Source organism: Ovis aries, chromosome 21 (genome assembly GCF_016772045.2).
Source record: "Ovis aries strain OAR_USU_Benz2616 breed Rambouillet chromosome 21, ARS-UI_Ramb_v3.0, whole genome shotgun sequence".
NCBI lineage: Eukaryota > Metazoa > Chordata > Mammalia > Artiodactyla > Bovidae > Ovis > Ovis aries.
Genome location: NC_056074.1, coordinates 46,698,801 through 46,964,945, shown reverse-complemented (window position 1 = coordinate 46,964,945; position 266,145 = coordinate 46,698,801). Strand labels below are relative to the sequence as shown.

At 63.2% G+C, this 266,145-nt stretch overlaps 13 protein-coding genes, 1 long non-coding RNA gene and 1 other non-coding gene across 47 annotated transcripts; 9 read left to right on the top strand and 6 right to left on the bottom strand.

The window, feature by feature from the left end:
• Positions 1-4,345: 4,345 nt before the first annotated feature.
• On the bottom strand, positions 4,346-7,302 carry CEND1 (cell cycle exit and neuronal differentiation 1). 4 transcript variants are annotated; one of them, XM_027960001.2, is made up of 2 exons: positions 7,234-7,302; positions 4,346-5,945 (listed from the first exon to the last, which is right to left on the bottom strand). In XM_027960001.2, exon 2 carries the CDS (start codon positions 5,843-5,845, stop codon positions 5,405-5,407), a length of 441 nt encoding a protein of 146 aa, XP_027815802.1. In that variant the 5' UTR covers positions 5,846-5,945; positions 7,234-7,302; the 3' UTR covers positions 4,346-5,404. The 4 variants fall into 4 exon arrangements, with proteins under 4 accessions (XP_027815802.1, XP_027815800.1, XP_027815803.1 ...); XM_027959999.2 differs by having other exon boundaries at positions 4,346-5,942; XM_027960002.2 differs by having other exon boundaries at positions 7,257-7,302.
• A 389-nt stretch (positions 7,303-7,691) lies between these two features.
• On the bottom strand, positions 7,692-14,579 carry SLC25A22 (solute carrier family 25 member 22). Of its 5 annotated transcripts, none has more exons than XM_027959986.2 (10): positions 14,529-14,579; positions 11,659-11,797; positions 11,440-11,565; positions 11,273-11,328; positions 10,599-10,689; positions 10,001-10,119; positions 9,719-9,893; positions 9,479-9,633; positions 9,321-9,396; positions 7,692-9,231 (listed from the first exon to the last, which is right to left on the bottom strand). In XM_027959986.2, the coding sequence occupies exons 2-10, from the start codon at positions 11,676-11,678 to the stop codon at positions 9,081-9,083; spliced, it is 969 nt and encodes a 322-aa protein (XP_027815787.1). In that variant the 5' UTR covers positions 11,679-11,797; positions 14,529-14,579; the 3' UTR covers positions 7,692-9,080. The 5 variants fall into 5 exon arrangements, with proteins under 5 accessions (XP_027815787.1, XP_027815789.1, XP_027815786.1 ...); XM_027959988.3 differs by having other exon boundaries at positions 11,659-11,792; XM_027959985.2 differs by lacking the exon at positions 14,529-14,579 and adding an exon at positions 12,656-12,705.
• Positions 14,580-14,914: 335 nt separating this feature from the next.
• PIDD1 (p53-induced death domain protein 1) lies at positions 14,915-21,008 on the bottom strand. Of its 4 annotated transcripts, none has more exons than XM_027960013.3 (16): positions 20,566-21,008; positions 19,868-20,247; positions 19,018-19,431; positions 18,469-18,678; positions 18,329-18,383; positions 17,958-18,159; positions 17,745-17,870; positions 17,294-17,473; positions 17,067-17,214; positions 16,848-16,983; positions 16,617-16,767; positions 16,413-16,536; positions 16,223-16,341; positions 16,032-16,145; positions 15,729-15,928; positions 14,915-15,515 (listed from the first exon to the last, which is right to left on the bottom strand). In XM_027960013.3, the coding sequence occupies exons 2-16, from the start codon at positions 20,169-20,171 to the stop codon at positions 15,257-15,259; spliced, it is 2,742 nt and encodes a 913-aa protein (XP_027815814.1). In that variant the 5' UTR covers positions 20,172-20,247; positions 20,566-21,008; the 3' UTR covers positions 14,915-15,256. The 4 variants fall into 4 exon arrangements, with proteins under 4 accessions (XP_027815814.1, XP_042093722.1, XP_042093721.1 ...); XM_042237788.2 differs by having other exon boundaries at positions 17,067-17,130; XM_042237787.2 differs by having other exon boundaries at positions 20,573-21,008.
• A 2,495-nt stretch (positions 21,009-23,503) lies between these two features.
• RPLP2 (ribosomal protein lateral stalk subunit P2) lies at positions 23,504-25,662 on the top strand. The gene is made up of 5 exons (XM_004023349.6): positions 23,504-23,560; positions 23,746-23,869; positions 24,672-24,720; positions 25,345-25,443; positions 25,549-25,662. Exons 2-5 carry the CDS (start codon positions 23,747-23,749, stop codon positions 25,623-25,625), a joined length of 348 nt encoding a protein of 115 aa, XP_004023398.2. The 5' UTR covers positions 23,504-23,560; position 23,746; the 3' UTR covers positions 25,626-25,662.
• On the top strand, positions 24,751-24,884 carry LOC114110214 (small nucleolar RNA SNORA52). The gene has a single exon (XR_003586540.1). It is a non-coding gene; the product is annotated as a small nucleolar RNA SNORA52 (small nucleolar RNA).
• A 3,519-nt stretch (positions 25,663-29,181) lies between the features above and the next one.
• Positions 29,182-33,776, top strand: PNPLA2 (patatin like phospholipase domain containing 2). The gene is given in 9 exon segments (NM_001308576.1): positions 29,182-29,368; positions 30,974-31,206; positions 31,285-31,350; positions 31,706-31,915; positions 32,137-32,197; positions 32,299-32,475; positions 32,565-32,697; positions 32,858-32,980; positions 33,072-33,776. Coding segments are annotated over 9 exon segments (1,461 nt in total). The 3' UTR covers positions 33,343-33,776.
• Positions 33,777-35,373: 1,597 nt separating this feature from the next.
• CRACR2B (calcium release activated channel regulator 2B) lies at positions 35,374-39,631 on the top strand. 3 transcript variants are annotated; one of them, XM_042237799.1, is made up of 10 exons: positions 35,374-35,424; positions 36,641-36,830; positions 36,907-37,018; positions 37,387-37,558; positions 37,952-38,098; positions 38,191-38,281; positions 38,393-38,485; positions 38,607-38,773; positions 38,968-39,039; positions 39,191-39,631. In XM_042237799.1, exons 2-10 carry the CDS (start codon positions 36,666-36,668, stop codon positions 39,366-39,368), a joined length of 1,197 nt encoding a protein of 398 aa, XP_042093733.1. In that variant the 5' UTR covers positions 35,374-35,424; positions 36,641-36,665; the 3' UTR covers positions 39,369-39,631. The 3 variants fall into 3 exon arrangements, with proteins under 3 accessions (XP_042093733.1, XP_042093732.1, XP_027815773.2); XM_042237798.1 differs by having other exon boundaries at positions 38,968-39,631; XM_027959972.2 differs by having other exon boundaries at positions 35,374-36,830; positions 39,141-39,631.
• Positions 39,632-40,427: 796 nt separating this feature from the next.
• On the top strand, positions 40,428-45,782 carry CD151 (CD151 molecule (Raph blood group)). Of its 7 annotated transcripts, none has more exons than XM_027959994.2 (9): positions 40,428-40,520; positions 41,455-41,518; positions 42,261-42,370; positions 42,467-42,658; positions 43,041-43,115; positions 43,670-43,774; positions 43,879-44,037; positions 44,130-44,216; positions 45,096-45,782. In XM_027959994.2, exons 3-9 carry the CDS (start codon positions 42,287-42,289, stop codon positions 45,153-45,155), a joined length of 762 nt encoding a protein of 253 aa, XP_027815795.1. In that variant the 5' UTR covers positions 40,428-40,520; positions 41,455-41,518; positions 42,261-42,286; the 3' UTR covers positions 45,156-45,782. The 7 variants fall into 7 exon arrangements, with proteins under 7 accessions (XP_027815795.1, XP_042093743.1, XP_060260162.1 ...); XM_042237809.1 differs by having other exon boundaries at positions 42,152-42,370; XM_060404179.1 differs by having other exon boundaries at positions 41,418-41,518.
• A 1,076-nt stretch (positions 45,783-46,858) lies between these two features.
• Positions 46,859-48,628, bottom strand: POLR2L (RNA polymerase II, I and III subunit L). The gene is made up of 2 exons (XM_027960009.2): positions 48,500-48,628; positions 46,859-47,116 (listed from the first exon to the last, which is right to left on the bottom strand). Exons 1-2 carry the CDS (start codon positions 48,592-48,594, stop codon positions 47,008-47,010), a joined length of 204 nt encoding a protein of 67 aa, XP_027815810.1. The 5' UTR covers positions 48,595-48,628; the 3' UTR covers positions 46,859-47,007.
• A 276-nt stretch (positions 48,629-48,904) lies between these two features.
• On the top strand, positions 48,905-64,698 carry TSPAN4 (tetraspanin 4). Of its 10 annotated transcripts, none has more exons than XM_042237818.1 (10): positions 48,905-48,966; positions 53,220-53,312; positions 54,081-54,148; positions 55,551-55,630; positions 61,706-61,897; positions 62,160-62,234; positions 63,034-63,135; positions 63,239-63,370; positions 63,461-63,544; positions 64,260-64,698. In XM_042237818.1, the coding sequence occupies exons 4-10, from the start codon at positions 55,568-55,570 to the stop codon at positions 64,326-64,328; spliced, it is 717 nt and encodes a 238-aa protein (XP_042093752.1). In that variant the 5' UTR covers positions 48,905-48,966; positions 53,220-53,312; positions 54,081-54,148; positions 55,551-55,567; the 3' UTR covers positions 64,329-64,698. The 10 variants fall into 10 exon arrangements, 9 of the variants coding, with proteins under 9 accessions (XP_042093752.1, XP_042093746.1, XP_042093751.1 ...); XM_042237815.1 differs by lacking the exon at positions 48,905-48,966 and adding an exon at positions 50,046-50,100; XM_042237812.1 differs by lacking the exon at positions 54,081-54,148.
• Positions 64,699-66,912: 2,214 nt separating this feature from the next.
• CHID1 (chitinase domain containing 1) lies at positions 66,913-89,495 on the bottom strand. Of its 2 annotated transcripts, XM_060404178.1 has the most exons (14): positions 89,159-89,495; positions 87,650-88,534; positions 82,570-82,723; positions 81,911-82,060; positions 81,530-81,662; positions 80,927-80,971; positions 80,114-80,220; positions 79,787-79,848; positions 77,101-77,193; positions 73,443-73,544; positions 72,735-72,890; positions 67,382-67,462; positions 67,198-67,240; positions 66,913-67,090 (listed from the first exon to the last, which is right to left on the bottom strand). In XM_060404178.1, exons 3-14 carry the CDS (start codon positions 82,678-82,680, stop codon positions 66,992-66,994), a joined length of 1,182 nt encoding a protein of 393 aa, XP_060260161.1. In that variant the 5' UTR covers positions 82,681-82,723; positions 87,650-88,534; positions 89,159-89,495; the 3' UTR covers positions 66,913-66,991. The 2 variants fall into 2 exon arrangements, with proteins under 2 accessions (XP_060260161.1, XP_027815774.2); XM_027959973.2 differs by lacking the exons at positions 87,650-88,534; positions 89,159-89,495 and adding an exon at positions 86,795-86,853.
• Positions 89,496-89,867: 372 nt separating this feature from the next.
• On the top strand, positions 89,868-92,664 carry LOC121817491 (uncharacterized). The gene is made up of 2 exons (XR_006057427.1): positions 89,868-90,436; positions 91,871-92,664. It is a non-coding gene; the product is annotated as an uncharacterized LOC121817491 (long non-coding RNA).
• Positions 92,665-94,586: 1,922 nt separating this feature from the next.
• On the top strand, positions 94,587-163,333 carry AP2A2 (adaptor related protein complex 2 subunit alpha 2). 5 transcript variants are annotated; one of them, XM_060404169.1, is made up of 22 exons: positions 94,587-94,775; positions 125,442-125,510; positions 133,240-133,382; positions 135,352-135,545; positions 136,600-136,729; positions 138,613-138,714; positions 145,155-145,263; positions 146,482-146,629; positions 147,389-147,551; positions 148,528-148,671; positions 149,597-149,779; positions 150,300-150,397; positions 150,992-151,223; positions 151,476-151,649; positions 155,875-156,035; positions 158,612-158,694; positions 160,054-160,145; positions 160,931-161,052; positions 161,708-161,824; positions 161,910-161,979; positions 162,120-162,254; positions 162,943-163,333. In XM_060404169.1, the coding sequence occupies exons 1-22, from the start codon at positions 94,709-94,711 to the stop codon at positions 163,018-163,020; spliced, it is 2,814 nt and encodes a 937-aa protein (XP_060260152.1). In that variant the 5' UTR covers positions 94,587-94,708; the 3' UTR covers positions 163,021-163,333. The 5 variants fall into 5 exon arrangements, with proteins under 5 accessions (XP_060260152.1, XP_060260151.1, XP_060260149.1 ...); XM_060404168.1 differs by having other exon boundaries at positions 146,479-146,629; XM_060404166.1 differs by lacking the exon at positions 94,587-94,775 and adding an exon at positions 95,368-98,978.
• A 1,609-nt stretch (positions 163,334-164,942) lies between these two features.
• Positions 164,943-190,355, bottom strand: LOC105606144 (mucin-6). Its single transcript, XM_060404193.1, has 35 exons — positions 190,229-190,355; positions 187,815-188,058; positions 187,622-187,748; positions 187,314-187,404; positions 187,136-187,245; positions 186,774-186,981; positions 186,554-186,676; positions 186,128-186,248; positions 185,908-186,046; positions 185,716-185,820; positions 185,507-185,579; positions 185,283-185,420; positions 184,904-185,065; positions 184,732-184,826; positions 184,515-184,647; positions 184,063-184,312; positions 183,932-183,984; positions 183,733-183,842; positions 183,120-183,271; positions 182,813-182,954; positions 182,625-182,735; positions 182,116-182,301; positions 181,803-182,042; positions 181,427-181,583; positions 180,599-180,736; positions 180,358-180,420; positions 179,845-179,874; positions 179,325-179,510; positions 179,005-179,247; positions 173,664-178,387; positions 167,770-171,835; positions 166,484-166,522; positions 166,111-166,347; positions 165,915-166,017; positions 164,943-165,591 (listed from the first exon to the last, which is right to left on the bottom strand). The coding sequence occupies exons 1-35, from the start codon at positions 190,281-190,283 to the stop codon at positions 165,414-165,416; spliced, it is 13,332 nt and encodes a 4,443-aa protein (XP_060260176.1). The 5' UTR covers positions 190,284-190,355; the 3' UTR covers positions 164,943-165,413.
• A 37,125-nt stretch (positions 190,356-227,480) lies between these two features.
• On the top strand, positions 227,481-258,075 carry MUC2 (mucin 2, oligomeric mucus/gel-forming). Its single transcript, XM_060404192.1, has 52 exons — positions 227,481-227,579; positions 228,393-228,663; positions 229,477-229,591; positions 229,738-229,828; positions 229,914-230,023; positions 230,116-230,326; positions 230,518-230,643; positions 231,051-231,168; positions 231,345-231,483; positions 231,566-231,673; positions 231,759-231,828; positions 232,583-232,720; positions 232,806-232,970; positions 233,336-233,430; positions 233,777-233,903; positions 234,221-234,476; positions 234,589-234,641; positions 234,752-234,852; positions 235,217-235,368; positions 235,610-235,748; positions 236,058-236,168; positions 236,255-236,434; positions 236,541-236,780; positions 237,226-237,382; positions 237,535-237,666; positions 238,143-238,290; positions 238,577-238,620; positions 239,003-239,194; positions 239,568-239,594; positions 240,158-241,782; positions 241,845-242,427; positions 242,507-242,644; positions 243,514-249,531; positions 250,184-250,489; positions 250,753-250,961; positions 251,257-251,431; positions 251,856-252,103; positions 252,545-252,728; positions 253,011-253,236; positions 253,910-254,088; positions 254,340-254,409; positions 254,529-254,629; positions 254,734-254,765; positions 255,270-255,447; positions 255,638-255,742; positions 255,960-256,000; positions 256,170-256,292; positions 256,438-256,536; positions 256,906-257,034; positions 257,234-257,273; positions 257,482-257,608; positions 257,702-258,075. Exons 1-52 carry the CDS (start codon positions 227,504-227,506, stop codon positions 257,922-257,924), a joined length of 15,051 nt encoding a protein of 5,016 aa, XP_060260175.1. The 5' UTR covers positions 227,481-227,503; the 3' UTR covers positions 257,925-258,075.
• The last annotated feature ends 8,070 nt before the right edge of the window (positions 258,076-266,145 follow it).

The window sequence follows — 266,145 nt, the reverse complement described above, 5'->3', positions numbered from 1 at the left end:
ATGGGGTTGGTCCCTGGGAAGCCGGGAGCCTCTGCCTGCCTGCCCTTTCACCTCCCTGAGGGCAGGGAGCCATGGCCAGGGCGGGGCTGGAGGCGCAGGAGTCCAGGCCCCACTCGGCATCCACGGGACGGTCCAGAGCAGTGGGTCGCCGGCCAGCTCTGCCCTCCCCAGGCCTCTGCCACTCTGCCCTGGAAAAGAGGTTCTGGAGGCCCCTACCTGGCCTGAAGCACCAGCCCAGCCCACCCCCCGCTGCACCAAGAATGAGGTCCCGGGCCCCCAAAAGGGGGCTGCACACTCAGGGGAGGAGAGGGCTCTAGAGAGGAAAGCAGCCTGGACCCCCACAGGCACCGTCTGCATCCCTGCGCAGTGACCCCACGTGCGACCCAGCTTCCCCTGCCGGCCCGCCGACGGGGCCTCTGGCCCTGGGCATGCTGCTACCGGCTGAGTTCTCCTGGCTTTCAGAGGTCCTTGTAAGCCTGCGTGGGATTTGCAGTGTGAGCTTCTTATATACGGAGCACTTTTTATATCTGGTGTTTTGTTCAGATCTCAAGAGTGGTGCTGTAGGAATGGTCACTGGTCAGCAGGGCTTCCCTGGCGGCTCAGCTGGTAAAGTTCCACCTGCAATTGTGGGAGACCTGGTGTTCGATCCCTGGGTTGGCAAGATCTCCTGGAGAAGGGAAAGGCTCCCCACTCCAGTATTCTGGCCTGGAGAATCCCATGGACTGCATAGTCCATGAGGTCGCACGGAGGACACAGCTGAGCGGCTTTCATTTTCACTGGGCGTCCCCAAGAGGTTTTATTTTTTTATCGTTTGGAGGCATCCCTACCTTCCTCAAGCTTAGGAATGCTATGAACCAGAAGCTGAGGGGCTTCCCTGGTAAGAATCCACCTTGCAACACAGGGGATGCCAGTTTGATCCCTGGTCCAGGAAGATTCCACAACGTCATGGGGCACCTAAGCCCGCAAGCCACAGCTATGAAACCTGCATGGGCTGGAACCTGTGGTCGGAAACCAGAGAAGCCGCTGCAACGGGAAGCCAGCCCACCGCAGCTAAGAGAGAGAAAGCCCACGCGGAGCAACAAAGACCCAGCACAGCCATAGGCACGTAAATACGTATACACACACTTTATTTTTTGTTTTCATTTTTTAAATATTTTTTGATGTGGACCATTTTTAAAGTCTTTTTATTGAATTTGTTAGAATATTGTTTCTGCTTTATGTTTTGGTTTTCCGGCCACAAGGCATATGGGATCCTAACTCCCTGGCCAGGGATTGAACCTGCACGCCTTGCGTCGGAAGGTGAAGTCTTAACCACTGGACCACCAGGGAAGGCCCCGTGTACATACACTTTAAAAGCTGAGCCTCAGAACCTCATGGCACCCTGGGACCTCAGCTGCCCAATTCTAACATTCCCCGCAAGGGGCCACCAGTAACTGAGCATGCGTGGAAATTAGACGAAATAAGGAAACGAGAGAAGCGAAGCATCCCTAAAGCTTAGATGCTGTGTTTCTCTCAGTGAAAGTGAAAGCCGCTCAGTTGTGTCCTCCGTTGACCCCATGGGATTCTCCAGGCCAGAATACTGGAGTGGGGAGCCTTTCCCTTCTCCAGGGGATCTTGCCAACCCAGGGATCGAACAGCAGGTCTCTCGCATTGCAGACGGGAACAAGAGATTACAAAGTAGTGTCTCAAAAGTACAGTGTGGCCTGGAGGCGGGTGCAGGCAGACGCAGGCCCAGGGCAGACCCTGGCTGTGTGCGGAGTGACAGCGGGAGCCAGAGTCACCACGAGGCTGAGGGGACCCTGGCCCCCTTCATCTCTGGTGGCAGAGAAGCGCCACGAGCTCCTCCGCTCAGTCCCCACGAAACCCGAGGTTCAGATGGGTTAAAGTCCTTGCTGTGAGTAAGTGCCAAAAGTGTTAGATTAGAAAAGATTCCAGAAGGTTAGACAGTAAAGGGATCAACGGTTATGTGTGAAAACTTGAGATGTGGGGACTTCTAGACACAGGAAACAGATGCAGGCCAGCCACTGAATGCAGATAAGTGCCATTTGGCAAAGGCTCGGAATACGAGGCACATAAGGAAACGCACGCGGGAGCGCCCTGTGGTTAGAGCTCTGCGCTTTCACTGCCTCGGCCAGGGTTCATACCTGGTCAACCTTTGGTCGGGGAACTAAGATCTCCCAGGCCCTGCATCTGGACCAAAAAAACAAACAAACAAAAAATCCTCCAAATAAATGACAAGAAGGCCTCTCGTCTGCAGAAAACCAGGTAAGCGGCAGCAACAGAAGAATCAGTAAAGGCGACGCCTGGACAGCCAAGGACTCAGTGAGCAGCGGCGGTTGGGTCCGTGCAGCCGAAACGACCCAAGGTGGCCCCTCTCAGATGGGCTGTCAACCTCAGAGGCTTCGCCCGCTCCCGTGTCACTGGGTGAGAGGCACGCTTCTCTCCCGGCCGCCCCACAGGCGTGAGACACGGCCGCCGAGTTTAAGGGGCACACCATGCAGCCCAGCCGCCCCACCTCTGAGCAGGTCCCCGAGTGAGCTGTGTGCTGGGCCCACAGTCGTCGCAGCCAACAAGTGGAGGCAACTCAGCGCCCATCAGCGAACGATGCGTCCACAAAATCTGGTCCACGCGCAGGGTGGGACTTAGAAGGAAGGAAATCCTGACACAGGCTACACCATGGATGACCCTTGAGAATGTGACGCTCAGAGAAATAAGCAGACACAGAAGGACAAATCCTGTCTGACTCCATTCACCTGAGGTCGCCCACAGAGACAGAACGAACAGGTGTTTAACGGGGACAGAGGGTCAGTTTGGGAAGAGGAATCGTTTCCGAGGGCCGATGGGGTGACGCTCCCATAATGTGAATGTGCTTAGGGCCCAGGACCTGTGCGCCCTCAGGGTTAAGATAAAATGGGGGAAACAGTGGAGACAGTGGCTGACTTTATTTTTCTGGGCTCCAAAATCACTGCAGATGGTGACTGCAGCCATGAAATTAAAAGATGCTTACTCCTCGGAAGGAAAGTTATGACCAACCTAGTCAGCATATTAAAAAACAGAGACGTTATTTTGCCAACTAAGGTCCATCTAGTCAAGGCTATGGTTTTTCCAGTGGTCATGTGTGGATGTGAGAGTTGGACTATAAAGAAAGCTGAGCGCCAAAGAATTGATGCTTTTGAACTGTGGTGTTGGAGAAGACTCTTGAGAGTCCCTTGGACTGCAAGGAGATCCAACCAGTCCATCCTAAAAGAAATCAGTCCTGGGTGTTCATTGGAGGGACTGATGTTGAAGTTGAAACTCCAATACTTTGGCCACCTGATGGGAAGAGCTGACTCATTAGAAAAGACCATGATGCTGGGAACAATTGGGGACAGGAGGAGAAGGGGACGACAGAGGATGAGAAGGTTGGATGGCATCACTGACTCAATGGACATGAGTCTGAGTGAACTCCTGGAGTTGGTGATGGACAGGGAGGCCTGGCATGAAGCAGTTCATGGGGTCACGGAGTCGGGCACTGCTGAGCAACTGGACTGAGTTGAGTGAAGGATCCAGCTGCCGACGCAGGGACACAGGCTTGGTTCCTGGTGCGGTCACACCTGCCTCAAAGCGACTCGGCCTGTGGCCACGCCTGCCGAGCCCGAGCTGCAGCAAGAGAAGGGAGCAGCCCCGCTCGCCACGCCTGGGGAAGGCCCGTGCGCAGCAGGGGAGCCCAGTGCAGCGAAAGGTGGGAAGGCAACAGCAAGCCGAGGCAGCGCCCCGAGAGAGCGCGGCTGCGGGACCCTCAGCTCCCAGAACTCCCCTTCACAGCCACCCCCATCCTGCCCCGAGTCCCCACACGGCAGGAGACTTTTTTTCCTTCTTTTTTTGCATTTAAGGTGCAAGCGGAACAGAGAGTGGGAGAGGGGACCAGCTGGCTGGAGAGGGGCAGCGTGGGTGGCCACAAGGCCTGAGGACAAGCCCGTGGGCTCCGGCACCTTCCCTTGGTGGTTGGGCCGGGGCCAGGCGGTTCAGGGCGAGGGGTGCGTGTCCCAGGGAAACGCCCCAGGTTTGTGTGGGCCTGAGGTGTGGGTGCAGAGCCGGAGGTGGGTCCTGAAACTTGCGCCTGGGTCCTCTAGGGCCAGGGCTGGCAGGAAGGCCGGGCGCAGCCATCTGGGTGGGGCCGGGCCTGGGCAGAGCCACGAGTGGAACCCACCCGGTTCAAGGGCACCAGGTGGTGGGAGAGGCTGGGGAGGGGCACTGGGGGGGGCCCTGGCCCTCCCTGGAAAGCCTGCAGTGTGGGTAGATGACCCCCTGCACCCAGACAGGCCACCCCGCCTCTCCCGACCGCGTGCAGTTGAGGACGCCAGCCTAGTCTTTAGATAACAGAGTTTATTTCAAACCGACCTCCACTCAGGCCCAGGGTTCCAGTGGCCAGCTGGCCAGGCAAGGGCTCGTCGGTCTCGCAGTGCCCACTGCCGCCATGACGTGCTCCCAGCAGAGCGCGTCTCCCTGCAGGCTCGGGGGGCTGTGGCAGAGGGTGGTGGTCGCCTGCCCAGCGGCTCTGTTCCGTCATTGCGTTTATACACTTCTTAGACTCCAGGGACCCTGGGTGGGCAGGAGGGGCCGTCTGCGGGCACTGGGCGGCGTGGCTGCCTCCCCGCCGGGCTCTCACCTGCCCCCAGGACAGCCACTGCAGAGTGGGGAGGGGTTCAGGGCAGAAAGGGTAGGGCCCAGCTTCAGGGGCCCCCTAGGGTCAGCCAGAAGGTAAACTTCAAGAGCGCCTCTGACACCAGCCTTTGAGCTGTCTGTCCACCCAGCCAGGGCTCAGGCGAGCAGGCAGGAGGCACGGAAACTCAGCTACTGTGACCATCCACCTCAGATCAGCCCACTGAGGCAGCCCACCCAGAGGAACCCCCATCCTGGCTACACGCAAAGAGCAGAAATGGGACAAACAGCCACACCCTTTAATGTCCCCATGCCGGCTGGACCTAGCTCAGAATCCGTCCCAGGCCCCTGCCCAGCCCTGCTACCCTGGGGGTTCATCAGGAGCTGCTGTCAGGAAGATCACAGGACCACTGGGGTCCTTGGCACAGGCTGGCATACTTGGGCAGGCAAGCCACCTTCAGAGCCTGCTTCTCCGTCCGTCCGCCGGTGCCTGGGTCCACGCGGAGCCCCACCCTGGGCCAGGGATCCACCTGCAGAGCCTGGGCCCCTTCTGCCCTTGGGCTCAGAGGGGAGAGTGCTGGGGACCGCTCGAGGGGGCTGGGTTTCCGCTGCCGTAGGCGCCTGTCCACCTCTCCCTCCCTCTGCTCGTAGGTGGGGGATACAACGTACTACATATGTATAGATAGCGGGGTGTGAATTCGGCATGCACTGGACTCCCAAGGTCTGTACAGGAAGTGGCTGTGCCCAGCCTGGGCACCAGCCATCATTTTTTTCGGACCAGGAAGGCCACCCCGAGAATCAGGGCTGCAGCAGCCACAGCCACACCCCCGGCCACTAGCAGCGGGGTCAAGTTCTCAAGAGGGCAGGGCCCCCGGCTGCTGGGGCCCCCACTGGGGGCCTCGCCCTCCTCAGCCCCGTCCCCAGGGCCCTTGGGCTCGGGGGCTGCATCAGGGGTGCTGGGGGCCGCGGGGGCCGGCTTCAGGTTGCTGTGGTTGTTGAGAAGGGCCGGGTCTGCCTTGGCCGGGGTCTTCTTGGCAGGTGGTGGCGTGGGGGTTGCCGGCGGCTCCTGCTTCTCCGCCTGGGCCTCCTTCTTCCCTGGCTTAGAGGATGGGGCCTTCCCATCCATAGCGGCGGGGGCTCGGCCCTCGGCCGCAGCCTTAGTGTCGGCCTTGGGGCTGTTGGTTGCCTTCCCTCTGGACTCCATGCTGGGTGCACCGGCGGGCTGTGTGGGACACGCGGGGGCAGGCAGGTGTCTAGATCACGGCAGCTCAGGACAGTTCACCTCTGGGCATCCTATGGGCCTGCTGGGGGAGACCCGATGAGGTTGGTGTCCTGTGCAGGCCCACGTCCTTGTCCCTTAGAGACCCGCTCAGCTCTCTGGACACTCCTCTCCTGGGGCTCAGCCTCCAGCTGGCCTCAGGCACCTCCTGAGAAGCCCTTCTGAGCACACGGGCAGGTGCTGTGGGCCCCCCTTTTGGGCTGGGGTGCTGGGATGAGGCCTGCTAGAGGCTTCAGTTCCCTCATCTGTGAAATGGTCTTGCCCACGCATGTCCTGTGTCCATCTTGTCGGCCCAGGGTGGGGAGGTCCTGACCAGGAAGAGAGCACCCACCCAGCCCTGAGATGTGTGGCCAGGGAGGTGGCTGGCAGCCCATGGGCCTGGGCAGAACTGACCATGCGCCCTTCTCAGGGCTGGGTGGGTTTGCAGGGGGGGCGGTACGTGGGAACCCAGAGTCTGGGCTTTCAGGCACGTGGGGTCATAATGGACCCAAGGTCGCCAGGACCCAGCTTGGACAAAGCCAGGGTGTCTCCCCAGAGGCTGGAGAAGCCGGCGGGAGGGCAGCGACAGGCCTGGGCTCCCAGCCGGTCATGGACCCCTTCTCAGTGCCCACCCCAGGCCTGGCCTTGCCTACTCCAGCTTCAGAGCGGGGAGCCCTTCCTGACCCTGAGGTCATGCCTGCCTCTGGGGGTGGAGGGAGTCCCTGAGGTGAGCCTGGAGCGGGCACCCCCGAGGCAGGGCCAGGCAGAGACTGGGCGCTCTGGGCAGTAGGGAAGGCCTGGCCCTGATCCTCAGAGTCAGGCACAGGGCAGGGGGCTGGTGGCCTTGCCCCTCTGGACCCGTCTTCCCTCCCGGGAGTGGACCCGGCTGTCCACAGCTCCTCTGGGAGGCTGAGGAACTCCTGCAGGGGGAGGGAGCCTGTGTGGGAGGAGGCGGCCCGGGGCCCCACCCCGACACACTGAAGGTCGCCTGAAGGTCACGTGCGGGACGGGGGTGTCGTGGGGAGGACTGTCCCACTTCCAGGGAACCCAAGAGCCCGTCATCCCTGTCATTCTGGAGGGGCACCCCGCTGCTGGGCATCAAGTTCGCAAAGGGCAGGTGGTCCACGCTCCCCCTCCCCCAGACCCTCGGTTATTTTGGGCTCATACTGACGTCACCGGCTGCCCCTCCCCCTCCAGGCGTCTGTGCCCAAGAGAGCAGGGGGCTCCGGAGCGCCCCCGATGACCTTCATAGCGGAGAACCTGCCGCTCTGTCCAGGGGCCCCACGCCCCGCTCCCGCCCCAGATCCCGCGCCGCCGAGTCCCCGCCGCCTTACGCTGCCGCTCGCGGCGCTCCCACCTCAGGGCCGCGCGCTCTCCGCGGGACCACGGCTGACCGGACGGACGGCGGCGGGCGGCGGCTGCGGATGCAAGGACTGGGAGTTTCCCACAATGCACTGCTCCCGGCGCAGGAAGCGGGGCGGGGACCGCATCAGCGCGGGCTCCGCCCACCCGCTCGAGGCCACCACAGCGCCCCGGAGCGGCCGGGACCTCTGGGGACCCCAAGCCCAGTTCCGCTTTTGATCCGAAGGGCGGCTTAGCGTCAAGGTGAGCGGCTGAGGCGGGCTTTCTCCCACCTCCATCAGACCGCGAGGGAGTCAGGAGGCCATTCTAACCAGGCGCCGCTACAGCCAGTGTGCCATAGCTGGGCAGGCGGACCCAGGACAGGAGGGGGAGCGGAGCCAGTTACCAGGCGAGCGGGACGCCCTTCACCCCCAAGAGTCTAGAAAAGGCATCTACTTAGAATATTTATTTATCTTCTTACAGGACAAGACACAAAAAGTTACAACTTCTTAAAACTCTTTAAAAGAAAAAAATAGAATTCTGTAAGCAGCAGCAGCAGCTTCCAAGGTACAGATGTGACGGGAGAGAGCAGCTCCCAGGAACAACCGTGAACTGGGGGGCCCAGGCCTGAGCCCCAGGTAGTGTCACTGGGAAGGGGCCTCCGGGAGGGGGCCCGGGGGTGGGGCCACAGCACCGGCACATCAGATCATCACCAACACGACCACGTGGCTGGGGGTGGAGCAGGTCTGGACGAGCTGCCTCAGGTCACAACATCAAGGGTAGGGGAGGGCAGAGCTTTCCTAAGTGTGGTCAGGGGCCTTACCCAGAAGCCTGGAGGGCAGGCTAAGCCCGGGGAAGACCGGAGGGGCAGCTCCTGGTGCCCCCCAGAAGATGCTCCCGGGCTCCATACTGGTCCTCATGCCCGCCCTCCCCGACCTCGAGGGGGCGTGGCCTCAGAAGTAGGGCCGGGGGCGGAGAGACTGATTCCTGGACGGGGTCACTGGGGAGTCAAGGGCACACACCCACGCGCGCTCACACGCTTCTGCGCACACACACACACACACACACACACACACACACACTGCCTGGCCACGTGGGGACGGCTGGAGGCCCCCACAGCCCTACCCCTGAGGGGCCAGGGCAGCAGAGGGTGGCCGTCACCCGCCCCCCACATTCACACACACATGCACAAAGCCTCGCATGGGCTGGGTCCCCAGCTGGGTCCCACAGTGGGGGCGGGGGACCTGTCCTGGGAGTCATCACTCAGGGCCACCCCCAGTCTAGGATTCCTGGCTCAATGTGGGGGCAGGAGAGCCCTATCCTCCTGCAAGGCTGGCCAAGGCAAGTGAGCGGCAGCAGGGGAGGCTGGACGGACAGACGGAGGGGTGGACAGAGCCGCTTGTGCTCGGCAAGTTAATAAATAGGTTTGTGCGGGGTCCCCTTGGTGGACTAGGGGCCAAGCCTCGGGGACAGGAGCTGGTAGACTGGAGGGGAGGGTCTAGCCTGCCCAGCCCAGGCTGGCGGCCCCCAGTCCAGAGACCAGCTCTGTCCCTGGGGGTTGTTCAGACCGGGGCAGAGGTGGGCAGGGCTGGCTCCAGGAACGTTTCTAAGTAAGACGTTGGTCCCGGGGGCGGTGTAGCCAGGGCCCCGGGGGCGGTGTAGCCAGGGCCCCGCCAGGCGTGCGTGCCTACCCTGCACTCCCCCTCTCCCCGCCCCTACCCGTCCGGGTGGGGAGAGACTCTTGTGGCGTCCCCGGGGTGGGTGGGGGGGGGCTGCCTGCCTCGGCCTCAGCCCCACTCTGGTCCCGCTCGACTGGAGGGCGACGGGCGGCTGCCCGGGCTCAGGGCTGGATGCGCGGCAGCCCCAGCAGGGTCTCAGCGATGCCCAGGAAGTAAACCACTTGAGCAATGCCGAACAGCGGGGCAATGACCAGGGCACGGCAGTAAGCGCCCTTCAGGAAGGCGGAGGGGCCCTCGTTCCGCAGGATCTTCCTGCAGGGAGACAGCGGGGGTTGGGGGTGGGGGCAGAGCCACGACGCTGGGGCCACCCTGCCCTCCCCGGCCCCTGGGGGCTCACCCACCTGGCACAGTCCAGGAATCCTGAGTAGGTGTCCTCGTTGATGCCACGCTGCAGTGACTGGAGCCGAGTCTTAACCACTGCAAGGGGCACACGGGTCAGTGTGGGCCTCCAGCCCGGACCCACCCCCCAGCCCTGCCCTGCCCCAAGCTGGGCACCGACCATCACAGGGGTTGACAGCCACAGCAGCCGCGCTCCCAGCCACGCAACCGGCTAGGAAGGACACGTAGAAAGGCGACTTCTCCCCAGGTGCTGGCCGGCCCAGCTCGTTCAGGTTGGCGAAGAGGGGGAAGTAGACGATGGAGAAGGGGACGTCCCTGTCGGGGGATCGCAGGGTGACTGGCTGGGACGCATGGGGCGGACGGGTGCGTAGGCCTCCCCTCGCCCTGCCTGCCCCCCAACCTGAGCAGCGTGGCCCCCAGGCCCTTGTAGAGACCAGCGATGCCACGGCTCCGCAGCAGGTCCCTGGTCAGCTGAGTGGCCGTGGGTCGGGGGGTGGCCGGAGCCTCCACCGAGGGCTGGGCACTCCCCTGGCCCGAGAGCTGGGCCTGGGCGGACAGGATCTTCCTCTGGGCGGCTGGGGAGAAAGGAGGCAGCCGGCTGGTCTCCCTCGGAGCACGGGGTGGGGGCGGGGACGGGGTCAGCCCCGGGGTCAGCCCCCACGCCCCGCCCCCCAGCCCTCACCGAGGCGGCCCGCGTCCTGGAGCTGGATCTTCAGCATCTCCATGGGGGTGGTCACGATCACCTGGCAGGTGCCGGCCCCGCAGCCCGCCAGCATCTCCTTCAACAGGGTTAGCTGCTGCCTGCAGTAAAGAAGGCGGGGCTGCAAGGCAGAGGCAGAGGCCCTGGCAGGGCTGGGGGACGTGAAGGGGGTGGGACTGGTGAAGACAGAGGCGGGCCCCCTCCCCCGCCGCCCTCCAGAAACAGGCACCGAGCCGAGAGACAGACGCTCACAGCGGGGCTGGGGCCGGGCCGAGGACTGTTCTCAGCAAACAAAACTGGAGGCGGGGTAGGGGGTTCAAGCGCTCCTCGGGACTACCGCCCTTTCACCCTACCCTCCAGTGATAGGGAAAACTGGCCAGTGCCCCCCAAACCCCAGCCTACAAGAGGCAGCAGGCAGTGGCTAGGGGCCAAGGACCCCTGGGGCCTGAGCACGGCGGGGACAGAGGAAGCAGGCCCTGCAGGCCGGGGTGAGGGGCCCCCAGGACGGCAGGTCCTTTGTCCTCTGGAGGCACAGGCTCCCCTCCCTTCGTGACTGTGGCCCCAGCAGCCAGCCCCTCACCCATCCTTGGAGAGCTGGTGTCGGAAGAAGTCGTTGGCTGCCAGCTTGATGGCCTTCTCAGGGGTGACGAGGGTCAGGTTCACGGCGGCTCCTGCGTGGCGCGCGGATGGGTCAGTGGCCGGGGCCGGGAGGCTCTTGGCGGGCGCTTGCCTCTCAGTTGGCAGAGCCCTCCCCCCGCCCCCTCGTGCCTTGGCGGCTCCTCCCGCCCTCTCACCCACATTTGTGCCCAGTGGGGGTGGGGGCAGCGCGTCCTCCTCCAGGCGACCCTCCCGGTCCAGCGGGTGGGCCTCCATGAGGAACACCCCCTCTGCAATACAGAGGTGGGGGGCCTGGGGGGGCGCTGCGTCCAGCCTGGGGTGCGCCAGAGCTGAGGAGGCAGTGTGAGCCCCTCTCCGTGCAAGGACTCAGCTGCACAGCATCTGGGCAAATCCAGGCTTGGTGGTTGTCTAAGTGGCTTTGCAATCAGGCACCCCCCTTCCCCGAGAGTGTCCTGGCGCAGACAGTGTCCCACCTGTCCCGGGAGGAGGTCCTGCCATGCTGGGTGCCGGCAGTGGTGGAGGACGGCGCTGAGCACTGCCCTTCCCCAAACCCAGCCAGGGTGTAGCTGCAGCCAGCCCCCACGGGGTGCATCCCCACCATCCATCCAGGCCCTCCCGCCCCCCGCCCCGCCTCACCACGGTACATCCCGAAGTAGCCCTCTGAGCGGATGGTCTTGATGAGGCAGTCGGACCTGCAGCCCCAGGGGTAGGAGGGAGCCAGGGGTTAGCCAGGGTCCAGTACCAGCCCCCGCCTTGACCCAGGCAGGAGTGCCCCCAGGCCTGCCCCCACCCCCCCAGCTCACATGCTGGTGTACACGCGCTGGCCATTCTGCTGGTTCTGAAGCCTCGTCTTGGCCAGGTCGATGGGGAACACGCAGGTGACCCCGATCAGGCCGGCGATGCCGCCATTGATGAGCTTGGCTGGCAGGCTGCGTGGGCAGACGGGAGGTCAGGCGGCCTCCTCGGCCATAGGCCGGCCAGGAGGGAGGGCAGGGTGGGGTGAGGCTGGGCTGGGCTCTGACCTGATCTGCTTATCGGCCATTTAACTCGGGAGCACCCAGGTAGGAGCTGTGGAGCTAGATGCCAGACAGCGGGGGAGGGAGCGCAGGGCGGAGGCTGGTCCTCTGCTTTCAAGGGTATTTCCAAACCAGCGCTTCTGTCCTAGGAGAGAGGGGACTGCAACCAGCGGGGGCGGGCAGACGGGAGAAGCACACCAGAGGAACAGGCTTCCTTGTTTTTCTTCCAGGGACTCGCAGGGGCTCCGAGCGGCTCCCCCAGGCCCCCAAGCCCACTCGGGCGGGCTACACATTGTGGGCTTGAAGCGTGCCAGGAGGCCCACCACCTGGCCCCATCCCTGGGCCACCTGGCTTCCTCTCAAGGTTCCCCATCAGCGCGTCCTCCCAGCTGGCCTTGCTCACGCTCACATGCACCGAGCCCTTTAAAGGGCCAGGCGCCGCCTTTCCCTGGGCTGGGCTGTGCCAACCCCATCCTCAAGCAGCCTGCTCTGTCAGGAGAGGGGTGACAGAGCCCCAGGGGCCCCTGCAGGGCTCAGCTCACAGCTGCCCAGGTAGATGCACCCAGCGCAGGTGGAGCCCCTGCTCATGGCACCTCCAGGCTGGAGCCCCAGACCAGGCTCCCCTGGAAGAAGCACCAGCTCAGCCACAGCCAGCCTGTGCCCATCCTCCCAGGAACTTCACCCCCTGACTGCACACACACACACACAGGCTCGCTGTGGCTGGCCCACCCCCTCTTCCCGGGGGCAGGCCCAGGAGGCCCCTCTCTCTAGGGGCAGGGCTGGGGAGCCAGAGCCGGCCCCAGGGACCTCTGGCGGGGGGCGCCCCCCAGCCGGCGCCGAGACCAGCTGTCCCTGCCTCGCACCCGCAGCGCCGCTAGTCCGGTCACACGGCTGGCTCACACCTGCCGTCGCTCGCGGACCGGTGACCTTCACCCCGGCTTCCCCGGGCCGGGCGGCCCCCTGCCCCCTCGGCAGCCCGCCGCCCCCGCCGTGGTCCCGCTCACCCCGGGCGCGCAGGACCGGCTCCTCCACGGCTCCTCCTGGAGACTCCAGCCCGCGGGCGGCGGGCGGGCGGGGGAGGGCCGGCGGCCGGGGGCGGCGCCGGCGGCGGGGATTGGCTGCGGGGCGGGGCGGGGCGGGCCGGGGGGGGCGAGTTTCTCTTTCACTTTGGGCGGGAGAAGGCGCCCTGCCGCCGCGGGAGAAGGGATGGGAAGGGGGCGTGACAGCTTCTGGGAGGCCTGGGCTGGCCTCCGAGCCCCCTCCGGCCCATGAGGCAGCGGGTCTGACGGGCTAACCCAGCCGAGCTACGCAGCCGGTTCGCGGGGCCCCGGCCCGCGGACGCCGTGCACCCAGATGTTCCCTGAGCTTTCCTCTGCGGCCAGCAGGCGGGCTCTGGGACCCCAGGAATGGGGCTCTCTCTGTGCCCGGGGAAAAGGGAATCCGGAGCCGTAGGGTGATGGGCTGTGCCCACTGTGTCTGTGGGCCGTGTGTCTTCTGGGAGGTGCATTTCAGGGAAAACTCATGCGGGAGCGGAGAAGACACGCTTGTCTGCTGCAAAGGCCAGGGGGTGGCTGGGTCGCAGAGACCACCCGCTGCCACCCACACTCCCAAAACCCTCTGACCCCCCCAGATGCCTCCCAACGAACTCACCCAAAGCCTCAGTGCCCCAGTCTCAGAGAAGAGCCTGACCTCTGCACTTCAACCTGACCCTCTCTCCCCACCCCCACTCCCAGGTGCAAACTGGCCGCAGCCGACTGTTGTCCCCGACCCTTGGGGACAAGGTCCACACTCTGCCCTCTTGGACCTGAGCGAGCCCACCAGACGCCACTTCTTGCCCAGTGTAAGGGACACCTGGATGCTGGAGTCCCGGAAGGGGAGCAGCTGTCTCGGGATAGAGGCGCGCCTGGAGATCCCAGCCTGAGACCGTCAGCCCTGGGTCCGACCCTGGCGCTGGGATGGAGGAGACGCTTCCGAACCCAGTAGTGTGGGGAGGGCCTCTGCCGGGGGAGGACGGGCAAGGGGTCCTCTGGGCCAGGAAGCCTCCTTTTCCTGTCCTCACTCGATGGTTCCTACCACCTGCTCAGGAGACAGCTCAGAGGGCCCTCCCCTTGCACCCCAGGTTGCCATAGAGACTCGGCAGCCCCAGCGCGGCCTCAGGCCCCGGGCTGTCAGCCCTCCCGGTCGGTCTCCCCCGGCTCCTGCAGCGTCCTCAACTGGGGCTGCAGGCGAAGCTGTGGACAGCTCAGCTCAGAGGCCCCCCCAGGAGGTAAAATCTGCCACGAAGCCACTGGACTCCCTCACCCCCAGGAAAGGGAAAGGCTGTGAGGCTCCGAGTCTGGGACCGGCCCTTCCCTCCCCATTCATCTCCCTCCGCCCCTTGCCCCGGAGAGGCGCTTTCAGTCCCGCCGGCTGGAGGGGCGCCAACCTGGCGACAAAGGAGGCGCGGAGTGGGGGTTCAGGGCTGCGATTGGAAGCCCGGCTCAACTCCCTGTCCAGCTGGAAGGAGTCCCCATGAGGCCCGGCTCGCCACGCTGAAGCCCGCCAGGCGATGGCGACTTCAGCCACCCACGTGTCCACGTACGTCCCGCAGGGCCCCACGTGCGGGTCCCCCACGGCCCGGCTCGTTCCTTGGGGACTGGCCTCCGTCTCCCGACCGGCGAGGACACGTGTGCGCGGGGAGCGCGCCCGGCACCGCCCGGGGCCCGGCCTCCCACACTCGGGCGGCAGCGGATCCGAGCATCCGCCGGCGCGGGCCCCGCAGAAACCGCCTCGTCCGGGCAGATGTCACTTCCCACAGCCGCCGTGGTGCCCCTCGACTCCGCGGCCGGGCTGCACTCGGGTGGGCGCAGCGGAAGGAGCCGCCAGGGGGGCACTCACCGCGCGCTCTGCCGCCGCTGCCGCCGCCTCTGCCGCCGCGCTGGCCTCCCCGCCTCGCCGCGCGCGCGGCTGCACCTAAGCGCGGGGGCGCGTCCGCTCGGCGCCGCGCGCGCTCCGCCCCCGGCCGGCGGTTGGCTCGCGGACTCCGGCTCCCCCTCCTGGCCGCCCGGGCCACTGCCCTCGGCAGGCCCCAGCCCGGCGCCAGCCGGCGCTCCAGGTCTCCACGGGTTTTCACTGGCCGTTCGACCTCGCGCCGGTGCATCGGCCAGGGACTACTTCCGTCGGGCCAGCGGATGGGGGTGCGCTGGGACGAAGTGTCCCTAAGGGAGGAGCCGTGGGAACTGAATTGGCCAAAGCGGGCCCCCAACCAAAAGGCAGATGCGCCATCCTGCACACGACTGTATTCACGGGGCAGCAGCTGTTACTTTGCAGCTGGGACTCCACTCCCTCCCTGAGATCAGGACCCAGTGCAGGCCGTGGGCGCAGACCAGCGGGAAGGAGAGCTGTGCGGAAGGAAGTCTGTACCCAGGCCCGCTTGCAGCAGAGCAGGGCCGGGCCTCAGATCACCTGGCCGCCCCTGGCGTTCCACCGGCCTCTCCACCCGAGAAAGTCAGTGCTGAGACAGCGACCAGGCAGTGTATGTGTGTTACACCGGTGGGGGTCACTCTGCTCACACGCAGGGCAGGTTTGAAAGCGGGAGCCTCAGGGTCCAGCCCGAAGTCCGGGGTCTAAGCCTGGGCAGGCTCTGGGGAAGGTGACGGCGACCGGTCAGGCGAGGCGAGGTTCCTGGGGGCCAGGCTCGTGTGACGGATGCCCTCTTGGTACTTGCGGCGGCCAAGCTCCAGGACAGCCCGCACCTCTTCGGCCACGTCCCGCCGGTCACTCTGCTCCAGAGCCTGCACGAGGCGCCCCGCGGCCCCCGGCTGCCCAGCCTGGCGCTCCGCCCAGGAGAAGAGCATGTGGCGGACCTGCCCATCCAGGTCATCCCTGGGGGGACAGGGGAGCAGTCGGGGGGCCCGCCAAGACCACCCGCCGAGCCGAGGGCCTTGCTCTCCCTCCTGGCATGGGGCCTTGCTCCCTGGGCCAGGGGCAGCCAAACCCTTCCTTTCCTGCCCGTCTGCCCTGCCCTCCCTCCCCTGGACGGAACCTCAGCCAGCCTCTGGGGGGAAGCCAGCAGGACGAGAGAGGCTCAGAACTGACCGGAACTCATGCCGGATGCGCTGGAGCTCACGGTAAGGCAGGCCCAGGTGCAGGGCCACAGCTGGCCAGTCAGGGCCCAGGCGCCCGGCCACATTCAGCAGGTTGCTCTGGGTCAGGAAGCCAGTCTCGGCGTCGCCCAGGTTCAGAGGTGCCAGGGAGAGGCCAGGCTCCCGGGTCGGGCCCTCGCATCCCCGCAATCTCTGCGGGCAGGTCGAGGTGGCAGTGAGCCCCGGCCTCACCCCAGCCCACCCCGGCGGCTCCTCCCCCGTCCCCTCCACACGGGGCTCCCCAGCCAGGCCTCACGGGCAGCTTGATGGGCAGAGTGGCCATCCACAGGGCAGCTGGGCCCCTCTTCTGCCGGGCAGCCTCTGCCTCCTCAGGCACTCCCTCCGGCACCTCGCCCCGGTAGAAGGACACCTGGGGAAGAGGAGAAGGTGGGCTTCGGCGCTCTGGCTTTGGCCCGGGCAGCCCGGGGCGCCCACTGCATGGCCCACCTGGCCCCTCACGGCCCGAGCCCGTCGGTCCAGGGCGGTGGTCACGTACACCTCCTTCAAATTCTTCAGGTGGGAGTAGAAGACAAAGCAGAGCCTGCCCTCCACGCAGTCGGGGCGGTCTGCGGGCACAGGGGGCTCAGCGGGGGCGGGGCGCAGGCCCAGCGCCCCGCCCCCGGGCGCCCGGCCACACCTGCGTCGATGTCGATTCCCCTCTCGAAGGCGGCGAAGAACTTCTCGCCCTCAAACATCTCCACGGTGTCCGAGGGCTCAGGGCCGCGGTATCGCTCCAGCAGCCGCCGCAGGGTGGCGTCCACCTGCGGGGCGAGGGACCCGCTGGCTGGGAGGCTGACGCCCTGCGCCCCTGCCCCGTCCCCCGGCCCTCCGCCGCCCCCACCTTGCTGCGGGGCAGGCACTGCAGCAGGACCTGCTTGGGGTCCCGGCGTCTCTGCAGCGCGATGAGGTTCACGCGGTGCAGCCGCAGCCGCTCCCAGGCCTTCTGCGCCAGGCTCCCCACGCAGGCCTTGGTGGTGTACCAGAGCCAGTACCTGGAAACGCGGGGGTGAGGGGGACCCTGCAGGCTGGGGGGCGGCTGTGGGGAGGGGGCCGAGGAGGTGGGGGCACTGACCAGGAGAAGCGCGTGACCCGGAAGCGTGCGTACAGGTGCGTGAGCTCCAGGGCCACCTGCGCCGTGACGTCGTCCCAGGCGGCCGCGGGGGCAGCCCGATGCAGCAGGTGCAGGCGGGCACGGTCCAGACTCAGGCCTGGGGGGTGCAACGGCGGAGGCCTCTGGCTGGGGCGCCCCTCCTGATCGCCGCCCCCGCCCGTGCCGCGCCGCTGCCCTCACCTGTGACGCCGGGCGGCAGAGGAAGCTGGACAGTGACTGGCCGGAGGAAGCTCGAGGGGCTGCTCTGCGAGAGGCAGAGCAGGGGGCTGGAGGCCGCCTCGGGCTCCCCGAGCAGGGCCTGCAGCGCTCTGCTGCCCACGTGCACCACCTGGAGCACACAGGCCGCCCCTGCGGTCACTTCTGCGCCCGGGCGCCTCCGCCACCCCAGCGGGCGTCCCGGCCCCCACCTGCATGCGGACGCGCCGCGGCTCCTCGGTGGCCCCCGGGGGGAAGGTGACCCTGACCCCGGCGTGTCCCGAGGAGCACAGCAGCGTCCCCTCCGGCGGCACCAGGCGGGCGTCGGACACAGGGCGCGAAACCACGAGGAACCAGGAGAAGTGGGGCACCTGGCAGTGGGCCCAGAGCCGCTGGCGTGGGCGCAGAACACAAGGTCAGGGCCGGCAGGGAGCGTGGGCATGGGCGCAGGGCATGGGTGAGGGTCAGCGGGCCGGGGCCGGGGTGGCGGGTCGGAGCAGGGCTGCGGGTCAGGGCCAGAGGGCGTGGGCGCAGGGCATGGGTCAGGGGCGGCGGGCTGGGGCAGGGCTGCGGGCATGGGTGCGGGGCACAGGTCAGGGCCGGCGGGCTGGGGCGGGGGACAGGTCAGGGCTGGCCCTCCCCGATGGCCCAGGCCACCCTCACCGTGGGCGCCTCCTCCTCCAGGCAGGTCTCTAGGTCGCTCCAGCTGTTGCCACTCAGCGTCCTGACCACCACCTCGCGGCAACGCCTGGCCCGCGGGGGCACGAAGAGCAGCCACAGGCCCACCTCCTACCAGGCGAGGGGGGCGTGAGCGCCGGGGCACGTTGGGCCCTGCTCTCCGGGGCCCTCGCCCACCCCACCCTGCCCCGGCCGTGCCTGCTGGAAGGCCGCCCCGTGGGGCTGCAGCTCTAGGACCCCGCTGAGCAGAGCGTCGTGGGGACCCAGGGGCACGAGGCGCGGCTCCGGCGGCCACAGGCGGTAGCGGATGGTCACGGGGGCAGCAGCAGCCCCCGCAGGGAACTGCAGGCGGACGCCGCAGGCCAAGGTCACGGAGCAGCCTTGGGGGGTCACGGCAAAGCTGAGGGAAGACAGGAGCGCACAGGGTCAGACACAGCAGGGTCCCCTAGGTCAGTCTGGCACCCCGGGCACCCGTGGGAGGCCCTCGAGGCACAGGCAGGTGCTCGGCGAAGGCAGAGTGCCGAGGTGGACAGAGGCTTTTCCAGCCCAGCCTCTCCCTCATGTCACACCTGTCCAGATCTGAGGTCAGCAGCAGCCTGGGCATTTCTGGGACGACGGGTGTCCCTGGGGAAGGACAGATGTGAGGTTACGCCAGTGATGACACCTGCATCCTGTCTGTGGTCTGCCCCCAGCCCCACCGCGACCCTACCTGGGGGGCTAGGGGGGTCAGGAGGGGGCCTGCCCAAGGGGTTTCCTTGCAGCCGCACGAAGGGGGCCTCCAGCAGCTCAGGGGGCACGTCCCGGAGCTGGTTGTCCCTCAGGTCAAGCCGGGTGAGCAGCGGGAGGCAGGCCAGGCTGGCGGGCACCGACGCCAGGAGGTTGCTGTGCAGAATGAAGAGCCGTAGGGCCCGCAGCCCCGCTGCGGGAGGCGCCGGCTTAGGGCCAGCAGAGGATTGTCACGGCCACCCCCGTCCCCGAGTGCCAGGCCAGCCGGCTCGCACTGGGGCCTCCTGGGAAGCCCTTTCAGTCTCCGCCCTGTAGCTGGACTAGAGAGCTCGGGGAGGCCTGTGCAGGTGGAGAGCCTTGCCAGCCAGGGAGGCCGGGGGCACGCAAGGGTTGCTGGGGGGGCGGACGCTCAGGCGGGCTGGCCCGTGTGTACAGGGCACCGCAGAAGACAGACAGCCGCAGAGAGGGGCAGGGCAGCCAGCGGCCCACAGGCACTCCCCACTGGGCCTGGGGAGCTAGGGCCGCGACTCACCAAGGGAGCTGGGGAGGCTCTGCAGCCGGTTGGAGGCCAGATTGAGCTCGGCCAGGCTCCCCAGGCCTCCGATCTCAGGGGGCAGGGCCTCCAGCAAGTTCCCAGAGAGATCGAGGCGCTGCAAGCTGGACAGGGCCCCCAGGGCTGGGGGCAGCGTTCGCAGGCGGTTGTGGGTGACGGCGAGGAAGGTGAGGGCGGGGAGGGTCCCCAGGGCCGCGGGCAGTTCTGAGAGGCAGTTACGAGACAGCAGGAGGGCGTCCAGGCCACACATCTGGGGGACGCAGGCCGGCAGTGTCTCCAGGCTGTTGAAGCTCAGATCCAGGTGGGCCAAGTGGGCTAGGCTGCTCAGGCTGGCGGGCAGCGTGGTGAGCGACCCCCGGAGGCAGGCACCCAAGGCATCCCGACGTTGCCCACCTGATGAGGGAAAGGCAGACAGACGTGGCCGTCAAATTCAGAGTCCCAGGTGAGCCCAGCTCTGCCAGCCAGGGAAACGGGTACATGGAAACGCAGAGCTCTGCCCCAACCCCAGCAAAACAGAGACAGACAGATGCTGGAGAGAGCCACCCGCAGGTGAGGTGGGCAGACACAAGCGGCACGGCCTCATCTCCGCTGAGAGCCAGCACCAGTGGCCCGCCTCAGGAAAAAGACCCACCCTGGGGACTCCCGGAGACCCCACTGTGCAGCTGCTGGTTCCGGGAGTCTGGGCGCAGCCAGCTTCCTCTTGGGGGAACGCAGCTGGGTAGAGCTGTGCAGGGAATAGGGCTGGGGCCGGAGTCCACCTTTCGCGACCAGGAAGCAGAGGCAGGAGCTAGAGAGAGGCTGGGCCAGGGCTGGGACTTGGGGGGCTCACCTTTGAGGACCAGGGAGCGGAGGCGTGGCAGGCTCCAAGGCAGCCGGGCCAGGGCGGCCTCCAGCAGCTGAGGGTCCTCGTGGCCACTCAGCTGCAGGAAGTCCACCTCCAGCAGCTGAGGGGCCTGCTGGGCGCAGAGGCGCAGCAGCTGGCGGCAGCCCCCGGGGTGCAGGTGCAGGCTCAGCCGGTTCCCTGCCGGGAGCGGGGGCACCTCCGGCCCCGCACTCACAGCCTCTGAAGCATCTCTCGCAGCATCTTCTGGGGCTGATGTCGCGGGCACCGGCCCCGCCTCCACCGCAGCCATCGCCCAACAGCCGTCCTCGGGGACCAGACATGTCCCAGCTCGCCAGGCAGGCCTGCTCAGGCAGGGCCCGAAGAGGCTGCAGAGTCAGGGGGAGGAGTGGGCTGGGCGTCCTCCCAGCCAGAGGAAGGGGGACTCGGGCTGGGGGGAGCCAGGCCTGCTGGTCCAGAGTCCAACGCCTAGGCTGGACAGACTGTCACCGACATGGGCTGGGCAACAGGACTCCCCGGGGCTGGGAAGGCAGCAGGCAGGAGACCTGAGTGCAGAGGGGCTTGGGGACATGCCTGAGGGACTGGGGGAGGGAGGCTTCACACCCTGAGTCCACAGACTTGAAAAGGGACTCCTAGTCCAGCGCCCCCCCCCCCCCAACTCCGCCTGCTGGGCGCCAGAGTCCCACCTCCAACCTTCACATTTCTCGGCTCCAACCCGAGGCACTGGCTCTCATCTACCACGTGGGGGCGGTGGCCCAGGAAAGGACGCGAGTGATCCTGCCCGCGTCTTGTCCAGCAGTGCGAGGGGGTTCCTGAGAACGGGACCCCACTTCCTGGCCCCTGGTGGAGGACTCCCCCGCCACCAGCTCGCAGCTCGGTCCGCAGGGGAGGTCGGTGCACCGCGCAGTCGCCGCCCCCACGGCCTGGGGCGTGTCCTGGGAGAGAGAGCACCGCAACACCCCCACCCCAACCTCCGCGTCCCCTAGACGCGCCCGCGGCCCGCGCGGCACCTGCGCTCCCGGCGGCGCGTTTCCGGGTCCGGCCGCGTGGGAAGCTCGCCTGGCGCCGGCAGGGTCCGCCGGCAGGGGTCTCAGGGTCCCGCCCGCCCCTCCCGCCCCGCCTGCTCTCTGCCGGACACCGCCCCGCCGCACTCAGCTTCCTGTCTGCCGGCGTGCGTCTGTGCGACCGGCCTTCCCGCGGGAAGGCCCGCTTTTCGCGCCACAAAGCCCAACCTTTCCGAGGCTCTCGGTCCCTGGGCCCGCTCTGCTCTGGTTGCGCATTCCCGGCCCCGTGTTAAAATGGACCGGTGCGCTCTCTGGCTGTAGGGGGTACTGAGGCCTGATCGCAGCTGCTGCCGCACGCCCACTTCCTGCCGGAGGACAGCACCGAGCTCCCCAGCCAGCCCCCAAAGGCCTCCTCTCAGGCCCCGTAGAGCCCAGGGCCCACCTTCCATGACCCTACCTTACGGGCACAGTCTGGGCCACCTCCCAGCGCCGCCCCCCTCCCCCAGCCCCAGCGGGCTTCCCCATAGTGAAGTTGCTCAGTCGTGTCCGACTCTGCGACCCCGTGGACTGTAGCCCACCAGGCTCCTCAGTCCAGGGAATTTTCCAGGCAAGATTACTGGAGTGGGCTGCCACTTCCCCATAGACTGCCTCCTTTCTCAGCGCCTCACAGCGAGGAAAAGGAGATGGGAGCGATCAGATGTGGCCCAAGGCCACCAGCTGGTGAAGGCCAAAGTCAAGGACTTCAAGCCAGATCTGTCTCAAGAAGGCCTTCCCGACTGGTCCTTCCTCACCTCACAGAGTAGGTGCCTGTGAACATACATGTCTGCTCCGGCCTGTTCTGCCCCAAGTGACACCTCTCTACCCTCTTTCCACCACCCTCCCCACCTGGACGGGCAGTTCCTGCTAGGCCTGTGTTCTCCCCAGCTCGTGTTCCCCCTTCAGTTTCCACATAGCTGCCAGAATACACACACACACACACACGCAGGACCACCACCCAGACTTAAAAAGTAATGAGTGATGGGTCATCAACTCAATGGACATGAGTTTGAGCAAACCCTGGGAGCTAGTGAAGGACAGGGAAGCCTGGCATGCTGCAGTCCATGGGGGTGTAGAGTCCGACAGGATTGAGCAACTGAGCAACAAGCAACGAAATCCTGACACATTACAATGTGAATGGACTTCCAGGGTATTACACTGAATGAAATAAGCCAGACACAAGAGGACAAATTCTGTATGATTCCATGTATGTAAGATCCCTAGAACAGTCAACATAGAAATGGAAAGTAAATGGGAGCCAGGGGCTGGGGAAGGGATGGGGTGTTGTTTAGAATTCAAGAAGAGGGAAAACGTTCTGCAGATAAACCGTGGTGACGGTCGCGTCAGTGTGAACGCATCTAGTGCCACCAAACTGTATGATTAAAGTGGTTTTACAGTATATTATCGTACCATTAAAAAAAAATCACAACCGACCACTTTCCCGTGTTACTGCAACAGTCCCATCCTTGCCAGATGGTTTTCCTCACCAGCTGCATGATCTTGAGCAAAAACCTTTTCTGTGCCCGACCCTCATCGATGGTTTCCGTGGGGCCTGCGTTATCACATCGGGGCTGGGCCCTAACACGAGCCCGCCTGGGCTGCCTGCTGCCTCTGAACCCATCTCTGGCCACCTCAGCAAGGCCTTTACTCCTGGGGCCTGATGCTCGCTCAGATCTTCGCGCTCACTCATCCTTCAGCCCTCTTCGCTCAGGCTTTACCTCAGCCTGGGACTGCCTCGTTTAACTACTGTGTCCGCGCACTAGAACATAAGTTCTGAGGAAGCAGAACCGGGCCTGGGCGCCCCCCAGGACTGAGGCCAGCCTGCTGCAAGGTCCCCGACACGGAGTGAAGGAGCAACGTGTGCTGTGTCCACGGGGAGGCTGATGTCTCTTCCGAGAGGGCACGGACCGGGTGGGGGCGGGTCACACGGGCGTGGACGGTTCTGGCTCCGCTCCTCCGAGCGGCGGTGACAGGGCCTCCCAGCTTCACCTGGGGCCCCCGCCGTGGCACTAGGGATGGGGGAAGCAGTGGCTGGGTTCCGCGGAGTGAACGCGCGGGGAGACGCGCCCGCCCGTCTGGGCCAGGCCAGACAACCGGCTCCCGTCGCGTAGCAGGCCCGACCCCAGCCGCGGCGCCGGGCCACGTGCGGCCGGCAGCGGCGCCCCCTCGCTTCCGGTAGCCGTGCACCATGGGACTTGTAGTTCGCCGGCCGCGTCCGCCGCTCCGGCAGAGAAGCGACCAGCGCGCAGAGGCCGCGCTGCATGCTGGGAGCTTTAGGCGCCGCGCGGCATCCTGGGAACCCTGAAGGGAGAAACCTACACTCCAGGCTCACTCTTCTCTCAGCTCCACTTCCCCCAGGGGTCTCGGGCGGCAGTCACCCCATTATATACACGAAGACAGCCCTGGAACTGCCTTCCGCCTTTGCGGTGGCGGCTGCGGGACAGACGGGATAATGGCGTCTCCCGCGTCCTCATTGGCTAGGCGCTGCGTGACGTCACTAGGAGGCGCCCTCATGGGGCGCCGAGCGCAAGTCCCGGAGGCTTCTGGGTAGCGAATTACTCCCGCCCCCAGCACCGGCGCCTTCCTTTCCGTCCCTGACGCCACCGAGGTCGCACGCGCGAGGCTGCTCTGCCGCCGCTGAGTGAGTGGGCCGGGAATGCCGGGCCGCGGGGCCTGGCCGCGGTCGTGAGTGCCGCCGGGGGCGGGCGGGGCAGGGCGTGGGCCAGGCCTCGGCGGCGGCTCCGCACCAGCCGCGCGCGGCCGGGCACTGGCCTCGCAGGGACCGGAGGCTGCCCCTAATGCCGTTGTCCTTGCCTTATGCGCTAGGATGCGTTACGTTGCCTCCTACTTGCTGGCCGCCCTCGGGGGCAATTCCTCCCCCAGCGCCAAGGACATCAAAAAGATCCTGGACAGCGTGGGCATCGAGGCAGACGACGACCGGCTCAACAAGGTAGCCGCCTCGCAGGGGCCTGAAAGCCCCGCCGACCCTATACGGCGCATACGGGGCTCCCTCTCCTACCCAGCCCAGGGAAGAAGGTTGCCGCGGGTTTAGTGGAAGGCCTTTGCCAACCCATGTGGTTTTGGAACTGCCCTAATGTACTGGTACAGCCCAAAGTAAGAAAAAATGGGGATGAGGTCAAGTCCGCGTTAGCGTGGCTCAGTGGGAACAAGTCACGTGTAAGCTTTTTTTTAAGTGAAAACAAGCCCACGTTAACTTTATTTTTTTGAACTCAATGTGGTGGCGGTTTACTCGCTAAGTCGTGTCAGATTGTTGCGACCCGATGGGCTGTAGACCGTCAGACTCCTCTGTCCATGGGATTTCCCAGGCGAGAATATTGGAGCGGGTTGCCATTTCCTTCTCCAAGGGATCGTCCCAACCCAGGAATCGAGGTGCTGTGCTTAGGCACTCCGTCCTGTCTGACTATGCCACCCCACGAACTGCAGCCCATCAGGTTCCTCTGTCCGTGGGGAGTCTCCAGGCAAGCATGCCTCCCGACGCAGGGACGGCACCGGCTCTCCCGCATTGCAGGTGGGGTCTCTACTGACTGGCCACCGGGGGAGCTTTCATTCAGCCTGGTGAAGGTTATTTGTGAAGTGAGATATTTTGCATTTTTTTTCAGCAGTAAGTTTTGGTGTTATTTTCCACATGCGGGATGTCTGAACTTAACTGTCCTGAGTGGGCCATAACTGCCGTGCGGGGGGAGCTGTGTGTGTGGCCGGCCTCTGGTAACCCCGCTCCTCGTCTGCTCTAGGTCATCAGTGAGCTCAACGGAAAGAACATTGAGGACGTCATTGCCCAGGGTGAGGTCGTGTTCGAGGCTTCCGTTTTCACAGTCCATTCTAATCCCTGCCGGTCAGCTTGTGGCCTGCCAGGCTTCGCTTGTGGACCAGAGCACTCTAGAAGCCTAACCCAGAGGAGTGAGCAGGGTTTCCGTGGGCTCATGCTGTGGCGCTTCTAGACAACCCCCCGGGCAGGGCGGCAGGGGCGCCTGTGCCATCAGTGGGCTTCTGTAAACAAGCCTCATTGCTGGGGGGCTAGGACTGACCACAGGCCCCTGCCTGTGAGGTCAGGCTGGAGCTGGACTTACTTGGGAGTTGAGCTTTGGGGGAGCTGTTTTTGTCTGGGTTCATGACAGGGCAGAGGCAGCCTTGGCTGTGAACTCACTGCGTGGGGGTGAGGGCCTGGACACGGGGACAGTGGACTCTCTCTCCCTGGTCGAAAGCGTGTTCGTTCAACGTAACCTCCTGGTGGGGCACCGTGGGCCTGCAGATTAGCTGGGGGGCAGGGGGGGGATTCCTAGGAGCCAGTGTCTGGGAAAATGGGAATCTGGCACAGACCTGAACGAGCTGGACAGCGTCTTCGTTCTGAGATGACGTTCGGGCGGAACACCTGCTCTGGGCTCACCTCCCCTTTGGTCTCTGCAGGTATCGGCAAGCTGGCCAGCGTGCCTGCTGGCGGGGCTGTGGCCGTCTCTGCTGCCCCAGGATCGGCAGCACCCGCTGCGGGTTCTGCTCCAGCCGCAGGTAAGTGGGGGCCCCGGCCCCTGTTGGTGCGCACGCCCTGAGGTCTGCCTCTGCCGGGGGTGTGGCCTGCACTGCGACTGAGCTCGCCGTGCTTTCTCCCCGCAGCGGAGGAGAAGAAGGAGGAGAAGAAGGAAGAGTCGGAGGAGTCAGATGACGACATGGGCTTCGGCCTGTTTGACTAGAGTCCGTCTCCTTTGCAAATAAAACCCTTTTTATGTATTTCCTGAGCTTTCTGAGAGTGCTTTATCAGTGTGGTCCCTGCATCCTTGTCTCGTTCTGGGGTGAACCAGGACCCTTGCTCCGTGGAGTCGGAAGAGCCCGGAGTGGGGTGCCTGGGAGGGGTCACTTCCTGTGGTCTTGAGTGTGGCCAAGCCTTGTGCCTCCTTCTTGGACATTGTCCCACTCCTGAGGACTGCCAGGGTCTTGGAGGGAGTAAGGCTTTCCGGGGACTCCCGATCCAGAAAAGCTTCAGAACCTCTGCTCTGTGAGGCTGGTGCCTCCAGTTGAGGCCAGCAGTTCCCATTAGACTGAGCGGTCTCAGTCACACAGGGAGATGGGGTGCGACCGGACTCCGCTGCAGGAGTCAGGGTCTCGTTCGAGTCAGCACCCCAGCTCCACTGTAGCGCCGAGCAACTCGGGTGTCCCCCAGCTGCTCTGAACCTCAGTGCACCCGCCGTCGGGCGGCCACTGCCTTTGCTCGGCAGATGTGGAGGTGCCTTGCAGACAGCAGCGCTGGGCCGCATGCTTTTCAGGTCCTTTAGTGGCAGGCCGGCCCACGCCCCTTCTGCCAAGTTCTGGCCTAAAATACGGGGCAGAGGGGAGAGGCCCTCTCACTACCCAGTTCAGTCGCGTCTGACTGGTACCCTGTGGACTGCAGCACACCAGGCCTCCCCATCCATCACCAGCTCCTGGAGCTTACTCATTCTTGTCCATTGAGTTGGTGATGCCATCCAACTATCTCATGCTCTGTCATCCCCTTCTCCCACCTTCAGTCTTTGCCAGCTTCAGGGTCTTTTCCAGTGAGTAACTTCTTCGCATCAAGTGACCAAACTATTGGAGTCTCAGCTTCACCATCAATCCTTCCAATGAATATTCAGGACTGATTTCCTTTAGGATGGACTGGTTGGATCTCCTTGCAGTCCAAGGGATGCTCAAGAGTCTCCAACACCACAGTTGAAAAGCATCAATTCTTCATCTCACTATCCTGGCCCTGTAGCTGCCGGCAGCCTTCACGGCTTTGGGCCTCTGCCTGCCAATGCCAGGCTCCCCAGTAGATGCTCTGCCTTTCTGAAGGCTGGTGTGGTGGGTAAGTGCTAGGAGCTCACCGGGCAGTGGGCATTTATGGAGCTGTGGACTCACTTCCAGAGGGGAGTGGTAAGGGCAGAGCAGGGGGGTGGGGGCCTCTGCAAGAGGCCCAGGGCCGGGGCGCTGGCCTGAGGGGTGGGGGCTTGGACGGGGGTGAGGACCATGGCAAGGGAAAGGTCTGGGTGTGGGGGTTGGGGGGGCTCTGTGTGCCCAGGGACACAGATGACCTGAGGCCGTGGTCCAGGGCCCCTCCCAGAGGAGTGGACCCCGGGTACAGGGGCAGAACTCACAATCCTAGGCTCGACCCCGTGGGGGCAGAGGAACCCTGGCTGGTGGCCGGCAACCCCCAGGGATTCTCATCTGTCTGGGCTGGGGGAAGGGGAGGTCTGCCTCCCACTCCACAGGCAGCATTCTGAGAAGGGCTCGATGTTCCTGGCTCCAGAACTCCTGGTCCCAGGGGCCTGAAGGGAGGGTTATGTACCCAAAACAAGTCAGCTAACGTGTGGAAATGGGAGCAGAGGCCTCCCTGCACTGGGGCGGCACAGCCTCATTCCCTCAGAAACAACCCGGACACTGGCCTCCCCCAGAGCAGGCTGCAGGGACAGCCTTAGGCCCGTGGCTGAGCTCACCGTGTCCAGCTCTCCTTGGTGGTCCACCCTGGTGGCCCCTGGGCTCTGCAGGCTGGCCTTGGGGGTCTGTTCCATCCCCACTGTGTCCCCGTCATCTGCTGTGTCCCGCAGCCTCCCCAAGCACTCAGGCACCCCAGTCCTGGGCTGCTCCTCCATCCAAAGCACTCGGGGTTCTAAGCCAAATACCCCTCACCCCTGCCATCCCTTTTCCCAGGACCCAGCTCCCCTCCCCTCCTCCCACCCAGGGCCCTGTGCCTTCCCACGCTTCACCCTTCTCAGTCCCTACTTGAACCTGCGGAAGCACTCTCTCCCACTTCAGCCCAACCCCCTCCCCAAGCGGCCCGTCTGGGCTGACTTTCCTCACTGCTCTACTGGCGCGGGTTCCCATGCCAGGCACACATGCCAAGCACGGGTGGCTTGGAGCTGAGGACTGGTTGGCATGATGCCCGATGGCCCTGTCCCGGGGAGGCCCTGCTCTGGCTTTGCCTGGGCCTGATTGGGGAGCAGCCCCAGGCTGGGTCCTGAACCAAACTCCTGCCTGGGGAGCGAATATCAAGGGTGACATGCACACTGGCCACCTGCCTTCAGCAGAGATGAGCCCCTTGTTTGGGAGGTGAAGTGAGGTGCCGGATGACCTGGTGGCTCAGGGGTAAAGAATCCCGCCAATAGAGGAGACATGGGTTTGAACCCTGAGTCCACAAGTTCCCAAAAAGGAAATGGCAACCCACTCTAGTACTCTTGCCTGGGAACTCCCATAGACAGAGGAGCCTGGTGGGCTACAGTCCATGGGGTCAGAACAGAGACAGGACTGAGCCAGGAAACAAGTGAGATGCCGGCTGGTCTCTGGATACAAGTCAGGCTGGCCCTGCCCTGCAATCCAGGAGAAAAATGCGGAAGGGGGTGGGAGGGTGACGTTACCAGAACCTGCTTGGGCAATTAGTGAGGGCGGGTCGGGGCTGGACTCACCCCGGAGTAGACCCCACAGCCCGAGGAGCTGGGACAGGAGGCGGGTGGAAACCAACTTAGTGCCCAGGTAGAGGTGGCTGCGGGGCGGTCGCAGCTCGGCCGGGAGGTCGGGTGCGGGTCTGAGACGCCAGTGTTCTCTCTGGGAACTGTGGTTTGCGCGCAGCCCTGTGTGTTTACGGGTGATTCTGTGATGAGTCTCGGTGGGTCCTTCAGGTCCCTGGCCCGCGGCGAGCTCCTCGGTGTCCCGGGCGGGCGGAGGCCTACGCCTGGGGGAGGCGGGATGCTGCCCGGACAGCAGGGCCCTCCGCTCCCGGGTGTCCGGCTCAGATGCCGACGTCCCGGGCCTGACAGCGGCCATCCGCACTGCTCTGGGCCCCCGCCCGCCCCTTTCCGCCGTCCACGGTGGTGGGGGTGGGGCAGCAGGACGTGGGGGACGTGGACTCGCGTCCGGGCCTTTGGCGGGGCCGCAGGTGCGGCGCTTCAGAGCCCGGGGGTGCTGGACGGCGGGCGGGGCCTCCGCTTCGGGGCCGGGGCTCGGGGCGGGGTCGCCGGGCCCAGGCGGGCTTCCGGGGAGGGCGGGGCCTCTGGCGGGGCGGGGCCTCGGGCCGGGGGCGCGGCCGTTCCCCGCGCGCCCCGATAGGCCCGCGCGAGCCGGCTCCGCCCCGCCCCCTGCTAAAATCGCCGCCTCTGCGCAGAGTCCCCAGCTCCGCCCGCTGAGACCCCGAGCCGCAGCGACCGAGGGGCCAGCCGGCCGGTGTAGCCCCGGCTCCGGAGCGGGCGGCGAGCGCGCGGCGCACAGGGCGGCCTGTGGAGCCCGGGAGCCCGGCGGGCCGCCGCGATGTTCCCCAAGGAGACGACGTGGAACATCTCGTTCGCGGGCTGCGGCTTCCTCGGCGTCTACCATATCGGAGTGGCCTCCTGCCTCCGCGAGCACGCGCCCTTCCTGGTGGCCAACGCCACGCACATCTACGGCGCCTCGGCCGGGGCGCTCACGGCCACGGCGTTGGTCACCGGGATCTGCCTGGGTAAGAAGGCCGGGGGGGCTGGGCAGATGCCCCTCGCGAGGGTGGAGCGGCCCCTTCCGTCACCAGGGGGAGGTGGGAGGGGGTCTCTACCCGGGACACGGGCCGAGGGTCCAATTCCGGAGGCCAGCCAGGGGCGGGGCCTGCCTTGTTTTGCTCCGAGGGTGCCCGGGGATTGGGGTAGGGCCCGGTGCGCCTCTGGGCCGAGGCTGCCACCTAGGGCCCGCCTCTCGGGCGCAAAGGTTGGGGGGAGGGCAGGTGCAGCAGGAGTTATTTCATTGGAAAGAGAAAGTAGTTCGTGGGCGGGACCTCGAGAGTCGGGGTGGGGTCTAGGCCGTCCGCTTGCCCCGGACGTGTAAGACCGGGTGCCAGCGGTCACTGTGTCCTGGGGCTACGGCAGTCCAGACTGCCGTGGCCCCGGGGCCAGGTATGGAGTTGGCCTCTGAGACAGCGTCTGGGCACTGTGGCCTGGTACCTCCTGAGGACTCCTGGAGGAGGTCCGAGCAGGTCAGGCCTGGGCCTGGCCAACTCAAGCTCTCTCCGGCTCTCCTGCTCCTGGCGCACCGCCCACTTGTGGGCCTGGGTCCGCGGCTGCGGCCAGACGTTTTTGGCCCCTCCATGGGGCCAAAGGCGCGCGGTGACTCTGGAGTCCCGGCGTCGGCCTTCTCCGCCCGCACTCTTCCTGAGGCCCTTGCCAGTGATGTTTACGGCACACGGAGTTCTCCTGGAGGCAGCCAGTGACAGAGGGGTCATTAGCTTCTGGAATGCCCCGCCCAGCAGGAGCCTGTCCAGGGTTCTCCCCTGCCCTCTGCCGGTGACTGTCTCCCGGAGAGGTTGGGGCGGGAGGAGCAGACTGGAATTCACCCCGCGTCCCGGCCCTTTCCCCTCCAGGTGGCCTCCGCCCAGGGTTCCTCAGACCCTCTATGGTCTCAGGACACCCCTAGGTCCATGGTACTTTGTTGAGGAAATGGCTCGCGTGGCGCCTCCCCCCAGCACACACTCCCAAGAAACCTTTCTCACAAGCGCCCGTGGTCTCGGGCAGCTGGAGCCTGCGCCCCGCCTCACCCCTGACCCCAGTGGCGATCCCAGTGCCTCTGGGGCCTTCCTGCCCCGGCTACTCCTGGGCCTCTTGCACGCCGGCTTTGTCCCGGCCAGCGCCCATGGCCCCCAGAGGCATGTGGAGGGGCTGCAACGGGCTGCGAGCGGGTTTCGTGCCCCCGGGCGGCATGATGGTCTGTGGATCTGGAGCGGGCCAAGTGGGTGAAGACTGAGGCTGCTCAGAGTTGAGCCTGTGGCTTCTACCCTTCCTGGGGGGAGCTGGGTGCCAGGCCACGCCAGGCTCTGTGATTCATGGGTCAGGGAGAGCATTGGGAAATACTGGGCAGAGGGCAGGCCATGGCCTCAGCTGTCTGCCCTCCCAGGAGCCTCTCTGTTCCCGGGAACAGGTGGCAAAAGTCCCAACTGTGGGCCAGGCCCCACAGTGGACACGGAGACTCCTCCAGGGTGGATAGGGCTGCCTTGAGTCTGTGCCATGGTCCCTGGGCACGGAGCCCTGGGGAATGTGTGAAGCCCAGGAGTGTGGCCCGACTCTTGGCCCTGCTGTTCCAGGTGAAGCTGGTGCCAATATCATCGAGGTGTCCAAGGAGGCCCGGAAGCGGTTCTTGGGCCCGCTGCACCCTTCCTTCAACATGGTGAAGACCATCCGGAGCTGCCTGCTGAAGAGTCTGCCTGCTGACTGCCACGGGTGTGCCAGCGGCCGCCTAGGCATCTCTCTGACCCGCGTCTCTGATGGCGAGAACGTCATTATAACCCACTTCAATTCCAAAGAGGAGCTTATCCAGGTGGGCCCTGTGTGCCACACTGGGGTGCGGTAGGAATCCTGAGCCCCTGCTCACTGCCCCCTCTGTCCCTGCCCCCAGGCCAATGTCTGCAGCACCTTCATCCCCGTGTACTGCGGCCTCATCCCCCCTTCCTTCCAGGGCGTGGTGAGTATGCCCTGATCGCCCTGCCCGGGTGACAAGTCGGCTCCTGTGTGTGGGGTGGGATGAGTGCCCCCCCAGCCCCACCCTCCTGCCAGCCTGTGGCCTCACTTCCCCGGAGTGCGGGGAGGAGCGCCCTCTGTGCCCCGCCCAACGGTGGCCTCGCTTCCCCGGTTACTCAAGAGCCTGAGCCCAGCATGAACGCGCGTTTCCGGTGGTGTTCTCCCCAACCCCGCCGTCTGGCCGTTTGTTCAGTGGCCAGTGCCCAGTGGGTGAAAGGCGCAGATGAAATGGCCCCGGGGGAGGGCCATCAGCGCCCCCTGCTGGGCCCTCCCCGTGTGACCCGGTGTCCCTGCCCCAGCGCTATGTGGACGGCGGCATCTCGGACAACCTGCCGCTCTATGAGCTCAAGAACACCATCACGGTGTCCCCCTTCTCGGGCGAGAGTGACATCTGCCCGCAGGACAGTTCCACCAACATCCACGAGCTCCGAGTCACCAACACCAGCATCCAGTTCAACCTGCGCAACCTCTACCGCCTCTCCAAGGCCCTGTTCCCGCCTGAGCCCCTGGTGAGGCCCGCCCTCGCCAACGGCATGGGGGACAGCTGTGCGGGGGCCTCTCCTGGCGATAGCCCGTAACTTGCCTAGCCTCTGTCCAACCTGGATCTGGCCCTGGATTCAAGTTCGCTTAGGGTGGGGTGGGGGGATGGTGCAGGGACCCCGCGGACCCCAGGGGGGCAGAACAGGGCGTGTATGGCCCCCTGCCCCAGTTTATGCCTCCCCTGCCTCAGGTGCTTCGAGAGATGTGCAAACAGGGCTACAGGGATGGCCTCCGTTTCCTGCGGCGGAACGGTGCGCGGGCTGCCCGGGGCTGGGTGGGCTCTGCTTGGCTGTCCCCTGTGGGCCAGCCGGCCGCAGCCCTGCTGGTGGCCTGTTGCGTTCTCCCCACCCAGGTCTCCTGAACCGGCCCAACCCCTTGCTGGCACTGCCCCCCAGCCAGCCCCCTGCCCCCGAGGATGCCGACGCAGAGGAGGGGGCAGTGGCCATGGAGAGGACTGGAGGGAAGGACCACCCGCCTCCGCCCAGGGAGGATCACATCCTGGAGCACCTGCCCTCAAGGCTCAATGAGGGTGGGTGGGGGGAGGGGGCAGAGGGGTCCTGGGCTCTGCTTCCCCCCCCCACCCCCGACCTGCCACCAACCACCCTCCTGCACCCACAGCCCTGCTGGAGGCCTGCATGGAGCCCACGGACCTGCTGACCACGCTCTCCAACACGCTGCCCGTGCGTCTGGCCACGGCCATGATGGTACCCTACACTCTGCCCCTGGAGAGCGCGGTGTCCTTCACCATCCGGTGAGGAGCAGGGGGCGGGCGCCCGGGATGGACTTGGGAGTCATCCCTGGGTGGTGGGGAGGGACAGCTGGTATAAGGTGCCATGTCAGGCCCAGAGCCAGGGCACAGACAGGGCCGGCCCGCCGTGGCCCCTGAGGCCATGCCTTGCACCCTGCCCCAGCTTGCTCGAGTGGCTGCCCGACGTCCCTGAGGACATCCGGTGGATGAAGGAGCAGACGGGCAGCGTCTGCCAGTACCTGGTGATGCGCGCCAAGAGGAAGCTGGGCAGCCGCCTGCCCTCCAGGTGAGCCCCTCGCCGCCGTGCTGCCCCGGCCCGCAGCCTCCAGGGCAACCCCCGCGCGAGCCCTCCCTCCCTCCCTCCCGCCCTCCCGCAGGCTGTCGGAGCAGGTGGAGCTGCGCCGCGCCCGCTCGCTGCCCTCCGTGCCGCTGTCCTGCGCCGCCTACAGCGAGGCGCTGCCCAGCTGGATGCGCAACAGCCTGTCGCTGGGGGACGTGCTAGCCAAGTGGGAGGAGTGCCAGCGGCAGCTGCTGCTCGGGCTCTTCTGCACCAACGTGGCCTTCCCGCCGGACGCCCTGCGCATGCGCGCCCCCGCCGGCCCGGCCCCCGCTCCCCCGCAGCACCCGCCCAGCTCGCCCCCTTGCTGAGGGCCCAGGGCCCTGGCCTTCTGGCCCCGGCGCCCCGGTGCTGAGGGCTGCCCCCGCCCCCCCCCCAGCGTCCCTGTCCGTGAGGCGGGGCCCCGGGGCCAGCGGAGCTCCCCTCCGCAGTCCCTCTCCACCCCACTGCAGACTGAGGAGCTGGGGGCCCTCACGCTGCCCACGGGGGCTTTGCGGTCCACCCGCCGCCCATTCGCTGCACTGAGGACGGCCGCAGGGGCCCCTGCCTGTGCTCCAGCCTCCCCTTCGGGCCCCGCCCCAGTGTCGGGCCAGCACTCTGGGGCGCGGCGCCCCGCCTGCGAGCGCAGTATTACTCCTGAGAGCTTCGCACCTGCTCCCCGGCCACAGTTTTTCATTTTCTGAAGAATGTGTGTGAAGAATTATTTATTTTTTGCCAAAGCAGATGTAATAAACGCCACGGCCCAGCCCTGCCTCCTTCACTTGTGTGTGGCTGCCGCCCCCCAGTGTCGCGTCTGCAGCTTCAGGCCGGGGCTTCCCGGGACCCTGTGTGCCTCTAACCTGGCACTCAGGGCCTGCCCGCCAGCTGTGGGGCTCCCCCTCAAAGCACCGGGGGCTTCCTAGGCTGCTGCCCACTCCGTTGGCTGGGACCCTTGGGCACAGCTTTCCAAGGGCCGATGGAAATATTTGGGACCAAGATCCTTGCAAAATAAAAACAGAACTGTTTAGTTTAGAACTTCATGGCGTCCTGGGGGTGTGGGATGATTTCCCGGTTGGATGACTGTGCAGGCTGCGGTTCCCCAGCTGAGCGCAGGGGAGAGGTGGGCAGTGGGGGGTGGAGGGGTGGAGGGGGCTGCTCCACAGTGGGTGTTCGGCCCAGGCTGATGGGAGGTGTGGGTCTTGCCCCTGTCATCAGGAGCCTCCCTGCCCCCAACAGCATACCCAGCCCCCTGCCCGAATATAGGAGGGAGCAGGTGTGCTGAGGGGGGCTGGGTCTTGTGGGTGAGACGTGCTCTGGAGGCCTCCTCTGCTCTGCCTGGGCAGTCTGAGGGGATGCGGCCAGCCCCTCTTGGTGACCACAAGGGCCCATGGGGGAAGGAGGGGTTTCTGAGCGGAGCCGGGTGCTTGGCTGGCAGTCCAGAGCTGATTGCTGCTGGGGGTTTGCCTGCACCTGCCCTCCACGCTTCCCCGTGGCCGCAGTCCCCAGCCAACAATAACGGTCGGGCTGGGGCTGTGACCGGGAGAGCCGGCTCAGCAGGTCCCTGCGTGCCTGTGCCAGGGGCCACCCCTTGGTCTCAAGGTCCTGTCCTGTAGGCCCAGCCGGTTCTAGTTCAGCAGGATCCCTGGGGGAGCGGAGGCCTCCAGCCCCCAGTGCTGCCAGGAGGGCCCCGGGAGGCCAGCCCCTCCAGGTGGGTGCAGGACTGGGCCGGGACCTGGGAGGGGGACCCCTGGGAAGAAGCTGGTATTTTCTTCCCCTGCAAGGAGGTCACACACAGGCACCCCCCCCGCCGCCCCCAGCACCTTTCTGGCAACCCTCCCCCAATGGGAGCTGCAGTCAGGGCTGTGCCCCCAAGGAGAGTTTGGGGTGCCTGCTGAGACAGGAACCCCCTGCCAGCCCCCCCCAGTCATTCCCCCTCACACACACAGGCCTCTAAAGCACTGATTTAAATACCGTGTTGTAGTATACTACTCGTTTATTGTTTTAAAAAATATGGGAAAGAATGCTGGAGAAACATAGGGAAGGGAGGAAAGTCACGCCACTCCTAGAGATAACCGTTGAGAATATTTTGGTCTATTTCCTGCCTGGGTTTTCCTGCACGCTCTTTGGCGCCTGAAATCAATATCCTGAGGACTGCCCCCCCTCCTTGGCCCTGTGCAGGAAGTGTCCCCGGGGTCGTCTTCTCCACCCCACCAGGAGCTCGGACAGGACAGACCCTGGGGCTGCATGCAGGGGCGGGCAGGCTGAGTGCCGGGCTACAGGGCAGTGCCGAGAGGCGGGGACACGGCGGGGACACGGCGACAGCGGCAGCGGCCCCGCCCGGCCGGCCCTGCCGGGGTCTCGATACTGGCGGGAGGACAGCCCAGTGTGCGCAGGTGTGGCGGTGAAGCTCGCAGGTAGGCAGGCACCTGGCGGGTCCCCTCCCCCCCCACCGCCCCCGCCTGCATCGGCCGAGTACCTCCACACCCGCCCCGCCAAGTCGCCACAGGGTGCACGGATCCCTGCGTATCACGGCCAGGGACTCCGGTACCCCTGGGGGCGCGCAGTGGCAAGGGCAGGGCAGACTGGGGCCCCAGGGCGTGGGGTTTCAGGAGTCCTCCCCACCCTCCGCTCCGTGGCCGGGACACAGTGCAGCTTCAGGCTGGGACGGCCCTCGGGTTGCAGGGAGCCAGGGAGCCGCTGGTGGGGTGGCGCGCCTGCGCTGGGATTGGGGGCGAGCCCGCGCTGGGGGAGTGGTCTCCGTCCACGTCCCCTCCTCCTGCCCTTTCTCAGACCCGCCCTCTTTATCGGTCGCCCCCCACCCTCAGGAATATGGGTAGGGTCCCAGTCGGGGGGTGATGCCACACTGGGGGCTGGCTTCGGGAAACTCGGGGGTCAGGGCTTTGTGGGAACGAGATGTGGTCTGATGAACGGGCAGGGCACCCCCTGGGAAGGCCAGTGTGGTGGTGAGCACGGTGCCAGCAGGAAAGGCTGCTAGGCTAGACCCTGGGGTTCCCGACAAGGGCCTTGGAAGGCCTCGAGGCCCGGGCTGGACCCTGCACCTGCCTTCCTTGGGGCCCCAGGTTGGTGGGAGGGGCTGCGAGCGGGGAGGGCGGAGCCAGCCCGCCTGCCAGCTGGCCGGAGGCGGGGCCCAGGGTCCGCGCTGAGAGCAGCCAGGACTGGCTGGTACTCTCATTGGCCCGGCCTGGTCAGCCTCGTGCCCAGGTCGGCAATTCCAGGACCTGTTCGAGTCCTCTGCAGCTTACCATCCCCTCACCCAAGCCCTTGCCCCCTCTCGAGAGCTCCCGCCTCATTTCAGTCACAAGACCTAGAGCAGCCCCCAGCCCGCCTCCCTTAATGCAGCCTCTCCTGCACCTGCTGGCTTCGAGGGGGACCCGGAGCCTGCCTAGCTCCACCCAGGCCCCAGCCCGCCGGCCCCACTGCCTGAAATTGGGCCACATGCCCCTGGCGGCCCCTCTGCCAGGCCCTCTCCCGCTTCCCATGGGGGCAGAGAGGCTCCTGTGCACCCCACCTCTGGGTGCCCAGCGCTCCCGCTTAGCCCTCTGCCGCCTTTGCCTCTCATCCGCTTTGCCTGCCCTTTTCTTCTCCTCGTCTCTTCTCGGCTCTGCTCAGGCCACCCAAGGCTGAGCCCACCGCCATGGCCAGCCCCAGGAAGCCCAGGGCTGGGGAGGCCCAGGAGGAGGAGGGGTGGGAGCAGGGGCGCACCCCGGGGTCCCCGGCCGCAATGCTGGAGCAGGCCCAGGAGCTCTTCCTGCTGTGTGACAAGGAGGCCAAGGGCTTCATCACCCGGCACGACCTGCAGGTGAGCCCCTGCCCCCAGATGCCGCCCGCCCCCAGGGCTGACCTTGGCCACTCAGCCCTGCCATCCACCTTGCCAGGGCCTGCAGAGCGACCTGCCCCTCACGCCCGAGCAGCTGGAGGCTGTGTTTGAAAGCCTGGACCAGGCACACACTGGCTTCCTCACCGCTAGGGAGTTCTGCCTCGGCCTGGGTGAGCCCGGCCCCTGAGCCCCCCCCCCAGCCCACTGGCACGTGTGACTTGGGGCCCACAAGGTCGGCAGCCCACGCCCCTCCGTGGCCTCCCTCTGGAGCACATACACAAAGACACAGAGGGCCCCCAGTGCGGCATTGTGCTCACTGGCTCCCACCCCACTGCCCGAGCCTAACCCTAGTGAGGCTGGGAGCCAGGCGTGCCTCATTCTGGCCTGAGCCCAGCTGTCACCTCCCATTCCCAGGACGGGAGTCAGACCAGAGTAAGGAAGAAAAACAGGAAACCGGGCTCAGAGAAGGGCAGGATATGTGAGGGGGCGGTGGGCTGAGCCGTGGGGGGTAACAGTCTCTCCTTCCCACGCCCTGCAGGCAAGTTTGTGGGCGTGGAGGCCACTGTGGGTGCTCTGCCCTCCCGGGCTCCAGAGGAGACCTTTGAGTCGGGCTGGTCGGATGTGCAAGGCTCGGGGGGCTCAGTGGAGGAGGACGAGGAGCTGCTCTGCTCGGCGCTGGAGCAGCTGGGGGTGGCCCGGGTCCTGGGCGAGTAAGTCGATGTTGGCCTGACCCCAGCACCCTCCACTGCTCTGTCCACCTGCGCAGGCCTTGTCCAGGTTGCCTGTGTGCCTGTTCCCAGGCAGGGACCCTCGGCCAGGCTGGGTCCGGCCCTCTCAGCTGCCACTGCTGTGTGCCGGGCGTGATTTCCCACAGAATTTGCATTTCTGGAGTCAGCAGTCACGGCTAAAGCCAGCACAGGCAAAGCCCTGGGTACACAAGGACACAGCCCCACTTGTACACACCGCCTGCCAGGCCAGCCCCTCAGGGGTGAGAGCACCCGGAAGAGGATGCTCTGCCTGTCCAAGGCCACGGCCTCTGCAGGCTTACCCTTCAGGGTGACGGAGTCCTCCCTTCGGCTTCAGCCCCTACCCACCCACCCCAGGCAGCAGGCAATTCGGGCGCTCTGGACCCGGCTGCAGCGTGAGCGGCCGGAACTGCTGGGGTCCTTCGAGGACGTTCTGATGCGCGCGTCAGCCTGCCTGGAGGAGGCGGCCAGAGAGCGGGACGGCCTGGAGCACGCTCTGCGGAGGTGAGGGCTGGGAGGCCGGGGGCGGCCGGAGGGTCTCCTGGCTGCAGTGCGGGCAGGCTCTAAGCCGCCGTCTCACCCTCGGTTCCCCGAAGGCGGGAGAGCGAGCACCAGCGGGAAGTGCGGTGTCTGTACGAGGAGATGGAGCAGCAGCTTCGAGAGCAGCGCCAGCGCCTACGGGGTCAGGTGGGCCCATCCCGGGCGCGTGGGTCTCCCAGGGGCTGCCTTCTTGGAGGGAACTGGTCGCACCCGCGCCCCTGCAGCCCGCGGGGCCTCAGGTGTCCCCGCGCGTCCTAGGGCCTCCCCCGGGAGGAGCGGAGAGGCCGCCTGGAACTGGAGCTGCAGAGTCGCGAGCAGGAGCTGGAGCGCGCGGGGCTGCGGCAGCGGGAGGTGAGCGGCCGCCGCGCGGAGGGATGCACGGCTGCCCAGCCCGGGCCCAAGCCCCGCCGTCCCCACGCACTCCCTGGCGACTTGGGGGGCTCTCTCCAGCCTCGACCCCTCGCTCCCCCAGCTGGAACAACAGCTGCAGGCCCGGACCTCCGAGCAGCTGGAGGCGCAGGCGCAGAACGCACAGCTGTGGCTGGCCAACGAGGCGCTGCGGACGCAACTGGAGGGCGCGCAGGAGCAGCTCCGCAGACTGGAGGGCGAGGCGCAGGGCCGCCGCGAGCAAGCCCAACGGTGCCGGGGGTGGGCCGGACCCTCGGGGGCGGGCCCCGGGGAGGGGCGCACCTGGAGCTCCGGGCTGCAGTCGCCCCCGGCTGCAGCCCCGCCTCTGGGGTCTCCGTGGCGGGGCGGGGGGGGGGGTCCTCCAGGGGGCCGTGCGGCACCCCGAGGCGCCTTCCTGCACCCGGATCACCACCTCCGTCCTGCAGAGACGTGGTCGCGGTCTCGAGGAACATGCAGAAAGAGAAGCTCAGCCTCCTGCGGCAACTGGAGCTCCTCAGGTGCGTCTGGAAGGGGTCCGCGCCGCCGGTTTCTACCCAGCCCCCATCACCGCCCCCCCACACCGCGAGGAAGCCCTTCCGTGCCCGCGTTCCCCACCCAGGCGTGCCTCCTCTTGAGACCCCTCAGAGCCTGTGGGCTGCTATTCCCCAGGGAGCTGAACACGCGGCTCCGAGACGAGAGGGACGTCTGTGAGGCCCAGCGGCTGGGCAGCGGCCGCAGGAAGGCTCTGAGCTCCGCCCCCCTGCTGGGCGCCCCCTGCTGCTGCTGTTGCAGTAGCTGGGCTCGCCCCCCCAGACGCGGCTCCGGCCACCTGCCCAGTGGCCGCTGACTAGCCCGAGTGACTCACTGGGCCTCACCTGGCTGCTCAGAGAAGCCGCCCCTTGAAGGCGACTCGGCGTCGCCGGGGGCTGCCTATCCAGGATGTGGGCTCTCCCCAGTGAGCTGCCCGGCCTGCCTGACTTGCAGACATGAAGGAACTAACCTGGGGGGTCAGGGACTCATGTCTCTCGCTGCGGTCCTCATTCTATGCCCAGCGCATCGAAACTACCGGAAAACCCCTTCCTCTGAATAAAGTTCACTGACTTCATCCTCCTTGGCGTGTGGGAGCCGTAGCATTTGGACCAGGCGTCCCTCGCCCTTGTGTGTCCACTGGACATGTCCACAAGCCGTCCGCCAGAGTTGTAGGGACCAAGGCACTGAGGCCAGTAGGCCAGGAAGCGGTGGGCGGGCTTCCCTGACCGCCCCCAGCCTCCACCCCTCCCCATGCCAGTCCTCACACAGCCCTGGGGGGGCTAGTTCAGCCCACTGGAGTCCTGAGTGGAGGCACCAGGGGTGGGCCTGAGCTGTCGCCAGTGCCCTCTGCCCTGCCAGCCCGAGCCTCGGGCAGGGAGCAGGGGACGAGGGCGGCCCACCGTCCCGGGAGAGCTGTCCCCACCGACGGCGCCGCCTCGAGCCGTCGGGCGCTCGGCTCTAGCTCCCCAGCGCAGCCGGTCGCAGCCTCTGCCCTCGTTCCCGAACCTTTTCCCACCACTCCCAGGCGACACCCTCCTGTCTGGACCCTCTCACGCCGTGACCCGAGCCTCCCCTGCAAGCCGTCCTCCGCAGGGCGCCCAGAGAGGCCCCTCTCTGCCCCTGACCGCGCCTCTAGGCCGTCCCCCGGGCCGGCCCGCGTCTGTCCCGGGGACCCCCGCAGCCCCGCCCCGCCGCTCGTCCCGAGCGGGCGCCCTCGGGCCGCAGCCCGCCTGGCCTCGGCCTCCTCGCGTGGCCCCCAGGCGGCCGCCGGGGCTGGTGCCCCGCCCGCGCGCGCCGAGCGCCGTCGGGACCCGCCTGCGTCGCCGGCCGGGGCGGGGCCTGCGGGCTCGGGGCGGGGCCCGGGGCGGCCCCGCGCGTCTCGCTCGCAGGCCCGGGCCGGCTGTGTCTTCTGTGCCCTCCGAGCCGCCGCCGCCGCCCCCGCCGCCCGCCGGACTCCGACGCGTGGCCGGTGAGTGCACCGCCGGGCACCGACGACCGGGAGAAGCTGCGCGCCCGGCGACCCCGCAGGCTCCCACCGGGGGTAGACGAGTGCCCGGAGGCCCGGCGGGCCGAGGGTCCGCCGGGCGAGGGCAAGGTGCCTCCCTGGTCTCCGGACGGTCCTTGCGGCCCCCTCGAGCCGGGGGCTCCTCCCGAGCACCCCACGCACTGCGCGAACACCGGTGCCCTCCTCTCCGCCGGTGCCAGTGGGCGGGCCGCGCGCCCCGCCAGGGCGTGGGGGTGGCGGCGGCGGTGACTTCATCGCGGTGACGCGCGAATTCCTCACCGGCCTGCCGGGAGCCGAGCTGGGAGTCCCCCCACCTTGGGGCGTGGGCCGCTGACAGGCCCGGCTGGGCTTCGGGAGCCGGGGGCGGGGCGGCAGCGTCCAGGGCCGCGGGAACTATTTCTGGCCGGCCCTTCCCTGGGGGCTCACCTCCTCCGGGCACTCCCGGAAAGGCGGCCGGCTCCTCAGCCTTTCTCGCCCGAGGGCGGGCCGTGCGGGTGGAGCCTGTGCCTGGAAACAGCCTTCCCCGGACCCAGACCCCAGGACAGGCCCAGGTCCGCCGGCGCGGGGCGTTCTGCACCGTTTCTTCTTCCCCAGCAGCAGCTACTGCCGCTTGGTGGGGGAAGGGCCAGTTACAGGCCAGGTGCCAAGGCTCAGACTAGGGGGCTTGGAGGAGGCGTGCGGTTCCCCCCGGAATCGGACTGTCCAGAAATGTCTTCTGCCCTGCCCCGCCCTAGCCGAGGCCAAAACACCGGGCCTGGCCGCTCCCTTCTCCGAGCGCGGGGGGCGGGGCTTTGGAAGGCCAGCTCGCGGCCAGTACCTGGGTCAGCTACAAGGAGGGATGGTGGGATCCTGCCCATCCAGGTTGAGCCTGACCTGTGGCCTGTCCCTGGCCCTCTAGTGAAGCCTCCTCAGGTGGGAACTTCTGCCTGCCTGCCCTACAGAGGAGCCCTCCCACCAGCCAGGTGAGTGCTAGGGCAGCAGCTAGGAGTCCGGCTCCGGGAGGCACCCTGTCTGTCTGGAAACAGGGCCCCAGGGCTCCTCTGCCCTCTGTGTCCCCACCCCGCTCATGCAGACACCCAGAAACGAGAGGGTGGGGTGGCTCTGGGGAGGGGCACAGGCTGGAGCTTCATTTCCCCCTGGGTCAGCGTGGCTATCCCCATTCAGGAGGGACCCCCAGGTCTGGGGGTGGCGCCTGCCAGCTCTGGCTGGAAGGAAGGCAGGCCGGCCCTTTATGAGGCCTGAGGGCCTTCTCCAAGGCCACAGGACTAAGCTAGAAAAGCACAGATCAGTCTACCTTTGAGCAGCTTCTGCCGCCCCTGCCCCCCCAGCAGCCGGTAGGATCCTGCCAACCTGTGACGTGGGGCACAGGGAATGTTTGGGGTGGGGTGGGGTGAGGGGCCTGTGTGAGCTCACCTGAGCTGCCTGCAGGGCTGAGTCAGCCCGTGGTGGTGGCTGGGGGTCCTCCATGCCTCCCCCGCCATGCCCTGGGCGCTGGTCAGGGGAGCCGGGCCCCCCAGGCTCCAGTTGGGCTGTGGGCACCATGTCTGCCCTTGCCGCAGTGGTGGCGGGGGCTTCCGAGCAGCCCTCCCCCACAGGCGCTCCCAGAACCTTCACCCAGGCAGGGGGTTGGCTTGGCCCCAACCTGGTCTGGACGTGTGTCCCCCGCTCCTCTCCCCGCTGGCGTTTGGCCGTCCTCCCGGGCAGCCCCTCCCCCACCTCCCGGCCCCAGGATGGGTGAGTTTGGGGAGAAGTCGGCAGCATGTGGCACCGTCTGCCTCAAGTACCTGCTCTTCACCTTCAACTGCTGCTTCTGGGTGAGCAGTGGGCACCCCCTTCCCCGACCTCGGAGGAGCCTGGCCAGGGGTCCAGGCCCGGGGCCGGGTGTGGTGACCGGTGTGCACTGCCCGCAGCTGGCTGGCCTGGCCGTCATGGCCGTGGGCATCTGGACGCTGGCCCTCAAGAGCGACTACATCAGCCTGCTGGCCTCGGGCACCTACCTGGCCACAGCCTACATCCTGGTGGTGGCGGGCGTTGTCGTCATGGTGACCGGGGCGCTGGGCTGCTGTGCCACCTTCAAGGAGCGGAGGAACCTGCTGCGTCTGGTCAGCGGGGCTGGCCGCACCGCGGGTGGGGGTGGGGCTCCCTGCCAGGCTGCCTGGGGTGGTTCTGGGTTAGGAGGGCTTAGAAGGGAGACATGGGTGAGACTGCAGGACAGACAGACTCTGCTGTGCTCACCTGGGAGGGGCTCCCTGCCCACCTGTGGGTCCCCGTATCCCGGCTGGGCCAGCAGAGGGAAGACGGCTGAGGAGCACTGGGAGGCCGGGGTCCTCCAGCCCTCACCTGCTGCCGGGGGCCCCCATCGTGTGGCCACTTGGCAGCTGAGGGCAGTGGCTCTGCTCTGCCATGCCTGGTGCTGGGCGTCCTCATGGAATGGGGGCATCTGTGTCCCAGCCCACCTGACTGAGCCCCTGCTCCTCCCCCCAGTACTTCGGCCTGCTCCTTATCATCTTTCTGCTGGAGATCATTGCGGGGGTCCTGGCCTACGTCTACTACCAGCAGGTGAGGGCTGGGACAGGCCACCCGAGGACGTGGACGTGCAGGGACACACGTGCAGTGAGCTGGACATGAGCGTGCAGGAGACGTACACATACACATAGGGACACGGACACCCACGCACTGGGCCACACGCACAGGCAGGGCACGCACGTGAAGACCTGCCATGTAAGGGTACACACGCATGTAGGCTAGGAAGGACCAAGACATACAGGCTGCGGTGCTGAGCCTGGAGATGGAGGCGGGGCCACAGGTGGAGGGTGGACCACAGGGACCGCCAGCTGGCCCTCCGCACCCAAGCTGCCTGCTCGGCGGAGGCAGGTGTCCAGGGGATCTGGAGTGCCTTCCCTGCCGCCGACCCTGCCCACGGCCGTCTGGGTGACTCCCAGCCACCTGGCCCCACAACCACCCGTCTGAGCCAGCATCCAATGCCCATTCCCTGACCCCAGCCCTTGCCAGAGTCCTCCTGCATGCCCCCCTACCCCGGTCTGCGCCCACTCCCACCCTGCCCCACCTCGGAGTCTTCAACCAAGGCTGCAGCTGTCCCTCCCTCACCCCAGCTGAACGCAGAGCTCAAGGAGAACCTCAAGGACACCATGACCAGGCGGTACCACCAGCCGGGCCATGAGGGCGTGACCAGCGCCGTGGACAAGCTGCAGCAAGAGGTGGGTGGCCGGGAGGTGCGGGGCGGGGCCTCCCCGGGCCTCTGTGGGCGCCCAGCCCCAGGGCTGCGGCCCGGCGCTCCGCCTGAGCTCTGTTCCTGCTGCAGTTCCACTGCTGCGGCAGCAACAGCTCGCGGGACTGGCAGGACAGTGAGTGGATCCGCTCGGGCGAGGCGGACGGACGGGTGGTCCCCGACAGCTGCTGCAAGACCGTGGTGCCTGGCTGTGGGCGGCGGGACCATGCCTCCAACATCTACAAAGTGGAGGTAGGCCAGTGGGGGCCTGCTGAGCTGCCTGGGATGCGTCCTCGAGGCGACTGGAGGACTTGCCGCCTTCAGCAGCCCCTCCACCCCTGCAGGGCGGCTGCATTACCAAGCTGGAGACGTTCATCCAGGAGCACCTGAGGGTCATTGGGGCCGTGGGCCTGGGCATCGCCTGTGTGCAGGTTTGTGTGTGTAGTGGGTAGCTGGGCATCACCCGTGTGCAGGTGTGGTGTGTCTGGGGGCTGGGCACTGCCTGTGTGCAGGTGTGGTGTGGGGGCGTTGGCATCGCCCGTGTGTGGGTGTGTGCCTGGGGGCTGGGCATCGCCCGTGTGCAGGTGTGTGCGGGTGTGTGCAGGTGTGTGCCTGGGGGTTGGGCATCGCCCGTGCGGGTGTGTGTGGGGGGCTGGGCATCGCCTGTGTGCAGGGATGGTGTGATGTTGGAGGGGGCTGGGCAGCGCCCGTGTGCAGGGGTGGTGTGATGTTGGAGGGGCTGGGCACGCCCGTGTGCAGGAGTGGTGTGATGTTGGAGGGGCTGGGCATCGCCCGTGTGCAGGGGTGGTGTGATGTTGGAGGGGCTGGGCATCGCCCGTGTGCAGGGGTGGTGTGATGTTGGAGGGGCTGGGCATCGCCGTGCGGGTGTGTGGGGGCTGGGCATCGCCGTGTGCAGGGGTGGCGTGTGAAGGCCTGTGTGCAGGGATGGTGTGATGTTGGAGGGCTGGGCAGCGCCCGTGTGCAGGTGTGTAGGTGTGTGCCTGGGGGTTGGGCATCGCCCGTGTGCAGGGGTGGTGTGATGTTGGAGGGGGCTGGGCATCGCCCGTGTGCAGGGGTGGTGTGATGTTGGAGGGGGCTGGGCATCGCCCGTGTGCAGGGGTGGTGTGATGTTGGAGGGGGCTGGGCATCGCCCGTGTGCAGGGGTGGTGTGATGTTGGAGGGGGCTGGGCATCGCCCGTGCGGGTGTGTGTGTGGGGCTGGGCATCGCCCGTGTGCAGGGGTGGCGTGTGTGGGGGTGTGCAGTGTGCTGGGGGCCGGGGCCGGCGTGCTCACGCTGGCCCTGTGCTCAGGTCTTCGGGATGCTCTTCACCTGCTGCCTGTACAAGAGCCTGAAGCTGGAGCACTACTGACTGTGTCCGCGGGCGCCGGCCCTCCGTGTGCTGCAGCTTCGCGATGCGCTGACTACTGACACTCCCGAGAGCCCCAGTGCTGCGGTCCAGGCGGCGCCCCTGCCCCTCGCCTACCGGGGAGACTGTCCTGCTGCCTGGCCCCCCCACCGTGCCATCACCGTGCCCTCTGGGGACCCTCAAGCCCCAGAGGCAGCTTCAAGTGCCTTTAGCTACACACCAAAGTCCCAAGGCCTAAGGTCAGCCCCACCTATCTGCTGGGCTGGGGGTTAGCAACAAAGGCCCCCCTCCCACCACTGTCTCTGGGCTGAGATCGGGGCCTTGGGGTGCTCCCTGAGGCCTATGCCAGTTGGGTAGAAATGGGCTGGTGCAGGGGGGCCAGGCAGCAGCAGGTGAGGCGGCCCCAGGTGCCTCCCCCAGACCCCCCGGGTACCGGGCCTCCTCCTCAACCAGGGAAGAGCTGTCTGGGCCGGGCCTCGGCTGCCCCCCTGCTGACCGTCTGCAGCCTGTACTGACTAGGTCACCGCTCCCCCAGAGGCAGGACCCTGAGGGTTATAGTCGCTGCTGTGCTCCACGCCTGGGACTGCTCCTGCTACTTGATAGGTGCTCAATAAACGTCTGTGGGACGGACGGCTGAGCTGACGTCACTGACAAAGGCACTCTGGTCTCCAAGGGCTGTCCTGTCCGCAGAGTGAACAGACCCACCCCCAGGGCCGCAACAGAAGCAGACATGGGGCGGTGTGAGCTGAGAGCCGACGGGGCTCCAGGGGACGGAGGCTGGGCCAGCTGCAGACAGGCCTCGCAGAAGCTCAGCTGTTCCCTGGATGCAGGGCTGGTGATGCGGCTGAGACCCCAGGGAGCGGGTGACTGGACCGCTGCGGTTTCCAAAGGCCTGTCTGGCCACTGCACAGGGACCAGGCATGGGAGGGGGGTCTTGGGAGCGAGTCAGGTGGGGTCTGGCAGGACGTCTGCCGACAGGGCAGGGTGGGGCCAGAGAAGGGTGCTGGGCCTGGTCTCTGCAGAGACCACCCATCAGACGCCTGGGCAGGTGGCCTCAGGAAGGCCGCCTCCCTCCTGCCCTCTAAGCTGCTGGAGGCACCAGGGCCTGCCTGAGCCCCGCCAAAGCAACAGCTTCTGGTTTGAAGCCTCAGCCTAAGCTGGACCGCGATGAGCTGCCCCCCACCCCCGCCCCCGCCAGACAGCTCTCTAGTTGGTTTTCAGGGCAACGCATTTAACGCCTGGGCACTGAGAGCCCATTCAGAACAGATGCCCAGGAGAGCTGCCTCAGGGCACCTCCCACCTGCTGTGGGGTCTCAGGGGTGGAGTGGAGCTGCCTGCCTGCTGTGGGTGGAGCCTGGAAGCTTCTGGCGGCAGCAACCTCAGGATGCGCAGCTGTGACCACAGGGAGCACTCCACTCAGAGCGCAGAAAGTCTGGAGCATTAGATACCGGGGGAGGAAGTGGGGACCTCTGTTCTCGGCTGAAGGGCACCCAGAACAGCGCTGTGGGACGCCGGTGCCCCCACCCCAAGCACTCGTGACATCTGTGTCTTCTGTGGGGCCAAGCGCCCACAGAGGAAGGGAGCCCCGTGCTGAGCACTCCCGTATGGAAGGCCCACCCTCCTCCTGGGCCGTGCGGGCCTCGGGCACCAGGTAGAACCCCAGGAACCGGCGGGGCAGCCCACAAACCCAGACCAACTGTTAGGACTTCCTGGCAGTCCTCAGAAACATTTACTAGACAGTTCTTTCCAGGGAGGAAGACCCACGCCAACAGAGCCGTGGGCGGGCGTGGCTTCCGGCGCCCCACACCCCAGGGGAACAAGCCATGGGTGAGACGCCCCCTGCGGCATCGCGGGCTCACTTCTCCAGGGGAGCGTAGTTGAGCAGCTTCTCGATCAGGTCCACGTGGGCAAGCAGCATGCGGCGGCAGCAGTAGCGCTTCAGGCCCAGCGCGTCCAGGGCGTCCCTGCAGGTGGGGAGAGATCTGGCTGCAGCCTGCTCCTCCCGGCAGACAGAGGGCCTCGCCCGGGGGGAGCAGCCCCCCTCACCTCCCAGAGACACGGCCCCAGTCACCCTCAAAGCCTCCTGTGTGTGGGCACCAGCGTGGCACCCATAAAAGGGGCGGCCGCTTGGGCAGCCCTGGCCTGGGGCATCTCGGGGAGGAGTCTGGGGCAGGCTGCCAGCATTCACTCGCACTGTGGTCATTCCAGCAGCCTCCTCGAAGCCTGGTGCAGATACTACGGCCGTCCGTTGCTTCCCTATCCACCCAACACAGCTACACGGAGAACCTCACCTGCTACCACACTCCAGGTCCCAGAGGTTCACACTTTGATAAGGATGGGGCTGTCCACACAAGGACCAAAGTCAGACTCTTGTCTAGGGTAAACTCAGACAAGTAAGGCGGTAACTGCAGTGCCAAGGGGCAAACACGGAAAAGGGACCCCACAAAAGCCTGATGATGACGGCTATGTGATCAGAAGCTTGTCCTATGTACTAAAAAAGCCCGTGAGTCTGCAAGACACGGTTTGTTGTTCAGCCGCTCGGTCGTGTCCGTGACGCCATGGACTGCAGCTCGCTGAGCTCATGTTCTCCTCTATCTCCCAGAGTTTGCTTGAACTCCTGTCCATTGAGCTGCTGATGCTACCTAACCGCGTCCTCCTCTGCCGCTCCTTTCTCCTTTCGCCTTCCATCTTGCCCAGCATCAGTGTCTTTGAGGACACGGGGTGGGCCTAATAGCAGGGAGAACTTAGGGAGCTGACGGACAGAGGTGGCCAGGGGCCTATCTGCGGTGGAGGCGTGGAGCCAGAATACTCGAGTCCCCAGACACCAGCGCTTGACAACTAGCTCCCCTCGTCTGCCTGAACTGGGGGGTGGGAGACGCTTTCCTGAGAGCAGGTCTGGAGAACAGGGCTGGCAAAGGCTCCGGGAATAAAAGCCTTGCCGGCGTCACCTGGGATCTGATGAACGTCCCTTGCTCCTGACCTGGAGACCAAGACCCCTGACTGCCGCCTCAAGACCCCAACCCCTCAAGCCTGGATCCTCGACAGCCGCCCGAGACGCCGACGCCGCAGGCTAGGCCCCCTTGACCCTGCCCCGGGCCCCGCAGGCCGGGGCCCCCGTGTCCTCGCTCCGAGCCCCGCAGGCTGGGAAACCCTCCCCTTAGGCCGGGCGCCCCTGTCCTCGCCCCGGGCCCCGCAGGCCGGGCCCCCGTCCCGCCGCCCCGGGCCCCGCAGGCTGGGAAACCCTCCCCTTAGGCCGGGCGCCCCTGTCCTCGCCCCGGGCCGCGCAGGCTGGGAAACCCTCCCCGCCCCGGGCCCCGCAGGCCGGCGGCCGGGAGCGCGCCCCTCACCCCTCGGTGTACTCGGCCTGCAGCAGGCCCAGGTAGGCCTCCCACTTGTTGCCGACGATCTTGCCACACGTGAAGCAGCGAACGGGGATGATCATGGCGGCGGCGCGGGAGCTAGAAGCTTCGCGGCCCGGCGGCCCGACGCCCGGATCCCCCGGCGCTTCCGCCCCGGCGTGCCCATGGCGCGCCCATGGCGCGGGGGTGCCGGCCCGGCCCGCCCCGTGCACCTCCCCGCGGCCCCGGCGCCGCCGGCATCCGCCTCCCGCCGCGACGGCGGCTCCTCCGGCGGGCGCGGGCCCGGGGGCCGGGGCCCGGGGGCCGGGGCCGGGGGCGGGGCCCGGCGGGAGCCCCCCGCCCGCGCCTTGGTACGTCCCGGCCTACGGCGTCCGCGCGGGGCCGCAAGGGCTCGGCGGCGGCGTTCGCGTTCCTCGTGCCCGGCCGACCGACTCCGCGCGGCGGGCGCGAGGCAGGTACAGCGCCCCTGCCGGGCCGCGGGCGGAGTGCGGCCGGGCCCGCGCGAACTGGGGCCCCGAGCGCAGAGCGCGAGCCGCGTTTCAGCAACAAGTTGCGAGCCGGGTCTGGGGCGCGGAGAGCGGCCGGAGGGGCCGGGCAGGGGGCGGCCTCTCCGCCTGGGGCCGCTGCCCGCGGGCACTCGGGGGTCTCTGCGCAGAGTCCGAGGGACCCTCGAGGTCGCCGCCTGGCCGGGTCGCCTGCACAGTAACGGTCCCGGCCCGGTAGCTGCCCGTATCCCTGCAGGCGGGCGGCGCGGGGCGACCCAGCCGGTGGGGGCTCCGGCCGTCGCCGCGGTCAGCTTGGCCCCCCCTCCTGCCTTCTTCCCGGGGGAGGCGCTGGCGGCCCAGGCTCCAGTCCGCGCTCGGCAGGGGCGGGCGCCAGTGACCCGGGAGCGCCGGCTCTGAGGGTCGGGAGGGCACTCGGGGTGTCTTTTGAGCTGAGACTTAAAGAGGGAGCCGGACAGACACCCGTCCGTGCGGGACAGAAGCTGTGGGAGCTGGAGGCGGTGGGGGTTTAAAGGGAGCGGGGGGGGGGCGGGGGCGGGGGCTGTGTCTCGGGAAGTGGCGAGAGGTGAGCCCCCTGATCCTGTGACTGGCGGCTGGGAGAGGGCTGTGTGCACTGAGAAGCAAGGAAGGCTCCCTGGAGGAGGCGAGCTTTGGGCTGAGGAGGGTGGGCTAGGCACCTAGGCAGGGTCTCCTCATATTTGCTGGCCTGGGGCGTCAGGGTCTCTGGTTGGGGTGGGGGGTGGGGGTGGGCCCACCATGTTGGGTCCCAGGCTTTAGCTCAGAGTCCACCTGGGGTGGGTGGTGGACTCTGACTGTAAGTCAAGGGGCTGGGAGTGGAGGTCCCAGGGAGGCTGGCCAGCACTTCTGCGTCTGGAGTTTGGCTCTGGCCACCCTCCCCAGCGGGGTTCGCCGTCCCCCACCCTGCCACGTGCGGAGCCACGAGCAGAAGCCACTTCCCTGCCCTGCCTGCCCCCCCTTCCCAAGCTGACTGGACGCACATCCTGTCCCCGGCTGGGATGGGGCCTTGAGTCACAGTGGCCTGGGGTGGACCCAGGCTCAGCTGTAGAGGCAGCTGCGTCTGCAGAGGTGAGGGGGATAGGCGGGAGGCTCTTCTAGAGCGGGGGTGGGTGCGTGCAGGCTTCCTGGGGGAGGGCCCCGTGGTCCACCGCACCTCGTTCTGGCGCAGTGGCTGTTTACTCCCAGAGACTGGGGGGCGGCGGGAGAGCCAAGTGGACATTCCTGGAATTCCGAGAACTGCGTGTGGATTGAGGCGGGGGGGACTCCTCCCTGCAGCTCCCTGGTTTCCCAGGAGGGGATTGCTGAGCAGCGTGGTGGCACAGGCCACCAGCACACGTGTGCTCAGAGGCCCCTTGGGCACTTGGCCTCCGTGCCCACCCCACCCTGGCTCAGGCCTGGCCAGGCTGGACCTGAGGACCCTGGGGGGCCTCACGTCAGCCTTCTCCCCCGCTGGGCCTTCTCCCTCCCTGTGGGTGCTGAGGGGGCAGGCTGGGCATAGTCCAGCTGTCCTCAGGGTGGGCAGGGGCAGAGAGCATCCCAGGGGCCTGGTGCACTCATGGGGGCGCCGGGGTGGCACAGGCCCGTGGTGGGGGCCCTGGGGATGAGCGCAGATGTGGCCCAGACCTCGGGCTTGGCCTGGAGATGGGCAGGGAGAGTGAGGCGCTGGGTTTCCGAGGAGGGGGTTCCTGCCCCCAGGGGCGGGGGCACAGGGCGGGAGGGTGGTGCTCACGTGGTCTGGAACCCGTGCGCCCTACTTCCTGCCAGAGGAGGGTCACTTCAGGGCAGGCGGGGGACAAGGGGAAATCCACGATCAAAGCTTCAGCCGCTGAGACCCTGTGCCCCGGGTGTTGTCCTGGAAACGCCTCCTGAGAGACGGAGCTGCCCAGGAGGCAGCTGACCCTGCGCCCCGTCTTGGACCACAGCGTCTGCCTCCCCTTCTGTGGGTGGGGGGGGGGGCGGAGGCCACGCAGGTGGAGGGGCAGGATCCCAGCGCAGCCCCGAGCGCCCAAGCTCTGGCCGCTCTGGGTAAGCTGTGCTCACACGTGGGGGGCGGTGTGGTGAGCAGGGGGCGTGGATGCCTCGTCAGGGTTTGACGGAGTCGCCCACCTGCTGCACCCTCGGTGACCCTCTGGGCCCTGGGGTCCCTGGCGGTGTTTGCCGGCCAGCTGTGCAACCTCGTGACCCTGTGGATGGGCATGGTCCTTGAGGATGGCCCGCTCGGCCGTGCGTGGGGCTCCCAGAGGGCACTGGTGTGTAGGGGGCAGGCTGGAGTGTCAGTGCCCAGGTGGGGAAGGGAGCTGCCAGGCCCCAGGGTGGCGGGAGGGTCCTGAGGGGAGCCCCTGTCCTCGGGGTTGTCCTCACTGGGCCTGGGGAAGCGCTGGAGGCCTCTGGGTGGCCTCTTCCCGGGGGCACCTCTCCTGGAGGCAGTGTCTTCCAGGCCAGCGGGAGGAGGGCCTGTGGGCCCGGGTGCTTGTGCGCCCCTCCCCCGGGGTCGGGGGCTGAAGCAGCAGCAGGAAGGCCGGCTCCGCAGGCCTGTTTGTGTTGGCGGGGCCTCCTGGCTCCTCGCAGTCGCCTCAGAGCTGGCAACCTGGGGGCCCGGGCTGGGCGGCCGGCTCTGCACCCTGAGGTGCGGGCACGCTCACTGGCTCTGCTGGGGCCCCGCTCACTGGCTCTGCTGGGGCCCGTCTGCCGCAGGCCTCCGAGGCCGCCGGGCCAGCACTGTCAGTGTTTGGGGAGGTCCTTCTCTGAGCTCGGCCTCGGTCTGGCCAGGTAGGTGCCCACGCTCCCCCGAGCTTCCTCCTGCCCCTGCCCTGGGCCCCAGAGGGTCCCAGAGGCCCAGCCTGGGGCTGGCAGGGCTGGGCGAGGGCTTCTTGCTCTGCCCATCCCAACTGCCTGCCGCGCGTGTTATTCTGGGGACCCAGGCCTCTGCAGTCCTGCACACAGAGGAGGCCCAGAGCAGGCCAGGGGGCAGGAGGCTTCCTGGAGGAGGCGGCCGGGCCAGGTGAGGCGGTGGGACAGCCGGTTCCTGTCTGGCCCTATAGCCACCCCCATCCCCCGACTGAGGCTTGAGTATGGGCTGCCCGGGATGGGGTGGGGCCCTGGGTTCACGGAGGGGCATGGCGGTCACCCGTGGAGGGTCCCGGGGCTGCACTGGGTGGGGGTGTAGGGGGGTCGGCGGCTGGGAGGGGTGCGGGTGGAGCTGCCCCTCAGGGCCTGGCTGGGAGGCCCATCTGCTGACCCAGGTCTGGGGGGGTGCGGCTGCGGAGGCGGCCTCAGGGCTGGGGGCTGAGTGTGTGGGTTTCGGCGTCTGCAGCGTCGCTGTGGGCTCCGGGAAGGGGGCTCATCAGAGAACACGGCGGGGTGGCCCCCTCACGCCCCTGCCCTCCGTGCTCCTGGGCCTGAGCCCCTCCCTGGGCGCAGGGGCACAGGGTTCACTGGGGTGGGGGTGGGGTCCCGGGCCTGGTCCGGGTGCCTCCTTTCTCGCAGTGGTGGGTGCTGCTCACCCCCCGAGTGAGGGAGCCGGTCTCCGGTTGCCAAGCCTCCGCCCGCTTGGTGGCTTTGTGTCTGCCGCGGGTGTGGGTTTGAGAGGACGTGCTGAGGAGGGTGGCCCGGGAGGGGGTGGGCAGGGCGGGGGGTGCGGGGCTTGTGAGCCTCTGCTGTCCACCGCCAGCTGCTGGAAGACCACCAGCACCACCCCCCCGGCTGCAGGGACCCCCTGTCCGAGGGGTCAGGCGTTGGGGGAGGAGTGTGGCCTTGGCCCTCCTCACCCGCAATACCTGGCTGGTAGGGGTCACAGAGTCCCCTCTCTACGCAAGTCCATTAAGGGCCTCGTGACACATCGCTGGCTGGCTCCGCGGGGAGGCTGGGGGCTCAGGGCATCCGTCTCTGGGAAGTGGGAGGGCGTGGGGTGCAGGGCCCTGGGGCACGTGGACCGTCAGGCTGGGCTCTGGGCTGCAGGGCTGCTGGGGGCTGGACGGCCTTCCGTCTGCTGACCACGTGTATTCTCTGAGTGCAGCCCCGTGCGGGCACGCTTGTGCCTCAGGGCTGGGCCCTGAGTCTGCGCACATCGCCCCCGGCCCCCAGCCGCCCTCTCTCCCCGCAGGGATCCCGCCCCGGGTGCAGAGCCCCCGCAGAGGCTGGGAACGAGGCGCAGTGTGGCCTCCACTCCGCCTGTCTTCCCTCCACAGAGCTGCGGCTTTGGCCTTGCTGAGTGCTCGCCTGCCGGCTGGCCCGCCCTCAGGGCCACCAGGCACCGCCCGCCTTCTTCCCAGGCAAGCCAGGTAGGGCAGGGCCTCACTGGTGAAGGCTCTCCTGGTCCCGGGACAGACCGGGACTACGCCAGCCTGGTGTGGTCCTCTCCGCATGTGTCCCACTGCTGGGGGAGCTGCTGGGCGTCGGGGGTGGGGTCCTGGGGCTCCCGTCCACGTTCCCGCTGGCCCCGGCATCCTTGGTTGTCTCCAGGGTGAATCTCAGCTCAGGCTCAGCGGCTCACGGCGGGGACCAGAGCAGGGTTTTAGAGGCTGGGGAGGGTTTTCAGGAGTCCTGGGGCATTGGCATGGTGTTGGCCGAGTGAGGCAGGGGAGAGGGCACCCTGGGTGCTGGGCCCCTTGTGGGAACCAGCCAGCCTTGCACTGGGCTGAGGGGTGGAGGGGAGGCTCCTGGCCCCCAGCCCTGTCCTCAGAGGCGCTGCCCTTCAGCCCGCCTGTGCCCACTGCGCCTCTCAGGGCCCTGAGTGGCCGTCCCTGGCTTGGGCATGTGGGCTGGCAGAGTTGGGCCAAGGGGGAGGTGGCCAGAGGCTGCTGGTGGTCACCAGGATCTCCCGGGCTCACTGCTGCCACTTGCTGCCTCAGCAGAGCTGTGGCCAGCGGTCTCTGCAGAGCCTGCACGGGGGCCCTCCGCGGCTGGCCTCTCCACTGGGCCCTTGGTCGGCAGCGTGTCCCTTCTCGGGGGCCCAGCAGGGCTCAGCCTTGGTCTCCTCATTGTCGCCTACCCCCCAACTTCTTTTTCTCCCTCCCCCTCCCCTCCCCCGTTCCTTCCTCCCCTCCGAGTTCTGCTGACCTTGGGCGAGTTGAGTCCTTCCCTCTTTCGACTGCAGCTTCCTGGACCACCTGACAGGGTGGGTGCTGCCCTAGGTGGCCTTGGTGACCGGGTAGACCCAGTCCAGGGCGGGGGGCATCCCTGCCTGTCGCACCACCCTCCCTGAGGCCGGGCCCCCTGCTGACCGGAGAGGAGGAGGGGGGCTGCAGGCAGGAGGGGAGGGGGCGTCCAGGCCTCCGGCGGGGGTCTTCCCTCCACACCCAGGGCCTCCACCAGTGGGGTGGGCTGTGGGGGCACAGCAGAGGGGTGTCTGTCCCCGTGCAAGGGGCCTCGGAGCTCCAGCGTGCTGCCGAGGCTTGTGTGCAGGTGTCTGGGAGGGGCCGGTGCGGCGTGACAGTCAGGGCACCTTCGTCAGATTATGGAGACTCTCGAGACTGGCAGCAGCGTGGCCCACCTGCGAGGGGTCCTGTGTGACTACCCGTCGCACGTGTCCAGGAAGCCAGGACCGGGCGAGGGCGGAGGGGTCCTTCGGGCTCGGGCTTGGAGTGGGCTGCCAGCCTTGCACACGTCTGTGGCCTGCCTTGGGCCCAGTGATGACGCCAGCGCCCTTGCCTGGCAGGGTGGCCGCCCTCCTGGCTCCCCTTGCCCCGGCCTCTCCCGGAGGCTTGTCCTTCCCCTCTGCCTGGTCTCCCGGGACCACCCCCGGCTGGGGGTCCCCAGGCTGACCCAGGGCCCCGCGCATCCCTGGCCGGCCCGGGGTGCACCCCGGGTGTGTTCCGGCTGCGCCCTCTGCGCTGCCTCGATCTGGGCGGGCAGGCGGAGCTGCCCCACGTCGCCCCCAGACAGCAAGTGGGTCACCCCTCATCTGCAAAGCGCTTTGCGTTTCGCGTGCGGTCGGAGGCCGCCGAGCCCGGCCGCCAGCGGGGTCCCGGCGCGCTGCGGCTTCCGGGCAGGGCCGGGGCGTCGTGCCGCGGCTGAGAGCTGCCGGCCCCGCGCCCCCAGCCCGGGCGGGCGCTCGGCGGGCGGGCGGAGGAGCGGCGGGCGGGGCGCGCCGGGGCGGGGCCCGCGCGGGGCGGGCCGGGGGCGGGCCGGGGCTGCGATTGGCCGGCGCGGGGCGGGGCGGCCGGCGCGGCGGGGCGGGGGCCGCGCGGGCCGCGCGGGCCGGGCAGGCCGGGGCTGCGGCGCGCGGGCAGGTGTCCGCGGCCCGCCGCGGGTCCCAGCGGAGCGGCGCGCCGGGTGTCCCCGCGGGCCGGGGCGGGGAGCCCGGCGGCCCCGCGCGATGCGCCGCTCGAGCACGGACGAGTCCACGTACCGGCGCAGCCCGTCGCCGCCGGGCAAGGAGCCGGGCTTCGCGCGCGGCGGCCCCTTCTTCGGCCTGCACGCCAGCCCCGGCCCCAAGGCGGCCCAGGCGCGCTACACGTCGCCTAAGGGCAACAAGTACGTGGTCTTCTACCTGGACCTGTCCTTCATCTTCCTCCTAGAGCTCAAGCGCTGCAGCATGGCGCGCGGCTGCCTGCAGGGCGTCAAGTACCTCATGTTCGCCTTCAACCTGCTCTTCTGGGTGAGTGGCGGCGGGCCGGGTCGCCGCTCCCGCTGGGTGGGGGTGGGGGTGGGGGTGGGGGCGGGACACTCGGGACACTGGCTGGGGGTGTGCCTGGGGTCGCTGGGGCCAGGGCAGCGCGGCTCCTGGGGGTTCCGGTACTGCTGGGGTCCGCCAAGCTGCACCCTGGGCGGCCGCCCTGCATCCCCTCCGCTCTGTCTGTTGCTGAGACTGGATGTGTCCCGCACCTGCCGTGGCGCGGCGTGGGGCCCCGCGCCTTCCCTCTGCCGGGCCGCTGGCTCCTTCCCCTCCGCCGTGCCCTCGCTCTTCGTGGGCACAGCCTCCCCAGCAGACCCGCCTTCCTGGCTCCAAGGACTGTACTTGCAGAGGGGCCGGGGGGCGGTGGGGATGGCAGGGCGAGCCCTCCGCTGGACCGGCTCCTGGGCAGGACAGGGGCTGGGGCCAGCGGGAGGGCTGTCTGGCCCCTCTGCTGCACCTCCAGCCAGGTGGGGGCTTGTCTAACTTTGTCTAAGGTGGCTGGGTTTGCTCAGATGAGGTGCCTGTGTCCAGGGTCAGAGCTGTTGGTGCTACAGGGGGGCCCCTCCCTCGAAAAACCCCAACACTGGAGGGCAGAGTTGCCGTCCACACCCAGGCGGGGGGGTTGGGCACGCACGCGGGGGTGTCACACTGGCACCGGGAGCCAACCCCGCCGGGCCTGGGCCCCCCAGCCGGGCTGCGAGGCCTGTGGAGAGATGATGCCAAGGTCACAGCCGCTCCATCGCTAATTCCCGACGCCGCTCTCCTTCCATGGTGGGAGCGTGGGGGTGTGGCTGTCCCTCCTGTGGGGGCTCTGGACCCCAGAAGGAGGCCACCGACTGTAAACTCGTTCGCCTGAGCTCCACTTACCGCGAAAGGCTCAGAAAGCACCACCTTACTGCACCTCCCCTTTCCTGGGCTCTGGCCTAAGAAGTACAGGGTCGCTGGGAAGTGGGGGAGGCTCCTGCCCCAGTTGCCCACCCCCCCAGGGGTCACTCAAAAGGTCGTTCTATGCAAGGAGCTCCTGGGAGGGGCCAGGCCTGGAGCTGAGAAGACCCCATAGGCCAAGAGCAGAGGTGGCTGAGGCTGCACTCTGCCCAGGAGTAGGGGGCACAGCTGTCTTCTCCTTGTGGGGCCCTGGGCAGGAGCGGGGGCACCGATCAGGAGCAGAGGGTGGGCACCCGGCCAGGAGCGGGGGGCACCGGTGTGGTGAGCGGCAAGCAGCTGGCAGGGTCAGTCTGCCCCGGGCAGTGTGACGGGAGAGGGCTGCAGGTGGCCTTGTGACTGGTGAGCAGGAAGGGTGGCGGGCGGATGGGGGATGGGGGGTGGCAGGGGGAGGTCCCAGGGGACAGAACCTGCTTCTCCCCCCGCACCCCTCCTCAGAGACGGGGGTATCTGCTTGTTGGGAGGAGGAGAGGGGGCCCTCGAGGGGCCTGTGCCTGAGGGGCAGCCCCCCAAACGGCCTGGCAGAGCTGTCTCTGCCCTGTGAACCCCGAAGGCGCCTCTACACCAGCTGCAGGGTGGACACGCTCCAGTGATCCCTGCCGTGGATGCTGTCCTCAGCCCCGGAAGGAACGTCAGGAACCCCTGGGGACCCTCTCCAGGGCTAGATAATCTGATCCCTTTATTATCCAATTACACTTCCTGGCCAGGTGCCCTGGCCGGGGGGCTGGCTTGGCCCCTCCACACCCCACCTTGGTGCCCCGCGGCCTTGGGGTTCTGCGGTCAGAGAGAGGACCCCCAGGAAACACAGGGCAGGGGTGGTGAGCGTGGCTGGGGGGCTGGCCGGACCCCCACCCCGCCAGGCCCTGCGCAGGTGTCAGCCAGGCCCTCGCTGCTGCTGATGGGGCTGAGGGGTGGGACAGAGCCCCCCTTTCTCGGGATCGGCACCGTTGCTCCTGGGGGTGCTGAGCCCCCGCTGGAGGTATTCTTTGCCCCAGTGTTTCCCACTTGGGAGAAGCTGAGGGGAGGTGCGGTGACCCCTGGGGCTCCCTCCTGCGCCCGCAGCCCAGCAGGGCACATGTGTCCTTGAGTTGCCCCGGAGCCCCCTTCTCCACTGCAGACCCCGTGGGCCCACCCCGCACCCGGCGCGCTCTTCCTGGGCCTAAGCCGGCCTCCCCAGCAGCACCTCCTGCCCCTCCCATCCATTCCCGTGGTCCTGGCTGAGGGTGGGCAGGGGGCTGGCTCTGGAGGCAACCGTGCTCTGCTGGACGGGTTTTCCCTGGGGGTTCCTGGATGGAGTCTGGAAGGGCCGGGCTGGGACCTCCAGCCGTGGGTCCTCGTGTGAATCTGCTGGGTCCTGTGTGTCCTGCGGGTCAACAGCATGGCTCAGGAGAGTCGATGGTATCCCCCGTGCTTGCGAAGAGGTGTCCTGAGATGGAGCCCGGAAGGCCCAGGCGAGCTGCAGGGGGGAAGGGGGGGCGGTGAGGCCCAGGTGCCGGCCAACCCCTAGACTGTGCCCCCACCCAGGGCCACCGGGCCCTCCCAGGGAGGCACAGCCCCACTGGGGACACCACCGCCCTCCAGGGGCACCGCTACCTTCCAGGCGGGCAGGCGGTGGGCAGCTTAGGGCTAGGGTCCTTGAGTCAGGGGCGTCCACTGGGGAGGAGGGCTGTGTGCGGGGCTCAGGAGGTGGCAGTGGGGCTGAGCAGCTCTGGGGGGTGCTCAGGGCTCCCCGGGGCCGTTTCTGCAGCCCTGGGGGTGGTCTTGGTGGTGGGGGTGGGCCTGAGTGGAGGCAGGGCTGGTTCTGAAAGGCGAAGATGCTCCTGTGACTGGCGGGGCCTCAGCCTGCAGCCCGGCCGCTCCCGGGCGTGGTTAACTTGCTGCCGTCCCCCAGCCCCGTCCAGGCGGGAGGGCTCCGTGCGCCGCCTCCCCCGCGTCACGGGCCGGCCTGCCTGTGTGGCTGTGGCGGGCGCCCTGCCTGCTCCCGTCGTCTGCTGCCCAGGCCTCCCTGGTTCCCTGGGCAAGTCCTACTCTCTGTGGATCCTTCGTCCCCCCAGCCAGCCCAGGGTGCGCTTGGTTTCCCCCTGAGGAGCTGCAGACAGGCCTGGCCTCTGGTGCCGGTCTCCTGGGATGGCGAAAGAGGGCCCAAGAGCCAGAAGGCTCTGCAGACCTGGGACCACCTCGGCCGGCGCCCCTACCCTCGGGGAAACAGGCAGGCCAAGGGGCCCTGCTGGAGGTCATGGGGCAGGGCCGGGGGTCTGCGGACCTCAGCCCCCATGACTGCTCTTGGCTCAGGCCTTCTGGGGGTGCTGGGGCGGCTGTGTGTCCTGGTCCCGCTTTCTTCCTGCAGCGGGGAGGGGGCGGGGTGGTGGGGGTCCTGCTGCTGGCGACCACGAGCCAGGGTAGGTGGGCCGCGAGTGTGGGAAGCCGGGGTCCTTGGCTGTCCCGGTCAGGTCAGGGGTCAGGATGCCCCAGGACGCCTGTCCCACATGAGGCCTGTCCCTGGGGCCAGCAGCTGGAAGACAGGGCCTCTGGGGCCCGAGGCTGGTCCCCTGTGGTGGCAGCGGTGGGCCTCCCTGTCCCACCCCCACCAGCATGCCAGCCCCCTCTGATCAGGGACTTGGTGGCTTCTCACATGGGTTGGGGGTGGCAGCAGTTGGTCAGGGGGCTTTGGGAGCTTTGTTTGGGGCAGAGAGGTGTGGCTTCAGCCCCTAAGGGGGCCAGGGGGCAGTGGAGAGGCCCCGGGGCCTGTATGGGGGTGCAGCCCTAGCTCCCCGCTGAGGTCCCACCCGTCTGCTCCCCAGCGGCCCCCCTTCCGCCCGGACGCCAGTCTGGGGCGGGGGTCGGTGGGCTGGAGCCGGCCCCTCTCGGAGCCTGGAGGGAGGCCGGCCTTCTGGAGTGTAAGGAGGACGACTGCAGTCACTTGCAGGCTGTCTGTGGCCGCGCGGCCCACGGGCCTGCCGTCCCCGGGCTGGACCGGGGGCTGCCCGCCCCACCGCAGGCGCAGCCTTCCCCGCTGTGCCGGCGGGGCAGCCCCCTCGCCACACAGAGTTTCTGCTCCCCGCCAGCGTGGTGCCCGAGCCCCGGCATTCGGGCCCCCAGCCCCCGCCCTGGGGACCTGCAGACCTGATCTCTAGCCCAGGGGACAGGTCTTTCCACCCGTGAACTTCACAGAGATGGGCTCCTCCCTTCCCCTGGGGCTGTTCTTGGCTCAGAGGGGGATGTCACCCCACTGTGCCCGGCCCCACCCCCAAGACGGTGCCAGCTGCCTGGTGAGGGGCTTCTGACACATGCTTGGCCCCCGTGGGCACCTGGCCCTTCACCCTGTTCCAAGGATCGGGCCAGCTGCCCAGCCATCTGCCATGCCGAGCCACGTGACTGGAGGGCTGGCGCCCCCCGTGGGCCTCACCAAGGGGCCCCACCTGCCTAGCCCTAGCCCAGTCCTCCAAAATATGGACAAGAAAAGAGACAGCAGGAGGTGGGGAGGGCGTGCCAGGCTGGGCACAGGGGGTAGGGTGTGCACTCCAGGTGTGAGACGGAGACAGGAAGGCCCCGGGGACTGCAGGGTTGGGATGGGGGGCCCGGGGCGGGGCTGCCGTGGGGTGGGGGTCTGCTCCTGGAAGGACACAGTGGGATGGGGTGGGGTGCAGCCCCCTGCCCGCTGCTGCCCGCGGGCCCATCCTGGGAGGGGCCTCAGGCCCTTCTACGCTTGCTCCTCTGTCCGGGTTCCACAGGGCCCATTTCCCCCGTACTCAGAGGCTGTAATTTTCCTGCCAAAATGTTTTAAAAGCTGCCTACGCAGAAGCAGCTTCACAATTACAGGTAATTTTCTTACCCACGTGCCCGCATCACGTTCGCGCTGTTGTTGGCGGCTGGTCTGTGCCTGAGTGCGGAGCCAAGTGACGCATCTGGGTGTCGCCGTGGGCCAGGTCCGTGTCATGGGCGGGCCCAGGCCCTGCAGGACGCTTCCCCCAGACGGCCTCCCGTGACCCTCCCTGGGTCTCCGCAGGGCCAGGGGCTCGGAGGCGCTCGTCCTGTGGACCACAGCTGTCCGTGCCGACCTCAAGGGCAGAGCCGGCTGGCTGGCTGTTGGGTTTTAGAGGAAGGTGCTCCCCTCTGCTCAGAGGCAGCCCTGCACCCCCTACCAGTGCTGGCCTGGGGGCTTGGCCTGGGGCTGAGCTCCTGGAGCGGGAGAGGGTGTGCCTGGTCAGCAGGGATGGGCAGGCGTGGGACCAGGATGCCTGCTTTGGATTCTTTGGGGGGCAGCCCCTGCCCCTGACCTGGGTCCCCCCTCTGCTGCAACGCTGGGCAGAGGCCAGGGGAGACCGTCTGTGTGTGTGTGGCCCACACGGGCACCTGGAGAGCCCAGGGACCTGGGGTGGCCCTGAGTGCCCGTTTCCTGCCCGTCGGCTGGTGGGAGGGCGTGTGACCCGCGCCGGTCCTGGCCTCTTCAGGGTCCCCTGATGGCGCCCCCAGGCAGGGGTGGGTCCCTGCTGCCCCAAGTGGCCTTGCCTGCAGTCAGCACCGTGGACAGCTCTGTCCCTGTGCCTGGCGGGGGCTGCCACATGGGGGTCATCCCTCTCCCACAGGAGGGGCACACACACACTCTCACATGTCTCCTTATGGGGACACACAGACATATACACGTGTCCTTATGGGGACACACACACCCACGTCTCCTTACAGCCAGCAGACCCTGCCCAGCCTGGACACACACACACACACACACACACACACTTCCTTACGGTCAACAGACCCTGCCAGCCTCGGGCTTGAGCTTCCATTTCATCTTGGGGCATCCTAAGGCTTCAGAGTCCCAGCTGGCTGCGTGCCCCCACCCTCCTGGCCGCCCTCGCCCCCCGGGCCAGGTGTCTCCCTAGACTCATCACCACCTGGCCTCCCCTGCCTCTTCCTCCTGCTTGAATCAGTTTTTGTAAAAGGAGCAATTAGGAAGTTCAGTGAAAGCTGCAGTGATCAGGGGAGCGGGCCAGGGAGCGGGCCGGTGTGGGCTCGCGGGCAGCCCCACGGGGGGACGGCTGGGGCCGGGGACGCAGGCCGGATGGCCAGTGGGTGCCTGGCGGGCTCCTCACCTGTGCCCCCCTCTGTGCCCCGGCCCAGCTGGGCGGCTGTGGCATCCTGGGCGTGGGCATCTGGCTGGCGGCCACGCAGGGGAACTTCGCCACCCTGTCTTCCTCCTTCCCGTCGCTGTCGGCCGCCAACCTGCTCATCGTCACTGGCGCCTTCGTGATGGCCATCGGCTTTGTGGGCTGCATCGGGGCCATCAAGGAGAACAGATGCCTCCTGCTCACCGTGAGTCCAGTGGGGGGGCAGGCCGGGCCGGGGTGGCCCTGATGGACACAGGTGCACGTGTACACGCACCCCCGCATGTGTGCCAGGCAGAGCCCCTCCGCCTGGCACTGGGCCTGCTTTCTGCGAGACCGCCTGTCCCAGGACCCCCTCCCAGCTCCTGTCCCAGCCCTCTCAGTCCCCCAGGACCCTGTGCGGGGCGGGTGGGGCTCTCCGTGCGGGCCGGATGGGCAGCACGGCTGAGGCTGGCGGTCCCGGCCCGCAGTTCTTCGTGGCGCTGCTACTGGTGTTCCTGCTCGAGGCCTGCATCACCATCCTCTTCTTCGCCTACACTGACAAGGTACAACCGCGCTGGGGCACGGGCTGCACCCTCCCAGCGGCAAGCGGGCGGGAGGGGCCGAGAACCGACGCCAGGGACCCCAGCCCGGCTCTGGTTGCAACCACAGGTTCTGGCGGCCAGGCCTGGGGGGAACCACAGGGCCTTGGAGGCTCCAGAGAGTCTGAGCACCCAGGGGGCCCCGGTCTTCAGCCGCCTGTCAGCTCGATGGGGAAGTCTCCCACCCCCTGCTGCTGCTTGATGACACACACGAGGGTGTTTCCATGCTTTATTCTCTGGTTATGCCCCAAGACTGTTACTTTTTGTTCATCTGGTTTAGCGCTGGCTACTGGAGCTCTGTGGCTCCCACATCCTTACCTCCTCCTCCAACACCTTCCTCTCTGCTGCTAGGAGACACCCCCCAGGTCCATCTTGGGGGGCCCCTGCCCCAGCCCTGGAATCGGCCATTTCTCTAGGGAGCCTGGTTCCTTCATGGAGAAAGAATGGTCTTAGGAACCAAGGTCTGGGCCTTCTTGGAGCCAGGGGTCCCAGCGGGCCTGTGCAGACGCTGGCCTGGGTGTGCGGTGCCCGACTGTCTCCATCTGCAAGTTAACTGCCATAAGCTCGTGCTGATGCGTCCGACTCGGATCCCATGCTCAGCACCACTAGAGGCCCAGGGAGGCCTTGGGGCGCCAGAGCGTGGTGGAGCCTTCAAGGCGGGGCGACTGCAGGGAGGCGGACAGAGGGCACCTGGGGCCGGCGCGGGCGCGGGTCCGGCCGAGGCAGGTGGAGCTGGCTGCAAGGTGGCCCTGCCGTCCTGCAGATCGACAGGTACGCCCAGCAGGACCTGAAGAAGGGCCTGCACCTGTACGGCACCCCGGGCAACGTGGGCCTTACCAACGCCTGGAGCATCATCCAGACGGACGTGAGGCGGGGCGTGGCCCGGGCGGGGCCGGGGGCGGGGAAGGGCGGGGCCCGGGCGTGGCGTGGCCCCCTCCGTGCACAGTCCCAGCCCGCCTCTCCCGCAGTTCCGCTGCTGCGGGGTCTCCAACTACACCGACTGGTTCGAGGTCTACAACGCAACGCGTGTCCCCGACTCCTGCTGCCTGGAGTTCAGCGAGAGCTGCGGGCTGCACGCGCCCGGCACCTGGTGGAAAGCGGTGAGCCTGTGCCCTCCGGCCGGGCGCGGCTCGGGCCCCTGGGGGCAGGGGCCGACCTCGCCGCCTCCGTGACGCCGACTCTTCCTCCAGCCGTGTTACGAGACCGTGAAGATGTGGCTCCAGGAGAACCTGCTGGCCGTGGGCGTCTTCGGGCTGTGCACGGCGCTGGTGCAGGTAGGAGGCCCCACCTCAGCCCTGAGCCCCAAGAACCGGGCAGCTGAGGAGCCTGGCTCCCTGGCAGAGGTGCAGGCGCCTCCGGGGGATTGTCGGGGCGGTGGCCACGGGGAGGTGACCTGTGACACCTCAGGGACAGACTCCTGAGCTGAGGGTCTGATCTCGTGGACGGAGATCAGCCCCGGCGCCTCTGCTGAGGGTTGCGCACCGGCCGTGTCCCCACACCCCTGCCAGGGGCTGTGGGGGGAGGGGCGTGGTCACAGGACTGCCCAGTGCAGGGCGACGGTGGACAGTGCAGACCCTGCTGAGGCCCGGCCGGCCAGCCCCTGCTCCCCAACCTTCATGCAGGACCTGAGGGCCAGCCCCGGGGGTAGCCCAAGCAGTGTCAGGGCAGCCGTTTCTGGGGTGCAGGCAGAGGCCACCGCCAGTCACCCCCAGGGTGATCGCAAAGGAGCGCAGGGCAGCTGCTGGGGGCCCGGCCTGGAACCTCTAGGCCCTGAGGCCAGCGGAGCCCGGGTGGCGAAACCCACTCCCAGGGGAAGCAGGTCTGGGTCTGGGCCACGGGGTGCCTCTAGGCCTGTGGGGGGCACGCCCTGCCGGAGGCTTCCCCGAGGGACGGGAGTTCCAGCCCCCCAGGACGCCGCCAGTGCAGTGGCCGCGCCGGCCACTGGCCGTGGTCCTGAGCGGCCCTGCCCAGCCCCCGCTGTCCCCGCAGATCCTGGGCCTGACCTTCGCCATGACCATGTACTGCCAGGTGGTGAGCGCGGACACCTACTGTGCATAGCTGCCAGCTGCCCGCCACCCCGCTTCGCCGCCAAAGGATGTCGCCCACCCAGGAGACGGCCGTGTCCCCGCCTGCCTCTCCTGCCAGACCTCTCACCAGCCCGGGCCTGGGAGCCCCTGGGACTCCCGGCCTCAGCAGCGCTGTGCCCAGGCAGGCGGGGTGCTGGGCTCCACGGGGGCTTCTGGCGCTTTTCTTGCCCGAGTGCTCTCCAGGGCAGTGTTTCCCCACCAGCCCCGTCTGGGTTGGGGTGGGAGGTGAGGGGCTCCCCGCTGGCCCTGGTGCTGGAGACGGGCCTCCGGCTGCTCCCTCACACCCTGCAGTGGGGCTGCGGCAGGCTCCAGGCACGTCTAATAAAGTGTGGGCAGCAGTCCCCCTCTGTGTGTCTCAGTGCCTGACCCGGGGGGAGCCACACCCAGGCGGGCCCTGGGGGCTGTGGGCCCTGCACCCACTCCCACCGCCTGCTGCTTGGAGGGGGGCTCCAGGACAGGCGCGGCCCCACCGCCTGCACGGGTCGGCAAGGAAGCCCGGAAGGTGGGCTCCAAGCTGTGGCAGAGGGGCCCCGAGCCTTGCTGACCCACCCGTGGCCAGTGCGGTGGGCACGCCATCTCCACGCCCCTGCTCCTGACTTGGGGGTGCTCCCCCAGCCTCAGGGCCGCCACCTCCCCCAGGGGTGTCCTCCCGAAACGGAGCTCAGCCCCATCTTCCCCCTTTGTTCTGTTCCCGTCTTGTTCCTGAAAGCTTCATCCCTACGTGTCACTCGTGGGTTTTGTGAATAAAGGCTGTCGGGATGGAAGGGCCCAGACTGGGGAAATGGCTGAAGTGCACAGAGGCACCTCGGAAACGGGGATGGGACTCCTGGGTGCAGAGGCCGGGGTGGGGAGGGCTCTCTGGGGCACCCAACACCGCCCCCCCGGCCCATGGCAGGCTGCTTGGCCTCCAGCCCCTCCCCCAGCGCCCGCAGGCCCACCCTGCCGGCCACCCCTACATCCCTGCAGTGCAGCAAACCTGCCTTGGGGACACCTGGCTGGCCACTGACCACCGCACAGCTCAGACCACCAGGGCGCCTGGCCCCTCCCGGCCGCCCACCCCTGTCCTATCCCATCCTCGTGTCCCCCGTCTTCCGTGGAAGCCCCCAGAACACCAGGGATGGTCAGAAGTCACAGCAGATCACACCTGGGAATGTCTAGGCGCCACAGAAAGCAAGTGGGAGTGAGAACGTTCTGGCCAAGCTGTGCCCCAGCCCCACCGGCACCCTCCGCCCTGTGCCCACAGCCCCGCTCACACCTCTGTCCACCTCTGCCTACGAGGCCCCTGTGTGGTGGGCTCTGCCGTCCCAGTGCCTCGGGGAGGGCTTGCAGGCCCGCGACTCTGCTTCCCCGCTGGCTCCGCGGAACGCACAGGGCCTTTGTCTCCAAGGCCATCCTGCCTGCAGCCGTGTCCGGGTGCCCTGCCTCCGTGGGGTACCCAGGCTCCTCCTCCCCTGGGGATGCCCGCAAGGGTCCGGCGCCAGGCCCCCCTTCCCAGCTCCCTGTGCCCTTTGCTGCTTCTCCCATCCTCCAACCCAGGCCGAGGAGCCTTCTGCCCGGCGTCAGATCACCCCCGGCTCCACATACACGGGTGGTGACCACGCTGACCCCATGGCGGGTCTGTCCCCGACACACCAGAGCCCAGGGCTGCTCCTGACCCAGTCCCCACCCTTCCACCCAGGCCCTCACAGCATGGGGACCAGCCAGTGCCTACAGCCCCGCCCCTGGGGGCCTGGCAGGGTGGGGACCTGGGCGGGGGGGTGGGGGGGGTGCGTCGGACCCAGCATCTCAAGAGCCTGCTTGCATCCACTGGCCTAAGTGGGGTGCCCAGGCAGGCTGCCCCTCAGCCAGTCTGGAGTCTTCTGTGAGACCCACACCACGAGCTGCAGGGCTCTTCCTCGGGACAGCTCGTGAGGGTCCAGCCGGGCCACGACCCAGAAGACCTGTCCTCTCAGACCCCTCCAGCCAGCTGCCCAGAGCCGCGCCCACGCTCCCGGCCAGCATCCGGCCAGTGGCGCTGTCACAGGGGGCCCTCTGCGTGGAGCCGGCGGGCTCACCGGGCGGCAGGGCCTGGCCAGCTGTCCTTCGACTCCCAACAGCGCTTCTTCCCGACGTGCCCTCCTGGTGAATGGCCGAGCCTGGCAGCGGCCTGCAGCCTGCTCTGGGGGTGGGGCCCGCCTCCCTGAGCCCTGGTTCCTGCAGTGTGCCTCCACACCTTTGCCACGTGGTGCCCACCAAGCTCCTGGGTGAGCAGGCCAGGTCCCTCTGTGTGGCCCGGGGGTGACGCCTGCCCGAGCGTCCACAAGCAGGGCACCTGGGGTTGCCCTGGAGCCTCTGGACCCTCAGGGACTGCACACCATGCGGGACTCCGCCGCCTGTGCGGTGGGGACTGCGGGCCCTGCCTCGGCAGCCAGCGGAGGGCAGGCAGTCAAGGCTGGTGGAGGGTCTGCATCCTTAGCCGCGCCCTGGCCCTGCTAGGACTCCCCACCCCAGGTCCCTGCCCTGAGGGGCTCAGGTTCCCGGCCTGCTCAGTCGCCGCAGAAGCCACAGCACACAGATCCGGAAACAGAAGAGTCTGTATTTCACACATTAGTCCCTCTGTCTCTTAGAAAAGGCAATGCTGGCTGCAAGCCCGGCCTACAGTAGGTCGTAGAAATAGTCCAGGCCCTGGCCGAGCTCCCAGATGGACAGCCCCACGCCCAGCTCCTGGGCCAGCTCCAGCCGCACCTGCAAGGACTGAGGCAGAGGGAGCGTCGGCCCGGCCGCGCCGGCCCCGAGGCCCGCCTGCCCGCTGCCGCCTCACCGAGGGCTGCCCCCACCCGCAGCCTCAGCCCCGCACGCACCTTCAGCGTCGGATAGAACACGACGTGCCTCCCGCCGCGGCTCCTGCAAGAGAGCAGACAGTCCGTCCCAGGCGGCCTGGGCTCCTCCTGGCCCCGCCCCGCCAGCCCAGGGCACAGGTTCGTGCCCCTCCTCGGGCTGGGCCCGTGCCCGGGGGACTGCACTGTGGGCCTCCCCGACACTCACTTTTTGTACTCGAAGAAGTGCTCTGCTGCCTGGCTGTCCCACACCATCTGGGGCCGGTGGTCCTTCAGTGTCTGGATGTACCTGGGGAAGATGGGATGTGGGTGCAGGGCCCTCCCCCGCCCACCCAGATGGGTGGGGGTGACCGCTGCCGTCACGGCATGTGGAGGCTAACCGGGGCTGCGTGTCAACCCCCGGTGGTCCACAGAATGCCAGTGACATCGGGCGGGGTGGGAGGGCCACATGGGGTGGCCTGGGCAAGCTGGAATGCCAGGAAGCAGGGCCACGGGGGGGTCTCGAACGCTTGGGCTGAGGCTGTGGGGGTGGGAACGGGCCCCAACAGAGGCTGCTGAGATGTGGGGGCCAGGGCACCGCCCTGACCCGACAGCACCGCGGGCAGAGCAGCGTGAGCGAGCCCGCAGTGTGGGCGCGGCGCCGGGCGGGCAACAGGCAGTGCACCTGGGCCCCGCCCAGTGGAGAACAGGCGAGCAAGCTGTGGGGGCAGCCTCGGCTCCACGGCCCCCGACCCCCCGCCCAAGGAAACAGCGGTGTCCGGGCCCTCTGGGGAGCCAGGCTGTCCTCCCTGCCTCCTGGCTGTGGACACGGCTGCCCCAGGCCCGTGGTGGGCCCGGCCTCACTGCCAGAACCCAGCGGTTTCAGAGCCACCCCCAGCACACACGCAGACGGGCTGGTTTCCAGGGTGCGGCGGGGCCAGGACAGCAGGGTCTGCAGCCCACACGGCGTCTCCCGGGCCAGCAGCGGTGCCCAGGGAGGCTGAGGGGGCAGGTGTGGCCAGCCCAGCCCTGGGCCCAGGCGTGCTGTGTGCTTTGGGCTGGACCACGGACACCGGTGGGGCGCAGGGGGTCAGGCCTGGACAGAACAGCGGGGAATCCATGGAGGCAACAGACGACATGGGGCTCTGCACGGGGTTTGGGCCAGGACACAGGACACCCACCACACCAGGTCCAGCTGGCCAAAACGATGGCCTCACCCTTGACCAAAGCCACGCTCCTGGAATCACGAGGATCACTTGCTGCTTTGGACCCGTCTGCCTTGGGGCTAGGGTGATCTGGGACATGGGCTGGGGTGGGTGTCTCTGAGCCCCGGAGTCCTGTCCTGGGGCAGGTGGCTCCAGGCCCTCGGGTTTGGGGAGCCCTGGCCACGCGCTCCTCACAGAGCTGCCTGCTGGAGCTGGGGAGCTGTGGGGGCAGCTGAGGCTGCACTCTGTTGGGGTCAGTTCCTCACCCCGGAGGCTGAGGCCTAGCAGGGCCAGGACCGGGGCCATTCAGGACCCCCACACTCACTGGGGTGGAGGTGGAGAAGCAAGCAGTGAGATCCTGGGTGGGGATAGCTGAACAGACCTCTGCGGATTGAGAGCAAGACCACAGGGCAGCCCAGGTGGAGGGGCTGGGGTGTGGCGGGGGGCAGGGGTGAATGAGGGAAAGGTGCAGACGGGGCCTGCGCGGTCCCTGAGCCAAAGTGGAAGGCCTCAGCCACAGGCCGCCTGGTCCGTCTCTACGAAACGTCCCGTCGAGGCAAGTCACAGACGAATCCCAGGTCAGCGGCCACAGGGCGCGGGGGTGCTGCTGGGACCGGCTGCTCAGGCTGACGAGACGTTGAGGGAACAGAGAAGGTGGCCGCGTAGCCTGATGAGGTTCTAAACGTTGCTGAGTCAGGCACTTTGCCACAACGGACCTTACAGTGTGTGAAAGACAGCTCCCCAGTCAAAAACGTCATCAGCGCTTGGGATGAAAGTTCAGGCAACGGCAAGGAGAATCATACACAGAGACACAGCAGACAGGTCTGCGGAGGGTTCTGGGCCTGGAGGCGAGCTGCATGGCCCCCCTCTCCGGGCGAGCGAGCAGAGAGCAGGCGGAAGGGGGCGTCCGGGCGGTGGGGGGAAACCAGCCCGGGGTGGGCTTCCTGCCTCCCACTGGGGCCTGGGCGCCCTGCGCTCTCTGCCGTGGCCCCGCAGGACTGAAGGGACCCACCCCAGAGGGCACCGCCTCCGAGCTGCTGAGGACCTGGCCAGGTCCCCGGCCGCAGGCCCACGCGGGGAGTCCGGTGGGCACCGCCACGGGCAATGTGAGGAGGCACCCTTCCCCATCTCAGCTCCCAGGACCTACAGGCAGTTTCCACGGAAGACCTCACGTCAGCCACAGGCAGCAGGAGCCCCGTGGCCCGCTGGAGAAGCCCTGAGGGGAGAGCCGGCAGGGACCACGGTGAGGGGTCAAGGTGCCCTGGGAGGCCCCGGGCACAGCGAGGGCAGGACACTCGGGAACCCAGGGAGGACGGCAAGACCCAGGGACCAGCGGGGGAGAGGGTCTCAGCGCAGAACACAACACAGGGACGGGAAAGACCAGAGCCGCGAGAGCCGCCAGCCCCGTCCAGGGCAGCGCAAAACCGCGGGGCAGGGCGGCCCAAGCCCCGTGAGCTCAATCCCGGGCCCCCTGGCCCCTGAGTGGTGGGGGGAGTGTTGCCGGGCATGGCCCAGCCCTGGGCTGATCTGGCTGTGTGCCGGCGGGCCTCTGAGCGGGGGCAGTGGAGTCCAGTCTGGGCGCTGCCAGGGGGATGGGTGCCCACTTGGCCTGGGGGTGTTCAGGGGGCTGGCCCGGCACCCTGACCGCCAGGGCAGTGCAACAGCCTCCCCGAGCGGGGGCTCAGCAGCAGACGTGTGGGGCACCCCAACCTCTCGAGGGCGCTTCACAGCCACTCCGCCTCCTCGAGGGCGGGGAGCGATGAGGCCGTGGGGCGATGGGGCCTCAAGTCGCCCGGGGTGGAGAGCAGAGGCAGCGGTCAGAGGGTCCAGAGAGTGCAGGCTGCCTCCCTGCCGCCCCCTCCCGCCGAGGCAGGCAGAGGCCAGGAGACCCCCCCGTTCCCCGGCTGGCAGAGCTGGCCTCCCACCCCCACTGTAGGTCCTGGCTCTGTGTGAGGAGCAGATGGTGAGGAGCTGATCACCCGCTGTCCCTGGAGAGGACACCTGCCACACAAGGCCAGACCAGTGCTGGGGAGGCTGAGCCTGGAGGGCGGCTGGTCCTGGACAGGCTGGCCGGGGCCGCTGTCAGGGCGGCAGGGCACCAGGCCCCAGGCTCACTGCCCCCACACCTGCTGGTCGCCTGCTCAGGGCTCCCGGGTGTCCAGTGAGGGGTGCAGCCTGGTGGGCTGCGACTCCGGGGCCCTGGGCCTGTGAACACGACCACCCCCTGCACAGGCAGCCTGCCCGCCCCCACAGACAAGCCTCCATCTGGGGCCTCGCTAAGCCCTCCCATCTGGCTCTCCAGACTCGGCCTAAGAGGGGCTGCTCTCTGCCCTGCAGAGGCTCCACCCACCCCCACAGCCCCAGCATGGGTCAGCCCCCTGCACATCGGGGGATGGTCTGGAAGGAATCGGCCATGGGCAGAGGAGATCAGGGCAACCCAGGGCCAGGCCCTGCCCGAGGCTCCCCTAGATGGCTGGCTAGGGCCCTAGGGAGGAGAAGGCAGTGGGCAGGGTCACCGGGTCGAGGGAGGGGCTCTGGACGGGCTCTGCTGGGCCTCCAGCGGCCGAGGCGGGAGGAGCAGAGCCCCGGGCCTGGTCAGCAGCGACCGCCCTGCTGAGCCACGGGATGCCCCACGGGACAGCTGAGCCTGCAAGGAGGGGGCTCGGCGAAGTGCCCCAGCAGCACCCCTGCCCACGGCCCCTCAGAGACCCACACGACCCCTCAGAACAGTAGTCAACCCCACCTGGGCCTCCTTCAGCCTCTCCCCGGTGTAAGCGCCCTGGGCAGGACCCGAGTGGGCGCCCTGAGGTCAAGGGACATGGGCGGTGTCCTCTGGAGTCTGTCCTCTGGGGGGTCTGTGCTGGGTGGTCCCTGACACGTCCTGGGCCGGGGAACCCTCTGCCCCACCCCCACGGGCCTCCCTCCCTGTTCCGCCTTTGGGCAGGGCGGGGTACCCCTCTGCTGGGTGACCTCAGCAAGCCCCGGGCAGAGCGGTCCTGTCCAGCTTCCCCGCCATGGCGCTCCGCCAGCAGCGGGAGGCCGTCCCAGGCCTCAGCACAGTGGACCCTGGGGACTCGCCTGGGGGGCGGCCAGGAAACGGGTGCCCCACCCTGCCAGGACTCCCAAGACCAGCCAAGGGCCAACCCAGCGGCCTGTCCCTCCGCAGGGCAGCCCTGAGGGAGCAGAGCGGGTCGGGGCGAGGCCAGCTGGCAGGCAGCCAGCGCCCAGGTGTTGGGCCACCTGCTGTGTCCCCAGGGCCAGCGGGCCTGTGGGCGACCCTGCCCACGGTGGGCAGCAGCGGGCTCACACACTCGGATCACTGGCCTCAGTACAGTCCCTGTCACGGGACGGCTCACAGCACAAGGGCAGTGACTGAGCGCGCGCGGCTGGGAGAGACGCGCGTGTGGCCCGAGCAGAGGCCCCGGAGAGCTGCTCAGCGACACGCAGGGGACAGGGCTGGCCCGCCTGGCAGCCGCCACACGTGCACCCGGTGCTCCAGACAAACCCCCAGACGAGAGCTACCAGGACACGCGGGAGGGAGAGGCCCCGCGCGAGACACAACCGGGAAACGGGCTGCCGGCTCGGAGAGCAAGGAAAACTGAGCAAGAGCCCCCAGGACAGAGCGAGGCCCCGGGAGCGGGAGAGACAGACGGCTGACACGCGTGCTCACGGGCCTGGAAAAGGAGGAGAGAGGGCGACGTGGAACCGGCTACATCCTTCCCAAACACGACAGAGAGGATAAGCCCAAGGCTTAAAAAAGCTCAACAAAAACCAGGCGCAAAGAGCATAAGCGAGCCTCCGTGAAGGCGCGCGATTATTGCGGTGCGGCGGGCGCCGCGTGGGGACGAGTGTGGGGCGACCACACGGGCTGAGCAGCTCATGGGACGCGCGCCTGGGCGGACGGCGTGGCAATGGCGTCAGAGCCCAGCATACGCAGCCCAGACTGGGCGAGAGCACGAGCACGACCTCGCGGCCGGGCGCACGCAGGAAGGGCTCCCCGGGCCGGGCGCACGCAGGAAGGGCTCCCCGGGCCGGGCGCACGCAGGAAGGGCTCCCCCGGGCCGGGCACACAGGAAGGGCTCCCCCGGGCCGGGCGCACGCAGGAAGGGCTCCCCGGGCCGGGCGCACGCAGGAAGGGCTCCCTGGGCCGGGCACACGCAGGAAGGGCTCCCCCGGGCCACAGCAGGGAGCGCCGGGGTGGCCGGCCACCTGCGCTGCGTCGAGGACACTCCCACTGACACGGCAAGAGGGGGTGCCGGGGTGGCGCCCCGCGGATAGCCAGCCTGCGATCAGACCCTGCCCGGCCTCCCCCCCACCGCAGCCCCCCCCCCACCCCCCGCAACGAGGGTGCTGCGGGAGACGGGGCCGCCGGCTCACCTGGCCCCGATGATGGGCTCGCGGGCGTCCTTGGAGGCCGAGTAGTCCATGCCGTAGAAGTTGAGCCCCAGCAGGATCTTGCTCCGCCACTTGGACTTGGGGTCCAGGACCTGGACGCAGGCTCGCACCCAGGGCAGCGGCGCGTTGGGCCCAGCCCTGCAGGGTGGGGAGGAGTGGGCTTCAGCACCGGGCTGAGGCCCCGGTCGCCTGGGTCGGGGCAGGAGTCCGCGCACACCACGGCAAGGACGGCAGCAGACAGACGGCCCCGCTGCACCTGTGCGGGGTGTCTGCTTCGCCTGGGACCCTCAGGCGGCAGAGCGCTCAGGGGAGGCCCAGGAGGACCGGGGCAGCAGTGTGACCCCCGACACAGGAGCACCTTCTCCTGGGCGTGGAGGTGGGCCCAGCACCTGGCATGGGGCAGCCAGGGCTGGGAGGTGTGGATGGACACCCTGGGACACCATTCCCATGGGGTGGCCAGGTGCCCTAAGTCACCCCCAAACAAGAAGGTCGCCCAACGCAAGGCTGACTGTGGGCTCTGGGAGAAGAGACTAGGCCCTTCATGATTCTGGAGCTGAGAGCTGACCGCGGGTCACAGCCTGAGGAAGCTGGTGGGAGGCGGGACCACGCCCGGGCCTCCAGTGTGCAGGCCACCAGGGGCTGGGCCCCCGTGTGCCGAGCGAGAGCGCGTGGGCCCAGAGCCCCACTCACGGCTGTGCCGTGGAGTAGTCGTAGGTCATGAGGCTGAAGCCGTCCAGCACGGGCGCCAGCTGCTCAAACTCCGTGTTCGTGAACATGCCCAGCTTGTTGGTCCTGCAAAGAGACGGCATGGTTTCCGTGCCCACCTCGTGGTCATGGCCTCTCCCCAGCTGACCTGGGCTCAGCGGAGGACGGGGCAGGCCGGCCGGGGGCTCCCAGCTCAGGCCCCTTCCGCCCCTGCTCCAGGAAGACACCTCAGTCCCTTTCCCTGGAGGGGGACAGCGCTCAGGTGTACAGGGTGGCCCACAGCTGGGTCAGGGCTCCGCAGAGACGTCCCCCCCCCGCTGCCCCAGGCCCCAGAGGCCTCTCTCACCTGGGGATGGGCAGCCCAGGCTTGCCCGCTTCCACTCTGCCTCAGGCACGGCGCCCTCCCTCGGAGGCCTCAGGCCTGGGCAGGTGGGGGCCCCGGGGGCCGTCTGCAGGACACAGCAGACTGCCAGCCGCCTGCTTCGTGGCAGCAGTCTCTACGACCCTGCTTTGTCCCTGGGTGGGGCGCAGTGGGCTCTGCGTCCACCCCCCCCAACAGTGTGAGCAGAGAAAACAATCCCTCCTCTCGGCCAGCACCTCCAGTCCCTGGGCAGGGGCGGCCCACCATGAGGACCTCAGCCTTAGTCACCAGTTCCATGGGGTCCAGGCAGCCCTAAGACACCCCATCGCCAGGCTACCCCAAGGCCACTGAGCAAAGGCCACCCACCCCAGCCTCTGCCTTTGGAGGGAGGGGGCCTGGAGGCCTGACCCAGGTCTCCCAGAGACAGCAGGCTCCTGGGGCCAGGGGCTAGGAGAGCTCCTGACGAGCACTGACTGTGGCCAGGAGCACGGGACGCAGCTGGGAGCCAGACTCTTCCATCAGGTGGCGGCGGCCACAGGCCCGGGGCCGCACTCCAGACCATCCCGCAGAGCTGGGAGGCGCTGGGCAGCGTGAACCCCACACCGGTCCCGTGTTCCAGGCCAGGCTCCACGCCCCATCCCGGCCCCTACGGCCCCACGACACTGTGAAGCCGCAACCCCCAGGGCGAGACGCTACCTACTGGGCTGGAAACCCAAGCCCCGCCCCGGACCAGTCCTCTGCAGGCCGAGCGTCCTCAGGACCAGTGCAGACCGTGCGCATCCGTGGCGCTGCCGCTGACCACAGGCAGGGCATCCCCTGGCCCACGGACACCTCCCATAGGGCCTTGCCCACGGTGGCCCAGCAGGCAAGAGGGTGGGCCTGCTGTCGGCGCCCACCACTGCCCCCCACGGGCCCGCCCCAGGGCCTCCTGCCCACAGCCTCCCTACACGATCAGAGTAGAACCGCGCCTGCAGGTCCGGGCCGTCCCACCCGTCAGCAAGGGCCCCTCCCCTCCAGTGTGGACCTCCGGCGCCTGTACCCGCTCTATGTCCAGGGGTGACCCCTGCCCACGGCCCTGCTGAGCCTCCACAGTCTGGCCCCAGGCCACCCCTGGAGCTCAGGAGATGTCAACGGGGGTCAGCCTGGGCAGGGGTATCACTCCCGGGGAAGGACCCTCACTCATCCCCTTCCTGTGGTGACCCTAAACCCCAGGGGCTGCTGGAGGACAGCTGGGTGCAGCGCCCATCAAGGGGAACACCTGCCCAGGAGGATGCGAGCTCGCTGCAGGGAAGGTCCTGGAAAGAAAGTCAGTCCACCGTGCCTGCGGTCAGCTCCTTCCGGGGCTCTGAGAGCTCGATCCTCAGAAGAGACAGCCTGAGGGGCGGAGGCGAGGACTGGCTCAGGGCCCTTCCGGAGCCAGGGCGGCCCAGAGCTCTCATTAAACCTGCTGACTGGCGCTGGACCGTCGGCGGGGGCCAAGCGGAGAGCTCAGGAGCAGGGCTCAAAGTCAGGATGGCCACCCGTGCCAACAGCCCCCAAAAAGGGAGGAGACACAGGCCACAGCAGCAAAAGGCTGCCACGCAGACACCCCCCCACCCCGGGCTTCTGTTCCCACAGGCAGCAGTGCGGCCTCTGTGACGTGGCTGACGCTGCAGAAAGGCCAGATCTGCTTACAGCCCGCTGGTCCCCGGGCGGGGCTGCCGTCCCGCAGCGCGGGTGCAGGAGGACAAAGCCCGCAAGGCGAACCTCGGCCACTGAGGCCTCTGGAGGAAGGGAGGCCTGCTCGCCAGCGCGAGGGCGCAGCCGGGCTGTGCCCGAGACACGGCCTGGGCCAACAGAGGCAGCCGTGCCCAGGGGCCCCGCCGTCAGCCCGGCCACACGGCCCCCGCCCCCGCCTCGCCTCTCGCTGCCACCCGAGAGTGCGTCCTCCCCGGTCACTGCCGAGAGGGGACCCAGGCTCGCTCCATCCACTCCCTGCCTGGGAGCTCAGGTCAGAGGCCTGGGCAGAGAGGGCGCTGGCTGCAAAGCTGCTCCCCACCCTGTCCCGAGCCCACTGCCCTTGGAGGCCAGGCCTAAGGGTCAGCCCTTCCAGGGGTGTCAGGCCCGCTCACCCTCCCCCACACCCTCCAGCACACGGGGGTGTGCCCTGCACCCCTGTCAGCACAAGGGCCCCGCAAGGGGGCCGGGCCCGCCCTCGACCCGGGCCCTCCCTGGGCGAGAGGAGCCGGTCTCCACCGATGGCCCCGATCACCAGGGTCGACTGGGTCAGCATGTCCCAAGCCAGCCCAACCGGCAGAGACCAGAGACCCTGGAGACAGGCGCTGCGCTCGCAGCTGAGCCCACGGGCCACGCAGGTGTCCACTCCCCGGCCCTTCCACACCAGGGCCCCCATCCTGGGGGGACCGCTGGCCCCTCACACACGCGTGTCCCACGCACGAGCACACACTCAGAAGTGTAGGAGGTGACACCCGGGGCCGAGGCCCCTCCTGCGGGCCGCAGACCACAGCCCAGGTTTCTGGGGATGTGCAGAGATGACGCGGGGTCGGGGTGTCAGGCGCAGGTGGGCAGCCGCCTGGGGTGGCCGCAGCCTCTTCTGTCTGAGGGGTGGGGCAAGCGTCCACTGCCCCGGCCCTTCCACATCAGGGCCCCCATCCCGGGAGGACCGCTGGCCCCTCACACATGCGTGTCCCACGCATGAGCACACACTCAGAAGCGTATGAGGTGGCACCCAGGGCCGAGGGCCCTCCTGCGGGCCACAGACCATAGCCCAGGTTTCTGGGGATGCGTGGAGACGCCGCGGGGTGGGGGCGTCAGGCGCAGGTGGGCAGCCGCCTGGGGTGGCCGCAGCCTCTTCTGTCTGAGGCCAGACAGCGCGGGTCCAGAGGCCACCCACCCCGTCCCACTCACTAGCCCGAGCTCTGCAGTGAGCCGAGGACAGGCCCCTCCGGGCCCTCACCACCCCTCTGCTCAGCCCCCAGCCCTAGGTCACTGCCTGGGCCTCCTCTATGCCCAGCGCGGGCTGGATGGTGGTCAGGCCACAGTGCTGACAGCCAGCACCGGGCCCAGCTCCCTGTCTCAGGGCTGGGGCAGAGGGAAGCGGCTGGGCTGAGTGGCAGGAGGTCTGGCCCGAGGCAGCCCGGGCCCTGAGCTGCGGACCCCTGACCTGCGGGCCCGTGAGGACGTGCTGACAGGGTCCCCCACGTGGGCAGTGGCCGGCGTGACCAGGCCAGGGCTGGGTGGGGGCCAGGAAGGGCCTCCTGGACGAGCAGGCACAGCACTTACCCCGGGGCGACGGCAGGCGGGATGACCAGGAAGACCAGCAGCCGGGCCTGGTGCAGCGCCTCGGCCATGTGGGTGAGCAGGTGAAGGAGCCCCCTGCCGAGGAGCAGAGCACAGGTCAGGGGCAGTGGCGCTGGGAGACGCCCGGGCCACCTTCCACCCAGCCTGGCCTCAGCCCCCGCGGTAACTCATACTCCAGGGCCCCGTCAGGGGCAGTGGTGCTGGGCGACGCCCGGGCCACCCTCCACCCAGCCTGGCCCTACAGCCCCCGCAGTAACTCATACTCCAGGGCCCCTATCCCCGAAGCACGGGGGCAGAGCACGGAAAGGGGCAGAGCACGGAAGCGCCCCGTCACCTCTGGACCCTGCCAGACATGCAGCCGGGCAGGGGTGAGGAAGGAGCCCGTGACCCTGGGCTGCTGCGGCGCCTGGGGATGAGGGTGCGGGGCAGCTCCACTGAGGGGCCTCGTGCCCCCTCGGCAGTCATCCCACCCCAAGCAGTCGCCAACACGGAGCCCCACCTTCCCCAGCCCCAGGAAGGCCAACCAGACGCGCCTGAACCCAAGGAGCAGCGTCTCCGAGGGCAGCGTGCCGCCTGGCGTGGACAGGAAGGCATAGCCTCATGGCTCCTCTGGTCCTGAGGGCAAGGGGCGTGGCGGCATCTCAGGTCTGGTGGGCGCGCAGACCGCAGAGAGGCCGGCTCAGCCCCCAGGGGTTGCCCTGCCAGGAAGGCAGGTCTTGGGCGAGCTCCGGGCTGGGTCCTCTGGCCTGGCCCCATACTGCCTGGGAGGGTGTGGGCCCAGTGACTGACCTGGGTCCTTCCCTACAGCTCCTCAGGAGCCGCCTCAGTCCAGAGAGAGGCTGCGAGTGACCCCGCCCAGCGCGGGCAGGTGGGGGGCTGTGCACCCCCAGCTCTGCTCAGCTCGAGCCAGTCTACATGGCCCAAGGCTGCGTGGGGCACAGCTGCGGCCCACCCTGCAGAGGCGGGCATGGGGCGGCCTCCATCCCCTCGGGCCCAGCCTCAGTGGGAGGACCCCAGGGCCAAGGAGACAGCGCTCCGGCGATGGCTGGGGGTCAGGGATGCCCCTGCGGAGCACACGGGCTGTGGAACCCAGCTCAGGCCCTCCCCGAGGCCGGGAGCTGGCCCTCAGCCTGTGTCCTCAGCACCCATAACCATCAGTGCCTGCCCGGCTTTGGGGACCACCAGGGGCTGAGTCTCTGAGAAGGGGAGGTGGTCTTGTGGCCGAGGGGCAGTGCCTGCCCAGCGGGGCTCTGCTGGGACAAGGTCCCAAGGGACTCCCGGGGGCCGCCCGCCCGTCGGTATGAATGCAAGAGACAGGCTTCTTGCCACAGCCAGGCAGCCCCTACTCACTCCTACGCAGCAGGCTGTCCCGGGAGGGGCCTGGCGACCTGCTGCCCAGGGCGGGGACAAAGTGCACTGCCTCCACCACATGCCCAGGGAGCCGGGTCCAAAGCCATCTGCAGGGCTGGCCGGCCCCCACCCTGCCCCGCAGCGTGCCTGCTGCGCACACCCTCCTGAGCCACCCTGACAGGCTGTCTCCCCCAGCCCCCCTCAGGCGTTAGCTCAGCAGGGGCCAAGGCAGAGCCCAGGGGAGGTGAGATCGCCTCTCAACTGAAAGCCACCAGAGGGGCCACTAGAGCACAGTGGGGTGTTGGCTCCCGACACAGGGCCCCCCCCCCCGCCCCGCCCTCAACTGGACTCGCCCACCGTTCTCCACCCATTCTCCTTCTCAACTCCGGCCTCAGGGCGCCCCCAGGGCGGAAGCACGCACGGGGGGGCGGGGGGGAGTGTGGTCAGTGCACAGAGAAGCAGGAACCACGGTGGGGCCTGCATCCAGGCTGCCCCCACTTCCAGGCAGGCAGCGGGGCCTCCCTGCCCCCAGGCAGAGCCCGGCAAGCTGGGCGCCAGCTGCAGCTTCCTGGGAACTCAGGCAGGAGTCTTGGTCCCCACACAGCCCCTTGAGAATACCCTCTTGCTACGCTGGGAGGCCCGAGGAGGCCGCCTCCGAGCAGGTGGAGAGCAGCCCACAGCTGTGAGAGGGATGGGGCGGGGTGGGGGGGGACCCTGCCCGCGGGCCCCTGGGCTGGAGGCGTGGAGCAGCGGGGCTCGGGTGCAGGACGGCCAGGGTTGCGGCGGCTGCAGGCCCCCGTGCCCGGCGCGCTCCTCCTCCTGTGGGGCTGACCCCCTGGGCCTGATGGGACCGGAGCAGCGGCCGCCAGAGGGGACCCGCCCTCCCTGTCACCCTGGCTGAGGGGGATCTGGCCGTGGGCCTCAGGGGAGGGGGTACCTCCTCGGGGCTGGGCAGCCCCCCCGCTGGCTGAGGCAGGGCTGAGGCTGGACTGCAAGCTCTTCTCCCAGAGAAGCCCGTGGCCGTTTGCCACAGGGGCCCCGGTCCCACTCAGCTGCCTCCTCGCCAAGGCCCCTGAAGGCTGTCAGGCCAGCCCCAGTGGTCCCAGCCGGGCAACCCGCCCGCAGCCGCTCCCAGACTCCTTGGAGTCGCTCTCTGACCTTCTTGGGGTACCACCCCAGCGCCTGCACAGACTGGGGGAAGATGGCCCTCCCCCCAGACGAGGTCCCTCCACGTCTGGCCTCAGCCTCTTCCCGACACCGGCAGCCGGGAAGGACACGTGCACGCCCCACGCCCCGCACACTGCCCAGGCCCACTCACACGTGCTTCTGGACCAGCAGCTGGTTCCAGACTTCCACTACCAGGCCGTCAAAGTGCTGGCTCTGAAAGGACAGAGGCAGGTGGGCGGGGCTCCAGGAGGAGGGGCCGCAGAGCCAGCCCCGGCCTTCCCTCCCGGCTGTGGGCCCAGGGGCAGAGAATCGCCGCTCTCTTTCCCGGGCCCTTGCGTGACCCACCCCGACACCGCCCCTGGGGCCCCGAACGGCTCTCCCTGCCCTGCAGCCCGGCACTGGCCCAGGCAACGTGCCCCCGGGAGGGCAGCCCCTGCGCCCGAGGCGCGTATGGTCAGGAGGGAGCCCCGGCTGTCACCTTGGCCGCCTGGACGGCGGTCCTGCTGAGCTCCTCGATCTCGTCCTCGTTGTCCAGGACGCTCTCGAAGTCCTCGTACGTCCAGTCCTCGAACCGGAGGCGAGGCACTGGGGGCAGACGCACAGACCGTGACCCTCCTGGCCCGTGGCGGGCCCGTGGCCTCCGGAGCAGAATGACCACTACCAGCGGCCAGGGCAGGCACCCGGTGGCCTGGGGAGGGAGGGGCGTGGGCGGTGCTGGGGACGCAGACACTGGCCCTTTCCTCCCTTCACCCACCCAGTCCCCGAGCGCCCAGACCCCGGCTCATCCAGCTCCTTGTTGCCGGGCTCTCGCTGGACTGTCCCCCACCAGCTCCCCGTGAAACGAACTGCAGGTCCTCTCCCAGCCCCAGCCCCTCCCCAGGCCCCAGTGTACTTGGCAACGTGGCCCTCCCTCACCAGCCATGAGCTCTAGGATGGGCAGGGCAGGGTGAGCGTCACCCCTGGGCACGGCCCCCAGGAGAGCTCCATGAACCCTCAGGGTGAATGGAGAGATGGGAGGGCAAGACCACAGGGGAAGGGGCTGGCCTTGGTGGGCAGCCCAAGGCGGGCAGCAGGGCCACTGGGGTCTGGCTGGATCGAGGCCACGGATGCTGGGCTGGGGCGGCCTCGTTTCTGAGCAGTCAAAAGAGGAACATGCTAAGCATGCTAGGCAGCGTGGCCTGGGCGAGCAGGTAGGTCTAGAGGCCCTGGGCCCCTCCCCCCCAGCCCGCTCCACAACCCCCACCTGTGGGGGCGGGGGCTCGGGGCCCACAGCCCTGACCCCCGGACTCACCTACACGCAGACCCTTGGCTTGTTTCCGGACTGCCCGCACCCACCCTGTGGGATGTGGAGAGGACGGTCAGCGTGGGGTACAGCCCCTTCCCCTGACCTCCCCTGGGAGGAGCACGGAAGGGAGGCGGCGGGGGAACCTGGGGTCGTGTCCCCCCCACCCCTGCAGAGCAGCCAGGGCTGGGGGCATGTGGCCGCACCAGGGCCACCACCCCGAGGGGCCTGGCCTGCCTCTCAGAGCTGAGGGCAGCAGAGAGCAGGAGCTGGCGCTGGCCTGCTGTCCTCTGACCCACGCCCCCCCACCCTCCAGGGTTGGGGAGCCCCACCTCTGGCTAACACGTCCTCTCTCTGAAAACGAACGGGGAAACACCCGAGTAAACTCAGGTGCCAAACACGGCTATCAGGGCAGCCAGACCCTCGCCTCCCCCACAGACCCTCCCCCGGGACACCGCGTACAAACCGCCGAGGCAAACGGATGCAGCTGAACGCCAGGCAGGCATGGCACACGCGCTCACACGCAGGCTTGCTCATCTTCACTCTCTCTCTCTCTCATACTCACTCTCCCAGACCCCCAGGGCGGGCACAGACAGGCGACGGCGTCAGAACCTTGGTCCACGTCGTCCAGGCCCGTGACCTCGAACATCTCGCGGCCATGCCTCCTCAGCTGCAGCCACACGGGGGCGACGTGGGTGAACTTGCCCCCGAAGATCTTGGCGACATCGTACCCGTGCCGGTTCCACTGGCAGAGAGGGGAGAGAGAGTGAGCCTGCTGGCAGTGGGGCCAGAGGCGGGGCACCGCCGCCAGGCGGGGCTCCGCAGGGCCGCCCGCCCCGTGTGCAGCAGGGCCCTGCCACCATCCTGGGCACTTTGCTGGGAGGCATCGCTCCCACTGCTCCCTTGGGTGAGAGCAGCCTGGGGAGGTGAGAATGCAGACCCGAGCAGCCCCCCTGCCTTCAGGGTCCGCCACCCGCCCCGGGCCCGGCCTACCGGCGTGACGTAGCCCAGGACGTCCCCAGCGAAGTGCTTCTTGTGGGCCTTCGCCGAGCAGTAGCTGCGGTGCTCGAGGACGACGTCCTCAGCCCTGAGGCCTGTCACCACCAGACCCCGCTCCTGGGCGGGCTTGCCTGCAACCTGAGTCTGAGAGAGAAGGCAGGGAGGACGCTGTCACGGCGCGAACCCAGGCTGAGCCCTGGGGCCGCAGGTCCTCTGGGTCAGCAGGGACCCTGTCCCAGAATCAGCGCTGCTGACCAGGAGCCCGCAGGGCAAGGCCGTCAGGTGGGGTAGACAGTCCCTGAAGGCTCGCCCTGCCTCCCGGGGCCCTCCTGGAAACTGGCACCGCCACAGCCACACCTGGCAGAGCTTGACTGACTCGCCCTGCGAAGCAGGGGAGAGCACAGGGGTCGACGGAGGCAGCAGGCGGGGCGAGGGGGACCCTGGGGGCACGGGCAGGGATGCGAGCCCAGCGGGGGCAGGCCTGCCCTCCGGCCCCAGCACCAGAAGCTGCTCCCTCTGAGGCTGGCTGGAGCCCCGAGGGGTACGGTGCTGGCTGCCCAGATGCGAAGCTCCTGGCTCGCAGTCAGCTCCCAGCCCCCAGTGGGAAAGGAGGCGTGATTGTCAGCCCTCTGGCGAGTCCCCAGACCACCTACCTTCTCCTGCAGCGTCTTCGAGGCGGCCTTTTTGGCGTCTGACTTCGACAGCGTGGCATGCACAGAGCTGCAGGCCAGAGCGAGCCAGAGCGTGCCAAGGAGCGCCCGCATGCTGGGCGGGTCACAGGAGGGCCCAACCTCGGGGTCCAGGGGGCTGCAAAAGACAGAGGCCGTGGGGGCCGTGGCAGGTGGACACTCCCCCTGCCTCCTGGGGCTCTGGTCCTGACGGAGCCTGGAGCCTCCCAGCACCCAGCCGGGCACCGAGCCAGCCCCGACGGCTGGGCTCCAGCGGCCAGCACTGCTGGGCCCCGGCTCCCCAAGACGCCCCGAAAGGGCCTTCCCTGCTGCAGGCCAGGAGCCGTCCCACCGCCTCAGGGGTGCCCAATCACAGCTGGGCCGACTGAGCAAAGCTTGGCCCCCACCCTCCACAAGCACAAAGACATTCTGGCTACCAGCTACTGGCTCGAGTGTAAAACCATGGAGCCGTGGAGAGGACTAGAAGAAAACGCGCCTGTGTAGATAAACCTGGGGCAGGAGCTGGACAGGGGGTGCCTCTCCCCCTAAGTCAGCATCAGTAAAAGTCACCAGGAAAACGTCTACATTTCACGACAGAAAAACGTGACCCTTTCGTTTAGGAAACAAAAAACCGGGATAAAGAAATAAACACGAAACGATGAAATTCTCGACAACGAACTTCTAGCCCACATCCACAGGTGACTCACAGACTGTACACAGACTCAAGCTGTGAGACGCAGGAGAGACACAGACCTCCCGCAACACACACAGAGACCCCGCAACACACACACCCCCACAACAGAGACCCCACAACACACACAGACCCCCCACAACACACACACCCACAACACACAGAGACCCCACAACACACAGACCCCCGTAACACACACACAGACCCCCCACAACACACACAGAGACCCCGCAGCACACACAGAGACCCCACAACAGAGACCCCACAACACACACAGAGACCCCGCAACAGAGACCCCACAACACACACAGAGACCCCGCAACACACACACCCCCCACAACAGAGACCCCACAACACACACAGACCCCCCACAACACACACAGACCCCCCGCAACACACACAGACCCCCCGCAACACACACACCCCCACAACAGAGACCCCACAACACACAGACCCCCGTAACACACACACAGACCCCCCGCAACACACAGACCCCCCACAACACACACACCCCCACAACACACAGACCCCCTGCAACACACAGACGCCCCAGGCCCCAGAAACAGCACCTCGGCTCTTGGCTTCACCAGCAACCAAAGGAACGGAGGCTGAGGTGAGACAGCATCGCCTCCCCCACCGCCTCCCTGCCGTGAGGACGAGAATGACACCACCTTGGGGACCGGGGCAGCTTCCCCTCAGAGCTGCTGCTGGGAATTCACGTTCAGGTGACTATCTGGTCACAAACGTGCTCTCCCATCTGCGTTTCCTTTTTCTTTCTTAAAATCCCACTTTGGGGAACTTATTGTCTACACGAGAAGTGCTTGAAGATGCTCACTGCAGCTGTTCAAACCCCACGCTCCCAAACGCTGGCATCCTGAGGGCACCGCAGAGCTCACGACCCCCCAGTGCAAATGTCACAACGCGCACTCGCAGAGCACGATCCTGTCTTTAGAGAATCTCTCAGACGACTGCGCCCACAGCGAGGGGCCGGGGGCGCTAAGCGCGCGTGCAGGCCGAGTATGCCCACAGCGAGGGGCCGGGGGCGCTAAGCGCGCGTGCAGGCTGCCTGGAGGCCAGTCGCTCGGTCTTTCCGTGGCTTCCCCACTGGACTCTCACCCTAGCAGCACCACCACCCCGACCCTGCCTTCACGCCCTTCTCTCTGGGGACAGCTGGGCCACATGCAGGGCCAGGCCACACGCGCTCCTTGTGGAGGTTTTAAGACAGTTGGTGTGAGAGCCTGTCAGTCAGCGGTGTCTCAGGCCTGGCGGCACGTCCCCTCTCAGCCTGACCAAGGTCCAGCTGGTCCAGAGGAGACCCCACAGGCAACCCAGGCCCTTGCTCGTTGGGTGGACACCCCTGGGGACACCAGAGCCCCGGCCAGACAGGGTGCCCTCTCAGGAGCCAGCAGAGCCAGGCCTGTGTGGGTGCCTGGGGCCTCCACCACCATGACCCCCTGGCCTGGAGCTCACTGCCCTCAGCCCACAGTCCTGCACAGACGGCACGCGCCTGGTCTGGGCTGTCACTCCCTGGGGCCTGCAGGACGGGGCCTGGGACGGGGAGTCTAGGAGCCTCCCCCACCCCCTCGCCCCCAGGCAGAGAGGCAGCCACAGCTGATCAGGTGCTCCTGGCGGGGGGCAGGGAAGATTATGGAGACTCAGGCCTTCTTTGCCACCCTCTGCCCCCTCCCGCAGAGAAGGCAATGGCAGCCCACTCCAGCACTCTTGCCTGGGAAATCCCATGGACGGAGGAGCCTGGTAGGCTACAGTCCACGGGTCGCTAAGAGTTGGACACAAATGAGTGACTTCACTTTCACTTTTCACTTTCATGCACTGGAGAAGGAAATGGCAAGCCACTCCAGTGTTCTTGCCTGGAGAATCCCAGGGACAGAGAACCATCTGGTGCTCCCTTAGCAGGGCTCAGACTGTGGCTGCTGAGCTGTAAGCGGCCAACCCTGCAGGGCATCCCATCTTCAGCCCTGTTCCCCTCAGCCTCTCACAACTGTGGGTTCCTCCCTGGCCCCAGGGTGGAGGTCAGGGCACCCAAGGATGGAGCAAGAAGAGAAATAGGCAGGACCTGGTCCCCTAGGAACCACTCAGCTGTCCCCTGGGGGCACATTCTGTGGCCCTTCCCAGCCTCTGCCCGTGGCTGGCTGGTCTGCCTTCTGTCCCGCCTGCGTTGAGACCCCTCTGCCCACCACTTGCCCGCCCTATGACCTGTGCTTTCACGCCACAGGAAAGAAGAAAGAGCAAAGGGTGGAAGTGGGGCTGATCTGGAGGAAGAAAGATGGGCCCTGCTGGCTTCTGCACCTGGTGCCGGGGCAGCAGAAGCAGGCACGAGTGGGCCGGCATAGCCACAGACCCCTGCCACCCTGTGCACGCTGGGCCAGCTCTGGAGTGCGGCTCCACAGCACCGGGGGAAGCACTGAGATGCCAGCTGCTCACACGTGCAGGGCTGCTCTCCAGTGGCTGTGGAACTTTCCAGATGGACTGCCTGACGGGGTGGTGGGGACATGTTGGCTGTGATGTGAGAGGTGGTCAAGCCCAGCAAGGTGAGGCGTCCCTGGGGGCTCTGTCAGTGCGTCTGAGAGCCAACTCTTCCATCACACTCTGCACAGAGCTCAGCACACACACAAGCTCAGCACACACACAAGGGTCCGAAGTGCGTATGTGTCTTGAGTGCAGAGAACAGCTGATCGGTGCTAACGCTGCTCTGGGATGCACTCTGACGTGCTCCGCTTCTTTCTCAAGAAACCCGTTTTAATCCAGTCCACTTGTCTCTGCTCAGCAACGTGCCGTTTGAGAGATGCTGACCACTGCGCACTGACTGATCATCACTCACACCCAGCGGGACCCAGAGCCGACCGTCCGGGGAACAGAACGGTCTCGTCCCCACAGCTCAGGTAGTGTCAATCAGATTCTCGCCGGTGGGCACAAATTTTGGGGCCAACTCTGCTCCTGCGGGGAGGGCCGAGGGTGCGCTTGGCAACGGATGCAGTGTGAGAGCAGAAGCCCAGCCCTGGCGGAGGGACACTTGCGACTCTGGGCTGCCGTCCCCACGGCGGGCCGCAGGTACCGTCGTGTTCCCTCGGCGAAGACAGAGGAAGCCCAAGACAGCCTGCTGGCCGCAGGGGGAGCGGGCGACACTAGCTCGCGGGGGCCCGGGCCCGCCGCCCGCCCACCCGCCCGTCGCCCCGGTCTCTGGCTTCGGATCTCGGCGGCGCCCTCCAGCGCGAAAAGGCCGCCGCGCCCCAGGTCTGCGGCGGAGGCCGAGAGACAGCCAAGGAGCGCGGCCCCTCGCGCGCCGCCGCGCCGCGTCCGCCACACCCACTCACACCCCCTCACTCCATCACACACGGCCGCTCGCACGGCCTCTCGTCCACACGCGCCGTCACGCCCGTTGTCCCTCGCGCCGCGCCTCCGGCTTTCACACGCACCGCCCGCAGGCTCGCTCCGCGGAGGAGACCGAGGCTACGGGGGCGGGGCGCGGAAGTCAGCCCGGGCCGCCGCCGCGGCGCTCACCTGCATGTCCCGGAGACGCGCCGGCCCTCGGAGTCGGCCGGAAGACCCGCGCGGACGCCACCGGAAGTCCCGCCTCTGAACGCCTGAGCGCCGCCGCTAGCGCGCCACGCCAGCTTCCGGGCCGCCGCCGCGCAAGGCACGCTGGAGGCGGGGCCATGGCGAAGAGGGGGCCTGGAGACAGGCCAGGGCGGGACGGGGGTGGGGCGGGGGTTGGTCGGGGAGAGCTAAGGGGAGGAGCCTGGGCTGGGAGGGGAGGGGCATGGGGCGGAGCGAGGCTGATGGGCGGGGCCGAGGGCGGAGCCTGGCGGACTGGGTGGGGCTGACTCGGGCTAGGGGAGGCCGAGGGGCGGGCCGAGGGGCGGGCCGAGGGGCGGGCCGAGGGGCGGGCCGAGGGGCGGGCCGAGGGGGGCCGGGCCAGCGAAGCGGGCGGAGAGAAAGGGCCCGCGCCGAGGCAGCCTGGTGGAGACGCGAGCGCCGGGGGACCCCGGGGCTATCGCGCGCGCCGACCGCCGCCTTCCGCGGCCCCCAGGTTCTCTTGGGAACCTTACGCTCGCGCTCGAGAGGTGGCTCAGAGATCTGGGCTCCCGCGAGCGCACGTCCGGCGGAGGACCGGGCTCCGGGGGCGCCGTCTCCGCGGCGACCACGTGGGTGACCGCTAGGGAGCGCCGTGGGCTCCAGGGCCTCTGCCCGGCCAGGCCGGCGGCCAGGAGGACCGCGCCGGCCCGACCTCCCAACACTTCAGCGTTCTCTCCTGGGTGCGGGAATCGCCTCCGCAGACTTTCCTCCCGCCGCCTGGTGGCCGCCCCCCAGCCGGGCCCTCCTCGGTCAGCCCCGTCCCCCTGGGTGAGCGCTTACTTAGCCTTTGGTTTGGGGCATCCGGAGGCCCGAGGTGCCCGCAGCGCTGTCTGGAGTAGGGGCACGTGCTCCAGACCCTCTGGATGGTCCCTGGACTTCTTAAATCCCAGGAATCCTGGAGTCAGCGCGCTCTCTGTCCCTGCCTCTGGGAAGGGCGGCACTTCTCAAACGTGGATCCTACAAAGCTGGAACCCTCCGGAGGCTAACAGTGACCGCCCCCACCCCATCCCCAATCTCAGCTCCCAGCGAGGTCAGGGCCCCTCAGGAACAAACAATACACAGTCGCGAGAAGTTTTGGCCCTGAAGCGTTCGCCACCTGACACAAGCTGGCGGACCCCGCCTTCCAGAGTTGCTCCCGGCAGTTTCCTGCAGAAAACCGCAGCCCATCCCTGCAGGTCCAGCCCTTACACCCGCCCCACGGCTGTTTCCCCATTTCTGCTGTTCGAGAGGCTTCTCCCTGAACTGAACTTTGTTCTCTTTATTCCTACTCAGATTTTCTTCCTTCTCTTCCTCCTATTCCTGCCAGCTGACCCCCACAGTCTTCCCAGGGGATGGGGGCTGGCGAGTGTGCCTAAGGAATGTCACATACCAACCGTCAAGTGTCAGGTTTAAGAGAATCTCAGCCAAATGTTAGCATTTACAGATTAAGTGAAATCTGAACACATGGGTTGTTCATGTTTCTGGAAGATTTGCAACAATTTGGGGTTCACCATTTTAAATATCTAACCAATCGAGGGTATGAGTTCTTGAGTACCTGATATTTTGTTGTCAATTCAGACAAGTTGGAGCACATAAAGGGAAATAAAAGATAAATCCAGTTTGAAGTGTTGAAAATGCTTAATTGAGTTGTAGACGGCAAAGGCCCCTTAAAAATGACTATAAAACCTGTTAGGGTTATAAAGGGGATAACAGGGTTTGTAAAATTGAACTTAGCAGGTTAAAAAATGGAGCTTTTAAATTAGAACATTAATAAATTGAATCCCAATTATTTAAATTTAATGTAAGTCTGAGTATAGCCCCCTTGCTCAGCCCCTAAACTCTAACCCTTAGTCCCCGTCGCTGGCCCCGTTGCCTGAGGAGCAGCCAGCCCTGTCAGGTCCAAGCTCTGAGCGACGAGCCCAGGTCTGGCCCACCGTGCCCGCCCCCTGTTGCAGAGGGCACCAGAGGACACACCAGGGCAGATGCAGTCCCATGGAGCAAGGGGGCCTTCAGAGGCCAGCCCTCCTGCCGCCATTGAGCCCTCTCCCCGTGTTCTGGGACACTGCAGAGCCCACCTCAGGGGCACCAGCAAGCTGAGGAGCCCGAGTCAGAGGCGGCCTCTCCAGGGTGACCTTGAGGGCATCCCTGACTCACTATGGGGAGCCCATTGCCTGTAGATACCCCGAGGGCACCCACACGTGGCTGCTGGTGGTGCCTGGTGGCTGTGGAGCTCCAGGAGGACGGGCTTGTGTCTCCCCTGGGCCGGCCAGCGCTCCCGGGGGCAGGGGCGAGGGGGGTCCCTGTCCTCACCGGTAGCCCCAAGGCGCCCTTCACTTGCCGAGTCAGCACAGGATTAGTCTTTCCTGCCAGGGGCCTCTCGTGACTTGTCCTGCTTTAATGGGGTCACCCCAAGGGCAGGGCATGAGCACGATCACCGATGGTGTCCTGCCACTTCTGGGCCTCAATTCAGTTCTCAGGCCGGAAGGCCCGGAGGAGGCACGCACACCCGGATTTCCTGCTTGTGGATGGAGACACCCTCCCTGGTGCTGGGGTAAGCAAAGTCCAGAGGGAGAAGGGCGAGGGCGCAGGGCGTGTCACATGGGGCGGAAGCTTCCAGATACCGCTCCAAGCCAGTACAGCAGGCCTTCTGTCCCTGCGCCCCGCCCCAGCTCACCTGGCCGGGGCATCACAGACTGACCGGCACGTGGGTGTCCAGTCAGCGGCAGGGCGGGTGCTGCGCCCCAGGGTAGGTTCTGTGACAGGCAGGGGCCGTGCACGGGGTCGTGTGCTTCGCGGTGTCCATCCCGGCATTTAATGCTCCTCGCCACCCCACGCCCACGTGAAAATGCCATAGCAAGGGTGAGACGGTACGTAAGTCCACAAAGCCAACCGGGCAGCGTGTCTTGGGGGCTGTAGTGGGGCACATGGAGTGGTGTACCCTGGCAGGCTGTCCACGTCCCGATCTCCGGCCCCTGTGACGCAGACCTTGTTTGGAAACAGAGTCTTTGCGGATGTGAGTAAGAAGCTCGGGACAAGGTCAACTTGGATCTGGGGGGGACCTCAATCCAATGACTGGGATCCTTAGGAGAGGGAGGAAGATCAGAGACAGACGTGGGGGAGAAGGCCATGGGCTGAGGGAGGCAGAGATGGGGTCCCACGTCCCCTAGCCGAGGCTGCAGGCAGTCCCTCGAAGCTCAAAGAGGCAGGAAATGCAGTCCTGCTTATCGCCTCCAGAGAACCCACGCCGCAGGCACCTTGACACAGACTTCCGGCTGCTGGAACCACGAGAGCGTCCCTTTCTGCCGTTCCCGAACCGTCAGTTTCTGATGATTCGCTGCAACGTCTGGAGGAAACTGCTATGAGTGAGCCGCTCAGCCGTGTCCAGCTCTTTGTGGCCCCGTGGACTGCAGCCCACCAGGCTCCTCTGTCCATGGGATTCTCCAGGCAAGAATACTGCAGTGGGTTGCCATTCCCTTCTCCAGGGGATCTTTCCAACCCAGGGATCGAACCTAGGTCCCCTGCATTTTAGGCGGATTCTTTACTGTCTGAGCCTATGGTGGTGCTGAAGGCCTGCAGTGATATTTTTAGGTATATTTTCTTTCCCAAAGCTGTTTTTCTCAGGCTAATCTTAAAATTGGCATAGATTCCATCAGCTCACCCTTAGAGGAAAGAGCTGCAGTGGGTGAGTGTAGGCCTGAAACGCCCCAAAAGCTCTAAAACAAGAGGCCTGTTCAGTGATAGCTGACTGCCTACCAGGCTGGCTGATCTGTGCTTTAAGGGCAAGGGGTGTATTTTTCAACAGGTACCTCAGGGAGACTGAGTCATGGGTTCCTGCTCTGGAGGTGATCGGGATGCCTGACCTGGCAGCATTCTGGAGGGCCAGGATCCTCACGGCCACCTCCCCCGCCCCTCCCCTGTTCAGCGTCACCAGCTGCACAGCTCCTGCAGCCCATGAGTGACAGCGCTCATAAGGCCCCTTCAAGCCTAAGGGGAATGGATGTGAAATGGTCCTTGTTTGGGGGCTTTTGGGTTTGTTTTGGGGGTTTGTTCTTGTTTCTTTGTTTAAAGAAAGGTAGACCTCTGCAAGTAGGACCTCGTTTGAGAGTGTCTGGCATCTTGGAGGGGCTTCCCAGGTGGCACCGGTGGTAACAAACCCGCAGGCCAGTGCAGGAGATGGGAGTGGTGTAGGGTCAGTCCCTGGGTGGGGAAGATCCCCTGGAGGAGGGCATGGCAACCCACTCCAGTATACCTGCCTGGAGAATCCCATGGACAGAGGAGCCTGGCGGGCTACGGTCCACAGAACTGCAAAGAGTCGGACACGACTGAAAGGACTTAGCATGCATGCGTGGAGTCTTGGAAGCTTGACTACCCTAAATTTTCTTCCAGACGGACCTCGAGAGCTTGTCTGGAGGTTCCAGCAGGGGTGTACAGCTACTCAAATCTCTTGACCCCAGAACACTCCCCTGCTATTGGGGGAGGTTGTCCTCTTCAAGTGAGCATGCTGCTTTGGGAGGGAAGCATACGGAGCTGTGGAGGAGGAAGGGGACGCCCGCCTAGTCGGCCAGAGCAGCCGGATCAACCTGGTGATCAGTGGGGTGGCAGATGTTGCAGCCAGATGGCCCTGGAACATGGTCTTGATGAGAAGCCACAGGCCAGATTGGGGGGCATTCTGACATGTCCCAGGCACCAGAATCCCACTGACACAGCGCCATGGGCATGGGAATAGGTGGGAGTCAGTAGCTAGGGTTGGCAGGTGTAACAGAGCCCCCAGTTACAGCGGCACAAATGTGGACAGGCTGAAGGCTCACGCAGTGCAGGGCTGGTGTGAAATAGAGCTCAGCCATCAGAACCGTGCTCCAGGTAGGAAAATGGAAAAGGAGGGGCAGGGATTCAAAATCAGGTCCCCAAAAGTGCTCCCTCAAGTCATCGTCTGTCCTGGGTTGAATTATGTCTTCTAAAGTTTCACACGCCGAAGTCCTCAGTCCCCGTAGCTCTGATGGCGCCGTATCTGGGTCGTTGCAGGTGTAATTCATTAAGAGGAGTTCATACTTGGCCCCTGATCCAGCATGATGAGTGTCTTTGTAAAAGGGGGAAATTTGGACACAGACAAGCATCGAGGGAAGATGGTGTGGGAGACACAGGCTGAAGACGGCTGTCGAGAGGCCAAGGACAGAGGTCTGGACCAGATCCTCAGTCTCAGCCTCGAAGGAACCAGTCCTACTTGATCAACAGTCTCCAGCCTCCAGAACTGGGAGAGAGCGCAGCACTGAGCTCCCCTCCGTGCATCACACGCAGGAGCTTTTAGCATCTCAACCCCGTTTAAACACGGGGCCACCACGTCCAGCCTCCAGACCCTCAACTGCCCAGGCAGACTCAGGTGACCCAGATTGCCGAGTGCCCCTTGGGGTTGACCTGCTCTCTCAGAATCCGCCCTGCACACATTCTGCAGAGTTCTGCTGACAGACACCCAGCTTCCTGCAGTTCTCCTGGCGGCCAAGCCTTCACATCCGGGTGTGACTGGGTGTTGGGACCTCCCTGTCCCAGGTCTCAGTGGATGGGGTTGGGCCAGGAGGTTTGGGGGGGGAACTGACTTTTCTCCTACAAAGTAACCTCTCCGAGGATGTCATGACTGGATCTTCAAGTATGCGGACAACGTTGTCTAATGAGGGCTGTGGAGGGTGACGGGGCTCCTGGAGAGTAGGGCTTGGCGTCGCCCTTGCTGCCCCACCGCTCACCCACCTCTCTGGGCCCCAGCCGGGGAGGCCACAGGTTCACCTCCCATGTCTCTTTCACAACAATCCGAATCTGCCGTGTGACTCTGGGCTCAGTTTAATGGCTACGAGAGAGGAGACAGGCCGCCACAGGCAGGTTCCTGCCTCCCCAAGGTGAGCAGTCAGGGGCTTGAGCTCATCTCTGTCCTCCAGGTGGTCTGGCTTCCTTCAAAGGCCCCACCCACTACAGAGTTCTTGAAGTCCTCATGCCCTGCCTGCTGGCCAAGTCAGGGGATATGCTCAGTCGCTGGAGCCTGGCTGAGTACATCATTCCTGGTGAGCACAGGGGGCCACAGGGGCCCAGGACACCACATCCTGTCCCCGAACGCTCACAGCTGCTTGGACCTCCAGCCCCGTCTGGGCCAGGATGCCAACCCCAATTTTCTGGAAGGTTATTGTCAACAACCCCCTCCAGACATTATGGGAAGGAAACTGGGTCACTCGTAAAGCTGACAGGCCCAGACACCAGCAGGACCGCTCTGGTACCATGGCCCCTGGTTCTGGGCTGCCCTGCCTTTGTTTCTTCTTCAGAATGCACGTGTTGGGGCCTTCCCTCCCCTTGGCCACGGAAGGAGGAGGGCCTGGGAACCAGCACGGGCTGGTCCAGTTCACACAGTCCAAGAAAGGGAGCACTGCATGCTGCCGAAAGGTTGAGTGGCCTGAAGGGCAGATGAAGGCACGGCAGGGGGCAGGGGCCAGGGGGCAGGGGTCTTTCTCACGGCCAGTGGCATGTCCCAGCAGTCTCTGGACACCAACTCTCCCACCCCGATCCCCCACCAACATACACACACATGTACAGGGATCCCAGGAGGTGTAGGAAGCCCAGGGTCAGCACTGAGAGAGGTGTGATGGCTGTCCATCTCTAAGCCTGTCCTCCGAGAAGCCCCTCCACTGTGGGTTGAGTTTGCCATCTGTCCACGCCACGCATGAGCCCCTGCAGCCTCTTGGCACTGCCCTGCCCAGTGAGTGGCGGCCGGGGGTGGGTCATGGTCTCCTCACCTGAGTCCCCAGGCCTGGCTACGGTAGGGTTATCTCCTCCCCTGGGGAAACAGGCCCTAGAGGGTATCTCCTTCAGGAAGCCCTCGGCAGCCCAGCCCTTTGAAAGCTTTGGAAGGTGGTGAAATTGCTGCCTTATATGGATTCGGGTCTCCACAGGTTCTGGCTTCCCCCAGGGGTCCCAAAGGACCAGAGCTTGGGTCCTTGGTCCATGGAAGGGGCCCTGTCCCTTTTTTCTCCTAGCCAGGGTCCATCAGGGGCCCAGCCTCTTACTGAGAAGGGAGCCGGGGTGGGTCTGGGCTGTGGCTCTGGAACCTCTCTGGAGAGAGAGAGGCCATCCCACTTCGTGAAGGACAGCTTGGTGGGGCCACCTGCTCTCCAGACAAACTCCTGGGGTGTCTGCCTGCTAAGGCCCCTGCAGTGCACTGCGGTTGGGCCCCGGTCCTGCCTCCACCTCCCCAGGCTGCGGAGGTGGGTGGCGGCAACAGCGGCAAAGGGTGCGGTTGGTCACCACGGAGCTGGATTCAAGACTGAGCCCGGTCCCCCGGCGCTGTCAAGGGGTGGGGGGACGCTGTCTCTTCAGGGCTGTCTCCCCCTTGTAAAGAGACGGGCCGGCTCTGGACGGCCGGGTGATGGGCAGCTGGCCCCAGAGCTCTGGATGGGGACGGGTCCCCCGCGGGAGGCCGACGGCAGGCGGCCCCAGAGCCGGGCGGGGAGGGCGGAGGGACGGTGGGCGGAGGCGCGGCTGGCGGTGGGGCTCCCCGCGTGGGGGTCGGGCGCGGAGGATCCTGCGCGGCGGAGGCCGGCGCCCCCCACCCCCGCCTCCGCCGGGCCCCTCCCGCGGCGCGCGCCTCCCGGGGCCGCCGCCCGGCCGTGCGCGCCCGCCGCCGACGTGCTCGCCCCCGCGCCCCGGCCGCCGTCGGTCGCCGCGCGAGCGAGCGTGCGTGCGTGCGCGCGCGCGCGGCGGCCCCGAGAGCGGCGCTGGAGCCTGAGGCGACTGGGCTGAGGCGGCTCCTCCCGGCTCCCGCTCCTGCGGCCCGCTGCCCTCTCCTTCCCGGGGCCCGCCAGCCCAGGCCGCTCCCCGGGCCCGAAGATGCCGGCCGTGTCGAAGGGGGACGGGATGCGGGGCCTGGCCGTGTTCATCTCGGATATCCGCAACTGTGAGTGGCTGGGCGCCGGGCCGGCCTGCGGGGGGCGGGGGCGCAGGCCGGGGTGAGGGGCTGGCCGGCACTGGCCTTCGCGGGCTGGGCTCCGGGGCGCGGACCTGGCGGGCGGGGGTCCTGGGGTCGCGGGCTGGGCTCCGGGGCGCGGACCTGGCGGGCGGGGGTCCTGGGGTCGCGGGCTGGGGTCCGGGGCGCGGACCTGGCGGGCGGGGGTCCTGGGGTCGGGGGCTGGGCTCCGGGGCGCGGACCTGGCGGGCGGGGGTCCTGGGGTCGCGGGCTGGGCTCCGGGGCGCGGACCTGGCGGGCGGGGGTCCTGGGGTCGCGGGCTGGGGTCCGGGGCGCGGACCTGGCGGGCGGGGGTCCTGGGGTCGGGGCTGGGCTCCGGGGCGCGGACCTGGCGGGCGGGGGTCCTGGGGTCGGGGGCTGGGCTCCGGGGCGCGGACCTGGCGGGCGGGGGTCCTGGGGTCGCGGGCTGGGGTCCGGGGCGCGGACCTGGCGGGCGGGGGTCCGGGGCGCGCGGACTTGGAGGACAGGGGTCCTGGGCTTGGGGGCTGGGGTCCCGGGCGAGGACTTGAAGGGCGGGGGTCCTGAGGTTGGGGCTGGGCTCCCGGCGCAGACCTGGCGGGCGGGAGTCCTCGGGTTGGGGCTGCAGTCCGGGGCGTGGACTTGGAGGGCAGGGGACCTGGGGTTGGGGCTGGGTCCGGGGTGCGGGCAGCGTTCAGCACCCGCGCAGGGGGCTTGGCTCTGCTGAGGGGCTTCTAGCGAAGCCACCCCTCCCCAGCATGATGTCACCCCGAGCAGTCGGCCGGTCTTTCTAGTAACGGAGCATCTAACCCAGCGTTTTCCAGAATAGCGAGCCTTTTCACTGGGAGTGGGAGTAGCGAAACCCGCGTCTTGCGGGGAAGCAGCTGCTTGACCTGGGTCCTGGCGGCCTGTTAGGCCCTGATTAAAGTGATTCGCTCCCAGGGAATCGGCCCCAGGCGGTGGCGCGGGATGGCCTCGGGGAAATGCTGCTCTGCCCACTGTCTTTGGTCAGGGACCGAGTTTTCAGCGACATGTGCCCCTCACAGAGTGGGAAACTCCATGCGGACAGGTGGGCCCGGCTGGAGGCGGGGCCGCACCCTTGCCCTGCCGATACATTTGACTTTGGTGCGCAGAAACTCCTGTTGACTTTCAGGTAATGTTCCCTCTGGGCTTCCCCTGGTGGCTCAGGCGGTAAAGAGTCTGCTTGCGGGAGACCAGGGTTTGATCCCTTGGTCAGGAAAGTCCCCTGGAGAAGGAAATGGCAGCCCACTCCACTGTTCTTGCCTGGAAAATCCCATGGGTGGAGGAGCCTGGGAGGCTATACAGTCCATGGGGGTCGCAAAGATTCGGACACGACTGAGCGACTTCACTTTTCCTTTTATTTAATTAAAAAAATAAAATGCACAAAACCAGTTTCTTATCTGGTTTTAGTTCTCATTTTTTACCCCCCAGACATTTGTGGATTTCAGTGGCTGAGGTTCACTGTATGTTTTAAACAACGCATGTAATCACCTGCTGGTACGTGTTGTTGTCCGGAGCCCTCCTGTGATCTCCTCACTTCCTTAGACTGGGGTGGAGGACCTAGACTGTGGAAGGTTCTAGCTCCTGTTCCTTCCCCTTTTCTGCAAGCAATCCATGTGGAAACACACCCTGAGGCCCGCACTTTTACAAGCGGGGCAATACCCTTTTGTCCTGTGCTGTGTCATGCGACTTTCTAGATAGTAAGATGCTAAAGTGTGGGTGCGTGGCTGCTTCAGGAGACCCTTGGGCCAGGGCTCAGCTGCCTTACATTAACCTTGACATCTGTCCTTTCATTTTGGAAGAAAATTGCTTTGGGCAGGTCATTGAGCTTGAAATCCCTTTCCTCAGTTTTGTAGACTAGTTCTGCTAACCAAATGTGCTCTGTGCTGGGTCTGCCACAGCGGGCGGATTTGGCCTGTCGACTGGGTATAGACAGACTTCCTCCACGTCGGCCCTGTGGCATTTGGGGCTGATCACTTGTGTGGCTCTCTGCTGTGGCCTCTCCCTTCTGAATGCTTCAGTTGTGACAGCTAGAAATGCTTCCAGCCATTGCCTTGTGGGCACCCCACTCGGGGCCCTGAGTAGCTGGTGCGTAACAGTGAATTAGACGGTGTCTTCGGTGAAGGGGCTGCTGTAAGAAGTGCCTAATCCTTCGGAGGGCCGGGGGTGGGCTTAGGCCTCTGTTTAACGGCGCCCCCTCCTCAAAACCAGCTTTCCCACCACACCTTCTTGCTACCCAGCAGCAGCCGCGAGGCTGTCCTCTCCCTTCAGGACAGCGTGGGCAGTTCGCGGCGCTCTGTCCCCTCCCCGCCACACCCTGAAGCCCCACAGGGTGGGGGCCACACGCAGTGTCCGTGTGAGATGCTCACCCTGTAGCTGAGTAGGTGAGTGCAGAGAAACTCTACCCTGGGAGTGATCTGGGGCCTGTTCTGGCCAGGCCTGGCAGGTGGTGGGCACAGCAGGGAGGAGGAGGAGGTCTGACCTGAGAGCCTGCCGCCTGGTCAGAGCTGCTCTGAGCTTGAGCCCTCGGTGGCGGGTGGGGGTCCCCACTTCCTCCGCTCACGGCTCTGCTTTGCTGTCGTGGGAGTGACTCCTGTGTAGAGAGGGCGCCTGGGCCCACGGCCACAGAGCTCCGTCTGCCCCGCTGACACCGGCGGAGTGTGGAGCTGAAGTATCGCTGAAGTGTTTCAGCTCTAAAATTGTGGCTTCCTTTGCCTTTCCGCATGATGTGGTCTCTTAAGTGTCCCCCTTAGCACCAGCCCTGCCTCAGGTGGCGGCTGGCTGCAAGCTGCTGCTGGGCCTGAGAGGTGCCCATGTCCTAGTCCTCCATGTAGCTTTGTGGCTCAGGTAGCAAGCCAGCTCCGTGCCTCGTACATTAACTTGGTCCTGTCTTACTGACTTCAGCCCGCTAAATTTGACTTCGTGAATTTGGTGTGTGGGAGTTCATGAACTGTTTCTCTCGATCGTTTTTAAATATGTTGTTAAAAACATTGTACTCCTTTTATTTAGTTCTAGCTGTAAAATAATTTTTTTATTCAGAAATAAATATGGAGTCATAGGAAGTTGCAAAGAAAAGAACAGGGAGGCCCTGGCATTTCTCAGCCGTCTCCTCTCTCTCATGACAGTGTAGCTCCAACACCAGGAAGCTGACACTGGTACAGTCGGCCAGGTGTAGTCACATTTCTTAAGTGTTGTACGCAGGATGTATGTGCGTGTGCATGAGTGTGTGTGTGTGCAGGTCTGTGAACTTTTTCTGGGCTGCACCACAAGGCTTGCGGAATCCTAGTCCCAACCAGGGCCTCTGCAGCGACAGCGAGGAGTCCTAACCGCTGGACTACGGAGAAGCCCCGAGGCCTTTGCGCTTCCCCAGGCGCAGCTTCGCGCGACCCCACCGCAGAGAAGATGCAGGGCTGTTTCACCATCACGCAGCCCTCTTGTGCCACCTCGTGTAGTCAGCCTCTGCCCCGGCCACTCACGTGCGTTCTCCATCTCTGTGTCCCCTCTCAAGGATGTCGGGTGAGTGAAACTGTGCAGCGCGTGACCTGCTGAGGCTGGCTTTTCTCACTGGCACAGTCCCTGGAGGGCCATCCATTCAAGCACTGAAGTCAAAATGAAGCATCTGGGCCTTCGTTGGTGGTCCAGTGGCTAAGACTCTGCCCTCCCAGTCCAAGGGGCACAAGTTCCATCCCAGGTCAGGGACTAAGATCCCGCACGCTGCATGGGGTGGCCAGAGCAACAAACAAACAGGAAGCAACCGAAAGGGAAGAGCTGCTGAAACGGTCAAGTGGCGGCGGTTAGCTGTTTGTCTGGTGGTTTGGGAAGTTTGTTTGCTTTGCACGGGCTGTAGTACCGGCGGAGGAGCTTTGCGCATGGACTTGCTGATGCTGGAGCGTCGCTGCAGACGTAGAACCTGCTGAAAACGTCAGGACTGACTACAGAGCAGCGAGGGCCGCGCTGAGGGAGGAGCGAGGTGACCTCGTTCTTGTGGAGCCGTCATGGTGCCAGTGGGCAGGGGCATGCCGTTCATTCCCTCCGTGCTTGCGGTGGTGGGAGCCGGGGCTGCACGGATGAGTCGAGACACTCCATGGTGCTTGGAGGCTTTTTATTTAATCCCTCCAGGCACTCACGCAAATGAAGGGATTCAAGTGGGCAGAGGTAATTAGCCATTTGGCCAAAAACGATTTCCATGTTCTTAGAGAAAGCGTGTGGTTTTGCTGCGGGCGCAGTGATTTAACTAGAGGATGCCTGGCAGTACCCTGTCCTGTGGTCACCACGGAGCTCGATTGCCCCCCGTTTCTGTTGTTAATAACTTCGCTGAAACTGGGCACTCCTTTGAATTGTATTTTAGCATGACTAAAGTGTAAAAAATTTTAGTTGTTTGTAAAATTCCATTTGTTATGAGTCATAAATTGGACATGAAAATTTAAATTCGGCGTAAAACTTCGATGTTGAAATGAAATGTAGTTTGGCACTTGATTTTCCTGGGTAGCAGTAAAGATCAGAATCAGGGGTGGTCGGCCTGCATCTTAACTTTTTAGTTTTTTTTTTAAGTAAGGTTCAGTTTAGTCTTGTCTGTACATTTAAAAAATGCTGATTTTTTGAAAAAAATGCTCTGGTTGCACATTTCCTTTTGCAATCTTACGCATAATTTATATTCCTTAGAAACTGATTTAGGAAGTTTGTGCCGAGGCTCGGGGACGGGCCGGATCTCCAGGCTGGAAGAGGAAGGAAGTCTTTGGTCTGACTGCACGTTGCGGCTTCCATGGAGTCCCCATGTCCCCGCCGTGTCCTGGCTTCTCTCTGTGTCCTCTGTGAGATGTCGAGGTGCCCTGGTGAAGAGTGTATTCTCAGGCCAGATACTCAGCGTTACCTCTCTTTCCTCTTAAAATGATTTTCACTGCATTTATTTATTTATTTATTTTTTGGCAGCAACATGTGTCAGGATTTTAGAGTTGTGAAGTTATTGGGAAGACCGTCTTTTGGGGATTAAGTGGCATTTCTTGGCTTTACGGAAGTCAGAGAGGGTCGGACCCAAGGGTAGGGTTCAGGAATGCCGTGGGGAAAGACACTCCGCATTGCTGTGCGCAGCCTGGGGGGCTCTGCCGGGAGCTCTGAGCAGCAGGGCTCTTGTTGCCCGAACGTCACTTGCAGATCTTGGGTGCGAGGTTGGCCTCCCTGAGTTCGAATTTCAAAGCTTCAGAGGCTCCAAGGAGGGAAAGTCCTGGTGAGTCTGTGGCAGACATGTCTGGTGCGGTGCTGCCGTGAAGCTCTAGGTGGTCCCCTCCCGGTGAACAGGGTGCGCGGGGGCCGTGGCCCCGGTCATGTGCTGGGCTTCCTCCGAGAGGCTGAGCGGTTCTGAGTTCTGGACGGTGTGGGCTTCAGGTTTCGGTTAAAGGGTAGTCTCTGGGCTTGTTGTGTGAAACACCGCTGGGGTTCTGAGCAGCTGAGGATGAAGCTCCCGGCCCCAGAGGTGCTTGGAAACCGACACATGGGACGTGAGTTCCCGCTCTGCGTCCTCAGAGTAGGTCGACAGGGTGGCAGAGGCGGGTCCTTGCCCTGAGAGAGCCCCAGGTTGCAGAGCGGAGGCCCGGGGAGGGGCCAGAGCGAGGAGCAGAGGGGCACTGGCGCTGGGCGCCTGGGGGCGGGGGGGGGTTGCGAGCCCGCCTGGGGGCCTCCGGGTTTGCTGAGGCCCTGTCCAGCCTCTTTCCCTCGAGGCCTGTGTGCTCCTCGCTCCCCACCTGCTCCGTGTGAGGAAATGAAGGGGGTGTGCAGGGACGCGTCCCGCCCTGTGGTCAGCACTGGGCTTGGCGGACCCCACAGCGGGCGTTAGAGAGCCCCTGGCTTCTGTCAGCTCCCGGGGGTGCAGCGTGGAGGAAAGGGAAGTCACTTCACCATCAGCTTACCAAACGAATTGAGAGATACTCATTAGAAGACAAAAGTGAGCGGTTTTCACTAGGTCACACGATGTCTGAGGCGTCAGACCACAAAACGGAACTCACTGACTCTGGCCTTGGCCTTCTTCAGAGTCTTCCTGACTTTGGGATGAAAATCGACACAGGTGAGATGTCACGGAAAGCAACGCGCGTCGCTTGCCTAGGAGGAGAGTTTCAGGCTGGGTTGCGGTGGGTGTTCGCTCGTGCTGGGGAGCTGGGGTTGTGTGCTGAGTCAGCCCTTGCCCTCTCTGGAGGGAGGCTTGTGAGGGACGCCAGGATGCGTAGAATGGAGAGCACGTCGGGAGGAAGCGCCCGACTTAAAGCAGTGCCTCGGAGGCCGGCGTGGGAAGAGGACCAGGAAGGGTGTGGGGCCGTGATGTGCGGTGCCAGAAAGCGAAGAGGCAGGCCCGGCCTTGCCCAGTGCATCGCGTGCCCTTGGGGTGCAGTCTCTGTGCTGTGAAGAGGAGGACGGCCGGGCGCATGGCGCCTGCCCGCGCACTCGAGGGCAGGGGCTTGGGAGCTGCTGGGGGAGCCGCCCAGTGGGACCGGGGGAGGCGCGCAGGTGTGGGGCGGGCCAGCGGCCTGCCCCTCGGCGTCTGTGTGAGTGGGGGTGCTCCAGGTTTCAGGAGGGCAGTGCGGTGCCCGCACCAGCCTGTGCCCTGGAAAGAGAGGACGGTCTCTGCGGGGAGGCCAGCCCCTCTTCCTCGCTCACTCCGGGCCCTGGGCAGGGGGAGTGGCTGGCTGAGGGTTGGACGTGCTCGTTAAGGCAGGGGCGTCTGGCTAGTGCTTGGAGTCGGATCCTGATTCTGTCCCTTTTTCTTTCTCACTTTTGCAAATTGTGGCCCAAGACAGCTGGGAGCCTTCCTGTTTCCCCAAATTTGAACCGCGTGAGGGCGTTCCCCAGCGGTCCCGCGGGTAGAGCTTGGTGCTTTCATGACCAGTGGCCTGTGTTGTGTCCCTGGTCCGGGAACTAAGACCCTGGAAGTCACACAGCATAGGCAAAACATTAAGAAAGGAAAACAGCTGCGCCTCCCTCACTCTGTGAGACTTGAAGCCGTGTTGTGTTCCCCTCCTTGCATTTGAGGGGTTTCCCTTGTGTGGTCCTTTCCACCTGCCCTCATCTGCAGGATTGCTTAAAAGTGTGAAGACCAAACCCAGATTGGGTTGCTTGGCTTCTGTTTTGCACTGCAGTGCCTGTTTTTCCCCTTTAAAAATCCCTTCTGATGGCAGCAGAAGGGTGTCGTGAGGATTAGGTGTTCAGTGTACTTAGAGCACCTTGAGCTCCTTAGGGTGGGATCAGGTGCTGTGTGGGGATCCCGCTTTGCTTTTCCTAAGGCCAGCCTTCCTTTGTGTGCTGGGGTTGGGAGGGCAATTATGTTTCTGTTGCAATTTAAACAGTGCTGAAAAAGGGCACTATGTTGATACTGAATAGTGTTTTAAAATAAAGCACAGTGGGAAAAATAGAGCAAGAAAATGAATATTTTGGAATACTTTTGGATTGTATTTGTTGCTGTTGAAAAATAGCTTTTTCTGGCCAGTTACTGTGAGGGGTGTGTGTCTTGCACGGTACTACCAGACCAGAACCTTCTTTTGACCCTCGCTGTGCCTGCGAGAGCAGAGTCTCCAGTGATGAGGCGGGAGCTCGGGCGCCCCGGGGCCTGTGGGGGATGGAGGCTCGTCTGCACCTGCCGGCGCCTTCTGCGGGCCTCCTGCCCTGGACTCGCTCCGCACAGCCTCAGGGGCTCCTCTCAGGCAGCACGCAGCTCCCGTTCAGTCAGTTCCCCGTTCAGACTTCGCCTCTCAGTGCTCACCTGCGGCCTGAGTCCTCGCCTGAGCAGCGCGCCAGCCTCCCTGGCACGAGGGCGGCGCAGGGGTGGAGGGCTGTGGGTCTGTGGCGCGGAGTCGCCCAGTTCCCGAGGCCTGGCCTTTCTCAGGCTGCCTTCCGTGGATGGGCTGTGGGTCCTCATGCCCACAGCCTCCCAGACTGTCTCACGGGGAAGCTGGCCGCAGAGGGGCCGGAGGCGCTGTTCTGTTGGGGCTGATGTGTGCCTGCTGCGTGCTCTCCGATGCAGCGTTTACTGTAGGTCTGACGTGAATCTGCTGAATAAGTAGCCCAGAAAATATGGTTTTTCATTTTCCGTTCTTGTTGTTTTGTAATGGTTTTGATACAACTCCAAGAGTGAAGGGTGTTTGGAAGATGTGTGTTTAAAGATTTCTCTGTTTTTCTGCACTCTTATTTTTTGACATAATTGTTCAATTCATTCGTTCATTTGAGAAACCCTTTGGTGCCCGTTGCGTGCCGGGCATTATCCTAGGCATCGGGCATTCGGTGCGTAACCGAAGGGACCCAGTCCCTGTTTTTTCAGAGACTTAGACTCTGCGTGCCCGCCCTCACAGGGCCTCGGGGCTCTGGGTCCCCCGGGAAGTAGTGCGGCCCCTCGCGTTGCTTTCCTGCCTCTCAGTGACCGCTGTCTTCCACAGTCTGTGCTCCAGTGTCTGAAAACTGTTGTTTCCTGTATTTCGCTCAGGTTTGTACTGCCTGAGGTGGGAGGGTAATCTGACCCTGTTTAGTAGGTTTGGGAGCGATGCTGAGCGTGCGTTCAGACCCCAAGGCTGGAATTCGGAGGTGAGCAGACGGCGTTGTGTGAAGGTGGCGTGTGAGACCGCGAGACTGGAGTCCGAGCTGGAAGCTGACGGGGGTGGCGATCGTCACAGAAGCTCTGTCTCTGTCTACACAGCTGATACTTCACAGCGGGTACTGAGGTGCTCCCTGTTTTATGGAGAAAGGGGCGGAGGCCAAGGAGGCCGAGGCAGTGCTCCTGAGATGGTCCACTGAGGACCCAGGCCCAGGCGACTGGGGCTCCAGACCTCTCCTCTGAAGCGCGTTGCTGAGCCAGCTCTCCGGGAGGATGGCCAGAGCTCCAGATGTGCCTAAGCGGTCAGGCGGCGTGGGCCAGGGAGGAGGGCTGGCCAGGGGGTCGCAGGAGGGGACTGGGCGGGGGCCTGACGGGCGGCTCCCAGGAGAAGAACCGGGAAACAGGAGGGAGGAGCTGGAGACCCCAGGGCCACTCTGACACGGGAGCGCCCTTTTCCCAGCGCACAGCCGCGCTCCTGGGATCAGAGCGGGCAGAGCCTGGCAGCAGGCGCTTGGCCTGTGCCTCCCAGAGCCTCAGTCCTCCTGGAGACCGCCCGCCTTCTCCCGCTCCCCTCCCTGTGCCCCCAGCCAGTCCGTCTCCAGGCCTGCGTCTCCCTGGCCGCTCCCTCAGGGCTCCCGGGGCCCCCCAGGTTCAGTGACATCTGCATACTCACGGGGCCCTGGGACTGGGCTGTAAGTGTCTGGGGGGCACGCCGCCTGTCACGATTGGGTCAAGAGTGCTTTTTTAAGGTTAATCCATTTGTTCAGCCAATTCCTGGGTCCCTACTTCACACATTGAACAGAAAAACCAACCAAGAGTGCCCTCATGTGGCTTATATGCCAGTGAGGCAGACACAGAATAAGTAAGTTTAACGTACACTGCATTGTATACAGTGCTGGGGCCTCCCAGGTGGCTCAGTGGTAAAGAATCCTCCCGCCAGTGCAGGAGACACAGGAGTTTCATCCCTGGGTCGGCAAGATCCCCTGGAGAGGGAAGTGTCAGTCCACTCCACTGTTCTTTCCTGGGAAATCTCATGGACAGAGGAGCCTGGCGGGCTACAGCCCACGGGGCCGCAGAGTCAGACCCGATTCAGTGACTGAACGCTCGGCACATATGCTGTGTGGAGGGGAGCCTAAAGGGAAGAATAAAGGGCTTGCGGTGTGGGTGGGGAGCTGGAGGTCAGGTGCCCTGGGGATGCTGGTGGTGGGCGGGCGGGGAGGCCACTGTGCCTGCTCCAGAGCCGGAGGAAGGTGGGGTGCGTGGCGGGACCTGAGCTGAGCCAGGGCAGGGGAGCAGAGAAAGGACTTGGCTTTGGGGAGACAGCAGGGAAGCCGGTTAGGAGCCCCTGGACCAGGTGAGAAAGGTGAGGACCCCTGGGGGGTGGGGAGGTAGACCCGGAGTGCCAGGGCCAGGGCGGAAGGGGAGGGGTTTTGCCAGCAAGCGCTGCGATGGAGGAGGCGGGTCAGGCGTGGTTTTCGTGATGGGGGGAGACTGGCTGGGCTGGGGTGAGGGCGGAGAGCGGCAGAGAGAGTGGGTCGTAGTGCTTGGGCGGGGCGGTGGGCTCAGAATTTGCTTGCCTGGTCTAGTTGCTTACTAGAGCTGCAAGGATGGGGCCCTGGGGTCCCTGCTGTGGAGCGCGGGGAGCGTGACCGTTGGCGCGGCGGCGGCTCTGGGGACCAGATCTTCTGAGGCGCCGTGGTTAGGGCCAGCGGGTCTGGGGGGTCACTCATCCTGTATGGCAGGGAGGGGGCGGTGTCATAGTAAGTGGATAGGTCTTCCCAATTATATTAATTCCTGCTATTTACTTATTCCTAAATAAAGAAAGAAATGAAAAACAGAATCAAGAACATAGTTAAGAGAGGGTTAGACACTCCTTTGTGTCTGACTCTGACTGACCCCAAGGACTGCAGCCCGCCAGGCTCCTCTGTCCACGGAATTCTCCAGGCGCGCATGCTGGAGTGGGCTGCCATCCCTTTAATTACAACACAGTTGGCCCTCACCGCATTCTCTCATTCCTAAACTTAAGTCAATTGTTTTCAGTTTATATCCATCTCTTCTCATGTTCACTTTAAAAATGTGGTTACTTAGTCTAAACTACATGTTAAACTGCACGTCAGTCATGGGCGTTTTTCTCCATTTAGCCATTATTTTCTGGCTTCCTCCTGTGGAAGATGAGGATGTAACCTGCCTGAGCTCCCCTTTTCCCATGTTCTGATGTGCCAGTTTTTAATCTAAGTGATCTGTAGCATTTAATTGCTGTCTGAAAATGTTATTCTTAGCTGAGAATGACATGGTTTGACTTTTATTTGTTGATTTTTGGCTCTGCGGGGCCTTTGTCGCTGCGCGCGGCTCTCTTGTTGCAGGGGCGTCTCCTGTTGGGGACACAGGCTCGCGGTGCGGGCTCAGTAGTTGGGCTCGCAGACTGCAGCGCGGGCTCAGCAGCTCCGTAGCATCTGGAATCTTCCTGGACCAGGGACTGAACTCTTGTCCCCTGCTTTGGCAGGCAGGTTCTTACCCAGTGTGCCACCAGAGAAGTTCTGGCTTTGTTTTAGCAATAAGCTCATCTGTGTCGTTTTAGATTCCCGTGTGAGTGATGCCCTGTGATAGTCTCTCTTTCTGTTTGACTTCGCCCGGTGTGATGGCCTCTCAGTCTGTCCATGTCGCTGCAGATGGCGTTAGCTCACCCTTCTCATGGCTGAGTGCCACGTGCACACGTGTGAGTGCTCACACAGCCCCCCATAAAGAATGCGCCGTGCGTGTGTGTGTGCGTGTGCGCGTGTGACAGTAGACCGTGTTCAGGGCTTCCCCGGGGGCTCAGCGGGTAAAGATCCGCCTGCGACGCGGGAGACCTGGGTTCGATCCCTGGGTTGGGAAGATCCCCTGGAGGAGGGAAAGGCTCTCCACTCCAGTGCTCTGGCCTGGAGAGTCCCGTGGACTCTGTAGTCCATGGGGTCACAGAGTCGGCACGACTGAGCGGTGTTCGCTCCGCTTCACTTCCGTGCCGTGTCTGTGAAGGGCGTGTGCATTCTGCATCTCGCCGTCTGCCAGTGAACGCGTAGGCCGCTCCCAGGCCTTGGCTGCTGTGAATGACGCTGCTGTGGACACGGGTGCCTGGACCTTTCTGAATTAGGGTTTTTTCTGGGTGTGCGTCCAGGAGTGGGATTGCCAGCTCATGTAGTGACTGCTTTCCACAGGAGCTGCCCCAGTTGCCTCTGCATCAACGGTGGACGAGAGTCCCCTTTTCTGCGCGTTTTGAGGGCTTTCTCTCTCTCTAAGTTGGAGTGTAGCTGACTCACAGTGTCGTGTTGGTTTCCGGTGCGTGCATGTCTGTCTTCTGAAGAGTTTTCTCCTTGCTGGTCGTTACAGGATACGGAGTCGAGTTTGCTGGGCTGTCCAGTAGGCCCGCACCAGCCGTCCTCCTCATGTATGGCAGTGCGCATGCGTTGGCCCCAGACTCCCGATGCCCCTCCCCGCCCCTCGAGGACGTCTCCTGTCAGGGCGCTCCTCTGTTGCTGGCCTCTGGTTCCTGAAGGTGCAGCACTTCTGTTTGTGTGAGGGTGTCTGCTGTTCTGGGTTTCCTCCTCTGCGTTGCCCCTTCGGCCTGAATTCTTTTCCTGCAGGTCTGTGTCCGTCTCTGGCTTGTGCTGTGAGCTGGTCGGGGATGTCCTGTGGTCAGTGTCTGGCCATCCCATGGAGCCGTGTTGGCCAGCACGGGTAGGGCTTCAGCAGAGGTCTCGCCGTGGGCCGAGGGTCTCTCTCTCATGAGGGAAGCCGTGTGTCAGCCATCTTCTCCGTCGTCTTCAGAGAAGCTGCAGGCTCCCTTCTTGCCGGGTGGGGAGGCGGGTGTGGGGAGCCTGGCTGCGGTGGCCCTGGGCGGGGGTCTCACTGCTCAGGGAGTCTGTCTCTGGGCTCTGCTTTCCTGAGCCTCCCTCCAGCACGTGGTGGCGTCACCAGGCCTGGAGCTGGGGGTTCCTGCTTTGTGGAGGGCAGCCTGTGGTCTTCTGCTGGGATTTAGGGCTGTGGCCAGGCTGGGGGAGCGGCTGCTGCTCCTTCTGAAGCTTCCAGCCCGGCCCCGGGGCCCCTCCTGAGGCACCTTCAGGTCCTCAGCCAGTCAGACTCTGGCAAGACTTGCTTCTCACTGGCCCTTCCTCCTGTGGGCGGCTGGAGTCCAGCTTGCTCTGTTAGACTGAGTCCATAACCGCGGTCTCTTTCCAGTGTCCAGAGTTGTGGCGGTGTCCACTCTCGTCATGGTTTCCTCCTTCTGAGCAAGCTTTGGGCCGGGTTGTGTGTCACACATGCCGTGCAGCCTTCTTCAGCTTAATGGCCGTTATTTCTGCCGTGGATTAACTGCTCCCTGAGGGAAGGAAGGTCCTGGGAAAGAACGATGTGACTTTCTGTACTTTCACCTTCTGACTCGTGAGTGGAGTGATAAGACCTTTTATTGTGAACTCAGTTTGGGTGGGTGGTTCTCACTGGACACGTTTGACGTGAGTTTCTAGCAGAACGTCTGAGGGAACCTGGGATTCGGCGGCTCTTACTTTACTTCTTACTCGAGGCGGCGGGCGGCGGGCTTGTGCTCTGTTCACAGAACTCCTGCTTCCTGGGGCTCAGTTCACAGTGCTCCAGGCCCCGGGGGTCAGGGCAGGGAGGCGTCTGGGCAGGCTTCGTCTCACAGGTGTGACCTGTGGTAACCAGGCAGCTTCTTGCTGGTGATGGAGTGTGGTAAATGGAAGTCTGTCTGTGGGGACGCCAGTGAATTCCATCATCGCCGATGATGAGTCAGTCAGGAGAGTTTGAATTCCTAACTTTTCAAAGAGTTACTTTTAACCCTGAGCTCAAACTTTTAAACTGGAAATATGTTTAGAATATATGTCAACGTGGTGGAGCACAGAAGGGAGCCTGCGTCAAGTAGGGCGCTCACAGAGGGCCTCTCTGCGGACACAGCTCGCGGGCTGGTGCGAGCAAGCAGGGCTGGGCGGGGTGGCCGCTGCGGCCCCTCTCCAGGACCCGAGAGCCCTGGGCGCCGGAGCGTGGAGGGCGCGGCCCTTGCCTGCGGGCAGTCTGAGCCCTCTGAGGTGTCGCGGGGGAGGCTGCTGGAGAGCTGGGCGGGTGGCGGCTCCGCCTGTGCGAGAAGGCCTCTGGGCCTCAGAGAAGCGGGTCAGAGGAGGCCTGCGTGGGAGCTGAGAGGTGTCGGCGCTGCGGTCGGGCGTGCTGACGGCAGCGGAGAGGGTGAGGGTGTCCTGGCGGAGAGCGGGCCAGACCCCCGCTAGGGTGGGCTCAGGGGCAGGGAGCCTTGCGCAGAGCTCTGCGCTGGAGACGAGCGTGCCGCCTGCTCTGGCGGCCCTTCTGGGCCCAGTGACGCTTGCTGCTCCTGGCGCGGTCGCTTGAAAGCCCTGGGGACTGTTGCTGGTGCCGGACATCCGCTGCTCTCGGGGCACACTCTGCGGGGTGTGCATTCCTCACCGGGCACCTGCTGGGCACCCGCTGAGTGCCAGGGGATATATGTGACTGAAACACACAGAACTGCCCACCCCTGCGGAGCTCACGTTCTGGTGGGCGGAAGTAGAGACTAAGCACTTGCGTCCTGTGTCAGAAGACAGGACGCACAGGAGGGACTGCAGCTGAGGAGGTGGCGGGGCACGCGGCCGTGCGTTCTCCACTTCAGACCCGGTGGCTGGGGCTGGTCTTGCTCTGAAGGTGGCAGTTGTGCAGGTTGGAGGGCACTGGGTCATGCACTCGCTGGAGGGGACAGCAGGCCTGAAGGCCTTTGTGGGGGGCAGTAGTCCTCGTGTGGAAGAGACAGCAGAAGGCTGCGCGGCTGCCACGGAGCGAGCCCAGAGGAAGGCAGGTTGGAGGTGCGGTCGGGGTGCTGGACGTAGGTCACAGGGAGGGGGCCTCGTGCAGAGCCTGTTCCCCCTCGTGTGCCGGACGCTGAGGGACGAGACGTGGCGTCTCCCCAGAGGGGCCCAGCCCTCGTAGCCAGAGTGCTGAGTGTGAGGCGAGCAGTGAAAACCAGGGCAGTCAGCTCCTCAGGGAGGGCTGGCGATGGTCAGGAGAGGGTGGCCAGCTGTGGTGGTGCGGGCCACGCTCGGGTGGCCTTTCTGAGCCGCAGGTGCAGGAGGCGGGAGTGCACAGATGGGTGTGAGTGGCGGCGGGACACAGCGGGGGCTGTGGGGGTCCCGGCACGACCGTGCCTGCAGGCGGGGGATGCGGCGGGAGCGCTCGTCGCGGCAGCTGGTCGTGCGTGCCTCCTCTGTGGCGTGGGGGCCGTCGGCTTGTCTTAAACAGCACAGTGATACTTCACAATTCATCTTCTGTTAGTAGGACAGTCATTTTGAATGCAGAGGATGATTTTAGATGAAGTTTGAGGCAGGGAAGCCAGTTAGGACAAGGTAGATTGCTCTGGTCTGGGGGAGATGGCTGGCATCTGAGTCCAGGCAGGAGGAGTGGAAAGGCAGGGTGGGTGTGGGGATCTGGGAGTCAGAGCTGCCAGGGCCATGGCTGGGGAAGCACTCTGTGCATAGTGGCTGTGACTGCGCAGCAGAAATGCCGCTCAGTGAGGATGGCAGAGTGAGGCCCTCATAAGCCCACTCCTCTGTGAAACCAGGGAAAACACTGGCAGAAATGGTCAAACTCAACTGTGCTGGAGCTCTGGAAATAAACTAAAAGTTGACATAGTCTCAGGAAGATTTATTCAAGAAAAACTGCTGAACCTCCAGCTTGACCTCTTGCCGTTCTCCTCTGCTGTGACCTGGGTAGCTGAGAGCTGCTTCTTACAGCCCTTGCAGCGGCCTTGCAGCGCTTGGGAGGCCCAGATCAGATCTGGGGTCCCTCAGGAGTCCTCTGCTCAGAGCGGTGTTACTGATTGGCCTCGGCTCTCTGGAGAAGCCCATTTGCAGAGCTGACGGGGAGGAGCCCACCCTTGTGTCTGTTACTGTCACAGCTTGGGGTTGAAATAGTGGGAGTGTCTGTGGCCTGGGGCCCTGTGCAACTCTGACAGACTCCTGCGGATCTTGAAGGGCGTGCGGCAGGGCTGTGTGTGTGCCCAGGGGGACCTGAGAGGAGCCTGGCCTCACGCCGTCTAGACCCGAGTCTGCACAGATGAGAAGTGAAGGCAGAGGATAACTGCCTGAGGGCTGAAAGTGGGCCTCAGCGTGTCCACAGATCCTGGCGGCATCCAGGACACTCACTAGTCAACACATGTAAGGAAATCCCTGACTAGTCATTCACTGATGACTCAGCTAACTGAGTGGAGACTCACAGTAGGTGCAAACTATGGGGTCTTAACAGGCTTCCCAGCAAAGTCCCTGAGCAGCAGCAGCAGCAGCAGCGACAGCCCCTGCACAGGGAACAGCGGCAGCAACAGTCTCTGGGGAAGGGGACAGTCTGAGTTCCAGGGCTGCCACAGTGTGTTGTCTGAAATGCCAGCTTTCAGTAAGAACTGGTAAGATGTGCAGAGAAAGAGGAAAATATGGTCTTTACACAGGAAAACTGTAGTTAGTAGAAACTGTCCTTGAAAGGGCCCAGACATTAGGCTTAATAATACTCGACAAGGACTTTAAATTGGCTATTTAAAGAATTTTAAACTATGCCCAGGTAATTAATACATAAAAGTGATATCTCACCAAATAGAAGCTATCAGTAAAAAGGTAGATGCTATTTAAAAAAACATAAAGTAGAAATTCTGGAGTTGAAAACACAATAACTGTGAAAAATGAAAAATTCACTAGAGGGGCTCAAGAGCAGATTTGGACTGGCAGAAGAAGGAAAGCAGTGAGTTTGGGAATAGGATTTTTACTCTAGTTAAATTAAGATCTAAATTAAGGTAGGCTCAGATCCCGTCGAGGAACAGAAGGCAAAAAGGAGGAAGAAGCGCGGACAGAGCCTTGGAGACCCGCGGGGCACCGTCAGGCGCACCGCTGTTCAGTCGCCAAGGCCTGTCTGACTTTGCGACCCACGGACTGCAGCACACCAGGCTCCTCCGTGCTTGCTGTCTCCTGGAGCTTGCTCAGATTCATGTCTGTTGAGTCCGTGGTGCCATCCAACCATCTCATCCTCTGCCCTCCCCTTCTCCTTTTGCTTTTAATCTTTCCCAGCATCAGTCTTTTCTGGTGAGATGGTTCTTTGCATCAGGCGACCAGAGTATTGGAGCTTCAGCTTCAGCATCAGTCCTTCCAATGAATATTCAGGGTTGATTTCCTTTAGGATTGACTGGTCTGATCTCCTTGCTCTCCAAAGGACTCTCAAGATCCAGTACCACAATTGGAAGTCATCAATTCTGTACTGAGCCTTCTTCATAGTCCAACTCTCATATTCGTACGTGACTGCTGGAAAAACCGCTGCTTTGACTGTACGGACCTTTGTCGGCAAAGTGACATCTCTTTTGTGCTTTTTAACACAAAAAACCATTTTTCATAAATGAAGAAATTAAGATATTGCTAAATAAACAAGAATGAGGAAATTTCTTGCAAGCAGACCTGTGCTGCAATAAGTATTCAAGGGGGAACTTCCTTGGTGGTCCAGCGGCCAAGAATCCACCTGCCCCTGCAGGGGACACAGGCGTGATCCCCGGTCTGGGAGGATCCCACTTGCTGCGAAGCGGTTAAGCCCGTGCACCACTGCTGAGCTGGCGTGTCCCGCACTGCAACAAGAGAACCCGCAGCAAGAGATGCCTGCCCAGCGCAGCTGGAGAGCAGCCCCTGCTTGCTGCAGCTGGAGAAAGCGTGCATGCAGCAGGAAGGACCCAGCACAGCCAAAAATAAGTAATCAATTGAGAAAACGCTGCAGCGAATGGTCCGGCAGCGATGAAGGGACACTCGATGGTAGCATACACGCGGAAGTGGCAGTGGCGAAGGCGGCCGCCGGGCAGACCTGAACGGCCGTGTGTTTTTGTAATGTTTGGTCTCCGACCTGATTTAAAAGAAAACTGCATAAAACAGTAGTTTTAAACTAACTTTAATATAGTTTAAATAAAATTCTTAGGTGCACAGGGGACATTCTTCAGAATAGACTGTATGGTAAGCTATTTAAAAAAAGCCTCAAATTTTAAAGGATCAAAACCATACAAAGTGTGCTTACCAACCACAGTGGAGTGAAATTAGAAATCCATGGAATTCTCTAGGCCAAAACACGGGGTGGGGAGCCGTTCCCTCCTCCAGGGGATCCTCCCAACCCGGGATGGAACACAGGTCTCCCACATTGCAGGCGGATTTTTTACCAGCTGAGCCACAAGGGAAGCCCAGTTAGATTATACTGACGATCTTGTAACATTTACATGTAAAATCTGAATGACGAAACTGCCGCACAGGAGGAGGGGGGAGCAGCACTACGTTGGAGCAAGGTCTCTCTCTTCTGTTGGAATGTTTCCTCTGGCTGCGCCGCGTGGCTTGTGGGATCTTAGTTCCTTAACCAGGGGTTGAACCTGGGCCTTGGCAGTGAAAGTGCCAAGTCCTAGCCATGGGCTGCCAGGGAATTCCCTAAAATTAAAGTTATATTAATCAAACTAGATTGTTTTAGGTGTTAGTTATGTTCCCCAGGCAGCTACTAGGAAAGGAAAGTAGCTAAAAAATAAATAGTGAAAAGAAATGGAATTGCACTGGTCTACTGAAAAGCACTTCTGCTTCCCAGGTGGCACTGGTGGTGAAGAGCTTGCCTGCCAGGAGACATGGGCTCCATCCCTGCGTGGGGAAGATGCCCTGGGGGAGGCATGGCAGCCCACTCCAGTATTCTTGCCTGGAGAACCCTATGGACAGAGGAGCCTGGAGGGCTACAGTCCGCAGAGTTGCAAAGCTGGACGTGACTGAAGTGACTCAGCACGTGCGGAGTGAAAAGAAGGCCGTGGAGGAATGCAGGCACGTGACACACATCAGAACCCGTAGCAAAGTCGCAGCTGTAAATCCTGCCTTATTAGTGACTGTCCTAAATGGAAGTGAATCAAGCCCTTGAGTTAAAAGACAGATTGGCAGAATGGGTTAAAAAAAACATGATCCAACTAACTACTTTGTCCAAAAGACGCTGTAGATTAAAAGGTACAAACGAAAGAAGCCGGTGAAAGGAAGAAAGATGACATGCTTTGCAGACAGCAAGCAGAAGAGAGCTGGAGTGGGAAGACTAACATCAGACGGAACAGACTTTCTAACAGGAAGTGTTATCAGAGACGGAGAAGAAGGCCCTGCGATGGGAGAGGGCCCGTGAGCCGATCGCGCCTCGTGGGCTGCGGAGCCTCAGGTTCCCTGACCAGGGGCTGGGCCTGGGCCACGACAGGGGAAGTGCTGCGTCCTGACCACTGGATCGCCAGGGCACTTCCAGTTCCAAACCCAGGGCCAGAGCCTCAAGATACACGAAGTAAAATGCACGGAGAAACGAAGGGAGAGACAGACACTTTAACAGCAGTGTCGACAGTCGGGACTGTGGTACCCGGCGTTCAGTAACAGACGCAGTGGGCGAGAGAGCAGCAGTGGATGGAGGACCCCTGCGAGGCCGCCGGGCCTCACAGACCTCTGTAGCCTGTGCCGCCCGCAAGAGCAGGGCATGCACGTCATTCTCGGGCACGGGGACATTCCTCAGGATACACTGTGTGTTAAGCCGTTAAAAAAAAGCCTTAAAGGATCGGAATCATACAAAGTGTGTTCACCAACCACAGTGGAGTGAAATTAGAAATCAGTAACTACTGTGGGCAGGAATCCCTTAGACGTACTGGAGTAGCCCTCATAAGCAACAAAAGAGTCTGAAATGTAGTGCTTGAGTGCAGTCTCAGAAATGACAGAATGATCTCTGTTTCCAGGGCAGATCATTCACTATCACAGTAATCCAAGTCTATGCCCCAACCACGAATGCCGAAGAAGCTGAATTTGAATGGTTCTATGATGACCTACAAGACCTTCTAGAACTAACACCAGAAAAGATGTCCTTTTCATCATAGGGGACTAGAATGCAAAAGTAGGAAGTTAAGAGATGCTTGGAGTAACAGGCAAGTTTGGCCTTGGAGTACAAGATGAAGCAGGGCAAAGGCTAACAGAGTTTTGCCAAGAGAACACACTGGTCATAGAAAACACCCTCTTGCAACACCACAAGAGATGACTACATCTGGACATCACCAGATGGTCAATAAAAATCATATTGATTATATTCTTTGCAGCTGAAGATGGAGAAGCTCTGTACAGTCAGCAAAAACAAGACCAGGAGCTGACTGTGGCTCAGATTATGAACTCCTTGTTGCAAAATTCAGACTTAAATTGAAAAAAGTAGGGAAAACCACTGGACCCATTCAGATATGACCTAAGTCAAATCCCTTACGATTCTACAGTGGAAGTGACAAATAGATTCATGAAGTTAGATCTGATAGGCAGAGTGCCTGAAGAACTACGCACAGAGGTTTGTGACATTGTACAGGAGGCGGTGATCAAGACCATCCACAAGAAAAAGAAATGCAAAAAGGCCATATAGTTGTCTGAGGAGGCCTTACAGATAGCTGAGAAAAGAAGCGAAAGGCAAAGGAGAAAAGGAAAGAAATACCATCTGAATGCAGAGTTCCAGAGAATAGCAAGGAGAGATAAGAAAGCCTTCCTCAGTGATCAATGAAAAGAAATAGAGGATAGTAATAGAATGGGAAAGACTAGTGATCTCTTCAAGAAAATTAGAGATACCAGGGGAACATTTCATGCAAAGATGGGCAGAATAAAGGACAGAAACGGTATGGACCTAACAGAAGCAGAAGATATTAAGAAGAATTGGCAAGAATACAGAGAAAACCTTTATGAAAAGGAGCTTAATGACCCAGATAACCCATGATAATGTGATCACTCACCTAGAGCCAGACATCCTGGAATGTGAAGTCAAGTGAGCCTTAGGAAGCATCACTATGAACAAAGCTAGTGGAGGTGACGGAATTCCAGCTCAGCTGTTTCAAATCTTGAAAGATGATGCTGTGAAAGTGCTGCACTCAATATGCCAGCAAATTTGGAAAACTCGGCAGTGGCCACAGGACTGGAAAAGGTCAGTTGTCATTCCAATCCCAAAGAAAGGCAATGCCAAAGAATGTTCAGACCACTGCACAATTGCACTCATCTCACACGCCAGCAAAGTAATGCTCAAAATTCTCCAAGCCAGGCTTCAGCAATACATGAACCGTGAGCTCCCTGATGTTCAAACTGGATTTGGAAAAGGCAGAGGAACCAGAGATTAAATTGTCAACATCTGTTAGATCATAGAAAAAGCAAGAGAGTTCCAGAAAAACATCTATTTCTGCTTCATTGGCTATGCTAAAACCTTTGACTGTGTGGATCACAACAAACTTTGGAAAATCCTTAAAAAGATGGGAGTGCCAGACCTCCTTACCAGCCTCCTGCGAAACCTGTATGCAGGTCAGGAAGCAACACTTAGAACTGGACATGGAACAATGGACTGGTTCAAATTGGGAAAGGAATACATCAAGACTGTATATTGTCACCCTGCTTATTAACTTCTATGCAGAGTACATCATGCGAAATGCTGGGCTGGACGAAGCACAAGCTGGAATCAAGATAGCCGGCAGAAATATCAGTAACCTCAGATATGCAGATGACACCACCCTTATGGCGGAAAGCGAAGAAGAACTGAAGAGCCTCCTGGTGAAGGTGAAAGAGGAGAGCGAAAAAGCGGCTCAAAGCTCAACACTCAGAAAACTAGGGTCATGGTGTCTGGCCCCATCACTCCATGGCAGATAGATGGGCAACAATGCAAACAGGGAGAGACTTTGATTTTTGGCTCCAAAATCACTGCAGGTGGGGACCGCAGCCACGAAATCAAAAGACACTCCTTGGAAGAAAAGCTATGACAAGCCTAGACAGCGTGTTGAAAAGCAGAGAGATTACTTTGCTGACAAGGGTCCGTCTAGTCAAGGCTATGGTTCTTCCTGTGGTCATGAATGGATGTGAGAGTTGGACTGTGAAGAAAGCTGAGTGCCGAAGAATGGATGCTTTTGAACTGTGGTGTTGGAGAAGACTCTTGAGAGTCCCTTGGACTGCAAGGAGATCCAACCAGTCCATTCTGAAGGAGATAGACCCTGGGATTTCTTTGGAAGGAATGATGCTGAAGCCGAAACTCCAGTACTTTGGCCACGTGATGTGAAGAGCTGACTCATTGGAAAAGACCCTGATGTTTGGAAGGATTGAAGGCATGAGGAGAAAGGGACAACAGAGGATGAGATGGTTGGATGGCATCACCGACTTGGTGGACATGAGTCTGAGCAAGCTTTAGGAGTTGGTGATGGACAGGGAGGCGTGCTGCCAGTCCATGGGATTGGAAAGAGTCCGACGCTACTGAACGACTGAACTGAACGGGAGGAAATTTGGGAAATTCACCAATCTGTGGAAATCAAACACCCTCCTAAATAGTGAGACAAAAGGACACAAGGGAGATTTAAAAAGTACTCTGAGATAAATGAAGATGAAATCACAGCACAGCAGGGCCTTCCCTGGCAGTTCAGGGGTTTGCACTCTGTACTGTCGCTGCAGAGTGCCTGCCTTCAGTCTGTGGCATCCGGGGAACTAAGATCCCACAGGCTGTGTGGTGTGGCCCCCAAAAGAGAAAAGACAGCCTAAGCAAAGACGGGTAAAGTAGATACGCAGACGTCCAGTGGATAACATAAGCCGTTAGGGAACTGCAAATCAAAAGCAGTGACAACCGCTTCTCACACGCGAGGATGGCGAGAGTGCAAAGGATGGACAGTGACCGGTGTTGGCAAAATGGGGGAGACATTGGAAGCCTGGCTCTTTTATGGTGGTGAGTGGGATGAGCCCTCCTGGTGGCCCGTGGTGAAGAACCCACCTGCCAGTGCAGGGGATGGGGTTTGATTCCTGGGTCGGGAAGATCCCTCGGAGAAGAAAATGGCAACCCACTCCAGCATTCTTGCCTGGGAACTCCCACGGACGAGGAGCTGGCGGGCTACAGGCCATGAAGTCCGAAAGAGCCGGACAGGGCCGAGTGCCTAAAGAGCGACAGCAGCAGAGATGCTGCCTTTTGGGAGGACATCTTGTCAGTTCCGCCAAGTGTTAAAACGTGGAACTGTCTTATGACCCAGCAGTTATAGAAATGTGTTTTCACACAAAAACTTGTTCACAAATGTTCATAGCAACATATTCATAGTAACCAAAAAGTGGTGACAAGCCCCAAATCCATGGAGCGATGGACAGATGACCCGCTGTGGTGCAGCTGTGTAATGCAGGGTCAGTCCGCGGTGAGGAGGGCTGAGGCCCTGGCCCGGGCCGCCCTGACGCGGGCGTGGCGTCTTTGGTAAGCGCCGAAGGACACGGGCTGCGGGAGAGGGAGCACAGGCTGTGCGTGAAGCGCTTAGAGGCGAAGCCGGACGTGAAGCGTCTGGCCGAGGAGGGGGCGGGGGTGGCTGCTAGAGGGTGTGGTGTTTCTTTTTGCAGAGGTGAACATTTTCCGGAATTAGACAGTAGTGACGGACGCACGCCTCTGAGTGTGCTCGAAGCCGTTGAGTTGTGTGCTTCAGGTGAGTGCCTGTGGGACGCGTGAGTTACGTCTCACTCCGTTGTTAAAATAAGACACACTGTTAGCGTTTGTCTGGACCAAGCCGGTTTTATCTTCTGTGGCCCAGCAGCTCTCAGTGTTTCCTGAAATCTCTGGTTCCCGCCCACTGTTCGAAGGATTTCTGCTCTGAGGCCCAGCCTTCCTGTTCACTAGAGGTGACACGAAGAGAGAGGTCCAAGAATGGTCCTGACGGCCTGTGTGCACTCAGGCGGCCCGTGGTGTGGCCCGAGCTCGAGCTCCCGCGCGAGGCCGGAGAGGCAGGGCCCGGCCGGAGAGGCAGCTCTCTTGAGAAGCAGGCTTTTCTGTGGTCAGTTTTGGGCTTTTGGCTTCCTCGGTGAGGTCATTTTACACAGACTAAACTCCTTTGTTTCGACCACATTTCACTGTAAATTTCAGACTTGCTGCTGTGAGATTTGTGTGCTTTGCTGTTTGAGCTCTCATGAGCTGTGAGAGGCCCCTGTGCTCTTCGTTTGAAATTAGGCTCTTCTGACAACGCTGGCACTGTAAGCTGATGAGCTCCGCTAGCAGACAAGGAGTAGTTACCCAGCACGTTGTTAACCAGCGTGTAATTCCAGGAGAAGGACGCAGGCGGTGATCGTAGAACTCCAGGCTGTTTTTCAAAGCCTTGGCGTACTTTCTTTGCTCCTGACTGGGTGCATACTGTAGCTGGCTTAGGGGCGGTGGTTGTGGGCTGGTCTGGGTTTCTCATTAGCTCCCAGAGCGCCGACATCCACTGTGGGAACTGCCTGTGAGAAGCTTGGTGTTTTCCGTGGCCGACAGGCCTGTTGCGTTCTGGTGGGGTCTGCACGGGGGTCTTGCTGCAGGCCTTTGAGGCTCAGCCCCACATCCGGCTGCTCTGGCTGCGGCCAGCCCGTCAGGGTGGGCTTCTGAGTCAGGGTGGGCAGCCACCTCTCCTTCTCCAGGGCTGCTGCTTTTTCTGGAGAAAGCAGACTCTTTGCTGCAGCTGCTCCCAGCAGTGTGGGCCGGCGGGGCTTGGTGGTGAGGCGCCTGGGCATGAGGGCTGTTCACTCTCATGAGCCTGCGGGGTGCGCCGGGCTCGTGTGTCTCCCCGGCGGCCTCACCGCGTGGAGGAGGGTGGCAGTGTGGTGACTCTGGGGCACAAGTGTGGATTTGGACCCGTTGTTCTGTCTGTGGTGTGTCTCCCTCGTGGCCTGTTCGGGAGAGTCAGAACCTGAGCAGATTCTGGGTGGTGGGGGTGGGGAGGGGCGTCCCCAGGGCTGTGGGGTCCCCAGGGCCGTGGGTGTCCTTTGGGCCTGTGGGGGTCCCCTGGCCTGTGGGGGTCCTCTGGGCCTGTGGGGGTCCCCGGGGCCTGTGGGCATCTCCGAGCCTGTGGGCATCCCCAGGGCTGTGGGGGTCCCCGGGGCCTGTGGGGGTCCCTGGGGCCGTGGGTGTCCTCTAGGCCTGTGGGGGTCCTCTGGGCCTGTGGGTATCCCTGGGCCTGTGTGGGTCCCCGGGGCCATGGGGGTCCTCTGGGCCTGTGGGGGTCCCCGGGGCCGTGGGGGTCCTCTGGGCCTGTGGGGGTCCTCTGGGCCTGTGGGTATCCCTGGGCCTGTGGGGGTCCCCGGGGCCATGGGGTTCCCCAGTGTTGTGAGGGTCCCCGGGGCCGTGGGTGTCCTCTAGGCCTGCGGGTATCCCCAGGCCTTTGGGCATCCCCAGGGCTGTGGGGGTCCCTGGGCCTGTGGGGGTCCCCGGGGCCGTGGCTCAGGCACAGCCTCCCTCTGTGGAGCGGGAGCACTGCCAGCCCCCGAGGGCCACTCTTTGTGTCCTCGGTCCCCGAGGTGTCGTCTTCCCCGGGTGATGAGGGCGCCCAGGCGCAGTCCAGCCAGTGGACCCGGTGGTGCAGTCCAGACCTGAGCCCCCTAGGGTCAGAGACATGAGGAAGTCTCATTTTCTTCCTTGTATCAGCTGCTTTTTTCCCCCTAGATGTTCAAAGGATTTTATTTTTTTTTCTTCTTTGGCCGTGCCTTGAGGCTTGCGGATATTGCGTGGCCGGGGACGGGCCCTCAGCTGTCGGCCATGAGGGCTTGCGCGCTGTGGCCTGTGGGCCTGGAGTGCAGGCTCAGTGGCTGCGGCGCGCGGGCGTAGTCTCCCCGCGGCGCGCGGGGCCTCCTGAGCCAGGGACCGACCCGTGCCTCCTGCATGAGCAGCTGCACTCTTGACCTCGGAGCCTCGGGGAGACGCTCCTCCTTCCCGTTTGCTCTGAAGGATCCTGTCTCTCCATTCTTTGCATCTGCTCCTCTTCCGGCCTCTGTGTGTGTCCCCTGCTCTTTCTCTTTCTGGCGGTGCTGCACAGCTTGTGGGATCTTAGTTCCCTGGGCAGGGATTGAACCCAGGTCCTTGGCAGTGAGCGCACAGGGTCTTAACAGCTGCACTGACAGAGAATTCCCTCTTTTGATCCGTTTTTGAAATGTTTTTTAAACGTCTATTTTACCTGATTTCTCTTACCTAGCATCTGAGCTGTTCTGTGAATTTCTTAGTCCCTTCTCCGCTTTTCTTGCTGTTCACTAGCTTGTCTGGGGCTGGAGGTTCCAGTGCCGCTCTGTCTGTGGGGCCATCTGCCTGCGGCGCGGCGTCTCTGTGTGGGGTGTGACTCGGTCTCCTGTGGTGTTGCTTTAGGTGAGGTTAGTCCGTCAAGGCTGTATATGGTCCCCCTGCTTATTTAACTTCTATGCAGAGTACATCATGAGAAACGCTGGGCTGGAGGAAGCACAAGCTGGAATCAAGATTGCTGGGAGAAATATCAATAACCTCAGATATGCAGATGACACCACCCTTATGGCAGAAAGTGAAGAGGAGCTAAAGAGCCTCTTGATGAAGGTGAAAGAGGAGAGCGAAAAGTTGGCTTAAAGCTCAACATTCAGAAAACGAAGATCATGGCATCCGGTCCCATCACTTCATGGGAAATAGATGGGGAAACGGGAAACAGTGTCAGACTTTATTTTTTTGGGCTCCAGAATCACTGCAGATGGTGACTGCAGCCATGAAATTAAAAGACACTTACTCCTTGGAAGGAAAGTTATGACCAGCCTAGACAGTATATTCAAAAGCAGAGACATTACTTTGCTGACTAAGGTCCGTCTAGTTAAGGCTATGGTTTTTCCTGTGGTCACGTATGGATGTGAGAGTTGGACTGTGAAGAAGGCTGAGCACCGAAGAATTGATGCTTTTGAACTGTGGTGTTGGAGAAGACTCTTGAGAGTCCCTTGGACTGCAAGGCGATCCAACCAGTCCATTCTGAAGGAGATCAGCCCTGGGATTTCTTTGGAAGGAATGATGCTAAAGCTGAAGCTCCAGTACTTTGGCCACCTCACGCGAAGAGCTGACTCATTGGAAAAGACTCTGATGCTGGGAGGGATTGGGGGCAGGAGGAGAAGGGGACGACAGAGGATGAGATGGCTGGATGGCATCACTGACTGGATGGATGTGAGTCTGAGTGAACTCCAGGAGATGGTGATGGACAGGGAGGCCTGGCGTGCTGCGGTTCATGGGATCACAGAGAGTTGGACACGACTGAGTGACTGAACTGAGCTGAGCTGAGTCCTCTGGACTGTGGGGGCGGTGGGGGCGGTGGGGGCATGGCCCAGGGTGGCTCTCCTGTTGCGCATACGCCCTCCTCTGCTGTCTCCACCAGGCATTGCTCTTGGCATCTCTGAGCCAGGAGCATTGCCCACGCTCTGCCCCGGTCCCCACACTCTGCCCTGTGGGGTCCCCTGGGTCTGTTTGGGGCTGTCCCTTCTGCCTTTTCATGCTGCTCATGGGCTTCTCAAGGCAACAGTGCTGAAGTGCTTTGCCATTCGCTTCTCCAGTGGACCACGTTTGGTCGGAACTCTCCACCGTGACCGTCCGTCTTGGGTGGCCCTGTATGGCATGGCTCCTAGTTTCAAGGAGTTAGACAAGGCTGTGGTCCATGGGATCAGATTGGTTAGTTTTCTGTGATTGTGGTTTTCATTCTGTTGCCCTCTGATGGAGAAGGATAAGAGGCTTATGGAAGCTTCCTGATGGGAGAGACTGACAGAGGGAACCTGGGTCTTGTTCTGATGGGCGGGGCCGAGCTCAGTAAAGCTTTAATCCAATTTTCTGCTGATGGGCTGGGCTGTGGTCCCTCCCTGTTGTTTGACCTGAGACCAAACCGTGGTGGAGGCGATAAGGATAACGGCGGCCTCCTTCAGAAGGTCTCATGATGCACTGCTGCCCTCAGCGCCCCCAGCCCTGCAGCAGGCCCCTGCCGACCCACGCCTCCCCAGAGACCCCTGGGCACTCCTGGGAAAGTCTGGGTCAGTCTCCTGTGGGGTCGGTGCCCCTTTCCCCTGGGCCCTGGTGCCCACAAGGCTCTGTCTGTGCCCTCCAAGAGTCTGTTTCCCCGGTCCTGTGTAAGCTCTGTAATCAAATCCCGCTGGCCTCCAAAGTCAGGCTCCCTGGGAGTTCTCAGCACCTTTGCCAGATCTCCAGGTTGGGAAATCTGTTACGGCTCCTGGTGGCGGATTAGTTGCTGAGTCTTGTGACCCCAGGGACTGTCGCCTGCCAGGCTCCTCTGTCCATGGGATTCTCCAGGTGAGGGTACTGGAGTGGGTTTGCCATTTCCTTCTCCAGGGGACCTTCCCGACTCCGGAATTGAGCTTGGGTCTCCTGCACTCCAGGCAGATTCTTCACCAACGGAGCTACAGGGGAAACCCTGTGGGGTTTTGGGTCCTAGAACTTTCTTAACAGCCAGACTTTCTTTGGTATAATTGTTCCGCAGTTTGTGGGTCGTCTGCTCGGCAGCGCTGTGGTGGGGTTAATGGCGACCTCCTCCACAAGGGCTTAGGTCACAGGCTGTGTGACCTAGGGAGCCGCACCCGGAGCCTCTGCCCTGCGGCAGGCCGCGGCTGAGCCGTCCCTCGCAGGAGGCTCAGAGGTCTGGCTCAGTCTCTGGGCCCTGGTGCTCACAAGGTGTTTGTTTGAGCCCTCGGAGTGTCTCTGGTGGGTGTGGGGTTTGATTCTGAACGTGATTTTGCCCCTGCTGCCGTTTTGGTGGAGCTTCTTTGCCCTTGGACGTGCGGCATCTTTTTTCGGTGGGATCCGACGCCCTCCTGTCGATGGTTGTTCAGCAGTGAGCTGTAATTTTGGAGTTCTCGCAGGAGAAGATGAGTGCGGGCCCAGGTGGGCACAACTGAGCGTCGCTGAAGGCACGCAGCTTGGAGTCTAGGGGAAAGCACAGGAGCAGGAGGAACCGCGGGGACCCAGCCGTGTTGGCCTTTGGCCACCTGGTGGGGAGGGCTGACTCGTTGGAAAAGACCCTGATGCTGGGAAAGGTTGGAGGCGGGAGGAGAAGGGGACGACAGAGATGGTTGGATGGCATCACTGACTCGGTGGACATGAGTTTAAGCAAGCTCCAGGAGTTGGTGATGGCCAAGCCAGCCTACGTGCTGCAGTCCACGGGTCGCAAAGAGTCGGACACGACTGAGCGACTGAACTGAAGTGAACTTCGGCCTCCCCGCCGTGATGTGTTGCCGTGAGGCCTTGTGACTCTCAGTGGTTTCCTTGTCGAGGGAGCTGTGCTCAGAGATGCGAAGTCATTGCCCCTTGGTTGCAGAGCAAACCAGAGGCAGTGCCTGGACCCATCCTTAGTGTCCTGCTCCAGGGCCTGCCCTTGGCCTTGGGAGAGCCTGCCCGCCGCTCATTGAAATGAATGTGTGTGTGCGCGTTGCGAATCGGCCAGGCTTTGGCTAAGAGGCCCCAGCTTCGTGCCCCTGCCGCAGAGGCAGGGCAGCGCCCCGTGGCCCCCACGCCCCTGTGCTTCCTCCCCGAGCGGCAGGCCTCGTGCCTTCGGTTGTGTGGTGTGCCCTCCCCGCCGCGGGCAGCAGCTGGCGACCCCCCGTCCTGCACGTGCCCTCTGCGCTCCTAGCCCTGTGTCATTTCTGCTCAGCTGTGTTCCTGCCACGCGGGCCCGGTTCCCTCGGGCGGCGGATAGAGCAGAGTCCAGGGAGCAGCACGGACCAGTTCCTGCACCCTTGCGAGAAGTGCACGCACACAGGCGCACGCCAGTGTAGGCACACGCGGGCACGTGGAGTGGCGCATGCCCGCGGCCTCCTGCCCGTGCTCAGGCTGGGCTGTGTGGCGCCCCTGCAGGTCCTGTGGGCGGAAGGCGCCATGGCCTTGTTCCGTAGCCCTTTCACCCAGTCAGCGAGGCCTGCTCCCACAGGCAGCACTCTCTCAGGAAAACTTCAAAAAGGTTTGTGCTTGACCCACTGCCCCATCTGCAGCTTTGTAAGGTGCCCTTGGGTCCTGGGCCGCTCTTCCGGAGGAAGTAGCCGGCCCTCGGGGCTGGGAAGGAGAGTCCAGTCCCCTTGGCCTGCCCCTTGCTCACCAGAGCTGACCACTGTGCTCGTGTTAAAGACCCTCAGCCTCTACTCACCCCTCAACCGCCACGTGGAGCATCATCTCCCTGAGGGCAGAAGTGTTGTTTTAACCTGAGTCTGGGCACTTTGAGCAGTGCCTGGTTGGGGAGCTTGCCTCTGCCCGGCCGGGGCCTTGCTAGAGTAGGAGGGGCTCGAAGGAGGGTTCTTCTGTTTCGGAGACCTGCGGCCCTGTTTGTTAGCAAGTTAGTGGTGAAAGGTAGCTGGTGCAGGGAGTGCCCTGGGAGGGGGTTGCCTCTTCAGCAGCGGTGGAAGCTGGGCGGTGGGCGATGTGTCTTCCGGGCATCTGTGAGCGCCCGTGAGCGCCCAGCCTGTCGGTGGTCCCAGGGTGGTTGCTGTGGAAACCTCTCCTCCCTCTGGGGTAGGGACTGACCTGCCTGCATTCCTGCTTTGAAGAAGCAGTGGGCCCTTGCAGAGGGAGCACGCGACCCAGCCTGCCCGTGTGATGCGCAGCTTCCCCTGCAGTGTTGCTGAGACCTGCGGCCCTGGGAACGGCGTCTGCTCCTCAGGCCTGTGTGCACAGCTGTCAGTGGACTGAGATGAGCACACAGGCAGACCGTGGGAGGAGGGTGAGGGGTGCAGAGCCGGGGGGGTGACTCTTGTGCAGTTAATATGTCTTCCTTCCTTCCTTACGTAATAGGCGGTTCCCAGACTTCACTGCTTACTATAGAAGGGCACCTGTCCGATTTTGTGGGTTTGGTGAATTTCATAAAGAAAATTAGACGCCTACAGCAGTTAAAACTTGACACTTTAAAAAATGATCTCGAAGTAAAAGTCACCTTTTGGAGCAATCGCGTAGCTGACAGTGGTTTATTATGGAGCATGCTCAGCAGCGCTGTGAGCGCACCCAGGTCCAGGACTGTGGCGAGAGGGCGAACAGAGCTAACCGTGCGCCGTTGGCGGGCTCCCCTCCACCGACTCGCTGGCCCTGACGAGGGGCCTCACCCGACTGCCGGCCTCAGGCGGAGGCTGGTGCCCTCTCCCCTCGGGCGCCTGTGAGCCTGATTCTGCCCTTAGCTCTGATGTGCCACTGTTGTCAGGGAATAGGTGTTTGTTTAGAAATCAGTTAAAGTAAGATGCCTTTGTGTTTTCTCTTTTCAGGCAAAAGTAAAGAAGCAGAAATAAAGAGAATAAACAAAGAGCTGGCAAACATTAGATCCAAATTTAAAGGTAAGGCTCACCCGCTGGCCACACACACAGCATTCTCTCGTAAATTTTGCAAGAGGGACTTAATCTCTTAATCTCATCTTTATTTTTTTCATTTCAAATCAGAGTGAAGGTCTCAGTACAGACGCTGTCCTGGCTCTGTTGATGTTTAAAGTAAAGCCGGTGGTTATTCTGGAGTAGTTTGATGGTTTGTGTAGAGTTGATCCTGGATAGCGGGGCTCCTCCCGGGTCCAGCCTCTTCCTGGAGCTGGGAGGACACTGGCCTGGAGCAGTCCCCGCCCCCGAGCTCCAGCCAGCCCCCTGACAGTGCGGGCCTGCTCTGCGTGGGGCCCGCGCTCACCAAGCGCCTCCCACCGCCGGCCCCTCCGGCTGTGTCTTCGCGGCCTCGCCGGCCGGCTGGGGGATGGGTGCTCCCTGAGCCGCCTCATTTGGGAGAGTCGCCAGGTGTGGATTTTCACTCTTGGGACATGTTTGTGAGTCCCGTAGACTTTACATTTTCGGTTAATTTTTACAAATTTGAGACCTGGTGCAAATCTCTGAGCAGACGTTAGCCGGAAGAGTGGCTGAAGCTGCCTAGAAAAAGTGCGTAGAGGAGAGCACGGGGCGAGCCCACAGAGCCGGAGGGACCGTGGGCCGCAGGGCTGCCGGCGGGGCTGCGCGGGCATCCGGTGCGGGCAGGACGCAGGCCCTCGAGGGGCCAGGACTGCTCCAGCCGGACTCGGGGAGGTGTTCCGTCTTGCTGTTGACCAGTCCAAGCATCCTCTGGGAGGCCTGAGAAAGTCTTGGAATTTTGTGTGGAGCGCTTCACTTACATAAATGTTTCTTGTGTGTGTCTTCGTGTGTATGGGCGGACGTCTATAACTTCCACTGCTTAAGTGTTTTAAAAATCAGCTGTCTTGCATAGCAGGTGCATTTACTTAAGCTCTATTGGAGCGCAGCTGCTCCACAACACGCAGCTCCCTTTTCTAAGCGCAGTCACTCTTGGCTGCTGCCGGCCTCCTCACGGGCCTTTCCTGCTGAGCGGCCTCCTCACTGTGACGGGCCTGTCCTGCTGAGCGCTGCCGCAGGCCGGGCGCCTCTCTGGTGGCGCACAGGCCCCGGTGTGCCGGCTGCGGAGGCCGTGGCGCGGGGCCGAGTTGCCCTGCAGCGCGTGGTTCTTCCCGCACAGGGGTCGAGCCTGCCTCCCCTGCACCGGCCCGCGGGCTCTTGCCCCTGTACCGTCGGGGGGTCGGTGTGGGTCTCGTACAGCTGAGTGAGTCACCTCTGCGTGCTCACGCGTCCCCTTCCTCCTGGATGTGCTTCGTGTCGCCACAGGTCCCTGAGAGGCCCCGGGCTGTGCAGTGGGGCTTCACCAGTTACCTGGCTTCTACACGGGTGCTCACTCACTCCAGAAGTGTCTGACTTTTTGTGACCTTGTGGACTGTAGCCGGCCAGGCTCCTCGGTCCATGGGGCTCTTCCCCAGGCTTGAATACTGGAGTGGGCTGCCACACTCTCCTCCAGGGTCCGTGGGGCCCGTGACCCCGGGAGGCGGCCCTCCCCCATTGGCAGGTGGACCTTTACCACTAGCGCCACCTGGAGGCCTCCGTGTGTACACGGCGACTGCAGTCTCCCCGGTGTTCTTGTCTAGCAGGTTTACCTTCCCAGCAAGAGGGGAGGTGCGGAGATGGCTCCGCCCCGCTGTCCCCAGGCGTCCCGGCGCTCGCCTTTCGTCACAGCTGCACACCAGGCGACTCCCGTCGGGGACGCCCTCGCTGTGTGCCCCCTCACTCCTCCCGGCCCTCCCTGTGTGCCCCCTCACCTCTCCCGCCCCACCCCTCCCTGTGTGCCCCCTCACCCCTCCCGGCCCTCCCTGTGTGCCCCCTCACCCCTCCCACTGTAGCCCACGCCCGCTGACCTCTGCACCCGCTCCTGGCTCCGCCTCTTCTGGAACCTCTCTCGCGGGCTCCGCTCACTGGGCCTGTGCATCTGAGGGTCCCTTGTGTCTCACTGCGGCCCGACAGCTCGTTTCCGTTCACGCGGCTGACTCTCCGTTGCTCGGTGTGCTTCAGTTCAGTCACCCGTTCACCCGTTCTGGAGAATCTTCTCCAGAATCACAGTTCAAAAGCATCAATTCTTCAGGGCTCAGCCTTCTTTATAGTCCAACTCTCACATTTGTACATGACTGCTGGAAAAACCATAGCTTTGACTAGACAAACCTTTGTCGGCAAAGTGGTGTCTCTGCTTTTTAATACACTGTCTAGGTTTGTCTTAGCTTTCCTTCCAAACAAGTGTCTTTTAATTTCATGGCTGCAGTCACCATCTGCAGTGATTTTGGAGTCTAAGGAAAGAAAGTCTCTCACTGTTTTTCTTTTTTCCCACATCTGTTTGCTGTGGAGTGGTGGGACCAGACACCATGATCTGAGTTTTGTGTTTTTTATGTTGAGTGTCAGGCCAGCTTTCTCACTCTCCTCTTTCACCCTCATCAAGAGGCTCTTTAGCTCCTCTTCACTTTCTGCCATTAGAGTCGTATCATCTACATATTTGAGGTTGTTGATAGCTCCCAGAAATCTTGATTCCAGCGTGTGATTCATCCATCCCAGCATTTCTCATGATGTGCTCTGCATATAAGTTAAATAAGCAGGGTGACAATATACAGCCTTGTTGTACTCCTTTCCCAATTTTGAACCATTCCATTGTTCCATGTCTGGTTCTAACTGTTGGCTTCTTTCCTGCATACAGGCTTCTCTGGAGACAGATAAGGTAGTCTGGTATTCTGGTTTCTTTAAGAATTTTCCACAATTCGTTGTGATCCACACAGTCAAAGGCTTTAGTGTAGTCACTGAAGCAGGAGTAGATGTTTATCTGGGTTTCCCTTGCTTTCTCTATGATCCAATGGATGTTGGCAATTTGACCTCTGATGCCTTTTCTAAGTCCAGCTTGTACATCTGGAAGTTCTCAGTTCACGTACTGCTGAAGCCTGGCTTGAAGGATTTTGAACATAACCTTACTAGCATGCAAAATGAGCAAAATTATGTGGTAGTGTGAATATTCTTTGGCATTGCCTTTCTTTGGGATTGGAACGAAAACTGATCTTTTCCAGTCCTGTGGCCACTGCTGAGTTTTCCAAATTTGCTGGCATATTGAGAACAGCACTTTCGCAGCATCATCTTTCAGGATCTGAAATAGTTTCAGTTGGAATTCCGTCACCTCCACTAGCTTTGTTCCTAGCGACGCTTCCTGATAAGGCGCACTTGACTTCACACTCTGGGGTGCCTGGTTGCAGGTGGGTGAGCACACTGCCGCGGTTTTCTGGGTCATTAAGACCTTTTGCATCTGGTTCTGTGTGTTGCTCCCACCTCTTCCTAATCTTCTGCTCTGTTCGGTCCTTGACATTTGTCCTTTATTGTGCTCATCGTTGCATGAAATGTTCCCTTGATATCTGATATTCTTAAAGAGGTTTCTAGTCTTTTCCATTCTTCAAAGTCTTGGGGGTTGGTATATGGCAACCCACTCCAGTACTCTTGCCTGGAAAATCCCATGGATGGAGGAGCGTGGTAGGCTATAGTTCATGGGGTCGCAAAGAGTTGGACACGACTGAGCGACTTCACTACTATCAGTCAGGCTGACTTTTGTCCCCAGGGACAGAGGCTGGTCCAGCAGGGTTTGGCGAGCTGCTGCCACCTACTGGGTGGAGGCCAGGCAGGCCACCAGAGACCCCAGCACCACTGGGCCTGAGGAGGCCCAGTGCCGAGGCTGAGCAGCTGGGGTCTAGGAGGATGTCAGCCCAGAGCTCACCATGGAGAGGCCTCTTTCCACTTGAAGCTGAACCCTGAGAGGCAGTGCCCTTGGGGTGGGAGTGGCTGGGGAGCCAGCCGCCCTGTCCCAGTCCTCTGGAGGAGGAGGTGGCTGTCGCAGATGGAGCCCCGTGCTAGGTGTCACCTACCAGCTGCAGCTGACTTTTCAAGGGTGTCGTCCCAGCACCGTCACAGAGGAGCCCGATGGCTCGGCAGGAGCCAGAGGGGCGACCGCAGGGGACTCGCAGGGGCCGCCGAGACTGGACGCGGGTGGCAGGGAGCTGGGCCGCTGTCTGTAAAGCAGTAAAAGACAGACCAGAACATTTCAGTGGGGACCTTAGGCAGCATAAACAGAGTCACATGGCAGATTCTGAAATGAGACCAGATGGAAGTTCCAGGAGCAAAGCACGGAGTAACTAGAATGAAGAGCTTGTGTGGATGTAACGACAGGCTTATTAAAGGACAGTGTCCTGGAAGACGGGTGGGGAGGCAGCCTGTCCTGGGTGTGATAAAGAGTGGGCGAGAGACGGGGTGGGGGACGAAGTCTGGGTGGTTGGCTGCCTCCTGGGAGGAGAGAGAGCTGGTGTGACAGAGGACGCGTGAAGATCCGTGACGCTCAAACCTCAGATGCCGTGTCCACAGTTACAGTAAATAATGAACTCTACACCTAGAGACACCGACGTGGAAACGCTGAGCCCGAGACGGGAGATGTTTGGTCTCTAGAGAGGAGGAGACAGGCCGTCCTCACAGGAGCCGTCCCTGCCAGCTCGTCACAGGGCCGAGGGGCAGCGGGGCGGGGGCTGCGGTCAGCACGCTGTAAGGGGCGGCCCCAGCAGTCTGCATCCAGCTGCCGGCTCCAGGAGAACGACGCTAAAAGAGGCCTTTCCAGACGAAAACGGAGAGTTTCCCACCAGGGAGCCTGTGCTAATGGAGAGTCTAAATGGCCTCCTTCAGGCAGAAGCAGACAGTCCTGGATGCCGATGAGGACCGACGGAGGACGACCGTGGTGGGCGTGTGGGCGGCGCACGGGCCACTGGGGGTGAGACGTGCATGGGGTGTGGGGTCCTGGGCGACCGACAGCTGGAGTGGGAGGCGTGGACGGGGCCTGGCCCACGACGGAAGCGGTGGGCACAGCCTCGTGTGCAATCTCCCCATCGAAGCCTGAAGGCGGCCGCTGGTCTTCCCTGGGCCGCCCTGCACCCCTGCCCTGGCTGCCTGGCTGGCCTGGAAATCAAGAGCGGGGCTCGGGCTGCTTGTGGACGCTGCGGGCCTGCCCTCGGTCTTGGGTCCTCTAGCGACAGCCGCTGTGCTGTGCTGTCCGGGGGCCAGGCGTGTCGTCTCGGTGCTGGCCTTCAGGGGATGTCTTCACGAGCTCATTCACTGTTGGGTGCTCGCTTGTCCCAGGTGCTGGGGCAGAAAGACGAATGACGGGAGTTTCTGTAAGGAATGCACGCTCTTAAAGCTACGGGAAGACTTGGGAAACACTTTTCCTCGGAGCGTGAGTGCGTGCGTCGTGGGCTCACTCACCTGTCCCCACTCCTGGCGGCCTTCGCGGCTTCAGTGCTGGCCATCGCTTTGCCTGTGTGCTTTAATCTTTCGCTTTTTTTCCTGGGAGATTCTGACAGTGATTTGTTGTAAACCGGCTTTCTGAGATACGAGGGCGCTGGGGGGTTAGCAGGTGCAGGTGTTCATGCAGCCGCCCCTGCAGCCGACCAGGGTGGAGCGCGGCCCCGGCGAGCGCCCCGCGCGGCCCCGGCAGCACGTCCTGCTGCGCGTCTCGCGGCGGAGCCGCCGCGTCTGCTCTCTGACTCTGAGTGTGCCTTCGCGGCCGCCCGCATCTTGACGGGCCGCGTGTGGCGCTGGCTCCCCGTGGGCGGCGTGGAGCTGCTGTGAGTCCCGCGTGCGCGGCTGGTGTAGGTGCGTGGTGTCCTTCCTTTCAGGAAGGCGCCTGAGGGTGGAGCCGCTGGCTCGCTCAACGGGTGCATGTTTGACCTTTTAAGAACCTGTCCCGTATTTTCCAGAGTGGCTGCCCCGTTTTGTGCCTGCTCAGCTGAGTGTGAGTTCCCAGCTCCTCCACGTTCTTGCCCGCATGTGATACGGCTAACGGTTAGGCCTTGGTTTTCCCAGTGGGTGTGCGGTGGTCCTTACGTGGGGGAGCAGTTGAGTGCAGTTGGGCCTGTGGGGTCCTGGTGGACGCGCTGGTACCACAGCCCCGCAGCAGCTCGCAGCCCGGGCCACGCAGACTGGGCTCAGGGGCCATGGGGCTCCCTCTTGGTCCACACTCGGCCTATTGCTGTCCCCTGCCTGAACATAGGCAGGTGCTCGCTGAGGGTCAGGGCCAGGGTGGACGGGTCTCTGAGAGAAGGTGAGCAGGCAGCCCAGGTGGGAGTCGTGCAGCAGCACGCGGTGGCCGGGCTCAGACGCCTCGCCCTGGAGACACTGGCTCTTTCCCTGCATCGCGGCAGCACCAGGGCCAAGCCTCCTGAGCTGTGGCCGTGATTGCGCTTTCTGGGCGCTCGGCGTCGAGTGCGTCTGCGAGTCTCTGTGTCCCGCACGTAGCCTCACTCCAGGGGTGAGGGGCGGGCAGCACTTTGGGCTGCTCATTGGAGGAGGCTTCCAGAGGTGGTGGCGAGCGGGCTCGTGCTTGAGGGGCAGCCATGTGGGGTGAGGCGCGGTCGCCTGGGCCCCGTGCCCTCAGCTCAGATGCTCTCCTGCGGGGACGGGGCGGGGGTCCCGTCGGGAAGCAGTGAGCTGGCTTCCCGCAGTGGGAGGAGCAGGGAGCCAGGTCCGCTCTGACTTGATGTTGCTCGATCATTAAGTAGCATGCAGCTTGCTGCTGAGAAGGACGGGGGTCTCAGAGCTCCCTAGGGAAGGTGTCCCGCTGGCTGGCTGGAAGGATGGGAGTCTCAGAGCTCCCCAGGGAAGGTGTCCCGCTGGCTGGCTGGAAGGATGGGAGTCTCAGAGCTCCCCAGGGAAGGTGTCCTGCTGGCTGGCTGAAAGGATGGGGGTCTCAGAGCCCCCCAAGGCTGGCGTCCCGCTGGCTGGCTGAAGGACGGGGGTCTCAGAGCTCCCCAGAGACGGTGTCCCGCTGGCTGGCTGAAAGGACGGGGGTCTCAGAGCCCCCCAAGGCCGGCGTCCTGCTGGCTGGCTGGAAGGACGGGGGTCTCAGAGCTCCCCAGGGAAGGTGTCCCGCTGGCTGGCTGGCTGGCTGGCCTGTGGTCCACTGTCCCTCAGGAGTCCTGGGGTCCTTCTTCTCAGTGCCCTTGGAGGTCAGCCAGGGCTCGTCCCGGGACACAGGTGACTCACCCTCGCAGTGAGGGCTGTGGCTGCTCCCACCTTCCCGGCTCCCACGTGCTGCTTGGCCCTTGACCCTGCGGTCAGGTCACTGCAGCGCCTCGCTCGAGGTGGGCGTTCTTCCTGCGCTCACCTCTGCGGGCTGCACGGGGATGCTGCGCACTTCTCGGGTGAAATGAGAACCTCTGCTTTTAAAATGGCACTGTCTGGTGGTCCTTTTTAAAGCAGCACTTTCTGTGCTGACAGAGACCTGTTGTGAACCTGCCTTGCCATGGTCTACCAGGAGAGGCCGAGTCGCGCTGCCAGCAGGGTGGGGAAACAAGCCCTTCTGGTGGTTTTGTGTGACTTTTCGGGTGGGTGATTTGTCCTACCACTGGGTGAAATGAGAGATTATTTAGAGTGTGTTGTCTTGCCTAAATGAATAAACACCTCTGAAAGGTTACGCTGCTGGTGAGGTCAGGGTGGCGCGGCAGGACTGTGCTGGCGGGGTTGTGTTTGTGCTGCTGGCCGGCAGGCTGGTTTGGGGTCTGCAAGGGACCCAGACAATCGGCTCTCACGTGCCGACCAGCTCAGCAGCGCTGGGCGCGAGCCTGACAGTGCGGCGGTCTGGCCGGCTTCCTGGAGTGGGCCCGGCGCCCTGTCCCTGTGCTGCCCCTCCCCGCAGGCGACAGAGCGCTGGACGGCTACAGCAAGAAGAAGTACGTGTGCAAGCTGCTGTTCATCTTCCTGCTGGGCCACGACATCGACTTCGGGCACATGGAGGCCGTGAACCTGCTCAGCTCCAACAGATACACCGAGAAGCAGATCGTGAGTGCGCGGCGCGGCGCCGCTTCTCACCGGGGCCCCTGGCGCCTGGCTCTTGCTCTGCACCTCTGTCTGTCTGGGGACTTCCCCAGGTTTAGGTGGGAGCTGACGGGAGGGCGCCGTGTCCCGGGGGCCCATCCCAGAGGGCGGGGAGGCACGCTCCCTCCCCTCAGTGCCCGCGCACGTGTGCCCCCCCACCCCCCGCTGTTCCTAATCCGGGCGCAGGTGCGCTGGTTTAAGAGCGGAGGGCGGGTGTCTGCACCTCGCCCGGCCCCAGTGTCTGCCCCAGTGTCTGCTGGGGTGAGTGCCCGTGTCTAGGCCCTGAGGGCCCCCAGCTCGATGCCTCCAGCCCTGCGCCCGCCTGGAGCAACATGAGTTAAAAAAAATTTAACTTCCAGAAAGTGAAAAAACACACTTGATGCCCCAGGGGCTTTGTTAAGTATTGGTGTTTACTCACCAAGCAATGGGCTTCCCAAGTGCTAGTGGGGAAGAACGGGCGCTCGTGGCAGAGCCCCTGCCTGCCAATGCAGGAGACGCGGGCTCGATCCCTGGGTTGGGGAGGCCCTCTGCTGTAGGGAATGGCATTCTAGGAGTCTTGCCTGGGAAATCCCGTGGACAGAGGAGCCTGCCAGTCTGCTGTCTGTGGCGTTGCTGAATCAGACACGACTGAGCAACTAAGTGCACGTGTGGGTACGCGCGCACACATACACACAGTCACACTCATGCAGACACACACACGGGCACACACACACACGTGCACACGGTCACGTACACACACGTGCACACGCACACACAACGCACACAAACTCACACGCACATACAACACACACATACACACGGTCACACTCATGCAGACACACACGGGCACACACACACACATGCACACGCTCACGCACACACACGTGCACATGCACACACAACGCACACAAACTCACGCACACAACACACACATACACACAGTCACACTCATGCAGACACACACGGGCACACACGCACACACGTGCACACGCACACACAACGCACACAAACTCACACGCACACACAACACACACATACACGCACACAAACTCACACACATACACGCACACAAACTCACACGCACATTCATGCGCACACGCACACACTCGCACACACACAAACTCATGCACACACACACTCACTCACACTCACACAGTCACACTCACTCCCACCAAGAAATCGCTGAGCGCCTTCCATAGGCCTGGCAGTGTGCTGGGGGCCCTGGGGACACAGTGACCGTAAGCAGGGGTGGACCTGGCTCTTCTCCAGGGGCGAGGCCGTCAGACAGCCCCCTGCAGAGAGCGAGCAGAGCTGTGGCTGACGCCAGGAACCGAGGCGGGTGGGGCCCTCTGGACTCTGAGCAGTGGGCAGCTAGTAGGCAGGGCTCTGAGGGGCAGGAAGACCTGAGCTGAGGCTGAGGCTGAGGCCAAGAAGTGGATGGGGCGGTAGGGGCAGACAGGGCACCCTTCAAGGCCCATGTGTGGGAGGACAGGGTGGCCAGAGCCCAGAGCAGAAGGCGAGCTCCTCCTGAGACCGACAGGGCTGAGAGGTGCTGTTCCTGAGTGGGGAGGGTGTGGGCAGCGGGGACAGAGCGAGGTTGAAGTTGGCCCAGTGGTGAGGAGACTCTGGGACCTTGAGACGGCCGAGAGAGGGAAGGTGGTCCGCAGTGTTCCTGTCATGGCCGAGGCAGGCCCTTCATCCTGGTCAGGTCCCCATGGACCAGTGACCAGGGTGGGGATGGGGCTCCAAGGTGTCTGATGCCCGTGGGGACGGTGCCTCAGGTTTGTCCTGCAGAACTGTCCGAGGAGGGATCTGGGGACAAGACTCGTGTTCTCAGGAGAAGGCAGGTGGGCCCTCTGTGGCCTGACCGCAGCAGTGTGCCGAGCACACTGGGGTGGGGCTGGGGGCCGGCCGAGTGTGTCCAGCGGTGGTCTGTCTCCTCTCTGGAACCCAGGGCTATCTCTTCATCTCCGTGCTGGTGAACTCCAACAGCGAGCTCATCCGCCTGATCAACAACGCCATCAAGAACGACCTGGCCAGCCGCAACCCCACCTTCATGGGCCTGGCCCTGCACTGCATTGCCAACGTGGGCAGCCGGGAGATGGCCGAGGCGTTTGCGGGGGAGATTCCCAGAATCCTCGTCGCCGGGTACGTGTCTGGTGGCCTGCTGAGGGCGCGGTCACCTCCCACATGCGTAAGTCAAGTGTGTGAGTCCTGAAGGCGCTATGGGCCTCGTAGCCGCCCATCTCGGTCACAGCCTTGGGGGGGAGGTGGGCCGGGGTTGCCGAGTTAGTCGTCAGGAGGTCCATACAGGCCTCTGTCCTGGGCCAGAGCCTCACCCGCCTCCTCTTGGTCCCCGTGGGCTGTGGCAGCCCGAGCTTGATTGCGTGGAGAGCCCGAAGCAACCTTTTCCCGTGTGTCCCTCCAGGCCCCTCGTGGGTGCAGCTCTGTCCCCTGGGGGCCGCGGGGTGTCGTCCGTGGGCTCTGGTTCCTTTAGGACCGCGGGGTGTCGTCCGTGGGCTCTGGTTCCTTTAGGACCATGGGGTGTCGTCCGTGGGCTCTGGTTCCTTTAGGACCATGGGGTGTCGTCCGTGGGCTCTGGTTCCTTTAGGACTGCGGGGTGTCGTCCGTGGGCTCTGGTTCCTTTAGGACCGCGGGGTGTCATCTGTGGGCTCTGGTCCCCTGGGGGCCGTGGGGTGTCGTCCCTGGGCTCTGTCCCCTGGGGGCCGCGGGGTGTCGTCCGTGGGCTCTGGTTCCTTTAGGACCGTGGGGTGTCGTCCGTGGGCTCTTGTCCCCTGGGGGCCGCGGGGTGTCGTCTGTGGGCTCTGGTTCCTTTAGGACTGCGGGGTGTCGTCCGTGGGCTCTGGTTCCTTTAGGACCGCGGGGTGTCGTCTGTGGGCTCTGGTCCCCTGGGGGCTGTGGGGTGTCGTCCATGGGCTCTGTCCCCTGGGGGCCGTGGGGTGTCGTCCCTGGGCTCTGTCCCCTGGGGGCCGCGGGGTGTCGTCCGTGGGCTCTGGTTCCTTTAGGACCGTGGGGTGTCGTCCGTGGGCTCTTGTCCCCTGGGGGCCGCGGGGTGTCGTCTGTGGGCTCTGGTTGCTTTAGGACCACGGGGTGTCATCTGTGGGCTCTGGTTCCCTGGGGGCCGTGGGGTGTCGTCTGTGGGCTCTGGGCCGTGCTGGCCTCACTCTTGCTTGTCTTTCAGAGACACCATGGACAGCGTGAAGCAGAGCGCCGCCCTGTGCCTGCTGCGCTTGTACAGGACGTCCCCGGACCTTGTCCCAATGGGTGACTGGACGTCCCGTGTGGTGCATCTCCTCAACGACCAGCATCTGGTGGGTGCCTCTGGGTCACGCCCACTCTCCCCTGTGGGGCAGCCTCTTCCGGGCCAGGGCCACGTCAGCAGCCTCGTGTGACTTCCAGGATGGTGAGGAGGACACCCCTGGCCCGGCCGTCGAGCTGGGAGGGCCTGCAGGGGGAGGCTGGGAGCCCCTCCCTGGGGTCAGGGCAAGGGAGCCAGGGCCTCTGACGCACCCTGTCCAGGTGTGGAGGGGCTCCTGCTGGTGGGGCAGAGGCAGCACAGCCCAGCACGTTGCAGGGGTGCTACGTCCGCTGGGGGCCTGCAGAGACGTGTCTTTCTGCACTCCGTTCAGGGCTGCCGTGGGGCTGTCCTATGGCCCCGGGGGCTCTGACACACAGGCCACCTAATCCACACGGCTGGACGTGAGCCAGGCCCGAGCCTGCTCTGTGTCGTCGGCCAGAGCAGCGGGATGTGCAGTGAGGTAGTGTCTGGGTTGGCCATGAGTCACAGGCCCTTGTCCACGCTGGCGCTGGGAGGTGGGGTCAGGTAGGAGCTGATGCCGGACAGGTGGCCTTGTCTTGCTGGAATCCTGTCTACAAATGGGAGAGTCAAGATTCCACATGGAGTTTCCCATTGAGCACAGAGGCATTAGCATGTTAGCTGGCTACCGTGTGTTTTCCCAGAAGAGAAATCTGCCTTAAAGATGAAATGAGGACTGAACGGTCCACACAGGTGGACCCACGGGGCGAGGGCGGGTGGCCGTGCGGGCTCGCCTGCCGTGGAGCAGCCTGCAGCATCCCTCCATGTCCCCACACTCATGGGGGAAATTGGGTCCGCGCAGGCGACCTCCTTGGGGTGGGGTGTCTCGGCCGGGAGGCCCCGCTCCTAACCCCGGGCCGTCTGTGTGCCCGGCTGTCTCTTTTCCTTGTGTTCTCATGTGCATGGCTCTGCGGCTGGTGCACGCATTGGTGCCTGCGTGGGTCCAGGCCGCAGGAGCCCAGTGGCGGAGGGCAGGGTGGGGTGCGTCGCGGCCCAGGGTGGGCTGGCGCCTGTGTGCCGTGGGCTCTGTGTCGCGCGTCTCCCAGCTTTGCCACCAGAGGCCTGGGGTCGGCGGCTTTGGTCTCAAGGTCAGGGATCCCCCGGAAGAGGACCCCTTGTCCACCCAGAAGAAGCAAGCAGGCCCTTCTGGGAGCAGCAGGAGAAGTGGGGGGCCGTGAGGCGCAGAAAGCTCTGCGTGCTTCCAGCCCCTCCTGAGTCCGGCATGGCCCAGGCGTCGCCCAGGAGGAGGGGGAGGAGGCAGCCTGGGCGTGGGGGCCCCCGGCCCTCTCTCCTCACAGCTTCTTTCTGCACAGACCACTGCAAGCGTGCAGGGAACGTGGGGCACCGCGCTGGGGAGCTGACCAGCTCCCTTGACCTCACTGAGGGGATCGGGTCTCATCCAGGCCCAGTGGAGCTCCCCAATCAGGGGGCAGAGACATGGCTTGGACCACATTCGAAAATGGGGAAGAATGGGCTTTCCTGTTTTCCACGATCTCAAATTTGGGTTGGAAAGATTCCTGTGAGTCTGAACGTAATGTGTCCATCCCTTTGCAGTCCACACGGAGTGACCTAGGTCAGGGGCACCGAGGGGGTGGGTGGGCGGACACAGGGCCTGGGGCTGCTGCCCCGTGCAACCTCCCTGAGGCAGGGCTCCAGGCTGAAGCATGCCGGGTCTCCACGTTTTCAGAGAGAAGGGTAAGCAAGGCAACAAGCGACGTGTGCATCTCGCTTTCTTGAAGCATCGAGGACTGATGGGGGTGGCCTCAGGGTGGCCAGCTGTTGCTGAGTTTAACATTTTGTTTAGAAGACTAGTTTCAGATGAGAGGCTGTCTGCAGGTCCTCTGGCGGGCGTCTGAACGTGTGTGTGTGTCTTCTCAGGGTGTGGTAACTGCCGCCACCAGCCTCATCACCACCTTGGCGCAGAAGAACCCGGAAGAGTTCAAGACCTCTGTGTCTCTGGCTGTCTCCAGGCTAAGCAGGGTGAGTCTGCTGAGGGGGCGGAGCTTGGGGTGGGCTTGTTCCTTGTCACGCCATTTTGCTGACGCGTCCCTCTTGGTAGGCAAGGCCTCTGGGCAGCCTGCGATTCGTGGGTGGACGTGTGTCTTGGTCAGTGACTGGCGGGCTTTCCTCTGGCCCCGTATCAGGAGTGGCCTGTAGGCGCAGGAAGCGTGCCGGGCAGAGCCCCGCCCCCGGCGGCCGCTGCGCGCTGTGCGGCGCCTCCTGCTGATGAGGGCTCGCAGCCCGTGTCGCTCTGTGACCGGCTCGCTCTGATCATCAGGGTCGTGAAGTCGTGGAGTTGTTTCTCCTGCTGATGGTTGAGGCGTGTTGCCGGGCAGCGCGTTCACCTCTCTGTGCCCTGTCTTGCCCACTGCATGGCTGTCCCCTCTGAAGGCCACTGTGAGGAGCCTGTGGCCCCCTCCCCGGCCTGCGGCCTCTTGGCCTTGACCCTTCTGGGCACTTTGTCCTGTTGCTTTCTCACCTACATTTTCTTGATCACCCATGAGCTAGGGCAGCTCGGCGTGTTTGCTTGCTTTAAAAAAACTTTTTCTCAAGGTAACGTCCCTTTGTTTTATCTGTTTGGCCACACCATACAGTAAGTGGGATCTTAGTTCCCTGACCAGGGGTTGAGCCTGTGTCCCCTTCTCTAGGACCATGTCCTCTGAACCACGGGACCCCCAGCGCAACTCCTCCATTGGCGTCTTGAACCCCGTCTTTTGTGAAGAGCCTCTTCAGTCTTTCACGCCTTTTTCCACGATGGTGTCTTTTCTGTTGTTTTGTGGAAAATCTTGTTTACTTTTTTGGCAGTACCTCTCGGCATGGAGAAGGGAATGGTAGCCCACTCCAGTGTTCTTGCCTGGGAAGCACAGTGGAGCCTGGCGGGCTGTAGTCTATCAGGCCCTGAAGTCAGACACGACTGAGCAGCTAAACCACCTCCCGGCGAGTGGGGCCTCGGTTCCCGACCAGGGCGGAACCCCCTCGCCCTGCAGTGGAAGTCTGGGCTGCCACGGAAACCTCCTCTTTGTGTTTTTCAGATACGAACACTTTGTTGGTTAGACTGGGTTAAACCAGACAAAATTTCCAACATTTAACCGTTCAGTTCAGTTCAGTTCAGTCACTCAGTCGTGTCTGACTCTTTGCGACCCCATGAATCAAAGCACGCCAGGCCTCCCTGTCCATCACCAACTCCCGGAGTTTACTCAAACTCATGTCCATCGAGTTGGTGATGCCATCCAGCCATCTCATCCTCTGTCGTCCCCTTCTCCTCCTGCCCCCAGTCCCTCCCAGGATCAGGGTCTTTCCCAATGAGTTAGCCGTTCGCATGAGGTGGCCAAAGTATTGGAGTTTCAGCTTCAGCATCCGTCCTTCCAGTGAACACCCAGGACTGATCTCTTTTAGGATGGGCTGGTTGGATCTCCTTGCAGTCCAAGGGACTCTCAAGAGTGTTCTCCAACACCACAGTTCAGAAGCACCAATTCTTTGGCACTCAGTTTTCTTCACAGTCCAGCTCTCACATCCATACATGACCACAGGAAAAACCATAGCCTTGACTAGATGGACCTTTGTTGGCAAAGTAACGTCTGCTTTTTAATATGCTCTCTAGATTGGTCATAACTTTTCTTCCAAGGAATAAGTGTCTTTTAATTTCGTGGCTGCAGTCACCATCTGCAGTGATTTTGGAGCCCAAAAAATAAAGTCTGACACTGTTTCCACTGTTTCCCCATCTATTTCCCATGAAGTGATGGGACTGGATGCCATGATCTTCATTTTCTTGCCAGTATTCTTGCCTGGAGAATCCCATGAACGGAGGAGCCTGGTGGGCTATGTCCATGGGGTCGCAAAGAGTCGGACACGACTGAGCGACTTCACTCACTTAGTTTTCTGAATGTTGAGCTTTAAGTCAACCTTTTTACTCTCCTCTTTCACTTTCATCAAGAGGCTCTTTAGCTCCTCTTCACTTTCTGCGATAAGGGTGGTGTCAATCTGCATATCTGAGGTGATAATTCTCCCGGCAATCTTGATTCCAGCTTGTGCTTCTTACAGCCCAGCATTTCTGATGATGTGCTCTGCATATAAGTTAAATAAGCAGGTTGACAATATACAGCCTTGACGTACTCCTTTTCCTATTTGGAACCAGTTTGTTGTTCCATGTCCAGTTCTAACTGGGGGACTGGAATGCAAAAGTAGGAAGTCAAGAAACACCTGGAGTAACAGGCAAATTTGGCCTTGGAATACAGAATGAAGCAGGGCAAAGGCTAATAGAGTTTTGTCAAGAGAACACACTGGTCGTAGCAAACACCCTCTTCCAATAACACAAGAGAAGACTCTACACATGGACATCACCAGATGGTCAACACCAAAATCAGATTGATTACATTCTTTGCAGCCAAAGATGGAGAAGCTCTATACAGTCAGCAAAAACAAGACCAGGAGCTGACTGTTGAAGAAAATAGGGAAAACCGCTATACCATTCAAGTATGACCTAAATAAAATCCTTTATGATTATACAGTGAAAGTGAGAAATGGATTTAAGGGCCTAGATCTGATAGATAGAGTGCCTGATGAACTATGGAATGAGGTTCGTGACATTGTACAGGAGACAGGGATCAAGACCATCCCCATGGAAAAGAAATGCAAAAAAGCAAAATGGCTGTCTGGGGAGGCCTTACAAATAGCTGTGAAAAGAAGAGAGGCAAAAAGCAAAGGAGAAAAGGAAAGATATAAGCATCTGAATGCAGAGTTCCAAAGGATAGCAAGGAGAGATAAGAAAGTCTTCCTTAGCGATCAATGCAAAGAAATAGAGGAAAACAACAGAATGGGAAAGACTTACGATCTCTTCAAGAAAATTAGAGATACCAAGGGAACATTTCATGCAAAGATGGGCTTGATAAAGGACAGAAATGGTATGGACCTAACAGAAGCAGAAGATATTAAGAAGAGGTGGCAAGAATACACAGAAGAACTGTACAAAAAGATCTTCATGACCCAGATAATCATGATGATGTGATCACTCACCTAGAGCCAGACATCCTGGAATATGAAGTCAAGTGGGCCTTAGAAAGCATCACTACGAACAAAGCTAGTGGAGGTGATGGAATTCCAGTTGAGCTGTTTCAAATCTTGAAAGATGATGCTGTGAAAGTGCTGCACTCAATATGCCAGCAAATTTGGAAAACTCAGCAGTGGCCACAGGACTGGAAAAGGTCAGTTTTCATTCCAATCCCAAAGAAAGGCAATGCCAAAGAATGCTCAAACTACCGCACAGTTGCACTCATCTCACATGCTAGCAAAGTAATGCTCAAAATTCTCCAGGCCAAGCTTCAGCAATACGTGAACCGTGAACTTCCTGATGTTCAACCTGGTTTTAGAAAAGGCAGAGGAACCAGAGATCAAATTGCCACCATCCGCTGGATCATGGAAAAGCAAGAGAGTTCTAGAAGAACATCTATTTCTGCTTTATTGACTATGCCAAAGCCTTTGACTGTGTGGATCACAATAAACTGTGGAAAATTTAACCATTCAGTTCAGTTCAGTCACTCAGTCGTGTCCGACTCTTTGCGACCCCATGAATCGCAGCACGCCAGGCCTCCCCGTCCATCACCAACTCACGGAGTTCACTCAGACTCACGTCCATCGAGTCCGTGATGCCATCCAGCCATCTCATCCTCTGTCGTCCCCTTCTCCTCCTGCCCCCAATCCCTTCCCAGCATCAGAGTCTTTTCCAGTGAGTCAACTCTTCTCATGAGGTGGCCAAAGTACTGGAGTTTCAGCTTCAGCATCATTCCTTCCAAAGAAATCCCAGGGTTGATCTCCTTCAGAATGGACTGGTTGGACTTCCTTGCAGTCCAAGGGACTCTCAAGAGTCTTCTCCAACACCACAGTTCAAAAGCATCAATTCTTCAGCGCTCAGCCTTCTTCACAGTCCAACTCTCACATCCATACATGACCACAGGAAAAACCATAGCCTTGACTAGACAGACCTTAGTCGGCAAAGTAATGTCTCTGCTTTTGAATATACTATCTAGGTTGGTCATAACTTTTCTTCCGAGGAGTAAGCGTCTTTTAATTTCATGGCTGCAGTCACCATCTGCAGTGATTTTGGAGCCCCCAAAATAAAGTCTGACACTGTTTCCACTGTTTCCCATCTATTTCCCATGAAGTGATGGGACCGGATGCTATAATCTTTGTTTTCTGAATGTTGAGCTTTAGGCTAAGTTTTTCGCTGTCCTCTTTCACTTTCATCAAGAGGCTTTTAGCTCCTCTTCACTGTAACCGTTACTGATCTACAAATATGACAGCAACTTTATGTGGTTCAGCCTGCTCTGGGTTTAAACATCTCGTCGTGCTCTGTACCTTGCCGTCTCACTCTGGTGAAGTCTTCTCTGATCGGAAACCGCATGTTTTAATATATTCAGGCTTCCTGATCCTTTCCCCTGGGGTTAACGCCTTTGTTTTTCCAGACGTGTGGTCTGTCCCTATTCTGAGGGCTCACTGTAGGTCGACAGTCCAGCTGACCCGGCATCACTGTGTGGTGAGGCTTTTTCTTGAGTCCTGTCGTCCCAGCACCGCTGCGAAGGCGCCTGCCTCCACGCAGACCCTGGTTTCACTGTGAAGTAACCTGCCGTTGCGCAGACACCGCTGTCTGTGCTGAGCGCCTCTGGTTCTCTGTGTGTCTTGGCGCCAGTGACTTGACTTTGGGTTAATTTGATGTCCAGTGACACCAGTGACCCCCGCCCCCAGAGTCCCATGGGGGCCACCTGTGTCTGTAGGTCGGTTTCGGGAGAATCCACGTCTTCGCAGCCTTAAGGTGCTGGCGCCTGTGGCCGTGGCGTGTCTCCCAAGTCACTTAGTCTTTAATTCCTGTCAAATACGCGTCATAGCTTTTCAAGGAGAGGTTCTGTTATTTTTGTTTAACTTATCTTTATATACTTTATTTAAAAAATGCTCTTCTCAGTGATACCTTAAAAATGTTCTCATAAGATTCTGTGCTGGTTTGTGCTGGTAGACTTTGTATACTGGTCTTGATGTTGGCAACTTTGCCAGACTCCCCCGTGAGAGCTGGCAGTGTGTCTGTAGACGGCTTTGCGTCTTTCTGTTCCGTCGCGTGTTCCGTGGACAAGGGCAGCTCTTTTCCTTTCTGCTTTATTGCTCCAACTTGGACCTTCCCTGCAGTGTTGAAGTGAAAGGTGATTGGTGTGTTTTTCTACCTCAAAGGGAAAGCCTTTGATGTTTCGCTGTTAAGTATGACATTGGCAGGTTTTAACCATGTCCATGTCCTTTTCCACATTAAGGAAATTCCTTTTTATATCTTTGCTAACAATTTTATTAATTAACTAGTGAAGCCATGTGAACTTAGGGTTTTCTTTGTGGGACAGCCTCTAATTATGGATTCAGTTTATTTAGTAAGTTAACAAGGCTTCAGATTTTCTTTTATCAGTTTTGTTAAGTGGCCTTTTCTTAACCGTTTGCTAACTTAGGTAAACGCTCAGGTGTATGGGCAGAAAGGCCCTCCGTTGGCCCGTCTCCAGTTTGCTGTTGGTATCTGCCCTTCCGTTGCTTGGTTTGTCTCGTCAGGCATCTGAGAATGTCTCTGACTCTGCTGGTCCTGTTCTGATTTTTGTACCTGATCGCTCTCTGCTCCTGTCTTTAGTGTTTTCTTTTCTCCACTATCTTTGGGCTAACTTGCTAGTCTCTTCCAAGCCCTTGAGATCAATTCTTCAGCACTTCTGTGTTTGCATTTGTTTCAAATATGTGCACTTAATGCTCTGAGTTTGACTGAGCCTGGTTCAGCTGCCTGAGGGGCATGGAAAAGGCGGTGCTGGGTGGCGGCTGTGTCCCCGTGGTGGCGTGGTCTGGCGTGGCCGGGTCCACTCCATGTGCCTGCACCCCGGCTGCTTCTGCTGGGCTCCCCGTGGCTCTGCCCAGCCTGGAGCTCACCCGGTTCAGGTGACCTAGCGTCACGGCTGAGCTCTGTGAGGGGAGCCGCTCCGAGCCCCTGCCGTGGGGTGTGGGGAGGCACGTGCAGCGGGTTTGCGGGTGTGTGGGTGTGTGCCGTCCCCGTGTGCGCGGGGGCGCCATGTGTCATGTGCCCTGACCCTGTGGCGCAGGTGGTGGGGGTGAGAGTGGAGGCCCTGTGCCCGCGGGGCCTGCCCTGAGGGTGGTGGGGCGTGGGGCCAGGCGGGAAGGGTGGGGCTCCCACCCAGGCTCTGGGGGCCTGGGTCCTGAGGGCGGGGTTGCTGGCGGGCTGGGTGCCGCAGGCCCGTGTCCCTGGGGGCGGGGCTGTCCTTGTGTGGCGGCTCCTGTGGGGCTGGGGGCTGTGCTCCTGCCCCTCAGACCGGGCTGAGCGTGTCTGTCCTTAGCGCGCCGCGCGGGGCTCTCGGGGACGCCAGCCCCGAGTCTCCTCTCTCTGTGCTTCCTCGTAGATCGTGACGTCGGCCTCCACGGACCTCCAGGACTACACCTACTACTTTGTCCCGGCGCCCTGGCTGTCGGTCAAGCTCCTGCGGCTCCTGCAGTGCTACCCACCCCCAGGTGACAGCCGCGCGGAGCCTGGGGAGGGCTTGCTGCGGCCTCTTAACACGCCACCCTCCGCTCTCCTGGCGCCGGCTCCCTGGGCCTCTGATGCTCTCGCAGCCCTTGGCTTTCCCGGAGCAGCTGGCCGAGGACGCTCGCTCCGCTGCGACTGGGCTGAGCTCTGCTTCTGTGCTCTCTGCACGTGCGGGGTCAGATCCCTGCGGGTTTTGAAACAGTCTTTTAAAATAATTCTTGAAACCGGTTGAAACTTCACATCCAAAACTGTGTGTGTGACTTTAAAGTGCATGTCGTGGATGTTGTTATGTTTGCTTTATTTTAAACTATGGCAAGTAACTAGAATCACTGGTTTGAGAACGCTCATGAGTTCCTGTTCCATACTTCCAGATTGCCTCCTACCAAGATGGCTTTCTTGTTGTAACCTCCGCACTTTAGCTTTCATTTGTTTTTGTACAGGGTATGTCTGTTAAATTCAAGTCACTTTGTGTCCTGAGTGTTTTTTATACTAAGTGTGAGCTGCTCACCCTGCAGCAGAGCTGAGCAGGTGTGGGGCTCCATGAGGCCTCACCCCTCCTGCTGGCGGGCCTCCACCCCGCAGCAGGGCAGTGGTTCTCTTGGTGGAACTGGCCGCTGCCTTCTTACTCCCAGGCTGGGGCGGCTTGGAGCCCCTGGGGGTGAGTCTCACTGTCGCCTCCTCCTTTCAGCCCTGCCCCGCCCCGCCCCGGGCGGCCTCAGGGACCCTGCCACCCCCCCCCCCCCCCGCCCCGGCGCCTGGGGGCCGCCCCGCCTCGAGTGGCGCTGAACAGCTGCTTTGGAGGCAGGCGATGGTTGTTTCTGGAGTTCTCGTGTTTTTATTACTTTCTTAGTCTTTCTTGGTCTGCTTTGACTAGAAGCTAAACTTCCTTCTGTTCTTGCTGCTCTTCGCGTGTCTCTGCTTCTCTTGGTGGCAGGCAGTGGGAGGCCCTTCATCCCTCCCCGCCCCCGCCTGACCGTCATGCCGGGTGTTCTGTCACTGGGATTTTATTTTCCTCAGCTTATATGATCTATATTTCAGCAAAGACTTGTGTCCCTGGCCATCAAAGCCTCTTGACTTAGGCAGCCTCAGGGTTTGAGTCGGGATCCTCACCTTCTGTCGACAGGCGGGAGGCAAGGGTTACCGGGGCTGGGGCAGGGAGGGCTGCGGGGAGTTGGCCAACGGCTGTCTGTTCTGCCCAGAAGACCCTGCAGTGCGCGGCCGCCTGACCGAGTGCCTGGAGGCGATTCTCAACAAAGCCCAGGAGCCGCCCAAGTCCAAGAAGGTGCAGCACTCCAACGCCAAGAACGCCGTGCTCTTCGAGGCCATCAGCCTGGTCATCCACCACGACAGGTGGGCCTGCACGCGCTCTTCCTCTGCCCTCCACACGCAGCTGGGCGCCACGCTCTCGCCTCTCCTGGGGGCTCCCCTTCTCCTGGGCGTCCCACCGGGCCATCCGCTCCCTGGGCCACCCAGGCACCAGCGTGAGTGTGTGTCCTGCGGGCTGCGTGGGTCGAGGTTGTGGCGGGGAGGTGTGTGGAGGCCACGCAGGGTGGGGTGGGGGTGTTTCCAGGTCCCAGCAGGTGCACCCACCAGAGTGCTGTGGTTCCACGGACTGGGCACTGTTAGCAAGCTCCCCCACCGGGGGGTGTGCCAGTCTTGGCCGTGTTTGAAGGGCGCAGATGTCACGAGGACAGAGTGAAAAGCGAGCAAAGACCCCCCACTTCAAATCCCCGTGGTGCATGGAGCTGGCGCTTGACACCAGTGACCTGACCTCTGTGCACCGTCCCCACCTGCGCCCGCCTTCTCCACGTCGGGGCTTTCATCCCGTCGGCCAGGCGGGCTCTCTGGCTGAGCGTGTCACCTCTGGTCGAGGCATGATGAAAACTCGGGTCCCCTGGCCAGTTTGGTGTGGGGGCTCAGGCTCCTGGCTGCCCTTGGCCCTCTGGAGGCGGGTCCCCTGGATGCACTCGGAAGCGCTCTGGGGGTCCTCGTGTGGCATTGGCCAAAGTGAGCGTCAGGCCTCGCGTCCTGGGAGGCCGTGGTGGCTCAGACAGCAGCCCTGGCCAAGCGGGGACTCCCTGCCCACACCCGCCTCTCCCGTCTGTGCAGCGAGCCGAACCTGCTGGTGCGGGCCTGCAACCAGCTGGGCCAGTTCCTGCAGCACCGGGAGACGAACCTGCGCTACCTGGCCCTGGAGAGCATGTGCACACTGGCCAGCTCCGAGTTCTCCCACGAGGCGGTCAAGACGCACATCGAGACGGTCATCAACGCCCTGAAGGCAAGCGCCCTCTCTCCCCTGTCTCTCAGGCCGGGTGGGAGCTACTGGTGGGCTCCGGGATCCTACACGCTCGGCCCCTGGGTGGTTCTGCACTCTGCCCCGGAGAGGCTGTGCGCACGTGGGCACCTCCCACTGGGTCTGGCACGTGAGCAGACCTGCAGTAAGAGTGGAGATCGGTTCAAAGCCAAAGAAAGAAGAAAAGTGAGATCGGCGAGTCTGGTCTTCCTGGTGGAAGGATAAGATACTTTGTCCGTGTCTGCAAGAAAACTCACTCTTTGCGAAAGGATATTTGCTTTCCCAGGGAATTCAGATTCCAGAGCAGGAGCTCCTGCTTTGTGAGGTTTGTTCCTCAGGGTCAGACACAGCTGGTCGTGCACGTCAGAAAGCTGAAGGCGGGCGGGGGAGTTACAAGCTGCCGCCCGGCTCCTGCGCTAGAGCTGAGAACAGGTCTGACCCTGTTCCTTTGGGTTTACGTGTACTTAATAGACATTTTTGGTGTGAGTTTTGAACGCGAGGGCTTACAAGCGTTTGGAATTTGCTTTCTGGTGTTTTGAATTACGCCTGGGTGGTTGTGGTGTTTCTTCTAGTCGCTGCCTGGGTCAGAAAGACGTCCGTGTGGGCTGTGGCGGCTCCCGGCAGCACCTCTCCCGCTCTCCAGAGCAGCGGAGCAGCTGCGCCCTCACTTCTCAGGGTCTGGGGTGGGGCCGGGAGTTGGCACAGTGACGGGCTCCCAGGTGACGCAGAAGGGGCCGGTCTGTGACCACACAGTGGGTGGCCTTTGACCCGTGCCCCCCTCCACCACGCCAGGGACAGAGCAGGAGCCGGGGCAGTGGTTAGCGCGTGGGGGTTAGGACTCCGCAGGATGCTGGACTGGGATGGTGAGGGGGGCGAGCTCCAAGGGGGGCACTGGGACGGACCGAGCCCCCCTGCACCCGCCCAGCAGCCCTCATGCTGCTGCTCCTGTGCTCACCCCCAGACGGAGCGGGATGTGAGTGTGCGGCAGCGGGCCGTGGACCTCCTCTACGCCATGTGCGATCGCAGCAACGCCCAGCAGATCGTGGCTGAGATGCTGAGCTACCTGGAGACGGCGGACTACTCCATCCGAGAAGAGATTGTGAGTCTTGCGGCCTCTGTCATTGGGGCCTCCGCGCTCGCATCTGGGCTGAGGCGCTTCTTCACGGGGTCTGCTGTGGGCTGGAGGAGAGTGCTGTGCTGTGTTCAGCTTTTTTGTCAGCGTTTTCAGTAGAGCTCCAGTTTCTTGGAGTCACTCTGCGGAGGCCCTGATCCTCACTCTCCACCTCCCCTGCAGAGGCCACGGAGGCAGGGGGCTCAGCCCCAAGGGAGCGGGTTGGGGCCTGTGGGCACTGGGGCGGGCGTGTGGGCACTGGGGCCAGCGTGCGGTGAGGGGCCTCCAGTGTCCAGCTTTAGGGGCAGCTCTGGGCTTGGAGGACTTGAAGCCGAGGACATTGACAAGGCGGGTGCTCCAGGATGGCCTTGGGGCTCGTTATGCAGGGTCGGTGTGGAGGCCAGAGGAGGCGCACAGCGGGTTGACTGGGCTCTGGGGCGCGGTCAGGAGGTCCAGCCAGGGGCACGCTGGGTGTGAGGGCCTCCGCCGCCTGAGGGCTGGGCTCTGTGTCCACCGTCAATGCTGCCCAGGGCGGCTCGGTGCAAGCGGAGGCTGTGCCTGGGGGAGGCGAGGGGCCTGCTTCCCACAGCCTGGAGCAGGCACCCCGGGCAGCAGAGAATAGGCAGTAAGTGAGAAGGGCTGGTTGGAGCACAAGGCCGGCGAGCTAACTGTTCCAGCGGGGCTCATGGCGTGGGTGTGGGCGTGGCTTCCTGGGCGGCTCAGTGCGGGTGGGGTGGGAGGGGCCCGCTGTGCCTCTGGCAGAATCCATCTCACTTCCTCTCTGTTCTGCTTTGCGTGTCCTCCGCATCTGTCCTGGAACCTTAAACTTTCGGGATTCCTTGGAGAAGCTGGGGGGCGCTCTGGTGCGGGTCAGATCCTCCTGAGTCCCTTCCTGCGTGGCCGTGCCCTGCAGGTGCTGAAGGTGGCCATTCTGGCAGAGAAGTACGCTGTGGACTACACGTGGTACGTGGACACCATCCTGAACCTGATCCGCATTGCCGGCGACTACGTCAGCGAAGAGGTGTGGTACCGCGTTATACAGATCGTCATCAACCGGGACGACGTGCAGGGCTATGCCGCCAAGACTGTGTTCGAGGTGCGCCGGCCCTCCCTGCTTCCCTGCCAGCTCTGGGCCCGCGTCCACTTCCAGGGGCGTCTCAGTGCCACGTCTCCTGGATTTCCACGTGGCTGCCCCGGGTGAGGTGCTCTTGGTCGGCCAGAGGCTGCCTGAGCAAGCTGCCCAGGGCAGGGGGCTCCCACTGGCCTCCATGTGCCCCTGCCCCTGTCCAGGGTCTGAACCGTAATTTTTGGAAGCAGTTCCTGTTGAAGGGGTGGGATCGACCATGGACCTGTCCCCGGGCTCCCCTGCTACTGACCCTTCTGCTGAAGTGGCCAGGAGCAGGGAACAGGGTGGGCAGTGTGGTTGGAGGCGGGGCAGAGGGCTCAGGAGGCTCTGGGGACTGTGGCCATGTGCAGCGCAGGCTCCCTGGGAAGGCCCCTGGGCCGCACTCCTGGTTCCTCACGCAGCTCGGCCGCTTTCTCAGGAGGCCGAGCCCGTGCCGCCTCCACCTGTGTGTGAGCTCTGGGCGCTGGGTTCACAGTGTGCTCCTCCACAGGCGCTGCAGGCCTCGGCCTGCCACGAGAACCTGGTCAAAGTTGGCGGCTACATCCTCGGGGAGTTCGGGAACCTGATAGCAGGGGACCCGAGGTCCAGGTGAGGCCCCGGAGCTGGAGCCCGTGTCCAGGTGTCCAGGCACTGGCCTGCGCCCCGGGCTCTCTCCTGATGCCTGGTCGAGGCCAGCTGATGTCTGGAAGTCCTTGGACAGCCCGGAGTGAGGGCACGTCCGTTCAGGACGACTGTGTGGAACATGGGGATTCTGGGGGAAAGGAGGTGTGGCCAGTGGCCGACGCTGTTTTGGGGGAGCCTGTACACGGCCTGGAGCTGGAAACGTGCAGGTCCTGGCGAGGGTGGGGCTCCTCATCGCTCCCGGCCCCCCCATCCCGGGGGCTCGGGCAGGGCGGGCATGGTGCGGTGTGAGACAGAGAGGCGGTGACTCTGTGCCCGTGTGTCCCCTCCGCCCCGCAGCCCCCTGACCCAGGGAGAAGCGGTGACTCTGTGCCCGTGTGCCCCCTGCCCCGCAGCCCCCTGACCCAGGGAGAGGCGGTGACCCTGTGCCCGTGTGCCCCCCGCCCCGCAGCCCCCTGACCCAGGGAGAGGCGGTGACCCTGTGCCCGTGTGCCCCCCGCCCGCAGCCCCCTGACCCAGGGAGAGGCGGTGACCCTGTGCCCGTGTGCCCCCCGCCCGCAGCCCCCTGACCCAGTTCCACCTGCTGCATTCCAAGTTCCACCTGTGCAGCGTGCCCACCAGGGCGCTCCTCCTGTCCACCTACATCAAGTTCGTGAACCTCTTCCCGGAGGTGAAGGGTACCATCCAGGACGTGCTGCGCAGCGACAGCCAGCTGAAGAACGCTGACGTGGAGCTGCAGCAGCGTGCGGTCGAGTACCTGCGGCTCAGCACCGTCGCCAGCACCGATATCCTGGTGCGACCCCCCTGTCCCCCCCATCCCCCCATCCCTGGGCCGCCCTCTTCCCCCCCATCCCCCTTCATTATCCCCGTCCCCCCGTCCACCCATTCCACCCCATCCCCTGGCCACCTGGTCCCTGTCGTCCCCCACCGTTTCCCTGTCCCCCCCACCCCCGCCGTCCCCTTGCCCCGACCCCAGGCCGCCCTGGGTGGGGGCTGGAGGCCATGGGGCTTTGTGCCCTGCCGACCTGGGCTCCTTTCCCACCAGGCGACTGTCTTGGAGGAGATGCCCCCCTTTCCAGAGCGCGAGTCCTCCATCCTGGCCAAGCTCAAGAAAAAGAAGGGCCCAAGCACTGTGACCGACCTGGAGGAGGCCAAGCGGGAAAGGAGCGCCGATGTCAACGGGGGCCCCGAGCCTGCCCCGGCCAGCACCAGCGCTGTGGTGGGTCCCTCCCGAGGGCCCTGCCTGCACAAGCTCCGGGGCGCCTGGTGCCCGAGGTTCAGGATTCCGGATGGTGTCCTGGGTGGGCTGACCCAGACGCAGTATTTGTTGTTAGACTGTCAAACGGTCATCTGGGGTCCTCTCGGCTTTGGATTTGGAAAATGTGGTCATTCTTGCGTGACGGCTGTGTGGGGGCCTCTTGCCACCCCGGGCTGGTTTCCAGGGCTTCCACCTCCTGGGGTCCAGTAGTGAGTGGGTTAGAGCAAGCTCCCTGTTCACACAAGTGCCCTGAGAACGTGCCCTCTGATGTCTGTCAAGGAAGACGCCGTTTTCAGAGCTGTGTTTCCTCTCTCGTCCCCGCTTGGGGGGCGTCCGGCCACCGCGGGCTGTGCGGCCACCGCAGGCTGTGCGGCCACCGCGTCGGGAGGAGCCTGGAGAGCAGGCCGCAGCCTGGACGCTGGTCAGGCGGCGTGGCCAGCGGCCCACACTGTCCAGCAGCCCCAGTGAGCCTGCGCCCGAGGTAGAGGTGCCACATGCCCGTGCGTGGACAGCCTGGGGCCAGGATGGTTTGCTTATGTATGGCGCCAGGATGCTTGTGTGTGAGCCCTGGCGCTCTACATGTGGGGGCACTCGCCTGACCCCAGGCCCACCGTGAAGCCTGTGCTCATGCCTGGCCCTGGGCTTGGGGCCTGTCACAGTCAGGACCTCCCACCCAAGCCCTGGCGCCAGCTCTGCAGAGGAGCCCGGGGTGGTGCTGGGGATGGAGTTCTTGTGTGTCCCCAGGGTTCAGGTGGTCTGATGAGGGCGGAGTAGGTGAGGCAGGAGGGCAGAGAAGGGCCGGGGTCCCTCCTGCGTGGGAGTCTCGTCCTAGGGCTTCTGCCTCCAAACTCAGGGGAGGCTCCACCTTGAAGTGGCGCTGAGATATCTGGGTTTTATTGGGGAACCTGTTAACGCCTTTCACTTCTGTGTAGCATCAGCTGGAACCCCTTTTGCTTAGGGTTGCACATCCCCCCTGGAGGTGGTTTTGTTTGGGGCTGTCTGGGGGGCTCAGCCCCTGTGGCTCCAGGATGCTTGTCCGTGCGTCTGTGGGGTGTCTGCAGGCTGCCTGTGCCCTGGGCTTTGGGCTGGAGGGGGAGGGGGGCCCGGAGCTGCCCCCACCCCATGGGCTGCAGCCCCCTGGGCAGGCGTGACCTGTGCAGACCGTGCACCGGGCCAGCTCCGTGGGGAGGGTCTCCCCGCGTCCTGAGAAGAGGGCCAGGTGGTTAGAGGGGTGACTCCAGCGTTGCCAGGCAGAGGTCCTGTAAGGAGTCTGGGGAGGGAGCTGGCGTCCTGGGGGAATCTCCCAAGGAACCGCCTAGCATTTGTGTGTTCACATTTGACTTAGTGGGACAAAAGGGTTTTTCTACCTTAGAGAGCATTTGAACTGTTCTTCAGGAACCAGTGGTAGACGTCTTGCAGCAGGTGGCGGGGTCCTGAGCTGGTGGGCAGGCTCCCAGCAACCACAGAGACCTGGCTGGTGGGCGGGGCTGCCTGTGACTTGTCCCCCAGACTCCCCAGCCGCACCAAAGCTTCTGCTGATCCTTCCCCACCGGCCCTCTGGCTCTGGGCCCTCCCTTCTCCTGGGGACTCCAGCCTGGCCTGTTCTGCGTCTGGCGCCACCCTGCCTGCCCACCAGCCCGCTTCCTGCCATGGCTGGGCCTTAGTGCATTGCTGCCCTTGAGTCCTCAGGCCTCCCAGACCCACAGCCTCTCTGCACACGTGTGTTCTGTGACGCTTCCTTGTCTTCATGTGGAATCCACGTGTGAGGTCATCTGCCTACACATGGAGCTGTTTGAGAAATGCTCCGGATATTAAAGGGAGATGAGCAGTCACTCGTGCCGAGGCCGTGGTTCCATCCAGGATGTCACCTAGAGCAGGGCGTCCTGGGGTGTGAAGTCAAGTGGGCTTCAGGAAGCGCTTCTGGGAACAAAGCTAGTGGAGGTCATGGAGTTGCTGCTGAGCTGTTTTGAATCCTGAAAGATGATGCTGTTAAAGCGCTGTGCTCAGTATGCCAGCAAGTTTGGAAGATTCAGCAGTGGCCATAGGACTGGAAAAGGCGAGTTTTTCTTCCAGTCTCTAAGAAGGTCTACGCCAAAGAATGTCCAAACTGCCTCACAGTCGTCCTCATTTCACATGCTGGCAAGGCAATGCTCAGAGCCCTGCAAGCGTGGCTTCAGCAGAGCGTGAACCGAGAGCTTCGAGATGCTGAAGCGGGATTTGGAAAAGGCCGAGGAGCCAGAGACCCGATCGCCAGCATTTGGTCGTGGGGGCAGCGAGGGGTCTCCAGGAAACATCTGCCGCTGCACCGTCGACCGCGCTGAAGCTTGTGTGTGGGTCACAGCAAACTGGAAAGCTGCTTACGGAGACGGGACTACCAGACCACCGAACCTGTCTTCTGAGAAACCTGTATACAGGTCAAGAAGCAGTGGTTAGAACTGGACATGGAACAACAAAGTGGTTCCAAATTGGGAAAGGCTGTATATTGTCACCTTGCTTATTTAACTTCTATGCAGAGTACATCATGTGAAATGCTGGGCTGGTTGAATCACAAACTAGAATCAAGATTGCTGAGAGAAATATCAACAACCTCAGATAAGCAGATGACACCACTCTAATGGCAGAAAGTGAAGGGGACTAAAGAGCGAGCCTCTTGAGGAGGGTTACGGAGGAGAGAGGAGCGTGCCGGTTCGCGGCTCCACATCTGTAAGCTCAGCGGCGCCGGCCCCGCCCTGGGCGCCGAGCTGCCTCTGCTGCATCCAGCTCTGTGGCCCTGTGGCCTCTCGCCTGTCAGGTTCCTCTGTCGACAGCAGCCTCTGGTCCCATCACTTGTCGGCAAGGAGAAGGGGAGAGAGTGGGGGCACTGGCCGATTTTATTTTCTTGGGCTCTCAGATCACTGCGGATGGTGACTGCAGCCATGAAATTAAGACACTTACTCCTTGGAAGAAAAGCTCTGACAAACCTAGACAGTATATTAAAAAACAGAGACATTAGTTTGCCAACAAAGTTCTGTACAGTCAAGGCTATGGTTTTTCCAGTAGTCATGTACAGATGTGAGCGCTGGACCATAAAGAAGGCTGAGCTTCGAAGAATTGATGCTTTTGAACTGTGGAGTTGGAGAAGACTCTTGAGAATCCCTTGGACTGCAAGGAGATCCAACCAGTCCATCCTAAAGGAAATCAGTCCTGAATATTCATTGGAAGGACTGATGCTGAAGCTGAAGCTCCAGTGCTTTGGCCACCTGATGGGAAGAACTCACTCGCTGGAAAAGACTCTGATGCTGGGAAAGATTGAAGGCAGGAGGAGAAGGGGACGACAGGATGAGATGGTTGGACGGCATCACCGACTCAATGGACGTGAGTCTGAGTGAACCCCGGGAGTTGGTGATGGACAGGGAGGCCTGGCGTGCTGCAGTCTGTGTGGTCTTACAGTCAGACACAACTGAGCGACTGAACACCTACTGCGAGTGACCCCCACGTGTAAGTCCTCAGCATGACCTGAGGGCAGACGGGCTGCTGCCTGGGTTGGGTGCGTCCGCGTGCTGGAGAGAGGAGGGGTGGCTCTTGGAGAGATGAGTGCTGCAGAGCCAGCGCGGTGCTCACTGCAGGCACGCAGCGACTCCAGGAGGGACTCGGGGGCTGTAAGTGGACGCTGGCCCACAGGAGGGTCCAGATGAGTTCTCACAGGCCGGGTTCTTGCTTCGACGTGATCCACAGGATCATAAGAACCCTGCGGGCTTCTGGAACTTGTGTGCCCGGGCGGGGGCAGTGCCACCTCTATGCAGCCAGCGAGGGGACACGTGAGTGACTGACGAGCTGCACGTTGCGTCTCCTGTGGTTTGAGAGGGGTGTTGGAAGGACTTTGTTCTTTGTCATCTGCCTCGTGTCAAAACTTAAAAAAAAACAACAAAGCAGTTAGAAAAAATCTGTTCTGTAGAACTTTGATCCACTTTTTCTCTGTAACACAGTAGGACTTAGAGATGTTTGAGGGTGCATGCTAGTATGGTACCCGCTTAGTCATTTCGCCTCTTTCGACATTTTTAGATGCTTGACAGTAACGTGCACAGCTGTGTTTCTGAAACCAGACGTTTCTTTTCGGTGCTGTGGGCGGTGAAGGTGCAGGCACTTGTGTTGCGTGAAGCTGTGCCTGGCAGCGTCTGCACTGACCTGCTCTTTCCCTGTTTTCCAGTCCACGCCGTCTCCATCGGCAGACCTCCTGGGTTTGGGGGCTGCGCCCCCCGCCCCCGCAGGCCCCCCGCCCTCTTCCGGCGGGCTGCTCGTGGATGTCTTCTCAGACTCGCCCTCCGCGGCTGCGCCCCTGGCTCCCGGCTCCGAGGACAACTTCGCCAGGTAGTCTGCCTCCTGGCCCGAGGGGGGCCTCCCTCTCTCCTGAGTGTGTCCCAGCCCGGCGGCAGCCGGTGTCCATCCCCGTAGCCCCTCACCCTGCCGGGCCTGCGCCCCGGACTCCGCGTCTCCAGTTATTGAGCGAACTGGGACTCCAGGCGGGCGAGGGAGCAGGCCGCCCCAGGGCTCTCGCCGCAGCTCACGCCGTCCTCTGCACTGTGCCCCTGGGCCTCCAGTTGTGCCCGCGGCTGCCCTCCAGGGGCCCAGCTGGTGTTCCAGAAGCGCTCTTCAGTTGCACAGTCGCTGCTTTGGCCTGGGGGCGGGTCTGTAACAGACCCCCAGGCCCTTCCTGCGCCGCCTTTGGCCGCTCCCCCCTCGTCGCCTGCGTGACTGCTGTCCCGCGTCGGTGTGCCCGCTGTGGGCTGGCGGAGCTTACCTGGGCTTGCCTTCGCTGTGTCCCCAGAGGCCTCCCTCCCTCCCTGCCTTCGGTGCTCCCTGTCCCTTCTCGGCTTGCTCTTTGTGCTTCTGTCTCTTGAATCTTACATCTGGATGAGAGGTGGGCACCCCCCACCAAGAGCAGAGCGGCTGCCCGGCCTTGGTCCTGGGCCGTGGCGGCTGTGGTCTGCAGCCTCCGCCCTCTGCCCGCCCCGCACGCCGACCGGCTTCCTATGCTGCGGGAGTGACTGGGCGGGCAGCTGTGCAGGGCTCCTCCTTGTCTGGCTGTGGCTGAAAACAGACTTTTTTCAGATTGAGATGTAGTTGGTTGATTTTTAGATTGAGATGTGGTTGGTTGGTATCAGTGGCTCACGGCTTTTGCAGACACCAGAACAGCGGCTGTCTTTGCCTGAGCGTGGGGCGCGTCCGCGTCGCTTCCGTGTGGTGCACGGCCGTCCCCGCCTCCCCATCCCCACCCCGGCTTCCCTCTCCCGCTTCCTTCTCCCCGCTGTCACCGCTGGTTTGCCCTCTGTCTGTGGGTCTGCTTCTGTTTTGATACATGCGTTTAGTTCTTCGAGCCCACGTGTGAATGGTGACACACAGCCTCTGTCTTTCTCTGACCCATTTTCTCAGCATAACGCCCTCCGGCCCGCCCATGTGTCACACTGGACAGAGTTTCACTCCTTCCTGTGGCTGAGCAGTAGTGTGTCATACATATGCGTGTGCGTGTGTGTGTGTGTGTGTACACCCCCCCCCCACGTCCTTATCCACTCATCTGCTGATGGACATTTGGGTGGTGTCCGCATCTCGCTGTTGTAAACAGCTCTGCGCTGAGCGTGGGGGCACGTGTATCTTTCTGAACGGTGTCTCTGCCCTGTGAATATGTGCCCTGCACTGCAACTGCTGAGTCAGGTGGTTGCCCTGGGTGGGGAAGATCCTCTGGCGAAGGGAATGGCAACCCACTCCAGTGTTCTTGCTGGAGAATCCCATGGACACAGGAGCCTGGCGGGCTAGAGCCCATGGGGTCACAGAGAGTCAGGCACGACTCAGCGACTGGCCTTTCCGCTTTCACGGCAGCTCTAGTGTTCTCTGAGGACCCTGGGTGCCCTGCCCGCGTCTGCAGCAGCTCTCACCCGCCAGCAGCGTGCGCGCGCCCCCCACACCCGCCAGCAGCGTGCGCGCGCCCCCCACACCCGCCAGCAGCGTGCGCGCGCCCCCTCCCCCGCCGTGTGCTCACTGACGCGTGTCTCTGTCCGTGGTGGCGGCTGTTCTGGCCTGTGTGCGGTGACACCTCACTGTTGTCGTGGCCCCCGTCTCCCTGCTGGTGCGTGATGTGGAGCACCTCCTCACCTGCCTGTGGCCATCTGTGTGTCTTTGGGAAACTGGCCGCGCAGGCCTTCCGCCCGGTGTCTGATTGGGCGGCTCGGTTCCTGGGACCGGAGCTGCGTGAGCATGTGTGTTTGGAGGTTGGCCCCGCGCTGGCTCTGCCTTTCGGAGGTGTGTTCTCCCGTTCAGGGGGTCTTGCTGGTGGTCTCTCCTGTTGTGCGGAAGCTTCTAATCACACCCCGCTTGCTTTTGCATTTGTTCCCTTTGCCTTAGGAGCTGATCCAGGAAAATGTTTCCTGTGGTTTGTGTGAAAGAGTGTTCCGCCCGTGTTCTCTGCTAGCAGTCTAATGGTTTCAGGTCTCACGTTTAGGTCTTTAATCCACTTTGGGTTTATTTTTGTGTATGGCGTGAGAAGGTGTTCTGGTTTCATTGTTTTCTACAGAGCTGTCCAGCTTTCCCAGCGCCAGGGGCCGGGGAGCAGGGAAGGGGGCGTGTGTGTGTGTGTGTGTGTGTGTGTGTGTGTGTGTGTGTGCGCCTGTGTGTTGGGGGGGGGGGGCCTGTGTTCTGCCTGTGTCAGTGGGAAGCCAGGGGCAGGTGAGCAGCGCTTTCACGGACAGCAGGCTGACCTGCCCCGTGGGCCGCGCTCGGCTCACCTGTCTCCGGGACGCTTGCAGCAGAGCTCCCTGGAATGTCTCCTGCCTTTCCCATTCTGTCCCAGAGGCGGCTTCCAGCCTTCGTGTCCCTTAAGCCCCTTTTCGGAACTGGTCTTGTATTTTCAGTGGGTGACTCTGAGTGACTCACACGCTGTTCCTTGTCCCCAGGTTTGTCTGTAAAAACAACGGTGTGTTGTTTGAAAACCAGCTGCTTCAGATTGGACTGAAGTCTGAGTTTCGGCAGAATTTAGGTATGTGTTTTATTTCTTGAGTGAAAATGTCTGTCATAAGGGTCTAGTTTCCAGAGTATATAAAGGACTCCAAGTCAAAAACAGAAAGAACCCAAGTGAAAAAATGGACTGAAGTCTTGAATAGACATTTCTTTGAGGAAGACATTCAGGTGTCCAGAAGCGCTAGACAAGGTGCCTAGCATCACTAACAACCTGGGAAGTGCGGTGAGGCCACACTGAGGCGCGTTCACATCCGCAGTGTCTACTGTGAGCCCGGAGCCAGCGCCGGAGGACAGGAGGGACCAGGGCCCCATGTGCTGCTGGTGGGCCTGTCAGTGGGGCGGCTGTTGTGGAAACACTGGTTTCTTACAAGATTAAAAGTAGGGCCATCATGTACATGACTTAGCCGTTCCGCTTCTGGGTGTTTACCCAATTATGTGACAAGAGGGAAGGGCTGAGCAGACACCCGCACACCCGCGTTGGCAGCAGCATCAGGCACAGCCGCCAAAAGGCGGAGACAGCCCCGGTGCCCACTCCTGAGGAGTGCATGCACCAGATGCGGTGTGAACCCACCACGGGTGCTGCTTGGCCGTAAAGGGGCGGAAACCCTGGCACAGGCTGCAGCGTGGATGCCCCTCGAGGACGCGACGCTCAGCGAAGCAAGCCAGCCGCGGCGGAGCTCCCTGGAGGGCCTCACCAGCAGACCCAGCGCGTGGGCGGGGCCGCGGCTGGGGCCGTGGGGGGAGCGCAGTGAGTGTCCAGTGGGGACGGAGTGTCCGTTGGGGAAGATGAACAGGTTTCTGGGGATGATGGTGGGGAAGGTAACACAGCCAGGGGAATGTTCTAGTGTCCCGAGCTGTGCGCCTGGAAATGGTTAGATGGTAAATTGCAGATTATATATGTTTTACCACACTTTTTAAAAAAGCTGTTTTTGCTCCCTCCACATCCCCCACAAATCATGCACGCTGACTGTTGGGACTGCCCCCTCCCCGTACCCTCGTGGAGCCTGTCCTGGAAGCGAGTGGGGAGTAAGCAGGGAGGCGGCGGTGTGTCTGCCCTGCAGGGACCCTGACCCTTCTCAGTGAAACTCAGAACTTTGCACTGAGTTCAGGAGATAACCCCGGGCTGTCGTGGAGTCAGCCAGGCGCTCGGTGTTTCTTACACCGAAGGGGAGCCGTGTACACCTGTGTGTGCTTCCTAGGAGAGGGGAGGTCCCGCCCCACCCGGGACTCCACGGGCGCCTTCTCTGATGGCACAGGGCTCCCCGTGCTGCGCCCCAGGGATTGGGGTGCGGTCGGGGTGGGGCGGGGGCTCTGTTCTGCCCCTGCCGCTCAGGGGCTGCGATGTGCGCTGTGAACAGGCTGCTCTGCTCACTTCTAGGCCGCATGTTCATATTTTATGGCAACAAGACTTCCACACAGTTCCTGAATTTTACCCCGACACTTATCTGTTCGGACGACCTCCAGGCCAATATCCTTGGTCCTGTTGCCACTCGGGCCACAGGCAGAGTGGGTGGGAGGATGGACTGGGAGGACGCTCCCGGGGCTGGTCCTGCAGCTTCAGGGTCTCTGACTGCTCTCAGGCTGCGTGTCCATAACCCTGAGAACTGCCTGCAGGCACGCTCCAGCCTCCCGTTACTAGAGAAGTCCCCAGGCAGAGCCAGGGCTGGGGCACCGGGACCAACTGCAGCTGCAGACAGCCCTGGCGGACAGCAGGGCTGGATGTGAGCGCCTCCCGTCCGTCAGCCTCACCATCCGGGGGCCTGTCTGGGAGGATGGACTCCCAGATAGTGAGGGGCAGGCGGCCGAACTTGACCACCCAGGGCGCCACCTTTTTTGGAGAAACTGTGAAGTAGGAACCTCCTCACCTCAGACCAGATCTGTTTTTGAGTGAGTTCAGTCGTTCAGTTGTGTCTGACTCTCTGCGACCCCGTGGACTTCAGCACGCCAGGCTTCCCTGTCCACCACCACTCCCAGAGCTTGTTCAGACTCATGTCCATTGAGTTGGTGATGCCATCCAACTATCTCATTTTCTGTTGTGCTCTTCTCCTCCTAAGATCTATCTTTATTTAAGATAAACATCTTTCAAACGTAGACTGTTGACGCTCAGTTTCTGTGGCTAGCCATTAAAGACAGCTTGCAGGTTTTTTCTGTGGGCAGGATGAGTGCTCTGCCCTGCTGAGCCCTCCTGGCCCCCCTTGGCCGCGGGGCTCAGCTGCGTTCCCCTCATTGCCTCGGCCTCCTTGACTCCCGCACATCTGAGCCTGCAGACCAAGCCCGTGGACCCAGCCGTGGATGGGGGCGCACAGGTGCAGCAGGCGGTCAACATTGAGTGCGTGTCTGACTTCACGGAGGCGCCGGTCCTCAACATCCAGTTCAGGTGGGTGCGTGGGCGTAGCCGTCACTGCCGTGGCGCGGGGCCTGCTGCTCGGAGGCCGGCTGCACAGGAGCTCCTGGTGAGGGTCCTCCCCAGGTGCATGCTCGGTGTCCCACGCCCCACATGCAGGCTGGCTGTCTCTGGCATGTTTGCGTTGCTGCCTTGCTTGTTCTGCTGTTTTTCAGCAACCAGTAGAGTGAGTGAGCAGGCTGCCCTGTTGGGTATCTGTAAGGTTAGATTCTGGAAAAGCACGCTCTGAAACGTGAACCGCATGGAGACTTGAAGACAGTGTGCTGTGTAGAGTCGAGGGAAAGATGCGCAGAACTTCGTTTCACTCTGTAGGCGCTCTTTTCTTTAGTCGTTTTATGGGAAAAAGGAATGACCCCCACAATTTAAGCTCACTTGGGCTGCTGGGGAGCGGGAAGAGGTGGCAGCTGTCCCTGCTCGTTGCGACCACCCTGGCAGCGTTGGCTGAGGGTGTGTTTCCCAGCATCCCCGGCTCCCGATGACTGTGTGCTGGAGATGGACAGTCTTCCTGGAGCCCCGGGCCGCCCTTCTGTGCCCCAGGGGTCTCGCACTCAGGACCTGGTCCTGGCTGAGTCTCGGGTTTTCTGCGCACTCGTGGACTCCTCCCAGTGGACCTCTGTGTTGCTCACAGGTATGGGGGAACCTTTCAGAACGTGTCTGTGAAGCTGCCTATCACACTCAACAAGTTTTTCCAGCCCACAGAAATGGCTTCTCAGGATTTTTTCCAGCGCTGGAAACAGCTGAGCAAGTGAGTGGCAGCTTGTCCATAGGTGGACAGGTGGGCGGGGCCCGGGCTGCAGCCAGCTGACAGGGCGGCTGCTCTGTCCCCACAGCCCTCAGCAGGAGGTACAGAGCATCTTCAAGGCCAAGCACCCGATGGACACAGAGGTCACCAAGGCCAAGGTACCGGTCTTGCGATGGACGTTCCCAGGGTCGGGGCGTGGCCTGGCCCTCTGAGGAGACTGGTGGGCTCTCCTCTCGGAGGACTCTCCCCTCTGCCGGCGCCGGTGCCACGGGCTCCTGTTTCTCCCCTTTCTCCCCAGATTATCGGCTTTGGCTCTGCGCTCCTGGAGGAAGTCGACCCTAACCCTGCGAACTTTGTGGGCGCTGGCATCATACACACCAGGACCGCCCAGATTGGGTGCTTGCTGCGCCTGGAGCCCAACCTGCAAGCCCAGGTGCAGCCCTTGGGGTCGCTGAGCGCGCTTGGGTGGCGTTCACCGCAGTGGAGTGTGCACAGGGAGGTGGGCGGGCCCCACGGGTGGCCATCTGGTGCGCTACACAGAGGCGCACACCTGCCTCACCACCACCACCGCCCACTGGTGCCCGCGACATTCCCATCGCCCCATGGAGCTCCTGGGCACCCCCCGGGAGGCCGCGCTCTGTGGCGTGGGGCCCCCAGCTTCGGCAGGCGCTCGTTGCTGCCACGCCCGTGGCAGGCCCTGGTGGAACGTGGGGAGGTGCACTGTCGGCTCGTCCGGCATGCCTGTCCGTGGACGTGGGGCTGCTGCAAACATCGGGTGTCTTTTGTGTGCACGTGACTTCACTTCTTGTGGGTGCCACCCGGGTGGGCTGGCAGGCTTACGGCATCCGGGCACCGTCAGCGCTGCTGCCCCGCCGCAGTGCAGTCCTGTGCCCAGCAGCTGTGCTTGAAGGCTCCAGTTGGTCCCCATGTACACAAGCGCTTGTTACGTCAAGCTTTTATTTTAGCTGAAAGCGCCTTTGATGCTTGAGTCTGTCAAACTGGCTGCCTCAGGGAAGGGCTGAGCAGGGCCTTTGGGGGCTGCTGGGCGGGGCCTGGCCCCAGGGTGGCTGCTGCCCGGAGTGCCCCCGCCCCACCACTACCTGCTGTGTCCTCTGTTCCAGATGTACCGACTGACACTGCGGACGAGCAGGGAGACCGTCTCTCAGAGGTTGTGTGAACTGCTGTCAGAACAGTTTTAAAGCAGCAAGGGCGGAGTGTCAGGCTCCCGCCTGTGCGTCTCTCCTCGTCTCCACCGCTCTTTGTTGCTGAGCTGCAGGTCCGTGCCCTGCCCAGTGTCACAGCCCCCAGCGCCTCCCAGCCCCCCCTCTCGGCCTCGTCCCTCCTGGGGATGGATGGGGAGCCTGTGTGCCCTTGAGGAAGGGGAGGCTCAGCCTGGACCCAGCCAGCCTGCCGAGTCAGGCGGAAGGGCATGACTCCCGGGATCAGTTCTTACAGAAATCAAGACAGTTCTGTGGTTAAGTCTGCACATTAAAGGGAAATTAGAAGTTCAAATGAACGTGGAGTTTTTTTTTGAAACTCTCTCAGGATGCCGTGTTATCTTACTGGTGGTTCATCTCTGACGCCCTCAGAGGAGAGGCCGTGTTCTGTCTGCAGGACTAGGTCTCGGCTGCTTGGATGGGCGATGGGGAGGCTGTGGGTGTATTTGCTGGGGGCCTGTGGGCACTGAGTTCTGCATCTGCAAGTTAGACGGGGCTGTGTTCTCAGTGGCTGTCAGGGAAAACTTGTCCTGCCCAGACTGAGTTCGGCTCCCTTCCCCAGGACTGTGCTGTTAAAGGGGGGCTTGTAAGGCCCTCCCACTGAGTCCTGATGTGCACAGGGGAGAAGGGTCCCTGGTGGCCCTGGAGAGTGTGTTCCTGGCCTCACGCGTCTTTGAATTCATTTGGGTCACGGGGCCCAGGGCTGGGTCCCGGTTGTGATTGCAGGGTGTGGCATAGTTTCTAGAGAAGATTCTGGAAGGCGAGCTGTCTCTTCCCTGTGCAGTGGCCCTAACCTGTTGGGGTCACGACTGCAGGCTGAGGTATCATGGACCCTGGCCTGTGGGTGGGAGCAGGGAGGCCTGCATGTGGCCGGGGAGCGGGGAGCCGGGCGGGGCTGAGGTGGCAACAGCCCCCCCCCCGTGCGTGGCTCTCCGCGCCTCACCTGTACCTTGAGATGCCCAGGCGGGGCCTGTGTCATTCCCTGGGTTTCCAGGGGAGGCCAGGCTCCTTGCCACCCCATGGGGGGCACCACATGGGTCAGGGGAACGTGGTGGCCCTCTGCCAGGTGCAGGTCCTTGGGGAGGTGACTTCTGGGAGTCGCCCTGTGGGTGCTGGGGTCCCACCATGCCGCTAATGCCCCACTAGAGGTTCCCACAGCTGGCACCCTGCACAGTCCTCCACGTGCAGCTGGGGGACCTGAGGCTACATGGGAGAGGCAGCTGGCGGCGCCGCTTGGCACTGCAGGTGGATGGCGCGGCCGTCCTGCTTTTCGCTCAAGCCCCAGTGTGTGGGCTGCCCAGCCCTGGGCTGGTTTCCTGTTAGCCGATGCCCTCCCACCACCCACCATTCTAGCTGAGTGTCCCATCTGCAAAGCAAAAGCAATGCCAGGGTGGTTATGGGAACGTGTGGTTTCTAGAGGGAAAGGCCCTGTGGGGCTATAAGCGCTGATGACACGGGCTGTCATCTGGCCCCAGTTCCCAGTCACAGGGCAGAAGCCTCGGTGCGTCCAGGTGATGTGCCTTCTGCTCTGCAGTTGGACTCAGAACATGGGTTGAGCCTGCAGGACTCACCGTACATGTTGGGGGCCCGCCTTCTAGACGGCGGGGGTCTAGGGGACACGTGGGCCCACGAGTTCCTTCCTGGAGAGTAAGCCTGCTGAGCTCAGGCGGGGTGACTCCAGCCACCGGTGGGGTGCAGGGCCCCTCAAGACGGAGGGTGTCACGGGAGAGTAGTCCTGAGCTAGGAGGGGGGCAAGGGCCTGCAGGGGAGGGGAGGGGAGGGCCTGGGGCCACAGCAGTGTCCCTTCTGGGCCTAGACTGGTGTTGGGCCAGTGCCGTGGACCCGGAGTGGGTCTGGGAACTTAGGAGTGCGCGGGCGCGGGAGCCAACAGGAGTCTGCGAGCCTTTGTGCTTTGACCAGGACCAGTTTATTGCCGTCTGTCCGCCAGGGTGTGGCGCCCGGGTGCCCCCTCGCCAGGGTGAGCCCTGTCGGCAGGCAGGTGGGGTGCCCCCCCTTCGCTTCCCTCTGCGTGCTGTGACCTGTGTCTCTCCCCGACCCTCTGCTCGGGGGCCCGGCCTCCCCAGGAGCCCCTTCTGGACAGCCTTCCGTGCTGCTCTGCCCCCGGTCTTGGTCCTAGCAGGACTGGAGGCTGTGCACGAGCAGTGGGCATGGCAGGCAGCACCCTGTGTGGCCCTGGAGGCCAGCCAGTCCCGTGCAGCCTGCTGGGGCCCGTCGGGGTCTGCAGGCCCCCCGCCCGCACCCCCTTTCTCTCTGGCGGCCCGGGTGAGCCACCTCCGAGGGCTCTCGGAGGCCACGGCTGTGCCTCGGAAGGGGCTGCGGGGCCCAGCGTGTCGGGCGGTTTTGTGGATGGAGCTCTAGTCTCCGCAGCGCTGGCGGCAGCACGCACAGCTGCTGAACACTCGCACTGTGAGCACCAGCTGCTGCCCCCATGCCGCAGGGTCCGTGCAGGGCAGCACGAGCTCCGCCTCGTAGGAGCTGACAGGGCGGCAGCAGCTGCAGGTGGTGGCTACTTGCATGGTGTCCGTGTCGAAGCTGCAGAGGAGCGGTGGGGGGAGCACGCGTCAGGGCAGCCGCCTCAGCGTGCCCCTCCCCGGCCCGTGGGGAGGTGGGCGCCAGGGTCCCAGCCTGGGCCTGCAGGGAGGGGCTGGCTCCCGTTTCTGAGCTCCCCCGCTCCAGCAGGTGTGGCGCAGACAGGTGTGTGTGGGGGGGCTGGGGTGCCCTGACGGGGAGGCACACTGCTGGGGCTGGGAGCTCTCGGCGGGTCTTCCCTAGCTTCTGTGAGAAGAGTCTCTGTCAGGCAGGGTGGGCTCCCAGCCCAGGACCCGGACAGACACTGCCCGGGGCCGATGGCTCACCTGGCCGAGGAGGCGCACACACCCTCGCAGCGGGTCACCGTGATGTTGGCCGTGCACCCCTGGAAAGTGACTTCTTCCTCCGACTCCTTCACGCTGCAGGCCCCTGGGCGTGGAGAGGCGGGCGTCAGGCAGCAGCCCCGGGGCGTGGCCTCTGGGGGCTCCGCACCTGCCCCCTCGAGAGCAGGAGCTGACATACCTGGCCCTAGGGCGTGGGTTTTGAACCCCTTGTGCGGCACAGTGGGTGGTGCTGGCTCCGCGGAGGGAAGGCTGCCAGCTGCCCGACTGCTCAGATGATCTGAACGGGGCCATGTGGGCACCTGCCCACGGTGGTGTCTCCCCTGGGCCCCCACCCTGGGCCCCGGGCCTTCTCCCCTCGTCTGAGCCCCACTGAGGCCAGACCTCACAGCTTTGCATAGAAGCAAAGCCTGACGTTAAGTCTCTCGTTGTGTTTTTTTTTAATTGAAAACTGGCTGCGTTGGGAGTCCCTCAAGGTCGAGGGTTTCTCAGAGCGTGAGGCAGATTCCAGCCCCGGCCTCCCTCGCCACCTTCCTCCCTGGCCCAGCACCGACCTGTGGACGGAGGTGTCTCTGGTCTGCCTGTCTCAGTACCTGTGAGAGGGATGGGGTAGGTGTCAGTGCACCCACAGGGGCAGATGGTGTCACGTGAGCTCCCTGCAGCGGTCTGTGCTACTGGGGCCGGGCGGGGTGTGGACCTGGCTGTGAGCTCTGCCCTGCATCCATCCCAGTGGACAGGCTTGGGTGCCCGTCAGAGAACTGCCAGTGTGGCACTCGAGTGAAAAGGGAAGACTGGACGGCGTCTCTCGCCTGCCCACCTGCCCCCTCGCGAGGCCTCCCTGTGGCTTCAAGCCCTGCCTGCCTTGCTTTTCCACTGGAGGTGAGGTGAGAGGCTTGGTGGGGACAGAGCTTGGGATGCGTCCTGTGGCTCCCATTGCCCCAGCCCTCTCCCACTTGACCTCCCGCTCCTGCTCCCACCCCGCATTCTGGTCTCCTCCTCGACAGGCAGCCTCTCCGCAGTGCTCGTCCCGCAAGAGCGCAGGCTGCCTTTCAGTCCCACCCGCAGTGGTGGGAGTCCCCGCTGCGGGAGGCCGGGGACGCAGGCCATGCCAGGGGGAGGCACCCTGCAGGGCAGGGGGCTCGGGCAGGGCTCGGGCAGGAAGGCAGAGCAGAGCTGGAGGCACCTGCAGCACTGAGGCCTGGGCGGCGCTGACCCTGCAGCACAGGCACCCCAACCCCTAGCTCTAGTCCAGCCCCTGGCAGGCACCTGAAGTGAGGGGTGTGTGTGCTTTCTGTAACCTGGGCGAGGCTGGCCAGGCTGGAGTTCACTGACCTAGCCGAGAAAGGCTGAGGAGAGGCCCAGAGGACGTGTGAGCAGCAGACAGCAAAGGACAGGGTGGAGAGGCAGGGGGAGGTGTGGCCCTGTCCTCCTAGACACCCCCAGGACATGGCTGAGGCACCAGAGCCCGGAGACCTGGGGTGGCATGCCAGGGGCTGGCCCGGGGCTGCGGCTGCGGCTCCAGCTGGTTGAGCGTGACCCCACGTCTGCTCGTAGTGCTGTGCTGCCTGACCATCCCTAGGCAGGGCAAGCGAGAGCTTTAGGGGGAAGAGAGACACACTTGCTGTGAGAGCTGGACCAGCCTCTGTGGGTGTGGGCAAGGCGTGATGGGGCGCAGCAGAGGTTAGGGGAGAGGCAGCACCCATAGGGTCATCAGGAGGTGTGAGGGGAAAAGAAAACATGGGGGTCCAGTGGGAGTGACCCAGAGTGTTGTCCAGAGCGCAGAGAAGAGGCTGAGAAGTATGCCCGTGGGTCATGAGGTGGCTGCAGAGATGTCACTCACCTGCAGAGCTGGGAAGAGATGTAGCAAAGGAGGAGATGGACTGGCTCTCTGCAGACACAGACCCGGCGGTGGGGAGGAAGGAGCTTCCATGTGCAGTGATGGAGCTGGCCAGGAACACGGTAGTCTGCAGCCTGGTGGTACTCGGCTGTCTGGTGGTGAGGTTGGTGGCTGGAGAACTTGGGACGGTTGTCACGCCCAGTGTAGAAGACAGGAGGCCGTGGGTGGGGATTTGGGTGGTGAGAGAGGTGGCCTGTGCGGTGGTAGACTGAGAGGACGGGACGGAGGAGGTGGGGCTGCTGACTGTGGTCCGGGGCGTAGACAGGACGACGGTACTAACAGTGGGGGCAGGGGACAGCGTGGGAGCTGATGGAGGTGAGAGGGAGGGCCTGATGGGTGTGGAGGCGGCAGGGGAAGGGGGGCTGGTCGGCAGGGATGCTGTCTGTGACTCGGTCAGAGGTGCGGAGGGCGAGGGACGGTGTGGAGCTGAGCTGACACTTGGGATGCTGTGTGAAGTGGAGACTGCAGAAGGGGAGGGGGAAGATGATATCAAAGGAGAGGTGTTCGAGGACCCGTGAGGAGGAGGAGAGGAAGCAGTGGGCGAAGAGGAGGGGGTCGAGACAGTGGAAGAAGGGGGGTACAGGGGCAGAGTCGACACGGAAACAGAAGTGGTTAGAGGACTTCGGCTTGGGTTCAGAGAAGCCGGGGAAGATGATGGAGAGGGGAAGCTAGAGCTTTGTGCTGGCACCGTGCTGACCGGGCTCTGGGCCTGAGTGGTCCCTGTTGTGGTCTTTGTGAGTGGCAGGGTTGTGGGTGTGGTGCTCCCTGTTGTTGTTGTCAACAGTGAGGACGTAGATGTGGGTGCCGTGGATGTGACCAGGATGTGTGTCAGTGGCGTAGGGGTGCCAGTAGGCTTTGTGGTGGAGTAGGTAGCATGGGACTCAGTTGGGGTGATGACTCGGTGAGAGGTGGAAGTCACAGATGTTGACACGTGGACGGGAAGGGTCTCTGGATGTGATGGGGTGGAATGGGTGGTGGTGGTCCGCAAGGATGTTCCTGCTGGCAGAGCTGTTGTGTGAGAGGTGGTATGGACAGAAACGGTGGCACTGGAGTGAGTGGTGAATGGCGTGTGTGGCCCAGTGGCGGCGGCTGTTGTAGTGTGTGTCATGGGTGTCCCAGTGCCTCTACTGGTGGATGTATGGGAGATAGTGCTGAGTGCTGGAGAAGTGGTCACAGGGAGGATGGCTGAAGTAGAGTGTGATATTGGGGCTGTGAAGTTTACTGTGCTGACCGAGTTTTGGGCTTGAGTGGTCCCTGTGGTGGTCTCTGTCAGTGGTGGGGCTGTGGTGGTTTCTGCTGTGGTCTCTGTCAGTGTTGGGACTGTGGGTGTCGTGGTCTCTGTCAGTGGTGGGGCTGTGGATATGGTAGTCTCTCTGGTTGTCTCTGTCAGTGGTATGACTGTGGGTGTGGTGGTTTCTGTGGTAGTCTCTGTCAGTGGTGTGACTGTGTGTGTGGCGGTTTCTGTGCTGGTCTCTGTCAGTGGTGGGGCTGTGGGTGTCGTGCTCTCTGTCAGTGGTGCGGATGTGGATATGGTAGTCTCTCTGATTGTCTCTGTCACTGGAGTGGCTGTGACTGTGGTGGTTTCTGTTGTAGCCTTTGTCAGTGGTGTGGCTATGGGTGTAGTGGTTTTTGTAGTGGTCTCTGTCAGTGGTGGGGCTGTGGGTGTGGTGGTCCCTGTGGTGGTGGTTGTCAGTGGTGTGGGTGTGGTGGTCTCTGTCAGTGGTGGGGCTGTGGCTTTGGTGGTCTCTGTCAGTGGTATGACTGTGAATGTAGTGGCTTTTCTGGTGGTCTCTGTCAGTGGCGTGGCTCTGGGTGTGGTGGTCTCTGTGGTGGTGGTTGTCAGTGGTATGGCTGTGGGGGTGATGGTCTCTGTCAGTGGTATGACTGTGGGTGTAGTGGTTTTTCTGGTGGTCTCTGTCAGTGGTGGGGCTGTGGGTGTGGTGGTCTCTGTGGTGGTGGTTGTCAGTGGTGTGGCTGTGGTGGTCTCTGTCAGTGGTGGGGCTGTGGGTGTGGTGGTCTCTGTGGTGGTGGTTGTCAGTGGTGTGGCTGTGGTGGTCTCTGTCAGTGGTGGGGCTGTGGGTGTGGTGGTCTCTGTGGTGGTGGTTGTTAGTGGTGTGGGTGTGGTGGTCTCTGTCAGTGGTGGGGCTGTGGGTGTGGTGGTCCCTGTGGTGGTGGTTGTCTGTGGTGTGGGTGTGGTGGTCTCTGTCAGTGGTGGGGCTGTGGGTGTGGTGGTCCCTGTGGTGGTGGTTGTCTGTGGTATGGGTGTGGTGGTCTCTGTCAGTGGTGGGGCTGTGGGTGTGGTGGTCTCTGTGGTGGTGGTTGTCAGTGGTGTGGCTGTGGTGGTCTCTGTCAGTGGTGGGGCTGTGGGTGTGGTGGTCTCTGTGGTGGTGGTTGTCAGTGGTGTGGCTGTGGTGGTCTCTGTCAGTGGTGGGGCTGTGGGTGTGGTGGTCTCTGTGGTGGTGGTTGTCAGTGGTGGGGCTGTGGTGGTCTCTGTCAGTGGTGGGGCTGTGGGTGCGGTGGTCTCTGTGGTGGTGGTTGTCGGTGGTGTGGGTGTGGTGGTTTTTCTGGTGGTCTCTGTCAGTGGTGTGGCTGTGGGTGTGGTGGTCTCTCTGATTGTCTCTGTCACTGGAGTGGCTGTGACTGTGGTGGTTTCTGTTGTAGCCTTTGTCAGTGGTGTGGTTATGGGTATAGTGGTTTTTGTAGTGGTCTCTGTCAGTGGTGGGGCTGTGGGTGTGGTGGTCTCTGTGGTGGTGGTTGTCAGTGGTGTGGCTGTGGTGGTTTCTGTCAGTGGTGTGACTGTGCGTGTGGCGGTTTCTGTGGTGGTCTCTGTCAGTGGTGTGACTGTGGGTGTGGTGGTCTCTGTCAGTGGTATGACTGTGGGTGTAGTGGTTTTTCTGGTGGTCTCTGTCAGTGGTGGGGCTGTGGGTGTGGTGGTCTCTGTGGTGGTGGTTGTCAGTGGTGTGGCTGTGGTGGTCTCTGTCAGTGGTGGGGCTGTGGGTGTGGTGGTCTCTGTGGTGGTGGTTGTCAGTGGTGTGGCTGTGGTGGTTTCTGTCAGTGGTGTGACTGTGCGTGTGGCGGTTTCTGTGGTGGTCTCTGTCAGTGGTGTGACTGTGGGTGTGGTGGTCTCTGTCAGTGGTATGACTGTGGGTGTAGTGGTTTTCTGGTGGTCTCTGTCAGTGGTGGGGCTGTGGGTGTGGTGGTCTCTGTGGTGGTGGTTGTCAGTGGTGTGGGCTGTGGTGGTCTCTGTCAGTGGTGGGGCTGTGGGTGTGGTGGTCTCTGTGGTGGTGGTTGTCAGTGGTGTGGGTGTGGTGGTCTCTGTCAGTGGTGGGGCTGTGGGTGTGGTGGTCTCTGTGGTGGTGGTTGTCAGTGGTGTGGGTGTGGTGGTCTCTGTCAGTGGTGGGGCTGTGGGTGTGGTGGTCTCTGTGGTGGTGGTTGTCAGTGGTGTGGCTGTGGTGGTCTCTGTCAGGTGTGGGGCTGTGGCTTTGGTGGTCTCTGTCAGTGGTATGACTGTGAATGTAGTGGCTTTTCTGGTGGTCTCTGTCAGTGGCGTGGCTCTGGGTGTGGTGGTCTCTGTGGTGGTGGTTGTCAGTGGTATGGCTGTGGGGGTGATGGTCTCTGTCAGTGGTATGACTGTGGGTGTAGTGGTTTTTCTGGTGGTCTCTGTCAGTGGTGGGGCTGTGGGTGTGGTGGTCTCTGTGGTGGTGGTTGTCAGTGGTGTGGCTGTGGTGGTCTCTGTCAGTGGTGTGACTGTGGGTGTGGTGGTCTCTGTCAGTGGTATGACTGTGGGTGTAGTGGTTTTTCTGGTGGTCTCTGTCAGTGGTGGGGCTGTGGGTGTGGTGGTCTCTGTGGTGGTGGTTGTCAGTGGTGTGGGTGTGGTGGTCTCTGTCAGTGGTGGGGCTGTGGGTGTGGTGGTCTCTGTGGTGGTGGTTGTCAGTGGTGTGGGTGTGGTGGTCTCTGTCAGTGGTGGGGCTGTGGGTGTGGTGGTCTCTGTGGTGGTGGTTGTCAGTGGGTGTGGTGGTCTCTGTCAGTGGTGGGGCTGTGGGTGTGGTGGTCTCTGTGGTGGTGGTTGTCAGTGGTGTGGGTGTGGTGGTCTCTGTCAGTGGTGGGGCTGTGGGTGTGGTGGTCTCTGTGGTGGTGGTTGTCAGTGGTGTGGGTGTGGTGGTCTCTGTCAGTGGTGGGGCTGTGGGTGTGGTGGTCTCTGTGGTGGTGGTTGTCAGTGGTGTGGCTGTGGTGGTCTCTGTCAGTGGTGGCGCTGTGGGTGTGGTGGTCTCTGTGGTGGTGGTTGTCAGTGGTGGGGCTGTGGTGGTCTCTGTCAGTGGTGGGGCTGTGGGTGCGGTGGTCTCTGTGGTGGTGGTTGTCGGTGGTGTGGGTGTGGTGGTTTTCCTGGTGGTCTCTGTCAGTGGTGTGGCTGTGGGTGTGGTGGTCTCTCTGATTGTCTCTGTCACTGGAGTGGCTGTGACTGTGGTGGTTTCTGTTGTAGCCTTTGTCAGTGGTGTGGCTATGGGTATAGTGGTTTTTGTAGTGGTCTCTGTCAGTGGTGGGGCTGTGGGTGTGGTGGTCTCTGTGGTGGTGGTTGTCAGTGGTGTGGCTGTGGTGGTCTCTGTCAGGTGTGGGGCTGTGGCTTTGGTGGTCTCTGTCAGTGGTATGACTGTGAATGTAGTGGCTTTTCTGGTGGTCTCTGTCAGTGGCGTGGCTCTGGGTGTGGTGGTCTCTGTGGTGGTGGTTGTCAGTGGTATGGCTGTGGGTGTAGTGGTTTTTCTGGTGGTCTCTGTCAGTGGTGGGGCTGTGGGTGTGGTGGTCTCTGTGGTGGTGGTTGTCAGTGGTGTGGGTGTGGTGGTCTCTGTCAGTGGTGGGGCTGTGGGTGTGGTGGTCTCTGTGGTGGTGGTTGTCAGTGGTGTGGGTGTGGTGGTCTCTGTCAGTGGTGGGGCTGTGGGTGTGGTGGTCTCTGTGGTGGTGGTTGTCAGTGGTGTGGCTGTGGTGGTCTCTGTCAGTGGTGGGGCTGTGGGTGTGGTGGTCTCTGTGGTGGTGGTTGTCAGTGGTGTGGGTGTGGTGGTCTCTGTCAGTGGTGGGGCTGTGGGTGTGGTGGTCTCTGTGGTGGTGGTTGTCAGTGGTGTGGCTGTGGTGGTCTCTGTCAGTGGTGGCGCTGTGGGTGTGGTGGTCTCTGTGGTGGTGGTTGTCAGTGGTGGGGCTGTGGTGGTCTCTGTCAGTGGTGGGGCTGTGGGTGTGGTGGTTTTCCTGGTGGTCTCTGTCAGTGGTGTGGCTGTGGGGTGGTGGTCTCTCTGATTGTCTCTGTCACTGGAGTGGCTGTGACTGTGGTGGTTTCTGTTGTAGCCTTTGTCAGTGGTGTGGCTATGGGTATAGTGGTTTTGTAGTGGTCTCTGTCAGTGGTGGGGCTGTGGGTGTGGTGGTCTCTGTGGTGGTGGTTGTCAGTGGTGTGGCTGTGGTGGTCTCTGTCAGGTGTGGGGCTGTGTGGGTGTGGTGGTCTCTGTGGTGGTGGTTGTCAGTGGTGTGGCGCGGTGGTCTCTGTCAGTGGTGGGGCTGTGGGTGTGGTGGTCTCTGTGGTGGTGGTTGTCAGTGGTGTGGCTGTGGTGGTCTCTGTCAGTGGTGGGGCTGTGGGTGTGGTGGTCTCTGTGGTGGTGGTTGTCAGTGGTGTGGGTGTGGTGGTCTCTGTCAGTGGTGGGGCTGTGGGTGTGGTGGTCTCTGTGGTGGTGGTTGTCAGTGGTGTGGCTGTGGTGGTCTCTGTCAGTGGTGGGACGTGGGTGTGGTGGTCTCTGTGGTGGTGGTGGTCAGTGGTGGGGCTGTGGTGGTCTCTGTCAGTGGTGGGGCTGTGGGTGTGGTGGTCTCTGTGGTGGTGGTTGTCGGTGTGTGGGTGTGGTGGTTTTTCTGGTGGTCTCTGTCAGTGGTGTGGCTGTGGGTGTGGTGGTCTCTCTGATTGTCTCTGTCACTGGAGTGGCTGTGACTGTGGTGGTTTCTGTTGTAGCCTTTGTCAGTGGTGTGGTTATGGGTATAGTGGTTTTTGTAGTGGTCTCTGTCAGTGGTGGGGCTGTGGGTGTGGTGGTCTCTGTGGTGGTGGTTGTCAGTGGTGTGGCTGTGGTGGTTTCTGTCAGTGGTGTGACTGTGCGTGTGGCGGTTTCTGTGGTGGTCTCTGTCAGTGGTGTGACTGTGGGTGTGGTGGTCTCTGTCAGTGGTATGGCTGTGGGTGTAGTGGTTTTTCTGGTGGTCTCTGTCAGTGGTGGGGCTGTGGGTGTGGTGGTCTCCGTGGTGGTGGTTGTCAGTGGTGTGGCTGTGGTGGTCTCTGTCAGTGGTGGGGCTGTGGGTGTGGTCTCTGTGGTGGTGGTTGTCAGTGGTGTGGGTGTAGTGGTCTCTGTCAGTGGTGGGGCTGTGGGTGTGGTGGTCCCTGTGGTGGTGGTTGTCAGTGGTGTGGCTGTGGTGGTCTCTGTCAGTGGTGGGGCTGTGGGTGTGGTGGTCTCTGTGGTGGTGGTTGTCAGTGGTGTGGCTGTGGTGGTCTCTGTCAGGTGTGGGGCTGTGGCTTTGGTGGTCTCTGTCAGTGGTATGACTGTGAATGTAGTGGCTTTTCTGGTGGTCTCTGTCAGTGGCGTGGCTCTGGGTGTGGTGGTCTCTGTGGTGGTGGTTGTCAGTGGTATGGCTGTGGGGGTGATGGTCTCTGTCAGTGGTATGACTGTGGGTGTAGTGGTTTTTCTGGTGGTCTCTGTCAGTGGTGGGGCTGTGGGTGTGGTGGTCTCTGTGGTGGTGGTTGTCAGTGGTGTGGCTGTGGTGGTCTCTGTCAGTGGTGGGGCTGTGGGTGTGGTGGTCTCTGTGGTGGTGGTTGTCAGTGGTGTGGGTGTGGTGGTCTCTGTCAGTGGTGGGGCTGTGGGTGTGGTGGTCTCTGTGGTGGTGGTTGTCAGTGGTGTGGCTGTGGTGGTCTCTGTCAGTGGTGGGGCTGTGGGTGTGGTGGTCTCTGTGGTGGTGGTTGTCAGTGGTGTGGCTGTGGTGGTCTCTGTCAGTGGTGGGGCTGTGGGTGTGGTGGTCTCTGTGGTGGTGGTTGTCAGTGGTGTGGCTGTGGTGGTCTCTGTCAGTGGTGGGGCTGTGGCTTTGGTGGTCTCTGTCAGTGGTATGACTGTGAATGTAGTGGCTTTTCTGGTGGTCTCTGTCAGTGGCGTGGCTCTGGGTGTGGTGGTCTCTGTGGTGCTGGTTGTCAGTGGTATGGTGGTCTCTGTCAGTGGTGGGGCTGTGGGTGTGGTGGTCTCTGTGGTGGTGGTTGTCAGTGGTGTGGCTGTGGTGGTCTCTGTCAGTGGTGGGGCTGTGGGTGTGGTGGTCCCTGTGGTGGTGGTTGTCAGTGGTATGGGTGTGGTGGTCTCTGTCAGTGGTGGGGCTGTGGGTGTGGTGGTCTCTGTGGTGGTGGTTGTCAGTGGTATGGGTGTGGTGGTCTCTGTCAGTGGTGGGGCTGTGGGTGTGGTGGTCTCTGTGGTGGTAGTTGTCAGTGGTGTGGCTGTGGTGGTCTCTGTCAGTGGTGGGGCTGTGGGTGTGGTGGTCTCTGTGGTGGTGGTTGTCAGTGGTGTGGGTGTGGTGGTCTCTGTCAGTGGTGGGGCTGTGGGTGTGGTGGTCTCTGTGGTGGTGGTTGTCAGTGGTGGGGCTGTGGTGGTCTCTGTCAGTGGTGGGGCTGTGGGTGTGGTGGTCTCTGTGGTGGTGGTTGTCAGTGGTGTGGGTGTGGTGGTTTTTCTGGTGGTCTCTGTCACTGGAGTGGCTGTGACTGTGGTGGTTTCTGTTGTAGCCTTTGTCAGTGGTGTGGCTATGGGTATAGTGGTTTTTGTAGTGGTCTCTGTCAGTGGTGGGGCTGTGGGTGTGGTGGTCTCTGTGGTGGTGGTTGTCAGTGGTGTGGCTGTGGTGGTTTCTGTCAGTGGTGTGACTGTGCGTGTGGCGGTTTCTGTGGTGGTCTCTGTCAGTGGTGTGACTGTGGGTGTGGTGGTCTCCGTCAGTGGTATGACTGTGGGTGTAGTGGTTTTTCTGGTGGTCTCTGTCAGTGGTGGGGCTGTGGGTGTGGTGGTCTCTGTGGTGGTGGTTGTCAGTGGTGTGGCTGTGGTGGTCTCTGTCAGTGGTGGGGCTGTGGGTGTGGTGGTCTCTGTGGTGGTGGTTGTCAGTGGTGGGGCTGTGGTGGTCTCTGTCAGTGGTGGGGCTGTGGGTGTGGTGGTCTCTGTGGTGGTGGTTGTCAGTGGTGTGGCTGTGGTGGTCTCTGTCAGTGGTGGGGCTGTGGGTGCGGTGGTCTCTGTGGTGGCTGTCAGTGGTGGGGCTGTGGGTGTGGTGGTCTCTGTGGTGGTGGTTGTCAGTGGTGTGGCTGTGGGGGTGGTGGTCTCTGTCAGTGGTATGACTGTGGGTGTAGTGGTTTTTCTGGTGGTCTCTGTCAGTGGTGGGGCTGTGGGTGTGGTCTCTGTGGTGGTGGTTGTCAGTGGTGTGGCTGTGCTGGTCTCTGTCAGTGGTGGGGCTGTGGGTGTGGTGGTTTTTCTGGTGGTCTCTGTCAGTGGTGTGGCTGTGGGTGTGGTGGTCTCTCTGATTGTCTCTGTCACTGGAGTGGCTGTGACTGTGGTGGTTTCTGTTGTAGCCTTTGTCAGTGGTGTGGCTATGGGTGTAGTGGTTTTTGTAGTGGTCTCTGTCAGTGGTGGGGCTGTGGGTGTGGTGGTCTCTGTGGTGGTGGTTGTCAGTGGTGTGGCTGTGGTGGTTTCTGTCAGTGGTGTGACTGTGCGTGTGGCGGTTTCTGTGGTGGTCTCTGTCAGTGGTGTGACTGTGGGTGTGGTGGTTTTTCTGGTGGTCTCTGTCAGTGGTGTGGCTGTGGGTGTGGTGGTCTCTCTGATTGTCTCTGTCACTGGAGTGGCTGTGACTGTGGTGGTTTCTGTTGTAGCCTTTGTCAGTGGTGTGGCTATGGGTGTAGTGGTTTTTGTAGTGGTCTCTGTCAGTGGTGGGGCTGTGGGTGTGGTGGTCTCTGTGGTGGTGGTTGTCAGTGGTGTGGGTGTGGTGGTCTCTGTCAGTGGTGGGGCTGTGGGTGTGGTGGTCTCTGTGGTGGTGGTTGTCAGTGGTGTGGGTGTGGTGGTCTCTGTCAGTGGTGGGGCTGTGGGTGTGGTGGTCTCTGTGGTGGTGGTTGTCAGTGGTGTGGCTGTGGTGGTCTCTGTCAGTGGTGGGGCTGTGGGTGTGGTGGTCTCTGTGGTGGTGGTGGTCAGTGGTGTGGGTGTGGTGGTCTCTGTCAGTGGTGGGGCTGTGGGTGTGGTGGTCTCTGTGGTGGTGGTTGTCAGTGGTGTGGCTGTGGTGGTTTCTGTCAGTGGTGTGACTGTGCGTGTGGCGGTTTCTGTGGTGGTCTCTGTCAGTGGTGTGACTGTGGGTGTGGTGGTTTTTCTGGTGGTCTCTGTCAGTGGTGTGGCTGTGGGTGTGGTGGTCTCTCTGATTGTCTCTGTCACTGGAGTGGCTGTGACTGTGGTGGTTTCTGTTGTAGCCTTTGTCAGTGGTGTGGCTATGGGTGTAGTGGTTTTTATAGTGGTCTCTGTCAGTGGTGGGGCTGTGGGTGTGGTGGTCTCTGTGGTGGTGGTTGTCAGTGGTGTGGGTGTGGTGGTCTCTGTCAGTGGTGGGGCTGTGGGTGTGGTGGTCTCTGTGGTGGTGGTTGTCAGTGGTGTGGGTGTGGTGGTCTCTGTCAGTGGTGGGGCTGTGGGTGTGGTGGTCTCTGTGGTGGTGGTTGTCAGTGGTGTGGCTGTGGTGGTCTCTGTCAGTGGTGGGGCTGTTGGTGTGGTGGTCTCTGTCAGTATTGGGGCTGTGGGTATGGTAGTCTCTGTCAGTGGTGGGGCTGTGGGTGTGGTGGTCCCTGTGGTGGTGGTGGTCAGTGGTGGGGCTGTGGGTGTGGTGGTCTCTGTGGTGGTGGTGGTCAGTGGTGGGGCTGTGGGTGTGGTGGTCCCTGTGGTGGTGGTGGTCAGTGGTGTGACTGTGGGTGTGGTGGTCTCTGTCAGTGGTGTGGCTGTGCGTGTGGTGGTCCCTGTGGTGGTGGTTGTCAGTGGTGGGGCTGTGGGTGTGGTGGTCCCTGTGGTGGTGGTTGTCAGTGGTGGGGCTGTGGGTTTGGTGGTTTCTGTCAGTGGTGGGGCTGTGCGTGTGGTGGTCCCTGTGGTGGTGGTTGTCAGTGGTGTGACTGTGGGTGTGGTGGTCTCTGTCAGTGGTGGGGCTGTGGGTGTGGTGGTCTCTGTCAGTGGTGGGGCTGTGGGTGTGGTGGTGGTTGTCAGTGGTGGGGCTGTGGGTGGGGCTGTGGCTGTGGCTGTGGCTGTGGTGGGCGTGGGTGGAGCTGCTGTCTGGGCTGTGGTGGGGACAGGGAGGGGAAGGGTGGTGCTGGAGTGGGCGGGGGGTGTGGCAGTGGAGGGGGCCGCCGGCGTGCTGGGGCTGGCGCTGCCCTGGGCCCCGGCGGTGGGCGCGGTTGGCCGCAGGCCAGTGTGTGCCGTGCTGGGCCCTGTGGTGCCCTCTGGCGGTTGTGAGGGCTCCGTGCGCACTGTCTCCTCGCTGGAGGGGGTTTCGGGGCTCCATCGGTGTGTTGAGGATGCTGTTGGAAGCAGGGGCGTCATGTCACTCCCTCCCCCTCGCTGCCCTGCTCTGAGGTCGCCCACGCCTTCCACACTGGCCTCCGCACCTGTGACTCTGGTGTACCTGCTGGGGTGTCCAGCAGCTTTCTGGGTGTCTCTGGTTCCTCTCCCAGCCCCCTGTCCCGGCATTGTCTGTGGGCCCTTGTTGCATCCTGAATGTCTGCGGTGGGTTTTGGGGTCCCTCCCTAGCAGTCCTACTCTCAGGGTGGGCTCCTCTGCCCTGGTCTCAGGCAAGTGCTTCCTCTTCCCCCTTGCTCTCAGGGGAATGGGAAGGTGGTGGCCCTGCCCCCAAGCTGGGGCCTGTGCTTGGCTCAGGGGCCTTTTGGATCCGTGGCACCCTGAGGCCTGTGGATCCCTCTGTGAAGGTGGCCGTGGGGGAAGGTTGCTTGGGTCCAGTGGTCTGGGAGATGTGCCGAGAGGAGCGTAATGAGCTGGGCGGGCTGCCCCCACCTTAGGCCCATGGTCACAGGGGCCCCCCAAGGCCACTCTCTTCCCCGTGGCCCAGAGGCTCAGGCTGCGTGCTGGGGCTGCCCCGTGGAGGCCCCTCTGCAGGGACAGGTGGTGGTGGCATGCTTACTTGTGGGGTGCTCTGTGGCGGTCCCTGGCGTTGCCAGGCTTGGCGAGGCTGCTGTCGTGTGCGCCGTGGCCCGAGCTGTGGACTGCGTGGCGGTGCTGAAGGAGGGCCCCGTGGGACGCGTGGTGGCCCAGGTCACGGGAGGGCCTGTGGCTGTGGACCTCTGAGTGGCCGTGGGGGCCAGTGCGGACGTGGCCCGGGTGGTGACAGCAGAGGTGCTCTGAGGTGACCCTGCAGGGTGGGTGCCTGGTGTCCCCTTCAGCCCCACCCACACGCCCCCAGGTGCTTCCTCGCCCACCGCCGGGCCCCTGCCTGGGCCTTACCCTCCGAGGAGACCGCTGGTTGTGTCCGGGTGGTTGGGGCTGTCCCTGCCTGTGTGGATGAAGAGGCTGTGGCTGAGAGGCTAGGCATCTGCGTGGGGGCCGTGGGTGTTGTTGGGGAGCCGAGCCCAGTGCTGAGGGTCAGCGTGGTGCTGGCCGTGGCCGGTGTGGTTTCTGTGGCAGGCGAGCCTGCGGGGGACACGCGTGCTGCTGTTATGGGGTCGGCAGCTGCCCCCGCATGCCCTTGGGGAGGAACCCTCTTCCCTGCTGGGCCCCCGAGCCCCCTGGGCAGGGCAGGAGGCCCCGCGGTGCTCAGTGGCCGGGCGTTGGGGCCTGCCTGCCCTTCCGCCTGACTCCTTCCCCCAGGGCCGGCCCAGGTGCACCTGCCCCCCACACCTGCGTGCCCGGCTGCTGCCCCGGAGGACAGACACAGGCCAGCTGCCTGGGCCGTCCCACGGAGTAGAGCCGGGAGAGCCCGGGGAAGAGCCTGCGTCACCGCAACTCCTCGTGTGTGTGCAGTCACCTGTTGGAGCCGGCGTGGTGGGCAGCAGCCCTGCAAGGGGGGGTCCAGTCAGGAGCACCGCCCCCGCCCCGCCCCCACCCAGGGAGGCCCTGCAAAGCCTTTGGCTGTGTCCCCAGGGCCTGAGTCAGGAGCCGGGGGTTGGAGCTGCCGCGGAAGTGTCGGGACCCCTGCTCCCCATCCTTCCCCCACCCCCCACGTCGGCATGGATGGGCCTGGCGGGAACTGGTGGGGCCGGCCGGATGCTGCCCCAGGGTCGCTGCAGCTGATGGTCAGTACCCCCCAGCTGCCTGTTGCTGAACCCAGAGGAGGTCCCTGCCCTGCACCCACACTCCTCAGCAGGCCTGGGTATGCCCTGCGACCAGAGGCTGGGAGAGTGGATGTTTGGTGCGGGGAGGCAAGGGCTGACCCTTTTCCCTGTGTGTCTGGCTGTGTCCCAGGGAGCAGCAGGGGGCACAGGGGCTCGCCGGGAGCTCTGTGAGGGGTGGGGGCTTGCGGGCAGTGGGCTGGGCTTACTGCATGGCACGCACGTCCCCTTGTCGTGATCGAAGTACTCGTCCTGGGAGCAGTTGTAGCAGCCTGAGAGGAGCACACAGAGAATGACCAGACCTCAGTGCCTGAGCCGGAAGCCCCTCTTCCCCTGGCCTCGGCCCTCCCGGAGGGCCTGTCAGGCTCCCCGCCATTCGGCTCCCCGTCCCGCCTGTCAGTGGTCCTGATGCTGCAGGCTGCCCTCCTCCCGTCTCTCCCACGCCCGGACCTTCGATGTTGTCCGGGACGCTCTGTGGCCACGCGGGGCAGAGGCAGGGCTGGTAGTGCCACGTGCAGTTGGCCTGCTGGGTGTACTGGAGCTCGCTGCCCCGCTGCACGTGCGTGTTGTAGAAGTCACAGTACACGGCTGGGGGGAGGGGCTCCATCAGCGGCAGAGCTGGGCGCAGGGTCCCCCGGGCTCAGGGTCTTCCCCACCCCGGGCTCAGGGTCCCCCAGACCCCGGGCTCAGGGTCCCTCAGGGCTCAGGGTCCCCCGGGCTCAGGGTCTTCCCCACCCCGGGCTCAGGGTCCCCCAGACCCTGGGCTCAGGGTCCCCCAGACCCAGGGCTCAGGGTCCCCCGGGCTCAGGGTTCCCCAGGCTCAGGGTCCCCCCCACCCTGGGCTCAGGGTCCCTCAGGGCTCAGTGTCCCCCCAACTCCGGGCTCAGGGTCCCCCAGGCTCAGCATCCCCCCAGGCTAAAGGTTCCCCCGGGCTCAGGGTTCCCCCACCCCGGGCTCAGGGTTCCCCTGGGCTCAGGGTCCCCGAGGCTCAAGGTCCCCCCCACCCCAGGCTCAGGGTCCCTCAGGGCTCAGCATCCCCCCGCCCCCACCCCCCAGCTCAGGGTCCCTCAGGGCTCAGTGTCCCCCCAACCCTGGGCTCAGGGTCCCCCCAACCCTGGGCTCAGGGTCCCCCCACCCCAGGCTCAGGGTCCCTCAGGGCTCAGGGTCCTTCGGCAAGGCCTCCCTGGGCATGGCCTGCTGCCCATCCTGGAGAAGCGCCGCCAGCCTGGCAGCTCAGCCACGGCCCCGCAGAGGCTGGAGGGCGGGAGCAGGACTTACGGCAGAAGTCGGGGGACCGCCAGTCCACACACACGCCCTTGTCCACGCAGGCCTTGGCGTAGGCGGCCACAGCGTCACATAGGCACTCGCAGTCCCCCCCAGTGTCGCACGCACACGTGTCCTGCACGCAGGCCTCGTAGTAGGGCAGGCGGTAGACCTGTGGGCGCCCCTCGGGGTCAGGCGGGGGCTGGGCTTGCCCCGCCAACCCGCCTCGACCTCCTGGCGCTGGCGAGGCGGGGCAGGGCGCCCTGCCAGTGGGGTGAGTTGGGGCGGGGCGGGGCCCACCTGGCCTGAGCGGGCGGGGCAGGCGGGGCGGGGCGCGGCGGGGAGGGCGGGGCCCACTGGGGCGGGGCAGGCGGGGCGGGGCCCGGCCCACCTGGCCGTGGCAGGCGGCGAAAGTCTGGCTGTTGATGATGCTGCACTTGCGCTCGGCCCAGGAGCGGCGGAAGGCGTTGAGGCTACAGGGGTCCAGCGCGAAGGTGGTGTCGCCGCACAGCGGGCTCTCCTTCCAGGAGTTCACGAACTCCAGCTCGCTGGACGCTAAGTACTTGCTGCGTGTCTGGAAGTCGTCCTTCATATTCCCATTGTAGTTGCCACACAGGCCGCAGAGGGGATCCTGCGGGGGCTGGTGTCAGGTGCCGGCGGGCCGGGCTCCCCACGACCCCGGGCCGCAGGGCGGGCAGTGGTACCTGGGAGGCGCGGGCGACCTTGATGAAGACGGCCATGTGCTTGTTCCAGGTGAGAGTCAGGTTGTACGCGCTGCCGATGGTGACGTCCAGCACCAGGTGCAGGGAGCCAGCCTTGACCCGGAAGTGCACGCCAGGGTCCTCCCCGCTCACCGTGTAGTTGGCGTCTGCCAGCACGATGGACAGGCCCTGGGGGGCGCAGCTGTCACCGGCTGCCTGGCCCTGGGCAGCAGCTTAGTGCTGTGGGGCTCCCCCTCCCGGCCCGAGCTCTCCTGGCCTGGGGGCTTGCTGTCTAGAGCCTTCTTGGGAGAAGGTCCCAGGGCACCCTGGAATCTGCTGAGGGCTAAGGATCAGGCTTGGGGGAGACCCCTCCCCACTGCACCGTTGTCCAGTTCTGGGGGACACTGCTGGCATGGTGTGGACGTGGAGGTCAGGGGCAGAGGGCGGCAAGGATCCTGAGTGGCTAGGCTCTGGGGCTCCGGGGCGGTTGGGGAGGCCACCCGCTTGCTCACCCCCAGGAGGATCTTTATGGCCCGTGAGCAGGTGGCGCCTGACTTTGCACACACGACGTTCTCTGTCAGGATCTTGAAGGTGGGCTGCGAGTCACTGGCATTGCAGCCGTCCTGTGGGGAAGGGGTGTTGAGAAGCCAGCCCCGTGGCCCCCGCCCCACGTTGACCCTGTGGCCTGGCGCGCACTCACCGTGACCAGGATGTACTCGCAGTTGCCGTCGAACACGAAGCGCTGCCCGTCAAAGGTGACCACGTGGCCCTCCCCATAGAGGCTGCAGGTGGACGGGCAGTGGGTGCTCTGCTGGCAGGACCACGTCCCGTTCAAGCAGGTGCTGTGGGAGGAGCAGGGTGTCCTGGAGTTCGAGGGACGACCTGGGTACATGCGCCCCACAGGACCCTTGACCCTTTGGGCTGGGTGGGGGGTGGGGGCTCCTGCCCGCCCCAAGCACTTGAGGACAGTTGGGCCCCCAGGGTCTGCGGGCGGGGCTGCAGCTCACCAGCTCTTACAGTCAGTGTGGAGCTCAGCGCCCCGGGGGTAGGAGATGCCCGCAAACTCGCATGGGCACTCCTCGGGGGGCACGCACTGCCCGCTGGCGTTCTCGTAGAGCCCCTTGGCACAGACACAGCCGGGCTCACACTTCGTGGGCACCTGCGGGAGGAGGGTCAGTGGCCCGTGGAGGGTGGCCCCGCTTGCTGCTGCTACAGCCCTGGGCCCTTCTGAGACCCCCCCCCGCCACTGCGTTCTTCCCAGACCCCTCCCTGCGTGCACCCTGCTCTGGGCCTTTCTCTTATCAAAGCTGCCCCAGCCCGCCCCTAGGGGCGTCACGGCTGGGCTGCTCTGGCCCCTTCCCAAGCACCAGGGCCCTCAGTCCTCAGGGAGCCCGCAGAGGAGCACGCTTGGCGGCCAGGCTGTCGGTCACTCGTCATGGGATGGGTGGGATGGAGCATGGCCTGCCGTCCCTGAAGGGCCTGTGGGAATCCTCTCATGGACCAAGAAGCTGCGGGACGTCCGCTGTGGGAACGTCCACCCCAGGGCATCCCTGGCTTCCTTAGGCAGTGGGGTCTGCTCTACCAAGGAGCGCCCTTGCCCCTCGTTCCCCCCAGCCTTACGCAGGGGGTGCCAGTGGCCAGCATCTGACAGGTGGGGGCGCAGGCCGCCCCAAACTTGTCCTCCGAGGACTGACTGCAGGACTGGAAGGTCTTCGGCGCTGAGCAGGTCGCTGCAGAGACAAGGGGCCCGGGGTGAGGTGGGCACAGAGGAGCCGAAGCAGCCAGCCCAGCCCCACCAGCCTTGGCCACAGCCACGTACCCAGAAGCATCTGAGGCCGCGCCCGACAGCTCAGCCGCCCGTTGACGCAGCGGCTGTGGGAGAGAGGTTGGGTGAGCACTGCCTCGGCAGGGCTGCAGGCCGGGCAGCTGCCCTCCGGAGCCCTTGCTCACCAGACGACCCCGTTGACCATGGTGGACTGGTCGGCCAGGATGAACCCGTGGCTGTCCAGGAGGCAGGGGCACTGGGCCTTGCGCACACACTCGCTCTTGTGGTTCAGGTAGGTGCCCTCAGGGCAGTTGCAGCCGTCCACCGGCACAGCGCTGGGGTGGCACTCGGCCTCGCGGTCGGTCAGCGACAGGCACGTGTGGTCACAGGCCTGGCTGTCGTAGCTGAACGTCTGGTTGCCTGTGCAGGGAATGCCTACGGGGGCCCGGGGCACAGCAGTCAGATCCTGGGGAGGCGCCCTCTGTATCTGCCCCGCAGGCCCCGCCCACCCGCTGTGTCCACCACACAGGCCCCGCCCATCCGCTGTGCCCCCCCCAGGCTCCGCCCACTCCACTGTGCCCCACAGGCCCCGCCCACTCCGCTGTGCCCGCCACACAGGCCCCGTCCCCCCACGCACTGCAGTTGTCCACGCTGTTCCTCCAGCCCTGCAGCAGGACGCCCCGGGAGGCGCACGCGAGCGCGTAGTCGCCGAGGGCGGCGCAGATGTGCGGGAATGTCTCCTCGTAGTTGCAAGCCTGGTACACGCACCTCTGCGGGCAGACAGTGGCCATGAGCGTCCGCTCGAACCCCGAGAGTCTCCCCTGAGGCCCTTCCATGCCCACGCCCCCACCCACCTTGTAGAAGGGCTTGGGGTCCACGGTGGCATGGCAGTTCTCGAACACTGTGCCCTTCTGCACCAGCACCGCGCAGTGGGTCTCCGCACACACCTCTGGGGGGGCAGGTCGGCGTGGATGAGCTGCCCGCTGCGGTCTCCCGTCCACCCCACCCCTCCTGGACAGCACTCACTGTTGAGCTGGCTCATGGAGCAGGGGTCAGTCTCTCGCTCCAGCGCAGCAGGGCAGTTCCCCGCCCGCCAGGAGTCCACGAAGAGCGAGGCAGTGCCCTCGGCGATGCCCATGCTTGTGGTGAAATCGTCCGTCGTGTCCCCATTGAAGTTGCCGCAGAGCCCTGGGCCGGTGGTGAGGGTGGGTGGCCTGTGCTGCTCTGGTCCTGCCCTGTGCTCCCTGAGGCCCCCTCCTCCCCTAACCACACTGGGAGGGCCAGCTGTGGTGCTGGACGGGCCGGGTCAGTGCCAGGCTCTGCGGGGCCCTCCTCCTCTGGGGTGGTCAGGCCGGGCAGGGAGGGGCATCTGGGCCAGCCCTGGGCAGACTGGGGTGGGACTCACCTCTGGTCTGGCCTCTGAACTGGGGCCCGACAGTGATGTACAGCTGGAACACGGGCCAGAGCTGGATCACGAGCTCCAGCCCGAAGGTGGTGACCATCTGAAGGTGGGTGGATGTCTGCCTGAAGACCGTGATGTTTCCTGAGGGGACAGGAGCCTCAGCGAGTGGCCTGCTTTGGGACTCAGCTCGGTGAGGCCCCGGGTGCCAGGTAGGGCTGGGGACATACGAGTCTTGTACGGCAGCCACTTGGTGTCGCCGTTGTTGGTGACCACCTCATCCTGAGAAATCACGATTTTGTCCTGGGGGAAGGAGGCCCGAGTTACAGGGGGCCGGGAGCAGGGGAAACCCCCACCTCGTGTGGGCCAGGCAGGGTGAAGCGGGAGCTGGGGTGCGTCTGCCTGGGGCCCCGGGTGGGCACAGGTGGGGTGGCCTCACCTGGCTGGACTTGTAGATGACAGCAACCACGGAGGTCTCCGAGTGTGAATACCCAGACTTGTCGAACGCAGCCATGAGTGAGCCGCCGCCAGGGAGCTGGGGGCTCTGGGGGAGGGTGGCTCGGGTCAGGCCCCAGGGCACTCACGGTGTGCCCCCACCTGTGGCGGGGCCCCTGGCGGAGGTGTGTCCTACCTGGACAAGGACGTAGGTGCAGGTGCCATGGAAGCGGTAGGGCCTGGCGTCGAACGTGGTGACGAAGGAGCCGCCCTCCAGGGCGCAGCGCCGCGGGCAGGGCCGCTCCTCGCACTCCCAGTGGCCCCCCGAGCACCGGCTGTGGGTGACAGGCGTGACCCAGCGTCCCCCCGCGTCCCCCCGCTGGCCTGCACGCCCTTTCCCATGGCCCGGCACTCACCAGGTCTGGCAGGCGGCTGTTGTGACCTCCCCGGGGGCGTAGACCACCCCACTGAGCATGCAGGGGCACTGGGGCTCGGGAACACAGCTGTGGTTTTTCGAGATGTCATCCAGAACCGTCCCTGCAGGAGAGGGGCTTCCTGGGGCTGCGGCTGGGGGACCCCTCCCCCGCCTGTGGGGGCCTGGGAGAGCCCTGCTCTCGGCCCTCCCCCTTCCCTGGGTGCTGCCCCATGGGCGGCAGGCCCTACCCGCCACCGCCCTGCTCCCTGTGGGAGGGGACCGGCGCGTGCACAGGGCAGGGAGAGCCTTCGCTGGGGCAAGTCCCAGTGGAGTGTCGGAGCCTCGGGTCCCGGCTCCCACCCTGGGGTCGGGGGGCAGAGGCCCGGCTCTGCTCTGCTAGGGCGTCCTGGGAGGGTGTCGCCCTCACCTTCCGGGCAGAAGCAGCCGAAGGTGCAGAAGCTGGAGCAGCTGTGCCGCGGGTTGGAGCAGGTCCTCACGCAGGTCTCGCCGCACTCCCGGTACGCCTGGTTGGCCGGGCACTGGCCCACAGCTGCAGGTCGAGCTGCCCTGTGAGAGGGGCCTGCGGCCCCCGGCCTGACCACCCCTCCACCCGCCCTGGTCCTCTCTCCTTGCTCCCCGGGACTCACAGCAGAGGTCGGGGCCCCGCCAGCTGCTGACGGGCTGGCCGGCCACGCTGCACTGGCGTGAGTACTCGGACAGCGTGGCGCAGCTGCAGTTGGGCCGGCCGGGCTCCGCGCATGCGGCCATGTCCGCCTGGCAGCTCAGCAGGAAGGGCTCCTGGGGCACGGTGCACTTGGGCGCCACGAGGGTCAGCAGCCGCAGGCAGGCCTGGGCCTGGGTACAGGGCCACGCAGGGTCACGGGGGCCAAGGCGTGTCCCCCACCGCACACGTGCCCTGCAAGGCTGCGGAGTTGCTGGCCTGGGTCCCACCCAGGCAATGGGACCCCCACCTCCGACCCTGGGAGCCCAGCCCCGCCGCCTCACACACGTGCTCTGCCTGCAGGAGCCGGGGGCTGGGGATGGCCTCGTAGGCGCAGATCTCGTTGGGGTCGTCCAGCTTCTGGACGGCAGCGTACTTGTGGGGCTCCAGCAGTTGGCCTGGGGGGGCAGGGTGGGGTCAGCACCCCGGTTGCCGGGCCACATGGGGGGCACCAGCCCTCACCTACCGTCCTCGCTCAGAAACTCGTTGGTCTTCTCGCCGTCAAAGTTCCCACACAGCCCGCACATCTTGCCCATGTACTTCCTCTCCACCAGTACCTGCAGGGGTGGGCACTGCTGTTGGGTGGGCAGGGAGGGGCACAGGGCCCCGGGGCCCCCCCAGGAGCTACTCACACCCGCTCCAGGGGCGCAGAGCCCCCTCACAGGGCAGGACCCAGGCCTGCTGGCTTCTCACTGGGGACCCCCGTTCTCATTGGCTTGTCCTCAAGCCCCTTGAAAGCCCCGCCCGGCCCCCAAGCCCTGCTGACGCCCTCACCATGAGATGGGCACCGGGACCCCACATGACCACCAGCTCCATCTCCAGCTGCTTGGCCAGCAGCCGCACGCTCTGTCCGAAGGGTGTGATCTGGAGCCCGTTGCTGGTGTGGGGCAGGCTGACCACCCTGCAAGGCAACTGTGGTCAGCGCCAAGCCCGGGCCCCCAGCGGCCCCTCCCAGCTCTCGGCCTACCCCACGTCCTTGACGGTGATGACTGCGTCCTGCACGGTGACTACAGAGGCCCCCAGCTCCACAATGATCCTGGAGATGTTCCCACCAGGCCCTCGCCGCAGCTGGACGCTGAAGGTGGATGGGGCATCCTTGCAGACGGCCGCAAAGACGTAGTTGCAGGTCCCCGAGAAGTCGTATGTGTAGCCATCAAAGGTAGAGAAGTGGCCTGCCCCCCATGTGGAGCACCGGCCCTTGTTGTCTGGAGCTGCAGAGAGGGTGGGGTCTTGGAGTCCTGCGTCCTCCCAGCCGGCAGAGGGGGTCTGGGGCCCCTCCCAGTCTCCAGGCGCCCCCCGGGGGTGGGTGGGGAAAGAGGCCCACGTCTCCATGCCCACCCAGCTCTGGGCTGGGGTCTGCCTCACGGGAGTGTGGGCCTCTGTCGGGGCTGGGCTCTGGGACGTGAAGCGGCAGCTTAGCCCACGTTCAGCAGGACCCCTGCCCCCTCTGCAGGACGAGCTCATCTCCCCCGCGGGAGGGGTGGGCTGGGGTCTCCCCTCGCAGAGACTCCAGGCCACACTCGCCCTATAGCCAGGCCATGGCCCTGTGCCCTGGGCAGTTCCTCAGAACGGGGGGCTGCCCGTGAGCCTCATCTGGCTGTGGGGGGTCCTTCGCCCTGTGGAGCTGTGGGGGCACCGAGGAGCTGTCCTCCAGAGCTGCGAGGACAGGGCCCCCCGTCAGCGTGCGGCCGCCCACGTCTGGGGCTGAGGTCCCAGTGCTGGTGGGTGGCAGGGTCATCTGAGTGCACCCCGGCGTCCCATCCCTGCCCCCGCCCGCTGTGCCCCCTGCCTTGGGGTGCGTGGGTTCCTGGCTATGCCGACTCCTGAGTCCCAGCGTGGTGGCTGCCCACGTCGTCCCTCTGGGTGGCATCAGGAAGGGGCCCGCCTGACATGGCCGTGGGGTCCCCAGCCGGCCGAAGGGGTGGTGACCCGGCCTCCTCCCCTACAGCCCCCGCCACGCGGGTGTGCCCCGGCACCTCTTCTCGGCTCACCACCAGCCCCCACAACGCCCGGAGTCACGTCGGCTGTGCCTCCCTGGACGGGCCCTGTGGGGCTGGCACACACGCTGCTCCTGCACGCTCGGCGGCCCTTCCTGCACTGCCCGTTCTGGTCAGCCCAGGCCCTGCTCGGAGGCCTCCATCCCGGGGTCCCCAGCCCCCAGACCCCGAGGTCGGAGCCTCTGGTCCAGGAAGGCAGGGCTGGCCTCTCGCCTCCCCCGGGGCCAGCGAGGGGTCAGCACTTAGAGACCCTGTCTTGCCCCCAACCCCACCGTGTCTGCAGTCCGAACCCCCACAGCGCCAAAGCCACGCCCCTTGCCACCCCTGCGTCCTACACCCACCCTGGCTGGCTCCTGGCGTCTCCCCCGCCCTGGTTCTGGGCCCAGGTCTGAGGGTCCCCAGGGCCTGGAATGGGCCCAGGGAGGTGGTGTTGGCTGGGCAGGGGTCCTGGGTGCTCAGAGCCACCCCTGGTGAGAAAGCTGGTGCCTGGGGGGTGGGGAAGGGTCTTCGTGGGAGGTAAGGGGTGGAATGGGCCCAGGGCTGCCCACTGGCCTTGAGGCCTGCCCCTGGGCTGGGCACCTCTCCTTGGCCCCACACTGAGGTTAGAGGGGCCCTGGGGCTGCCAAGGGGCACAGTGGGGCAGGAGCTAAGGAGGTAGGCTTCCTCCTGGCTTGAGACCGGGCTCTGGGTCAGGCCTGGTGCCTGCGGCCAGCCAACAGGAAGGGCTTCCCCTGGCCATGGGGTGACCCCTCTTGGCTGGCCCCTTCTGAGGGGTGCTTGGCCGAGGGGCCTGGGGGAGGAGGAGGAGGACCTGCGTCCCCATGGCCTGATGGGTGAGGCTGGGTGGGGTGGCCCTACCAGCCCCTGTTTCTTTGATTCTCATATCGTCACACAGGGGAGTGTCACCCCACTTTACAGACAGGGAAACTGAGGCCCAGAACCAGCCTCGGGCTTGCTGTTAGTAGCCAGGACTCCCCGGAGTCAGCTCTCTCCCTGAGTCTTTTGACTTCAGTGCCCACAAGGCCCCCTGCACGCCCTCTGGCTGCCCCTGGGGACCCCAGAGGCCTCTCAGGACCCAGGGCCCGGTGGGGGCTGCCGGTGCCAGGCTTCAGGCACTGAGGCCCGACCTCTGTGCCCTGCCCAGCACGCTTGTGTCCCGAGGGACCCTGTCCCCCTGCTTGCGTGCGCATGTGGGCCTTTGCCAGCGGGGCGGCTGTGGAACAGGGACAGGCCGCCCTGGTCCGTCGGCCATCTCCTCGTCATCGGCGTCCACATGGCCTGCCTGCCTCCCGCCAAGTCTCTGAGGCAAGAAGGCCTGGAGACGTTCCCACGCAGAGGGGCCCTGAGGGGCCTGGCACCCCGGTGCCTGCGGCTCCCCACTCACCGGCGCCGAGCAGGGCCCCCCCGCAGGAGAGCAGCAGCAGCAAAGACCCGAGCATGGCGCGAGGCGGGGGCGGCCGCTGCTGGACCCACGCCTCCGCGGGGCACACTGCGGCCGGCTGCACCTGTGCGGCCCGAGCCGGCGCCCGGCGCCTTATGTAGGGTGAGGCTTGCCCGCCACGCCTGCCGAGCCCCGCGCTCCGTCCCCCAGCGCCACGGCCAGCCGGGCACCACGGCAGCCAAACAGGATCTCCGGCGCTGCTTTATCAGGACGTGGCCTTTAGAAAATTCTAGAGCAGGCGGCAGACCCTTAGCTGCTCACCTCTGGGCAGGGGGCTGGCACACGCCCTCTGGGGCCCCGCAAACATCTCCGGTGTTTACTCGAGCTGCGGTTGCCAGGAGTCTCCCGGGATCACTGCAGGGAGTCAGTCTGGCACCTTCAGCCACACTGAGAGGGGCGTGTCTGGGGCGTGCTGGGGGTGATGCTAGGCTCTCCACTGGGGTGCTGCTGCGGGGAGGGCTCCTGGGGGGCTTCATTCTCACCTGGACCCTTGTCCCTGAAATGGCGCCAGCCTGCCAGGCCCACCCCAACCTGGGAGGATTGACTGCTCTTGGAGGGACCTCCAGAGGTCAACCCCCGCCCTTGGGGGTCCCGGGTTGGGGGTTATCATGCAGCCAGCCTGGGGCTCAGATAAACACCTCCCTGGAGGTCCCAGGAGCTTGTGGGGGCCCTGGTTGACCAGCTCACGCCTGGAAACTGCCTTCTTGGCTGGCCTCCCAGGACCCTGGTCGTGCAGTGCACACGCGCTGAGCTGCTGACCTCAGGCGCAGCGGGGGTGAGGCGGGCTCAGGGCTGCCCATCTGGGCGCATCTTTGAGGGGCGTCCAAGGCCAGCCCCGGGTGCTTGGCGCCTTCAGGCAGAGGAGCAGAGGCTCTGCCCACACCCCGTGTGGGGCGAAGGACGTGGCTCCTGGGGCGGCATCTGGGGGAGCAGGAAGCTGGGGGGGCGTTGCTGGTCGGCCCTTGTCCACGGGCAGCTCGCACGCCAGCCCTGCAAGGGCTCAGGGCAAGGGTCAGCTGAGGGTCACGATCAGGCGAGGGGAGGGTTGGGGCACAGGTGTTCAGAATCCCCCAGCTTCTCCAGGGTACCTGGCTCTGAGCAGTGGCTGGCATGGAGGGGGCGCCCCGCTTCCTAAGGGGGTTCTGCCGGCAGAGACTTGGGGTGCTGAGGCCTGGCTCCTTCCACAGAGGATCTGTGTCTGGGGCCTCCTCACACCTCACAGACCACAGCCTGGCCGCCTGTTCCCAGCTCACAAGTACAGAAGCTGCTGTGTGCTCGCCTAAAGGAGTTCCAGCTTTGTGGAACAGTGTTTGAAGGCCGGGGGGCGGGCAGGTGGGGCGTTCTCTATCGTCTCTCCCCACTGCTCTCTGCACCCCGTCGGGGATCCCGGGACTAGGGGTGCGTGGGCACAGGTGGGCGGGGGCCTCCTGCCCTGGAACCTCCGTGGTTGCCCCTGCAGGCGGGGTGGTGCTGAGAGCCGCCTTTGTTCTGGGGGTGACAGGGGGCCTCGGTAGGGGGCTGCCCCAGGGCTCCTCCGATTGAAGGCTAAGGGCAGGCTGACAGGTGGGGGCTGGGGTCCCTCAGGGGCAGGGGAGTGGGCCTGCTCTCAGGCCTCCGCCTAGCAGGGGCTCCCGGAGGGCGCGTGCACCCGGATGAGGGGCTGCAAGGAAGCAGGGCTCTGACCGCCACCGGACCACCTCCCACCAGCTGGCCTGGGGCCTGGGTGCCGCCCAGGTGGGCAGCGTGATGCTCCAGAGGGGGCTGGGGGTGCTGCGGTGGAATCGAGCCCCAAGCCCTTCTCTCTCCCAGCCCATGTTCCCTCCCCCTGCCTGGACCTTCCTGGGGCCCCCGAACTCCTCCATCGGGGCATGTGCCCACCTGCCGCTCCACCCCAGCAGGCGCCCAGCCACAGGGCCTTGGCACTGGCTGCCTGAGCTTCCCACACGTGGCTCCGGGCGCCCCTCCCCGCCCAGTCCCCCCCGTCCAGACTGCGCCCTGCGTGTTGGGTGCAGCTGCGTCTCCCAGCGGGCCCCTCGCCCAGGGCCGTCGCACGTTCTGTGTGTCCCAGCGCCTGGGGGGGCCCGCACCTCGGGCCACCTCGGGTAGACCGTGGTCTTGGGCCGGGGACGGGGCGGTGCTCGTGGCAGGCAAGGGGTCCACTTGTTGGGGTCTGGGGTCACCTCCCAGCAGCCCGAGGGGGCAGACGTCGCCAGCCGGATGTCCGGTTGGATGTCAGCGGGTTGCAGTCGGCTGCGCCCGGCCTGGACCACAGAGGCCTGTGTGTGTGCACTTGTGACTCGGCCTGAGTTTCCTGGAAAAGTCATGCGTGTGGTCCAGGCCCTGAGTGAGTGAGTGGCTCTGGCCTTTCAGCACGGCTGGCGCCCAGGTCCTGCTTCGTCCCGGAGAGGCGGGTGTGGGGGGCTTGGGAGGGGTTTCCCTCTCTACACACGGGAAACCACAAAGCAGGACATTGTTGTCGCTGCTCCGGGGGCACGGGAATGTGCTGAGCAAACAGCGCGGAGATAAGCCTGTGTGTGGCCGTCTCGCTACTGTCCCGTCGGCCGGCCAGCCGGCCTCGGGGACAGAGCTCCAGACAAGCGGGCGATTGTCCACTGTGGAGCCCTGCCTCACAGCTGCCACCCCAGCCTCCCGGCTCAGTTGGGAGGGTGGGCACCGACCCCTAGGCCACGGCTCCCCGGGGCTGGGGCTGAGGGCCCGGGTGAGGACTCTGCACTCACGGCCCGTGGCGAGGCCACAAGTGGCTATGGGACCAGGACCCTCCGTGGCCTGAGAGCAGACGCTGGGGCGACGTGCTGACCTGGAGACGCTGGGCCCAGAGTGGCCCAAGCAGAGGCTCCCTGAGGGACCTCTGCTGGGGCGGAGTCGCCTGCCCGCCGCTGCCCACCACACCCCGGCGTCCGGTGTGTGGCCAGCCAGGCAGGCGCCCCCACTGTGGCTCTTTCCTGGAGACCCCCACCTGCAGCGAGCAGGGAGCGGCCGTGTGAGGCTTGGGAGGGGCCCGGCCCTCCGTGTCACTCTCGGCCGCCTCACCCGTGGCTTCTGGCCTCCTGTCCACTCCCCGGCCAGCCTGCTTCGAGACCCCCACCCTCAGCTACTGGGGTTGGCCCTGCATCTGGAAGCGGTGGGGCCAGTGAGCCAGGACGGGCTGGGAGGGGCCCCCAGAGAGGCTGCAAGGGGCCAGGTGGCCGTTCCTCCCCGGGCCCAGGGCCTCCCTGCAGGCCCCCAGCAGCCTTTGGGCCCCAGTTCTTCCTGCGGATTCCTGGGCCCAGATTTGGGGTGGGGGCTGTCCCTGCAGAGCAGCCCCAGGGCTGCCTGTGGTCCCCAGCTCCTTCACAGCGCCGTCAGATGGACAGAACTTCGTGTCCACGGAGGGGGTTAGGTGTGGAACTGGCCTTGGCACAGGGTGGGGCCCTGGGGAGGGGGCGCCACTGCCCGAGCCCACGGCTGCTGCGGGCTGGGTGAACCCGTGTCCCTGAACAGGCTCACTGCCCACCCCTGCGGGCTGGGCCTGGGCTCTTCAGTGTCTGTTTTAGCCCCTGGCCTGGCTGGGGCCTCACCAGGGACCAGGGAGGCTTAGGGGCACATTGAGCTGAGGTGGGCTGGGAAAGAAGGCCTGGGGCTGGGTGCCCGCCCGCTGCCCAGGCAGCCCTGCGGGAGGGGCCCTGGCCGCCTGGCCCTCCTGCTGGGGAGGAGGGAGCTGGGTCCCAGAGGCCGGCTCCTAGGAGGCGGTGCTCACCCGCCTCTCCGTGACCCCTGGGGGCCCTCCGATCCCCCTGGGGGTCCAGCACTGCCCCATCAGCACCCCCTCCCTGCTGCTGGGGACCTGGGGCACCCCCTCAGTTTCCTGGCTCCAACCCCCACTCCTGTCCTCCGTTTGAGGGTCCTGAAGGCTCCACTCAGAGATGCTGGTGTCCCGCTCAGAGGCCCCCCAACAGCTGATCACGCCCCCAAACCTTCCACCCCCCCTGCCCCACCCCTCCCCCAACCCCCTCCTATTCCGCCCCTCAACGCCGGCTTCGCTGTGCTGAGAGCTGGCAGATGTTGGTGAAAAGCAAACAGATAAGGCTGGCCGGAGGGACCCGCAGGGGTCCTGCGTCAGGGTTGGGGGGTTATCGGGCTGCTGGGACCTCCAGACATGGCACTGACTGGGCAGTGCCGAGCGTTTGCTCTGCTGGTGGCTGTGAGGGGGCTTCGGGGAGGGTGGGAGGTTGTCGGCTGCTGCAGGTGTGACCCGGTGCGCACGAGCCTAACACTAGGGGATGGGAAGGAGGGGGGAGGGGAGGAGGGGGGAGTGGGAGGGGGGAGGATTGGGCAGGGGGCGGTGGTGGGGGGAGTGCATTTTTAGCAGAGGGGCTAGGTCGGGCTGCTCTACAGAGCTGGCCTGGTGGCTCCGAGCCCGGGCTGCCAAGGTCTGGGTCAGGTCCCGGGCCGGCTCTGGGGAGAGCCCCACCTGTGCCTGGTGGAGAGGGGAGGGCAGTTCTGGCATCTGCTCTTCTAGGGGCACTGAGCCCGCCAGAGGCCCCACGGTCACGACCTCGGTGTGAATTTTGGGGAGACGCAAATATGCTGCCTGAAATAAGTGGTCCAGAGTTGTGGGGGCCGTCAGGTTGGAGGACCCTGCAGGACCCCCAGAAACAGACATCAAGTGGTCTCTGAGGGCAGACACAGCGGGGAGAGCCCTGAGTAGCCCAGGAAGGCTTCCTGAAGAAGGTGGAGGGCCAGCCAGACCTTCAAGGCCAAGAGTCGGGGTTGGAGTGGGGAGAGGCCTTGGCCAGACAGGAAGTGCCGCCTGTGTGGCCGAGGGGACATTGCTGAGGGGCGGGGTCTGGCCAGAGGAGAAGGGGTGAACTAAGGATGGAGGTGGGGGCCGTGACGCGGGTATCAGCAGGAGGCAGGGAGGGTGGGCAGACCAGGGCCGGGCTCCCGGGCTTACAGGGGCTGGTCTGCCGGGCTGGTCATGGAGACTCAGCATGTGCCACACGGGGCCAGGCCCTGACCCTGGAGAGCCTTGGGGCCAGGCTTGCTGACCGTGGGGCCATGGGTCCCTCTGGCCGCCTGGGGGTGGGGGTGTCAGGCGGGTCCCTGCAGGCCCAGGACAGCGAGTGGCTGCTGGGCTTGGGGCACAGAGGCAGCTGCTCGGGGCTCCAGAGCTTATGGTACTGGAGGGCCTGGCCTGGGCTGCAGGACAGGGGCCTGGGGGCTGGGGGAGGCAGGTGGGCGGGGCTTGGGCTGCAGAAGTCTGGGCGGATGGCGCTGGGCATTCCAGATCCAGCCCTCCGCAGAGGCCCAACTCCTGGCCCCCCGCTGCTGCCCACTGGGGGCTGGGGGCTGGGGGCTGGGCACTGGAGGCTGTGACCCGTGATCTTAGCGCTCAGGGGCAGTTCCGAGCAGGGGGGACAGGGCGCAAGGCTCAGGACGGGCCTCTCCTCTTCCTTCCCTTCCTGCTTCTCTGGCTGATGTTGCTGCTGCTGCGAAGTCGCCTCAGTCCTGTCTGACTCTCTGCGACCCCATGGACTGTAGCCTGCCAGGCTCCTCTGTCCATAGGGTTCTCAGGCAAGAATGCTGGAGTGGGTTGCCATGCCCCCGCTCCAGGGGATCTTCCCAACCCAGGGACCAAACCTGTGTCTCTTAGCGTTCTCTGCATCAGCAGGCAGGTTCTTTACCACTGGTGCCACCTGGGAAGTCCCCTGCTTCTCCTCCAGAGATTAAAAGCATAATTGGGGGGCGGGTCTTGTTTTTAATAGCTCTGCGGGTACGTAACAAACACACACACAAAACGCGCAAACAGGCAGGCCTGGGAGATACTGCAGGTCAGTTCCAGACACAGCTGTCGTAGCCACGCGTTCCGGGAAACAAACTCCCTCAGAAGGACAATGCGGACAGTGGAGAGCAGTTTATTACACCGGCGGGCCCGAGGCACAGTCTGCTCTTAGCCAAGGACCCCGACCAGCATTTGTGAAAATCTTTTATACCCATGTGTACGTGTCTGAACCCACCAGTCCAAATTCCTTGAGACTTACATAATGCAAGGAAAATACAGTCCCAATAACCCATCATTCACGTGCTGCGTGCTCATGTGCTCAAACAGTCAAACAATTGGCCAATAATCAATAAACCCGAGGTCACTCCGATAGATACAGAAAAATTTATGGCCTGTCTGGAGGAAGGGGTGATTAGTGTATGCTTTCTCTTAGGCGATGAGTAACCTAGATAGGATCTACAAGGCTCCCCTGTCTGGAGGGGGTCTTACCCTTCTGTTGTTGTGTTCACAGGCACTAAGCACAGAGTTCAGCGTCCATCGGAAAGGTGGCCGAGCGCGGTCAGCATGAACAGGCCTGAGATGGAGTCAGGCCCTATGAATTCCTTCTTCATTCCCCCCTCTTGATGCTCTTAACTCATAATATGAGCATCATTCATAGGGATGTATTGCACCCTGGCTCTCCGACCGCCAATTCGGGAGAATGACATCAACCTTCGGGTTACAAAGTTCATAATACACTGTAAAATTCAGGGTCCACAAAGCAGAACTATCAAGGCAACTGTAACAGTGGTTAATATAGTTTCCCACCCATCGCCCTTCACCCAGGAGAGGACCACAGCCCAGAGAGGGAGGTTTCCATTTGACACTGCTCTTACCTGGTTTTCCTGTCGCCTAGAGCAGTCGCTACATCGCCAGGTAAGTCAGGGACGTATGCGCAACCTTCAACCTTGATTTTGGTACAGGTCCCTCCCTGAGCAGCTGTGAGTGTGTCCAAAGCGGTTCTGTCGTGAAGTCCCGCTTTTCTCATCTGGATCTGCTCTTCACTTAAGGCTTGGGTGGCTTTCTTCTATCCAGGAGGGGCTGTCGTGTGAAATTAGTCAAGGCCTCTGCTTTAACCATGACACCTGTTTCCCTATGCAGGGTATGAATGAGGCAGAATATACTCATACCATCGAAACACGATCTTGTCCACCGGGCATGTAACTGAGGTAGGTTTACCGGGGCTTGTTGTAGGTGAGGCTTTTGTTACACCGGCATTTATATCAAGTGTAACCCCAGGACCCAAGGCTATTGACTGCAGGTCTTACACCAAGCGAGCAAGGAGAGGTTATGATTGGCAAGCGAGAGGAAAGTCTCTTTTTGCCATCCCGGAAAGGAGCAGAGTGGTCTAAAATCTCCTTGGCAGAGCGGTGACACCCACCAAGGATGTCCCTCCATCCCTCACAGAGGCACAGCCCCACATACCAGCAGCTGGAAGTGCTGGGGAAGTCTGCGTAGGAAGGGGCCCACGAGATGAACACATTGTCCTGAGTTGAAACGGAAGTTAAATTCAAAATCACGTTGATGAGGCCAAGCAGCAGGAGTTGATTGTGCGGCTTCATCCTGAAGGGGCTCATCCAGGATCTTTTAAGGATGGTCTTCGTCTCTCGAGGGTCAGCGGGGTCCCTCTGTGCAGTCCACTCAGCATTTTCTGGGTCTGTGTGGTATGTTCTCTTCACCCTCGTATGATGGATCCAAGGGGCAATACCTGCCACTTTACCTGCAGTAGGGGTAGTTAGAATAACTTGAGGGCCCTTTCACCAAGGGGCTAGCAAATCATGTTTCCAACCTTTGACCCATACTTGGTCACCAAGCGTAAACTCATGAATCTGTTCCCCAAGGGGGAACGGCACCCTTTCTTGTACAAATTTAGTCACCTGATTTATTACCTTACCCAGTTCCATCTGCTGTGAAATCGTGTCCCCCCTTACCTGAGGCAAATTTGGTGACCCCTGTTTTATTATGGGAGGGGGCCTCCCATACACAGTTTCGTATGGAGAGTAGCCTTGGGACTGTGGAGTCATCTTGAGTCTGAGCAGAGCCGTCAGAAGCAAGTCCACCCAGGAGCAGTCAGTCTCTCTGCTCCACTTGGAGAGTCTCTTTAATGTCCGGTTGGTTCACGCCACCATCCCAGAACTCTGGGCCTATATGCAGTGCGCAGCTTCCATCTGATGTTCAAAGGTTTGCTCACTTGTTGCACTAAATCAGCTACAAAAGCCAGGTCATTGTCTGAGCCAGTGCTGGCAGGAAGTCCAAATCTGGGAACTATTTCCCTGAGCAGGCACCACGCTACTTCTGATGCTCTTTCAGTCCCGGTAGGAAAAGCTTCTACCCATCGCGAGAACGTCCATACCATGACCAGCAGGTAATGGTGGAGTCGGTGAGGTTTCATTTCAGTGAGGTCCACTCCCAGGTGTTCAAAGGGCAGCGTGCCTTTCAGCTGAATACCCGGAGGTTTCTGTCTGAATACCCAAGAGGCAGCATTAACCTGTGGGCAGGCAGCCTGGCCTGGGTGGGTCACTTGGTGTGCTTGGCTTACCAGAGTGTGCGCCAGCTTCTCCGGTACCGATAATTTGCCCCTTGGCAATTCCAACCGTCCCTTTCAGTCTTGATGGCCCCTCCGCTTTGGCCAACCTGACGGCCGTTGACCTTGTTTTATCAGGCTGGTGCCATCAGTGTATAGGACCCAGCGAGGGTCTGGACCCTTGTGTCCTGCTTTAAAACAAACCCCCGACACCGTGCCTCCTCCTTGCAGGCCTGTGCCTCCTTCCTCGACAGCCGGTGGCCTGCTTCCTTCAGCAGCTGGAGCAGCGCTTCTGTCCCCTCCCAGCATTTTCCCTTGGTCTCGGCGGCCAGCAGCAGGCCATCCCCATACTGTAGGGGCCAACATCCAGACTCTTCCGGGTGGAATGAGTTCAGGTCAGAAGCTGGGCCTTCCCCAAAGATGGCTGGGGGGTTCTTAAACCCTTGTGGGGGAGGCCAGGTGAGCTGTCGCTTGGTGTCCCCGACTGGATCTTCCCATTCAAAGGCAAAGGTGGGCTGTGACGCTGGGGCGAGGCGTATGCAGAAGAAGGCATCCTTGAAATCTAGGCGGGTATAAACTTTAGTCCTCATTGGGAGGAGGCTAGGTAAGGTATAGGGGTTTGCAACAGTGGGGTGTGAAGTCACGGTAGCCTGGTTGACTAGCCTGAGATCCTGTACAGGCCTAAAGTCCTGTCCTCCTTCCTTTTTGACTGGCAGGATCGGCGTATTCCAAGCCGACTGGCACTCTCCTAGAATGCCCGCTTGTTTCAGTCTCCTGATGTGGAGCAGTGTGCCGGCCCAGGCCTCTATCGGTAGCGGGTTTTGGCGCTTCCTAACCAGGATGGTGCCTGGTTTGGGTTCTACTATCACTGTGGCTTGATGTTTAGCCAGCCTGCGGGGAGGGGGGGTTGTCTTCCGCCCAGACCTCAGGGAATAACTGAGTTAGCTCTCTCTCCTGCTCTTCCGGCCCACCCTGTCTGCCTTCGGAGGCTCATGCAACCTCCACTCATCTTGGGGTGGTATTAAGAGAGAGAGCAAATAAGTCATAGTGTCCATCCAAGGTGGGCCTCTCCTCAGGGGAGAAAGTCACTTGCGCTCCTAGTTTGGAGACCAAGTCTCTTCCCAACAGGGGTACTGGGCACTCAGGAATGCAGAGGAATTCATGAGTCACTTGGTGCCCCCCCATCTGACATTTTCTGAGCTGGCAAACGATTTAATCCTGTCTTCTCCCGATACCCCAGTTACAGCGGTGTCTTTTTGGACAGCGATGCCACCGGCTTTGTTCCTACCGACAGCTCTGCTTCTGTGTCCACTGGGAAGTCAGTTTTGGTCCCCCACTTTTAAGGTTACCGTGGGCTCTCGGGGACCTGGTATCTCTGAGCCCCGGCAGCCCTATTGAATTTCCAAGTCAGCAAGCCCCACAGCTGCGGGAGCTTCCTCTTCCTTCCTTGCCTTAGGGCATTCATTCTTCCAGTGGCCAAAAGCTCGGCACCAGGCACACTGGTTTGGCTGTAACGGGGCCGGGGCCTCCGTTGGGACTGTCCTGTCCCTGGGGCAGAGGAGGTTTTCTGGAGGGCCTGAGATAGACTTTCCCAGGGCAGCAGCTAGCATTGCAGATCTCTTGACTGTCCTCTTTCTTTCCCTCCAGCTCTCTGGCAGAGCTCAGCCTCTGCTTAATTCCAACGTCTCCCTCCCCTTCTTGTCAGTACTCACCGGGAGAGGTGGGTATAGCTTGGCCATAGCTTGGGCGGTTCGGCTGGAGCCTGATCCTGGAAGTGCTGGCCAGGCCTCTGTCACCGGGATCGGAGGCTGCTGAGCTGGCAGCTCTAGGACCTCGGGGAGAGCTGGCGGAGGGGCAGCGGCTGCGGCAGGACTTCACCCGGCCCTGGATGGGGCATCAGGGCGGCCTCGGTCCTGGTGGAGCCCTGAAGCAGGAGCGTCACTATCCAGTGTGGGGGAGGGGTCAGGTCGACCCGTCCAAGTCCTGTAGAACTTCCTTTTTTGTCATCAGTCAATTTTTGTGCCATTAATGTTTTTCCCTTTCCCTTCTGGACACAGAAGCTTGTCCAGGTAGGAGGGTCTTGGGCTCACCCGAGCCGTGAGTCAGTATGCGGACGTTGACCCGGGGGTCCCAGCCCTCCTGCGTAGACTGTTCCCACCGTGTTTAGGTTCAGGGCGTTATCTGGGGGCCACCCTACCCCACAGGGGGCCATTCGACCTCACAGAGCGCTTCATCTTCACCCCATTGTCTCCTCCCGATCCCGTCTTAAACTTTTGAATCGTGCGCCTTAGATTCGCCTCCCCCATCTTGCTTCCCTTCTCGGACCTTCTATTTTTCCTTTTCGTTCTGTCTAGGAAGTTCTCAGCACCCTGTGCACTTCTGACATTTCCACTCGAGACACTTAAATTGCCATTCGGCCTCCTTCCTAACTGGGGTGAGAAGAGCCTCACCTGCCAGATCCCAGAGGGAGAAGGGGAATCGGCGTGCCTTCAGCTGCTGGTCAGCACAGCCGAACCAGAAACCACATGGTCCAGGACTGTTTCTCCCGTAAAGTCCGTTCTGCCTCGGTGGGCTTGATCAGGGGCGGATGAAAACACAGATGGGTTAAATATCCCACGTCCCAGGCCGTCTCCGGGAAAGCCAATTCATACTCACTTACGTATCCCCCTCCTTCTAGCCTGACAGTTCCGAGGGGGTCAAGAATTTCACAGCAGATGGGACACCTCCTGGGGGAGGGCAGAATACGAGCATACACGGACCAGTTTCCTGTCCTAAAAATCCCCTGGCGTCGCTGGTAATAATTTTCCCTGAGACGGCGTGCACACACCTCCTAGATGACCTTCGCAAATTTCCTTCCTAAACCGTAGCATGCTCGTCGACCTGCGTACCAAGCAATCGCTGCTGCCTGCCTATTCCAGGCCCCTGTGGGTCTGTGCCCCTTCTAGTCCCTCCCAGCGGGGTGATCAGGCCCCGTCTTCCACCCTGCCGGGTGGGCTCCTCCCCACCTGAGCGCTCAGTTCCCTCGCTGCTGCTCACTAGCTGCCAGAGCGAAGAAACCGGGCGCTGAAAGGCTGGATTCCTGCAGAGGGGCGAGGCGCCTCCCCCTCTAGGAGATTCAAGCCGCAAAGCCTCGGGGTGGCCTCGGATGAGACCTGTCTCCTCAAAGTGAGGAGTTTCCCGGCCCATGCACCAAATGTTGTAGCCACTACGTTCCGGGAAACAAACTCCCTCAGAAGGAAAATGCAGGTAGTGGAGTGCGGTTTATTACACCAGCGGGCCCGAGGCACAGTCTCCTCTCAGCCAAGGACCCCGACCAGCATTTGTGAAAATCTTTTATACCCCATGTGTACGTGTCTGAACCCACCAGTCCAAATTCCTTGAGACGTACATAAACCAAGGAAAATACAGTCCCAATAACCCCAACATTCACGTGCTGCGTGCTGATGTGCTCAGACAGTCAAACAATTGGCCAATAATCAATAAACCCGAGGTTACACTCCAATAGATACAGAAAAATTTATGGCCTGTCTGGAGGAAGGGGTGATTAGTGTATGCTTTCTCTTAGGCGATGAGTAACCTAGATAGGATCTACAAGGCTCCCCTGTCTGGAGGGGGTCTTACCCTTCTGTTGTTGTGTTCACAGGCACTAAGCCCAGAGTTCAGCGTCCATCGGAAAGGTGGCCGAGCGCGGTCAGCATGAACAGGCCTGAGGAGGAGCCAGGCCCACGAGTTCCTCCTTCACAGCGACACCCAGATGGCGTCACGATGGCTCACGTGGCCTCCGGGTTCCCGGCTCACAGAGAAGCCATGTTTGTGCTCTCCTGTGGTCTAGTGAGCGTGCAGCAGCACGATTTCTAAAACACACACTCTGGGACTTCCCTGGTGGTCAGTGGTCAAGAACCCAGCTTGCAGTGCAGGGGACGTGGGCTCAGTCCCTGGTTGGCAAGCTAAGAGTCCCACATGCTGCGGCGCAGCTACCTCTGCTCCACAACCAGAGCGGCTGAGCGCCACAGCGAAGACCAGCACGGCCAGAAGCCAAGCAATCCCGCACCAGGCATACAGCCTAATTTAGAAATGCCTTGTTGCTAGGAGAATGGACACGTGTGTAGACGGCGGGGTTGCTTTGCCGTGCACCTGAGACTATTGTTAATCAGCCATCCTCCAGTATAAAATACAAAGTTGGATAAAGAATGTTTTATAGCTGAAGAACGCTAACCGTCGTAGGAGCTCTTAGCAAAGATCACGGATACCACAGGTCACCACAACAAATAGAATGACGAAGTTGGAAGTACCGTGAGAATTACCAGGGTGTGACTCGGAGCCAGGAAGTGCGCAAAAGCTGCGTGAAAATGGTGCTATAGAGTCTCCTGGCGCAGGGTTGCCTACACCCTTCAGTCTGCGGGGGAAAAGGCCAAGCACCATAGAAGGAGTCGACCCACCCTTGAAGAGGCCCGTTTGATCAGCTTTGACCCAAGCACACACCCGTGAGAACGTCACCACCTTCCAGGACGGCAGTCGCTTCCTCTGTCCCCAGAAGTGTCCTTTGCCTCTTTGGGAACGACCTGTCCCAAGCCTGCAGCAGCTGCAGGCCTGCTCTCAGTCACCACAGATCCATTTGCATTTTCTAGAATTTTACGTAAATGGTATCGTGCGCTGTGTACTTTTTTGGTCTGGCTTCTTTCACTCAGCTTTTTGAGTGAAATGTTTTGAGATTCCTCCACGTTGTAGTTCGACCCAGTCATTGGCTCCATCTTGTCGCCGAGCAGTCGTCCTGGTTTGGGTGAGCCTGTCTGCTCCTCCATCCCCCACTGGGGGCCACTGGGAGGCTTCTGGTTTGTGATCCTTACAAACGGAGCTGCTGGAACAGGTGTGTCTGGTGTCAGGCGGCCACGTGCTCCTGTTTCTCTCGGGTAGACGCGGGGCATGGCTGGATTGTACAGTCGGCGTCTGTTGGAATTCTCAAGCCAAAGTGCTCTCCAGGGCGGCCCCACCAGGGCGGCCCCACCACCGCAACCCCGCCCACCAGGGATGAGCTTTCCGGCTCCTCCACATCCTGCCAGCACGTGGCTCTCAAGTTTCAGCCCCTACACAGGCGGCGGGTCCCACGTGCGCGTGCTCACCTCTCACGTGCGCGTGCTCACCTCTCACGTGCGCGTGCTCACCTCTCACGTGCGCGTGCTCAGCTGCGTCTGTGTGTCTTCTTAGGCCAAATGTCCTTCAAATCTGCATGTTAAAAATAATTATTTGCTTGTTATTCAACTTTGAGAGATTTAAAAAATATATATATTCTGGATACAAATTCTTTACCAGGTGCGGGCTTTGCAAAGGTTTTTCTCCTAGTCTGTGGCTTGTCTTTAAAATCTATATTCTGATTTATTTCTGCCTGCGTGCAGGCCTCCCCTGCCTGCAGGGAGCAGGGGCGGCTCTCCAGTTGCGGGGCACAGGTTTCTCCCTGGGGTGGCTTCTCGTCTGGGGCACAGTTTCTGGGGCTTGCGGGTGTCTGCAGTTGGGGCACACGGACGTAGTGCCCGCAGCATGCGGGGTCTTCCTGGCCCAGGGACTGAACCCGTGTCCCCTGCCTTAGCAGGTGGCTTCTGTTTTTAATCCTGAATAGTATCTTTCGGAGAGTTGAAGTTTTTTTCTTTTAATTATTTTATTTTTTATTGAAAGATAATCACTTTACAGAATTCTCTTGTTTTCTGTCAAACCTCAGCATGAATCAGCCACGGGTATACGTGCGTTCCCTCCCTCTTGAACCTCCCTCCCATCTCCTGCCCCACCCCACCCCTCAGGTTGATACAGAGCCCCTGTTTGAGTTTCCTGAGCCAGACAGCAAATTCCTGTTGGCTATTTTACACCTGGTAACGTAAGCTTCTCTCCATGTAAGCTACTCTCCCCGTACATCTCACCCCCTCCTCCCCTCTCCCCGTGTCTGTAAGTCTGTTTTCTATGTCTGTTAAAAAGCTGAAGTTCTTGATCTTGACAAAAGCCAGCTCACCAAGCTTTCTTCCGGGAATCATGCTTCCAGAGCTGCGTCCAAGCAGTCAGACTTTCTCATCCTGACGTGACCCCCCGCATCCCTAGCGGTGTCCTTTGCTCTGAAGCCTACTTTGCTGGTGTTAACGTCGCTGCTGCGTTTGCCGTGTGTTTGCACGTCTTTTCCCATCTTTTACTTGGAAGGAGCTCACTTTGTGTTGAACGTGGGGTTCTTCCGGGCTCGCTTGTCCACGCAGCCTGGCCCCGGGCGGGGTTGTCCGCGTGTCTCGGGGTTTCCGAGGCTGCGCTGAGCGCAGTTACTGACCCGGGTCAGGTAGACCTGCCGCCTTGTGACCTGCTTTCTCTCCTCCATCCCTTCTGCCTTGTTTTGGATGCACTGAGCAGTGTCGCGGTTCCGTTTTGCTCCGCTGCTGCTGCCTTGCTGTGACTCTCCATCTGGTTTCCCCTCGCGTTCAGGGTCAGATCCACCTTCAGAGACACGCGTGTGAGAGGAGGCCACGCTGGAGACACGCGTGTGAGGGGAGGCCACGCTGGAGACACGCGTGTGAGAAGAGGAGGCCGCGTGTGAGAGGAGGCCGCGCTGGAGACACGCGTGTGAGGGGAAGCCGTGCTGCAGATGCGCGTGTGAGAGGAGGCCACGCTGGAGACACGCGTGTGAGAAGAGGAGGCTGTGTGTGAGAGGAGGCCACGCTGCAGACACGCGTGTGAGAAGAGGCCGCGTGTGAGAGGAGGCCATGCTGGAGACACGCGTGTGAGGGGAAGCCGTGCTGCAGATGCGCGTGTGAGGGGAGGCCGTGCTGCAGACACGCGTGTGAGAGGAAGCTGCGCTGGCCTCCTGTCCCCTCACCCCGGACTCTGTGTGCGCTGCCTTCATACCTTACAGACCCTCACTAACTACAGGGTTATTATTGTTCTCTAGTTATCTTTTAAAGAGCCTTCAATAAAATGAGCAAAAAATCCTAAAAAGCCTGCATGTGTCCGCGTGACCGCCATCCCAGCCGCCTCCCCGTCTGTGTGACCCCGGCTACCAGCGGGCCTCTGCCCCGAGGACCGGCGCGATCCTCCCCCGTGTGATGGCGGGCCTGAGAACACACTCGCTGCCTCTGTGTCTGGACAGTGCTTTGCAGGGCAGTCACTCTCTCTGTTCTGATGCTTCTTCATCTTCTGTGTGCTCCCCCGCTCCCTCACCCTGGCTTTTTATTTTGGCCGCATCATGTGACGTGTGGGATGTTGGTTCCCTGAGCAGGGATCAAACCCATGGCCCTGCACTGGGAGTGTGACGTCTTAGCCACTGGACTGCCAGGGAAGTCTTTTTCTTTGAGAAGTGATTTATGTGGCGGTAGCAGGGCTTGGTTATGGCGCGTGAGATCCCCTTTTTAAGCCACTCCATTGCGGGGTGAGGGCCTCTCCGCCCGGGTGGGGGCCGCCCTCGAGTCCTGTGTGTGGGCTTTTCGCGCCAGCAGCTTCCCGGTCTCCTGCGGCCTCGCGCACTCGGGCTTGGGAGCCGTGGCTCTCGGGCTCAGCTGCCCTGCGGCACGGGGGACCCTCCCAGACCTGGGCCCAAACCCGCTTCCCCCGCGATGGCAGGCGGGTCTTCAGGGGAGCCCCTGGCAGGGTCTCGGCTCTTCTCTGTGGCACATGGCATCTTTGGTGTGGCGTGTGGGACCCTGTCCCCCGAGCAGGGACAAGCCCAGCGCCAGGCAGCGGGAGCGCAGAGGCCTAGCCACTGGACTGCCGGGGAAGTCTTTTTCTTTGAGAAGTGATTTATGTGGCGGTGGCAGGGCTTGGTTATGGCGCGTGAGATCCCCTTTTTGATGAATTGACCGGCCGGGCATGGTGTGGCGCGTGGGACCCTGTCCCCGAGCGGGGGCGAGCCCAGCCGCCTGCATCAGGAGCGCAGAGGCCTCTGGACTGCCAGGGAAGCCTTCCTTAAGAGCCTCTTTCCGTCCCTGGTTTTGAGCGACGTGATGGCTTGTCTCATACAGTTCTCTCCGTGTTTCTTGAACTCGGGGCTATTGAGTGCGCGAATCTGTGGGCTTCTGGTTTCCATCATTCTGAGCGAGTTCTGGCCCGTACTTCTCCAGTCTGTCTCCTGTCCCTCTCGCCTTTTAGAGGCAGCTGCACACACATGGAACTGATAGCGTCTCCCCACTGCTCGCGCGCGAGCTGCTCAGTTTTGGCTTCTTCTCTCTGTCTGTGTCTCGCCTTGGATGGTTTTCATCGCTGTTCCTCGGGCTCACTCATCTCTTCTTTCGTAGGGTCTAAGTGGATGTTAATCCCGCCGGTGCACTTTTCATCTCGTGTGCGGCCATCGTTTTCATCCCGAGAATCGTAATTTGGATTATATATATATGTTTAATATATATATATTTATCTTCCTTGTCTCCGCTTAACATGGGCAATCAATGCTTATTTTCTGTGCTTTATGAATTGAACAGAGGGAATATAATTTTTAAATTTATTTTAATTTAGGCGACTATAGTTATAATACAGAGAAGACAATGGTACCCCACTGCGGTACTCTTGACTGGAAAATCCCATGGACGGAGGAGCCTGGTGGGCTGCAGTCCATGGGGTCGCTAAGAGTCAGACACAATTGAGCGACTTCACTTTCACTTTTCACTTTCATGCACTGGAGAAGGAAATGGCAGCCCACTCCAGTGTTCTTGCCTGGAGAATCCCAGGGATGGGGGAGCCTGCTGGGCTGCCGTCTCTGGGGCTGCACAGAGTCGGACACGCCTGAGGCGCCTCAGCAGCGGCGGCGGCAGAGCTGTAATAGCCGTTTTACATCCTTGCCTGCTCACTCTAACATCCGCGTCAGATTCGGGCTGGTTCGGAATGACTGACTTTTCTCCTGATTGTGGGTTGAATGGTCCCTTTTCTGTGCCCTGCTGGGATACATCTCGATTGGGTGCCAGGCGCCGGGACTTTTGCCCTGTGGGCAGGTGCTCTCTGCCTCCTCTGTGTCCTGGGCTCTGTGTGGGACACGGTTGAGGCTCGTGGGTGCCGTCTGGTCCGGCAGGGGTTGCTCAGGTGGGCCGCCGGTGGGGCTGGCATAGTGCTCTGTGGGCAGGGCCGGGGCTGTCTGCCTGCTGCACTGTGATCCTGGGGTTTGCCCGCATGGCCTGGGGGGCCTGCCCCCTGCCCGTGGGGGCCCTAGCTGCTGCTCTCCCGTCCTTGCAGGTGGCTCCTCCTAGCTTGGGCACATCCCTCACTTGCATGCCCTGCCCCATGGGGCTCGGGGTTCTGCCCACCCAGGGCTTGCTCTGTGCAGCCCCGTCTTCTCCAGCATCCCCTGGACTCCATCTACCCTGTCCCCAGGAGTCTCAGTCCCCTCCCCACACCTCGTCCTGGTAGCAGTTTCAGGGCAGTGACCAGGAAATTGTAGCTGGCACCCACCTCGTGGGTGCCCATCTCCTCTGCGTTCCCTGCTCTTTGCTGCCTGGCGTCCAGCGTCTTGACCACAGTCAACCTCACGTGTTTTTTCCCATCTTTTAGTTGTTAAACCTTGTCACGTGGGGAATGCAGGGAAGGGCGGGAAGGAAGACACTGCCCCCAGAGCCCCCGCCCACAGCCACGCTGCCAGCATGGGCTCTTCGGGCACCTCCCCATCCTGAGGCGTTGGGCAGCACCACGGGGACTCCCGTTTTACTTTTCCAAGGCGGCCTGAGCACCTGGCATTTATCAACTCCCAGTTCTAGAGGCTGGAGTCTGAGGGCCAGGCCTCAGCAGACTTGACTCCCAGAGGCTGGGAGGAGCGTCTGGTCCATGACCTGCCCCTCACCGCAGCGCTTCCTGGCCACCCTTGGGGTTCCGTGTGCTGTGGACGCACCATCCCTATCTCTGCCTGCATCCTCAGGTGGCGTTCTCCGTGTGTGTGTCTGAGTCAAATGCCCCCTCTTTTTATGAGGACACCGCCACGTGGGCGAGGGCCCACCTGTTTCGGTGTGAACTCACCGGAAGCAGTTGCGTCTGTAAGGACCCTACTTGCATGTCCAGCCCCCGCTGAGGCTGGGGTCAGCGCCTCCCCCCGTGCGTGCATCTTCAGAGGGGCCGCCTGCCCTTTGGAGACTCTGCTTTGGGGGCTACTTTGTATGCTTTCCTCATCTTCTGGGGAGCCGGGGGCAGACCCATTCCTCCCGAAGATCTGCCTGCACCCTCCATCCCGTAGACCCCTTGGGCCCCTGTCGCACAGGAGAGGCCCATCTCAGGGGTCCTGCCTGCTGTTGCTGGGGGCCTCCAGAGGCTGTGGGTTCACCCTCTGAGCTGGAGCACTGTCCCCGCCCCTGCTGGGGGACCACCCCTGGGGAGGAGTGTCCTCGCACCTCCTTCTGAGCATCACTGAGATGAATGGCACCCCCAGGCCTGGGCCTTGCTGGCCTGAGCCGCCCCCCTGCCCTCTGGGTACAGCCTCACCAAGCACTCATGACTTGTGGATCAAGGGTCCTTTCACCCACAGTAACGGATGTGGCGGTAGCCGCTGCCGCAGCCCACGCTTGCAGCCCCATGCCAGGCCCTGCCCCTCGCATGTCTGTGGTCGGTGGGGTTGCCTGGAGTCCAGTGCTGCCCACCGGGCCCCATCCCTGTGCGGCTGCCCCTGGGGTGACGCTGACCCATGGGTGACAGGCAGGGCAGGTCCCTCAGCTGCTCCTTGAGAGCTTTCTGTTGACTTTCCTGCTCACCTGGCTCAGTAATCTGCTGGTGCAAAGGCCACATCCGCTTCCTTGAGGCCCGCTCCCACCACACTGCGTCACCTAGACTTGGCTCTGGTTCCAGCCCTGGCCTCCCGGGGGGTCACCCCTCCTGGGGGGTCACCACTGAAGGCTGCGCTCCCCACCATGGGAAGGCAGGGCATCAGGGGCTCTCTGTATGGTCACTATGCCAAGGACACGCGGCCACGCCTAGGAGGACAGGCTCCTCTCTGGGGGAAGCAGGGACAGATTCTAGCCGTCCAGGAGGGGGCGGTGTTGTGGCCAACTCCAGGCAGGGTCCCACCTCCTCCCAGCCCCAGAGCTGGGGCGGTCGTTCTGGGCACTTCTGAACCCTCACACAGCCCCTGCCCTGAGGACCAGCCGGCAGTGCGGGCCCTGCTGCCTCCGTCCTGCCCCCTGGCTCCCCTGGGGGTTTAGGCCAGGTGGGTTCCAGGTAGTCTGTTTGCAAAGGGCCCTCTAAGGGTGGGGACTGAGGCTGTAGGCAGAACCCCAGGACCACCGGGTGGGGGCTCTTCTCTGGAGGACGGAGGCCATCGGGTTGTCCATTTCCCCCGCACTTGCAGGCTGCCACCTGGTTCCCTGCGCAGGCGCAGAGGTGGGCGGCCCTCTGTGGGGCAGGGCCGGGCAGGGAGGGCCCAGGGCCAGAGCAGCAGGGCGGGCTGGTCAGCTGGGGAAGGGTCCCCAGCAGGTGTGATGCTTAGAGCGACTGATGATTCCCAGCCCCCACTGCGCGGAGGCCAGTGACCTGCCCAAGGTCAGGCAGAGCTCCCTCCAGTCCAGCCTGTGAGCCGCGCAAGCTGGACGCTGACTCCGCGGCACGCGCTGCTCACCTGGCACAGCGCCGCGATGCGGAGACAGGCGGGGTCAGGGGACGGCGAGACGCCTTCGGACTGACCCCGCACCCGCTTGCGGGGGCCCTGAGGCCGGCGCAGACCCCGCGGATCTCCGGGAGGGCGAGGTCCACTCAAGCCACGCCCACGCGGGGAGGAGTCCGAGGGGGCGTGACTCACTCGCTGAGCCACGCCCCCGATCAGGTCCGCCCACGCCCCGGCGCAGGAGTGCACATGCGCAGACTTCCCTCTGGGCGGCTGTGCGGGCGACGCGCGCCACCTGCTGGCCAACGTCTGCATCCCCGGTGCCTCCCGCGCCTGCCACCTTGCTCCGGTCGCGCTGATCAAGGCGCGCGCTTGCCTGGGATGCTGGGCCGGGCTGGGGCGGGCGGCGGTGAGCTCCCTGCACGTCTGGCTGCGGGAGCGCCCAGAGGAAGCACTGCAGTGGGCAACGACGAGGTGGCTCTGGGGGGCCCTGGGGCCTCTGGCTCCTGGGACCTCGGGGCCTGGCAGGGCCTGTGCGGGGCTCCGCGGTGGGAGGTGGCGCTCCGCTGGACCTGATCCGAGGGACCTGGTGGTCGCCAGTTCTCCACGGCTGTGCCAGGCTCCCGCCCACTCCCAGCCCATCCCTGTGACGTGCAGAAGGGGCAGCTGCTGCCAAGATCCCAGACCCCAGATACAGGAGGCTTGTTCCAACCCTCTAGGCTGCTCATGGCCCTCCACGGTGATGTGTGGTTTCAGAGCTGACCCCCATTTGCTGCCAGGTCCCTGCAGGCCCCAAGGGGACAGCACCCCTTGCCCCTGCACCCCAGCCTAACGTTCTGCCTGAGTCTGGGGGGACCACCCCCAGGACCCCGCCCCTCCCAAGGCCACCTTCTGGCAGGAGGGTGCAGGTGGGGGCAGGAGGCGGCAGCCCACACAGGGCCCTGAAGCGCCACAGTATGCGATGGAACCGCCCTCCACCACAGAAACACTGCAAGCTTTTACTGAGTGCCAGCTGTATGCAGAGCACATTGCGGGGGGTGCCCGGGAAGCAAAGAGTGGGCTGGCTCGGAGATCCTGGGAGGACCTGGGGAGGACCTGGAACCCCAGGAGGGCCCGGTTCCAGACCCCTCTTCCCACACATTCACCAGCATCAGGGGCGCTAGGATGGAGCTCTCCACGGCTGAGAGAACTCTCCAAGTTCACCACGGCTATGCCAAGCTCCCCCTCCCTGCCCTGTCCCCCCCACCCTGCCCCGTCCCCCCGTTAGCCTAGCTGTTTGGTGTCCTGCAGGCTGCCTGGGGGAGCTACTTGCAGGGGCTTGGGGGGTGCTACTGGGTAGGTGTGGACGCTGCTCCCTCCTCCCGCCCCCCACCCCCCCAGCCCATAGACGAGCTTGGAGGAAGTAATTTCCCAGTGATCTTACCTGTGGCTGGAGAGGTAGGCCCCAGTGTCTGCATCTCAGCGCCCCACCCCCCAGGGCAGAGCCAGGTGGGCGGCCTGGGCACCGGCCCATCAGCTGTAAGTGGCACCTGGGGGCCCCACCTGGCGACTCTGGGCCTGAGGGCAGTGGGTCCCCCTGGTGGTCCCCTGGGTCCTGACCAGAGGGAGTGGTCAGTGGCTGTGTCCGTGAGTCCCTGACCTGGGAAAGGGTGCAGGGACGAGGAGGCCCCCAGAGGCTCCCGGAGGCTCTGCTGCACGGGGTGGGCGCCCTCGCTGCCTCCCAGGTCAGTGTGCCCGGCCGCTGGGTGGCTGACGCTGGTCTTAGGCTCTTGATCCTAAGTACCGCCCCCCCAAGGCCCCTTGGTTCTGACACTCTAATCCTCAGACCCAGCCCTGTGCCCAAGCTGTACCCTGACCCCACCCCTGCCCTAACCTGCCTCTTAGAAGCCCCCTGGGCCTCTGGGCTGACCCTGTCCCCCCTTCCTTAGCAGGTTTAACACATGAGGCTCAGGGGAAGCAGGTGGGTCCCCGTCAAGGCTGCACCCTGAGTGTGTGGCCCTGTGCCTGGTCGGGGCACTCAGGGCAGAGGGCAGCCTGGGCCGCGGGGATGCCTGTCCTCCACTCGCCCTGACCCCGCCCCCGACTCTGCATTGGACCAGGGAGCAGCTGCCTGTGTCTTGCTCTCTGGGGAGCTCCCTCCTGGCCTGCATCCTTGATGGGCCCCCAGAAGCCGCTGGAGGAGGAAGGGCGGGGGTGCTGGCACGGTGCCCCAACAGGACCTGGCCATAAACTGGGGCGGGGCGGGGCTGCGGTCTGGACCGCTGACCCTCCCTGCTGGACTTTCCCCCCAGCCTGGCCCCCAGCTGTCAGCCCTTCCTGGGAATGGGCTCCTTTGTTTGTTCCTTGAGAGCTCAGGTGTCATTGACCGCCTGCCCAGGTCCCTGCGGGCCACTCTGCAGGCCTGGGGAGGGGCCGGGGGGGAGGGCTGGGCTCTCCAGGGGGCCTGGGGCTGCAGTGAGGCCCGCCCACCCACCCAGCAGAGGGGCTCAGGCCTGGAGAGGCCACCAGTGGATCAAAGGCCGGGCCTGCGTGCACCCACTCAGCCATCGCCCAGCCCTGAGCTGGGAGCGCGGCCGGGGGTCGAGGAGCGCGGTGGTCATCTGAGGCAGAAACAGCCACTTTTGCCTAGTTTTGAAAGCAGGGAGGTCGTGGGGTTTCCCCAGCTCCTTGCTGGCTGCCCTGCGCAGTCGCAACCAGGCGTCAGCCTTCAGCGGGCGGTTGTAACAGAGCCCTCGGGAGGGTGCCCTGCCCCACTCCCAGCATGGCCCCCGAGACACCCCTGGGGGGAGGCCGGAGCGCTGAGCCAGTTTCATAACAAGACTGAGAAATCTTTCACCTCTCTCACGGGGCTCCCGTGGGCACGGATGGTGCAGAAGCCCTGGTGGGTGAAGCCGTTGGCTCCTCGGCGAGGATCCCGGCGTGGCATGGCAGGACCCCCTCACACACGCCCCCCGGAGGAAGCGCCCGAGCGAGCCCGGGGCCTCGGGGAGAGCCGGCAAACGCCCCTGACGCAGCGGGCTCCAGTCTGGGCCCTCGGCGAGAGCCCTCGGGTGCCAGCCTCCCGCAGCGCTCGCTCTGGCGACGGGCGAGCCCCGACCCACCCTGGGCCGGCCGTGCTGTTCACACCTGGGGTCTTGGCAGGCGTTCGCCCCCAAACGAGAAGCAGCAGACAGTCTCTTTCTACTGGAAGTTAGAGTTTTGGAGCCTGCCAGCATCAGCGAGACAGCTCCCTGACCTGCAGGCCCTTCTCTGAGCGTGTGATGCTGGAAAGGGAGGCTCTGAGTCCGCATTTTCCAACAACCGACGTGCGGTGTCACAGAGTCACGGGGCCCAGAGACCCGTCCTTGGAGCGGGAGGGACCAGGAGTCCCCGGGGCCCCAGTGAGCCGCGCCCGGGGTGGGCTCCCCGTCCAGATGGCGGCTGCGTGGAGAGACGCCCCGAGCTGGGGTTCAGTGTCGATCGGGGGAGAACGTCCCTGAGGACCTGAAAAGGCCGCTCACCTGCTCCTGGTTTCTAGCTGCGAGTCCGGGCGAGGCCGGGTTTTCTCTGGGTGCTTCGACCAGGATGGTGTCCCCAACAGAACGAAGGTGGGCATGGGGATGAGGTCCAGCTGCTGCTGGGAAGCCCGACATCAGGGAGATCCGTAAAGACATGTATTCATGCCACTCTTAATACTGCATTTTTGTTTTGGAAAACGGTGTTTTTGGTAAAGAGGTTATTTATGTCAGCATGTAGTATATTTAATTTTTTAATGAAATAACAAACATTAAAAATTTTTCTCATTTTTATTGCCTAACATGGCGAATACTGAGAGATATCACCCTCATAAGCTGAGGCTCTTTGTGGAGGGGTCTTCAGCTGGGGCAGCCTGTCCGGTCGTCGGGGAGGAGGGAGACTTCGTCCTCGTCCTCCTCGGGGACTGACCCTGAGCAGGGCGGGTGGCCCCGTGCGGAGGTACTACTGCTCGGGGGCCCCACTCCACAGACCCGCCCGTCTCTTCCCCCTCCCCAAGGGTCTCACTTGGGAGCTGCTTCCCTGATCTGCTTTTATTTACTTATTACTTCAAATAAATTTTCTCTTAAAAATATTTATTTTGTTTTGGTAAAGTACACCCAGCACAGAACTTCTGGGGGTGCAGCTTGGGGCGCCGGAACATTCCCCTGGCTGTGCCTTCCCCACCGCCATCCCCAGGACATGTTCATCTTCCTGAACGGACTCTCCGTCCCCACTGCACACTCACGCCCCTCCTGCCACGGCCCCAGCCCCCGGCCCCCCGCTGCTTCCTGTGTCTGGGTGCGACCCCTCCAGGGACCTCCCGTGGGGGAGTCAGACAGCATCCGTCCTTCTGTGCCTGGATTATCTCTCCCAGCATCACGACCTCAAGGGGCAGACACGCTCACAGTGTGTCAGAACGTCCTCCTCTGTGAGCATCGTCCGCGGACGGACGCTGGCTCTCCCCTTCTTAGCCGTTGTAACCATGCCGCTGTGAACACATGCAGGCACCAGGGAGGCCCGCCTGCTCGTCTCTGGGGGTGCAGGAGGCAGGATTGCCCGCTCAGGCTGCGGGCGGGTGGGAAAGGTTCTGAGGCCCCTCCGTGCCGTTTCCCACACGCTGCCCTGGGGGTCACTCCCGCCAGCAGTGCAGAGGGGGGTCGGGTTCTGTGCCTCCCCGAGCACGGCTGTCCAGTTCTTGGACAACAGGCAGCCTGGAGGCTGCACCGTCCTGGCCTCTAGCTCGGGTCCGTTCTCAGCGGGCCCCGGGGCTCAGACACCCCTTTGCCGTGGGGCCAGCCCCCTGCCCGGCTCCTGCCCCGCGCTCGAGGTCCCCTCCTGCCCCCAGCAGCCCCTGGCCATGGCGCCTGTCTGGTAAGAGGCCAGGGATGCTATCGGGACGGGTGTCCTGGGGTCTCTGAACACGGAGCCTCCCCCGGGGCCCAGGTGTCGTGTCTGGGGTCTCAGAACCGAGGCCGGGACAGCAGCTGGAGGCCAGGCCCGGGCCTCCCTGCCCCGCCAGTGGTGGGCACCGGATGTGGGCCCTGGGCTGACGTCTGGCCTTTACTGGGCTGAGCGCTCGCGTCAGGAGGTGTCTGCGGCCGGAAGCGGGCGTTTATGGCCCCGGGCGGGCCGGCGGTGGCTCTGAGGGCCGTGATGTCACCGTGCCCAGGCCGGCGGGCGGGCAGGGCTGGAGGGACGCCAGGTACCCACCCCTCCCTGCCCCTGGGCCGCTCTCAGCTCAGAGCAGCGGACGTGCAGACCGCCTCCCTCCCCGCTCTGCCGCTCCGGGCAGCTGCTCTGCCTGAACGTGGTATAGCATTGATTTCCTGAACCGTCAGTGACCTGGGGACCCTGGTGCAGCCCCTGTAGAGGGGCCATGGCCCTGCTCACCCCCCAGCCCTGCCTCTGAACCCCCAGTTCCCGTGCCCACCTGCGTTCTCCCCGTGATGAGTGAGCAGTGATGTGGGCGGTGGGTGAAGAGAGGCTGCTCGCCGCCCATGGGCACGCACCAGCTGGGGGCCGCGGGGTTTCTCAGAACGGGTCACCCACCCTCCAGTTGAGGGGCTGTGGGCCAGGGTCTCACGTTGGCCGGGGACAGCTGGAGGGCAGGGTGATGTGACCTGTCCTCCTGGAGGCATGAGGCTGGCCTGCGGGGGGCTGGGGAGCCCTTGGGGGCCTGCTGAGGCTTGCAGGGTATTGGTGGGGGCCTGCTGGACCCCCTGCCCTCGCCGTTGCCTTGGCTTGTTTTGTGGACTCCCTGACGCGCCCGTGTGGGTACTTTGCGTGACGCCCCCCGATTCGAGTTTGCTGCACGCTTCCTCACAGTTGGGAGGGGTTTGTGCAGGAGGAGGGTCCCCGAGTGCCGTGTGGGAGAGCGTGGCCGCACTGTCCTGCCCTTGGGGTGATGAGAATCCCCCCTTCTCGCCTAGTGAGCCCTGCAGGACACTCTCAGCCGGAAGCTCGCCTGCCTCCCCAAGGAGCCCCGGTTCCTTTCACTGTTTGCAGGCCCCCTAGGTGGACAACGTTAGAAAGACGGCAACTGCGCACACATCTGCCGCCCGTCCCTCCACCAACGATCACCCACCTGTCTGCTGCTACTGCTTTGCACCCGCCTGTCACCTGCGCACGCATTCTCCACCTGCGTGTCCATGATCTGTGTCATCTGTCCGTTCAGGCCAGTTCAGTCACTCAGCCGTGTCCGACTCTTGTGACCCCGTGGGCTGCAGCACGCCAGGCCTCCCTGTCCATCACCAACTCCCAGAGCTTGCTCAAACTTGTGTTCATCGAGTCAGAGACGCCATCCAACCATCTCATCCTCTGTCGTCCCCTTCTCCTCCTGCCTCCAATCTTTCCCAGCATCAGGGTCTTTTCCAAGGAGTCAGTTCTTTGTATCAGGTGCCCAAAATATTGGAGTTTCAGCTTCAACATCATCCTTCCAAAGAATAGTCAGGACTGATTTCCTTTAAGATGGACTGGTTGGATCTCCTTGCAGTCCAAGGGACTCTCAAGAGTCTTTTCCAACACCATGGTTCAAAAGCATCAATTCTTCAGTGCTCAGATTTCTTTATGGTCAAACTCTCACGTCCATACATGACTACTGGAAAAACCATAGCTTAGACTAGATGGACCTTTGTCACGAAGTAATGCTCCTGCTTTTTAATACGCCGTCTCGGTCAGTGGCAGCTTTTCTCCCGGGACGAGGCTGTCCATCCGCTGCCTACCACCAGGGCATCAGCTATGTGTCCGTGCATCTCTCTTTCTGTGCGTTTATCTGTCGTCTATGAACCCATCATCTATCTTGGGCTCATGGTTTGAACCCACTGGGTCTAAGGTGCTGTGTGGTGAGCGACAGCTGATTCACACTTGCTGGGACCTTGGAAACTGTGTTTCCAGCCTCCCTGGCAGCTGGCTCCCCGGAAAGGGCTTTTGGTTGAGGGGAAGGGGAAGCCGTGCCGTCACCGTCAGGGCGGCTCTTGGGCAGGCGGTTCCAGCACCGGCTGTGCCGCCCAGGAGGCCTTCCTCTCTGCCCCTCAGCCCTGCGGCCCCCAGGGCCTCCTGTCCTCGCGGCCTCCAGCTCCTGCGTGACTGGCTCTGAATCACCTCATGCAGTTTCCTTTTTCTGACGGGACAGTAAGGTGGGTTTCTGAGGTCAGTCCTGGGTCCAAAGGCAGGAAAGAGACTAGGGCAGGTGGGGCCCAGAGACAGAGCCCCGGGTGGGTGGCGATGCCAAGAAGGCAGTTTTCGGGGGACCCGTGTCGGCACGAAGCAGCTCAGACGCCACCGTCAGAGACGAGGGTCAGACCCGGAGCCGCGGGAGGGGAGGGAGGCCACTGAGAAGGTGAAGCCGAGAACAGAGCGCTAGACGCAGAGCGAGGAGCCCGGAAGCTGGGCCCTGAGAAGACCAGTGACACGGATCAGCCTCCGGCCGGACCGACAGCAAAAAGAAGACCTGAGTTACCAGCCTTAGGAAGGAGAGTGGTGACGTCACCACAGATTCTGCAGGTATTAAAGGGGTGATAAGGGGATGTTGTGAACAGTTTCCTGCCAATAGATACAGCAGCTTGAGTGAAAAGGACATCCTTGAAAGGCATGACTCACTCGAGGAGAGCAGGACTCCCGGGCCCGGGCCGTGGCGAGGGCTCTAGGCTTCCTCTGCGGAGGCTCCTTGCTCTTCCGTCGGTGCTCTGTTCTCCAGTTCACCTTCCCAGTGACCCTCCTTTCTTCCCTTTACTTTTGGCGAAAAGAAAAAAAAAGAATAGCCCCACATATTAAAAACTAGAAAACCAAACCAAAAACCTCCCCCCAGAGAAAGCTCCAGGCCCAGATGACTTTAGTGGTAAATTCCATCAAGCATTTAAGAAAGAAATAATACCAACTCTGTTCAGACTCTTCCAGAAAGACTGAAAAGGAAGGGATATTTCTGGCTTTTTCTATGAGGCTACAGTTACCCTGATGCCAAAATCACATAATTACAAAAATAGATCTTCACAACCAAGATAATCACGATGGTGTGATCACTCACCTAGAGCCAGACATCCTGGAATGTGAAGTCAAGTGGGCCTTAGGAAGCATCACTACGAACAAAGCTAGTGGAGGTGATGGAATTCCAGTTGAGCTGTTTCAAATCCTGAAAGATGATGCTGTGAAAGTGCTGCACTCAATATGCCAGCAAATTTGGAAAACTCAGCAGTGGCCACAGGACTGGAAAAGGTCAGTTTTCATTCCAATCCCAAAGAAAGGCAATGCCAAAGAATGCTCAAACTACCGCACAATTGCACTCATCTCACATGCTAGTAAAGTAATGCTCAAAATTCTCCAAGCCAGGCTTCAGCAATACGTGAACCATGAACTTCCTGATGATCAAGGTGGTTTTAGAAAAGGCAGAGGAACCAGAGATCAAATTGCCGACATCCTCTGGATCATGGAAAAAGCAACAGAGTTCCAGAAAAAGATCTATTTCTGCTTTATTGACTATGCCAAAGCCTTTGACTGTGTGGATCACAATAAACTGTGGAAAATTCTGACAGAGATGGGAATACCAGACCACCTGACCTGCCTCTTGAGAAATCTGTATGCAGGTCAGGAAGCAACAGTTAGAACAGGACAAGGAACAACAGACTGGTTCCAAACAGGAAATGGAGTACGTCAAGGGTGTATACTGTCACCTGCTTATTTAACTTATAGGCAGAGTACATCATGAGAAACGCTGGGCTGGAAGAAGCACAGGCTGGAATCAAGATTGCCGGGAGAAATATCAATCACCTCAGATAAGCAGATGACACCACCCTTATGGCAGAAAGTGAAGAGGAACTAAAAGCCTCTTGATGAAAGTGAAAGAGGAGAGTGAAAAAGTTGGCTTAAAGCTCAACATTCAGAAAACGAAGATCATGGCATCCAGTCCCATCATTTCATGGGAAATAGATGGGGAAACAGTGGAAACAGTGTCAGACTTTATTTTTGGGGGGGCTCCAAAATCACTGCAGATGGTGACTGCAGCCATGAAATTAAAAGATGCTTACTCCTTGGAAGAAAAGTTATGACCAACCTAGATAGCATATTCAAAAGCAGAGACATTATTTTGCTGACTAAGGTCCGTCTAGTCAAGGCTATGGTGTTTCCTGTGGTCATGTATGGATGTGAGAGTTGGACTGTGAAAAAGGCTGAGCTCCAAAGAATTGATGCTTTTGAACTGTGGTGTTAGAGAAGACTCTTGAGAGTCCCTTGGACTGCAAGGAGGTCCAACCAGTCCATTCTGAAGGGGATCAGCCCTGGGATTTCTTTGGAAGGAATGATGCTAAAGCTGAAACTCCAGTACTTTGGCCACCTCATGTGAAGAGCTGACTCAGTGGAAAAGACTCGGATGCTGGGAGGGATTGGGGGCAGGAGGAGAAGGGGCGACCGAGGATGAGATGGCTGGATGGCATCACTGACTCAATGGACGCGAGTCTGAGTGAACTCTGGGAGATGGTGATGGACAGGGAGGCCTGGCGTGCTGCGATTCATGGGGTTGCAAAGAGCCGGACACGACTGAGCGACTGGACTGAACTGAAGGGGGGAATCTGCAGACCCACCTCCCTCACGAACATAGATGCAAAAAGGCTAAACAGAATGTTAGCAAATTGCATCCAGGAGCAGATGAAGGTCACGACTGGTTTTTTTGTCCTGGAATACAGGATAAGTTTGACGTTCATGAGTCAATATAATTCACAATATTACCAGACTAAAGAGGAAAACCTATAGAATCATCTCAATAGATGCAGAAAAGACAGGTAATGAATTTCAACATCCCTGCCTGAAAAGATCTGTCAGCAACTAGAACTAGAAGAGAACTTCCTCAGCCGGGGGAGGGCATCTACCAAAAGCCTGCAGCTGGCGTCACACTTGCAGCCCGAGCGCTCTTCTCTGGAAGCGGAAACAAGGTCAAGAGGCGTGTTCGTGCCGCTTCTAATCAATACCGTGCGGGGGGTCATTGCCAGTGCAACCAGGAACAATGAGGAAAATAGTCAGGCTAGAGGGGAAGAAGAAAACTGCCTTCATTCACGGGGAACACGGTCTTCTACGCAGAGAACCTGGAATATAACAAAACAGCTGCTGTGATTAGCGGGTGAGTTTACCAAGGCTGTTGGTGCTACAAGATCAGTTACAAAAATCAATTTTATTTTTATATACTAGGAACAATCAGAGATACACAGCGTAAAAAACCTGAAATCCTCAGACACAAGTCTGACAAAGAAACGAAAGACCTGTACACTGGAGACTGTGAAACGGCGCTGAGAGAAGCCAAAGGGCTGGAGAAATGGAGAGACCCGCCGCGCCCGTGGGACGGAGGACTCAGTATTGCTAAGACTCAATTCTTCCAATGCACCTTATTGGTCCAGATAGTCAATGCAATCCCAGTCAAAATACTATCAGGATTGTTCTTGGTGGAGATCAATAGATTCTAAAATTCAGACGGAAGTGCAGAGGACAGAAAGTAGCCAAACAAAACGGAAGAAAACAAATGCCACAACTTTGGAAAAGAGAACACAATTGGAACACGAACCTCAGGTGATGTTACAGTTATTACAAAGCTCCAGTGACCAGAGCAGCGTGGCAGGAGCATAAAGACGGACAAACAGATCAGCGCAACAGAAGAGAGAGTCCAGAAATACACACACACACAAAGACCTAGCTTTTTACAGGAACAGCGCTAGCAGGCAAGGGCGGCCTTGTCCAGAAGGAGCTGGAACAGCTGGGTTAAGAAAGGAAAGGGAACTTCAGTTCATGCCTCACACCGTAGGAAAAAATAATCTCAACTCATTGTGTAAAACCTAAAGGCATAGGGCTTCCCTGGGGGTCCAGCAGTAAAGAATTCGCCTGCCTAGGCAAGGGACACGGGTTCCAGCCCTGGCTCTGGGAAGATCCCGTGTGCCTTGGGGCAACTAAGCCCACGCCGCAACTGCTGACCTACAACTAGAGGAGCCCCGCCCTGAGCGGCCGCGGTGAGGAGCGGCTCCCGCCTGCTGCAGCTAGAGAAAGCCCACCAAGAGCGCAGACCCAGCGCAGACAATGGAAAACGCAGAAAGCAAGCAGACCCCCTCGAAACCTGGAGGGGTGATGCTTCCAGAGGGGAACTCAGGAGGAAGCATCCTGACCTGGGGCTGGGCAAAGCTTCCTTGCTACGTCACCTTAGTCCTGTCTGACTGTGTGCGACCCCACGGCCTGCAGCTCACCAGGCTCCTCCGTCCAAGGGACTCACCAGGCGAGAATCCGGGAGAGGGCTGCCCTGCCTGTACTCCATCATCCCAAGGCACCATCCACAGAAGAGTAAACGGATGCACTGGACCGCATCAGAATGGAAAGCTCCCACTCTTCCAAAGACGCTGTTATGACACTGAGCGAAACAAGCCGCGGAGGGGAAGAAAAATACTTGCGAAGGGTGACTCTGGTGCCGGATGGTGTCGTGAGTAGATGAGCCAGACTTGGAGCTGAATAACAAAAATCCACCCAAATAACCCGATACATTGGCAAGAGATCTGAGCAGACACTTCCCCAGAGAAGACAGGTAGGTGCCAGGTAGCCTTTCGGACACGGAAAGGTTCTCAGCTTCGGCAGTGATTAGGGATGCAGCTCCAACCAGGGTGAGGCCTCAGCACAAGTGTGGCTGGGGCGGGGCACGGGGGGGAGTGGGGCTCGCCTGCCGCTGGGGGGACGTGATGCGCAGCCCCTGTGGAGAACAGCCCGCTGTTGCTGAGACTTCGGAACAGTGTGGCCCAGACGCCCGGCTCTCAGGAACGCAGGTCCGGCACAAGCTCCTGGTGGTGTGGCCTGTGACGCTGTCAAGCTGGGAGCAGCCCGAGGCCACCAGCAGCGGGAGAAGCGGGCGCTTCTGTGTGTGCTCAGCAGCTCAGTCAGGTCCGACTCTTTGCGACCGTGCGGACGGGAGCCGGCCGGGCTCTTCTGCCCGTGGGGTTTTCCAGGAAAGAATACTGGAGCAGGGTGCCACTTGTTGCTCCAGGGTGCCCTCCCGGCCCGGGGATCGAATCTCTTGCGTCTCCTGCATTGGGAGGCGGATTCTTTACCACTCGCACGACCTGAGATGCCCCGAACACACTTTTATTTCCACAAAAGAAAGCCACTCAGTCATAAAAAAGAATGGACACGCAAGTGACATTGTGGATGGATCTCAAAATAATTATGCTGACTCTGCGAGGAGCCAGCATCAATAATGGCAGCAGAGGAAGTAGCCAGAGGTCAGAACCCAGGCAATCAGGATGACCAGCCGTGGGGGCCTCCCTGGAGGCCCAGTGGTCAGGGTGCCGCGCTTCCACTGCAGGGCACGTGGGTGCCACCCCTGGTCCGGGACCTGAGACTCTGCACGCCGCATGGTGCGGCCAAAAGGTGGGAAACAAACAGAAGTGACCCCCCGAGAAACTGGCCACCCGCGTCCGGAAGCTGGCCCTCCCACGTGAGCTCTCTCTTCCCCTCCACCGTGCGTGAGGAGTACGGATGGAAGGCCTCCATTCCAACGAACGCAGGTAGCGGGGAAAGTAGTTCAAAGTTTAGACACAAGTGCAGAAGGGCTCTCAGAATGAATAAGGGCCGAAAGGTAGGGATATACCCAGAAAAGCAGCCGTTTCCAGGATTCGGGAGAGGTGCTTCCCGAGGGCGCTTGCTTCCGTAATCTTTCCAACAGAGAGGTCTCTCTTTTGGGAGAAAAACTATCCTGAGTGAAAGAAATCGAACCAACAAATAGTACCAGTGTATGGGGCTGTTTGCGTAAGATTCCAGAAACACAAACTAACCCAAGGGGCCAGGAAGCAGACCGAGGGCAAGGGTTGTGAGACTTCCCGGGCGGCAGCTGCGCACACAGGCCCCGTTTCCATTCAGGTGGCGAAGGTTTCGGGTGCATATTGTGCCAAAACTGGCCAGATCCACACTCAAACACATGCTGTTCATCGTGTGTCAGTTACACTTCCGTCGAACTGAAAACATATTTCAGATTAGCACTTAGACAAAACTCTAAGTTTTCCAGACCAGTGAATCGTGTTTTCCTTCTAGCAACAGAAAACCACGGCCATAAATTATGGCACAACAAAGAGGCGGCCAGGACTGAGCGGCTGAGCGCAGCGCGGCCCACGGCACGGCATTCTAGAATTATTTTAGCAGTTAGAGATTTAGGATTAATCATAAAAATATACTCAAGCCAAGACCATGGTGACGGTGAAAAAGACTGTTGGTCTCTGGGGTTTGGTGGGGAGGGTTGAAGAGGTGGAGAAGGGGCTGCACACTGTACTGGGGCACGTGACACTGTGTTTGTCGAAACTCATAGAGTGCGGCAGCTCCAAGAGTGAGCCTCCGGATGCGCAAGGTTCAAGAGTTAGCTAGGAGGCTGGGGGACCCCAGGATGGCGTGCAGATGTGTGAGAAAGCAATCTAACTGTTCTGTAAACGCGTGACACACCCCACTGGGGCTGGAAAAGAGGGGGCTCTGTCCCGGGGCGCCACTCCAGGAAGGAAGGGGAAGAAACCCCTCCCTGGGGCCATGAGCGCGCAGGAGTCGGCTTTTCTGCTACTCACCCTGGGCTTCCACAAAGAGCGACAGTCACCCTCCTGCGAAGAATGGCCACGCCATTGCCACGTGGTGGACCGCGTGGGCTGAGGGCCGAGGGGCCACTGTGAGCGGTCTCAGGCTGGGCGGGTGCAGGGGGCTCTTCACACTCTCTGACCACTGGTTTCCTCGAGTCCAGAATGAAGCAATGTGAGCGCCCGCCTCTCAAGGCTGCGGAGGGCTCTAATGAGGTGGGCTGGCTGAGCTCCTGGCCACTGCCTGCCGTGCCCTCGTGAGGTGGTAGCCCTGTGGGGCTGCTGCAGAAGGCACACCCCATCCCTCCTAGAGACTGTCCATCTATCCATCCATTCCCCCCGCAACCCAGCCATCCCCTCACCCAGCCACCCACCCATCCACCCCCTAGCCCCCCACCCAGCCACCCCCCACCCATCCATCCACCCTCCCCACCCAGCCACCCACCCATCCACCCACCCAGCCATCCCCTCACCCATCCATCCACCCATCCACCCAGCCACCCACCCCCCAACCCAGCCACCCACCCATCCATCCATCCACTTACCCATCCATCCATCTACCCCCCCACCCAGAAATGAAGTTTGTAAGCTCTACTGTGACGCAGTCCGTGGAGGCGCCCACACAGGTGAGCCCTCAAGCGCTCAGGCTGAAGGCAGCAGTGGTCCCACAGTGCAGTCGGGGCGGTGAGGACGATGCCCAGGGTGAATGCTGGGTCTCACAGTGGGAAACGTGTGCGCTGGTCTTTGAACTGCAGAGGCCCTGTACCCCCAGGGAGGCCATGCCTGTGCCCACCTGCTCCCAGGAGCCCGGGGGAGGAGCCCAGCCCCCTGCCCCGGCCCTGCCCCACTCCCACCTGAACAAACCCCTGTGTGCGAACCCGGCCACCCTCCCCACGGTGCAGGGCGGGGGCGGCAGGGGTGGAGAGGCGGCGCCCTCTCGTAAACCCTCGCAGGCTCACGCCTGTGCACCAGGCCTGTCGGATCCTGGGGGGTGTCACCAGGCCTCAGACTCCCCTTCCGACGTCTCGGGGAGCACTCAGGGAGGGGTGGGCACAGCTGACGCTTTGTCAGCCCCTCACCAAGTTTTCAGACACAACTGCCAGGGGCCCCGTCTGGGCCTGGCTGGGGCTGGGGTCTCCCTGGGGTGTTCAGAGGGCTTCCCCGGGTGTACCTTCCAACTGCCCATGGAGGCCGGGCCAGAGCCGAGGGCCTGGGGTGGGGCCCAGGGTCTGAGCAGGGTCCACACACACGGAGCCCCTGGCCTCCCCTCCCCTCCCCTCCCCTCCCTCGCAGTACCCCCCCCGCTCCCCCCTCCCCTCTCTGCTCCGCCCCCTTCCTGGTGAGCCAGGGTCTCAGGACCTGACTCACCCGTCTTGGACTGCGTTTTGTGACGTCTCTGGGCCCCTCCCTCGGTCAGCGGTGACCTGTGCGGTCCTCGGGAGCAGTGTCTTGTCAGGGCAAACACTGCTGGGTGTGGGGCCTGGCAGGAGGAGGGCCGTGCCTCCCTAGGCTGCTGGCGTGTCTGCGCCCTGCGGAGGTCCGCCCAGCGGGCAGGCACTCAGGCCCCCCGCAGCCCCGGCTGGGCAGAGCGCTGTCCTGGTGGCCTGGGGTGTCACAGCTTCATGAGACAGGGGCACCGGGCAGTTTGCTCAGCCCTCTCCCAGCGAGGAGTGGGGGTCCCACTGGGACTGGGACAGGGCTCCAGCCACACCGAGAGAGCGTCAGGGTCTCCAGGGCCTCTTCCCGCGTCCCCGAGTTAGCGTGATGGACAGGTGGACGTATCCAAGCACCCAGGGGTCCGCAGCCCTGCTGCGAAGCTGGAGCCCTCCCCACGCCCGACCCAGTCAGGGGGCTGACGCCACTGCTCGCGGGCCCGCCTGACAGCCTGCGACTGTGCCCAGAGGGGTGGGGGCCGGACACAGGGGCCTCGAGCAGCCTGTTGCCCACCCAGAGGGTCCACAGGGCTGACCTGCTCAGACGCAAGGGGGACCCCACCTCCTCAGTCCCAGGGGGCCCTTCCTTCTCAGACCAGAGGCTGCGCTGGGCACCCTGTGTCTGGCCAGGAATCCCGACCCCACCAGGGCAGATGGAGCCTGGCGGGGAAAATGACTGCCCCTGGGGCCCACGGCGGGCCCGTCCTCAGGTTTTCCCAGGGCTCGGTGCCAGCCGTGCCAGCCCCATGGGGAAGTGGCATGGCCGGCCTGCTGGCCCTGCTGCTCTGGTTCCCTAATCCCTGGGCCTTCTGCTTCCAGCCTTGTGCTATGCAGGTCCCTGGGGCCTGCGGGGAGGCATGTCCCCAGACCTGGGGTGGGCGGGATGAGGGGATTCACCCCCAGGAGGGCTGGGTCTGGGGACTGTGGCTCCCAGTCACCCTCTCAGACCCTGGGGTGCCCGTCCCTTGATGTCCTGGCCCTGTGGGGGCCCCAGGAGCCATCACCTGTGCTGGGGGGGAGGGAGCTCGTGGCCCTGGGGGCAGCCAAGCGAGGATGGGCTGTCAGGAGAGGAAGGCCCGGGAGGGGCCTCTGTGGGGGTGCCGGGCTCAGGGACGCAGTGGGTCCCATGGCCCCCACCGGGCAGCCCCTTCATCCAGAGTAACTGCTGAGATGAGCCCCTCCCGCTCACCCTGAAACCGGGGACTGTGAGGCTGGAGCCTGCAGCTGCCCCCCATCCGAGTGGCCATCCACGCTCGTGTGGGCCAGAGTCAAAAGCTGAATTCAGGACGGGTGGACTGCCCGGAGGGGAGGCCCGGCCTCGGTTTATCCACCAGTAACGGGGGCCGCCCAGAGGCTGCTAAGGTTTGGGGCCGGTGCAGCTCAAGCGCCCCTTTCCAAGGCATTTCCAGACATGCTGGGCTCAGCTTGGAGGGTCTGGAATGAGCGTGAGGCCACAGCTCCTCTCCGGAGCAGGACCCTCTCCTGCAGGAGGCCTGGTCTGGGAGCACCTGTGGGCCGCCTCCCCCAACCCTGGTCCTCCCCACTGTCCTGGGAGGTGGCAGGGCCAGGACCTGGCCCCTGCAGGGACCTGGCCCCTTCCCCTCCGCGATGGCCACTCTTGGCCTGGGGCCAGGTGCCCTGTGTCCCAGAGGATGCTGGGCTCCCCAAGTTCCAATTACATGTAATTCCAGAGGCGGGCTGGGCTGGGGGAGAGGAAGGGATTAGCGAGTGGGCTGGAGCCAGGCCCTCACGGAGCTCGCAGGGTCCAGGAAGGAGCTGTGCTGAAGTGGGGGACCCCTGGGCCCCCAGTAGCCCACACCTGCCCTGCCTCGGGCAGGTTCAGGGAAGGCAGGGCCCCAGTGGGGTGGCTGTGGCCCAGATGACCTCTGGCAGGCCCCCAGATGGGAGGGGGTGCCCGCCCTGCATACTAAGCTATCTGGGCCCCTGGGGAGGCCCCCACTGGACCTCGCTGTGCCGGGGGTGCTGGATGGGTGAGGTGGGGATGCGGGGAGCGCGCTGTCTGCTGGGACGAGCTTCCGGCAGGACCCCCTAGCCCCAGGCTGGTTCAGCAGCAGGAGGGACGGAGGCCTGCCTTGGGTGTGTGCTGGAATCGGGTGGATGATGCCGCATCCCGGGCACAGCCAGCTCTAGGAGCAATAAAAGATAAGCCCCAGATAACCTGAGTCAATATTTCCCCAGCAGGCCCTCGGAGCCCCCACAGCTGTTTTCCTGATGACCTGGGGGGCGCCCCACCCATCCCGCGCCCTCCTGCCCTCCCCGCCCTCTGGCGGCTCTGTGGGGCATATAAGGCCTGGCCCCTGCCCCAGGCGCTCTGCTCTGCCTTCCTTGTGGCCACCATGAGGCTGCTGCTAGCCCGCCTGGCAGCCCTCTGCCTGGCTCTGACCTGGGCTGGGGGCACGGAGCTCCAGAGAGGTGAGATGGCTGCGGGTGGCCCGGAGCAGACGGTCCTGCCTGGAGGACAGGGGGTCTTCCTCGGCCCAGGCTTTGGGGTGGGCGACCTGGCCCAGCATTTGCGGTCCCACCCCTGCTGATTCTGGGTGCAGGGAGGGAAGGCGGAGTCCCTTTGAAGGTGATGGTCCGGCCAGCATGTCCAGGGAGCAGTCCCAGGTGGACACGCTGGGCTGGGCAGCTGCCTGTGGCTCTGAGGGAGGCAGGGGCCCACCAGGAGGGGCCAGGCCCCCAGTCCTGGGTGTCAGGGGCCCTTGGAGGGTCGAGACTAAGAGTCCCCTCGGCAGAGCTGGCTGTTTGCGCCTCTGCTCAGGGGTGGCTTCAGCCAGAGAAGCCCGTGTAAGTGCAGGATGGGGGGTTCTCCATCCAACAGAGCCACCGGGGACAGAGGGGGCGGGGGTGAACCTGGGGGCCCCCTCTGAGGGGTCTGGCACCGCCCCTCTGCTGCGTGCGGGCAGGCTGGAACCGGGGGAGGGGGCGCTGGCTGGGGCATCAGTGGACAGAGTGTGGCAACCACCAGGGTAGGGGCCAGGGGCCAGGCCATGGCTGCGGCCCCCGCAGGGTACGAGTGTGAGGGCGTGGCAGCTGCAGACGCCCTTGCAGGGGCCCAAGACCACGAGGGTGGGTGACCAGGGGCCGGCAGAGGGCCCTGCAGGGCGACCTCCCCGGGGCCTGGCCGAGACCCCGATGGCTCTGAGCAGCTGGCAGGCGCCTCCGGAGCAGAGGGTCCTTGAGGGAGGCGGCCAGGCCACTCACGCCCGCCCCCGCGGTCCCCAGAAGGCAGAACCCGGAACCACGGCCACAGCGTGTGCAGCACGTGGGGCGACTTCCACTACAAGACCTTCGACGGCGACGTCTTCCGCTTCCCCGGGCTGTGCGACTACAACTTCGCCTCCGACTGCCGTGACGCCTACAAGGAGTTCGCCCTGCACCTGAAGCGCGGCCCCAGCAGCAGTGGGGGCCCGTCCCAGGTCGAGTACATCCTGCTGACCGTCAAGGACGACACCATCTACCTCACCCGCCAGCTCACCGTGCTGAACGGGGCCATGTGAGTGGCCGGGCCCGCCCCCTCCTGCGCCCTGGTGACGGGCTGCTGCCCCTGCCCCCGAGCCCACCGGCTGCCCTGGACCGCATCTATTCTGGCCAACGGCTCAGAAGCAGAGTGTTGGGCCTGGGCCCGGGTCACCGATTCATTCAGCAAACACTGATGAGGCCCTGGCAGGAACTCCCAGGGGTGCGGGGCTGGGGAGGGGGCTCGAGGGGTTTATTTATCCCGTGCGTCCCCGCCAGCCCCTCTGCTGGGAGCCCACCAGGCTCTGGGCTCAGCCGTCCTGGCGGCCTGGAGGGCTAGGGTTACGCGGGGCCGCAGGAGGCCGTTCCTCCCCTACGTCGTCCAGCATTGTCTGGGGAACAATGGGGCTCTGAGTGCACTCCCGCCCAGCAGGTCTACACCTGCAGGCTTTGCCCTTTCCCTGCTGCTCGGGCTTTAGTTTCCCTCAGCCTGGGCTCAGCGTCGGGGTGGGCACAGGGCCCCGGAGGCGGTGCGGGGTGGGCACAGGGCCCCGGAGGCGGTGCGGGGTGGGCACAGGGCCTGCCCTGGGAGGCTGGGTGAGGCTTTCCCAGTTGGCCCGCCTTCCTCCTAGGGCTCCTGGGGATTCCTACCCGGATTGGAGCCTGAGGTGGGGGTGTGGAGAGGGCCCTGGGCAGGCACGTGTGGCCCCACCTGGCCAGGCAGATGGGCAGGGGCTCAGCCACTGCGCGAGAGTCCCCAGAGGGTGGCCACCTCACCCACGCCCACAGCCTCGGCCCCTCTGCTGGGGGGAGCTGCGCGGGCCAGCGTGACCCCCGTGCCCACCCCCAGGGTCAGCACGCCCCACTACAGCCCGGGGCTCCTCATCCAGAAGACTGACGCCTACACCAAGGTCTACTCCCGCGCTGGGCTCGCACTCATGTGGAACCGGGAGGATTCAGTCATGGTGCGTCGCGGGGGAGGGTCGGGGGTGGCTGGGGGCCGCCAGAACCGTCCCCGGGTCTCCCACCGCAGCTGACCAGGCTCTGAGCCCCACTTGGCTGCAGCCGGGGGCGACCCCGGGGCCTGCTCACCTGCCCCCTCCCCCGGCAGCTCGAGCTGGACAGTAAGTTCCGGAACCACACGTGCGGCCTCTGCGGGGATTACAACGGCCTGCAAACCTACTCGGAGTTCCTCTCCGAGGGTGAGCGCCTCCTCGGGGGCTTCAGCGGGCGGTGCGGGCGGCCCCCGGCGCCCTCCAGCCCTGCTGAAGGCCTTGACCCCGCCAGGTGTCGCCTTCAGTCCCGTGGAGTTTGGGAACATGCAGAAGGTGAACAAGCCTGAGGCGGTGTGCGAGGACCCCGAGGACACGGTGGTCCCCGAGTCCTGCTCCGAGCACGTGAGTCCCGGCCGCAGCGGTGGGAGGGGGGGGCGGGGAGGGCAGGGGGCGTGAGCGGCCCGCCCATGCCCGCCTCCTGCACCGCCCCCCAGCGCGCCGAGTGCGAGCAGCTGCTGACGGCCGCAGCCTTCGAGAGCTGCCAGGGCCTGGTGCCCCTGGAGCTGTACGTGCAGGCCTGCGCGCAGGACCGCTGCCGCTGCCCACAGAACGCCTCCTGCGTCTGCAGCACCATCGCCGAGTTCTCCCGCCAGTGCTCCCACGCCGGCGGGCGCCCGGAGAACTGGAGGACCGACGCGTTCTGCCGTAAGCGGCGTGCGGGGACAGCGGCAGGGGGGCTCAAGGCGGGTGACCCTGGGGAGCGTGCTGGCCTTTGTGGGTGCCGGGCAGGGCGGCCTGGTGTGTCTAGGGCTGCGGGGCCACGTATGTGCACCAGACCCTTCACGCTGTCCGCTGGGCCCGCCCCTCGGCTCAGGGGTCTGCCTTTGCCTGTCCAGCTAAGAGCTGCCCTGGGAACATGGTCTACCTGGAGAGCGGCTCGCCCTGCATGGACACCTGCTCACACCTGGAGGTCAGCAACCTGTGTGAAGAGCACCGCATGGACGGCTGCTTCTGCCCAGAAGGTGAGGGTGAGGGCGGGGGTGGGGGGCGGGATGGGGACAGGCGGGAGAAAGAGCACAAGCGCTGAGACCCTCCTCCCAAACACGCGTGCACACGCACACACACACACACGCACACACACGTGCACACACATGCGCGCACACACGCGTGCACACACGCGCACACACACGCGCGCACACGCACACGCGCACACACACGCGCGCACACACAGTGTCAGCTTCCTGCTCCTCACCCCTGGACAGTCCCCCAGCCTGGCCCGTGGCCCTGAGCCTGGAGGCAGGTCCCTCAGACACAGTGTGGGTCCACAGCGCCCCCAAAGAGGGGTCTGTGGGTGGGAGGCCAGGTGCGCCCGCGGCCCTGGGAGCGGCGGGATCGGGGCGGCTGAGAGGGACGCGCCCCGCTGCCGCAGGCACTGTGTTTGACGACATCGCGGGCGGCGGCTGCATCCCCGTGAGCCAGTGTGGCTGCAAGCTGCACGGACACCTGTACACGCCCGGCCAGGAGGTCACCAACGCCTGCGAGCAGTGGTGGGTGCCAGGGCGGGGGTCCCGGCGGGCGGGGGTCCCGGCAGACTGTGGATCCCGATGGGCTGGGGGGTCTAGGCGGGCTGGGGGGTCCCGGCGGGCTGTGGATCCCGCTGGGCTGGGGGGTCCCGGCGGGCGGGGGGTGGCAGTCGAGCCTGACCCTGGGCCCTCTGCCTCAGTGTCTGCAACGCTGGCCGCTGGGTGTGCCGGGACCTGCAGTGTCCGGGGACCTGCAGCCTGGAGGGCGGTGCGCACATCTCCACCTTCGACGGGAGGAAGTACACCTTCCACGGGGACTGCTACTACGTGCTGACCAAGGTGGGCTGGCGCCGGGGGGTGGGCACTGGGCCCCTGCCCCGCCCGCCGTGTGACTGCAATGCCCTCTCCCTCCACCCCACAGACCCTGAACGACTCCTACGCCCTCCTGGGCGAGCTGGCCCCCTGCGGCTTCACGGACAAGCAGACCTGCCTGAAGACGGTGGCGCTGCTGGCCGACGGCAAGAAGAACGTGGGTGTCCCTGCCTCCCACCCTCCAGCTCCCCCGGGGCCTACGGCCCTTCTCAGACCCTGTGTCCCCTTGGCCTTGCCTGCAGGTGGTGGCCTTCAAGTCGGATGGCAGCGTCCTGCTGAATGAGCTGAAGGTGAACCTGCCCCATGTGACGGGTGAGTCCTGCTCCGGGCACCCCAACTTTGGGGGGGAAGATGGGGAAGGGGGGAGGAGATGGGGGATGGGCAGACCCCCCTCACGCCCCCCCACCGCCCCTCACGCCCCACTCACGCCCCCCCTCACCGCCCCTCACGCCCCCCCTCATGCCCCCCTCACCGCCCCTCACGCCCCCCCTCATGCCCCCCTCACTGCCCCTCACGCCCCCCTCACGCCCCCCCACCGCCCCTCACGCCCCCCTCATGCCTCCCCTCACCGCCTCACGCCCCTCACGCCCCCCCCACCGCCCCCTCACGCCCCCCTCACGCCCCCCTCATGCCTCCCCCTCACCGCCCCTCACGCCCCCCCCACCGCCCCTCACGCCCCCCTCACGCCCCCCTCATGCCTCCCCTCACCGCCCCTCACGCCCCCCCCCACCGCCCCTCACGCCCCCCTCATGCCTCCCCTCCCCTCCCCTCACTGCCCCTCACACCCCCCCCACCCCCCCTCACGCCCCCCCATGCCTCCCCTCACCTCCCCTCACCGCCCCGCACGCCCCCCCCACGACCCCCCTCACGCCCCCCCATGCCTCCCCTCACCTCCCCTCACCGCCCCGCACGCCCCCCCCATGCCTCCCCTCACCGCCCCTCACGCCCCCCCCCACGACCCCCCTCACGCCCCCCCATGCCTCCCCTCCTCCCCTCACCGCCCCGCACGCCCCCCCCATGCCTCCCCTCACCCCCCTCACGACCCCCCTCACGCCCCCCCTTGCAGCGAGCTTCTCCATATTTCAACCCTCCTCCTACCACCTCGTCGTGACCACCAGCTTCGGCCTCAAGCTGCAGATCCAGCTGCTGCCGGTCATGCAGCTCTTCCTGACGCTGGACCAGGCTGCCCAGGGCCTCGTGCAGGGTGAGCGGCCCGCCCGGCTCCCCCTCGCGGCCGCCCTCGGGCCTCTGCAGCCCGCGCCCTTCCCAACCCTGTCTCGGCCCCTCAGGCCTCTGCGGGAACTTCAATGGCCTCGAAGGGGACGACTTCAGGACGGCCGGGGGGCTGGTGGAGGCCACGGGCGCCGGCTTCGCCAACACCTGGAAGGCCCAGTCGAGCTGCAGCGACAAACTGGACTGGCTGGACGACCCCTGCGCCCTCAGCATCGAGAGCGGTGAGGCTTGGCGGCGGGGCCCTGGCCCCGGGCAGATGGGGATCCTGGGGGGGGGCGTGGTGGGTGGGTGAGGAGTGGCCGGCCGGCTGCCTGCTGCCTTGCGGCTGGCTTACGGTGGCCCGCGGTGGCAGCCGGCCGAGGGACCCAGCGGAGGGTCTGCTAATCCGCGGGTGGTGGCCTCGACCGGATGCCCTCACACCCACCGGCCACCCGCCATGTCCGGGGAGCTGGCGAGAGGGGAGGGGCACCTTGCTCACCGGCCCTGAAGGGAGGGGCCTGGTTGGGTCCACCGAGGGGCAGTGTCTGCTCCAGCCTGGGTGACGGGGAAGCGGGGCCGTCCCACTGAGGGGCTGAACCCTCCACAGCCAACTACGCCGAGCACTGGTGCTCCCTGCTGAAGAAGACCAAGAGCCCGTTCGCGAGGTGCCACTCCGCCGTGGACCCGGCCGAGTATTACAAGGTGGGTGGGGCACGCAGCGGCCCCGCCCCCGGCTAAGCCCCACCCCTCCCGTGGGAAACTGCTGAGTGTGCGGGCAGAAGCCTGTGTATGTCGCTGCGTGTGTGAGTGTGCACATGCGATGAAGGGTGTGTGCACGAGTGTGCGTGCTGCGTGTCTGACTGCTGTGCGCGAGTGTGCGTGCTGCGTGTGAGTGCTGTGCGCGAGTGTGCGTGCTGCGTGTGCTGTGCGCGTGTGCGTGCTGCGTGTCTGAGCACTTGTGCGCGAGTGTGCGTGCCGCGTGTCTGAGGGCTCGCACAGGCATGGTGCTCCCCAGCCGGCTCCCGCCTCACAGCCCGTTTGCCCCCAGAGGTGCAAGTATGACGCGTGCAACTGCCAGAGCGCGGAGGACTGCATGTGCGCGGCTCTGTCCTCATACGCCCGCGCCTGCGCCGCCAAGGGCGTCATGCTGTGGGGCTGGCGGGAGCATGTCTGCAGTGAGTAGCGGGCTGCGCCGGCCTTCCGGTCCCTGCCGTCCCGCCCTGGCAGCTGAGGGGGGAGGGGTGGGAGGTGACATCGCAGGGGCCAGTGGCAAGCCAGCCTGGGCCTCTCTGCTTGCACAGAGGAGCTTGGAATCCCTCAGCCCAGAAGGCGGGGCACGAGGCCCGTGTGTGGCCGGGATGGGCCCGGGGTGACTGCTCTGCTGGCCCCTCGGCTGGGCGGGTGTCCCGGCCAGACACAGGGCTTGGGGCTGGCCTTCGGGGAGGGGGAGCTGGGGGCTGCCTGGCCTCATGCGGGCCCCTCCCCTCTGCAGACAAGGACCTGGACTCCTGCCCCAAGTCGCAGGTCTTCCTGTACAACCTGACCGCCTGCCAGCAGACCTGCCGCTCGCTGTCCGAGTCCGACACCCACTGCCTGCAGGGCTTCGCGCCCGTGGATGGCTGCGGCTGCCCTGACCACATGTATCTGGACGAGAAGGGCCGCTGCGTGCCCCTGGCCAAGTGCTCCTGCTACTACCGCGGCCTCTACCTGGAGGCGGGGGAGGTGGTCCTGAGGCAGGAGGAGCGATGGTGGGTGTCCTGGGGTGGGGGAGGGTGCGCCCCGTCGGCTCGGGGGGCCCACCCCCTGCCCGCCCACCCCACGGAGCCGCTGGGCCCGGCTCACCCAACCTCTCCCTCTCAGCGTCTGCCGGAACGGGAGGCTGAGCTGCATACAGGTCAAGCTGATCGGCCAGGGTAAGTGGCCGCTGCCCCATGCGCGGCCTCCCACTCCCCACGCTGCTCCCTGGCCTGCCCGAGCCCCCACCCAACTTCAGCTGAGCTCAGCGGCCCCTTCCATCCTGCAGCCTGCGAGGCCCCGAAGATCAATGTTGACTGCAGCAATGTGACAGCGCTGTCCACCCGGAGCCCCAGGCCCGTCAGCTGCCAGACCCTGGCCGCCGGCTACGTGCGTTCCGGGGGCACCGCTGAGGCGGGGGGCGCAGGGGGCTCCCATGCGGCCCCGAGGCTCCAGATCCTGGGCCCTCGGACGCTCGGGCTTCGCTGCCCCCTCATCCCTTGATCCCTTGAAGGAGTAGCTGCCCGCCGGCCCCTGTAGGGACCGTGTAGGGGCCCCAGGCAGGCCATTCTCACTTGTCTCCCAGCCTCGCAGGGAGCCTGAGGGTGGGGCTCTGGAGGCTGGACCAGGGCGCGGGGTTGAGGACTGGAGGGTGGGGTGGGGGCACGAGCGGGTGTCTGCGGCGTCAGAAGAGGGGCTGGCCGTCCTGCGCCTGGCATCTGGGCCTGAACCCCGCTCTCCACCCGCCCCCCAGTACCAGACAGAGTGCATCAGTGGCTGCGTGTGCCCCGAGGGGCTGATTGACGACGGCCGGGGCGGCTGCGTGGTGGAGGAGGCGTGCCCGTGTGTGCACAACAGCGACCTGTACCTGCCCGGGGACAAGATCAGGGTCGACTGCAACACCTGGTGAGAGCCCGGGCCCCGCCTCTGACGCCCGAGCGCTCCGCCGGGAGCCTGCTCTGGGGCACGGGCCTCCTCCGTGGGGCCGACTGGGGGCTGCAGGGCGCTGGTCCCCACGGGGGCTGCGGTAGGAGGGCCTGGAGGTATGAGCTGCTGGGGGCTCTCTGCAGGGCGCCGGGCTGCTCTCTGAGCAGGGCTGGGGAGCCCGGGCCCCTGCAGCCCCTGCAGCCCCCCTCCCTCTCCCCAGCACCTGCCAGAAAGGGCGCTGGGCCTGCACCCAGTCTGTGTGCCACGGCACCTGCACCGTCTACGGGAATGGCCACTACATCACCTTTGACGGGAAGCACTACGACTTCGACGGGCACTGCTCCTATGTGGCCGTTCAGGTGAGGCCGAGGGCGCGGGCAGTGCCCGCCTCTGCTCTGTGGCCCCTGCGCCGCTGGCCCTGGGTGGTCCCAGCCCAGTGAGGAGGCTCGGAGCGGACGGGGTCTGGGGTCGGAGGGGAGCCCTTCCTCGGTCCTCCCATTCCATGACCCTCCCGCGGGTGTCAGGGGTGTGGGGTGCACAGGGCCGTGTGTGGGGGGTGGTCAAGCCGCCTCTCAGCAGAGGAGGGGCTGAGGTGGGGCCCAGCTGGGGTGGCGTGCCCCTCACCCCATGGCTGGGTCGGCCTGGCTCACGTGCCCCTGGGCCCCCAGGACTACTGTGGCCAGAACACCTCCCTGGGTTCCTTCAGTATCATCACCGAGAATGTGCCCTGCGGTACCACGGGGGTCACCTGCTCCAAGGCCATCAAGATCTTCATTGGGGTGAGTGCTGCCCACCCCGCAGGGGGTGCATGGTCCCTGGGGGACCCTTGGACCAGGCCAGTGACAGGCCTCTCCCCTGGGCACAGAGGACGGTGCTGAAGCTAGAGGACAGACACTGCACGGTGATCCAGCGTGACGTGGGCCACGACGTGGCCTACACCACGCGGGATGTGGGCCAGTACCTGGTGGTGGAGGCCAGCATCGGGGTCATCGTCATCTGGGACAGGAAGACCACCATCTTCATCAAGCTCGACCCCTCATATGAGGTGCGCAGCGCCCTGACCACGCGGGCCTCCCAGGCACGCCCCGGGCCAGCCCCCTCCCTCCCGTGAGGCCCCCTGGCAAAGCCCCCTGTCCGGCTTGTCTCTGCAGGGCGCGGTGTGTGGCCTGTGCGGGAACTTCGACCAGCGGTCCAAAAACGACTTCACCACGCGGGACAGCATGGTGGTGGACAGCGAGCTGGACTTCGGGAACAGCTGGAAGGAGGCCTCCACCTGTCCGGACGTGAGGACCACCCCGGACCCTTGCACCGCGAACCTGCACCGCCGCTCCTGGTCGGAGAAGCAGTGCAGCATCATCAAAAGCCGGGTTTTCGGGCTCTGCCACAGCAAGGTGGGTGGGGTGTGGGTGTGGGCGGGGCCACCGCAAGGTGGGCGGGGCGTGTCGGCCTGTGGGCGGGGCCACGGGCCTGGCGCTCTCCCTGCAGAGTCACGCCGCAGCTCCATCCTGTGTGTCCTTTGGACACATGACTAGAGGTCCAGTCTTTTCTCTGACAGACGTGGCTGGACCCCCAGGCTCTCCCATACCTTCCAGGAAGGGAGACAGGGCGCAGCCCGCCCAGACAGCCGTCTGCTCCCGGCAGTGGGCGGGAGCAGTGGTCGGTGGGGGGTGGGTGTGGTGGGCACCGTCTGGGGACCCCCCCTGGCAGTCCCCTGGGGGGTGGTGCTGGGTCACCTGTCCCTGTCCCGGCTTGGGGTCCTGAGCCTCTCGGGCCACAGGGGAGGGCCTTGTCCCGGGAGGGCAGCGTGGACCGCGGCACATGGAGGTCCCTCCCCAGGTGGACCCCATGCCCTTCTACGAAGCCTGCGTCCAAGACTCCTGCTCCTGCGACACCGGCGGGGACTGCGAGTGCTTCTGCTCCGCCGTGGCCTCTTACGCCCAGCAGTGCACCAAGGAGGGCGCCTGCGTGTTCTGGAGGACCCCCGACCTGTGCCGTGAGTGCCCGCCTGCCCTGGCCCCCAGGCCCCCACGGGGCGGGGTGGGAGCTGCTGAGCTGTGGGCGGGGCTGCTGTTCTGGGGAGGGGCGTGTCCGCGGCCCCCTCCCCTCCTCCGCCCTCCCCAAGTCTGACCGCACCCCTACCCCCAGCCATATTCTGCGACTACTACAACCCCCCGGGCGAGTGTGAGTGGCACTACGAACCTTGCGGGAATCGCAGCTTCGAGACCTGTCGGACCGTCAACGGCATCCACTCCAACATCTCCGTGTCCTACCTGGAGGGTGAGCGGCCCCGTGGGGTGTTGCCGAGTGCCAGGGGGCCAGGCTCGCCCTGCTGCAGTTTGTCCACCAGACAGTCCGCTGGGAGTCTGAGCTGAGACCCCACTCTCCAGGGGAGAGACAGAGAGGGGTCAGGTTAGCACCCCACGGAGCGAGGGGGCCTCTGAGTCAGGAGCGAAGGTGCGGTGGGAAAAGAGCAGGTCAGGATGAGGCGGGGGCTGAGGAGGCCTCCGAGCTGGGAAAAGCTGGGAACTAGAAAGACCACCTGGGGAGGTGCAGGGGCCGTGCCCCCCAGGAGGCTGGGCGGGGCCTGGCTGTCCCTTTGGCCGGCGGCAGCACCAGGGCGTTAGCAGGGGGATGGTCCAGGCCCCCCTTCCCAGAGGGCGTCCTGGAGAAGAGGACCTGTGGGGCGGGGAGGGTGGACGCGGTGGGCGTGGATCCTCCGTGCCCGTCCAAGCCCAGTGCCCTGTGCCCACCAGGCTGCTACCCCCGGTGCCCTAAGCACAGCCCCATCTACGACGAGGAGCTGAAGGCGTGCGTCACGAGGGACAAGTGCGGCTGCTACGTCGGCAACACTCACTACGCGCCGGGGACGCCCGTGCCCACAGGGCAGACCTGCCACTCTTGGTACCTGAGCTCGCGTCACAGGGGCCTGGGGAGGCCGGCGCGCACACACAGACATGCACGCGCATCCACACGCACGCACACGGCGGGAGGGGAGGGCTGGCCCGTGCTGCCTCTGCACCTCGCCTCGTCCCTGCTCTGCCCACACCGGGAGCCCAGGCGGGGTCCTGAGCCGGCCTCTGGGGCAGCGTCGCCCTGAGGCTTCAGGCCTGTCGTGGGGTGTGGGGGGCGGGTGACAGGGCACAGGCCGGCGGCTTCTCGGGCCTGCAGCCTCGCGCTTGCTTTTCAGCGTATGTACCGACTCCTCAGAAGTTGTCTGCCGGGTTGATGAAGGTAAGCTGCCCACCCTGGACGCTCCTCCCGGGCTCACCTAGGTCCTGGCTGGGCGCAACCTCCTGTGCTTCCGTCCCCTGCCCCCCTGAAGGTCCGCGTGGCTGCCCTGAGCCCCTGCCGGCTCGGAGGTGCCTCTGGTTTGCAGCAGCCCCTAGGGCTCACCCGACGCGTCTGTGTCTCCTGATGGGGAGTGAAGCCCCTTCTGTGACTCAGCTTCTGCGTTCTGATGGGCACCGCTGAGGGTCCTGGGCGCGGGGTCCTGGCGGGTGCTAGCTGGCTGTTGGCTGGGGGTGGGGGACCTGTCTCCCTTTGTGTGGACGGGCTGAGGGGGCCTTGGGAGTCTCTGTCGTGTTCCTGATGTGTTGATACCGGCCTCCCGCAGGGAAGATCGTCAGCGTCATACAGAACGGCTCTTTCTGCTACTGGGAGTTCTGCGGCCCCAATGGGACGGTGGAGAAACACTTCAACGTCTGTGTGTCCACCTCAGCACCCTCAACCCCCTCCACGACCACGCCCACCACCACCACCCCCGCCACGACCACGCCCACCAGCACCACTCCGACCCCCAGCACGGGTAAGGCCCTCTCCCCTGCCGGGGGCCTGCCTTCCCCTGAGCCCGGCAGGGACGGCCCTTCTAGGCAGGCGGGAAGTGATGACCTGCCTCTCAGCTCGGGGCGTGTCCCCCGCCCCCTCCCACATTTCAACCACAGCCCCAAGCCCAGAGCAGGGTGACAGCCACGCGGACGTGGGGCCGCTTCCCCAGACCTGCAGGAGCCAGGGCTAGAGGCGGCCGCCAGTGCCCTGGGTCCCTCAGCTGGAATCATAGCTAGTGCTGGAAAAGCTGCAGGTGTATAACAGCCACCGGGAAAAGAAGCGTGAAAATTAAAAGACTCAACAAACCTCAAACCTGTGCAGTGACGTTCTCTCTCCCCCGCGTTTTACCGCAGCGCCGCCGTCCTCCTCACCCACTACAGGTCAGTCACGTTAGCAGCTGGCCCCGTGATGCAGGGTGAGGAGCAGCAGAAAGCGTGCCTCCCTCGAGACCCCGATGCGGGCTGGGCTGGGAGGCCGGGCCACCGGCTCAGGGACTGGGGGTGGTCTATTTCGGTGACCTGATCCCTGATTTGCTGAGCCCAGGGACTCAGGCAGGGAACTTAACCAGCTCTGGGTGAAAACACTGGTCAAGAGTCCAGCCTGAGCCCTGCCAGCGGGCTTCTGCGCTGAGCTGGGTGGCCTTTCCTCGTTCATTTGTTTGGCTTATGGATTTGAAGGTAGCTGAGGAAGCGGCACTAGGCTGGTGCCTCGGGCCTGGGTCTGTCGGTGGCGGGGCGTGGGGGACTCAGGTTTTTAGCTGCAGAAAGAGGGGAGAACTAGAGGGTGGCAGTCTAGGCTCAGCCTGAAGCCTCTGAGCCTGCACCAGGCCCTTTGGTGGTGATGGGGACAGCTGGTCACAAGGGTCTCCGGGTTCTCTGAGCCCGTTGACCTCCCGAAAGGCGCGCCCCCACCTGACTGGCCAATGCTGGTCTTGCTTTTCTAGTTTCCTGCTGCTTCTGGTCCGACTGGATCAACAACGACCATCCCAGTGACAACAGTGACGGCGGGGACCGAGAGACGTTCGACGGCATCTGCGGGGCCCCCCACGACATCGAGTGCAGGGCGGCCACGGAGCCCTTCCTCAGCTGGGAGACGCTGGGCCAGAAGGCTCAATGCAACGTCTCCGTTGGGTTCATCTGCAAGAACGAAGACCAGTTTGGAAACGAACCTTTTGGGCTCTGTTATGACTACGAGATACGGGTCTATTGCTGCCAGCAGAGGGACGAGTGTCCTACCTTGAGCCCGACCACCACCCCGCCGACCACCACCCCGCCGACCAGCACCCCACAAACCACCACCCCAACCGCTACCCCAACCACCACCCCACCGACCACAACCCCAACCACTACACCAACGTCCACGCCACAAACCACCCCACCGACCACCACACTGCTGACCACCACCCCAACCGCTACCCCAACCACCACCCCACCGACCACAACCCCAACCACTACACCAACGTCCACGCCACAAACCACCCCACCGACCACCACACTGCTGACCACCACCCCAACCGCTACCCCAACCACCACCCCACTGACCACCACCCCGCCGACCACCACCCCAACCACTATACCAACCCCCACCCCACCAACCACCACCCCACAAACCACCCCACCGACCACCACCCCGACCACCACCCCAACCAGTACACCAACCTCCACCCCACAAACCACCCCACCAACCACCACGCCAACTGCAACCCCAACCACCACTGCACCGACCACCACTCCAACCACTATACCAACCCCCACCCCACCAACCACCACCCCACAAACCACTACCCCAACGACCACCACCCCAACGACCACCACCCCGCTGACCACCACCCCAACCGCTACCCCAACCACCACCCCACAAACCACCACTCCAACCACTATACCAACCCCCACCCCACCAACCACCACCCCGCTGACCACCACCCCACAAACCACCCTGCTGACCACCACCCCGCCGACCACCACCCCGACCACCACCCCAACCAGTACACCAACCTCCACCCCACAAACCACCCCACCAACCACCACCCCACAAACCACCACCCCAACCACTACCCCACCAACCACCACCCCAACCCCCACCCCAACCAGCACCCCACAAACCCCCACCCCGCCGACCACCTCACCAACCACTGCCCCAACTGCAACCACCACAGCCACCACGGGGTCACCAAGCTCTCCGTGTCTGCCGGACTGCAGCTGGACCGGCTGGCTGGATTCTGGGAAACCGAACGATACCGAAGCAGGTGGAGACGTCGAATCCCTTGAGAACATCTGCCAGAGGGGCTGGGTCGCCAACATCTCCTGCAGAGCCGCCGGGTTCCCCGACACTCCCCTCCAAGAGCTTGGACAGACTGTGGTGTGTGACACCTCTGTTGGGCTCGTGTGCAAAAACCAGGACCAGAAGCCGGGCGGAGCCACCCCGACGTCTGCCTGCCTCAACTACGAGATCGACGTCTACTGCTGTTTCCTTCCACGTAACTGTGTCTCCACACCTTCGACCACCACTATGAAGACCTCAGGCCCATCATCTACCACACTTTCATCGGAGACTACAAGTCCTACCACTGCAGAGACCCCGGCTACAACACTCTCCACGGCTTCAACTGGGACTCCAATGCCAACCTCTAGCACCACCTCAAGGGAGACAACAACCACCACACCCACCACCACAGGGACCTCAAGCCCGCCATCTACCACCACTACGACAGAGACTGCAACCCCAACACCCACCGCCACAGGGACCACCGCCCCAACCACAACCACAGAGACCACCGCCCCCACCACAACCACAACCACAGGGACCCCAACCCCAACACCCACCACCACTACAACAGAGACTCCAACCCCAACACCCATCACAGAGACCACTGCCCCCATCACCACCACAGAGACCACCGCCCCCACCACAACCACAGGGACCACAGGCCCCACCACAAGCACAACCACAGGGACCCCAACCGCAACACCCACAACCACAGGGACCCCAACCCCAACACCCACCACCACTACAACAGAGACTCCAACCCCAACACCCATCACAGAGACCACCGCCCCCACCACAACCACAACCACAGGGACCACAACCCCAACACCCACCACCACTCCAACAGAGACTCCAACCCCAACACCCATCACCACAGAGACCACCACCCCCACCACAACCACAACCACAGGGACCCCAACCCCAACACCCACAACCACAGAGACCACCGCCCCCACCACCACCACCACAGAGACCACTGCCCCCACCACAACCACAGGGACCCCAACCTCAACACCCACAACCACAGGGACCCCAAGCCCTCCATTTACCACGACTACAACAGAGACTCCAACCCCAACACCCACCACCACAGAGACCACCACCCCCACCACAACCACAACCACAGGGACCCCAACCCCAACACCCACAACCACAGAGACCCCAAGCCCAACATCTACCACCACTATAACAGAGACTCCAACTCCAACACCCACCACCAGTCACCCTCCAACCCCATCGACCACCACCACAACCACCACCATCTTTCCAAGCACCCCCAGCACATTGCCACCCACAGTGACAACCCCCAGTACAACAGCCACGCCTACCCGGGAAACCACTACCACCCCAGCCACAACCACGTCTACCACAGAAGGGACCACCACAGTGTAGCCAACATCTCCTGCAGAGCCGCCGGGTTCCCCGACACTCCCCTCCAAGAGCTTGGACAGACTGTGGTGTGTGACACCTCTGTTGGGCTCGTGTGCAAAAACCAGGACCAGAAGCCGGGCGGAGCCACCCACATTCCTGCCTGTATCAACTACGAAATCGACGTCTACTGCTGTTTCGTTCCACGTAACTGTGTCTCCACACCTTCGACCACCACTATGGAGACCCCAGCTACAACACTCTCCACAGCTTCAACTGCGACTCCAGTGCCAACCTCTAGCACCACCTCAAGGGAGACAACAACCACCACACCCACAACCACAGGGACCACAAGCCCGCCATCTACCACCACAACCACAGGGACCCCAACCCCAACACCCACCACCACTACAACAGAGACTCCAACCCCAACACCCACTGCCACAGGGACCACCGCCCCCACCACAACCACAACCACAGGGACCCCAACCCCAACACCCACCACCACTACAACAGAGACCCCAACCCCAACACCCATCACAGAGACCACTGCCCCCATCACCACCACAGAGACCACTGCCCCCACCACAACCACAACCACAGGGACCCCAACCCCAACACCCACCACCACTACAACAGAGACTCCAACCCCAACACCCATCACAGAGACCACCACCCCCACCACAACCACAACCACAGGGACCACCACCCCAACACCCACCACCACTACAACAGAGACCCCAACCCCAACACCCACCACCACAGAGACCACCACCCCCACCACAACCACAACCACAGGGACCCCAACCCCAACACCCACCACCACTCCAACAGAGACTCCAACCCCAACACCCATCACAGAGACCACCACCCCCACCACAACCACAACCACAGGGACCACCACCCCAACACCCACCACCACTACAACAGAGACCCCAACCCCAACACCCACCACCACAGAGACCACCACCCCCACCACAACCACAACCACAGGGACCACCGCCCCCACCACCACAACCACAGGGACCCCAACCCCAACACCCACCACCACTCCAACAGAGACTCCAACCCCAACACCCACCGCCACAGGGACCACCGCCCCAACCACAACCACCACCACAGGGACCACCGCCCCCATCACAACCACAGAGACCACCACCCCCACAACCACAACCAGAGGGACCCCAACCCCAACACCCACCACCACTACAACAGAGACTCCAACGCCAACACCCATCACAGAGACCACCACCCCCACCACAACCACAACCACAGGGACCACCACAACCACAACCACAGGGACCCCAACCCCAACACCCACCACCACTACGACAGAGACTCCAACCCCAACACCCACCGCCACAGGGACCACAGCCCCCACCACAACCACAACCACAGAGACCACCGCCCCCACCACAACCACAACCACAGGGACCCCAACCCCAACACCCACCACCACTTCAACAGAGACTCCAACCCCAACTCCCATCACAGAGACCACTGCCCCCATCACCACCACAGAGACCACTGCCCCCACCACAACCACAACCACAGGGACCCCAACCCCAACACCCACCACCACTTCAACAGAGACTCCAACCCCAACACCCACCACCACTCCAATGGAGACTCCAACCCCTACACCCACAGCCACAGAAACCACCACCCCCACCACCACCACAGAGACCATCGCCCCCACCGCAACCACAACCACAGGGACCCCAAGCCCTCCATTTACCACGGCTACAACAGAGACTCCAACCCCAACACCCACAACCACAGAGACCCCAAGCCCAACATCTACCACCACTATAACAGAGACTCCAACCCCAACGCCCACCACCAGTCACCCTCCAACCCCATCGACCACCACCACAACCACCACCGTCTTTCCAAGCACCCCCAGCACATTGCCACCCACAGTGACAACCCCCAGTACAACAGCCACGCCTACCCGGGAAACCACTACCACCCCAGCCACAACCACGTCTACCACAGAAGGGACCGCCACAGTGTCACCAACCTCTCCGTGTCTGCCGGACTGCAGGTGGACCGGCTGGCTGGATTCTGGGAAACCGAACGATACCGAAGCAGGTGAAGACGTCGAATCCCTTGAGAACATCTGCCAGAGGGGCTGGGTCGCCAACATCTCCTGCAGAGCCGCCGGGTTCCCCGACACTCCCCTCCAAGAGCTTGGACAGACTGTGGTGTGTGACACCTCTGTTGGGCTCGTGTGCAAAAACCAGGACCAGAAGCCGGGCGGAGCCACCCCGACGTCTGCCTGCCTCAACTACGAGATCGACGTCTACTGCTGTTTCCTTCCACGTAACTGTGTCTCCACACCTTCGACCACCACTATGAAGACCCCAGCTACAACACTCTCCACAGCTTCAACTGTGACTCCAGTGCCAACCTCTAGCACCACCTCAAGGGAGACAACAACCACCACACCCACCACCACAGGGACCTCAAGCCCGCCATCTACCACCACTACGACAGAGACTGCAACCCCAACACCCACCGCCACAGGGACCACCGCCCCAACCACAACCACAGAGACCACCGCCCCCACCACAACCACCACCACAGGGACTCCAACCCCAACACCCACTACCACTACAACAGAGACTCCAACCCCAACACCCACCACCACTACAACAGAGACTCCAACCCCAACACCCATCACAGAGACAACCACCCTCACCACAACCAAAACCACAGGGACCCCAACCCCAACACCCACCACCACTACAACAGAGACTCCAACCCCAACACCCATCACAGAGACCACCACCCCCACCACAACCACAACCACAGGGACCCCAACCCCAACACCCACCACCACTACAACAGAGACTCCAACCCCAACACCCACCTCCACAGAGACCACCACCCCCACCACAACCACAACCACAGGGACCCCAACCCCAACACCCACCACCACTACAACAGAGACTCCAATCCCAACACCCATCACAGAGACCACCACCCCCACCACAACCACCATCACAGAGACCACTGCCCCCATCACCACCACAGAGACCACCGCCCCCACCACAACCACAACCACAGGGACCACAACCCCAACACCCACCACCACTCCAACAGAGACTCCAACCCCAACACCCACTACGACAGAGACCCCAACCCCAACACCCATCACAGAGACCACCACCCCCACCCCAACCACAACCACAGGGACCCCAAGCCCTCCATTTACCACGACTACAACAGAGACTCCAACCCCAACACCCACCACCACAGAGACCACTGCCCCCACCACCACCACAGAGACCACCACCCCCACCACAACCACAACCACAGGGACCCCAACCCCAACACCCACAACCCCAAGCCCAACATCTACCACCACTATAACAGAGACTCCAACCCCAACGCCCACCACCAGTCACCCTCCAACCCCATCGACCACCACCACAACCACCACCGTCTTTCCAAGCACCCCCAGCACATTGCCACCCACAGTGACAACCCCCAGTACAACAGCCACGCCTACCCGGGAAACCACTACCACCCCAGCCACAACCACGTCTACCACAGAAGGGACCGCCACAGTGTCACCAACCTCTCCGTGTCTGCCGGACTGCAGCTGGACCGGCTGGCTGGATTCTGGGAAACCGAACGATACCGAAGCAGGTGGAGACGTCGAATCCCTTGAGAACATCTGCCAGAGGGGCTGGGTCGCCAACATCTCCTGCAGAGCCGCTGGGTTCCCCGACACTCCCCTCCAAGAGCTTGGACAGACTGTGGTGTGTGACACCTCTGTTGGGCTTGTGTGCAAAAACCAGGACCAGAAGCCGGGCGGAGCCACCCCGACGTCTGCCTGCCTCAACTACGAGATCGACGTCTTCTGCTGTTTCGTTCCACGTAACTGTGTCTCCACACCTTCGACCACCACTATGAAGACCTCAGGCCCATCATCTACCACACTTTCATCGGAGACTACAAGTCCTACCACTGCAGAGACCCCGGCTACAACACTCTCCACGGCTTCAACTGGGACTCCAATGCCAACCTCTAGCACCACCTCAAGGGAGACAACAACCACCACACCCACCACCACAGGGACCTCAAGCCCGCCATCTACCACCACTACGACCGAGACTGCAACCCCAACACCCACCGCCACAGGGACCACCGCCCCAACCACAACCACAGAGACCACCGCCCCCACCACAACCACAACCACAGGGACCCCAACCCCAACACCCACCACCACTACAACAGAGACCCCAACCCCAACACCCACCACCACTACGACAGAGACTGCAACCCCAACACCCACCGCCACAGGGACCACCGCCCCCACCACAACCACAACCACAGGGACCCCAACCCCAACACCCACCACCACTACAACAGAGACTCCAACCCCAACACCCATCACAGAGACCACCACCCCCACCACAACCACAACCACAGGGACCACAGGCCCCACCACAAGCACAACCACAGGGACCCCAACCACAACACCCACGACCACAGGGACCACAACCCCAACACCCACCACCACTCCAACAGAGACTCCAACCCCAACTCCCATCACAGAGACCACCACCCCCACCACAACCACAACCACAGGGACCCCAACCCCAACACCCACCACCACTACAACAGAGACCCCAACCCCAACACCCACCACCACTACGACAGAGACTCCAACCCCAACACCCACCGCCACAGGGACCACAGCCCCCACCACAACCACAACCACAGAGACCACCGCCCCCACCACAACCACAACCACAGGGACCCCAACCCCAACACCCACGACCACTACAACAGAGACTCCAACCCCAACACCCATCACAGAGACCACCGCCCCCACCACAACCACAACCACAGGGACCCCAACCCCAACACCCACCACCACTTCAACAGAGACTCCAACCCCAACACCCATCACAGAGACCACTGCCCCCATCACAACCACAACCTCAGAGACCACCGCCCCCACCACCACAACCACAGGGACCCCAACCCCAACACCCACCACCACTCCAATGGAGACTCCAACCCCTACACCCACAGCCACAGAAACCACCACCCCCACCACCACCACAGAGACCATCGCCCCCACCGCAACCACAACCACAGGGACCCCAAGCTCAACACCTACAACCACAGGGACCCCAAGCCCTCCATTTACCACGACTACAACAGAGACTCCAACCCCAACACCCACCACCACAGAGACCACTGCCCCCACCACCACCACAGAGACCACCACCCCCACCACAACCACAACCACAGGGACCCCAACCCCAACACCCACAACCCCAAGCCCAACATCTACCACCACTATAACAGAGACTCCAACCCCAACGCCCACCACCAGTCACCCTCCAACCCCATCGACCACCACCACAACCACCACCGTCTTTCCAAGCACCCCCAGCACATTGCCACCCACAGTGACAACCCCCAGTACAACAGCCACGCCTACCCGGGAAACCACTACCACCCCAGCCACAACCACGTCTACCACAGAAGGGACCGCCACAGTGTCACCAACCTCTCCGTGTCTGCCGGACTGCAGGTGGACCGGCTGGCTGGATTCTGGGAAACCGAACGATACTGAAGCAGGTGAAGACGTCGAATCCCTTGAGAACATCTGCCAGAGGGGCTGGGTCGCCAACATCTCCTGCAGAGCCGCCGGGTTCCCCGACACTCCCCTCCAAGAGCTTGGACAGACTGTGGTGTGTGACACCTCTGTTGGGCTCGTGTGCAAAAACCAGGACCAGAAGCCGGGCGGAGCCACCCCGACGTCTGCCTGCCTCAACTACGAGATCGACGTCTTCTGCTGTTTCGTTCCACGTAACTGTGTCTCCACACCTTCGACCACCACTATGAAGACCTCAGGCCCATCATCTACCACACTTTCATCGGAGACTACAAGTCCTACCGCTACAGAGACCCCGGCTACAACACTCTCCACGGCTTCAACTGGGACTCCAATGCCAACCTCTAGCACCACCTCAAGGGAGACAACAACCACCACACCCACCACCACAGGGACCTCAAGCCCGCCATCTACCACCACTACGACCGAGACTGCAACCCCAACACCCACCGCCACAGGGACCACCGCCCCAACCACAACCACAGAGACCACCGCCCCCACCACAACCCCAACACCCACCACCACTACAACAGAGACTCCAACCCCAACACCCATCACAGAGACCACTGCCCCCATCACCACCACAGAGACCACCGCCCCCACCACAACCACAACCACAGGGACCACAGGCCCCACCACAACCACAACCACAGGGACCCCAACCGCAACACCCACCACCACTACAACAGAGACCCCAACCCCAACACCCATCACAGAGACCACCACCCCCACCACAACCACCACCACAGGGACCACCACCCCCACCACAACCACAACCACAGGGACCACCACCCCAACACCCACCACCACTCCAACAGAGACTCCAACCCCAACACCCACCACCACAGAGACCACCACCCCCACCACAACCACCACCACAGAGACCACCACCCCCACCACCACCACGACAGTGACCCCAAGTGCAACACCCACTGGCACACCTCCCACCAGCAGCACAGCCGTGGAGCCCTCCAGCACACCCCTGAGCCCGACGCTGACAGTGCCGACGGTCACTCCAGTGGGAGGCACCACCCTTCCAGGCACGTGGGCACCGGTGTGGTTCTGTCCTCTTGCTTGCTCCTCCCTTCAGGGGCGCGGCTCAGCTGCTGGGACTTCAGACAGGCGCCTCCACTCTTCCCTGGGAATGCAGTTCCCAGGAAGGTTTTAGAAGGGTTCACTGGCCGTCCCGCCAAGACCTGCGGCCAGGTGCTCACGGAGGTGCTGCCCCTCGGCCTGTGCCTGCCCCCACGGGATGTCTTTCCTTGGGCACAGCTGCCCGTGGCCCACATCCTCTCCCTACAGCTGTATGATGGGCTCTGTGGGCAAAGCCACCCTGCGGGAGCCACCGAAGGGCCTGGGGCCTCGTGGGGAGTCTAGGCTGCTGGTAAGGCGCCCTGCGAGACCCTCCTCTGCTCCCCCCGCCACTGGCACTTCCCCACTGGGGCTTCAGGGGCCAGTGGCCAGCCCCTCCGGATGGAGCAGTGTCCCGTGGTGGCCTCCTCGTTACACACCCCAAGGCCCGTGGGCCTGACACCCCGTCCAGCCCCGAGGCCCAGAGCTGGGACATGGATGGGAGGCCTCCATACCACGTGCTGTGCCTCCAGGGGGCTGCCTGCGTGTTTGCTGCCAGGCCACCTGCGTGCTGAGAGGAGTGGACCCCCTCAGCCCTCACTGCACCCTCCATTCTTACAGGCTCGCCGACCCTGGGGCCCACCTCCTCGAAGACCACCCCCACCCCTGGTTCCACGACGAGGCCGCCTTTACTCAGCACAAGCCCTACCTCCAGCCTCACTGCCACGCCTGTGTCACCCACTTCCACAGGCGCCCCCACACCAACAGGACGCCCGTCGACCCCGCCGGAGACCCCCAGCACCTGGACCTCCAGTGTGTCCACCTCCACTGTGACCCCAGCAACCTCCCCCCTCGTGACCACCAGCGGGCTCACCCCCTCCAGCTTGCTTCCATGCTGCTTCTTGAATGGGACCTACTACGCCCCAGGTATGCAAGCTCTTCCTTCTGATTCAGCAGCACAGGCCGGTGGCGCTTGGGTTCCCGGTGCTTGGGGGTCACTCGGAGGTCTACACTGGGAGCTTGCTTGGGAAGCTGGGTGCTGGGCCTGGGTGGATGTCTCCATGGCCAGCCCCATGAGCTGCAGCCACAAATCAGGGGCAGTGGGAGGTGTGGGCTTCTCTCTCCTGGCCTCTGGGGGAGCCAGCCTGAGTGCTCGGGGGCGGCATCAGCACTGGCCTCTCCCCTTGCAGGCGAGGTGGTGTACAGCGGCACGTATGGAGACACGTGCTACTACGTGAACTGCTCGCTGGAGTGCTCGCTTGAGTTCTTCAACTGGTCGTGCCCATCCACACCCACCCCAACACCCAGCCCATCCACACCCACCAGCCAAGAATCCGGGACATCTACCGCGCCAGTGCCCTGGGTCCCCGGGTGCCCGGACTTGGATCCTCCCAGGCAGGTCTGTGTCTCCGGCGGCTTTTGTTGCCTTTGACGTCTAAAGCCCCATGTGCTGCCTTCCTGTAGGTCATGACCTTGCCCCTGTGCCCCACACCAGCCCCAGTTGGGCCAAGGCTTCAGGCAGCCTGAAGCCTTCTCCGCCTGGCTGGCTGCCCTCCTGGACAGGGTCGCCCTTGGCTCTCAGCCTCCTGGGCAGGGCTGTTAGCTGCTCACCCGGGGCCTCGCCAGCACAGCCCAGCCCTCCCGTGTGAGCCAGGCTGGTCCCGCTGACCCCGTGTCCTCCTCCCCCCCGACAGGAGAACGAGAGCTGGTGGATGTGTAACTGCACGAAGGCCACGTGCAAATATAACAACACAGTGGAGCTCGTGAAGGTGCCGTGCGAGCCCCCGCCCATGCCCACCTGCACCAACGGCCTCACGCCCGTGCGCGTCCAGGACCCCGACAAGTGCTGCTGGCACTGGGAGTGCGACTGTGAGCCCGGCGCCGTGGGGACCCCGCCTGCTCCCGGGGGGCGCTGCAGACCCCAGGGCGTCGTGCTGGCTTCGGTGGCTGGGTGCCCGCGGAGAGTCAGGCCCTGGTCTGGAGTGGTTTCTCCCGCCTCCTGCCGGCTCCTCCTCTCGGCCACGGTCCAGGAAAGGGCGGGGCTGGCCTGGTGGAGGGCGGCCACTGCCAAGAGCAGGGCACAGAAGAGGCGTCGGGACCGACGCTCGGGGCTGCTGTGGGCCGAGGGGCGCGTGCCCTCTCGGGGCCCAGATGCCCCGAGTGCCCCGGGAACCAGACTGCAGGGCCTTCCGCAGTTTCTGCCTGCCCTTCCCACCCGAGCCTTGAGCATGTCCTGTCCCCGTCCTGCCCCCAGCTGGGGGCGTGACCCGGGCTCACCCCACGTCCTCTGCAGGCTACTGCACCGGCTGGGGGGACCCGCACTACGTCACCTTCGACGGGCTCTACTACAGCTACCAGGGCAACTGCACGTACGTGCTGGTGGAGGAGGTCAGCCCCAGGGTGGACAACTTCGGCATCTACGTCGACAACTACCACTGCGACGTCAACGACGAGGTGTCCTGCCCCCGCACGCTCGTCGTGCGCCACGAGACCCAGGAGGTGCTGATCAAGACCGTGCAGATGGCGCCCATAGTGGTGCAGGTACGCGGGGGTGGGGGTCCACCGTGGGCGCACGGGTGCGGGCCTCCTCACGCGGCGGGAGGCTGGGCTGCCCCCGACCCAGAGCCAGGCTTGGAGAGGTGCTCCATGGACACATCTCACGGGCCCTCTGGAGGCCTTCAGGGGCCCCTTGACCTCCACTGCTCACGCCCCTACCACTCACCCTGGACACAGGTCTCTGCGGCAGGCGCCCCCTCCCTGAGGACAGGGGCTCTCTACACACCATGTAGGGAGTCCTACCCCCTTTCGGGGTCCCCAGGCCTCCCGGGGGGACTCTGAGGACGGTGCCCCTGCCACCTGGCCCCTGGGATTAGTCAGGACAAAGATCTGGCCCAGTGTGAGGGGAAGGAAGCGGGGAGGGGGAGGGGTGGCCCCCACAGCTCGCCCCGCCCCCTGACCCCTGCCCTGGGGTTCCCGCTGCAGGTGCAGGTCAACAGGCAGGCCGTGGCACTGCCCTACACCAAGTTCGGGCTGCGGGTGTATGAGTCGGGCATCAACTACATGGTTGACATCCCCGAGCTGGGCGCCCTCGTGTCCTACAACGGCCTCTCCTTCTCCATCCGGCTGCCCTACCGCCTGTTCGGCAACAACACGAAGGGCCAGTGTGGTGAGCCCCTGACCGCCGCGCCCCACCTGGGAGGACGGCCTGGCAGAGGCTGGCTGCGGGGGCTGCTCCCCAGGGGCGGCTCCGCACGCGGCTTAGGCCCCCACGGGCCCCCGGCCGCGTCTGGGTCTGGCTCCTGTGAGAGGCCTGTCGGAGCCGAGTCTGTGCCCTGAGGCCCAGCCAGGCGCCCTCCAGGGGCCTGGGCTGGAGCGGGGGGTCCCGGGGGCTCGCCCTGCTGGACGGCTGGGCCCGGTGTGTGCTCACGCGGCCTTCCCACCCGCACAGGCACGTGCACCAACAGCACCTTGGACGACTGTGTGCTGCCCAGTGGGGAGAGCATCGACAACTGCGAGGTCGCAGCCGACTCCTGGGTGGTGAGCGACCCCTCCAAGCCACGCTGCCCCCACACCAGCTTCACCACCAGGCGCCCGGCCACCTCGCCCTCGGCGGGCACCAGCAGCTTCCCCCCGAAGAGCTGTGCGTCTCCACTCTGTGAGCTCATCAAGGACAGGTGATCGCCCTGGAAGCCGCACCCCCACCTGGTTTGCCACGGAAAGGCCGCTGGCGCGGGGCCTGGGGCTGGGAAGGCAGATGGCAGTCACAGCAGGGCCAGGACTTGGGCCCCTGCAGGGTATCCAGGGCCCTCTGTGACTCCCCCACATCCCGTCTCTCCTGCCTCCTGAGATGGTGCAGCGTCTGCTGAGCTTGAAGGCTGGGGTAGACCAGTTGGCCTGGGATAGAGTTAGCGTCCACAACTGGGGCTGGGGAGGGGAATTGGGGCTTAGAGAGGGGGCCAAAGCCGGTATCTGTGGGAGCGAGCCCCTCACCCCCAGAGGTGTGTGCGTGAAGGCCAGGATGGCCACTGGGCCTTGCTGGGGGACCTTGGCACCTGGTGACCACTTAGACACAGACCTTCCCTCTCTGGGGGCCGAGCACAGTGCTCTTCCTCGGGCCTCAGTGCCGGCTGCCGTGGCCTTAGGCCAGCCGGTGCCCCCGAGGCCAGCCTGAGCCCCCGAGGCCGCCCCTGATGCTCCGCTCCCACCCTCAGCCCACAGGCATCTGTCTGGTGGTACAGGCTGAGCTGGGCCCCCGAGGGGGTGTAGCCCAGATGGAGGTGCCAGGGCAGGGGGACGTGAGAGGCTGGGGGCACTGGCCGGCCTGTGACCTGCATCCCTCCTCCACAGCTTGTTTGCCCAGTGCCACGCCCTGGCGCCCCCCCAGCACTACTATGAAGCCTGCCTGTTCGACAGCTGCTATGTGCCTGGCTCGAACCTGGAGTGCGCCAGCCTGCAGACCTACGCGGCCCTGTGTGCCCAGGAGGGCATCTGCGTGGACTGGCGGAACCACACAGGCGGGGCCTGCCGTGAGTGCCCTCCTTGCTCACCCCAGGCTCAGCGGGAATCCTGGCGGGGGTGGGGGGGCCAGGCCGCCTGAAGACGGGCCGTGCTAACCCCTGTGGGGCTGGACCCTCGCCTCCTGGCTCGGGACAGCATGAGGGGCAGAGGCCACGCTCGGCCTGCGTGGGCTGGGGTCCCGTGTGGGAGGGGCTGGGCGGCGGTCAGTGGGGGTGGGGTGGGAGCCCAGGCGCCGCCCTCTGACGCTGCCCCTCCCCAGCGGTGACATGCCCCGCCCATCGTGAGTACCGGGCCTGCGGCCCCGTGGAGGAGCCCACCTGTAAGTCCAGGTCAGTCACGGTGGAGGCGCTGGGACGGCTGGCTGGCCCTCCGCCCTGCTCTGGGCAGCCCTGTCTGGGCCTGGTGGTCCCACCCGTCCCCACACCCGTCTCCTGATGCCCTCCCCCAGCCCCTCCGAGCCGAACAGCACGCGCCTGGTGGAAGGCTGCTTCTGCCCCGAGGGCACCACCAGCTACGCGCCCGGCTTCGACGTCTGCGTGGACCTGTGCGGTAGGCTGCCCGCCGCGCGGCCTCTGCCCTCCCCTTCCCGGGGCTGAGCCCAGAGCCTGCGGCCGGGGCTCGAGCTCACAGGGCCTGTCTCCTCTCTCTCCTAGGCTGCGTGGGGCCGGACAACGTGCCCAGAGAGGTAGGCCACCCCCTGGGCGCCGGGGCCAGGCCCTCCCACAAGCCCTGCATTTTAGGGGGGCGGGATGGGGTGGAATGAAAACCTGGAACCGTCAGAGGCAGAGTAATGAGTCCCTGGAGTCCTGGAAGGTTGAGCAAGCGCGGGGCCCATCCACCCGCCCCTCTGCGCGTCCGCCTGCCCGCCCCGCCCATCCGCCCACTAGCCGCTGGATATTCCGGCTACACCTGCGGCCTGTCTGCCCTGTGGCGTGCGTGTCTCCTGCGCACGGCTGGTTCTTTAGCTCTGCTCTGCGTGAGCCCCGCAGACACACCTGGTGCCTCCGGCACGCGCCAGGCCTGCGGGCCCACGGGAGCAGGTCCCAGCCCTGGTGTGAGTGTCCTCCCCAGAGCCTGCCCCGGGCACTTGGAGGTGGGGAGGGCTCGGGGTTTCCCGCCAGCCGCTCGGTGGGCCACGCGGCACGGTGCTGTGTCGCGCTGACCGGGGCCGGCTCCCCCTGCCCTGCAGTACGGGGAGCACTTCGAGTTCGACTGCAAGGACTGCATCTGCCTGGAGGGCGGGAGCGGCATCATCTGCAAGCCCAAGACGTGCCGGCCGCAGCCCCGGCTGGAGTGCGAGGAGGACGGCACCTCCCCGTTCACGGAGGTGGACCCGGCCAACACCTGCTGCAGCCTCGCCTCCTGCAGTAAGCCCGCCGTGGGGCGCGTGGCAGCCGGGCTCTTGCGGTCCCAGAGGCCGGGGCCTCAGGCGTGTCTGCGGGGCGTGGGTGCTGGGCAGGCGGGGTGGAGGGGGCCCAAGGCCCACCCTGCCCGGGGCAGCGTCCAGGGTCAGCGGGCAAGGGGCCGCGCTCACCGGCGTGTCCCCGCTGCCTGCAGAGTGCAACGCCAGCCTGTGCAGGGAGAAGCCCCCTCTGTGCTCACTGGGCTTCCAGCTGAAGAGCGAGACGGTGCCCGGGAGGTGCTGCCCGCTGTACTCGTGTGGTAAGTGGGCCGGGCCCGGCAGGAGCGAGGCCTAGGGTGGGCAGGGCTCCGGCTGGGTGTGGGGGGCAGAGGGTGGCTGAAGGGGCTCCTGCCTGGGGGCTCGGGGTCTGCCTGGTGGAAGCATCCAGCCCCATGCCCCCACGCTGTCCACTGGGTGTGCGTCCACCCTGGGGTCCGGCAGGACAGTCTGACCCTTGCTCTGGTTCTTTCTCCCAAGAGCCCAAGGGCGTGTGTGTGCTGGAGCATGCCGAGTACCAGGTGAGGCCTGCCAGCCGTGGGGAGCGGGGCGGGGGCGCAGAGGGGGCTTTGAGGGCAGGGTCCTGGGCAGGCTCGGCTGGTGGGGGCCCCCCTCCCGCGATGGGGCGGCGTCTTGGAGGAGGGGAGGCGCCGTGTGGGCCCGCCTCACCCACCCTCCCTGTGCCCGAAGCCTGGCTCTCCAGTCTATTCATCCAAGTGCCAGAACTGCGTCTGCACCGACCGCAGGGACAACGCCACGCAGCTCAACGTCATCACCTGCACCTACGTGCCCTGCAACACGACCTGCAGCCCGGTGAGCAGCCGCGGCCCCTGCGAGCCGGCCCGCCCGCCCTGCCGCCCGCCCTGCCGCCCGCCCTGCCGCCCGCCCTGCCGCCCGCCCTGCCGCCACGCGGCCCTTCCTCTTCCCACGCCAACCCCCCACCCCCGGTGTCCCGCAGGGCTTTGAGCTGGTGGACGCCCCCGGGGAGTGCTGCAAGAAATGCGAGCAGACGCGCTGCATCATCAGCCGGCCCGGCCAGCAGAGCCTGGTCCTGAAGGTGCGTCCCCCGCCCGAGCCCGGGGCTGAGCCACCCCGCCCCCGCCCGCAGGGCCGAGCACGCCCCCCGCCCCCGCCCGCAGGGCCAAGCTGCGCCCCCCGCCCCCGCCCGCAGGGCCGAGCACGCCCCGCCTCCCGTCAGGACACCTGTCATGGGGTTTTGGGCCCTCTGGGTGGCTTCTCCAAGTCAGGCCACCGCTGTGGGACATGGACCGTCTGGGGACTGTGGGCCTCGGGTCCCTGGGCCCCTCCTGGTGTCGCTGGCTCTGCAGCTCTGGGCCTGTGGGCCGCACTTGGCAAGGTGGTCAGGGAGCTGCCTGGGGGGCTCCCACCAGGCCTCACAGAGAACTCCTCCCACCCTGTCCCGCAGCCCGGAGACATGAAGAGTGACCCCCTGAACAACTGTACCTTCTTCAGCTGCGTGAAGATACACAACCAGCTCATCTCATCCATCTCCAACATCACCTGCCCTGACTTTGACCCCAGCACCTGCGTCCAGGTGAGCGGGCCCGTCACTCCTGGAGTGGGGCCCGGATGTCCGGGGTGGGGGGTGCTGGGCTCCGTCGCAGGACGTGGCAACAGCTGCAGGCTCCACTCTGGGCCCGTCTGCAGGGACTGCCCCCCCACCCTCCTGGCAGGGGTGGCACTGTCACCACTGGGGAGGGTCTGGGGTCCCAACCGCCTCTCCTTCCCCCTAGGGCTCCATCACGCTCATGCCCAACGGCTGCTGCAGGAAGTGTGAGTGCAGGCCTCGGCGGGCGCTGACTTTGAGGACATCACTTGGGGTGCCCAGGAAGCCTGAATCCCTTCCAGGAGCCCATGACAACCCAGCTTGCTTGAGGGCCCTGGAGTGGGTGGCACTTGGGAAGGCGGGAGGAGGCCGCGAGGGAGGCAGGAGGGCCGCGGAAGGCGGAGACCCCCTCCCAGCCTCTGCCTCTCTGCCCAGGCATCCCTCGCAATGAGACCAGCGTCCCCTGCGCTGCCGTCCCCGTCACGAGGGAGATTTCGCACAACGGCTGCACCGCGTCGGTCTCCATGAATGACTGCTCTGGGTCCTGCGGGACCTTCGCCATGTGAGGCCTGGGCGCCGGGGCCTGGTGGGGGCAGGGTGGGGGAGGCTGCGCCCACCCCCGCGGGCGGCGGACCCTGACCCTGCCTTCCCCCAGGTACTCGGCCGAGGCCCAGGCCCTGGACCACAGGTGCTCCTGCTGCAGAGAGCAGCGCACCAGCCAGCGGGAGGTGACGCTGCGGTGCCCGGACGGGGGCACGCTCCGCTACACCTACACGCACGTCGACAGCTGCCTGTGCCAGGACACCCTGTGCGAGCTGCCCGCCCAGCGCAGGGCCCGGCGCTCCTCGCCCCTTGGGGTGGCCCCCGGGCGGGGGTGAGGGGAGGGCCCGGCTCCCACCGTCCCGCGTCCCCTTCCCGCTGACCCCCTCAGCTGCCTCACCTCCTGAGCTGACTTTCTCTCTGCAGATATTTATTTTCTGAGCCTTTGTTCAATTCTTTGCTTTCCAAAATAAACTTGGGCAGAGACGCCGTGCTGCTGTGCTTCAGTAGTGGCTGGGGACCTGGGTGGGCTGCTGGGCACAGCCCAGGTCTGGCCACTTCCAGGGGGGTGCTTGGGGCCTGGCCGCCAGGCTCTGCACACGGGACCTGGGGGAGGCTGTTCACGGATGCCTGTCCTGCCCTTGGCGTGCACAAAGCCCTTGCCGCGCCTTCAAGATGCTGGAGGCTACCCCTGCGGGAGGCCCTCCAAGCCTGAATTTGTGGAAAAGGAGCCACTGAGCTGCACTTGCCCCGTTTGTGTGCGTGTGAGTGTGTGTTTGCCTATGTGACCTGTGTTTTACATGCGTGTGAGATGCACTTCCCCCTGGGGGAAACAGGCCTGGTCCTGAACCACGCCCCACTGTGTGGCCTTACGGGTCCTCCCGGGCCGCCGTGAAGCGTTTGGCAGGGCCGTCAGACCCTTCAGACCGACCTGACGGAGCTCCAGGGGGCTCTGGGGACCTGGGCTGGAGGCAGCCCTGTGTGTGCCCACGTGTTCAGCTGCCCACGCGTGTCTGCGTGTGTCCAGTGCCCACACGTGCCCGCATGTCCACCTGCCCGTGTATGTTGCGTGTCCGTCTGCCCACGTGTGCCACATGTCCGCTCACCTGTGTGTGCCCACCCTCCCGCGTGTGCTGGGGAGCTGCGCTCTGAGCTGGCCGAGCCGCCAGAGTGGGAGTTCTAGGGAGGGACCATCCGACTCTTTGTGGCCGAGGGAAAGGCTGGTGGCCAGAGACCCTGAGGTTGGGAGGCAGCTGGGTGCCTGGGTGCCTGGGCTGAAGGCCCTTGAGCACAGTGCCGCCTGTGGGCATTGTTGGAGGCCTAAGAGGAGGGTGCCGACCCCTGCTAAGGCCCCTAGAACCCTTTACCCCAGACACCTGTCTGCCACATTAACGCCTGAATGATGGATGGGCGCTGGGAGAAGCTGCTCCGGGGCCAGCGGGCTTGCCCAGGGCAGACCCAGGCCCCCCTCCCATCCACTGCCCTCTCCTCAGCCGCCCGGCTCCCTCCCGGCCCACCACCCATGGACACCAGGTCAGGACCCCACAGCAGCAGCCCCAGCCCGGGTCCTGGCTCCCAGTGACCCCAGGAGCTCACATGGCTGCTAGCCCTGCCCTGTGGACTCCTGGGCGGTCAGTGGGCCTGGGTTGGTCTTGGAGCTACCACGTTCCTCCCTGGAGCAGAAGTTTGCTAAGGCGATGGGGGCTGCCCGCCCAGCTGCATGGCCACGAGGGGGTTCCGGGAGCCTCAGAACCAGCCCTGCACCTACCTCAGGCTCTGAGCTCTTCCTGTGCCCGGCCTGGCCGCGGGGCCATGAGCTCTGGAGCGCCAGCCCTGAGGCCTGCAGGACAGGAGTCGGTGGCGGGAGCTGCGGCCTGAGGGGCCGGTGTGGGGGCCTCAGGCTCTGCCCAGCATCCGCCTCCCAGGGCCCCTGAGAAGTGGGGGCTCCCAGGTGACCGGGCGGGGGTGGGCTGCACTTCCAGACCCGCTGGTTTAAGCCCAACAGCCCTGGCTTGTCTCTTCCGGACACATGGGTTTCATGAGGTTTTGTTTGGAAGGAGGTGTTTGACGACCATCAGCAGCCCCAGGCCCGGAGGAGTCAGGGGCCGCCTCCCGCCCCGCCCACACTGGGCAGATGGGCCAGAGAAGGGCTGAGCCTGTGCGCGCACGCCTCGGTGACCCCAGCCTCCCCCTGCACCCCAGCGGGGGCAGGGAGGTGGGAGGTGGTGGATGCTAAGTCACTTCAGTCGTGTCTGACTCTGTGACTCTGGAGTGTAGCCCTCCAGGCCCCTCCAGGCTCCTCTGTCCACCGAATTTCCCGGGCAGGAATCCTGCAGTGTGTGGCCATGCCCTCCTCCAGGGGCTCTTCTCTACGTAGGGGCTGAACCCGCACCTCTTACGTCCTGTGTTGGCGGGTGGCTTCTTTACTGTTGGCACCATCTGGGGAGCCCAGGGGGTGGCATCAGCTCATCACCTTGCTTCTCTCAGGTCATCAGTTCCTGCCCCCACCCCCATTTTTTGGTGAGGGCTCTGAGGGTCCGCCGGACACCTGCACAGTGGGCAGCGACCCTGCCCCTCTGCTCTGGGGGCAACTGCCTTGGCCCACGCACCAGGCTCTCGAGCAGAGCTGTGACACGGGAAAGGCCTGAGATTGTAAATGTTCCCCACTGCCTGGGGGGCCCAGCGTGACGCCTTTGGTAAATGGGCACTTCCTGGCAAGAGCTCTGGGGAACAGGTTCCCTCCCTACCAAAGCCCCTGCAAATGGCCCACCCAGGTCACAGACATGTAAGAGGGGTGTTGTTCAATCGCTCAGTCATGTCTGACTCTTTGTGGACTGCATGCACACCGGGCTTGCCTGCCCTTCACCATCTCCTGGAGCTTGCTCAAACTCATGTCCATTGAATCAGTGATGCCATCCAGCCATCTCATCCTCTGTCGTCCCCTTCTCCACCTGCTCTCAGTCTTTCCCAGAATCAGAGTCTTTTCCAGTGAGTTGACTCTTCACACGGGTGGTCAAAGTATTGGAGTTTCAGCTTTAGCATCAGTCCTTCCAGTGAATATTCAGCACTGATTTCCTTTAGGATTGGCTGGTTGGATCTCCTTGCAGTCCAAGAGACTTTCAAGAGTCTTCTCCACAGCCACAGTTCAAAAGCATCAATTCTTTTGTGCTCAACCTTCTTTATGGTCCGGCTCTCACATCTGTACATGACTGCTGGAGAAACCATAGCTTTGACTATACGCACCTTTGTTGGCAAAATTATGTCTCTGCTTTTTAATATACTGTCTAGGTTGGTCATAGCTTTTCTTCCAAGGAGCAAGCATCTTTTAAATTTCATGGCTGCAGTCACTGTCCACAGTGATTTTAGAGCCCAAGAAAATAAATTCTGTCTCTGTTTCCATTTCCTCCCCATCTATTTGCCATGAAGTGATGGGACTGGATGCCATGATCTTTGTTTTTTGAATGTTGAGTTTTAATCCAGCTTTTTCACTCTCCTCTTTCACCTTTTTCAAGAGGCTCTTTAGTTCCTCTTCGCTTTCTGCCATTATGGTGGTGTCATCTGCATATCTGAGGTGATTGATATTTCTCCCGGCAATCTTTATTCCAGCTTGTGCTTCATCCAGCTCAGCATTTCATATGATACACTCTGCATATAAGTTAAATAAGCAGGGTTACGATATACAGCCTTGAGGTGCCCTTTTTGAACCAGTCTGTTGTTCCATGTCTGATTCTAACTGTTGCTTCTTTACCTGCAAATGAGTTTCTCAGGAGACAGGTAAGGTGGTCCAGTGTTCCCATCTCTTGAAGAATTTTCCACAGTTTGTTGTGATCCGCACAAGCAAAGGCTTTTGTGTAGTCAATGAAGCAGAAGTAGATGTTTTTCTGGAATTCCCTTGCTTTTTCTAGGATCCAATGGATGCTGGCAATTTGATCTCTGGTTCCTCTGCCTTTTCTAAATCCAGCTTCTACATCTTGAATTTCTCAGTTCATGTACTGTTGAAGCCTAGCTGGAAGGATTTTGAGCATTACTTTGCTAGCATGTAAAATGAGTGTAAAGAGTTAAATGTGCAGTAGTTTGAACACACTTTGCATTGCCCTTATTTGGGATTGGAATGAAAACTGACTTTTCCCAATCCTGTAGCCATTGCTGAGTTTTCCAAATTTGCTAGTATATTGAGTGCAGCACTTTAACAGCACCATCTTTTAGAATTTGAAATAGCTCAGTTGTATTTCCATCACCTCCACTAGCTTTGTTTGTAGTAATGCTTCCTAAGGAATCAAGATTGCTGCAAGAAATACCAACAACCTCAGATACGCAGGTGATGCCATCCTATGGCAGAAAGTGAAGAGGAACTAAAAGAGCCTCTTGATCAGGGTGAAGGAGAGTGAAAAGCTGCCTTAAAACTCAACATTCAAAAAACGAAAATTATGGCTTCTGGTCCCACTACTTCATGGCAAATAGATGAGGAAAAAGTGGAAACAGTGACAGATTTTATTTTCCTGGGCTGTGGATGGTGACTGCGGCCATGAAATTAAAAGACACTTGCTCCTTGGAAAAAAAGCTATGATAAACCCAGACAGAGTATTAACAAGAAGAAACATCACTTTGCCGACAAAGGTCTGCACAGTCAGGGCTGTGGTTTTTCATAGTCGTGTGTGGATGTGAGAGCTGGACCATAAAGAAGGCTGAGCGCCAAAGAATTGATGGTTTTGAACTGTGGTGTTGGAGAAGACTCTTGAGAGTCCCTTGGACTGCAAGGAGATCCAACCAGTCCATCCTAAAGGAAATCAGTCCTGAATATTCACTGGAAGACTGATGCTGAAGCTGAAGCTGCAATATTTTGGCCACCTGATGCGAAGAACTGACACATTGGAAAAGACCCTGACGCTGGGAAAGATTGAAGGTGGGAGGAGAAGGGGACGACAGAGGATGAGATGGTTGGATGGCATCAGCGACACGATGGACATGAGTTGAGCAAACTCCGGGAGCTGGTGATGGACAGGGGAGCCTGGCGTGCTGCAGTCCAGTGGGTTTCAAAGAGGAGGACGTAACTCAGCAACTGAACAAGAAGACTAGAAGGAAATATTACTCATTTGTTAAGGGATATTGATCAAAAAGGACAGCAAACGTCAGGTTTAGTGCTGGGGCTTTAGAATCACTCCATGGAAGGCCTGGTGAGTGTGTCCAGCACCGTCCAGCACGCCTCTCAGGCCCTGGCAGAAGCACTGGGAACACGCGGCGGGGGCCCAGGTCTCAGCTAAGGGCGAGGGCGAGAGGAGCCACCCGGCCAGGCTGGAGTGGCCCTGAGCCCCTCATCTCCCGTGTGGTCAGTCCCATCCTGGACCCAGCTAGCCGGGCTGAGCCCACAGCCTGTGACCAGGAGGGCAGAGCAGGGACCCAGGGGCATGACCCGGCTCTGAGAGCCTTGAGGCGCCTGTGGACCCTCGGGGCTTTGCTCGTGGGGTTGAATCAGATCCCGTCTCTTTAAGGTGCAGCTGGCCACAGCCCCCCACTGCCTCCCTCCCCCCCTCCACCTGCTGGTCCTGGAGAGAAGCTCAGCATTTCCTCCTGGGGCAGGGGGTTCACGTTACCCCTTTGTCCTTGCAGATCGTCTCGGGCTGAGCTGTGTCCCCAGTTCATAAACAGGAATCCTGACCCCAGCCCCCAGCTGTGAGTATTTGGAGATAAGCCTTTAAAGATGGGCTAACATAAAATGGGGGCTTCCCTGGTGTCTCAGGGGCAGAGAACCTGCCTGCCAATGCAGGAGACCCAGGTTCGATCCCTGGGTTGGGCAGATCCCCTGGAGAAAGGAATGGCAACCCACTTCAGTATTCTTGCCAGGGAAATGCCACGGGCAGTGGAACCTGGTGGGCTACGTCCATGGGGTCCCAAGGGTCGAAGAAATGACTGAGCGACTGAGTGAGGCAGAAGGTAAAGCGCGGTCGCCAGATGGACCCCGACCTCACAGGACGGACGTCCTTATAAGGAGGTCAGGACACAGACGCATGGCCGCGTGAGCACGCGGAGAGGAGACGGCCGTCTGCACGCCCGGGAGAGAGGCCTCAGGAGGACAGCCCTGCCCCCACCCGGGTCTGGGGTTCCAGCCTCCAGGACTGGAGACAGTCAGTCACCCTGGGAAACAGCCGCCAGGAGGAGCGGACAGGGCGCTCAGGGGGCCATGGGCTTTGGGGCCATTGCCTGTAGGCGTTCCCACTGAAAGCCCACCCGCTGCACGGCTGGGGGGTGTGACCAGGCGCGTGCCAGGGGCTCAGAGACCCCAGCCCAGGGTGAAGCAGCTCTGAACAGGGGCAGTCTTGACGGGGGTTAGATGTCTGGCAGACATCTGAGCCAGCCGAGATGGGCCAGCAGCCTTGGGGGTCACGCCGCTGTGTAGGCAGCACCCCACCAGGCTGACCCGCGAGGCCCAGGCTGGGCTGCCGGGAGATGGGGCGGTTGGGGTGAGGCCGGGGCTGCCCCAGGTCCCCTCCCCGCCCTCCCAGCCTGGTCCTGCAGCAGAAAGCACCTGCCCTGTTCCTCGGGAGCACTTCCACGCCCTGAATCCCCCTCTTCCGGGGCTGGGATGCTGTCCGCCAGCCGCTGAGCCAGGCCCCGTGACCACCAGCCTCACACGCTCTTTATGTCTCGTGACTGCGCCCTCTGCAGCCAGGCTGCCTCCTCCTGGTGGGGCATTGGGGGCGGCGGGGGTGGGGAGTGTTGTAGGGCATTTTCCAGGCCCAACCCCCTTGGGGTCCGCAGGCCCATATAACGAGGCCCCAGGGGGACTGGGGGCTTCACTGCCTGGTGTCGCAGGTGCCCCCTGCAGTGGCCTGGGGCCTGCAGTGTCCTGCCTGCTCAGCCTTCCCAGCGCTCCCGGCATCTTCAGGGCAGCGAGCAATCAGCGCATCTTCCCTCTTCTTGCTCGGACCTGGGCTCCAGCTCCACCTGCAGGGTGGGCTGTGGGCCGAGACTCCCGCGACCCTCTGTGGCCCCTGTGCCCGGCCAGACCCTTCCCTGGGGGCCTGGACGCTGCCCCTGTGTGGCCTCGGCGCTCTGGCACCCACCCCCCAGGGCTGCCTGAACTGCCTCCGTTACAGTCTGCAGAGTCCACCCCGCCTCTGCCTGAAGACGGGACTTCACACAGAGCCGGGAGGTGGGGCAGCGTGCCCCCTGCTTAGTGTCAGCTTTTAAGACCTTTCCTGCAAACTGGTCTCGGGTCTCCAGGGTGGGGGGTGCAGTGTCCTCTAAGGATGCCAGCGCCCACAGCGGCCTCCTGTCTGAAATCTGGGCTCAAACAAGACCAGCGCTCAAACAGCAGCTCTTGGCCAAACCACAGGCATCTCAGTCCTTTGGCCTCTTGGCACGAGGTCCAGGCCGAGCTCCAGGCCACGGAAGTTTACCCAGGGATGGGGAGGTCTCCTGCCTTCCCCTCTGGCAGGAAGCGTCGGCACAGTTCACTGATAAGCTGGTCAAAGCTCCCAGCAGGGCTGGGTGCTGGCTGCACCTTTGAACTGGTGGGCCAGTGCACGGTTTGGTGGGGGACAGCTGTCCCTTCTGGCACTTCCCCAGAGGCCACCCAGGGGTGGCTCCAGCCACTGCCTGGAGCCCACAGGAGGCCTAGGTCGCTGCAGACATGGGGACCAGGGGTGGTCGTGGGCAAGGTGAGCAGCCTGCTGGCCACGAAGCCTGGCTGTCTGGAGTCTGATGGTGGCTCACACGGGTCAAGCTCTTCCTTCTGTTTGGCCGAGGTGTTTGGCAGCAAGCGCTCCCGGGATGTCACCCCCGCCCCTGCTCTGGCGTCTCAGCATCCGCACGTCAGCGGGAGCTCTTCCAGGACCAGCAAGCCCGAGGGTTGTTTGGCGCCCTCGAGCTGGAGCTATAATTGGCCTAAATATCAGATGAAATTCAGACTTCTTCAAGTATTTAAATAACTGACTTGTTGGAAAAGACCCCGGTTGGGAAAGATGGAAGGTGGAAGGACAAGAGGCCGACAGAGGACGAGGTGTTTGGATGACATCACTGACTCAATGAACTTGGGCAGACTCAGCGATGGCGAGGGACGGGGGAGCCTGGGGGGTCACAAAGAGTCAGACATGACTTGGCGACTAAAAACAACAACCACAACTCCTCGGTCCCGTGACCGGTGGGCGTGGAGCCGCCCAAGTGGGCCCTGCTGTCTTCCCCCCTGCTTCTCTATAATTGAGTGCGATGGAGGCTTGGTAATGAGAGGCCTGAGGAATCTGCCCCCCGCCAAAAGGTCCAGAGCCCCTCCGGCACTCTGCTAGGTCCTTCTGGTTTCCCTCACCACCTCCCCTGTTTTTATGATTCGCGCTGAGAGATGTAAGGAGGAACCCTTTGAACTTGAGGTTCGTGCGTGTTGTATCAGAAACTCGTTCTTTTCATTACTGGGCGGTGCTGTGCTGTCGTTTGGCCAGGATTGCTTACTCCTCCTACCGTGGTGGGCGTCAGGTTACTCCCAGTGCCGTGGGAGAGCTACGTTCCCCCCACAGTCACGTGTTGGCCTCTGAACCCCGAGTACCTCCCAGTGTGACCTTACTTGGA

Bases quoted from the DNA above. Each gene is read 5' to 3' on its own strand.
- CEND1 (XM_027960001.2), bottom strand. From the start codon at position 5,845: ATGGAGTCCAGAGGGAAGGCAACCAACAGCCCCAAGGCCGACACTAAG.
- SLC25A22 (XM_027959986.2), bottom strand. From the start codon at position 11,678: ATGGCCGATAAGCAGATCAG. The intron at 9,634-9,718 runs GTTGGGGGGCAG...ATCCCCCGACAG, and splicing joins CTGGGGGCCACGCTGCTCAG to GGACGTCCCCTTCTCCATCG. The intron at 9,232-9,320 runs GTGGGTGAGCCC...GTCTCCCTGCAG, and splicing joins GGATTCCTGGACTGTGCCAG to GAAGATCCTGCGGAACGAGG.
- PIDD1 (XM_027960013.3), bottom strand. From the start codon at position 20,171: ATGGCTGCGGTGGAGGCGGGGCCGGTGCCCGCGACATCAGCCCCAGAA. The intron at 19,432-19,867 runs GTGAGCCCCCCA...TTCCCTCATCAG, and splicing joins CCGCTCCCTGGTCCTCAAAG to GTGGGCAACGTCGGGATGCC. The intron at 18,679-19,017 runs GTGAGTCGCGGC...CGCCTCCCGCAG, and splicing joins GAGCCTCCCCAGCTCCCTTG to CGGGGCTGCGGGCCCTACGG.
- RPLP2 (XM_004023349.6), top strand. From the start codon at position 23,747: ATGCGTTACGTTGCCTCCTACTTGCTGGCCGCCCTCGGGGGCAATTCC. The intron at 24,721-25,344 runs GTGAGGTCGTGT...TGGTCTCTGCAG, and splicing joins TGAGGACGTCATTGCCCAGG to GTATCGGCAAGCTGGCCAGC. The intron at 25,444-25,548 runs GTAAGTGGGGGC...TTCTCCCCGCAG, and splicing joins GGGTTCTGCTCCAGCCGCAG to CGGAGGAGAAGAAGGAGGAG.
- CRACR2B (XM_042237798.1), top strand. From the start codon at position 36,666: ATGGCCAGCCCCAGGAAGCCCAGGGCTGGGGAGGCCCAGGAGGAGGAG. The intron at 37,559-37,951 runs GTAAGTCGATGT...CACCCACCCCAG, and splicing joins GTGGCCCGGGTCCTGGGCGA to GCAGCAGGCAATTCGGGCGC. The intron at 38,099-38,190 runs GTGAGGGCTGGG...GGTTCCCCGAAG, and splicing joins CTGGAGCACGCTCTGCGGAG to GCGGGAGAGCGAGCACCAGC.
- CD151 (XM_042237805.1), top strand. From the start codon at position 42,287: ATGGGTGAGTTTGGGGAGAAGTCGGCAGCATGTGGCACCGTCTGCCTC. The intron at 42,659-43,040 runs GTCAGCGGGGCT...TCCTCCCCCCAG, and splicing joins GGAGGAACCTGCTGCGTCTG to TACTTCGGCCTGCTCCTTAT. The intron at 44,038-44,129 runs GTAGGCCAGTGG...CCACCCCTGCAG, and splicing joins CCAACATCTACAAAGTGGAG to GGCGGCTGCATTACCAAGCT.
- POLR2L (XM_027960009.2), bottom strand. From the start codon at position 48,594: ATGATCATCCCCGTTCGCTGCTTCACGTGTGGCAAGATCGTCGGCAAC. The intron at 47,117-48,499 runs GTGAGGGGCGCG...CCCCACCTGCAG, and splicing joins CAGGCCGAGTACACCGAGGG to GGACGCCCTGGACGCGCTGG.
- TSPAN4 (XM_042237817.1), top strand. From the start codon at position 55,568: ATGGCGCGCGGCTGCCTGCAGGGCGTCAAGTACCTCATGTTCGCCTTC. The intron at 62,235-63,033 runs GTACAACCGCGC...GCCGTCCTGCAG, and splicing joins TCTTCGCCTACACTGACAAG to ATCGACAGGTACGCCCAGCA. The intron at 63,371-63,460 runs GTGAGCCTGTGC...CTCTTCCTCCAG, and splicing joins CCGGCACCTGGTGGAAAGCG to CCGTGTTACGAGACCGTGAA.
- CHID1 (XM_060404178.1), bottom strand. From the start codon at position 82,680: ATGCGGGCGCTCCTTGGCACGCTCTGGCTCGCTCTGGCCTGCAGCTCT. The intron at 80,972-81,529 runs GTTCTGACGCCG...CACATCCCACAG, and splicing joins CCTGGACGACGTGGACCAAG to GGTGGGTGCGGGCAGTCCGG. The intron at 80,221-80,926 runs GTGAGTCCGGGG...GTCTGCCCCCAG, and splicing joins AGCCAAGGGTCTGCGTGTAG to TGCCTCGCCTCCGGTTCGAG.
- AP2A2 (XM_060404165.1), top strand. From the start codon at position 98,819: ATGGTGCCAGTGGGCAGGGGCATGCCGTTCATTCCCTCCGTGCTTGCG. The intron at 151,650-155,874 runs GTGGGTCCCTCC...CCTGTTTTCCAG, and splicing joins CGGCCAGCACCAGCGCTGTG to TCCACGCCGTCTCCATCGGC. The intron at 161,980-162,119 runs GTACCGGTCTTG...CTTTCTCCCCAG, and splicing joins CAGAGGTCACCAAGGCCAAG to ATTATCGGCTTTGGCTCTGC.
- LOC105606144 (XM_060404193.1), bottom strand. From the start codon at position 190,283: ATGCTCGGGTCTTTGCTGCTGCTGCTCTCCTGCGGGGGGGCCCTGCTC. The intron at 187,405-187,621 runs GTGAGGGCGTCA...CCACCCCTGCAG, and splicing joins GTCCCGGTGCCCATCTCATG to GTACTGGTGGAGAGGAAGTA. The intron at 180,421-180,598 runs GTCCGGGCGTGG...TGCTCCTCTCAG, and splicing joins CGTCCCGGACAACATCGAAG to GCTGCTACAACTGCTCCCAG.
- MUC2 (XM_060404192.1), top strand. From the start codon at position 227,504: ATGAGGCTGCTGCTAGCCCGCCTGGCAGCCCTCTGCCTGGCTCTGACC. The intron at 237,383-237,534 runs GTGAGTGCCCGC...CCCTACCCCCAG, and splicing joins GAGGACCCCCGACCTGTGCC to CCATATTCTGCGACTACTAC. The intron at 257,035-257,233 runs GTGAGCGGGCCC...CCTTCCCCCTAG, and splicing joins ACCCCAGCACCTGCGTCCAG to GGCTCCATCACGCTCATGCC.